Consider the following 288,358-nt stretch of genomic DNA (forward strand, 5'->3'; position numbering starts at 1 on the left):
TATTAACCTAAACTAATTTAAAAAAATTATTCATTTTTTTAATTAATTTTAATTATTAATTGCTTGATTGATTATTTATAATTGTCAGGTTTTTTCTCAAATATTTTTCATTAACTAATTGAAATGCAAATTCTAAAAATATTTTATTCAACGTTTGGTAGATTACATCTCTTGTTGTCGTGAAGTTGTGTCCACCTTTACGGGTGAAATGCCTTAAGACCTGAGAAGGCCAGGTGAGAGAAAATCAACCGGACTATATATTTATTTTAACAAAATACCACGCATTCCATAGAAACTGAAATAGCTTGGACGCAAACATATTGTCCCCGAGGTGTGCTGTTTTATGAAGTAATATACAGTATAGTCGTTCACGTTTCTGCCCATAGATACTCATTACAAGTCATAGGTCTCCCCCAACGGTATCTTCGGGGAATACCCCATAATCACCACGCTTTGTAGGCGGGTTGTCGATTACAGTGTAATATGGTACACAGAAGACGTTAGTACGCAACCTATGAACACTTGTTTTGTGAGATTGGCAATCCTATACAATTAATGCCCAAATGTAAATTATTTAAGATCGTATCCCGGATATCGAACCCTCGGAAGTCTCAGTCCTGTACGGACAACATTTACAATGTAGTAAATACATAAACATTCTTTGACTATTTTTTTTATTTAATTTAGGATAATTAAAAATTGAGTAAATAAATAAGGTTAATGACAACAGTAAAAAATCTGGATACACAATTAACACCATTATCCACTAATTGGTATTAAAAAAAAGAAAGTGGTACAACCATAAAAAATAGAGCGGTAATAGAATTATACGAATTTCGAAGAATTTTTATGAGTATTACTTACGAAACATTTTTTATAATTCGATGATAATTTAAGAAAAACAACTTTTGGAAATTGATTGATTGACAGCTGATCATTATATCTTTCGTCGTCTTTATAATATATCTTAATTATAACAATAAGTGATGAATTCTTTCATGACAATGATATAAGGTATGTAATATTTCGGTATTAAGTTGACCGATATATACATTGTAGTGTTTAAATAATTAATGTTTGTTAAATTACGTTAAGTAACGTCGGGGCCTAGAATCCTAATAAAGTAGTTATTGTCGAAATAAAAAACACGATTTGTTTAAAAAACAGAAATGCAAACAAAAGAATTTTTTACGTATGTTACTTATGCGGGATATAACTTATTTGGGGTTTAAAAAAAATTATCATAAAAATTAACCAAATCGGTTCAATCATTAATTAATGAATAAATAGGTTAGCTATCTAGATTATTCAAGTTGTCCCATAAATAAACGTTAAGTTGAAATAAAAGTTGGGTGTAATGACGAAAAACTGTGGGTCTCCCACTAGATGGTTCAGTGACACATTTAAGACCGCAGTAAATCGCTTAATGCGAGCAGTGAAAAACCGATTATAGTGGCGATTTTTGGGTGAGGCCTAAACCTTGCAGTGGGTGTATATCAGCTGAATATGAGAATCAAACTTCTTATCTATAGATGTGAGACATCATTTCCAAGCGCTAGGCCAGTGATTCCCATAGTGGACTATATCGACCCCTCGGAGTCTATGACAACCTACAAGGGGTCTATGTCAGCGTAAAAAAATTTGAGGGTCCATGAAATGAAAATGGGGGTCCACGATAGTGGATCTCAACACATGCACTGATAGTACCTATTTACTTACATCATACTGTCTTATAATATCAAAACATTTACATTATTTCTAAAAGTACCTATGAAGTAAAAAAATTATTAATATTTTACATAACAGATACAAAATTTTATTTTGAGTAGTTTTAATTTAAATTCTATTAATAAATGTATTAATTAACTAGTGTTTTTACTTTAACTTTTTAAGACTAAATTTCACTATAGTTAGAAATTTACAGGAAATCAATATCAGGTAAGAATGGGGTCTACCCAACACGGAAAAACATAGCAAGGGGTCTACGATATAAAAAAGTTTAGGGAACTGCGCTAGACTAACACTGCAAAACTTTTCGATTTCGACCTTCGTTCTACATTCGGATAAGTTCTCCCGCGTCGTTTATTTCTACTATCAAACAGTTGTTTACATATTACTATGTTTGAAGGTCGTGTGCAAAATTTCTACTCATCTTCTGACGTATCTGAGCGACAGGACACTATGTAGACAAACGTCAACCCATCTGTTCTTAAACATCTCGTATGCGTTATGAATAGGCATATCAACATCTTTATCATTTTTGCGAATAGATTTAGATACATAGAATAGATTTTTTGATACATTTTCACGTTCGTGTATCACCCGGGTATATATATTTCAACAGTACTCGTATATTTCAGTATTTATTCTCAAAAATAATTTTGTTTACGAAATGTTTAGATCAGAATTCATATCCATGATAGACCTGTGTAATAATGTGGTAAACAAAACCAACAAAATGATTTTTCTTTAATTGTGTATTGTAAAGGTAATTTTGATGACGATTCCAAGCCCAGACGTGAAATAACGTTGAAAAATTACCTGTCATCATAGCCACCCTGTATGAAAAATCTATTGCGGAAGAACGTTGGATACCATCAGTATTATTTTTTCAAGAAAACCAATCTTTACTTTACTTTTGCTAGTAAGGATGACCTCCATCTTTATAAATAAGAAGAACAACGCTAGGAGGAGGGAACCATCATTATTGTCATTTCAGATGCAGCACGTCACGACGATGTAGCTCTGCCTATAGATTTCAAAAAAGATCAGTTCGATGCTTACCCTTCTAGCATTGTCCAACTATCTTAAACACATCTGTTCACCATGCCAGTCTGTGGTTTCCACTTCAGAACCTTAAAGTTCCATCGGCAATCTGTTGACACATGTCAATCCGCTTATCAAGAACGGATTCTCTCGTTGGTCCACCTCTCTCTTATCTCTTATTCCTGATAAGATCTTTCAGATAAATCTCTAGTATTACCTACAGATATGAATTTAGAACGCGATCACGACTACATACATGTTGATAAAGCCTTTAAAACGGTGAATATATCTTTGAAGCTCTTATATCTAATTCCAATCACCTGTGTAAAGTTATCAATCTGAAACTCTTTAAGAATACGATAGTCCAGTAACTTATTGTAGAGCAAAGTCTGTAAAGACAAAAAGTAAACAATAATTAAACTTAATATGCAGTAATCCGAATTTTGAAAACACTATTTTATATATATACTAGCTGATCCCGCAAACGTTGTTTTGCAAAAAAAATTTAAGTTTTTAATTAACAAATGTTAGATAAGGGTTGATCGTAGAGGGGTGAAAATTTAGGGTTGTATGCATTTTTGTATGCTACAGCATACATCATGATACATCATAATAAAAGAAAAAAAAACTAAAAAAATTGTCTAAAAAATAAAAAAAATTTAGGGGTGGACCACCCTTACCACTTAGGGGTATGGAAAATAGATAGTAGCCGATTCTCAGACTTACTGAATACGCATATAAAATTTGGTAAAAATCGGTCAAGCCGTTTCGGAGGAGTTCAAGTTCGAACACCGTGACACGGGTATTTTATATATTAGTTATTATCATTGCGTTTTTTATTTCTGAAACTATTAATTTTAGTGCTAGATATTCACTTCTTTAAAGCCTTTTTTTAATTTCAATCTCAATTAATAATAAATAAAGTGTATGTTGATTTTGTTGTCATCGTTCAAGCATTCGACATAGGTCACGTAAGAGCGCACCATACGCCACGTGTCTCGAATGGGGGTTGATGAACTTTTACGAATGTTAGACATTACAGGCGTCTATTGGCAAACATATATACCGTTATAAAAGATAAACAACTTTATAAACATGTTGAACAAGATGTTTACAGTTTCTAGGACGTCCACAGCTGGACATAGGTTTCCCACATAGATTTCCAGTAAGACCCGATGAAAAAGTTTTTATCTACCTTTACAGGGTCACCTATCTACCTAAAACATGATGTATTAGGGGAACCGGAAAGTAATGTCGCTTTCTTAAGATAAACTCACACGACTACATTTTTAACAACCTTTTGCCATCTAGTATAAAAAATCAGTGCCGTGGTTTTTCGGTAAAATATGTTGACAGAAACTACATTATTTTCAGGTTCCACTAATATTATAATTTTAGTAATTTAACTAACAAAATTTATCTTAACAGTTTCACTGCCAGTGTCTTGAATGTGGGAGTCGGTGAGACAAACTTTCTCTTTAGTGGTTTATTTGTTTAAAAATGATTTAAATGCTATTTATTAAGAACGATTTGCCACATTATAAGATAATTAAAATAAAAAAGTACGCAGTGCAAACACGTTTGCATGTTCGTGCGATGCCGGCGTCGTACTGGCTCATAAGAGTTGGTCGGTAAGCATCTCGCGCCGGCGCGAGACCGGCAACTAAGTTGTCAAAAGAAAATTTTAAGTAACGTCCTGTAGCTTCGCGACTGCAGCATCAAAAAGCAAAAAAAAAACACTTTGATGTGTCTATGTCATGGATGTACAGACCGCGGCCGGGCCGCAAGAATAATACTCTCGTACATTCGAATAATAATGAATTCTAATTATTATCAATTCTTTATTGTCTTTCATTACCTATATTTCTTGCGGCCGGCCCGCCATCAGTTCATGATTTGCCCGAGTAGCCCCTAGTCTTAATAAGTCTGTGCGTGGTCTATGTGAACTATGGTGCAACAAATATTATACAGAAAATTCTTTTACTTTTCTGGATAGTTTAGGAATCGATGAGAAGAGCGATGTTGCAACGACTCTAGTAGATCACGTTCTTTAGTGTAAAAATTTAGGTGTCTATATACGTATCGGATTAGCAGGTTAACGAAGCAGTGAGATGGTGATATATCGCGAAAAATGGATGGCCGTTAGAGCCTTAAGGTTCTATAGTAGAGATCACGGACCTGGAAACACAGCGTTGAACATCCAACAATTGTAAACGATATTGTTAATTTCGACAGATGAGTCTAATACGTTTCCGCGTGGTCCTTTTGGGGAGGTTTAAGTCCAGCGGTGGTCATACAGCGGCTGAAATGATGATGATGATATAACACCGGTTTCTTAACCCCTAGTAGCTTGATTTACGAAAGTGTTTTTTTTTTTAATATAACTATATTTGCTTGAGGATATAGGATAAAATAGATTTTTTTTTTTAATTTCGTTGGAAAGAATATTATACAACAGTAAAATACATACAGCCAACCTATAAAAACAACTAATAGTATTGTGAACATTCGGTTTAAAAGATCGGTATCAAAATTGAAATTCTAGGTTATTAAGGGTTAAATACATCACGTTTTTATACCCTTCTTCCCGCTCCTCGTGTAATACTAATTGATTCGCAAGAAAAAGATGATTGTGATTACGTATGTCAACTTAAATTTGATTTTAATTTTTAAAAAGTAAGCACATATCTCTGATATAATGCAAAATATTCCAGATCTTTCATAAATCGATCCATCGTGTCTAATATCAGCGCTATTATCAGTTCATAAGTCAAGGTCAATTAGATGCACCTCCGTGATCTCAATACAAAGTAAGCGGGGTTGACATCCGATTTATAGTCCGCGAGTTGCGCGTGCACCGATCTGACCTTAGCACGCTTTATATACGACACATACACGAGAATTATACTAGGCAATATAACAAAAAACATTTAGGAATGTATTGTTTTACTTAAGAAAAGACGAAAGTAAGAACTAAATAAACAAAATTTAAAATTATAAATTCTTTAACGAAGCTAAAGAAATAAAAATGAACCTGATAAACAAAATGTACTGCTTGTAGTTATATGTTGAGGGAAGGAAACATAAGTGAAGCGAGGCATGAAAGGAATATAAAAAATGAAATGGAATACAAGATTTGTATATGATATATATATATATATCATATACAAATCTTGTATTACAAATCTTGTATATATATATATATATAAATATATATATTGTACACTTAAACTACCCAGTATTTACACTTCTACCTTTTCCATACTATGGTCGCCTGTAAAAGATTGCATCGTGTGATAAGACTGCCCATTGTACTATTTTGTTTATTATTATGATACTATTTAAATGTATCTTACCATGTACAATAAAACAAACTCCCATGTTAATCATTAGGTAATAACCTTAAATTTTTTTAATAAGATTACAAGATACCGCAAGTAACAGTGGCTGCATTGAAAAGGGCCGTAAAAAAGACTTTTAAATAGTAGTCGGTAGATAACTTCTCACAATTATTGCACAGGACATTTTATAATCAAGTTTAATCATTTTTGGCGTGAGTCAGGTGAGTGTGTCAGTCAAAAAAAATATTTATTATATAGTACAGGATTTTAAAGTCAATGATAAATAGTTTTTACTTTTGTGTTACATTACATATATGTGTTATAATGATAAAAACTCAACTGTGATTGCTATAAGCCCATCTCCAGTCATGCCTTTGGACAATAGGTAAGCTCAATTTGATTCTAGTTTGAAAAAAATTGGGTTCTTCATTTATATATGATTTTAAATGGGTAATAATATAAGGAAATACTTCACTTTAATATGCAATACGTTTTTATAACGTATTATATATGCGTCGTCATTTAAATTGTTATATGAAAAATAGTGACAGATATATGATAAATAAACGAAATAAAAATAAATTCGTAAAGTATAAATTTCGCCTTGAAAAAGTTAATTAATATTACTATTAATATTACATTACATTCCACTCTCGCTCCCTGGGGCGGCCGCCCACTCCCTAAATGTGAACAGCATGGTCGACCCGAGTTTGGATCCGGATCCATCCTTGGCTCGCCTGTGGTCCACGCTTGCCGTCCCAAGCCGCATACACACCATCAATACTACCCAGCTCTACTCTAGTAGAGCGGTTCAGTACGTGCGAAGGTCATCGTACAACTGGAATGCGTCTATCCAGCTTCTGTTTTATTTTTAACTTCACAGACTCTTCCGCCTCGTAAAATCAGTTCCGATGAGGCTGTAAAAGCCCTCGGGCTAACTGAACAAGTTCAACCGAAACCAAACAAGCACAAGATATCTTAGACCTTCCTTTTCTTAATTTTAAATTTTAAATTAAAAGTATATTTAATAAATCTTATTATTGTATTGAAGAGTTTTTGTTTGATCGAATCAAATATATGCCTACTTGAATAAACAAATTTTTAATTTTGAAATTCTGCGATCTGTGTAGTAGCAGAGAGATAAATTAGTATTACATCGGGCTTGTACATTGTTTATTTCACCGGATAGGGAGTATATTTTTAAATTTAGTCTCTGTTAGTCATCTGAATGAGTAGGTAAGTGTGACCATGTGGAAAAATGGCGCACTATGAGGCGTCCTTGAAGGCTAAAATAAAATCTCGAAAGATGCGATGCGATACTTGTCGATGACTGGCACAGTATGCAGTTAATGATAATAGATGATGTAAAAAGTTTTAAGCGTTTTAATATTTTGACTATTAGGCTTTGTACTGGTTTTAGTTATTGACGTGTCGTATTCTAATAGAAATCATAATTTTATATGAAATAAATAAATAATTTGTTATAACGTCGTTCTTGGTTCACGCCCCTGCAATGCGAAGGCCTCTCTCAAAGATACCTATGTAGGGATATGCTATAATCGCCACGCTTGGTAAACGGATTGTCGATCGCAGTGTGGTATTATAGTACGCAGACGACGCTGCTGCCCATCCTCTGGAAACTTGTTTGTGAGTAGTGACAATCCAATGACATCGGTGTGCCGAAAATGTAAATCATGTAAGATTGTATCCCGGGAATCAAACTCGCGACCGATGATCGCAAGCCTTCGTCCTCTACCACTAAGCTACCGCTACTCCTTGCATTACACCGAATTAATATTTTGCTTGTTAAATATATATACACAATATAAATTTGCAACCTGTGAACTGAAAAGCAAACAAATTCAAAGTAGAAGTATGTACAGTTTCAATAGATCCAACAATGTCAAAAGTTTTTCAAGGTACCACACAATTTTCTCTTTTTCCTTAACAATCTGCTACATAGTATTATGAAACGTTAAAAAAATATAATAAAAAGCCTCTTTTATTTTAATTTTCTAATGCTATAAATCTATATTTATTAATTCAAATTAATCCAGCATAAATTAAAACACAACCTTATAAATTTATTCTCAAATTTATTTTTCAGGCTACCTGGCGTTGTTTTGGTAGAACACAACATTCTTTATTGCGTCGTTTCTAGATGCTTCTGTTGGTACAAGGGCTGTTTGATGACTCCGTGCCTTTTTTTAATTTCCCTTTCTGTAATTTTAAATGCAATACTACTGCAGGCAACTATCGCGTCATCTTTTTCTAGTATTATAGTAACATAATGTAAGTTTAACGATTATTTCATGATAGTATTTATTAATATTTCCCGTTATTGGGTGTTCATGCCAACATTAAGAAAGTGCCCCTGTCTTTAGTTAGAATACGTGGTTTTAAAAATATGGTGGTACACCACACGTGACTAGAAAATCCATGGCATTTTTTCTTGATTTTTATAGATAACTCCAACATACTTAGCCAAAGTGTAAAAAATTGTATTTTAATCGATATTTGAGTGGATTTGCAGTCATTTCACCTTACACAAATAAACATCATGCAAGCTGTATTAAATTTGTAATTGACATTCCTGAAAAATTGATAAGTCGTTTTGGTGACATCTCCTGGCCATCGAGGTCTCCGGATCTTACCGAAACGAATTCAGTGACCACTTCAGCGCTCAAAAAAATATCGTTTGCGAAGTTATTGTTATTCCTCGATCACTTCTGTAGCGAGTATCCGAATTGACGCTTATCATTTAGATGTTCATAGTTTTTTTTAAATAAAACTGCGAAATTTTTTTATTCTAATTTTTATCTACACTAATATTGACTTGAGTAATTTATTTTTAATTTGAAAATTATATCTAAATTCTGCCAGCGGACATTTAGCTCCTGTTCAAATCCTAATTTTATGCATTGATGATAAAAATTTAAACTTCATCTTTCATTTAACACAAAAAGAGCAACCAAAGCAATGAAAACTTTGCTAGTGATAAATTATGTAATAACTAAGATATTCTCTTAATATTTTTTCTAGTTACATCGGAATAAAGATAATTAGATTTATTTCAGAAAATATAAATTCTGCATTTATGTTTTTGAAATGTGAACAATATCCAACAATGTTATACTGATGTTAATATGCAGATTTAAATGTTGTTGATGCTCACTCAGGAAGTTAATTATTGTCATGGACTCCTTGTAAAACTATATTTTAAAAGAGCAACTGTTAAGTTTATCGCCGGTTCTTCTCAACAAGGGTGATAGGTACTGACATTTTATGTTGATTGACAATTCAGAAGTGCATATAACAGCCTATTTAAATAAATAAAATTTTAATTATAATTTTAATGTTGAACTGTCGAAAATTGACTGATTTTAAATCTGAACGTGACACGTTTTTAAATCGTTTTTGAATCTGACACGTTTTTAAATCTGAAGAATTTTTAGTTTTATATGAATGTATGTGTGAGTAAGTGAGATATTTGTTTACGTTACGCATATAAAAGTTTTAAATAATTCCATTAAGGACACATGCGGGAGAATCGCCCCGGATGTTAAATCGCGAATCTAAATAAGTGACCGAAGTGAAAAAAGAGAGGCAGTAACAAGTGTTGCGCGTTGATCGCAAGTCACCGCCACACGTGTAGCGCAAGTGGTTGATAATAAAACAAGAGACTCGCGCGGGCTTTCCTTTGCCCCCTGTTACGCGACTATCTTTTTAATCAACGTCACTTTGACAGTTAGCTTCCTTTTTATTCATGTTAACGGCCAGTTATACCGTCTGTTTTAATCAATTGTTTATTTATGAATCTTACAAACACATAATCTATTACAATTGATATTTATTTATTTATATTTATATGATTCCAAGATATACATGAACATACTTATAAGAATAAGTCGTTGTATCGCATTTAGTTATTTTATTTCTTATTTACTTACTTTATTGGCAACGATCATTTATATTTTTTTTATTTACGTTTTCGTATCGTGTATGACGATGAACTAAGTGGATGACTTACGACTAGTCAAGGTCACAGGAAGTTAGTGTATGCTGCCTATGTCTTGAAGTAGGCGTCTATCGGCTGTTAAGATGACGATTTTACTCATTAAATGAAAAAAAATAATAATAATACATTAAAATAAAATTGTATTTATTCGCTTTATTTTTTTTCGAGTGAGTGGCCAAATATACCTATATAAAATAAGTTAATGTTAACTGCGATGACATGGTTATAATTTTATGTAAGTAGATATATACTTTTTTTAATAAACAACGGTTAATAGAATATATTTATTTATATTAGACTGCAGTATACATATTGCTTTACTCTTTTTGTTTTGTCACAATTTCCCTCAATCCATGAGTCATTAAGTATTTATTTTACAGCTGGTGTAAGTAGGCGTGGTGCTAGCGGTGTAAAGTGCACACCATCTTCCTCCGTAGATGCCGTAAAAGCCAGCTTAGGGAGAAAACATTTACAGGCAGCTTACAAACATATTTAAAAATAAATAAAAATTTGGCGCTTGACAAACCGGCAAGCCGAAAGTGGCAAGCATCGGCATTTTTCCCTGTATGATTGTTATAAAGACCAGGTCCCTCGTCCCCAGGACCTCTGCTATTCCTGGAGGTGGTAGCAGCCGTAGTAACGTAGCAGAGTATAATAAAAATTAAAATGGAATATAAATATAAATAATAAATAACGAATGAGTGTAAATTGTTATTCAAAAATGATTAAGTATTCCAAATTCAAAAATTTTTGGTATTTCTTGAAAAAAAAAATTTCAAATTTAGAATGTTAAATCCTTTTTGAAGTATTTAAAATATCGTTCTTTTTATGGTTAAAATAGTTAATTAATAACAGTGAACAATATGTGCAATAAATAAATTATATGTAGGCTTGTTTTGAACCCGGAAAACATACTGGATACGGTATAAAGTCCAAGCTCTATAAAGACCATCTGCAAGTTTAATGTTGTGAATTGATATACATAGACATCTATGTCATTGCTAGCTTCCGTATGCACAGATAATGCAAACTCTGTTTATCTTCTTCCTTTACTACGTTGTAGAAATAGCGCCCAGGTACGGTGTTTGGGACTGGCGATCTTCGAGGTAGGTTTATTAAGACGTTCTTACAATGCAATGGAGTTCAAATTCACCGACCAATTCCTTTCTTTACCTAAGTGTATGAAATGTTCCTACGATTTCGCTGTTATATCTCTCGCTCCCCTCCCGCATACAAATTCAGTATGGCTTTATTTCTATATATTTCGGTGATTAGGGATTATCAATCATAGCTGTATTGTCATTGTGTATATTTGTTGGAGTGAGCTGGCGCAAGAACCTGTAAGGTTGGACCCTTACTTGGACCGTCACTCTTATCTGTCAATTTATTTAGCAGTGACATTTTAGGCTTGCCGTTTTATAAAGTGTAGGTCACATTTGTCTATTTACAAATAGTCTATCCGGTATATGTACATGAGTATAGTAATAAATAAACTTAAAATAGTTATGTATATAAGTTGGAGCAATGGTATCCCAGCGGTAGAGGACTGAGAATTGTGATCGCAGGTCGCGGGTTCAATTCATTCTTATGCAATTCTCATTTTGTGCGTTATTTCTAATTAAATCTTTGCGTACCATAATAACAAAATGTGATACCCAACCCTCCTGCCATGGGTGGCGATTATGATATATCTCCCCATAGATATCTTTAGTCTATAGGCTCCAACGACAACAATGGCATATGTTTAGCTTTTGAAATATCTTTATGCTTTATAAAATTATTTTTTTGTGAGCAACTGTATACAATATTACAATACACTTCCACGTAGTCTCTCTAAATGATTTGATAATATTTTAAGAAAATTCTAAAAGTAAATTTAATAAAAATGTAATATAGTGCGAAGAATCTTAAATGATAATGTAGCTTCAGTATGAATTGCTTTAACTACTGTATCAAGCAGTGGTAGTCCAGCAGTAGAGTTCTGTGGCGATCGTAGGTCGCGGGGTCGATTCCCGAGATACAATCTTTTTAATTAAAATTTTGTGCATTAATTATATAGGATTGCTACTATTCACAAAGTATCCAGAGGATAGGCAAAAGCGTCCATTCATCGATCGACAACCGCCTGCAAACCGTGGTATGGTTTTGTGGTTTCAGATATCTAAGGGTATGCCTCTATAGATATCAGGTACGACTATTTTAAAAATATTTTGAAAGTAACAACAAATATAAATCCGTCTTAGTTTATTGTGGGCCCTTTTCAAATCAGGGAGCGGTTGGAATATTTGTAGCTATAAGTTGTACGATATCTTATACTTTAATCTGTTTGTATTTTTTTTGTTGCTCCCACTATTGGGGGCCTGTAGTACTTCCCCTATATTGTGTACAGAGGAACAACAATTATTGAATAATAATTTTTCGACAAAATTTCATACTTTTTTCCTTCTATCTTAATGTCTTCACTTAATCCTCTTCTGTTCGTCACAATTATATATATATATATATAAATATATATATATATATATAAATATATATATATATAAATATATATATATATATATATATATATATATATATACATATGTGTGTGTGTGTGTGCAAAAATACATACATTTTAGGTCATTTGAAAGATATTTCGAAACAGTCGACTTCCTATTGGTGAAATGCTGATGATAATTATGTTATTTCTAGAGACAGATTTTCTGACCGCCATGTTTGTTTTAGTAGTAACAATTGCCTCCCATCGATGTCTTTCGCGGCTCTTATAGAGTATTTTAAAACCTCCTTAATAATTCACTGTATCTTTAACAGATTTTTAATTTTAATTGAGTGTTTTTAAGCACACAGCCTTAAAGATGATTGCACGTCAGAGGAAATATATTAAATTTAAGAGCCCTTTTGGTGTATCAAGGCAAATGTTTCCTGTTACGTGCGATCAATTTTCTCTTCAATATTTATTCAATCAATTTATTTATGATTTGATGTGGTCTGATCTTTCTGCAATGTTGTAAATAGTAAAATTTTTATCTTGTGTCACCTATAAAGAACACATAACTAAAACATTATTAATCCTGTAATTTTTATTATAATTTTAATTTATGTAAACTGCTGGTGTACCTAAATAAATAAACATAAAAGTATCTACTAACTTCTTCAAACATTTATGTTTTAAATTTCTCTAATTAAACTATCGAATTTTGTTATTTTAAAAAGATATTATCGTCTTCAATATAACATTAATGCGTCTTCACTTTATATTTTTGTTTTGCCAGTAAGCTAATTCGCACTAGAAAATGTAGCGAATGTAATAGGTACATAGTTCTGTTTGGTAATTAATCATAACAGATGGTGAAATAGCGTGCGATAGAAATTCGTAATCTCATTTCGCCGACCCATTTTATAACTTCCTGTTAAGATGTATGGCAAACATGCATCGCTTAAGTGCGAATATTAATTGCACTCGAACCTCACTAATAACATTATCAGTAAGAAGGAAAAATACAATTGGTAAAACTGCACTGTGATTTAAAGAAGTAGTTTACTGTATTTTAGGAGAGGAAAGGAGACAGTAGGAAAGGAAGGAAGACAATAAGAGTCTAAGATATTGTGACGAAAAATAGTTGTGGAATGAAAGATATTGTGAAGAATGTAAGGAGGGAAAGAAATTGAAAATGGGAAAGTAAATAAATGAGAAGAGAAAGACCCTGTGCTTCCCTAAATAGGGGCAAAGTAATAACTATCAAAAAAAAACATGATCAATTAAAATAAAACATGTTATAAAAAAGAGAAAGCAAGTTTTCGGAATCCCAAAATAAAAAAAATAATCTTTAAAATAGTAGTAATATATAGCATTAAACATTTATATATTACTTATACCATATGTAAATTTCCTTTTCAACTAGTAGATATATAAAATAGTAGTATAGTAGTTTTTGAAAACTTAATACAGCCGTACTATTTAGATAAAAAGATACGTGGAAAAAAAAAAAACAAAGTTAAAACCCTCAATGTAAATTATTAAAAATCTAACCTATTTCTTCCCTCGTACCTGGCGACAGAGGGTTCGGTTTCCAGAGGATGGACAGCAGCGTACTTAGCGTATCATAACAACTCATTGCGCAGGTGATTCTGGTATGTTCACCAAACAGATCGGCACCAAATACCTGGCGACCAGGGTGACAACAACGAGGTAATTTACTACGTGGACCGTCGACATAGTTAAAGTCACGGGTCGTAGCTATCTTTGGGGGATACCTATGCCTTGCAGCGTCTATTGGCTGAAAAGAAAAAGAATAAATTTATACATATATATATTACCGACAATATTTATATTTATATTGATTTTCTTTTGGTCGCTTCGTCATGACTGCGGTTTGTGGCCAATTATTTCTGTCTCCATTAGACAGATTTTTCCAGGCTGTTGCACGCTTTTAAAACCATGTTTATTGAACTGATCAAAGAAATAAAAAAGAAATTACAATGAAAGTTACTTTATTACATTATATTGCATCACAAAAAATACAACATACAAATATAGGAATAGTACACAGGTCACCGATACAATAGTACACCGCACGATTATATATATATATATATATATATACAGCTGACCAAAAATGGCAGTTTTGATACCTCAAACATTAATTGATTAAAAAATTAAACAATTTTTTAAAAACTTTTCCTGTGATATACCTGATAATAAATACCAAAATTTCACGGCGATTTGATAATTTTTGAAGCTATCGTGTGCAAACACACATATAGATGTAACTCATCTATTTATTAACTTACATAGTATGCATATAACTTTATTATTTGAACATATATTGTTTCCTAACTTAAATATGCAACTTTTTACGAATTCCCGTAATTTGCATAACTCAAAGTTTTTAGATGAAGATTAAATAAATACACAGATAAAATATAAACGCATCTGTTAGAAATCGATTATTATCTGTGAATATAATAAAGACACTATTACGTATTAAAAAATTAAACAACATATTTAAAAGAGTTCTTATGGACTGAATATGGTCGCTATACATTATGTCAAAATTATCTAACAGATGCACTTCGATCATATCAATGTTTATGTTGTATTCTAAACTCTTTTGATATTTGTTTACGTTGAAATATGCCGAAGCTTCGGTTTACCGTGCACGATTTTACACACAAGTGTGTTATTAATGGAATTATTAAGTATTGTTTCACGTAACGTTATCTAGGACGCAAGATGGAACCGAGAAACGCTTGCACTTGTCCAGTAGCTAGCGCTTCTCAAACTGTTACTCAATAATTAGTTTTATGATTTTAAATGTGTTCGTATTCACTTTTCACTAAAATATCTTTAATTATTTGTTTAACACATTATTATTCATAAAAAATGATTTTTACTTGTATACGTTATACGAAAAATAGTAGTAGAACACAATTTAATATATACTACAACCAGATTGAGCTACGAGAGTTCCAAACGGGTCCTGATTTGAAAAGTGATTACCACAAACTCAATCGAGTTTTTATTTGGATGTCAATCTATAAATATCCTAAAATTATACTGAACAGTATGGATAAGCTTTATTATAACCTAAAACACCTACACACTGTTATAGGATTTTGTTAAAAGTCTTTGTCTTAAATAAACGTCTTAAATATATTACATGGGAGTGTTAATCCTTACACAGTTGATTAGAAAATAATTACCAGTTTTATAATGAACAATATTTAATATTTTAATAAAACTCGACATGTCAAATATCGTTTTAATTATGTTAGTATTAAGATGAAATAATTATTGTGTTATTAAAATTAAAACTTGACAACGATGGCTGTTAATGTCGTCGGATGATGTTGTATTCAGGTCGCCACCTACTGGCCCTATACATGGTCTGTCAATATACATTGAGGTTCCGAGATGAATCACAGCTCTATAGAACATTGGGCCATAATTAAGATATACCCTGAGAGGTGACTTTTGTCCTAACTGCGATTTATAAAAAGACAAAAATATAAAAACTCAAGATGGAATATCACCATATCTGCCGTTAAACAGGAGTTGAGCAAACATAATTACGTTCTTGATCAAAGGGTGCCAAAACAAATTCTATATTGAAAAAGATGCCTACTAAAATTACATATTAACCAAGGATCAGAAACATCGTTTAGTATTCTATTAACTTTATTAAAATAATAATTTAATTATTATGTATTTATTTACGAAATAGTAAATTTATGGTGAAAAATTAATCAAAATTACTCATTCTATGCTTAAATAAGAACCATAAAAATTAGACATCTTAAGGAAGTGGTTCCGCGAAGTGAAGTAATAATATAATATTGACATAATCTGTAGGCCCAGTGAAAGCTGTAACATTTGAGAAGCGCTGATCGTCGCGGTGGTACACCAAATTAACACACTCGCGAGCTTCTTCGGCAACCAACAGCGGGTCGCTTTCATATATTTAACAAATAAGATATTTCGTAAAAATATTTTAAATATTTTTCTATCGCTATTATTATTTCTTTGATACATTCTTTTGAAGTTAAACAAATAAAAAATAATAATCATTCATTCATAGAACATCCACAGCTGGTCTTATGCCTTCCCAGTATATATTCCAGCAGTAAATGACCTGCATACTGCATCTTCCATCAACCTTAACTAGGTAATACTACTACCTTGTGGGTTAATTGATGAACTTAACAATTTCTTTTTTTGGAACGGACTGTCATTGCTGTTCAAATGACATTTGTCAGGTTCCACGGGTTGTGAGGAGGCAGGGCGCAGAGGGTGTCTAACCTTACTCTTTTCAGGTAGTGAAACTCGAAGGCTCCCATTCAGCTCGGATTACTCCATACTACTATTTACCGGATTAATAGAAAAAAGTTTTTATTGTAATGTCGTACAAGAGGGTTGGAGCCCGCTGAGCTTATACATCGCGTAGGCGGATGCTTTATAGTGTGTCTTGACATAAGTAGCTAAATAACCATTAGCATTGATGGAAAAAGTAGCGGAAAATACTTTAGGGACAGTCTCCTTTCTGATAAACCAGCTATATACAGTATTTTATGCATCTATCTAATAATACTAATCTAGACGCAACCTTTACACCTATAACTAAACACATATATAAAATGATTGGTTATAAGCTTATGATGCAAATGTGTTAAGGACCCACTGCATACGTACATAAGCAGTTGATTAACAAAAGAGCGTTATAAAAATTAAACGAATATGAAAGTCTAGGTATGTCTCGATGCGACCCGCAAGTCGTGGAAGCCCTGAAAGCGGCAGACGTAACCGCACGCGCACATGTGGCCGAAACAGAAATAAATACAATAATGGTAGCGGCATAATTGTGCCACACGCCTCCCCGCACATGGATAAAAAAGCTCCGTATAAATAAACTTTCTTTGAAAGCTAGATGTGCTTGTTTTTTAAACGAAGAAAAACCCTTTCATTGCGACCTGATGTTTTTTTTTTAACTGGAAAACTGATCAGTGCGCTGTTTACATTGATTGGTTTGTTTGAATTATAAATTATCTATGCTAATGATGCACTTCTATGTACGTGTGACGAAGAAATATTACCAATGACGTTGACTTCGATACAGTGAGCATCTAACTATGCTTGATTTTATATCAAATTATTTTCTTACGCTTTTAGAGTTTACTGCGTACTGGAGAACTGATTATTGTTTGGTTTACATTGATTAGTTTGTTTTTAATTTAAATTATCATTGCTTATTGTTATATATGATGTACTTTTATGTATACGTGACGAAGATATATTATCGATGTTGTTCACTTCCACTAAGTGATCATCTAATTACACGGATGATATTATATCAAATTATATTCCTAAGATTTCAGCGTTTGTTTTTTTGATAATCGAACCTTACAGTGTTGTACATTGATAAGTTTGTTTTGAATTTAAATTATCGTTGCTTATCATAAACTTCGTTGAATGTCTGACAATACATTATAATCGTTTGCGTTCATTAACACTAAATCTGATGATATTATATTAAACTGTTTTTTCTAGATTATTATTCATGAAACTGACGAGACGCTCGTGGAACATATTGTTTTCGTATATAATTATAATGTTGAAAATATACAACTTTTTATTCTTATTAAATGATTACAATATGTAAAATATATTTATGGTTTATGTTCAGACTAGTTAACATTTGATATTGCGCCACGCATCTTACTGATATCTTGCCATCTGCCTGTCATCAGAAATTACCCGTATTGTTTCGAAAGGTGATGATGCTGTTAGCCCTAAGGTTGTTACAGCTACATCGGTCCGTGAACTATACTGGACAGAAATTACCTGTTTATACACGGCGTCCCATAAATCAACGTCAAGTGTAAAATCGTGCAGCAGGACAGACAACTATTCCCAGAAAATTAATTAAAGATTCCCCATATTTTTAATATTAATGCCAAACAAGTAGTAAGTAAAAATGCCTTAAAGTTCTGGAGTGGAGACCATGGGCAGACAGGCGTCAGGTCGAACGTCGACCTACGAAGTGAACACGTGATTTTGGGTAAAGTCCTCGAAAGACGTTGATCGAATTCGACCGGTCTTTCTGGAAATTTTATGAAGGCATATGCCTATCATTACTTCAGCCATAATCAACTTGCGATCATAGGTAGATTCACACTTTGTACAATAATTAAAAAGGACTGTCACTGCTCACAAACAAGTTTCCAGAGGATGGGCAGCAGCGCCTTCTGCGTACCATAATACCACACTGCGATCACCAATCAGAGCAGACATATCTCTTGGGGAGGCTAATATTTTGCAGTGCACGTGTATCGGCTGAAAAGAAAGAGATGAAATAGAAAAAAAATATTAATATATCATATTTCAGAATGATCACTTCATAGAGATATATTACCCGCTTGAAGCTTTTATATCTATAAGCAATCTTCTTTGTTAATGTGTTTGATAATGCTAAAATTCAAAGAGCTTTCTAGATTTTTATAGGTAATCAAAACTCTAGAGCAGCTGTATGTTTTCGTTTAACATATTTTTTTATTTAAATAACTGCAAAAAACATTTCTCAAAGGATCCTAAGTTATATAGATCGTGTTCTTAAAAATAAACACAGATTAAAAATTGTTCATATTCAAAAAATAGTTTCTCACGTGTGTCGCATGACAACAAAAATTCCGAATCATTGCCATGTGTCAGACCATTACTCATCTCGTTTCTTTTAAATATCGTCAAAAAAAAAACTAACGCGCTCACTAAAAATGCGTTCGGGAACACTAACTTAACCCCTAACTTTCCATTTCGAATCAAAATGACACATTTTGGAACGTTAAAAAAAAAATCTTTAACCCATTCGTGGACATGTGGGCGGGGAAAAAAAAGATATTTTTTTTATTATAGACGAGTTCAGTAACCAGATCGGGATTAAGAATACAGTTATTTTGGACGTTTTTTGTCGGTTCAGTGGTTTTGTAGTTGCTTACGACTGCTGTTATAATTAAGAGCCACATGTCAGTAGGTTCAAGGGATGTGCGGCGAAGATTTTTATCGATATTTCTATTTACTTTAGAATTTTTAAGGAGCTTACGGGGTTTTACAAAATTAAATAAATGTTATAGAAGAACTGAATTTCTGAAGTAATAGTGGGCTTGGTAGCCATGGGTTATTGTGCCTGAAAGGTTCTCTAGTGATGATCACGGGCCGGTAGACGTGGCGTTGGTAGACCGCCCACTTGGTGGACTAAAGACATTATCAAGACCTGATAGAAGCTGACATGATGATGATGATATCTTTAAGCGAGGGAATATGCAGCATATTTTTAAACAAAAGCTTTAAACGTCTATTTTTATTCTACCTGTTTACACTTGTGTATGAGCAGTGGAAATTCTTTATAATTAATGCACAGTGTGTATTATATAAGATTGCATTTAGTGAATTGAAACCGCGACCTACGATCTCATGTCACAGTCCTCTATCGCTGGACCACCATTGCTCAATAGGATTAGCATCAAAAGAAAAACTATAAGCCGTATTATGATTTATTAAAAATATAATCAAATATTATAATTTAAATCCATGTTGTTAAACCATTAAAAGATGTATTTTAAAGTTTCTTCTTGCTTCTTCTGCACAAGTTTAGCATCTTGCGAAGCGAAGTAGATTCAAAAATAAAATAGATTAATAAAAAAATAAGTTGACGGTCAATGACAATTCTCTTAAAAGTTCTAGTGAAGAACAAAAAATTTTCTTTTATCTTATCTTTATCATTTTTTTTAACAAAAACAGTTGCAGTATCTGTGTTAAATGTATTTCAATTCACTAACAAAATAATTAATGTTATATTTCCTCGTATTTTCAAGTTAAATATATCGATATAATGAATATCGACAGTCGCATCCCGCATGCACTTGCCGCATGTCATAAATCAAGCGCGCGTACGCAACGGTGGCGTATCGATGAAATTACACTGCGCCTTTATAATAATAACATAACGCGAGTCTTTTTTTAAACCATTCCTTTATTAAAGACAAGTTGCAGCAAGCTTGCGATGTTTTCACGTAATAATCCGTTGCGAACGATCAACATTTCAATTTTATGTAATAGTAAAATTAACGAATATAGTAGTTTAGTATTTTTTAATTATAGTGCTGCAAATTTTTTGAAGGTAACCTCTATAGAGGAACGAAAGCAACCGACATAGCCAAGGCAATTTGAAGTAGCAGGGACAAAGTCATATAGCGCACGGAACACAGCCAATGGGGAATAGAGACTGCAGATTGTTCCTGTTGGAAAAGTATGGTGGAATCTTATGTCCAGCTGTGGACATCATATGCCTGAATTAATTATGATGTAAATAACTTCAGATATTTATTAATTTTTGAGTAAATAGAAAAAGCGATGGATATATTTCAAAAATATTTGAAATAATACAAATTTAAATTTAATAACTCCTTATTGAATATCCTACTTAATTAAATATATATATATATATATATACACTAAATTATTTATTAAATAAATATATATAATACTTAATTGAATATATAATTGATAAATTACATCATTTATTGACGTCAAGAATCTACCACCTGTTCGGATGATAAAAGTCCCATACCTGAAAAGATGAGGACATAATCTTAGCGGGACTATTTATTTAAATATTTACATATATATATATATATATATATATATATATATATATATATAAATAAAGGTCTGAAAATTCTTTATTCGAATAAGCTGTTACAAGCACTTTCGAATTATCAAGCAATTCGGTAGACAGTTTTGATTAGAAATTCCGGCGAGAAACTCGACAGTTGCTTTTTAAAAATGTAATTTTACAAGAAGTCCATGACAATAATTAGCTTCCTGAATGAGCATCGACATTTAATTCGACACAGTAACACCAAATCTAGTTCCGCACATTACGTTCTAACTCAAAACTTGAATTCTATAATAAGAATTATTTAAAAAAACTAAGAAACCGAAGATTTATGATAATTCGTGGCGCAAGACGAAATTAAGGCGTTACGAGTTTTTTCATTATTTCTAGTATTTATCGTTTATCTGTCGTTATTTTTTATTTAACAATTAAAATTTTAGGCGCATAAATAATATATTAAATTAATATGTATCGAGAAGCAAAAGTTAAAATACCAGTTTCTTTAAAAACATGTGTCATGCAAACTTTAGCTTTTAAGTTGTAAGTAATCCATACATCTCTTTTTCGTAAAATAAATCAATAAAATCCTCCCGGTTGCCCACGTGTTTCGCTGCTTTAAAAAGTTTTAGACTAGCGCACTATGCGCCCTACCAACTAAGGCCCGCGGAATCTGCATATGCCTTTTGGGCAGCAGTAAGAATCTGTGGTGGAGTTTAACAGGTTTGGTAGGCAATGTTAGAGACAACATCTATCGAGTTGGAACACAAAAATTAAAACGCTTGCATGAAAGATAGACATTTTATTTTAAAAGTCATCTGCCTACAACTTCAGATACATCAACACCGTAGTAAATTATTTATAGTTAGTTAGTAATGCGAATGATATTTTTTGCATAAAACTTGAAAGTTTTACCACTTTTGAACCACTCATTTGTAAATATGAAACATTGATTCAAAATAAGATAAGATAGTATTTAATTCCATATTCCATCACAGCACTAAAGATTTAATACAAATTCACAAACAACAACACATATGTCACTTGACGCCGTTCGCCATTTTTATATTTCACTAGCTGATCCCGCAAACGTTTTGGAAAAAAATTAAAGTTTTTAATTAACGAATAAAAATAAGGGTTGATCGTAGAGCGGTGAAAATTTAAGGTTGTATGTATTTTTGTATGCTGTGTCATAAAAAAATAAAAACAAAAATTTTGTCTAAAAAATAAAAAAAAATTAGTGGGAAAAAATAGATGTCTGATGATGACCCTAGCCGACATGCACGCTAAGATTTACGAAAATCGGTCGAGCCGTTTCGGAGGAGTTCAATCACGCACACCGTGACACGAGAATTTTATATATTAGAAGAATAATATTTTTCGGCGTGAGAAGCAGTTTTGACAATCGCCTACCAATCATACGCCGCGCGTCCTTAGTTTTTGCGCATGCGCTGATGGATTGACAGATAATCGAAAGCATTTTGACAACTGTGGTTATTTCGCTACAAGTCCTATAAAGAATATAAAATGATATGTGAAAATATAATTTACCTTAACGCTTTATTACTAAAATAAGAAAATAAAACTAATGTTGCGTAAGCGCATATTCTCCAGTAGTGAAAACATGTTTTCGACAAGCAAATGCAATTAAATATAAAGGGTAACAAACAATTCAATTAATAAAATAAGAAACGTGTGTAGGATGTGTCACTCAGCGGATATGAGTGTTCCGAAGTTTTTATTTTTAATAGTAACGTATGATCGGAACATGAGTTGAGGCGCGATGCGGCTGGTTAGCAAATGTGACTGCAATGAATCATTCGAGACGTCCGTTAAATCGATATCGGCGCACATGACAATGTTTACAGATTATATATCGTCTTATTTTCTTTTTAACCGTCATTCGGTTAGCAAGTTTAACTTTTTTTTGGGGGCATGTTTTTAATAACTTTAAAAAAAGTGTTGATTTTTTTTTAATTCCATAACATGATTATTAAGCATTTCAATCTAATATTTCATCGAAACAAAATCACAAACTTTACTACATACATAAGTTTATATAATAAACGACATTGCCATTTAAAAGACATATTTGTACTGATTTATCAAGATATCTCTGGAATCAAACGGCTTAGATACTTGAAATTTGACAAGGACATTACATTAACTTAATAATGTTCAGCTAAGAACGAATTTTACTATTTTCTACTGTCAAAAGGGTTTAAGGGGAGGTCCTTCGAAAAAAATTAGTCACAATTTTTAGGGCATGTTAAAAATTACTGAGGAAAAATTTTACGAATTTACACTGAAAAGACAGTCGAGCCAAGCGAAGTGGGGGGTGACAGCGGTAATATGTTATATTGACGCAAGTATGATAATGGAGAAATAAATTAAAAATTATATTAACATATCATTAAAGAAGGTTTCTTATTTATTTAACGTTGTTTAACTTCAACATGTGATCCATTCATAGCTGATGAAACAATATCCCACTTCGCTTCTCTCACTCCTTGTTGTAGAGTTATCTATTTACTTATTTGGGCTCACAAATATATGTTGCTATGCTATGTATGTATAACGATAATTTTCACCACTATTCCTACCAAATTCATTTCCATTATTAGAGAGTCCGTTATGAGTCAGCACACAGGTGGAAATGTCTTACATGTAGATAAGAAACGAAATAAAACACACATGTAATTGTATGATTTGGTTTAATACAACACTAATTAAGTATATAATTTACAATGATCAATAAATGTACGGTCCCACGTCGGGCGCCATTGTGGGACAAAGAGATTTCAACAAATGGACATCTCTCTCACTCGCACACAAGTGCTTCGTTTAACTCCTCTTAAATAGCGAAATAGGGCTAGTAAAATAATTACTATAACAATAATAACATAAAATCAATTCCAGATGTTTCCAACTGTTTGTTAAAGTCAGTTGTACTTGCGAACGATAAAAATATGGATTTTTTGAAAATACACAACAATTTAAAATAATCCAAGATGGAGGTACGGTTTATGACAAGTGGCGACAGCTGTCATTTTGTCACTGCACCCAGATATAAGAAAAAACTAAAACGAATTCAATGAATACGTATACATGCGTTTTTAAGTATTCCTAAACTTATACGAAATGTACAACGAACTTTAATCTTAAATAAAATAAAAAAACCTAAATACATTAAAAATACATCATGACATTTTATAATACATAAACCAATGGAAAATATTTCTTAAAAAATAAATTTAAACATTGTCAAATCAAAAAATAAACGGGCAGTGTCTATGAAATCGATGTAACAATATTGGAACATTATATTTCAAAAGTTTAAATGCGTTTTACCAAAAGACATCCGTATATGTAATGATTATTTTATTTACTATACATACATAATTGTGATATGATAGTCCACCCTCTTTTATTAATAAGATAAATTACCACGACGGGGAAGAACCGGCCGTCCATCGAGTTACCATAGTAAATGCATACATACCTACAAATGCAATGTTTACACAACAAAAAAATTAAAACAATTCAAAAATCGAATAATATAGGTACAGTGAAAATTTTACTACTACGTATCATTATTATTTTTTTTTCACTAAATTTCCTACAACATGAACGATTCAATATGCTTTAATGCGGCAAACGTTAACTAGGGCCTACCGTTTATTATTTAAACAATTTACAGCTCGTAATGATCATAAATATTTACATTTTTTAAACTTATAAGTAAAAATTATAAAATAAAATCAATAAACAATTCCATGGAATCACAAGAAAGCAATTTAAATGGTACCATTTGTGTATGGCACGGTTAGACGAAATCAATTTCAGATCATTTAAATCACGACATTGCAACGCCGGCTATGTTCCTTCAAATGCGCGCTAGCTCTGAGATCTAACTTCAAAAAAAAAATCAACTGTCAAAATTCGTACTGTCAGTGAGACGAGCGAACATAACGCTATGCGTGTCGATCTATGTACCATTATTTAAATATACCAAATACAACTACTTATTGTTCTTAATTTTATATTACAAATGATTAAATATTAAAATTTAAATATTGATATGGACCTTTTAAGGTCGTCGAAGAGTCGGTTAAAACAACTCCGTTCCTCGGCTCGCTTAGTCTATAACAATTCGAAATACCTTCCTAAAGTATAGAAAACAATATGAACGCAATTACCGTATATTAACTATAATACTTGAAACGTGACTTAACAAACTAAAGTTAAATAACTACATTCAGCTAAAATACGTTTACACCTTCCTGAACACATATCCACTAGGCTAAGAAAGTCTACACCCGTACAATAAGTATAACATACTCATATGGAAGCTACGACTACTTGAAATTATATCGGCTATATGAAAATCAACTCCACAGCTTCTGAATAAGTTCGTAATATTTCGTGGGTAGTTTTAAAATCACTGTCCGTTAGAGAGCGTCTGTTCTGTCTGGATCACTCTCTCATCCGTCATCTACTTGTCAGATCTCTGTTCGTTGAGTGAGAGGTTCTCGGCCTCGTCTTTGATGTGAGACATGGTGGGGCGGTATCGATCGTCGGAACGCTGGTAGTCGTCATACGGACTTGGCTGACTGGAGCGGTTGCTCGATGATTCCTTGCTGTTTGTATAATCTGTTGAATTGTAACGTGAATTTGATTGACCTGTCAAAATATGTATTATGCGTTAATTGACAGTAAATGACCTATACGAGAGGTGTTCCAAAAATAATGATAATCGGTTTTTTCTAGAGTTAAGTTTTCAAGAAAAAAAATGGCACGGTCACGGTTCCGGAGAGCTATGTTCATTTAAAATCAAACTAAAAAAGAAATTTTAATATTATAATGGAAGAAGAAAAACATATCAGAAATGTCATGAAATATATCTTCTTGATAAAAATATATACCAAAGACATACACAGCGACTTAGCGAAAAATTTAGGAGACTCTTTTTCTTCACATTCCACATTTGCACGCTAAGCCAAGGCGTTTAAGTAGGGAAGAATATTGACAAAAGACGACCATAGTGAACAACGCCCTTCCACGTCCCATAACGTGGATAAAGCTAAATTGTATTGACCATTCGAAAAGTGACCATCCGGCATGTTTCTGTAATAGAGAAATGTTCAAAGAATCCTTGCAACAGAATCATAAGTGGGAAATGTTAACCAACGAGCAAAAGAAGAAGCGAGGCATCATTTCATGGGCATATTTGGAAAATTTCTCAGCAGACCAGGGTATTTTTGACAGGTTTTTGACCAAGGCTGGATCCAACACTTTAATCACGAAACTAAACAGCAATCGAAGATATTCGAAATGTCAAGCTGAGCAGGGAAGATTATGGATTTTTTGATACGCTGAAGAAATTATTATTGTGCAAGACTGCGAGAAGAGAGCCACTATTACGTGCTCCTATTATGCAGAATTAATACAACGGGAATGCTGTTTCACCAAAACAACGCGCTGGCTCATTAAGCTGTTGCCGTCCCTTCCTCGATGACTTCTTTCTCTTTTATCAGCTCAAAGAACATCTCCCTTTTATCAGGTCCAAGGCATTTGACAACGATGGCGACGTGATGTCCGCAGAAGGGGATTTTTTCAAGGGTCAATTCTAAGATTTGTTTTTTCTGAGGAAATTCTAAGGATAGTCTAGATGTATAGACCTGTTATGAGACTATGCAGAAATTAATTTTTATTATAACCATGTTATTTATGTATTTATCATTGATTATCATTACTTTTGCATTACCCCTCGTACATTCACGCTTATAAATCTTAAATGAATCGTAGTATATGTTATTAAAAAAAAAAATCCAGATTCACTACTTCAACTAATTCTGTAAACATGTTTTTGTTATGGCTCGACAACGATGAATTGAAAAACAACTGGGTAGACATTAGAACCAAAAATTAGTGGATTAAGCGTCCGGCTACGGCTAGTATATTTACCTTTATTAGAGTAATCAGAGGCTTGCATCTCGTTCTTCAGCGAGTAGATATTGGGTTTGATGTCCTGGCCATCGTTCGCGCTGAGGTCTTCTGCCTTCACGTCGTGGGTGGAACTGCTACCACCATAGCCATTCATCATCGTGGGCCGGCTACACAACAGAAAACCAATAATTAACTTTCCAAATATATTTTATCAAGACTTAGTTTTATAATGTAAATTCAAACTTTTTAATAGATTGTAACTTGATAATAAGCAACATAAAGTTTTCCTTTCTTTTTAAGGAATTTCATATGATAGTGAGCAGGCTGTATAGCTGAACTTTAAGGTTCTGAAATTGGGACGACGGTCCGGCAAACGCAGTGTGAGACATTCGCCCAAAAGGTACACAAACGATTTCATTAACGTCGTTGGAAAAGCTGGATGCAAGCTGCTACCAACTTGGTTTTATTGGAAATCTATGGGAGGAGGCCTATGTCCAGCTGTGGGCGTCCTGTGCCTGAAATGATAACGATGTCTATTTATGGAGTAATAATATATGTACCTGTAGTCATCGTGGGCAGATGGGTATTCCTCTGTTTGCATCATGTGATCCTCTCCGGATATGTAAGACAAATTGCAATCTTCCATCATGCCCTGATAAATAAAACAAACGGTTAGATGTGGATCAGATGTTGTAAGACTTAAAGTTGTGATAAAGCATGTACCTGAAGATTTCGTTTCAAAGCTTCGCTGTACCCATGAGGGCTAGTCATCATTGGTGGACTTTGAGCTCCCATAAACCTGTCAACATATACTATATTAATATTCAAAAATTTAAGCTTTATTCTGTAATTTAAATAATCATTAATTCTGGGTTCAAATTTGATTGAAATTTAGATGTTTTCGGATAAAATTTAAAATATTTAGAATTGAACTTTCTGAATTTGGAAATTCAGAAAACAAAATTAATATTTTAAATGTAGAGAAATATAATCATACCCCAGACATCTTCTCAATGTACAAATCTAGTGAAATAACAAAGTGTATTCTGTTAAAGTGTTTCATTTGTGAAGTGTTGAATTTGGAATGATACGAACATAACGTCCAATTAATTTGTATCGGTTGTCAAAAGAGAAGTAATTGAATTCGTATGTTGATGTGAAAAAAGATATAAAAAGATAAATAGAATAAAACAGATTATAAAAAAGGGGGCAAGCGTATACGAAAAGATATCGAAAAAGACTAACTAGCATGCGACAAAGATGCACGAGCGAAGCTTAAAAAGCGGAATCACTTACCTGATGCAGTGGAAGGAGTGAAGCATGCAAATGTTAAAGATGGGGATAATAAATTGACAGATCTCTTTACTCTTACTTGGGTATCCAACGACGATCCACCGTTACAAATTGCATCATATGCAACTGACATGCATTTACTCGTCATAATATACACGATTTCACATAATAACGTATATAGTGGAGTTTCATTAATTACAGATCAAAGAATTCTCATTATTACAATCGCAACATATGAATTAAGCTTATATATTAGAATAATTTGATCGAAGGGCGATGTTAAAATCCTAGAGCAAAACAATTGGGTTATAGCTTTGCACTCTAAGAGTATACAACACTGTCAGATGCTCATGTCCTACTGGCTTGATTCAAGTTGATAGTGGACATAAGCAGTGTACAGCATCGTATCTCGCTATATTATATCACGTGATCAACTAGTTACAATCTAACATGACAAATTGAATATATCTAAGCTTACACAGTGATACACTCGTATAGTCAGAAACATCGATCTAATGTAAATTAACCAAAAATTACTAGTGTTATTATAGATTGATAATTTTTGGTTCATTCCGAACAATTCACATACATTTAAACACTATTTTGGACACGATCGTCCAACGATCTCAGAAATTAACTTTAAATACACAGTAATACCGGTAATGGTCAATTAAAAGTTGACGTAATAATAACACGATACTTAAATTACGAACTAAATTGATTGTTTCATTATTTGAAAATATTTGTGAAGAATTATCATGATTTTTTTATTGCCACTATAAATGTAAAACTATATGTATCATCATCGATATTTCAGTCGTAATAAATACACCATTGGATATAGTCCTTTCTTATCAATTATTCAATAAGACCGGTGTGTAGCATCCAGCGTCTGTCTACCTTGTGGATATCAGACGCTGTGCCTATATGTTCATGGTCCCAGCGGCCATTTGTTACGCGCGTGTAGATATAATATTTTGAAAAGTAGAAATGTCACAAATATTTTCAAAAGAAAAAAAAGTGGTTCCAAATTCAAAAATCGGATTCGTTGGAACGAATTATAAAATCAGATTCGTTGGACGGTCGGTCGCGTGTGGCTGCATCGTTGGCCCTTACTGTTGGGGAGCGGCGTTGGGGCCTTGCGCCGGCTCATACTTGCGCGGCCGGCCGCGGCTCAGGTGGCGTCGCTTCACAAACTCCGCGTCGTCCACCATCCAGAACGAGCCGAAGTCGTCCTCGTAGCGCACGAAACATTTGTGCAGGGACAGGTTCGTCCGGATCGCATTCTACAATTCATCGCCTTTTAGCAACAACATCCACATTACTCGAGAAAATCGATCTGCAATTCAACTCTCCATTAACTTAATCTAACCCCAACGTTTGTGCTCCAATCGTCGAGGACATTCGACCGCGATGGGAGCACACAGATCGTCGTGGAGATCGCGTGAACCGTCATGCAGGATTCGCCCAAGAAGAGATACCCCATAGGAACGGGAGAAGAGAGGAGCGAGGTTAATAGGCAAGCGAGAAAAAACGTTATTCACCGATGCGCTGAAATCCACGAACACACACAAGAAACGAGACCTAAATACGATAATAACAAGACCCCGACATCGCAACGGAAACACCGCGCCGACAAAATGGCCGCCGGTGGTTACGCCGCTTACAAATTCAAAAATCACTACACAAATAAAATACGAAATTCAAAAATCTGAAACGAGATAAAAACGTTTATTTACACAATAAGAGTTAGGTACATGTCTAGATTAGATAGAAAATATTTAAAAGAGGAGATTAATAATGTCGGAACGAGTGTGATTTGTAAACATATGTGTGACCAAACCGTCGCCATGTTTAGTGCAAAAGGTATTGAGTGCTTTTATTGGATATATAAAGTATTTCACATCATAGAACTCAATAACGAAGATAGTGGAGAGTATAAATGTTTATGAATGACGTCATATTTATTTTGTTAAAATCAAGTGTTCACATAAATGTGTCAATCATGAAATTTAGAATAAAAATGAAAACATGCAATAAGTTCGTGTGTTATAAATTTACACAAAATAATTTGTTACAGCGATTTTAATGAAGAATATAGCCATGTGTCAATCGGGGAAGAAGACAATTCAATTGACGATAGTCTGTAAATTGGTTCATTGATCAGTGTATATTGTCATAATAAATGAATTGCGAAGTGTAATGTGAAATATATCATTAATAATCAAGGCATAGTGATAAATTGAAAGTATCAGGTCAATTTTTTGTTTTAAAAAGCGTCGAAGTGTAACGTATATGTGTGAAATTCTTGTGCAAAAAAGAGATAAACTTGAAAAGTGTCGTATTGAAGTCTGTTTTTGTATATATAAAAACTGTTCGTACTTCAAGCATCCATGTAAAAAAGAAATGTCTGTTTATAAACTATTATTTCATTTATATTTTATTTTCAGGATAATATTAGTCAATATGATAAACGTAGAATAGTAAAGTAATAATGAGTAAAGAGGTGATAATTGTGGATAATTCGGTGTAAAACTGTGCAAAAGTGCAACTGTGTAAAATGGGTGTATCATTGTGTAAAATTGTATATCAGTATGTAAGTGTATCATTTCGTATAGACATGTATAATTGTGTAAATACGAGTAATATTATGTATATATGTGGATAACTGTGTTTATGTATAATATAAATATGTATAAACCTTTATTATCGTGTAAAAAGGTGTATTGTGGTGTACAAAAAGGTTCTTGTGTAAATTTTTTTAATACTTTTAAAGTAGGAGTCGGCTGTCGTCTGCAGAGATAAAAGTGTGTTAAGTGATTAAATGAGTAAATAATAGTGTAAATTGTGTATTATTGTGAAAAAAGAGTATGTGCGTAGAATATTGTTTAAAAATGATTGATGATTATGGAGTGTCAAGTGTGGTAGAGACAAAGTGATACAGTGTCGAGGGGTTGCAAGATGTATCATGGTGTAAAGACTTGTAACATTGTGTAAATAGGAGTATTTTTGTGAATAAAGTGTATATGTGTCAAATTTGTTTGAAACTCATTTATTGTCAGCAACGGTAACAGTGTGCCATATAGATTTAAGTGTGTATTAATGTGTAAAATATGTATTATTATGTAAATGTGCGTATCGTTGTGTAAATACGTAAAAAGTCTCCATGTGCGTTGGAAATGATAGTGATGGAAGTTCTTTGTCCTCTGCATGGATGACAGAGTTTTGGGAGGGCTGCAAGAGTATATCATGGTGTAAATAAGTGTATTGTTGGCAAAAAGTGTATCATCACATCAAACATCATGTATCATTGAGTAAATAAATGTATGTATGTGGAAAGGTGTATATGTGTAGAAAATTGTTTTAAATCGATTGTAATGATAATAGGTTGTCGTCTGAGAAGTTAACAGTGTAGCAGTGACTGGAAGTGTGTATCATGGTGTAAGAAATTTATGATTGTAATCGTACAATTTTGTAAATATATGTATCATTGTGTAAATTAATGTATCGTAGTGTTAAAATGTATATCATTGTGTAAATAGGCGTTTCTTTGTGTAAAAAAAAGGTACGTGTGTGGTAAAATGTGAAATCGATTGTGGAAGTAGTTTGTCGTCTGCCTGAATGACAGTGTGTCGAGGTTTTTCAAGAGTGGGGTCGTACCCCGCGTGCAGCGTGGGCGCGTGGGCCGCGCGCTGTGGGCGCCGCTTGTAGAACTCCACCTCGTCCACAGTCCACACGGCGCCTTTCACGTTCTCCACGCGCATGAAGCACTTGTGCAGCGACAGGTTGTGCCGAACCGCGTTCTGTTTTTACGCTTACTCATGTTTTTATTTTTTCCTCAACTCCTTATAATATACAAAACATATCTACGATATTCAACTTATTTTATATAACACATACAAAGCTACATATTTATTTACTTCTTAAAATAGGTCCAGAATTAATTCGTCTATTGTAATTTTTATGAGAATAGCAAAAAAAAAATATTGTTAAAACAAATTATAGTCATATTTCACGAAATTAAGTTCAAATAATAATAAAAATTATTTTGTAAATTAATTACCTTCAAAAATTTTTGTAAATAAAATTTTTGATACATATCATCTCAAAACATTTATTTGCAAAAATTAAATTTTGAAATTAGTAACCATATGTACATTGTGTAAAACGAAAATATTTTTAATAACGAAACAAAAAATGGTAGCTTTAAAATAAATAGAATATCTATAAAAATAATTCCGTTTTCAATGTCTTCTGGAATGCTTTATTTAGGTAATTAAAAATTTAAATCATATTCCAGATTACAATGAAACTGTATAAATACGATTATTTTATATTACTATAATAAATTACCTGATTAATTCTCCATCATGTAAATCAATACATTTTATATTACAACATAAAGTTTTTGTACCACATATTAGGTGCGGCTGTTCATTTTTAGATTACTTTAGTTTTGTCTCTGGTAAAAGTAAAATTATTTCATGTTCTTCTTTTCAATTTATACTTCCCTGTGACACTCAAGAGACCGTGGTAAACCAATACATCAAATTGTAAATATTTATTTACAAAACACAAATGAAGTTTAATTTTGTTTCAAGTCATAAGAGGAATTAACTGGTTTACCAATGTCCTTGATAAGCTATTATAAAGTTTTATGCCCTACCTTCCAAGTCGCTGCATTTCTTCGGAAGTAGCAAAATGTGCTCTGGAACCAATTGTAGATCTCGTTCAGCGTTAACTGCTTATCTGGAGATTCGATGATGGCCTGAAAATATCACAATGTTATTTTTATTCATCACTAATACAATATAAAATACTTAAAGATTACATACATATATATAATATAGTTGCGGAACTTGAACTTAACGTTGCGGTACACCATCATGCAAACCTCACCTGGACCTCTTCATTTTATGTATATTTTAAGTGATGTGTCAAGAATTGGTGAAAATATAATGGTGAAGGGATTCCAACAGAATCTCAGAAGTTTGTTTCCTGACATTTGGTTTAATACCAATTATTGTATAATTTATTAAAACTTCCAAGTTTTAATGTTTATATATATAAATTTTAGGTGTGTATAGAAAAATTTTAAATAATGAAAAAACGTTGTCTTGACTCGCAGCTGGGAGAAGAAAGATCCGTCTCAAATAGCGGTAACCCTCTCCCAACTGTCTGCGTTTAGTAAAAGTGAAAAATATATTGTAAAAAAAACACTATACACATTAGATTTAATAAAAAAGACATTTGCTTCACTTTGCTAGACTGCTTACAGATGATAAAAAGAAACATCATGAAAAAACTAAAATCTCTAGTCATTGAATTGTGTAAAAAAAATTTCATCTAAAAATTTCGGCGCATTGTTCAAAATTTTTTTAAAGTAACTTGTACTAAAATGATTTAAGAAACTTATAAAAATAAATACATTTAAAAAACTTTTAAGTTAAACGGTTTTTTGATACCCATATTGTAGTGGTTGTAGAAAAATATGTACCTAGTCCGCCATAATGGAACGGCGTCCATCTTGAATTTTAAATTTTGACATAATCATCGTGTTTTACTAGTGTAGCCCTTTCATTTGATACCCATATTGAGGGGGTTAAGGAAAAATATGTAATCCGCCATTTTGTATCGGCAGCCATCTTAGATTTATAATGTTATTGATTTTATTATATTGTATTGTCATCTAAATTAAATGTGTGTACCAAATTTGAGATCAACCTGATAACGGGAAGGTGCTTAAATTTCAATTTCTAATTTTGACCCAAATAAATTCCGTACGGGTCGAACTAAATAAAACCGTTTAATAAAAACGATGATTGAACCCAGTAGAGTCGTTCTGAAGTTATAGCTTGACCGCATAAAATAGGTCTTAATTTTTATATATATAATACATTTACATTAGTAATTTAATAAATAAATAATATATATAATAAATAAATATTCAATAGATGTACTCTAATATATAAATAGAATTATATATATTAAATAAATCACAATAAATATGTATGTTAAAATTTAATATTTTAAAAAATCTTAATTTATTTCAAATGTATGGTTACCTGACGAATAAGCGATGCATAGGTGAATGGGGGCCTCACATCGGCTGTCTTATAGAACTCGCGATTGCGCTGTATTTCTGTAAAACAAATATTAATAAATAATTACAATAACATACGTTAAAATAACTTTTTAATTCATTATATTTATTTCTACAACAAACTTTAGTATCTTATAAAGACAATTTTCTCTAAGACGTAACTTATTTGCATTACTTGGATTAACCATGCGTATGCTGGGTCCATTAAGTTGTAGAGAGAGTCGCAGATTTAAAGAGGTCTTTAAATGCATTGGTGTTATCCTTCACCAATCAGACTTCTCCACTTGACCAAACTTTAATTGATGCTATTAATGCTGCAGCTGCTTGAGAAGCCAGTTCCAGAAATAAATTGAGATTCGTCTATCAGTAGACTATAGAGAAATTTTTCCGTTATACTTCTCCCTTATTTCTTCACACTACGTATATAACATGAAGTAACTGGAAGTGAATTAAACAACATAACACTTACATCTAGATTCTAAACTAGAATGTATTAAAGTTATTACCTTGTTGCACATCTAATCCAGCCCTTTCGAGCATATAAGGCAGACCTTGGTAAGGGAGAATATGATGAACGATCAATACATATTTATTTATTTATGTTTAAATGGAATACGTAAGAATAATATGAAAAATATCTGGTGTAAACACACTTCTTATTTCACTATCGTATCAGTACCATAGGGCTCGTTATAAGTGACATCATCATTATCGCTTCGACTTTAGTACATCCACTACTGGGTATAGATCCGCCAAAGATATCCAATAAGTAGGAAGAGGTCCGTAACAAGCGTCTTCTCACGATATAATCAAGGTTGTCTGTCCTCCTTCTAGATGGACGTTCTACGCTGGGCTTACTGGTTCAGCTTAAAGCAGTAGCGGGAATCAATTCGGTCCAAGTAAAATATTTACGTAAATTCGATATATTACATACAGTTATTCAATGGTATACGTATGTAAAGAAATTACTTTCTTTAATAATTATATTTCGTATTGTTCCCTTATTTAAAGTCGGTAAAGCAGTGTTTGCTTCTTTACAGTGTCTGCATTATTGTTTATTAAAATCGTATAGCTATATTATTGAGACAAATATATATATATACATATATATAATGGTTTATGATAAACTTACCGCCAGCAATAGCGACCCCCGACTTGTCAGACACGCGGCGTCGAACTGGCCCCGGAGACGCACCCTCACTAGCGCCACCTGGCGGTCAATATAATATGTTACGTATTTTTCACTATCAATGTAACATATTTCAGAGCGATCACTTTATCTGGGATTACTTATTTATCTGGCAAATGTATTATATATTCATTCTTTTAAAGTTTTTACAGTTATTATCAATCATCCTTTACACCTTTTGACTTCCGATAACATGATTAACATTGTCTCTAACACTCTTCTCTATTCTTCTCTTAGGTTCTTACCATGAGGCATCTTGTGGTGAGTATCCCTGGCGGCGTGCAGGTGTCGCATCATGGCGGCCAGGCGATCGCGCTCGCGGCGTAACTGGAGTTCCAGTTGGGCAACAACCTGCATCTGGACTCGTGCTTGGGCAGCAGATCTGTCGTCCAGGGTATGAGCTGCCTCTAAATGTCTGCGAGACATGAATCGTGCTATTAGATTTTACTAATGTAACGAAAAAATTCATCACATCCGGTTCCGATTGGACTACAGTATAGTAACTTTATTTTAAATTAATAATATTGGGTTTTATTAACATCGAATTTTTTGGGAGCCTCGATTATGACTGATACTTTTTGAAGATTGTGTCTTGGAGTGAAAAATAAAAGCCGAGTGCAGAGAACTAAATATATTTTATTTGCGAACCCCTGTATTCACACAAAACCTAAAAACTATATTAATAAATCCCAGAACTAACTTTATCTACTAAACCAATCACAAACCCTACTTTACAACCAATCACACGTGTCGTCCGTGTGAAGAGACACCCTTCTCTGTCGCACACATCATCCATGTGTGCGACAGAGAAGGGTGTATATAAATACTCTTAGTTTTATAGCGCGCAGTAATCTGACAAGCTAGATATTAGATCGCCTTATGATCTTTATATATATATCTAATATATAAAATTCTCGTGTCACGGTTTTCGAACTTGAACTCCTCCTAAACGGCTTGACCAGCTTTTACCAAATTTTATATGCGTATTCAGTAGATCTGAGAATCGGCTACTATCTATTTTTCATACCCCTAAGTGATAAGGGTGGTCCACCCCTAATTTTTTTTTTTTTAGACAATTTTTTTGGTTTTTATTTTATTATGATACAGCATACAAAAATACATACAACCTTAAATTTTCACCGGTCTACGATCAACCCTTATTTTTTTGTTAATTAAAACCCTATTTTTTTTTTGCAAAACAACGTTTGCGGGAACAGCTAGTATATACTTAGTCTGGCCATAAATACTGTTACTATTCAAAAAAAGAAAATATTACGTTTGAATTTGGAATCTGTCATTTTTATATGATTGCTTGATGTGTTTTCTTATTTTCGCGCCATTATATTGTTAAATATTTTGTTATATTAAAATGGAGTGGGGTGATAAAGAGAACCGAATCGCTGTGATTGCCTTACATAAAGTAGGTATGGAGAAAAGTGCAATTTTTAAAACCCTCCACCCGCTTGGTATTAGTCAAATGTTTGTTTACCGGGCTATTGATAGGTACAATGATACCTCCTCTGTTTGTGACAGAAAAAGATCTGGCCGTCCACGTACCGTTCGTGTGAAAAAGGTGATTAAAGCAATTAGGGAAAGAATTCGAAGAAATCCTGTCCGTAAGCAAAAGATTTTATCTCGGGAGATGAAGATAGCTCCTAGAACCATGTCGCGTATATTAAAAGATGACTTAGGACTTGCAGCCTATAAGAGACGTACTGGTCACTTCTTAACTGATAATTTAAAGAAGAATAGGGTGGTAAAATCCAAACAACTACTTAAGCGGTACGCAAAGGGAGGTCACAAAAAAATTTTGTTTACGGATGAGAAAATTTTTACAATTGAGCAGTATTTTAATAAACAAAATGACCGTATTTATGCTGGAAGCTCTAAAGAAGCTTCGCAATTAGTAAACAGAGTACAACGTGGGCATTATCCCACTTCAGTGATGGTTTGGTGGGGTGTTAGCTATGAAGGGGTGACTGAGCCATATTTTTGTGAAAAAGGTATTAAAACGTCGGCACAAGTTTATCAAAATACCATTCTTGAGACGGTAGTTAAGCCTTTAACTAACACCATGTTCAATAACAAAGAATGGTGCTTTCAACAAGACTCGGCACCGGGTCATAGAGCTCGATCCACCCAATCTTGGTTGAAAACTAACGTTCCGGACTTTATCAGCACTGAAAACTGGCCGTCGTCAAGTCCTGACCTAAATCCATTGGATTATGATTTATGGTCAGTTTTAGAGAGTAAGGCTTGCTCTAAACGCCATGATAATTTGGAGTCCCTAAAACGATCCATTCGGTTGGCAGTGAAGAATTTTCCTCTAGAAAGAGTTCGTGCTGCTATTGATAACTGGCCTCAACGTTTAAAAGACTGTATTGCAGCCAATGGAGACCACTTCGAATAAACATTGTATATTTTTAATAGTTATATATTGATGTATTAAACTAACTCACTATGAAAGGAATAAATGTTACGTATAAAAAAAAATCGTGCTTTTCTTTATAACAATATTTATGGCAAGACTAAGTATTTATATGTAAAAGACTTACTTGAGGAATGCTTGGTAATCATCAGCCAAGGCATCACAGCCCGGCCACTTGCAAACTCCGCGCCCGAACAAAGGATGTTCCTCCATCTCGCTGCCCCATAGCATTAGACCTGTATAAAGTTGTAACACATTACGAAGAGAAATAAAAGGAATCGCGTGGAAAACAGTAAACCCTACACGTCTTTTTTCATTAAAACAACAGGGAATCATTCGTGTACTTTTTAGTACACGAAAACAATGAATGTATGATCAGATTAACAACTTGCAGTGTAAATAGAAACTTTATTAATGTAACTAATCTTTGTTTATTGTTAAGACATTGAATCGATAATAATAATAAATAACGTCATCTGTACTTTTAATATTTTTACTGGCACGCAGCATGCCAACCAAATTTGATAGTCTTCCTGTTGTGGTACTGACCTGGGGGTGCGTTTGGTGGGACGGACAGAGGTCCGTGCATCAGGTACTGACGTTGTACCGCCTGCAACTGCTGGACTAGCTGCTGTTGTTGAGCACCCAGCTGCTGCTGGAGAGAACCTGTAAGGTATCCAGATGTTAGATACTAGTAAAAAAATAGTTATCACGTTCGAAAATATTTAAAAAATCCATCTTAGTACAAACCAGTTGGAGATTCGTATACTATAGGATTACAGTACCATTTTGAAAGTCTAAGTTCTATCTAACTGGGTTAGACTGATCTTGAACGATGTTAAATGAAGAAATTTCGAATTTTAATTTATCCGTATATAAAACACTCGTAATATTACAATAATGTCATGATCATCATTTTAACTTCATGAAGTCCATAGCTGGAGACGGGCCTCTCTTATGGATTTCCAATAGAATCGTTTGGAAGCGACTTGTATCTAGCATCATCTATTGATATAAATAAGGTCCTCTGTCCAAATTGTAGGTGTCGGTACGCTTGCCGGTCTACGGCTTCCGCTCCAACACCTTAAGGCCCCAGCGGTCATGTGTCTGTGAGCTATAAGACCTACCCAATGCCCCTTCCACTTGCCAATAAGTTAGTTGTTACATTAAACATAGTTAGCTAGATCTTCCGACCGATCTATTATCGTCATCAGGTCGTCCACCACTGAGCATAGGCTCTCCTATAGATTTTCAATACGACTAACTAAAAGTGACTTATATCCAGTTTCTTCTGTCCATGTTATGGGGGGACGACTTACGCTCCGCTTACTGATCCGTGGTCTCTAGTCCATTAATAGGCCCCAGTGGTCATTTATTCTGCACGGTGCCTGTCCAACATGATAAGCTTCAGAATTACCTGATCGAGGAAATCTTACCTGGCGAAGTGTCCGGCGGCTGAAGATGCGACTGTGACAACAGGTTCAGGTTGATCTGGTCTTGCAACCGTGATTGTTCCAGTTGCCGCTTAGCTGCTTCAGACGACATATGCTATGGAATAGATTTTATCTGTTATTTGCGAAAAACAAGTGAAAAAGTAACAAAAGAAGATATTAACAAAAACTCTATAGTGTTTACGTAGGAGCTTCGTATTGCTGGCAACTAAGGCGAATTTACTTTTTAATTTTAAATCATGCGTGCATTCGAATTCAAGTTAGAACGCGATTTGAATTTGAAAGTCGTCAATGATATGGTCGCGGGATTTTGAGGAACAAATACATGGACGACTTTCTTTTAATTCGTAATTACTCTTTTATGTACATGTGTATATGCTTGTTTCTTTTTTGGTTTAGGTATAAGAATATTTGTCATAAAATAATATTGATTGCTTTCTGATGAAAAATTTTACATATATTATAAAATAATTGTAACATTATTGATTGACTGGAGTCGAATGGAGTAATTTTATATAAGGTGTATTTTTGTGTGAAGTCAACCTACTATATATATATATATATATAAATATCATATTCAAAAATAGATATTAATACAATCATCAAAAGTACATTTTATACTGACACACAACTATGAAGGTTGATTTCACACAAAAATACACTTTATATAAAATTTCTCCATTCGACTTCAGTCGATAATGTTACAAGTGAGTTAAACATTAAATACTCTTGGTTTTGTAACACTTGGGTTGTGTGACACTTCTGATGTTGTGTCGTCATCAGCCAATATACGCCCACTGCTTGGCAAAGACCTCGAAGATCGCCACAATGAGTCTAACATCCAGCGACTTCCCATAACCAGGAGGTCTGTCACTAGGAAGTGACAGGTCTACCGGTGTCTTGTTACCAAACCGCCGTCGGCTACATTAGCGATAGGTCCCGGCTACTGCCACTTTAGACAAGGTTTTCTTCGCTTCGGTGACCGTGGACTGCTACTGCAGATCTCTTCTTTTCTGATTTGATCATGCACCGAAGCTTCGGGTATAGCTCGCTCTATTACTCTATTGGTAACCTTGACCCTCCTTGTAGTCTACCACAAGCGTCTCCGATCCGTATTTCGTCACCGGCAGCACGCACTAGTCAAAGACCTTCGTCTTCAGGAATTGCGGTATTTTTTCGTGTCTTACAGGATGCATGGAAAATATTAGCGCCATCTGTCGCCCTAGTCCGAAACTACATAATTCCAATATGTGTAGTAAAATACCCTGATATTTTTAGTGACTTTGGTTCGAAATTGATCGAACAAGATTAAAGACATTATACAAAAACCTTACCTGTTTCTGCATATGATGCTGGTGGAACAGTCGTTGCTTCATCAAAGCTTGGAGCTGAGAGTGTTGATCAAGAAGCTGCATAGCGAGCAGGTCAGGTGCTACAAGCGGCAGCGGAGACCGAGGACCAGCTGCTCCTCCAGCACTTGCCGGGGACACCGGTGCCGGACTGGACTGAGTCGACCCACCCGTAGGCGAAGTGGGCGCTGACGCCTGAACACACAATAACTTTGCTACACAAAAATTTTAAATAACCGATTTTCCCATACATCTGTGTATCTTAAATTTGTTCATATTGTTTTTCACTTAGAATCATTGACTTTTTCGGTGAAGAGTTACCCACCTACCTACCTACCTACTATCATGTTTTAAAATATACAAACAGCGCTTAGGAACATATAAATATGAAGTATCGATGTCAGCAGCATTACCTAATAAATGCAACTCATAGTACAAGGTACTATGTAAATAATTAAAGGAGACTAATCATTCTATGTCAATATATGTATATTGACACATTTTTAATTGCATATGCAGAACATACATATGTCGGCAACTCACAATATCTTGCACAATAAAATATGTTACTATTAAAACGGTCCATTATATTGAGCTAATGGAAAACCTTTAAACAAAGATACATTGTAGACATCACTAAATTAGTTAGCATATGGTGCACATATCACATATCTAATCTTCGTTCTTTTTTCATCACCATTTCAGCCGTACGGCGTCTACTACTGGACATAGTTCTACCACGGAGAGTAGATTTAATGCACTTCTTTACATTACGTTGTTTCAATTTGTGTGTTTAGATATTTCGAAATTAATATTGTTTTTATTTTATTGCGTAACAAAGATTGTTTGCAATCAAAAAACATGTCTTGTTTTTTGAGTAACTTGACTTTGTGTTTGAATTAATCATTCTAGTTTGATCGCGCTGATTATAGGTTTATTTACATCACACGGTAGCCTGGTCAAATGTGGTTTAACAATCCATGGACATAATGATAGGTTGGTAGTATAAATTTTACGATTGTAAGCGAAAACAGAAGAATATTTGTGACCAAAAGTGTGTTTAAATTATAATTTGGCTTAGTGTTTGAATCAATGAATATTTTCCTTAATAGTGGCACGATCTTAAATGAAATATAGTCAGTCAAAGTTAGGATTAATTTCATAATATTGCCAATTTTATTGACAATTATATTTTAGTTGTCTTGTGTATATTTATTGCTTCAACATTTCAGCCAGGACGTTTTTTCAGGATGTTTATAGCTGGAGATATGTCTTCCTATTATTCCTGCTAGCGTTGTGGCAGGATGGTGGTGGCTTACCCTGGCAAGCGAGAGCGGTTCATGGTCCCTTGGCGGAGAAGCTCGGCGCGGCGGCGAGCTTCGCCGACGCCGGCGCGCCGGTTCGCCCCACCTGCCGGACTCCTCTCTGTGGACCACGACACAACTTATTACCTTAACACTCTATATATGTATATACTCGTATATATACATTATACACAGACAATGCCGAACACACAAAGAATAAACACAGGAAAATAAATCTCCTGGGTAATGTCATGTTAGCTCAGTGATTCCCAAGGTGGGCTATATCGATCTCTAGAGGTCTATGAGAACCTGCAAGGGGTCCACGTCAGCGAAAAAAAATTTGGGGGTCCATGAAATGAAAATGGGGGTCCACGGTAGTGGATCTCAACACATACACTGATAGTACCTATTTACTTACATCATACTATCTTATAATATAAAAACAATTACATTATTTATAAAAGTACCTATGAAGTAAAAAAATATTATACATGTTTATAAAATTGTGTAAGTTGTGGGATGTTGGTATTCGCTTTGTGTTCGCAATACATTTTGATCTTCTAAAACCTGAAAGTCGCAGTCTTTTGTCGCATTTTATTTTGAGTAGTTTTAATTTAGATTCAATTAATAAATGTATAAATTAACATGTGTTTTTACTTTAAGTATTTAACACTAAACTTCACTACAGATAGAAATTTACAGGAAATCAATATCAGGTAAGTAGGGGGTCTAACTAACACGGAAAAACATGGCATGGGGTCTACGACACAAAAAAGTTTGGGGAGCTTTGTGTTAGCCGATATACTCCAGCTAAAAGCCGTAGGTTTGGCCCAAATATCGTCACTTTGATCAGCCTTACTTAGACCAGCGAGTTCCTGCCACCTCAACCTTCCTGAGTCTCAAGCCGCGTCTACTGACACTAACTGGCTCGCCTGTCAGTCAAGCAAGCTAGTCTGCACTCTGTCACTTTAGACTTTGGTTCTTCTACGGATCTCTTTATATTTGATTCAATAAAGCAGCAAAGCTCCGAGCATATTCAATCATAGTTGGCGATATATTATAATATTGCCCTCCTTTATTTACTTTCGTTTTTGATTTTAATATCGTGTTCTTATTATCTCTTTCTCTTATCGTTACTTAGATCAGGGATGAGTAAACTTTTATAATCAACGGTCAAATATAAATTATAAAATTTTTTGTCGAGCCGCACATAATGTAAAACTTATTAAAAAGTTACAAAACTTTATTATGAACAAACTTTAGAATAAGAAAATATACCAATTTTAATTCAAAATAATATATACACGAAAATTTTAATGAGAAATTTGGCAACGCTTTTTCGACAAGCATATATATAATACGTATGCAGCTTTGTAATTGTGAATGTTTTGTTTAACTCAGTTTTGATTAGTGGTTAATATTAATCAATTGTTTAAGTTTAGCATGTACCACCATTTTATTGTAATTAATTTTATAACAATATATTGAGGAGAGAAAGTCGATAAAATAAATTTAATTTTAGAAATGCTTTGCGGGCCGCATATATATGTTTAACGGGCTGCAATCATGCTGCAGGCCGCGTGTTGATCGTCCCTGACTTACGATTGTTAGATTGCTTATTATATAGGTTTGGAGACTGCTCGAATAATAAAGGTCATATCGCTAATTACTAGTAAATAATAATTAAAAAACATTGTAAATACATCATAATCCTTGAACAATATGTACTTTACAAATTTAATATAAAATGTACAGTGTATTCCTTATGAAGTAATCGAGTCATCTGAATTAATTCAATATTTTAATATCGGCACCGTTATATCACTTGCTTGTGTCTTTGAAATTACGTGACTTTCTTCTAAAGACGCTAGGTGTAAGTAAGTTTACGTGTTTGTTTTTCAAATTAATATATTACAAAGAATTTATTTATTATTTTATCAAGTATCAAGAAGAATGATATTAATAATTTCACAGATACAGGCCTCCGCTATAGATATCCAAAAGGATCGGTTGTCCAATGGACCCCTTACAGCTGAGAAGATGATGATGACAACTTACCTGTCCAGACAGCGGTCCAGCTCGAATGAGTTGAGTAGCGGCGGCTTTGCAGCACCGCCCGGGCTTGAGTTCAGTGCCGGCTCGGGACCCTGGGTAAATTTGATTTTATTTTAGTCAAGGAAACAAATATATACAAGACGGTACTAAAATTTAATTGATTTCTTTATTGTATACGTAACATAACAATTATCGTTTCACACTTAGGATGTCCACTGTGGAACATCGGCTTTTAAAAGATTTCCAATAAGGCTGTTTGGAAGCAAGATCATTTATCCCTCTTGTGGACTATCCAACACTACGCTTGTCAGTCCATGGATATCACTCTAGAACCCCAAATTTCTAGTGCCATGTGGCCTGTCCACTATCACTCGTTTATGGATCTCCTCATTCCCGGAAACCCTGGCATAGTCCACTACATACCTCATTAGACAACTGTTAGCTTTCCTATGAGACCCCAACTGCCCAAAATAGAAGAAGGATAAGTTATGAGTAGTTGACGTGTAAATTCTACGAGATAGTTTATTACATGAAAAATATACAATGTGTTTAAAAAGATACGTACGAACATTTATTTACGTATACTAATAATATACACAATAATAGAAAATCTACTTGGTTGAAATTCGCGCTTGCCTTAGAGGGAAAAGAATAAAAAAAAACTTAATTATAATCATGGCAACGAATGACAGCTGTCATTTACGTAATCCGGAGCTCTGGTCATTGCCCTTTTGACAGCGGTAGCTGCATCACGTGCTTCGGTGAACGAAATAAAATTAATATTTAAAATAGATAGATAAGCCCCCGTAGATGTACAACAAATCCGACTCACTTTAGTAATATCAATATCTAAATTATTATTTTTAATTAAAGAGATATTACTCTTACATAGAAAATCAGTTAAAATAATATATACTTTAAAACACAGGGAAAAAGTATTAAGAGTACGACTTTCAGAAAAAAGTAGTAACATGTGAATAATAAAATAGATATAGTCTGTGCTAATTAATAGAAAAAGGGTAGATGAAGGAGGTATAATGGCTAGGTTAAGAGAAGAGAGAATAGAAAAAAAAATGTAATGAATGAGAGATAGAGAATGCTAACAAAACGAATAGTTAATAAAATATTTTCAAAGTAAACTTCCTTGTGATGGAATAAGATAGGGTATACCAGACACCCCAAAAACGGGGCCACGAAAAAAGTGAATATCTAAGAAAGTAATTAAAAACCGTTTATCAAAACCAATCTCTTCTAAGCGCGTATAAGATATCAGTAAGAGATATTCATAGTTGACGCAATACCGAGAACGCGGTACAAGCAAATAACCACAAACTAGCGTTTATTTAGCCCAAAATAAACAACAAACGTGTCATGAATTTGCCGCCAAAATTTACCGAGCCCCATTCCTTGTACATATTAAAAAGTGTTTACCAATCTTAACGACTTCACCAGGATAGATGATACTAAAAAAAAACAAATAAAATAAATTAACGCGCCATCTAAATACGGTATGGTTCCGTACATCAATTTTATTGATGGCCATAAAGTATTCTAATTTTAAAATCAAATTTTAAATCTATTATTTAATATTCGAATAATTACATTGCTGAAACGTAAATGAAACTTGAAACGAAAATGTCGCTTATAAGCGACACTTTTTTAAAGCAAATTATGTAAAAAAAAATTCAGTATAATTATAGATAATTATAACAAAACTCAGTACTTAATTGTCAAGTCATCTGTCAAGCAGTTTTTAATTTAAATTTGAAATAAAAATCATTTACATTGTTTAGGTTATATAAATCAAACAGAAAGCACATCAAAATATACTCCGCTGATCAATTTGCGTTGACCCATCCCGTAGCTTTCTTAAATATGTTAAAAGTGAGACAACGTATTAGGGGGACCGAAAAGTCGTTTCTGTCGACATATTTTACAGAAAAACCGATTGATTTTTACCGCTCCGGCATTGATTTTGTAGATCTAGATGGCAAAAGGTTGTTAAAAATGTAGTGATGTGATTTTAACTTAAGAAAGCGACATTACTTTTCGGTTCCCCTAACACTTTATAACATGGATTTGTTGACACAGTTTTCATACATTCTCTTAATTCTTTAATATCGATAAGTCAAGTTGAAGATCGGCTCGGTGATCTTAAATTCCAGAGAGAGAATGTTCACCCGAAATAAATAGGTACAAGGTAGACACAACCCTGTTAGGGTCATCAGAAGATGATGGATACAGACTGATTGGTCCTATTGGAAACCTATGGAGTAGGCCAATGGCGAATGATGAAGATGATTTCTATGTATATTACTTGTATAATAAGTATTTAAGGGTTGATATATTTGCTTTAAGTATAAAGAGATATTTGCCGTAGTAAATGAAATCTAAGTAATTCTTAATATAAGGACCTTCATTGTGGTTGTTACTGGCAGAATCGTGGCTCAGGTTTGATTACAAATATACCCTGCGTTTCATGGTAGGTGAGTGAAAAGCAATATGGAGTGCTTTCATGTCTCCAACAATGACAGAACTAACTCGGTTATTGGTTTCCATGCTTGTGCTGAACTGTTACGTAAATCTCCTTAAAGTAACTATTTTAAAAGCTATTGATTTGTTTATTTATTTATGACTATCAACAGAGAATACTGTATAAAATAAACATCTGTACACGTGTATAAGAAGCACATATTTTCATTGCATCTCTAATAACAGATGGACACAACATAAGTAACATTTACACCTAGAATCAATCACCTTGTGTAGACTTTTCTCATATAGAAACGGACTAACTAGATCACAATTTTATCATACTCTAATTCTATGGCTCCAGTTAGAATTATATATATTTCAAGTTGTAAGTTTACATGTAATAACGCATTTGACACTTAAACTTAATGCAACACCATTTCTGCGTTCATTATTCTCTTTTTGGATTATATTTGATTTTATTTTCACTATTGTAATTTTCATGTTGGAAACGTTTCATATGCGGGAGTGGCGAATTTCCGGTATCTAGGCTGCACCATAACGGATGACAACACCAGAGAAGAGGAGATCGATATCCGTATTCAGAACTCGCTGAGATGCAGTGCAGCACTTCACAAGGTTCTAGTGTCTAGGCTCCTAACCAGAAGTACAAAAGTCCGAATCTACAAAACAGTAATACGACCAATATTGATGTATGGCTGTGAAGCTTGGACGCTAACTTTGAAAGAAGAACAAAAACTGTTAGTGACGGAACGCAAAATCATGCGGAAGATCTTGGGACCAGCGAGAAATCAATACGGATCTTGGAGGCTCCTAAAGAATGCCGAAATTGATACTTTAGTAGCGCAGCCAAATATCATTGGCGAATATAAAGCTCAACGAATCCGCTGGCTTGGTCACTTGGAGCGAATGGGATCGGATCGGAGCGTGATGGTAGCGTACCTGGAAAAACCGAGGGGTCGAAGACAAGTGGGTAGACCCAGGTATCGCTGGATCGATCGCGTTGAGGCAGACTTGCAACGAATTGAATGTCAACCAATAGCAGACGATGACAAAGGAAAGTGGAAGTCTCTCGCTTCGGAGGCCAAGACTCACTTTGGGTCACTAAGCCTGCGGAGTAGTAGTAGTATTGTAATTTAGTCTATTTTAAGAGTAACATATTATGTAGTTATTCCAAGTAATAATGATCTCAGTAGACGAACTAAAGTGAGAGATATAACTTTACGCATTGGCAATTTGAAGTGGCGGCGGTCAAGCCGCGAAACAAAGGCAGCAGCTGCCTTAAAGTTCTGAACTGGAAAACACGGATCAGCAAAAGCTGAGTAAGTTATCAACTCACTAGGTGAACAGTCGACCTTCTTAAGGTCGTCAGAAGTCTCCTACTGGTATTATTGGTAATCTATGTGAAGGTTTAAGTCCAGCGCTGGACGTTATAATGCTAAAGTGATGATAATCCTAATGAGCTAGCCAAGTATAAATAATTATACCCTAAATTAGGGTAGAATTTAGAAATAGTAGAAAGGAGAGTGGTGAGGCGCTAGTAAAACCTTCTGCGAAAAAGTGATGTTGCAAAAGGAGGCTGCGGAGAGAGAGACAGAAAGAACAACTGAGCTCCTCATCCGTAGTCCTAGACCTGGATGTCAGAGGGGGTTATATCGCGTTCTTCTCCAACCCATTGCATTGGCAACGGATTCAGGTGGGAGACTCCGGCTCTATTCTACGGAGTTGAAGCACTAGGCTACCTCCGTTGAAACTCCAGTACTATGCGATAGCGTTCCCGTAGTTTTAACAAAAGGTGACGAAGATGACGGTGGGGTTTTAGCCGGGAGGAGTCCAGCATAACCCTTTCGTTGATCCCGCAGCGGAGAGGTAACCCATGCACGATTTCTCCACCAAAAAATGACATTTTATTAAGGTATTTAATGGAATCAGGCGTTACCTTGTGGAGGTCCATCTTAGTAAGAGAAGACCAATATTTAGCCACTTCCGCACATACAGTGGTAGTCGTGCAAAAAAGTGCACCGCCCGCCAGCCCGCTGATAAATACATATGCGGCAAACAATGCGAATTACACAACTGCCACCGTTAATTCACTCAACACATGTTTTACCTCACCACGGGGCATCTTCAGGAGTTATGTTACACCGATTAGTGCCAAACACAGAGTGCTTTTAACCGCTTGCACTGTTGGTTAAACCAAACGTTTTGAGCTGCCACCCGTATTATTTAGCGGTACCAGCGACAATCGCATTTTTATCAAGGTTTGTTTTATATTTTCAGATACTGTATAGTAAAGCCGAATAACAAAGGCCTAAAGAGTACATTAAAATTATGTATGAGTCTCTCCCGATAAACAGTACTGTCAAAAATCATTGTAGTCAACTTATAAGCATACTTTATATAGTACTAACTCGACTTTTTTTGAATTAAGTCAAATTGACGAACAAAGACACGAGTTTTTATTTACTCTGTTGTTTCAATAGAAAAAGAATCGAAATCGGACAACAAGACGCAAGGAACCACTATATCCGTACACTTTTAAAATTTCTTCCACCCTCACTAAGCATTTTGCTTATACTTTTATAGTGCCAACAGTCAAAGAGTGGAACAATCTACCAGTGTCACGGATTCCAGCCCATCTCGTCATTGCTTAAGATCAGGAGACAGAGGTCAAATGCTTCGCCTATAAAGGTTTACTGGGGGCGATATTTTTTTAGGAATAATGTTGTTTTTACTATTTTGCTCGCAATTTAAAAAATTTTCTCCTTGACGTAAGAGTCTTAAATAGAATACGAAAAAAAATTCAGAGAATTCGTCGATACTATTTCTAGTTTTACTCATAGCTTATGTAAAAAAGAATTGCCTTGAGAATGTGTTGTCATATATGATTTTTTTTCTTTCCGCTTCTTCTCTGCAAGTATATAACACCTTGCGAAGTAGAGTAGAGTCAAAATTAAAATACATTAAAAAATAATAATTAGTTTACGATCAATGACAGTTCTATTAAAAGTTCAAATGTTGAATAATTTTTTTTTATCTTTTATCGTAATTTTTGGGTTATCAATATCGTTAAACATCATAATTTGAGCAAAAAAGACTCCCACTGCTGAACATAGGCCTCCTCCGCAGGTTTCCAATAGTACCAGTAGGAAGTGGCCTTTGTTCAGCGTCTTCCGTGTAAGTGGACTTGGTTCCCACAGAGCCTTAAGGCTTATCTCACTGTATCAAAAAATATATAAAGGAATGTACCTGAATACGAAGTAGTACTACTATAAGAAATTCACATGTTAAGATGGTTCTTTTCCCAACACTAGGGAACCCTAAAACAACTAATCCAGTGTTATTGAAACCGGCTCGCTTAGTCCGCAAATATGTTTACAATATGAGGTCACCGAGCATCGTAGGGAGATGTGTTTTGATAAATAGTGTGCCGCTGTATAAACATAGCAACGGTTATAACAAGTGTCCAATGTAAACTGTGCTAGGTACTGTATTTTTCTATAACATCCTTAGTAAATGATTGCATACAAAGCAATCTATGCCATACCAGCGATGTTTAGTCATCTAAACATAAATCTTCTTGCTGACATTTCTCAATAAGAATAATATCGACGTAAGAATAATTTTGTTATACAATTCTATAGACTTCATAGAATTAGTAAATCATTTGGAGACAAGACACCCGCTGCTAAACCATAAAACTCTCCCAGTGATCGCTAAAATGACCCATCTTACGCTGTCTGTAAATCACGATCTTTTGCTATCTAGGCTATGTCGTCTGTCCAACTAGTAGGAGACCTATTGTGAGAGATGTTGATATATAAATTCTTTTGTCGACACATTTTATTGAAAAAATTACGATACCCACAAGGATTAAGGAAAATAATGAAATAAAAATGATTTTGTTATACATTTTCTAAGTTTGATCAAATTACTAACTTTTTTGCACGCAACTGTTTATGATATTACTATAAACTCTCGTATAATGTCTTTAGCTTAGTCATCGATATATAAATTATTTTGAGGTCACTTCTTAATAAAGATATTTTTGATCTAAATCTTGCAAGTTTCTCATTGATTTTTCACAGATCTAGATGCGATTCTCATAGCTCTAAGTTGAAGGTTGCCATTATAGAGGGGTGTTGAATCTAATTATATTTTCTATCAAAATGGGCTCTTTTGGCATTCTTCACGTGATGTACTTTACATGACAATCGTCAATGTGTGGATTGCTATATAAATAAATGACATCCAATGATTCCAAGGTTCAAGATCCAAGTTGATCTGTGGCAAGGTTGTCAATATATTAATTTGAAGCAAAAATCATTTTAAGATCGACACGTGTAAGTATAAACCTAGCCTCATGGTTCATAGCTTATAAGTTACAAGACCGGCAAGCGGAGCGAAAGACTTCCAAACACAAGGAAACCTTATTTAGGTTACAAGACGCTAGACGCAACCCGCTTCTATGCAGTTCTACCAGAAATCCAAGAGGGAAGCGTATTTCTAGCAGTGAATGTTCCTATAGCTGAAATTATATTGAAGCAGATCCAAAAGTCGAATAAAGGGTTGGTAAGTATCGCCAATTAACATGGGTATACAATCTCAAAGAGATTTGTATTTTAGTTCTATACCCTTGTGATTATTTGAAAGCTAATGTAGTTTTCGTTAAAATGATATTCTGTACTTGTTGAGCAAGCAAGTAGGATGTTCCTTTACAAGATGACGATGACCATTCATGGTTGGAAAACACTGGATGAAGGCCGCTTTTAACAGATCTTATTTTATTTAGATTGAAGACATATCCAGACATCATATGACTGAAACTATAATAGCGATATTTTGGAATTATGAAATATGTTCCTTTAGTCCTATTTGCCCCATTATAAAGTGGGTCTATATTCCATTTTTCAAAATTCTCTTTCACTCCAATAAGGCATGTGTCATTTGTGTTATTCGTAAACCAACGTGTTCTTTGTCGATACGGCCGCGTAGTCGCGTGTTTATTTTAAACGAATTAAAACAACAACTCCGGGTCATTATTATTGCCAAATATCACGTAGGCGGCGACGCAACGTGACTGCCTCCGGTGCGCGTTCAGAGAACCGTGAGCTCGGTTATATAACGCGATACTGCTGAGGCAAGCGGAAGAAATCATTTTTCATAAGTTATCTACATATGTCATATTACCAACTATATACTGACTCATCAAGATATCACTTGTACTATATTTTTAATGGCCCTCGTTTTCAAGGGCCATTCGTATCCTCTGTTTGGTGTGGGAAAGAGACGGCACAATTTCGAGTAATAATTTTTTCAAATACATTTTTTAATAACATTTGTCTTCTTTCTTTCTTCACAGTATCTTACACTCAATAAGGATTATTGTCATTCAACCATGTCCCTTCATTTTTCTTCTACATTTTTTGTTTCCTTTCAAAGTATCACAGATTATCTATCACATTATTGTTACCTAGTTTTATATTTTGACTTATGTATCTCATATTTTTATTATACTCTACAACCAATTCATTGTTATTACCTTTTTTATCTATTCTTAAATATTTTTAAATTCCTTTGGTCTCACTCGACCCTTCTCTGGAACTAAAAGGCATGGAGAGTTATAATTTGGTAAGAATATTCCTTTCACTAAGAAGTCAGCAATCGTTAAGCAGGCAAAAGGGGATGACCAACTATTTGATTCCTTAACATTGGCTCTGGCACAACAAAATATAATTTAAAAATAATATGGAACGATTTTCATTTGTTTTTATATTGTTTGTTAATTTTCTACAATTGCTTATCATCAGTTATGGTTTGATGTATTGAGTCTTGTAATTGTTCGACTACTGAGGTACATTTCTTTTAGGAACTATTGGAAGGTACAGTGACAGATTTATCCCACACTCTCTTTCGAGTGCGGATGCAGCACTGGCGTACAAGCCTTAAACTACTCAAGCTAAGATTTAACGTAAAAATATTTACTTCATCAGATATGAATATGGCTCTCTTTGAATCCAGATTTTATTCCTTTCAATTATAAAATATGGTTGATTTTAGAAGCTAAAATGTGAGCTAGATCCTATAAAAATCTGGACAGCCTGGACTTATCCGTGAGAAAAAAGATGAGTGGTCGCATCGACAAAAAGGAATGCATCATAGATAAAAACGAAAATCTATACATAAAAATTAATGTATATCTGTATGTCATTTACACAATCGTAAACTATGCATTTGATGACTTGATCTTTAGTAACGAGCCACAAAGGTTCCTAAGTTGGCATGACCAATTTTCAACAGATGGCGTTGCTGTCGTTCCAATGAATTTCATATACTGCTTTTTCTTACTGATTTGTATCGAAGTATAAACAGCGAAGTAATGACGACATTTCGAGTTGTGGGAGACAATAATATATGTAAATTGTGAAATTAACATCCAGCTCACATAATTAAAATAAAAAAAAACACCGAATAAACTAAAACGGACGAAGTCACAGGGAACAGATAGTTCTGGATAAATTTTCACTTAAAATAATCTTATGTTGTTACTTATTCTAGGAAAAAAAAAGTTAAAACTTTCTTAATTTTTTATAGATAAATTCAATTGTGACAGTATTTAAATACAGATTATATATTGTAAACACATCCCCACAGATTATATCCTGTCAAAAGTTATTCACCTGTCATAGTAAAAATAATATCGTAGTTTTTTTATTATGTGACTCAATAAACATTTTATAATTACATTTATTTAACTTACAACGATTCGTTACGAAAAGAAATTTATTTCTTATTCTTTAGATTAGTAATTATACTGGATTGTTTTATAGTAACTAAAATCGATAGGAATAATGAGACCAGTTGACGAACGAAAGTATCATAGCCTAGAGCAGTGGTCGGCAAAGTTATTAGCCAAAAAGATTGGGAACTAAATCTGCTTGTTTAGTAAACCTTTGTTACACTAGATAAAACTAAATTTCATACTTAATAAATATTCATTAATGCGAACAATATGCTTGCATCTAATTGTAAAGTTTAAATAAGTCAGGTTTTGTAAATAGTTTTTATTAATTCTACACATAAATCCATGTTCGCTTCAATAACACGCCATCTCAGTTTAATCTTAAAAATGTTCATGTTTGAAAATAATTGTTCTCATATAAACGTAATATGTAAAAGATAAAGAAGGTCTATACGCGAGCTTTTTCAAATTTTAAGTTTTTAATTTCTTTCTAAACAAGTTCTTTTTTTAAATATATATATGCCAGAACCTCACTCAAGGAGCCAAAGAACAACATGCGGCTCCATAGCCTCACTTTGCCGACCATTGACGTTTTTTTTTCAAATCAATTAAAAAAATATATTAAACAGAATTTTTTTTTTAGAGATATTAAATACGTAGGTTACGTAAATTTACAGATTTGAACCCTTAACCCTCACAATATATCATCTACACTTACCTGTCTCACAGCGTACAACATGTTTCTTCTCTCTTCTGTATATCCGTTGAGATAACTTGACGGGATTATCACTGCTTGAAATATCCACTCAACGACTAATCAAGTTTATTTTAATTCACTTAACTATCAGTCAGATTTGCAAACGTTTTACTTATATTTATATAGTTAATTATCATTCTTAGTTTAAATTATTCGAATAAATAATTTTAATGATTATTCTGAAAAGTTATAAATGAAGTCGTTATTTTCGTCGCTTTTTTGTCATTTAGATTTATTTATATTTATTGTAAATTAATCATGAAACATAGGTAAAAGTCTGCCGACATTATTGCTTATGATAAATAACTAAATTGAAAAAATCATAACTTTTTCTAAAGAAACAAAAACGATATATTATGTTTAACGTTATAAAATACTAAAGAAACTAATATGTGAAACATACGCCATAGTCGACAATGAATGGAAAAAGAAAATTTTCATTTCCCTGTATCAGTATTAAACAGGCCGAAAATAGTAAAAGATGCTAGAATTCATAATAAACAAAGAGTAACCAATAATTGATACGTGATCAATAACAATTACAAATAATTTGTTGCCAAATCATATTGTTTTCTTTTTGTTTCCAAAAATTACGTGTAAATATCTCTACTAAGATCAGGGAGCGTTCAAAACTCTTGTAACTGTTTTAAAATTGAACGAAACCATAATAAAAAACTCAATCCAATTCTAATTTGTACCAAATACACAAACAGCTATGTATACACTAATACTAGGTTAATATAATATAAAAATCTAATATTTTCTAATAAAATCACATTTATAAATTGACAAAGATATATTCGTGTCGCTGTTTCATCATATAAGTGTCCACTATAAGATACAGGCTTCAAAGACATCTATGAAAGGACTATCATATTTGATACATACTCTAGAAACTTGTTAGTGAACAGTAGCAAACCTATAGGTTGCACAAAGTGTGAATTATTTAGGATTGTATTCCGAGAATTGAACCTACAGCCTTTTATCGCAAGTCTCAGTCCTCTACCGCTAAACTACCACTGCTCGTTAACTATGAATATATTAATGTAAATAAATATACATATACGTAATTTGATAATAAAATAGTTTTTATCATATCATTCTTCACATATTTTGAAGTGTATATTACTTGTTACATTGTTTACAAATTACAATGATAACAATATGTCGTACAAATATTCCGACTTTCCCCAACCCTATGTAACATTTGATCAATATATGATACGCGCTGTAATAGTAAAAATCAATCCCCTGTAATAGGGTCAATGACCTTAATCTATTTTTAAAAGTAAACCAGAAGTAGATGCATTAAAATTATACAATATGGAGTTTAAATACTAATGCACCGGTTTATTTAAGTACATATAAAACAGTAAATATTTGAGAAAAGTAAATTAAGATCTAATCATTTTAGACTGACACATATCACATAAATTGACTTTCGGGCTATATTAATTACAAAGAATCATTGTAGTTTCAATGTCGAATACAGAATTTAAAGTGATTTGGATTAATACTGGCCCGCTAGTGCCACCTAACATTTAAAGAAATATTTAAAAACTTTTTGAATATAAAACTCGTGAGTGACAGTTATTGATATAGAAGGTTCTTTTTTAAATATAAATAAATGGAAGTTATTGTTCTATACTTTTTATATGTTTACTAAAAATCAAATATTACTATTATAAAAACTACTTTTTCACAAAACATTATATATTAACCGTATAATGCTTACAAACATGTAGTAGCCTTTTTATTCCTAACTAAAACACGTTTCGTTGTCGTCGTTGCTGCATATAGACGTTCACTGCAAAGCAGAAGCCTTTCTAAACGATATCTATGGGAGGATGTACTATAATCGCCACTCTTGGATTTGGATTTGCACTCTTGGCGATCGCAGTGTGATGTTATGGCACGCATAGAACACTGCCCATCCTCTAGACACTTGGTCAGTGGCAATCCTGTATAATTAATGCACAAAGTGTGAATTATAAAAAATTGTAACACGTGCATCAAACCCGCGACCTACGATCGCAATTCTTAATCCTCTACCACTCGACCACTGCTCAAAACACGTTTATAATAAGTACACATAGCAATGATAAACAATGACAACAATTAACTAAAATTTACCATTAAAAAATATATATAAATACTCGAAAAATTCGGTACAGTTTTTTAAAAAACTCAATTCAGATTGTTTTTCGTGAAATTTTTTCCATTCGTAAACTCCTACCATTGATATAAAAATAAATCGATGGTTCTATATTTAACTAACATAATATTTATAAATCTTTGTTATAAGTAGAATAATTAATATATCTCAGATAAATTCGGTATGTTTTTTTTAAACATAATAGCTTTAAAGTGGTGGATATATTTTCTCTCAATATTTGGTACACCTTATATACAAATATCAATTGTTTAAGAAATAATAAACAACGCAATGATGATAAAGTAAGCAAAATTGTTTTCAAAGCTATTATTACTACATATTAAAATTAATTATTGTTTTCTATCTGTATCCGCAGAAATTGTACTGCCAGATGTTATTGGCTTATCGCATTATAATAGAAAAAATAAATTAATGTAACATATTTCAGTGTCCATATTATTGAATTAACACCTCTGAAGCTTTTACTCACATAACCAATCATCCTGTATAATTTCTCGAACGATTCTGGATTTCATATAGACTTCAGTCTTCTGTGGATTAAAGTCTATAAGCAGATCTAATTGTTAATAAATGTAAATGTACTTAAAAATGTTTTAGTGTTATTCAAAAAACGCTTATTTAACGTAATTAATATTTATATTTGTAATAAAGAGGGTAAATAAAACCAATAAGAAAATTATATGAATAATCAATGCGATAAAGACGACTTCCATTTTGTAAACGCTCCTAAACATGCATTACGAAGTATTCGCAGTCATATTACAATTGTAGAAATACAAATACTTGTGAAATTCATTTCAATAATTCACGAGGCGCTCTGTGGCGGCGAATTTGCGGGGGAGTCCCTGAAAAGCGTCAGAACTGCCCACTTTTCAGCGCTGTCGGTGAGATCAAAGCGCGCGCCAATGGCGGCCGCCGCTGTACAGAGTCACGCCCACCCGCTTTTAAGAGATCGCCGCCCGTTCGATGTTCCCCGCTATACAGCCTTCGCTGCTCCAGCTCTATTGTGAATTACGACTACAGCATACGATAGGTATTGTCTAAAATATTTAAGACTCACATATACTATAGACAGACAGACATTCTCTAAGAGAAAATTTTCGTGAAAGAAAAATATGATAATATACAGTGTCCCAGATAACGGATAATTTTGGAGTTCCTAATTGTATAGGCAACTATCGCTAAATTTTTTTTAATATTTTTATTTTGACCTTACTATACTTAGACAAACATACTATACGTCAACAAATTAAAGAAATTTCTTGCGTTTTTTTTGCGTTATTTTCTTTCTTACTGACATTCTTAATACAAATGCAGTAAAATTGAGTATGTAGAATACATAAAAAAATTTGGAAAACAAGTAACACTCTGTGTGATGAAATTAAAAACATTATGAAGATAAACTTTAAGGTTTTTGGTGAGAAAAAAATGTACTTGTTGGTAAAAACACCCAATCTATAAGTTAATATTATTTTATCTAAAGGTGATTTATAAGAATATTTAGTTTTACTACCAAAGTATGGTTGAAGTCAACCATATCTTGTTTATTACGAAAAAAAGGTTTTTTTTTTCATTTTTATCAGGATATCAGACATTCCAGGACTATTCATTACGGGATTCCTTGTACAGTCGATTTATATGATATTTTTGTCTACGTGCATAATTTTCATATTAAAAGGCGATTATAAAATATCGATATAAATAAATTTAACACTAGAATAAAGTAGCGATCTAAAAATTGGATATAATGCTTGGTAACAAACATGTAACTTTATAATATCTAAGAGATGTACAAAGAAAAGGATATTAGAACTAAAGAAGGGAAAATAATATTTATCTAAAATCAAGTAATACAATGTGTGTCTTATTGCATTCCACGAAAGTTTTACACACTTTGGATGGATCGGAAATGATTTCACATTCAATGAAGGCGTATCGTTTGATATAAAAATAAAGAAATTATATAATGTATGAATAGTAAAGAAAACTACGTCATTAGTCTCATATTGTAATAAAACATGTACACTAAATATTATTAGGAGAACCGGAAAGTAATGTCGTTTCTGTCGACATATTTTACAGAAAAACCGATTGATTTTTACCGCTCCGGCATTGAAAATTTGTATACTAGATGGCAAAATGTTGTTGATAACGAAGATGAATATATTGTTGATTAGAAATGAATTTTTTTTAAATGTAGTCGTGTGAATTTAACTTAAGAATGCGACATTACTTTCCAGTCCTTCTAATATAATACGTAAAAAGAATAAAGAAATAATCCTCAACATAGAAGGAGAAAAGAAAAAAAAGAAAAAGGAATATAATTTTTAAAAAAATCAATCTACGACCGCCTCTATACACACACATATATCATCATCCATAAGTGCCACACATTGAGGTTAAGGTGTGAGACATATATATGTTAGATGGTCATATGTGAGTCAGGGTGATCATCATAATGTGTATTACATATACCTAAAACGATATCATTGAACTACGAAGTCGCGTATAGGACACAGTAATATGAATGAAGTGTTTAACAGTGGTGGCATCGCTTCCTCAATTGAAGACGATAAGTTCTACCACATTTCGCGATACTGCAGAAACGTAATGAAGAGGTAAAGATATTTGATAAGCGATAAAAGTCTTGTCAAGTATTGTAAACTTAAGTAATATTAAATAAAAAACTACGATGAAAAAGAAGGAAGAAATAAAGGAAATTGTTAATAGTATATTTAAAAGTAATATCGTGAGAAATATGGCGATGAATTATTAGCGATACATGATAAGTACATAAATAAATGAAAGATAATATGAAGGATAAAAGATAGAAGTATGGTAGAAATTTTGAAGGACGGAATGAGATAATGCAAATAAATAAAAAAAATATAATTATTGAAACAAAGTCACTGTCTTAAACACGATAGGGGAACATGAGACCATTAAAAGATATATGCATTACTGACTCAGTGATGACAAAAGACAGGTCAATTAGTAATTCTCATAGATTACTCTTGTAGTCGCACAGTCTACACGATTTGCATTAAAACCTTTTTAATAAATTTAAATTGAAAATAATATGAAATGAACGTCAAAAATCGAAGTAAAATTTGCAAAAATAAAAGCTTTCGACACAAGATTTTCTTTTGTCGCTCGACGCAAACTAGCTATAAGATATAATAACGAAATCACGTACGATACGAAAAGCTCGTGAAAAACTCAAACCTTAGACTTATGCCTTACTGAAAAGAACCACTCTCGGAGTCCACAGACATGCTTGTTTTAGTAAAAAACCACAGGATTATTATTGTATCTAAAAATACAAAGGCACTGGTAGGTGGTAGACGTGCAACGTATAAAACATTGAATAGAAAACACACTCTTACGGTACACCAGTTAAACTCATCACTAAATTAAACAAACACCCTTTGACTATCGAACAGACAGGCCTTGATTTATGGGATATGTGAATAAGCTGTGTTAAATTACTGATTAATTTGACATGACAGCCTTCACAGCCTTATTCATGACTTTCTATTTATTTTTACAACCTCTAAAGAGACGTTAAGAATTATGAACGTAAAATTATGCTTCAATGATAGTACTATTATATTACAAGCATATGTACACTTCTGAATGTAAACATCCTTCATAGATTAGCAATAGGTGCGGTTGGACGCGCTCTGAATCTTTATCAACATAAACTTGTCATAAAGACACGACCGAGTTAGGATTCTAAATATTCTTGTACACAAATCATAAACGCTAGTTCTAGTATTATAAATAGCTCAAAAAGAAGTAGCTTACTTCTAATTTTAAATTTAATTATACATACGTTAACATTTTCACAAACAATTTTGTAAATATTTTAAATGTAATGAAATATATCTTGAAATGGGTATCTGTTTTGTGTGCTATATGACCAGTGATGACTTGAAGTTCTGGAGTGAAAACTACAGAACGGCAAGTGCAGCGTAGTACATACACTAATAAGGTAGACAGGTTACTTTGTCAGGGCATCAGAACACACAATACAGACCGCTTTCAACCGTTCCTATTTGAAATCAAAGGTACAACCTTTGTCGAACTGTGAAAGTTCTAAGGATTTTCTCATAATTAAATTAATAAAAAATAAAAATTTCTTGATACATATTTAGTACTATTCATCATCATAGTAACTGATAGGTTCCTCTTGCAAGGTAGAAGCCTCCTTCAAAAATCACCGTAATAACCCGTTTTGATCTACCCGTATATATTATTTATCTTCAATTAAAAATAAGTCGATTTAAATTAATTACAAAAAAAATTGGTTAAATCTATTTTTCCTAATGGAAGTAATATTTATTCTTTACCGAGAATATCTATATTAATACACAGAGCCGTTGTATAACCGACCAACCTAATACGTAACAATGTGATTTCTGATCGTATCAAGAGAAAAAAAACACGACTCCATTCACGTGGACACATTGTGTCCAATTCGATGGATTGAACTGGGCCAGTGCATTCTAAGCGCGGCTGGACCCTATTTAGATTGATATACTGACCTACTCCTAACATAATAATAAGTTTTATTTGACAAAATTACAAGATATACAAAATTTTTATTGTACACTTTATTTGGTTATAGATGTAAAAACTATAGAGGCATGATTGTATACTTCCTATGTCAGCATAAAAATTGATAGCGTTTTGTTACACCTATTTTTAATTATCATTTATAAAGAGATCACTCCGAAATATGTTACATTTTTTTGTAAAATACGTCAGGCCAATAACTTCTGGTCGTACAATGTCTGCAGGTACAAAAAGTAAACTATAATTAATATTAGTATGTAATATATTATTTATGAAACAATACAATAATTGACAGCAAATTTGGTTTATATTAACGCCTTTAAAGCCATTAAATCTATAACCAATCCTTCGGTATGTTACAATTCTGATAAAAATACAAGTCAGGAATTACAGCGTGCCCCAAATGATGGAGGAAGCGCAACATCAAAGTCGTAGCACGCATGAAAGTGGCCGACCTATCCCAGAGGGTTAGCAAGTTGTAATGTCAGTGGGAGGTCGCACAGAGGGTAGAACGGATGACCACAAAGACCTTAATGTTCTGGAGTAGAGACCAGAGACCGGCAAGCGCGCTGTAGAACACCTGTCCAAAAGATTCACAGACGACGTTGTTACAGTCGTAAAAAGACGCTTTATGTAGGCCGTGTCCAACTAGTCTAATTGGTAATCTATGAAGGAAACACATTCAATAGCAGACTTACTACGGATGAAATTATAACTGGAAAATACATGAATTAACGATGATTATTAAAGAAGAAGAAGCAGCCCTAGAAAGAGATGAAGTGAATAAATAGTAACAAGAGAGTCAAAAGAATGGAGAAGCAAGAAAAAGAATAGGGAAGTTTGCAATGAACTGAAGCAGATACTCAGTGGGGGAGGTACCAATGACAGTGATAGTATTAATTTTAAGCAAAAATCTTGATAGAACTAAAGCCTTATTACTATTATCATATAATTATGTACTTTATGATCAGAGGTATGTTCCGTGTGTGTTATTGTGTGAGTAAGATGTGAAGATAGATATGGTAAAGGTATATCGAAAGTATGATTGACTTTACTCAAGTAAATTTTCGTCACATACATTCGCTGTACTAAGTAACCATGTTTAAATTTTTTTCTTCAAACGAAAATACTTATATCTATATATTTCGCCATTAAAAAATATGTTTTAATCTTTTTTATCTGTTACTTGATAATAGTTTTATACATAAAAGCAGATTTAAATTATTAAAAATAATTCATAATAACGGCTGTCTACGTTAATTACATACAAGATTAATTAATAATAAATAAATACGTAAGATAACGTAAAATGTGAATTATAATATTATCACCAATCACCTATATATCACGTATGCGAAAAAAATATATTTTCAATCCGAAATAAATTATAAATATCTACAATTAAAACTTCGCATTGTAAGGAATGATTTCTAAATGTACATATAATTTGATTATTCATTGCCAGTGATAAACGTAAATATAGAATACAAACTAAAAAAAAAACAATTATTTCAATGTTAACTTAAAAAAAGAATAAGATCTAAATTAGGCATTAAAAATTATACAAATATGAAAATTAAATTATTTCAAAAATATATACAGCGGCATATTAATTTTATTTTAATTAGTTATTACGAACATCAGAAGAAAATTATTAGAATGTATTTCATGTAATGTAAATAAAAATACTCGGGAGATTTATTGTTTTAAATTTACTAATTTTACTATAAAAAGTATAGATAATTTTTATTAAACAATTCCAATTATTGTATAGGTGACAACATTTCTTTACAGTTTACGATTCAATCGCACAAATTATAAATTCATACAACACAATTGTATCCTATAACAAAGGATTGTAAGAATGTGTATTATTATATTATTTAGAAAATTTAAAATTCATAAAGATATAGCTATAAATCTTTACTTAAATTTGTTTTGATTGTCTCATTAATTAATATTTAAAAACATTCGTTTACGTTACTTTTGCATGGATTTCTTAATCTTTAGTTGTACATTTACAAATTGATTTTACGTAAACGTTTTTTTTAATTTCCTATTTTATTTTCATAAAAATGTTTAACTATTTTTTAATATCATAATATAAATTGAAAAATTTTAAGAGCATATTTTAAATACGAAATAAAAAATAAATAAATCTTTGACAGATGATCGTGAAAACCGTCAGTGTTTTCCCGCCATAAGTCCCTCATCAGCTGTCAAAGCGGGCGCTGTACAGCGGTCGCGATTGGCGGCCCGCTTATGAGCGACGCCGCCATTGGTGGCCCGTCAGCTGCTTATAAGTTACAAGTTTGAAAACTTTTTACGCGGCCAGTATTATTTACGTTTCCTTTTTATTTTTATTATAAAATATTGAAAGATATATTCTCATAAATTATAAAAAATTCTGCAATAATTCTATAAATATAAAAAATGAACAAATAAATATTTTTTATAACATTAATGATTTTATTTTCTTAGTCGCGTAATTAATAAAACATAAATTACTTACGTTAGATATGTCCTCAAATTTGTCTTTTGATTTAAAAAAAATTCGAATGTTTAAATATTAATTAAAAATCTAATAAATTAAAAAGAAAAATCAGTATTTACGTTTTACTACTTTTACCGTGTCTGATTTATCCTTGAATGATAATATAAAAATTGTCGAATAAATGTCACTCACGCCTCTAATTTTCTTTAATTAATTGACAATAAATCTAAATAAATATAAACGACAAAATATAATAACACTTAAAAGCGACGAAAACTACCACTCATAAGCTCTTCCCCGAATGCAGTCCGTTGCAATACATTTACACTGCAGCCCGATTACAACGCGGATATATAAAAAAAGAAAATCTTCCGGCACCGAATTCAAAATCCTAATGCATATTAAATATTCGCACTGAAAATATTTGCGATAACGCGACTCTAAACAATACACAACAGCCTTCGCCGCGGCGGCCACAACAATGCTAGGGCGAAATAAGCAAGAAATATTTAACTACCGAAGCGGGGAGGGGCGGGCACTGGCCCTCAGTATTGGCGCTACGCCTGTGGTAGTTATAGTTTACGAGATACACAGCTCAAATACAAATAATATAAACATTACAACGGAGCATGCGCCGTAGACGCAGACAGGGACGAAGCGACGTCGCCTCGCGGCCGTATCGACACGATGCCGCAAACAAAAACCGTCGCGAATTAAAAAAAAATACTAATCAATTCCCGCCAAAACTAGTGACATATTAGTTTAAATGAAAATCGGTTTTTTATAGATCAATTTGCATATTTTTGACAGCGAACCGGGTGAACACGGAAGCGACGAGCGCATGCGCGAAGCGAGCGAGCAAAAATGTTATTGACGATGCAAAATATTTATTTTTTCGCGCAACACCGACGCAGGTTCGCGCTGTATGCTACGCGGCCATTTTGAATTTTAACGAACGTTAACATTTTCAAAATTGTATCAATCTCAGACATCTTTTTACACGCAACCATTCTGCACTATAAACAACTAGTTAGTTCTTAACATGAAGATAAATATAGGAATTATCGTAATAAGATCAAAAGAGTCATTTTTTCAAACAAGCCCAAAGGGAGTAAGAGTTGGATTTATTTCAATTATAATCCGATACGGACGTTGCGCGCATGCGCGTGGCTACATTCACACCGAAGCGTGTTTACAAACAATTTTATTTCAAATGCTCGAGTCACGTATTGTTTAATAAAAATAACATAATAACACACCAAAAGCACGCATTACATGGTTTATAATTTTGTATCAGACATCATACAAGCTATAAAAACTAGTAATCAAATATAACTCCGATTAAAATTTTATTAGGAACAAATAATATGTATGTATGTTTGCATATAAACATCGTATACCTGCTACTTGTCTTTCTGTTGTTTCAGTACAATGGTTGTCTGTAAGTAATTTAAAAAGTTTTAAGTGAAAAGGCCGACCATTGTAATCTTTTATAGTTATTATGCATCTAAGTATTACTTTTCTGACGTATACAATAAAGAGTTTTAAATAAATAAATAGAAATTTTAACTCATTTATAATTATTGTCGGTCAGGAATGGTATCCGTTTATTTTTGAATTCCATTATCAAAAAATCTATTATATTTAAAGAGTTATTTTTCATTTTACAAACTGATAAAATTGGCCTCTTATGACAAATTAAACCGTCACTTAACTAAATATCTATTTGAATTTAGAAACTGAGTTTTGTATAAAATTTATTTTTCTAATACTGACACTGTTAGAGACCACGTTACCCATTATCAACAACCGAAGTTAATATGAAGCCTAGTAGTTTGTTCAATAATTAAAATTATCATCCTGAGTAATGTACACTGGTGAATAAATAATTAAACGACACACCTTATTTTTCTGTTAAAAATTGAGAACCTATCTTTCAGCATAAAAATAAGGTTATAAGTCTTAATGTTTCATTAGCTGTAATGTTTTTGTAAAAAGATTTTATCAGTCATCTAAGAACTTATGTATCGTCCATTCAGTTGTTGTCTTATTACAAACCGAGACCTTAGTAACTGTGGGTTGTTCACTCACAGCGATGCGAAGGCCCTTTTTGAGTAAATATGATCAATTGGAAGCCACAGTATTCAACAAGAAATAAACGCCTCTCTTTATTTTGTTTTTTGAATATTACATATTTATTTCAAAATTATATAGCATCAACCTTGGTTATAATATTCTCTACGAGATCGAATGAGGAGAAACATAAGCACGAATTTATCCGAAATAGCTCAGGGGATTGGAATGTTCAAGTGGATAGAGACAAGTTGGACTGACGAACTTGTTAAGGGAGACGTTGAATGCAGCTCGTGTCCAATCGGTCCTATTGAAAACCTTTGGAATGGCCTATGCCCAGCAATGGATATTCTATGGTTGAAATTATCATGATGATGAAATTGTTTACTAACCAGCTTAGGGTTTTTCTTGTAAAGACAGAGAAACGATCTTGTTTAATAAAAGGGATTATTGAACGAGGTTTATGAGTATTAGTTTGTTTTTGTTCGGGGAGGGGGGCACACGAAGTTAAGGAAACTTCATTAATTCAGTTTTGTAAAAAGTCAATTTAGGTTTAGTTAAAAAATTACTATTTTATTATCTTAAAATTATATTTTTGCAATTGCGTCCGATCAACGGTGTGATAGACGGCATCCGAGCTCCGGTAGGCCATTGACATTTTTATTGGGCGTTGATTTAGCACCTATCGATTGCGACGCAACTATTCATCCGGAGGAAATTTAAATTTAGGACCCGATCTACTGAGACACTCGCATCGCCATGATGGATGGAAATTTGCATCGTCTTTTGTATTATGTCTTACATTCACGTATATTCAATACCATTACACATTTCTTTTTATTTTATTTATTACGGAAAACTAGCAAGATCATATTTACATATTAATATTAATAGCAGTACAACAATTAAAAGTTTATACTAAAATACAAGCGCTAGAGTAAAAATATTACTAATTATTTATAAAGACAGAAATACATAAATAAGATTTATAACAGAATTATTATAATAAGCATGTAAATGACAAAATTTTGAAATAAATACACCAATAGACCGAACATTAAATACGAATACACAATCAATAAAATATAAACAGTATTTAAATCAAACAAAGAATGCGACACTCGTTTTAATATTGGAACACTAATCTTATAATAAATAAGAAATAATATTTCTATCAATATTTTTACTACTATATTCAATAACTTTTAAAATAAATATAAGGTTATGTCTAAAAATGTTCAATACGTATGCCGACAAACCTTTATATATGTCCAAAGAATGTAAATTAAAAAGTTAATAAAATATTTTAAAAATCTTAATTTTAACTTTCGAATGTTTATTGTCATTATCGTCGTTATATTCAAAATTTTAGTTAAAAAAAAATTAAAAATTGTACTAGCACAACTTCGGTTTAATAAAGCTGATATTATTTATTGAAATAAAATATAAATAAAATATTTGTAAGATATATAATTTTACTGTGATGAAATAAGACAAAGATGGAGTAATTTCCTTCGATGACCTAAAGAGCAACGTTCGAAAACCAAGTCAATCGATACAGAGGAGAGAGCTGTCAGAAAAAAAATCATCATGGCGGACGTTTGTCGACAAAAAGAAATATTAATTAAGAACGAAACTATGGTTTAATATAATGTAGTCCTGATGAGCGACTGGGCGTAACCCCGCCCCCTGTAGAGCGACGCCCAGCTACGCTGTACAGCGACCGCCTTCTGAAGTTCTCAGTTCAGGAGCCAACCGTTCGGAAACGCTTTTCTATTTTTTTTTTGGCGGGAATTTTTTTGACGTTTCATTTATTACACGAAGATACTTACGTAAAATTTTGAAGCAATCAAGTCAACATACGAAATATATACTTAAATGAATTTATAAATTAATATAATATGCTTTACAAATTTTCAAATATCTAGGCTGGCATAGTATATAAACAGTTCATTAATAAACATTTCAAATTGTCAAAATCTCCAATTATGTCAGTTTCGTATGTTTTGGCAATGATTTTTAAATTTTAGTGATTTTTATTTATTTTTTAAATATAATTTAGGGACGCCAACTGCACAATCTAATATATGTAAATTTTAGTTTTATAAAACATTGAACAAATTTAATGTGTTTGCCTATTGTAGGTTAACAAAGCCCTGGTTATAATTATGCTACAAACTCATTGCTTTGAAATATAAATTAACAAAATAGTAGCTCTATCAATTATTTTTTTTATTATTTAAGTTACTAATAATCGATAACGAATTATTTTATAAAATATTATATGGGGCAATAGAGCGTTGTATACTTTCAATATATTCCAAATTTGTAAAATCATTTTTTTGAATTATACGAATATTATTTTAAAAAAATCAACTTTAATTGAAACGTTGCTGCATATTTTTTATAGCTAAAAAGTAGCAAGCAGGACACAATTTGCCAAAAATTAAAATATTATTGTTAAAATTTGTTGTGCGACAAAAATAATAGATCAAGGCTAGATACCAGCCTCTCACTTCAGATTCGTAAAACTAAAGACGTGTAGTTCAGGTCGATATCTCACTTCGGTGACCCGGGTCCTTCTATGGAACATGATACAAAAACATTGAAATGGCCTGAGCCGAGGGTGTTTCAAAAGAGTTCTCTAACTTAGTAAAAAAAGACGTTTAATATTGGACTTCAAACGCCCTGTCATCATTGGCAACATGCACTGTAATACAAAACATACAAATTTCAAGATGACATATTTGATAATATGAACACAATTTTTTTAAACATTGTTAACAGTAAAGAATTGCTAACAATAAAATGATATTTAAAAATTTATTTATACTGCATAATTTTATTATTCTAGAAAGAACGAGAAAAGATTTTCTTTGGAGTAATCGTTGATTTTAAGTTGATTTACATCAAGAGTAATTTAAGACAACGGTGTCTCTTCTATAATTTTTTCAATGAAAATATGTAAAAAAATCTCACAGTCACACAAATTTTCCAATCCAAATAAACAATGACATACTATCAAGGACAGACGACCTTGTTAAGATCATCGCCTTATAACCAGACCTAATGGAAATCAATCGTGCAAGATGCAAACAAATCGTCGTAGTTTCAGCCCATAGACACCCACAGCAAGACTTGGGCCTATCATCAAGGTATCTATATCAATGAGGGAATAAACCATAATCACCACGCTTGGCAGGTAGGTTGGCGATCGCAATGTGGCATTATGGTACCCACAAGACACCTCTGGCTATCCATTGGAAATTTGTTTGTGAACAAAGGCAATCCTATATAATTGATACACAAAGTCTGAATTAGATAAGATTGTATCCTGGTAATCAATCCATTGCGTATTTAAATAGTTAATTTATTTTTAAGCGGGCTATATCTTTTTAATACATACAAAAAGAATACCATTTAAAAAGTGAAATTTTGTATAATTTCTCCTTGGATTCACGAACGAAATTCAATTTACACGAAGACAAATGGAATGCGGGCAGCATTCTCTGGGACAATAGTAACGTTACATCGGAAATGAAAAAGGTCCTTTATGAATACATTTGATATAACGGCGGCCTCTGAAAGAATACAGGGTCCTTAGAATTCAGAAGCGATTAAAGGGGACCCGAAACGTTTAAGATTAATCTAGAAGGAAATGAAATGTCCATATGGAAATTATAATTTCCTGTGTAACACGTAGGTTTTATATACGTTGTCAATTTTTTTTTTGTTATAGACATGCTGTTTGTCGCTAAAGGCGGTGACTAAAAGGTCCTATAGAACGAACACACCCAAAAACAATCCAAACTCAGCGGATCTGTGTTTGTCAGTCTTAGAAATTCCATTCACCATCAATACACTCGTAGAAAGTCTACTCCTAGACATTGGTCTCTCCTAAACATTTTCATTAAGACTCTTTGGAATGGACCAGCATCTAGGGTCTTTCCATAAACATCTTGGTGATATCGATGAAGCTGCATAAAGCCTAGCAGTGTCCATCATATCAAAAGCAAACCCATCTTGTGGGCGTAAATCTTCTACTGTAATTGCGTAACTGTTGTGCTGTGGTGTGCTATAGCCTTCGTATTATTTTATTCCGCTAGGCTATATTGGTCACTTTAGTTCGTGTACGGATCTTCTCAATTCTGATTCGTATTCGAGCATAGCATTCTCATCTCTTCTCTCTTGAGCTTACCAATCGTGTTCTCAACCAGAAGGCCTTAACGGTCATATCATTGAATCTTAAAAATATTACCGGCATGTCTCCTCTTATAATCTTACCATTAGTGACCTTACTGGTAAGGAATCGATAAGTACAATCAATTAAAAAAAGATGATATGTAATGATAGTACGTGCTACGTGTAAAACTAAGTAAGGTAAAGTTCTAAGTAAAAAGATCACGAGTATACAACACTGGCTCTTGGACTATAGTCGTTAATGGCGTAGAAACGTAATAACTCCCCAGTCTAGGTGGAACAATAAAAGCTAGAGCGCGCTAGCTACAGCCATACCTAGTTCTAGATTTGCGAGCGCGAACTAACTTCGTACCTCGTAATTTTAAGTAGATAGGGTGTAGTTAACGCCTCGGAATTTTCACGTCGTTCGGAAACGTTTTAGTATTTTTAATTAAAGTTTTTTATTACATTTTTTTTTCTTCATGTTATAATCGAAAACCTAGATTACCGTTATTAATCGTAACGACATTTTTATAGCCAAAGTCGTTAGGTATAAAATAAAACACATGTTTCAGAGCAATAAAGATGAACCGGCGGATTTGTAAGGTGAAGTTTCAGTAGGCAGCCACATTTTTTTATTCTATATAGTCGAAGCATTTGACCTCTGTATCTTAAGCGATGACGAGGTCTATGATGATATATGCTTACATATAAGAAACCTTTTCACTCTTGTCTTGAAGAATCCTAAGTTATAATTGTCTGGAAAATGATGCAGGAAGGTTTTTCCACCTTTTCACGCACTGTAAAAGTATTAACAATGCGTATATTACGGGTGGAATTTCAGCTGTAAACGTATGTCGTGAATTCGTAGTTCTTGTTGTCCGATGAAAGAAATCACGCACAGAACAGATGTCAACAGGGACCTTAACATTCTAGAGCACGTGAGTGTGATTCTGGCTACAAAAGACTTCCAACCAGTCTTATTGGAAACTCATTGCGAAAGCCAAGGTGAAACGGCTAAAACTATAATGAATAGTATAAAATATCTTAGCCTGTCAAACACAGATATGTTAAGTTGAGATTGTATTTGGATGTATTCGTTCTATTGGACCTTTTAGTAGCTGCCTTTAGCAACTTAGTAGTATTAACTGCAATTTACTATAAGGTTTCTAAGTTTTTCTTTAATAAACTTTTTAAGTCAATTCAAAAGCATTACATGAGAATTTAACCTCCTCAGTCCCGAGTATATTTTTGTTCGTATTTTTTGTAAAAAGTGGTAACCATGGACAATATATATATTTCTAGGTTTGTTAAGACCCAAGGAAAATAAAAATTATGCGGAAAATGCTCTTCCAATATGTCGCCATACGGCGACATCAGGTCTCAATGCTTTAAAAAGTTGAAAAAACTCCATATATTTTCCGAAATCTTTTATTCAAAAAGTAATTACAGTAAGCAACTGAAATAAAAAACAATGTTATTGGTTGGGACAAAGAATTGTTACTTTCATTCGTGGTAGTTTTTATAGCAGTTTCTCCCCAAAATCTCCCATAAAAATGGAACAACCTGGAGGTAATCGGGCGGACAGGCGCATTATTACTTTACCACCAATATCTAAAGAATGGAATCTATCATCTTCAATTACGCTGTCACCTTTACCTTCGGAAAGAAAAAAATGAAGTGGCAATCCTTTAGGACAGGCTAAGACAAAATTTTTCAACCCCACTGGATTGGGTTTTCCTTTTATCATCTGCCTTGCCTGATGTTTCCCATAAAAAGGTATCTGCTCGTCAATGCAAACATCTGTCGACGGGGAATTCAGAAGACACCCATTGCGAACACAAGAAATCAAGGGCTGGACCTTCCAGAACTTGGTGCTACTTTTTATTTCCTCCGGAACTTCGGAATCATTTAGAAGTTTCAATGAGGCCCTCAGTTTGAAGTACCGATCTCTAGTTATTCTGTCTGCAATTGCTGGAATTCTGGACTTTTGATCCCAATACATCCTGATCCTAGGAAATCGAAGGTATGACATCATGATAGTTACACCAAAGAATGTTCTGATTTCTTTATCAGATGTGTTCAAATTAGTGCCCGTCTTACTAAGGTACGTTTGGTTACTATGAAATGCAATTTGTTCGTAAATGTCGCTCGTTAAATACTTTGCCACATAGTCGTGAGGAGGCAAATTGATTGCCACAGTGTTCGGTAATTCGAATCGTGGGGCTGGTGGCAATGGATCGAAATTATCTGATGACTTCCAAAATACACGTCTTTCGGAAGTACTTGGTGTGGAAGGGACATGACTCGATGTCGACTGATGAGAGCGAACCATTGTAGAAAGGCTGTTATCCTCTTCCTCATTTTCTTCTTCATCTTCCTCGTCATCTTCTTCAGTAATTTCGGGAACATAGGCCGGATCATCCGCGATATCCTCATCACCAAAATCATAGTCTAAATCAGAGTCCTCCCCAGTGATTACGTCGTATAGGGCATCCTCCAGTTCCTTATCTGGAAAAAGTATATTATCTAAGATCCAAATAAATAAAAATCTCGTGGAAATATAACCAAAACATCTAAATTAGGGGGAAAAAAGGAGGTACGAAATTATATGGCAAAAATGTACTTTTTTACAGGTTAAAACCCAGAGTCTCCAAAAGGCGACATACACGTTTCTATGTGTGCGTGTGACAGGAATGAACAAGTTCGTTTGATTTTTTTCGCGTAATACTTAGTCTAACTATTGAGAAATATGATAACTACTTTGATTTCAATATGAAACATAAAATAATGTACACAGTTTGCACTTACCTTGGCCGGAATCGCCAATTATGAATTTTTTTCGCGCACTCATTTTCAATCACTTGCATAAAATTAGCGGTGCAATTTTATGACAAAACTTATAAATGAGCGGTAGCGGCATATATCGAGGAGCAAGAAACTACTACAACGTACTGCCGCTGCTTCAAAATACAAGGCTTTTACCTACCTTTCCTAGATGGCGTTGTATGTCGCCTTATGGCGACGTTTGGACTGAGGAGGTTAATGTAAAAACCGTACACAGTTGCAAAATTGAAGCAAATTATGAATGGTTTTGTTTTCGTTGTGTTCAAAGTTTGTAATATACATATACGCTTTCACGATATTAAAAGACATATCCCGTAAGGATACAAGTGGAAAATATGGAGACGGCTTCATGACTAACTAATAGATAACTAAAGTATACTTCCATAGACTCTTCATACACTTAAGTGAGGAAAGATATCCGTATAAAAGTATAAAAAAGAAAGAAGATTTTTATACAAGGCTTAGTTAAAATCAATAAGACTCTTAACTACGTACGGGTCACAGAAAGGGACCCGTTTATATTTTAGAATTTCCATGCCCGACCGTTGCTACTCGCAATCGTAATTAAAGGTGGAATTTTGAAATGAAATAAATTAAAACAAAAAATAATAAAAAAATAGAAATACAGACACAAAAAATTGCAATTGCAACATTAAAGTAATAAGTAGATAGTAATAAGTAATAAATAAAAAACTTGATGGTAATTTGAAGTTAAAGAAATAATATAAACGATACGATACAATAGTGCTCTCCATACTAAGCCATAGCAGCTATAAGTAAATATGCTTCAGAATATCCGGCCACTGATAAAAATAATTTTGTCTCTTTTGAAGTAAAATGAATACAGTTATACTGTTTTTGTGAAAATTATTAGTATTAGTACAAATAATATATTATAGCACGTGGTGCAAAAGTAATGTCATAATTTGAAACAGCAAAAACAGTTTTGTCTTTGAAAAAAAATATTTTTAAAACTTAGATTAATGAAATTAATTGTGAAAAATTATATCGCGTAAGTGAACAATTCTCAATTTGATGCGCATTGCGCTAATTTAACGGCTGGCTTCAAATTGACGATATATTCTTCAATGTTAGCTTTCAAAGCTTGTAAGGTGTGTGGTTTGTTACAATATCTCTAGTGAACGGAGTTTGCATGAGGCGCTCAGCCATACGCTTGATTGTTCAAGCACATGGAGCACGACGAGGAAAACGACATATAAATTCACGCCGCGTTAAGACAAGAGACTGAAAAATTGTCAAGTAAGTAGTAATAATAATTCCACGCACCTAACAATTACATCACTCTATCACTAACTGAAAACTAATTCTCTTTGTATCTTAATCATAAATGTGAAAGCTCTGTGACATATGGCGCCATTTGAAAAAATTAAGGCACGTTCACATTATGATATTACTTTTGCGCCACTTGTTATAGAAGAGTAAACAGTTTAATTATCTGTAATTATTGGAATTTTGATAATGAAATAAATATTTTATTATTATTAATGATACACGCAAGAGTTCCAAAGCTTTCACCCTCACCTCTCTACCTTTAGCCCTCATACCCCGGACCTTGGAAGAGGTTATACCCGTCTGTTCTCTGACAAAACCTTTTTTGGGGATTCAGAGTGACTAACCGTATTTTTTGGCCCTACGGTATCTCTTGAGCTATTTTTGCTGGCTTCTTTATGATAACGCGTGGTAAGCAGCTCTACTCTAAGACGTTGAGGCAGTAGACCAATGCCGTCCAAATTTCTATATAATGCAAATACATTTCTGCAGTTTTAATAAGCCGTGAACGTAGACTGTGGTTTAAGCCAGACAACCATAACACTTCTTAGTACTTCCCCACGAGACAAAATAGGAAGAAATGAAAACCTTTTATCAAAACATTTCTTACATTTACATTAACAGTTCTTTCGTATTTGAAGTAAATGACGTCAATATTAACACATTAGTGATAATTTTGTATGTAAACCTCAATGTCTATTATAGCTAGTACTAACTAGATTGAAGTGCTGAATATATTAACCACATTGTAATATGTGACGTCACTAATAGTAAAAAAGGTGAAAATAGTTTCGTCTTATTTTTATCCTTTTTTATACTAGGCATAATCATACGATGGTATGAGAAACGCTTCCTGTTTTAACAAAAGGCTTCTTTAAGAAGACTGTGTTTCAGACGACAGAAATTCCGTACAACTCTTTCGTTGTCTCTGCAACAGAGGGGGGTATTCTATGTAGGAATTTCCCATGAGCAAAAATGACTCTCTTAGGTTATATCAGGTAAAAAAAATGATAGTTTTAAGTTTTCTACTGACATTAAAGTGAAAAACTGTGATAGCTAAGAATATTTTAATTAAGAATACCTCGGTATCTTAATCAACATTATTAGATATATATCATCATGCCCATAGACGCCCGGTGCAAGTAATATCGCTATAACGAGACTTATTCACGCCTTTTTCACAGCCTCGTGGTTGCCATTTGTAAACCTTTCGGCACCAACAACCGAAAGCAATGTCTATTTAGTCAATATTAGTAACTTTTTATAAAAAAAATCCCCCATAAATTAATAACGAAATGTGTTATAATCAAATAGTTCAACTTGCAAATTCTCACATACTTTTATCTATTTCTGTTAAGACTAGGGATGTGCTAAATTCGAAAATATATCGACAACAAATATATAATTCATAAATAATACATTATTAAAAATAAATTTAAAAAATACTATACCAGAAATTGGGCTATGGTATGCTCGTACCAACAACTGTGAAGGGTGAAGTTAGTAAGACGCACACGAGATATTTGAAAACACACTGCTTGATGTTTATATATCCCGATCCTACAACTAACATACCTCTAGAGATGAGCGCTTTTAAATATACTATTTAGTAACATTAGTTTTGTGGACACACTGAATTATGAAACACAGTAATGCTCACAAAATGTAAAGAAAAACTAGGGGCTACTCTCGTGATTTCTTTACGAGTTCGAATCAGAACTAAGGAAATTCGTAAAGGAACAAAAATAACCGTCATAGTCAAGCGGATTAGCAAGTTGAATTGGCATTGGTCAGGCCATACACTGCTGTGATCTTAAAGTTCTGGAACGCAGACCACAGACCAGCAAGAGTAGTCTATGACGTCAGTCAGAAGACGTTGGAAGCCGGCAGCATCCTAGAAGACCTTTTGGGGAAGCCAAGGTCTAGCAATGAATGTGTTACTGAAATGACAATGATATAATCGATATTGCTTATAAATATTTTGTGTGATCCACACCACATAAGATCTATTACAACAGTGATCCGCAACCTTTTCTTATCTACGGCACACTAAAATATTTCTTAGAATTTCGCGGCACACCGAAAGCTAAATTCCAGAGACGAGCGAACGTGTCGAACCATTCTGTCACAAATACAAAATATGTATAATAAATAATTGAAAAATTTCAATTTATTATTTTTTACCGCGGCGCACTTGTATCCAACCTACGGCATACAAGTGTACCACGGGACAACAGTTGCGTAGCACTAATTTATAAGGACCACTCATGTGCTTCGTGAGAAATTAGAAACAGATTTAACCTGTTTACTAGCATCCTTCGAGTTAAAGTTACGAAGGCTTCACACGCACCCTGATTTAAGAGACTTCAACAGATTCAAATGACTTTTTTGTGATCAATTTCCCTATATTATTAATAGACTAACAGTACAATTATTTACAAAATCCTTTACACTGTGATTTACTTTAATTTAAGTGATATTTTAGAGACATTATTTGTGTATTATAGTACCGTAAAAAACATACAAAAAAGTGACGTTATAAAGAAGTATAATTTATCGATATTCCGAAAATGAATGGACATCACTAAATCGGTTCTAATCTACTACCTCTAATAAAGTGGCAAGTTTTTATTGGCCCTTACTAAATTCTAACAGCGTGTCAGTTGGTTAGAGACGGTGCAAGCAGATTTTTTACGACATCACTAAACGTTGAAAAACACTTTTATTGCTTTTATCACGGCGTTTTCATAGTATCGTTAATGGTAGCTATTCTTAAGTTCATTCAATAATGTTCCACGATATTTATCATCTATTTCACCTGGTTTTAAGTGATTATACTGTCAAGCCAGTTGTTAACGAAGCTTCTTCACTGAGGACTTTGATTTGGCTGGACAGAAATCTTACTTAAATTTACATAAAAGAAAACGCGCTGATTCCATCACCGGAAAATTGTTTTGTCAATTCGACTAATAAAAAATTAAATAAACAGAATTATTAAACACTGTGAATATTTATGTAAAGTAAAACACCCCACAAGTCCAAAATTGGTGAATGGCTTCATAAATACGATTAATTATCGAATAATTTAATAAACAAGATTATTTAATACTATCAACATTTATGTAAAAGGACACACCCGCTAAGCAAAAAACTGGAGAATGGCTTCATCAATTCGACTAATTAGTCGAATTTAAAATAAAAAATTAAGTAAATAAACCTATTTATTTTATTTCTTTATTTCAGTTATGGTTCAAGAAAAGTTCAAACAGAAAGAAAAAATAGAAATTTTACTAGGTAAATAATAAAGACAACGTAATTTTTACATGCACTCCTTTTAAGGGAGAGTGAGAATTTTTACATCTATATCTAAACATTTTCATTACTCTGAAATATAACAAATTATTTTTTTTTCTATTGGAATGCGACAGTCCAATAATTTCAGTACCAATTTTGCAAGGACAGATATTACATAATACTTAATATTTATATATAGTAATTAAAATTCTGTAAAGACTTTCTTACGATATTATCAATACGTTATATATTATTTCCAAAACTATTTATTTTTATACAGGAGGTACCATAGATTAATCGACAGAAAATGAACTATATTTTACATTTATAACCAATCATTCTGTATATATTTACCAAATAACCTCTCTGGATATTAATTACACTATGTGCATCCATACAGGGAGTCATTAATAAGAGCGATTAGGTCCACATTAGTCAAACAAGTCTGGCCTTTTATAAGGAATTAGGGTCTATAAGCTCTGTTAGGTTTATGACAACGTCATCTAAAAATCAACCTTTAAATGTTACTCATAAGATGTATTTTCGAAAAAACAATCGATTGTCAAAAAATGAACTATAAAACACGGGGTTAAGAGGCTTAAATTCTCAATAAGGAGTTTCATCTTTTAAACAAATGGGGTCGTTTACTCCCATAGCTCATTGACGTTATTGTGGAGATTGAAGACTCTTAAGATAAATAAAGTTATATATTCTTATCATCCCTTTTATACGTCAGGAGATAAATGGCAAAAGAGCCCAATTTCATATGGACTTCTTAGAATCTTATCTAGAATATAATCTTAGAAGAATCTTAGAATCTTATCTGGAATCTCTTCTTAGAAGCTACCAGCATTCCAAACGCAGCCTGATCTGAGAAGTGACCATAACAAACTAAGGCATGTTTTTTGTGGACAATTTAACCACATCCTTAATACACTAATATAAAAATTCATTAATATAGCCTTTTGTTTAGATCTTGCCAAGAGTAATATTTGATGCCCTTGATATCTTAAATTGAAATTTATTCTAACCTATAATTCCTTGCTTATTCGTCTATTTGCAAGACAGTAAAGGCCGCTTCCAACCTTCTTTCCTGTTTTAAACCACTCTGTTCCAGGTCATGTGGTGGTATGATCATCCTACAGTTTTTGGTCTGTATTCTCCCTCATGATTTCCTTAGAGTACTACCTGGTAACTACTTTGTACAATTTATTACATTTTTATTACTTATATCTTCATCTTGATATCATAATTTTTATGAGAAAAAATCATTAAAAACTTTAATTATCACTCAACAAATCCTGCACAATATAATAAGATATATAATATTATAGACATTATATGAAAGGTTGTTGTAATTCCATATACAGTCGCGCAGAAAAATGGTACTAATTTATATATATTTAAGAACTTAAACTAGTATATTTTCATTCACAATTGTTAATACAAAAAAGGCTAATCTTCAAATCAAACTCGGCGTTACAAACGAAACATCTTCTCGTCTAATATCCCCCAGTGCCTTAAAAAGAAAGCCTACGACTAATGTGTAGAAGCACGGTCTCTTAAATCAGGCCTCATCGGCAAGATCACAGGCTATGCTCGGAATTCCTCAAAAAAATCGAATCAAAATGAGGTAATTCGTAAGCGAACTATAAATCGGTGTTGTTGGTTGAAAAAATATTATGAAATAAATTGTATGTTTCCCTTTTTCAATTGTTACAAATTGTTTTTAAAAACTTTGAACGTACTCATTGCGAGTGCTTTAAAGAATTTTCCGTGATCAAAGGCAGTCGCTTATGTCAAGATAATTAGATATTAAGAAAACCAATATTCGTAATTAATGAATTATTTACAGTATCCAAAACCTTTAGTTCATTTATCTGCCTGGTATTTATGTATTATATCTAATTATATTAACATTACACGTACATTTAAATTTATGTAACATATAAGAATTAAAAGAAAATAAATTACTTGAATATTTGCTAGAGCAATAATTTTTATTTTATTATAAAGTAAACACAAACCTTGGACGTCCAGCCAGAAGATGGATAAAAGACCTTGTTAAAGTCGATAGAAGCCAATACACGCCGCTTCCTACCGGTCCTATTAAACCCATAAGTAGAGACCTTTGTCCAATAGTGGACTGTCTCTGGTGATGATAAGACACACACACGAACCAAGAACAAGGTCCAAAAGATCGCTGGTCGAGCCTACGTCATCAAGATAACTCACAAGAGTTTTTAAAAATTGAATTAAAACGTAATTGCCTATTGATGCTCAAAAGATTTTTTTAATCTGTACACTTTATTGTACAAGTCTTCGTTTTTAACTAAGTTATTCGATACATTCACAACCTGACAGTCTGTAGTAGACAATACGAAGTATATTCAACAATTTTTATAACGTCTGTACTTTTAAATTTTAATAATTCTATAATTTACAAGGTACATTTTGCTGACTACTGCAAAAGCTAATTATAATACAAAAGTAATTACTCACCAGTACTGATAACTGCACCATTGGTCTCTGTAAACAAAAGTTTATGTAGAGATCAAATATATACAGGTTGATTGAAAATAGGTGTAAAAGTTTTGAAAGGGCGAATGTATAAAACATGAGCTTTTAATGAATGTATGGTACATACTATCCAATAATCAATAGTTTCAGAAATAATAATTAAGGAATGATAATAGCATAGTAATAAAAAGCGAATTAGAAAATTCGTATAAATATATATTAAAACTATTTATTATTTACTGTCTATTCCTGATGAATTTGTACTGCATGAAACTACTGGCATATTAAAAGAAATTAATTGAATGTGACATATTGCAGAGTAATCACTTTATACAGGGTCGTTATATATAAGTGAAGATTTAAAGTAGCAAAAACCGCTGACAAATAAGCTATATATGCATCGACGTATCAGCACATAGACTTCCACTGCAAGATATCTATGGGAGAATATACTATCGCAGTGTGGCACTATGTTACACGCAGAGGATGCTGCAACCCGTCCCCTGGAAATATATTTCTGAGCACTGACAATCGTATATAATCAAATCACAGTGTTAATTATTTATTATTGCATCCTGGAATCGAACCCGCATTCGCAAGTCTCAGTCCTCTACCCGGGTTACCAATGCTTTTATATCTAGATATGTATTATATAAAGTAAATATATATATTTACTATAATCTATAGATATTTATAAAAATATTCAAATAGCGATGTACACTGTTAGCACTAAAAAAAATTTAAGCTTTATTTAGACCTCAAAAATTAGTAACTCGTATGTGGCAAACTGTGTACAGTTTAATAATAGATAATAGCCCGTGTAAACCTCAAAGCCGTAATCGATGCCACTGTAAGAGAGCTCAATTACATTGTAGATTCTATCAAACTTGAATCTGCTGCCATTTTGCTTATAAAGTACATCAAAATACCGATTTCATACGTCATAAGTTGAACGCCAGAAGATATCGCAAGAGGTACAATAGAAAAAACCCATCAGATATTATGGTTGATTTATTCTCAGAAAAGTATGCGTTAGGAACCTTCCAATAATTTATATGATATCATTATAGAGACAGTAAATCTCATTGGCTACTTCTGGCATTCTTCTCTAAACGTATCTTCTTCTTGTTGTTTTCATGCCTTGAACGCCTTCTGCAAGGGACATAGGCTTTTCTCAAAGATCGCCACGATGGCCGATCCTGCGCTGCCTGTATCCTGCTACTTCCCTCGTCCTTTCAATTGTATATTCTATACGTATACAAGTGATCAACATAAATGATCATATTTGTATAGAATAGTAATATTTAAAAATGATTATATACAGTGTATTTATTTAGCAGAAATAGATGGAGTAATTTGGAGTAAATTTCTGTTTAAATCAAAAAGTTTTGCGTAAATAATTTTAACGTAAAAATATGTAGTAATATTAACACTGAACAGACTGTTTAAAAAATTAAAAAAAAAGAATTAAACGCCTTATCGCATTTCGATAACAGCGCGGTCAAGGTAAGTTTTGGTTCGTTGATTTTGGCACTGATATTGCTCATTATATCTATTTATTTGAAACGGTAAAATATATACAATGTATTATATCTGTACATTTACAAAAACCTTGCTAATTATTATTTTCCACGGCCGTTACAATAATGATATGCCCTGCTCATTGACACTTCATATGAGCAAGTCTTCGTGCCACGTCGGAGCACTCTACAGATCTCCAATTATCATTCGACCTCGTAGCAAAACATTAATATTATTATTAGGTTATTACAGTATCACAAGTTAGCTGACTCGTAATATATATATATACTCATATATATATATATATATATATATATATATATATATATATATGTAAACACATATACATATTAATAGTTATCCTATTACACAATTTAATGCTGCAATAAATACATTTGAAAAACTTTTAAGTTAAACGGATTTTTGATACCCATATTGTGGTGTTTGTGGAAAAATATGTACTAAGTCCGCCATATTGGAACGGCGTCCATCTTGAATTTTAAATTTTGACATAATCATCGTGTTTTCCTAGTGTAGCCCTTTCATTTGATACCCATATTGAGGGGGTTAAGGAAAAATATGTAATCCGCCATTTAGTATCGGCGGCCATCGATTTATAATGTTATTGATACTATTATATTGTATTGTCATCTAAATTAAATATGTGTACCAAATTTCAGATCAATCTGACAACGGGAAGGCGCTTAAATTTTAATTTCTAATTTTGACCCAAATAAACAAATTCCGTACGGGTTGAACTAAATAAAACCGTTTAAAAAATAATAAAAGAAAACGCTGGCGCTAGTTGAAGTGGAACCTCATTTAAATCATGTTTGAATAAATGACGTTAATATTAACAAGTCAGTGATAATTTCTGATATAAACCTAAATATCTTTTATAGGCAGTACTGACTACATTGCGGCGTTTAATCTCATCATGTGACGTCATAATTCTATATATAGACTAGGGCGTTGGTTAAGAGCTTTATATAGATATCTTTTAGGTAAACAAAATCTAGAGAAATGATTATTTGCGTCGTATCTCACTACTAAGTAACTAAGAAATTTTAGCTGTGTCGTGATCACCCCCCATCCATTTTTCAGGTGATCAAAAGTTGTCTAAGATGTGGCCGAAAATTTGAAAATTTTATGCATATAATTGGAAGGCGTGTGGTCATCAATATAGATGCGTTGATTCTATTCAGCAGCCCACGGAATACGCAATTCGTATTATCGGATTCTGTCCCATATAAGAATATTGTGAAGACAAGCGTAGTGATAAGTCTTTTTGTCATATTGAACTAAGACATTTTTAAGACTTCGTATTCTTCGTTTCAAACGCCCACTGCAAGGTATAAGCTTCCTCCAAAGTTAAGGAGGGATTAACTATAATCGCCACGCTTGTCTGGCAGGTTGGCGAACATAGTATATGGTGTTATAGTACGCAATGGACGCTGCTGTCCATCCCAAATATTAATGCACAAAGTGTGACTCTGTGTTTGGTACTAATCGGTGTAACATAATTCCTGAACAAGAAAAGGACCAATATTTAGCCACTTCCGCACATGCTTTTTTGCATTGCATGGACTTCCGCGAAGTAACGCCTGATTCCATTAAATAATTCCTGAAGATGCCCCGTGGAGGGGTGAAACACGTGTTGAGTAATTTGGCGGTGGCAATTTTGTGATTCGTATTATTTGCCGCATACGCATTTATCAGCGGGCTGGCGGGCGGTGCAGTTTGTTGCACGACTACCACTGCATGTGCGAAAGTGGCTAAATATTGGTCCTTTTCTTACAAAGTGTGAATTATATATAAGTCTGTCTCCAAGGAATCGAACCCTGTCCTGTCTCTGACCTTACCGCTGTGCTAACAATGCTCGTCAACATTAGTATATAACTTTGTTGATTAATTTATATGGTAAATATTATTATATATACAAACAAACAATATTTAATTTCATTTAAAAAGCAACGACTGTTGTTTCTAGTAGATTATTCTCAACAGCATTTCGCGGCGGTAGAAGCTTCCACACGGACTGACTACATTGTAACATTCCTATCGAATTTCAAATCTCTTTGCTCCAGAGATATAATGATGAGTCAGTAAGTAAAAATCTCAAATATATACGGATATTTGTATATACATATATATTTGTCAAGTTTATATATGACGATACTCGCTACGATTATGATTTTTTATTCTAAATATGTTCGAGAAAAGGTTTAAAAAAGGATTTTTGAAGCTATAGATTTTATAGCTATAAAACTTGGTCATAATATTATTTGAATTTTAAGAAATTATAAAGGATTGTTGAAACCAACACTGATAAAGTACTGTGGGGGCCAAGAGGGTAGAGGGAATATACAATATATGTATATGCTATATGTCTTTAATCACGTACTATAAACAAACAATAAATTATCGCTACATTTGCTCGACTAAGCTATAGCTCTGATAGCGCTCCCAAACAAAAACAACTGCGTATGCCGCGTTTATCTATGTGTTATTATTTTGAACATATTTACATATCGCTTTGTTGATCAATCGACTTATTTATGCGATTGTGGGGCCCTTTCGTTTCATTTAATGCAGCAGGAATTCATATTGTTGACATACTTAACATATGCGTTTTATTGGAGCCGTATTCAAGTTGATTATAAACATTTTCAATATGATTTGTAATGAATAATACAACAGAAAATACAACAGTAAATGATATATTAAAACTAGTAATTCAAGCTAGTAATACAACCTTATAGACGATTACATTGTGTTCTCGTTTCAAAAAAATTAAGACGATTCTTGTTGAAGTTCAACATTTAAGCTGTCAATGGAAAAAAAAATTTTTTTTTCTTTACTACTATTGACTTGCTGAAATATTTACACTCTTATAAAAATAAACAGACATGATTAAAACACCTGTTTCTTTCTTTTATTCCCCTCTCCCCTTCTAGGAGGCCCCAATTTACGTTTTCTAAGGCGCAGTAAAGCAATTTCGATAGCACTATTGGCCAATGACACACGGTAACTTATACCTGTAGGAGCTTATGGACTTTTGTTTAACCTAGGTAAGTAAATACATATAGTCGCACCATAGATTTCAGTTGAAAATAAACAACAGTGGAATTCCCCTTTTAAGTGGTGGATGTAACAAAATTCGAAAATATAACGGTGAAAATACAAAAGGCTTTATAAAAATGATCTAATAGCGGCAATTTATCAAAAGAAAATTCGATCGGGCAATTCTCCGGGATGCGTTCTGCAAGTCATCGCGAAAACATATTTGGTACTTGAACGAGCGGTGACGGTGCGTTTAATGAGGTACGTAATGGATCAAGATTATTTAAGATCAAGACAAAAAATAGGCATCCGCTATACGTGAATCTATTGGTAAAAAAATAAATGTTTTTGCCAATAAATACCTATTTATTTACTTATTTGTTTATTTAAAAACTTTTTATACATTTTCGAACAACACCGTACTTAATGCCGAAGGTAATCTCTTCCAGTTAACCGTTTCGGCGGCGCAGAGATAAATTAGTAAAGGTAGGTGAAAATAGTAAATATTATAAAATACTAAATGTAAGATAAAATAAGTAAAATGAAACTGGGAAGGAGGGCAGAAGAGAATGAAAAAAAAACTTCACATAAATAAATATACTAAGTATACGTACACATACACACGTATGTAGGGTAGACTTGAAAACAAAATGGATTAAAAAAATAAACAATAAGTTGATGTAAGAAAAGGACCAATATTTAGCCACTTCCGCACATGCAGTGGTAGTCGTGCAACAAAGTGCACCGCCCGCCAGCTTGCTCATAAATGCGTATGCGGCAAACAATGCGAATCACACAACCGCCACCGCCAAATTACTCAACACGTGTTTCACCCCTTCACGGGACATCTTCAAGAGTTATTTTACACCGATTAGTGCCAAACACAGAGTCTCTGCATACCACTGCATGTGCGGAAGTGGCTAAATATTGGTCCTTTTCTTACTTAGGATGAACTTCCGCAAGGTAACGCCTGATTACAATTAATAAATAAGTTGGCGATCAGAAAGAGTTCTAAAAATAGTTAAAATGTTGAATAAATGTATTTTATCTTTATCTATGTGCTAGGTGTACACTAATATTACCGAAGTCAGGGTCATAAAATTGAATTCTGTGATCTGTCACGATAATATATAGTCTGTAGTTACATTCTATCGATTGGCATTTTAATAATAGTATTATGACACTTGGCATATTTTATTCGTCCATAAGGCTATGTTGATAAAGTGCTTCAGTCGCTATAATATCTAAGAAACGCGAGCCAGACCCGATGTTTTCACATAACAATACAAACGGAACGTAAACTTTTAAAGCAATAAGAGGGACTAATGCAAACAAGTTTCCGAAACGTTCTCCCACTATCATAAACAAGGGGGAGTCGTGAAAACAAAAAAAAACGCTGCAAAATAATATTCATTATTTTATAAATACGCATCGATTCGAATTAATGTCTTATGTCGAATGATGTTGCAGTTTATACTAGCATTCGTGTACAAACTCGTCTCCCGATCCATCTCTGTAGCAGCATCATCATTGTCATTACAGCCGCAGAAGGTCCAGAGTCCCCAAGATTTGAAACACCTGGGTCTATTTTTCCTGATAAGTTGATCTCTGGAACCTTTAAGAGTAGAGTGAAGAGGTTTCTTTTGGATGGGCGTGTACCACCTTCGTCTTCATCTACACTCTCTATCAAGTGAGATGTAAGATAAACACCTATTACATTAAAAGTATATTAAAAATGCTGGACATAGAGACCACAGATAGTAATATAATACAAATGACAGCTCAGACAGAACACACTTAGCGAATGGAGTGAGAGGTTTACGGAAGGAACGACGGCAACCACATCTGGGATATTCTTTCCAGAAGCTGGAAAGTTCAGCTGGACACTTATCTAATCCAGATATTCACGGGGCAAGGGCGATTCTTTGACAACCTGCACAGGTCTAAGCACAAGGAGAGTCTCTGTGATCAGACCATGGTGCACATTATCCTTGGCTATACTGTGTTTCCAGGACTCTGAGTTAACCTCGAAGTTGAGATGGGCAAAATAGTGGAAGAGGAAAGTGTCGCTTTCCGCATAGGCGATAACAAAAGTTGTCCAGCATTTCTGAAGTTCTGCAAAGAGGTGGTTCAGCAGACCATTGCTCGAAACAAGAGTAGGAATCAAAATCAAAATTAAAAAAAAAAATTCCACCCGCGTTGTAACGTTCCGGCACCAAACAAAACAGGGTGAACGAGTGAAAAAAAAAAAACACTTTTATAGTGCGAATAGCTAAGGAGTTGAACAACCTACCAGCACGGAATAGGTTTCTAGGCAAGCATATACTATTATAAACCTCGTCATAGATTAACATCAGGCGAGACAGAGGTCAAAAGCTTCACCTATAAAAGATAAAAAAGCAGACAAACACAGTACAAACTTACTCCTACAAGGTAGACAGATGGTATTTTAACCCTTTTAGTGCCGGGCGAAAAAGATGTGCCATTGCGGGAATAACCGGCTGAATTTCACAGTTTTACTAGGGTTTGGGAAAATTCGCATAAAAACCTATCAACATTTACACGATTCAAAAAGCATTGTACTTTGAATAAAGTAGAGAACAAGACATTGACTCAAGTTTTTTAATTCAGTATAAAGAATATCTCGAAAAGGTTCCATAAGGGCCCAAAAAAGCCACAGCAAATGACGCCGCAGCTTGGAAGATGCTGAAGCGGTCACCATAGGTGTTTATATTAGATATACATAGGTGTTAGATTTCGGTACCTCCATACTCGGTTGTCTCCCATAGAGTTAAAATGAAAAACTATATTTTTTAATTCTCTCATGTATAATGAAGTTAGACGATTTATATACGTACGTATAACAAATTTATTTTCAAATGGAGTTAATGCGAGTAATAAACCACTAGGCTTCGTAGTATTCTGATGGTGTTTATAAAGTAGTGGCGTGGGACGATATATCGGCTTTAGCATTTCTCACCAGTGTAGTAGGAACCGATAAATCAGCTCCCGGCACCAAAAGGGTTAAAGTCGTCAGAAGACGTTGGATGAAGACCTATATCCAGCTGTGAACATACTGCGGTTTATATAATGATAAAAAATTTTAATTTAGTTATTCTTACGAGCGAGATCTTATCGACTTACATATATCTATTTATTTAAAAAAAAATTTTATTAATCTATCTGAAATCCTCTTGGGCCAAGCACTTGTAGGAGATTCCTTTTATACAGGGTTAATTATTTTTTCAATAAGTTTTATTATACAATTTATGTATCCACTACATTTTTTTTATGTTTATCTATGCGACCAACGCGAGCTTGGAAATTTATTCTTTGTTCAATGTTTTTCCTAGATTTTCTTTTATCAATTACTATTTATACATTGCTAATTATCTCCACTTCTTCCTTTTTTTTGTTATTTATAATCTGTAACAAGAGAATCAGATCTAGGATTCTAACTTAGTGTACTAGATCTAAAAGAAATCAGAAAAAGTAATATGAAAAAGTTGATTGTTAGAATAATCTCTTAACTAAAAACTTATAGAAGTATAATATAATAATAAATATCAATAATGGGAACCTATTTTTTGTGTACTGCAATACAGACTAACCCGTACCACAACGCTGATTTTCAGTAAGAGACCCAGGGACATACGAACATAAACTTTAAAATAAACCTTAATAAGTGCTTAAAATGATTATTATATAAAATTTATTTTAAGGTAGCGTATTAATATAAAGTTTAGTATAATCTTTCTTAACATATTGAAAAAGTTTGTATAAGGCTTTTGTAGCATCAACTATGACAATTATTTAGATATTAATAAGTTATATTGTTTAATTTTTCTTCATTATTTGTTTACTTTTTTCCTCTTTGACATAATTAATATTAATGTTATTAATCAAGCTTTTCCTATTTTTTTATCTTTATTCTGTGGATATGGAAGTAACCTGTAAGATATTGTACCGCTTCTGTAAATGTATATCGCCTACATACATTATAGACTCATCAATATGTATAAACAGTTTTAGACTATTCATTAAAATAAGAAATAAAAAAATTACAAAAATAAATAAAAACGATCATTGCGAAATTAGTCCTGTAAACAGAAGGTAGGCATTGCATTTTTGTCGAGATTTTTAGTAAAATTGATAGAAAAACTATCAAAAATTGATATAATAAAAATTATTTTTAAAAGGATGATTAAATAAATAAATATAAAAATAAAAACATTTATATTACGAAAACGTAAAACAAATCTCAATTATTTACTAAAATACATACTGTTGAATATATAAGGTGCGGGCATTCGTGTTGTAGACAGGTGTAAAGTCGTTTGTTCACCTTAATAGAGAACTATGCCCAGCGCCGGACATCCTATGGTTAAAAATAACGATGATGGTGATTTGTTTTACTCTATACTATTATTTTCATTATTTTTTCTACTCCACAAATTGGCACTAAGCCAGTTTTGTTACTTCAATTTTTTTTTTGTAACCTATTTATTTTCGAGATACAGCCTTATTTTTGACGCAAGCTGTGTTTATTTGTAAACCTTCGTTTTAACCCATAGATGCCAACTATAAGGCATAGGCCTCCTATAAAGATATCTATGAGGGATATACCATAATCGCCACCCTTGGCTGGTGGTATTATGGTATGCAGAGGTCACAGCTAACCAACTAATAAGTGCCGCTTGTCAGCTTCGCTTGGCTCGCACTTTCTTTCCCCGGTGTAATTTTATAAAAACCATTCTAGGTTATTTAACATGATAAAAAAATGATTTTATTAAGTTTTATATTTATACCTATAAGAACAATAGTTTAAAAATAGTATTTTCAATGATCGCCAGCTGAGGATTGATTTTAAAAAGCGATTCAGGTTTAAGGAGTACAATTGAAGAATAAAAATTACCGACATAGCCCAGGGGATTGGCAACTTGAAATGGCAATTAGCAGGCCAATTAGTGGGTAGAACATTTGACCGCTGGAACCTTAAGGCTCTGTAGTGAAGACCAGGGAACAGCAAACGCAAGCGTATGACGTCCACTCATAAGGGGGACAGACGAGCTTATTAAGACTTTGGATGATTGACTCTATGGGCCGCTACTAATCGGTCTAATTGAAAATCTATGCGGAAGACCGTGCCCAACAGTGGGCGTCTTACTCATAAATTGATTATAATGTAAAAATATAAAATACCAAAACCTAGAGCGTCTGAAAATAATTGTAAATACTTCTTATAATTATATTTTTTCGTATTCATTGACTAGTTTTAACATTTAAAAAGATATTTCGATTAAAATTAAAAACATTCTTAAAAGTTTTCACATGAATTTTTAAAGCTTTTTAAACCTCCACCATAGTCATGTTGATACATTTTGCTTTAACCGCTTTTCATTCAGTTTATTAAAAATATCTCATCGTATCGTATTTTTGGTTATAAGAAAAGGTGGACAAATAAACAGGAAACTTATTCTGATTTAAATTTTGTTTCTCGTTTAGTCTAATTCTTCAAACGCATAATAAATATAAAAGTAAACTAAAATTAATATTGTTAAAATACTAATATTGTTAATATTAACTATAATACATAATAAATGTGTTCAATTCATAGTTTATTTTTTTTTATAATTTACATGGAATAGAGCATACAGATAAAAAATAGATGAATGTAAAATATCTGAATATTACTAATATTTTAAAACTTCTCTTAGTAGTTTATAAAACACGCACTGTATCTTAACAATGCTGGAAATAATTTAATTTAGGAACTTTAAATAAAATCAACTGTGAAAAAAAGAAATAAAAATGTAAGTATATATATGAAGAGGAAATAAAAATATTAATAAAAGAACTCACCAAATCATTTATATGATCCCCATTGTCTTCGTCCCTTTGGAGACACATCCAGATATCACAGATTGTAGCAGGATAAATATTTATTATTATATCTAACACTATTTAATTGACTTTAATCTGAATTATGCGACCCGAGTACCTTGCGGCACACCTCCTCGCTGCTCTTGAAAAGACTGAGTCGATACAGCTGAGATGTTTTGAATACAATCTGTAACAGAAAAGAAAAACAATAATAATCCTTATTATACTGCACTATATTATGCTGTGGCTTCTGTTGTCACTTAAGTTATTGGCATTGCGCATTTTCGCTGAAAGTTATTTACATTACATACTTATAAGTTATCCAGATGCTAAATAAGAAAAGGACCAATATTTAGCCACTTCCGCACATGCAGTGGTAGTCGTGCAATGAAATGCACCGCCCGCCAGCCCGCTGATAAATGCGTATGCGGCAAACAATGCGAATCACACAACCGCCACCACCAAATCACTCAACACGTGCTTCACCCCTCCACGAGGCATCTTCAGGAGTTAGTCGTGGAGATGTGATGTGCGGAAGTGGCTAAATATTGGTCCTTTTCTTACTTAGGATGGACTTCCGCGAGGTAACGCCTGATTCCATTAAATATCCAGATGCTAAAGTTAAAGAATTACTTATCAAATGTATGTTTGTATCAAAAATATCCCAGGATGCGAAAAGCCTGATGCCTGATGGTGTCTTTAAAAATAATTCCTATTGATACTCTCTCTATTACTAGCTCCTTAAATGTGTCTTACTTTAAAAATAATTTTAGTTACTCGTGTCTATATATAAATAACAAAGTTTTGGACATAAACATCTGATAAAAGATAGAAGGCATTGCGGATTAGCAAGTTGAAATAGCAATGGGTAGGCCACGTAGCGCAAAGAGCAGACGAATGTCGCTGATTTATGGTCCTGAGGCGGAGAAAGTCTCACAAGGTAGACAGTAAATTGAAAGACGCAGCCCTATTGCCAACCTAAGAAGAAGAAGAAGCCTATATCCAAGCCTATATCCTTGCCAAGAAGCCTATATCCAACAGTGTAGAGTGTGAAATTTATTATTTATCAAACCAATAATTTTTAATACAGTGTATATTACACTACACATTGATTCACAGCAAATACATACAAATACATAAAGTCTTTATATCTTTTACACCTAAAACCAATAAAAACGTCAATTAGTAAACAGGAGTATTTCTCTACTTGTCATTTTTTATACGGCCCACGTTTTTAAGGCTTCCCGTTTCCCTATCTCTTATACAATTAAAGGGATTTGTATATCTAAATAAGTTTTTCAGTTATTTGTCGATTTTGAACTCTCCTATTCTTATCTATCTCAATTTTTTCCACTCTCCACTCCACTCTCGCGGTTTTTATTTACATTTCATACATCGCCTTACATCCTGCGACACATTTGTCGCTTTTATAAATTTTTCAATATCTATGTTTACTATATTTTTTTATTTATATATATATCTCTCATTACTTTAGTTATCATTTTAGAATACAAAATACTACAGCGAAACTTTTTTATATAACTTAGTAAAACTCTACTAGCCTTTTGAAAATTACAGTAGATTTATTTAGCCTTTCATACGAGCAAAGATACCTCGTCTCACAAGCGAGTTGTCTGAACAGTAAATAATTTATGTCAATAAATACTTTTTTGTAACGCAATATAATTTCTAATTCCAGAATCTACGATGATCCTTACTATCAAGTGTGAGTGGGTTTCAGGAAGTGTAAACGTCATGTTGTCAGCTGATATGCTCCGTCTACAAGGCGTAGAACTGCCCTAATGATCTGTCTTATGCATCTCTCATTCAGCGACTTTCAACCTTGACTAAGAAGTCGAAAGGCCTACAGGGTAGTGGCTGCCACTTGAGAAACCTTCGAACCCAAAGGTCGTTGGTTTAAGTGCCCCACTTGACGATTCTTACGTCATATCCTTGCAAAATTTTGCCTTTTTTTTCGTGAACTTAATGTTCCATAAACCTGTTGTATATATGTTATATTATGTTTATATAAATAGTAAACGTATGTTGGTCTCTCTCTTTTCAATCAATAGATCACTGCAAGGCATTTTTTATTGGCCTCCGCTATTGGAGGCCTCTCGTACCCCTAATTATTTGGGATCAGGGTCTTTGTTTACAAAAAAGTTTTTCAGATTTTCCATCTTTATTCTTCACTCACTGTCATACTTATCAATTTCTTTTGTTCTTACCTTATTTCCATCATAATATCTTTCATTTCGTTCTTTCGTTCCTTCTTGCTTTCATCGCCTTCTTTCCATCATCTTATTACTCTTAAGTGGCTAGGTACATTATTTTATTATTCCGCTGCAAGGCATTGGCTTTATCTAAAGATGGCCACGATGCCAGTCTTACTTCTGCTTGCTTCTAGTGACCTCCCGCGATCTAAACTATGTCATCTGTTCACATAAAGGGGCCTATCCACGCGACGTCTTTCGGCTCGTGGTCGATACTAGTAGACTGTTCAGCATCAACGATCATACGTTACACGAGCGATTTGCGCCACCTATTACCAATTCAAACGAGCAATTCTTCGAGCAAATATTTCTCAATACCATTACATTCGAATGTAAATATCACTTATAATTTATTAAAAACGAAATATTTATTTTAATATCGAAATAGGTGCGGCGTAAAGAACCCAATGCAAGCTCTCATTTCTCACGTATTTCTTAACCCACAATACAGTATAACATAAACAATTAATAGTATTTTTAAATACTGTCGCGCAATCTTCGTCTATGACTAATCTTGTTTAACTAAATTTTGTATATGTTACTTATTAATGTCAGAGAAAATTGAACTTTAATAACACGTATTAAGATTCGAAATTAATATTTTGTTTAAACAGACATATGGCAATAGGGTTAGTTAGTTTAGAAGAATGGTACACCCAAAGGCAACATTAGCGTAAAGGTAAATATTTTGTTACAATAAAGGCGTGAAGGCTGCGTGTTTAATTTTATATTAATCAGTTGTTAAAGAGAAAGTTCAGTGGAAACTTAATAATTTATTTTTAACTTATCATTTTAATCAGACGATCTAAATCATCTTTTCAGCTGTAATACGTCGTTTACTAAAGATATGTCTACCCATTTTGATCTTGTAAATATCTTGTAACAGCATAAAAAAAGAAACTGGAATAATATAACAAAAGTAATCAAGCTATCAATTTATCCGTAATGTTATGATTATGGAAAAATAGCTTGGCCAAATATATGTAGACATTCGTCCATATAGAAGAACACAAATCAAAACTAAAATCGCTCCTAATAAATGCTTTTAGCATACTGATTCAAATGTATCCGAGAAAGCCGAAATTCCTCTCGATTATTCGTTAGATAAGGAAATATAAGCCGTGCAAATATTTTTTATTTTCCTTTAGCGTAGAAATGAAAACCAGTTGTGTTCTTTATCTTGTATAAATAACAAGAGATTATATACACGAATAACTGACACAAAAGTAATGGCACCAATAAAATCTCATCGTTCGAATATGATTTCGAAAAATAAATTAAAACTAAAAAGTAGTGACGGCGGAAGTGGCCAGTGTGCTTATTAAAAAAAAAAGCTTGCTCAAAGCTATATCTGCTATAATCGCATATTAGCTATATAGCTATATCATATTAAGACATATACAATATACAGACTAAATAAATAAATGCTTTAAGAAATATTTATACTTTTATTTATTTATTTGCTATACAAAGCTGGAAATATAGAATCCATTGTGATCTTCCGCATTGCTTGCACTTTCCGGATTTTCGCAATGTTTACGGTATTTATAAATAGCTGAGAAGAAAATAATAAATACAATAATAAATACTTCGTTAAAAATGTTGTGTTTTAAATTCTTATTACAAGTCATTTTCATTATTAGTTTAAGCACATATCACTTAGAATAATGTCAGTGTCGTCGTTGAATACTATATTTATATCTATATATATATAGCTCTTGCAAAAATATAAAACATGAAACACTGCAATGAAACGTGACCATTTCGACGATTAACGCTTCACGCCGTTAAAAGGGCGTAAGGTTTTTTTTTATTAAACCAAATTGTTTTTTAAAAATATACATTTCGTTAAACGATACATTAAAACTTTTTTTTGATAGGATACTTCGGTATATATATATATATATATATATATATATATTGTCAGACGTTTTCATATTACTGTAATGTAAGTACGAATATCTCAAATAGACGGTGTAGGTCAAGAAAGACGGTCAACAATTTTCTTAATTTACATAGGGTAAATAAATGTAAAAGTAAATACCATCGAAGAGGTATGTCAGAATTGCGTTGATTAAAAATATGTCACATCAAAATCGCTCTATGGCGGAGCACCGGGAAAATTTTCATCCACAGCCCCATTCCGGAGCAGAAAAAGTCTTCCTATATCCCACGCCTTTACTTTGGACTCAAAGATCCTATACAACATTAATGTTGAGGGCTCCCGAGTTTCGAGAGTCAAGTGTATACAGATTGATTATTTATATGTGTAAAAGCTATATATAGGTGAATGTATCTTGATGATGGGGAATGTAGCTCATTTATCAGCAAAAAGCTTTAAAGATTCCACGTATTTCCAATCACCCTGTACGAAGTGATCACTTCAAATCTCTATTGGATTGCGACCAGATACTAATATCTGGCAATTCTAAGTCTGTACGACAAATAATAATTAAATTTAAAATATAGTAATACGAATTTTAAAAAGCCTTTTTCTTACCATGTTATCATGTTACCTAGGGTCGATCTTAAGTACCGATGCAGACTCAACCGCTGATGTCAAGAACAGGGTACAAACTGCATGGATGAAGTGAAGGTAAGTGTCAGGCGTTCTATGTGATAACCGTATGCCCATTAAGACCAAGGGTAAAGTCTACAAAGCCGTTGTCAAACCAGCTATGCTTTACGGTTCGAAATGCTGGACTGTAAGTCAGAGACACGAACTAACACTTCATGTCAATGAGATGAAGATGCTTAGATGAGCTCACTAGAATGGACAGAATAGAACGAATATATCAGAGGTTCGTTTAAGGTAGCTCCAATCCCCAGCAAATTACAGGAAAATAGATTGCGATGGTATGGCCACATTCAACGAAAACCAGATAACCATGATTGATAAGGAGACCCGACTCCAAATAAAGGGAAAAGGGAAGGAAGAAGAAGAAGAAGAGTTATCATCTTATTATTCCTTAAACCAGTAATTTTTGGACAGAGTCCACCGTACATTAATTGACAAAAAATTACCTATATAATATATATAATCCAAACTAATCATGCATAACGTCGTTTTGTAGGTTATGTCAAGACCTTTCAAATTATGTATAGTATTGCCAGATACGAGCTCTGTAGCGCTTTGTACATAGCCGCGAAATTCAAAAGACAAAAAGGCGGAAGGGAGATATTTGACAACCTTTTATTAATCCCTGCAACGCTTTTACATCTATAACCAATCACCCTTGATAAAGTGATCACTCTGTTAACAATTTTTACATTTAAATCAGCTTGTTCGAAACTTATCTCGAGACAGTTGGACCCCAAAACCATCAAAACCTTCGCCACCTTTAAAGCTTTTACATCTATACCCAATCACCATGTATAAGGACAATACATTTGTCAGATACAGTAATACCCCGCTTTACGCGAGGGATACGTTCCAAAAAAAATCGCGTTAACTGAAATTCGCGTATAACGAGGTTTATGATTAAACATAGTCAAAAATTATTACAAAAAAATACAAATCATTTTAATCAATCTCTTTAATTCTAGGAACACTATGCAATACATACTCTTATTTTTTACGGAAGAATACGTCTATTGTCTTTTGGGTAACGTTTTGTTTACGTTCTTGTAAAATACGTTCATAACACCCAACACTGTTGGGGATTGGGATCCCGCGACCATAGAGAAGTTGATGACTACATTATATTTTACGCACTCTTTCGCGTAATTCGAGGCATTTGAGCGCGAAATTTGCAATTCGCGTTATAGTGAAACCGCGTATAACGGGGTCGCGTAAAGCGGGGTATTACAGTATTCGAATAGATATATATATTATATTTATAGAAGTCGTCAGCAAAAATCTATCATTATCAAATAGCGCATGGATTGCGTTACGGTTGTTTTGGTTTGTGTGTGTTGTTTTGCGAAACACAGGCTGCCATGTCACGCCCGTCGAGTGTCGAGTGTCAACCAAAACAAGAATTGTTTCCAATTCGGCTTGACTCACCGCACTCATATAAACTACCGTACCAATCGCGTGCAACACCTTTTCATAGATATTAAGAATATATCTTCGTGTGTATGTTTTGGAGATAACGACTAAAAATACTTCATTAAATCTAATTTAGTACATCACTATATAGCTAAAGCCTTTAAAAATTACGTTATAATTTTAAGGCGTCGTGAAAAACAAACAATCAATGATTTAAGAACCTCAGATTTAAATTAGGAAGTAATTTAAGAGACCCAATAAACACTCCCATGCAGAAGCGCGAGGATAAATAAAAAGAAATCGGCTACATTAAACATTATTTTTAAAACAAAGACACGGGCGCTAATATCTGTGGAATATACAACAAAATATTTACGATATAAAAACTTTTTGCATAAAATAAATAAACATTGTCTTTTTATGTTATATACAGTCACCATTGCCATCATGTAAGCCGATAGACTCCAAACGCAAAACAGGCCTCAAACAAAGATTGCCACAGTAACCTTTCTTGCGCTGCTCGCACCCAAGAACTTGCCTACGCCACTTCTACTAGCTCATAACTGTCACTAGAAAACCCTTCGCCCTTAACGAACCTTGGTTGCACGAGCTATGTGCCCAGATACTGCCACTTTAGACAGATAACTGCTTGAGCTACGTCAGTGACTTTGATTCTTTTAGGGATCTCTACATCTCTAATTCGATATCTCGGTGAAGTTCTTGTTGACGTCCACATCTCCGATACGTTATTTCTTCACCGGCTACACACACTGGGTAAAGGCCGTTTTCAAACATTGCAGTATGTACAGTCACAATAGTTATAAATAAATGTTAAAAATTAAGAAGAAAAACTAACAAATTATTGTCATTATTTACATTGTTTTTCTAATTAATGACTACCTAGGGAAAACTAATTTTAACTAAAGTGAATTCTGTATCTCTAAAACATTAATGGCAAATTAGGGGCGTTAAAATGTAAATTATATTCAAATTCAAAAATTACATGAGTACGTTTTTCGTCATATTTCAAAGTTACACGTTTCGCAAATGTACTATATATTGTTTTGATAACGTTCTTTTATTATTGTGTCGCCATAAATCTATAGCCTGGGAATTTTGTTAAATCGTTACTTGTGACCAGTTTTGTTGTTCAAACTTCACAAATGATCCTTATATTTCATCATGTATTTAGTAGATCGACATGATAAAATATGATTTAATGCAAAAATAGTCAAGATTTTTATGACAGCGACATCTATGATTTAATATCAATACTACTAAGCTATTAACAGTTCTATCAATGGAACACCGCCATCTATGGTGTAAAAATAGAAGCGCATCATTTTTCTGTGACGCGTCACGCCTGTTGCATACGGCGAGGCAATTGTTTACACAACACAAAAGACCCCTGTTTGTTTTTCGCTAGACGTTTCCTGGTTTGTTTTGTGTGTGCATGAGCTGGTGTGCGTACGATGTTTTCACAGCCGGCCGTGTGTTGGAGGACGGTATACAAAATGTTGTTGTTTGCATGGGACGGCGCGGCAATAAATTCTATGTCTGCTCGACTGAGATGTATTTCACTTTGTAATAACGTTGTAATAAACGTATCGTCTATACGAGACCGTTAATTATTGTATAGCAAAAAGGTAAACGTATTGGAATAATAAATAGTGTTGAAGATTTAAGGTAAATTAGAAAAAAGATGTAAATTACTTTTAGTTATACTAATATCTACGGGGTGTATATAATGTATAACTTCAAGTCGTTGAATATAAACGTTCTGTAAAATGTATAAATATTCTGACACACTGTACATCTTTTTATATTATAATATAGCCAATATACGAATCATATTGGACACAAGTGAAAATGGCATAGATATTGTTTTGAAGGCAACTGTGTTCCAAAACTAAAAAACAATGTTTATAATAATGTGATTTCATAAATTATTTCGATAAATTTTATCAAGAAAAGTTTACTAATAATATTACACTGGTAAAAAAGATTAAATTCAACCTTATATTTATTTAATTCGTGTAATGTTAGTTTATATAACAGCTGTCATATTGGACATTACTACTTCATTATTATAAAATTTATGTATTTTTTTTTAATTCCTTTTACGATAGTTACATAAATAGACTATGAAATGTTAACTGTTACTTACGTCACAATAGAACATAACACTTCCTGAAAGGAGAAACGGGTTCATTCGACCTGGGATCAGTGTCGCTTATGCTAAATACCATAGCTATATAGCAGCTGCTATTTATAGCTTATAGCTTAGATTACGAGATGGAGGAAGTAGCTATTAGTTGTAATAAGGTGTTTAATTTTAGTTAATTTATGTTATTATTGATTAAAAGTCTTGTTTATTTTTATTAAGAAACAATAATGTACCAAGAAAGTGATTTTGGAGATGCCAAGAGGGTATAAATTTTAATAAATTTAATAAAAATAGCAGTACATGGCGTTAGCACTAGAAATAAAGATAAGATTTTTTTACCTTTCTGTAGGCTTCATAAAAATATATTTTATAAGCAAATGCATACGGTATAACAATACACTATAATGCAATGTCTCTAAATTATCTTGCGATATAATTAAAAAAACAAATCTTTCAACAAAAACTTGTTAAAATATCCTGTTATTGTGTGAAGGATTTTTAATTTATAATAGGCTGTACCCTTAAGAATATTGTGGAAGGAGCACAAAAAACTTTTTAGCTTTGTTATATGATCTTTTTGGATTAGGACGCTTTTGGATTTTCGTAGATCTAAAATGAAGGTTGCCATTATAGGGAAATTAAATATGTTTTTAATTAAGAAAAGGACCAATATTTAGCCACTTCCGCACATGAAGTAGCAGTCGTTTGCCGCATACGCATTTATCAGCGGGCTGGCGGGCGGTGCGCTTTGTTGCACGACTACCACTGCATGTGCGGAAGTGGCTAAATATTGGTCCTTTTCTTATTTAGGATGGACTTCCGCAAGGTAACGCCTGATTACATTAAATATGATTTTAATTTCTATTAAATCACATTCTTCTTACATTATTCCCAAAACGAGTGGTCAATGTAAATGATCCTATGTGGAGAATAATAAAAGAAACTTTGCACGAATTTCCTCCGCCACTACTCCTAGCTCAAAATTCTTGAAATTTTTTTATTAATGGTAACAGCACTCGACTAAGTCGAGGTTTGGCCATCTGGCACGAATTCGAAACGGACATTAACGAGTGACTACCGAAGCCGAAGTCATCTAGTGGGGGCCCTTGAGTCTAGTCTTTTTATGAAGCGTTCTCCTCCCAATGGTACGGCGTCATAGTAGTATGGACCTCCTAAGTTTTGCATCTTAAAAGAGATCATAGACCTCGAACCCGCAGAATAGGCAAGTGCCACTTGGACACTAGTGAAAGTACGGTAAAAAAGAAGATATAGAGTAGAATCTCTAATGTACATTTTCGTATTTAAATTTATTAACGTAATCTGACTTATATGGTATGTAACAGTGTTATATGAATGAAGTTATGAAATGTTTCATAATTATTTATTCTCGCGGTGATAACGCCATGTAACGCGGTAAATGTTTATGTTAATATATATCTTATCGCGTTTTGTTTATGGAATCTTAATACGTAAGAAGAATTGTTTTTTTTTTTATTTCAATCATTCTAATCGTTGTCTTTTAGCGCCGTATATGCGTGTCTCTGAATATATTTTTCGAGATGGATCTATCGTATTTACTTCATAAGTTTTTTCTGGCGACGAGATCTAGAGAATTTTCTTTAAGTATTCGTTTAAGTAACCTACTTAAGGATTCTTACGTCGTATCCTAGCAAAGGTTGGTCTATTTCTTTCGTCATCCTTATTTCGTCTCGTATATATGTTATATTATACTAGCTGATCCCGCAAACGTAGTTTTGCAAAAAAAATATTTTTAATTTTCAATTTAAAAATAAGGGTTGATCGTAGAGGGGTGAAAATTTATGGTTGTATGTATTTTTGTATGTTGTATCATAAAAAAATAAAAACATAAAATTTCGTCAAAAAAATAAAAAAAAATTTTTAAGTGTGAACAACCCTTATCACTTAGGGGTATGAAAAATAGATAGTAGCCGATTCTCAGACCTACTGAATACGCATATAAAATTTAGTAAAAATCGGTCAAGCCGTTTCAGAGGAGTTCAAGTTCGAACACCGTGACACGAGAATTTTATATATTAGATTTATATAAATAGTAAACGTATGTTTGTCTCTCCCTTCAGTCGATCCATCGTATCGATGATCGACAAGATGATCACCATTTCATGCAGAACATATATCCGCTACGGCCTTAAGGTTGAAGTAGAGATGCAAAGATTCGAAAGCACAGCGTGGGATGTCACGTACGAAGTGGACAGGTTATATGAGGTCTGAAGACGCTTGGTAAAGGCCGCATTACACCAGTCCTATTAGAAGACTACGGGAGAGTTCTTTTTCCAGCTGTGGACGTCTTACAGCTGATATAAAGCAAAAAGATTCTTTCTCGAAATAATATATCACTCAATAATGTAAATATCACGTGATTACATAATAATACCTGTAGATTTATTTATTTAATATATTTACTATTCATGTTTATTTGTAATACTATACTATATTTATTTGTAATACTTATTCACCTCCACAATTCATATGTTAGTGATATTGATATATTCTCGTGCTCTCTCATATCTTTTAAAAAACAATTTCGTTCCAAATTATTGAGTACATACAATGCAATTTAAACCATGATATAAATATAATATAAATGTATAAACCATAGTCTTTGATCCCTGTTTAGTAATGTCTTTATTTTTATTTGTTTTTTCATTGTTTGACTATAAATCATTATGTGTTCTCAGTGAGATAGTTATAAGGTAACAACTGTAATTAATCTTATATTTCTAAGCTTCTAAGTTTGTACTTTCTTACTGTCTTTTGTTACTGTCTATCTCCAATAAAGTAAATAAATAAATAAATATATGTTGGTATTTATACTAAACATAAATATTGTTTTCCATAAGTAGACAAGTGGATAATGATTTTTATATTCATTTATCAACATAATTTTCGCCATAGAACGTCCACTGATACATTTCCTATGGGAGCGGTATAAAGCGATCTGCACCAAGCATCTTTCGACGTTGTTATCATGGTCGTCTGCCCATATAAAGGGTGGACTTTCTCAGCTGTGCTTCAACCGTGGTCACTCCGGAAGCTCAACACCTGATAACGACCACAAGTGACGTACAAAGTTAATTACATTTGATTATAGTTTAAATAAACACTCTAATTTCTTTAAGGTACAGTCAGGCACATAAACATTAGTGTTATAAAAAGTATATCTAAATGTACACACACGAACAGTGTGATTAAGTTATATAACATCATTTGCAACGCACCGCAAAAATTTTCACAGCCATTGTGAGCGTCGTGTTGAAAGACGCTCGATTTTCCCAATGCTCATTGTTTTCCTGTAAATAAATATTGCGTAAACATCTCTTGATGCATTGTCTAGCATGTACATTTATACATACTCTATGCATTAAAAACACATACGTACTCAGTTCCGTAAAACAGGTATGTTCCAAAATCGTACCTTCAACATGTTTAGGGAAAGTACCAAATGTACATGTTTTTAATAGGGGATTTCCACAGAATTAAATTCGCATTAATGTTTCGAAGGTAGTGTTCTTTAAATTTAGTGAGTAGTAATAAATTTTTCTCAATGTAATCTTAACTTATATTTACAGCAGCATAGCAGCAGCATATTTACAGCAGCAGCAGCTTTGCCGATAGATACTGTGTGAGTAGGTCCCCTCACTAGATAGACCGACTTCTTAGTCAAATAAAAAATTGCAAACAAATAAGACTGACAAAGAAAAGTAATAAAGTGATGTAGAATAATAATATAATATAAGTAAAAATTGTGATATAGAATAATAATAGAACATAAGTAAAAAATGTGATATAGAATATAAGAAAATGTAAAAGTAATGAGGAACGAATGAAAGGCGATACAGAGCGAAAGGGAAAGACAGTAGAATTGTAGAAAGAGAGACATGAACGACAGATAATATGAAGTATGAAAGAAGAGAAAGAAAATAAAAAATGTATGTGAAAAAAAATTAAATTAATGTAAATAAAAAGTCCCTGTCCCACACCAGATAGGGGGTACGAGAGGCTCCCAATAGCAGGGGCCATTAAAAAAAAAGACTTCTTAGTCAAGATTAAGCAAGTTGCTAATCATTGTGACGATCTTTGGTGGACGCCTATGTCTTGAAATTGACATCAATCCTCTAATATAACGATGGTGATGAAAAGCAACGGATCAACTCCAGGATCGGTTCTATTCGGAAACCATTGATTTGAAAAGCTAAAGTCAAGGTCCCTTCTTGGGGTCCCTAGGTAACATTGTAGTACTCCGAGCCGAGATTCCCAGAGTCATAGGACTTCTTTACAGAATGAGGTTTAAAGTAAGCTCCTTTAGCGTCTTACTATCACCAATCAGATGAAACTAGAATTTCTGTGCAAGAAAGATGAAGAATAGAAGAAGAAACTGAAAGCATGGAAGGAAAAAATAAAATAAAGATTAAAAATTCTAATCTGAAAAAAATTATTAAACCACTGTAAGCCAAGTTCCTTCTCCACGTGTTTAATGTATGAAACAGTGACATTCCGTCAAAAACAAATGAATATTTATTTTCCTTAATTTAAAAAAATATTGTGATTTAGTAAATGAAATAGATAGAGACATAAACCGGAAACGATGAATGTATTTATTAATAATTACATGTCTCCTTTTTTATCATAGTATTCTTCTTTATCTACATTGTTTTTTATTATCTGTACTTTCTTACTACCTTAATTGTTATCCAATCTTTTATTAATGCTGTACACGAGTACAAAATGTTACTTCAACTTAGTGCACTATACGAGACAGGCTATGCCTGGCGTAGTTTAGTGGGTTTTATTGTTCAGACGATTGTCAGTTTGTTTAACAGGATACAATGATTTAATGGAATCAGGCGTTATTTTGCGGAAGTACATCCTAAGTAAGATAAGGACCAATATTTAGCCACTTCCGCACATGCAGTGATAGTCCTGCAACAAAGTTCAAATACAGAGTCTCCGTTTGGTACTAATCGGTGTAACATAACTCCTGAAGATGCTCCGTGGATGGGTGAAACACGTGTTGAGTGTTTTAACGGTGGTGGTTGTTTAATTCGCAATGTTTGCCGCTTGCGCATTTATTAGCGGGCTGGCGGGCACAAAGGTGCACTTTGTTGCACGACTACCACTGCATGTGCGGAAGTGGCTAAATATTGGTCCATTTCTTACTTAGGATTCAATGATTTACGGAATCTGTGAAAAGAAAACCTGGGATCTTAAACAAATTGTAAAAGTCCAATCAATTTCTAGGAAGTCCAATACTTGATCATATATTTTCAATAAAGCAGGTTAAAAGCAGCCTGTGTCCAAAGTTATTGACAAACTAGTTAATGACCTATACTCCTCTTGTCTGACTATGGTTTCCAACCCAGGTTCTACGCACTATCGGTTCTGTCCACTGCAACAACATACTAATCCACAGGGTTATATCGGTTCCTTTTATTCGTCTTCCTTCTTCTAGAGAAATTACGAACGTAGCTCTATTCATGGTTTATTAAGCGTCCCTGGGTTTACCTATGAAGCTCGATGGGTAGTATTATTACAAGCAAAATATAATAGAAATATGTCCATTGCAACCAAAGACTTGTATGAACGCTAGTATGCTCGATATTTCTTTACGGCTCTAAGCTATGGTCAGTTCTCGCTACAGACCAGAAACGGAGAAGGAGGGAAGGATACCATTGACATCAAGACACACCAACAAGACAGTCCAAAAAACTCAAGACCGATATTCATGAAGATCTACCAACGAATCTTTAGTTATTTTGGCCACATCGCAGACAATCAGGTACCTCCAACAAATTGCTACGGCAGAAAACCAAGTAAACGATCACCTCCTCGATGTTCTAGATAATTGAAGCTGAAGATATAGTGTCATATAAAGAGCTCGTTATCAATTCCGTCAAGGACTAATCAAGAAATAATTGAGAAGTTTTATTGTAATTCCAATGTTGTTAATACAGAAAATCGTTATATTTTGAAATTTTAAAATAAGAATTTTAGAATAAAGTCGTTATTAAGGTAATGTTTTATTTGAAAATCAATATTAAATTCTTAATAACACAAACAAGCAAAGCTTATCAAAATTATCCTTTACACTCATGAGTGTTGGAAAGAGATAATAATACGGAATAAACAAGAAAGGGACGGAGCGAAGATGACGTCATGTAGTGGAAGTGTTTGGCGAAAACAAATATTGGTCGTTGATAAGGGTGGGACTAGGCAAGCGTTGATTACACAAAGTACCTGTTACGATTGATTACAACGGATAATGTATGCAAACCTTTACGTCTTCTCATAAGAAATGGAAAAGGAATTACAAACACTGCATTCTCACCTCTTCAGCTTCACCGGGTTTTAGGTGACAGAGCACTACGGCATTGAACCGCAAATATTTCAATTCAGTATTAATGCATGTAAAGGCTGAACCCAGGGCTGCCCAGGGAGTTCCTTGAGTTAAATTATATAAGACATTGTTTATAATAAATATATTATTATTATAATCAAACAAGGTTAAGGTTAAACAACAATCACTCTGCCCTCTCAAGCCCGCAGAATCTATAAATACCAGTGCGGCAACTTTGACGTTCCTTTCATTGAAAACCGACCTTTAGTTCATTTGCGTTAAGAATACAAACAATCGTTGTCCGACGACTTATTCACGTTAACGTGAAATACACAACCGTTACCTTTGAAAGTATTGCTTCAAAAGTTACTTATTACTTTACTTTCTAATTACGAACAATTTGATTCGATCGACGGACAATGTTACATTGCATTTTTAACGCAAATGAACTATAACGCGTTATTTATCTCATATAACCACTGAATTATTCTCATGTGCAAAGCTATTTTAATCCGATACTAACTAATAAACGCTTATAGCATATCGGAATAGAAAAATATAAGAATCAAAAACCTATAACTTGACCACATTTAGGAATATAGTATTTTGATACAGATAAGATCACGGTAGTGAAAAATTATTTCAATATTAAATATCAAAAGTAATTGTTAGACACATTGTCATATATCTTTACGTAAAATCAATTCAAAATCCAACTTAAAAAGTAAATAAAATAACAACCTACTGTATAATAAAAAACAGATTCAATTAATGTTAATTACTACATTTATACGAATACTTTTAACCCGTTCTCTGTTAATTTAGTAAGTAATTTACTGACTTAAATGAACATTTAATTAATATCCAATTGTAGCGTACTCGCTAAAAGTATATTAAACAAACTATAACATACAGGATGTTTTATTTTGGTGTAAAAACTTTAAAGGGATGATTACAGCTATTTTTCGTAAAAAAAATCTAATTAGCCTATTTACAATTATCACGCTGAAATATGTTACATTATGGCTGATAACTTGTGGCAATAAAATCTCGGCAAATTCAGATAGTAAATAATAATTAAATCTATTATGTAATTATCCGATTTTTTTTCTTACTATACTAAATGCGTGAAATTTTTTCCTAAAACCTTTCATTTTTTGATAGAGTGTACCATTCATTAAATGACTAGAATACATTCACTTATTCACAGATTTCACAATGCTTTCGTATATACTGTCTGCAGTCTATTATAGACGTCTGTTATAGACGCCCACTGCAAGGCATAGGCCAAGCCCAAAGACCACTAATGATCAGTCGTACTCTGCCGTCTACCGTCTCATGGTCGACACTTGAGTAACTTTCGTATGTCCTTCTTTTCAGCCATTGGAAGCTCTCTATAAAGCACATGCCTACCCAAAGATCGCCTCGACTACTAGTCCTGTACTGCAGCGGCTTCATGCGATCTTGAGTATGTCGTCGCTAGTACCGGCTCATAGTGGAAAACTTTTCGTAACGTAAGAAAAGGACTAATATTTAGCCACTTCCGCACATGCAGTGGTAGTCGTGCAATAAAGTGCACCGCCCGCCAGCCCGCTGATAAATGCGTATGCGGCAAACAATGCGAATCACACAACCGTCACCGCCAAATTACTCAACACGTGTTTCACCCTTCCACGTGGCATCTTCAGGAGTTATGTTACACCGATTAGTGCTAAACACAGAGTTTGGTGCGCATTTATCAGCGGGCTGGCGGGTGGTGCACTTTATTGCACGACTACCACTGCATGTGCGAAAGTGGCTAAATATTGGTCCTTTTCTTACTTAGGATGGACTTCCGCGAGGTAACGCCTGATTCCATTAAATATTACACGAGCAATGTGCTTTTATTTTTCAGCTATTGATTTATATTCATTACAATCTTTTTATTAATAAGTCCTTCAAAAATGCTATTACGTTAGGAGATATATTTTAAAACAGCCAATACCTTTTTGTGTACAATAAGAAAGATTTGTCTTAGGATGTTCCCTTCGGTAAGCCCGCATAACTGTAGCAACTGTCGTAGGAAGATTGTGAAATCTGCACGCAAATCATTATCATTGCTTTTTTTTATCTGTACGTGACTGGCTGCCAGTTTTTTAGACAATCAAATTATTGTGGCGCGAGTGTTTAGGAAACACAACGAGGTCGGAAGCACAGTAGATAGCCATTTATTTAGAATTCGAGGCCGCAACATTATTTAGGTTGTTTTGTTTTATCAGTACGAAGGCGCAATTTCGTGCTGAAGTGTAGTACACACAAAACTAACAGATTAAACATCAATCAACTATTTTAAATATTTTTTTCGTGTTCTTTTTTTTCATATTTATTTATTTATTAGTAAGTTTACACGATATGTAAATTGACATTGAGAAAAAAATAAATTTCACGTCTGTATTAATTACGAAATATGACAAAACTAGGCAAATATTCGAGCGCCATTTACAAAATCAGTTTAACCCTTAGTAGCCTGATTTACAAAAGTGATTTTTTTTAATATTCATACTACTCATAGATAAAATAAAACAATAATGACATTATTTTTTTTTAAATTCGTTGAAAAGAATGTTATACAACAGTAAAATACGTACAGCCAACCTATAAAAAAACTAATAGTAATGTGAACATTCGGTTTAAAAGATTGGTATCAAAATTGAAACTCTAGGTTATTAAGGATTAAGTCGTCTTATCCTTTCTCTATCGCTCTAGTGTTAAATATGTATATCAATATATATAATGATAAAGTTTGTTACACGGTTTCGCACACGCACAAAAAATCTCAAATATTTTATAACGAACACTCTGTATATAAAAATCATTGTAATAAATTATCATCGTCATTTCAGCTATAACATGCCCACTACTGGACATAGGTCTCCCACCATAGATAACTAAGAGAATCGAAAAGCGATCTGCATCAGATATCTAAAGATGTTAACGAAGTCTTCTATCCATCTTGTGGGTGGACATCCTGTATACTGCTTCCCGATTCATTGTCTCCCCTCCAGAAACTTTAAAACTAAGTGGCCAACTTTTCGTAATCTGCCCGCTGCCACTTTGTGCCACAACTTGCCCATTCATCGGACTATGTCGGTATCTTTCGCCAAAAAATTATATCTACATAATAGGCATATAATTTGGTTATACATTAATTTATTAATAAAATTAAAATAAAAATTCGAATTTAATTTATAAATTTTACAAGTCTATTTTAAATAGGTTATCTATATGATATTTCTGTAAATAGGAATTTATTATCATACAGATGTTAAATTCATTTAACTTGAATAAATAATGTATATAAAACATGAATAAAAGGCAATTAAACACTAATTCTTTATTTTCTGATTAACACGTGGATATAGTAGATTCCGTACGTAATTTATGTTTAAATGGAGCATATTTAACATAGTGTGTGAAAGCTTATGTAAATCTGTACTACGCATCTAATGATGAACAGATATATATGGTATATACATATATACATACATATATATACCATATCTATGTATATATATGTATATGTATATATATATATATATATATATATATATATGTATATATATATATATATATATATATATATATATATATATATATATATATATTGCCATAAGTTACCGGCTGGTCGTACTTAAATATATACCGAAAATATACCGAACTGTCAAATGCGCATTCCTTCAATAGTTATTACATATGAAATTATCCAAGTTTCTTTACGTTTCTCCGAAACGTGTTAGAAAATCATGAATCAAGTCGGCAAAGCCGTTGTCAAACTATGATGTGTGAAACCAAGTGAGAACGACACTGAAATAATAAAATTAAACAGACGATATTATATTAAGTTATAGATACACTTAACATGCATTCTCCTTCAGTCTCTTCATTTCTTACGATCCTTTTTTTTATTTAAATTATTATATATCTAATTTGTATCGCTAGAGTGTTTTGTTTACAATGTATTTTTTTTTCGTTTATTGAACGCAGACAGTTGGTAGAGGAATTACTATTTAATACGAATCTTTCTTTTACCTACGAGTCACGACAGCGCTATATTATTTACAATATATATATAAACAATATAAATTAAAACATTTACTCAATTAAACATTAATTTCTACATTATTTTATTTCAAGTCGCACAAGCGCCACAGACCGTTAAATGCTTTGAGGTCATTCCGGGCCAACTCATCAAAAGATTTTACAGTGGGTTTTTTCTAAAGGAGGTCCGTGTCCGTCTTGAAAGCCCTAATATAATCTATGACACGCTCCTTTACATTGTTCTCTTATAAACATTGCGTATGTTTATTAGAGAACAATGTAAAGGAGCGTAACAAGGTAAGGCAAGAAAAAAGTATCTAATGGATTCAGACGTTAATTTACGGAAGTCCATCCTAAGTAAGAAAAAGACTACTATATAGCTACTACCGCTTTGCAGCAGTAGTCGTGCATTAAAGTGCACCGCTTGCCAGCCCGCTAAAAAATGCGCATGCGGCAAACAATGCGAATTACACAACTACCATTGTTAAATCACTCAACACGTGTTTCACCCCTCCACGGTGCATCCTCAGGAATAATGTTACACCGATTAGTGCCAAACACCTCCACCGCCAGGTGTAGTAGCGTAGCTATATAGTAGTCCTTTTCTTACTAAGAAAAGAAGAACAGAAGAAAATTCAAATAGGTTTAGTGTCAAATCTATTCGGGTAATTCATTCCACGAGCGGCGAATACAGTAAATGACGTGATTAAGCTTATTTATTTATCTATATTACTATCCAATTATAATCATTTCTTACTATCACTTGTTTACGTAGTAAGAAAAATGCCGGAAAACCCCAAATTAATACAAACTAACAAGATTAACTTCCCATATAATAGGAGTCAACGCAACGTGGTTTCCAAACGTGCTATAATCAGAGAAGAGCCTACAATAAACTTAGATAAGCTTTTTATCACTTAACCAATGCTTACTGCAACAGTAGAGTTGATTGCAAAGTAATTTAGAGAAATTATTTTCGGCAGACATGATTATTTTATATAGTCTAGTTAAACTTAATTATAAAGTTATCACAGCTATTTCTCTGCTACAACATATTTAAGTTGACAACATAACTTAAAGGTTTTGATTAATATACTTTTTAGATTTTTTTTTAAATTACGAATACTATTAATAAAAGTTGCGATAATTTTTTTACACAAGATAAAATATGTATTTGATCTTATCTTAACAAATGGACCATGAGAATTATAATTATATCGATTAGAATCATAAATAAACCATTTGAAACTAATTCGTGCAGATTTTTTTTTAATAATGCATGAATATTATAATGTTAATTAAGTAGATTTTATTAATAATTTAATCTAAATGTCAAATCAATCAATAAAGTTTGCTCGTGTAAGCAAAGATTTCTTTATTTATCCCAATGTGACAGTAATGTTTAGACATTACTGCTTAGCGGCGCAAATAAATACAGAGACCAGTAGTTACTGTAAAAATAATCGTTCATTATATGTTTACTTTTTTATTTATTTATAGCATTTTTTATTGTAATATAGTCAAGGTCGCAGAAATTCGCTAGATGCGGGCTCAAAACCGCTAGTCGGCGATTTTTGTGAGAGGCCTATGTGAAGTGACATTGTAAAGAGTGTTCATCTATTATGATGATGATTGTATATTGTGATCTTTTTAACGTAAATATTTAAATTCATTTTTTAAACATACGAGGCTTTACATCTGTTGTTGTCGTCAAGTTGGATCTATCAACAGATGATAAACGCCTCAAACTTAAAAGGAACAGGCGAAAAAAATCCAGCAAGACCACGTAATTATTTAAACAATTTAAAATTCATAAATATCCAAGGAGTATTGTCACGCAAACCTTCTTTGTCATTTTTAAATGTAACAATGGAAGCTTTCTAAACATTACCTTTGCTCGCAAAAAGATTCGCTAACTCGATACAATCGAGCCTTAGGATATTTTTTTAAAATATAAATAAAGAATAATCACCAAACATACAAAATGGTGCAACGAATTCGGATATTTTTTTTTAATTTTCGCTAATGCACGATGAAGGTTCTTAAGTAGACAGTAGATTAAAAATTGCGAGTATAATAAACAAATCACAGACTAAATAAAAAATCTATCCTTAGCTGTCAAAATATTTGACGTCTATGAAATAGAAAAAAGGCGTGTTGGAATGTAATTAAACATATCGTGTACTAATAATTGTGTAATATTTATAATTATAATAATACAAATGTAATTTTAGATTGAAGCGATCGAATAATGTGTTCATGATGAAACATAAAATTTTATTTTTATCGAACTACAATCGGCCAATAACTTTTGACATTACGAATTCTGTCTTGACGGCTAGTATGTAGATTGATTGGTTATCGATGTAAAAACTTCAAAAGGGTAAATTTATAGCATATTTGCTGTCAATATATGATATGTTTTATTCTAAAATCTATGATTTCAGAAATATTAAATTAGACAATGATAATATAGTTAGAAAGAGCGTCTTCAAAATTCGAATTACTACATATTAAAATTAATAATTCTTAACTATTTATCACAGCAAACTTTGTTCTACCTAAAGCTATTATGTTGTTGCATTTCGATGGAATAATTAAATTAATGTAACAAATTTCATAATGATCACTTTATACATGGTGATCGGAAATAAATGTGTAAGTAATAATGTGCTTACAGCTGACAAATGAGCTATATGTACACTTCTATCCCTATTTCCAATCATATATAATTAACCTTTATGACTTATTATTGCAATCAAACTTACTTCTAACTTAACAGTTTTACTGTTATCCAAAAAAAATTACACGTATTATTATTTACATATACGTAATGAAATCTTTAATTATTTAATAGATTCAGGCGTTACATTGCGGAAGTCCATCCTAAATAAGAAAGGACCAATATCTAGCCACCTCCGCACATGCAGTGGTTGTCGTGCATGAAAGTGCACCGCCCGCCAGCCCGCTCGTAAATGCGCATGCGACAGACAATGCCAACTACACAACCGCCACCGTAAATTCACTCAACACGTGTTTCACCCCTCCACGGGGCATCTTCAGGAGTTGTTACACAGATTAGTGCTAAACACCGAGTCTTTAATTAACATATAATTGAATTTTCAATTTAACAATAGCGGTTGTTGCAAAAAAAAAGGCAACGAATAATTTTAGCGAAACGTCAAATAAAAAAGGACCTTGGACTCTCCCAAATACCACCGGATATCAAGCTTTACACGTGCCACGATACCGGAAAAACAACTCGATTATTTACGTTACTAAATTACCTGTTATCCAACAGAATTGTCAACTCATAATCTACTAATTATAACGAATATAGATTCGGTGACATTTTTTAAATTAAGAATTTTTTTTTTTGCAGTGATAATTTTGATTTTTTTTTTTGCAACAATGACAAGATTGGCAAATGGAACTTTATATCTTCCCTGTGTATTTTATGAAGCATCTAAACATCTTCTAGTCCAAATATCCGCAACATTAAGACGAAGATCTTGTGGTGGTATTCTATGTGCTTTATAAGGCTCAAGGTCAACAGGAAAACAATAGAGGGCTACGATATAACTTCGCTTTGAGATCGAATCATAAATGAAAAGATGCGCAGAGGAACTAACGTCACCATAAGCTTAAATAATTGCACGTCTGATGTGATAGTGGGACACTGTGGGCAGGCTTCCCATAAGTGGACTGATGACAAATATAAGGTACGTAGAAAGACGCTGAATGTGGGCAACTCAAGACAGATCATCGTGACAATCTTCGAGGTAAAGCTTAGACTATGGGCGCCTACAGTCTTACATGATGATGTTTTTATTGTTATACTATCATCACGTAGCTATATGATTTAAGATGACGGCCCTTCTGATATTCTTCTCAAGACGCACATTTATAATTGCATGATAATATTAATAAATAACATATTATTGATTAACCCGGTTGTTGTTTATATGAGAATGCGACTTTAACTGGCAGTACTAAGTAGCATCATTTTACTGATACGAGAATCACTTCCGCCAAAAAGACTCCTTTGAATGTTTTTTGTGACATTTTTATTTGAGTTCTGTCGCCGCCATCTTTTTTTTTACAATTTTGTTACAATACCTAGATCGTGTATTTATTTTAATATATATGTATATATATATATATATATATATATATATATATATATATATATATATATATATATATATAGTGATTGATGATTTGAATCACTGTTAAGAATGAATAAAGAATTCTGTTCATCACACATCTGTCCCCGGCATATCCAAGCCAGGTAAATAAAGTAGTAGTGGGTGGGCCACATATAAGGCAGAACAGATGGCCACTGGGTCTGATGTTTTGGGGCGGAGACCTCAGCCCAGCTAGCACAGCGTTGAATATCCGTCTCCTGGATGAATATACAACCTGTTAAATTCTTTGGAAGAAGCCAGATATAAGCTGCTTGCAAAGGGATTAAATGGAAATCTTTCGAGAAAGCCTGTGTACAGCTGTTGACGTCCAATGGCAGAATTGATGATCGACTGTATGTATATATATAAATAGTATATGTGTCAGTACAGCCAAAAATCGTGTGTCGATAGCTTTTTATTTCTCCATATTTTGCATTGTTTTCGTTTAAATATCATAGAAATGGTTTTATTATAAACCGTGTAGACTGTGGGGCTACAGAACTATAGAATACTAAAAAAAAAATTACACAACGATACATTTAAAAATAAATTTATCATTTATGAATGTATTCGTAGATAAAGTTATTAAGATCATCTCAAACGATTTTGTCGTGGGATAATATTAAATAAAGATTGATTTTGAATTCTTGTATAAGATTTTAATAATGCGCAAATAATGAATTGGAAAAGAAACAAAAATAGTTTAATTACCACAGTCGCAACGTAAATATAAGTATATATATTTAAATATATTTGGCTTCGGACATAAATAGTCTCAGTATAATATTGTGATTTAGTGGAAATTCCAATACAACGCTAATTTTTGAGTTATCACTTAGTGACGCTTATAAGGGAAAAGAAATGGAAGTTATAGGTTCAAGTTTTAGAATCTGGCCTATACGATTAATCTGTAGCATCTAGGAAGTAATTTAAATAGATATGGCTTATAGTTTTTTTTTAAATGTAGTGAATCGATCTCTTGCGAATTCATTGCAAATTTTAAAGCAAACAAATACATTTCGAACGGGATTAAATATAATCTGTGGAAAGAGATTTGAACCTGGTTTCCTTCGGCGGCAAACAGTCTCGTTGGCCGATTCTAATGCCTCTAATGAGGTCATCACGTTTAAAAAAACCACACCTGTGTAGCATCTACAGTTTCAACATGTACTTCGCATGTTTGTTGTGTATTTTTGCAAGGTTCAGCCGATAACACTATCGCACTTCGTCACGCCTACACGCACACAGCGATACACTGTTTATACATTACATTGCACACATATTGAGGCCGAAAAAAAAACATAGTTTAAGTACTGCGCTCGTTGCCAAGTTGCCTAAAAAGAAGTTTGAATAACGCTTCATTCGGTACGCGTTCTATACAGGCTGTACCGTTTTTTTCGTGCGGCCATTTTATTGTTTGACAGTTTAAAATCAAGATGGCGGTGTTATAGCGGGAAAGTTTACCACTATTTACATTTAAAATGTTTATTTCAAAACTCTTATTGGTAATTTGAACAATTTAAGAATTATATGTACGAAATATATTTTATTTTTAATAGTAATATCTTGTTTAACCTAATAATAATACATATTACTTCAGATTCTTAGGAATCCACAGAGTATTGAAAAGCTAATCACATTTATAATTCGAAATATTTTTATTCGAGTAGCAATTTATACGCACTTTTGAATTGGCATTTATTGTAACCTTATAAATATTAAGCTACCACGGCTTCGGAATGCCTATCTACTAAGAAACTAGACAATTGCTCTTTTGAAACGAAATATAACAAAGAATCAAAATTTTCATTGAAAGGATATTTAAACAATGTTTTAATATTTTATACAATGCACACAGATAAAGTCTATTGCCTTCATTTAATAATGTTACAGAACTATAATATCAACGTTTTACGTGTTCACAAATACACGAGACTTGAATTTTCATATTAAAATACAATAATATTGTTTTAATTTGTGTACAAACAAAGGAAAGATTCAGAATTATTTTATTTATTATTCATAAAACTTAGGTTTTATGTGGGATATTTTGTAGAATTAATTTAAAATGCATCGTATTGTTAGAAAACTAACATTCTTTGTATACATATATATAACGCTTTTTTATACACAAGAAAGAGACAGATGATTGTCTGTGTTTACACGTGACTACTTTTTATGTTGTATATCTTTTATCTATTATCTTAATAAAAATAAATCTTTATTATCTGATTCATTGTTAGTTCCCAGGTTTATCAAGTTAATAATAGATTATTCGTTATTATTATCAACAATTCAACCGAAAGAAGTCCAGTGCTTTGTCTACTTCATATATTTCTAAGACTAATTTAAAGCAGCCGCTTTTAGCCTCTTCCGGTGACCTTAACAAAGGTGTTTGTCCATCTCTCATAATGTCTACATTACTACATTCTACCCATACTACACTACATTCTATCTATAGGTTTTCTAGTTAAAGTATATATTTGGCACAACACTATTTATGTATGATAGGCGAAACTGGCCACGACATCTCCAGGTTAAGGACGTTGTTATAAAAAAATAACATACATATTTGTACAAAAAGATAAACAAAACGGGTCAATAAGATAAAATTTAGCGAGCTCCTTATCAGAGACTAGACATTTTTCACGGGAAAACCGAGCGATGACGTCATCAATCTTATTAAAACGAGTCTGATGGTTTTCGTGTTGCTTTATAAAAGAATCTATTTTGGAATTCATACGTAATTTCTCAACATTTAATGGATTGTGTAAATGCTGAGTCTATAGTATAGAGTGATTGTCCTCAAAGAATCGCTTCTGTAAGAGAGGAAGATGGGGAGATAAGGAATAAGGACCATACAAAGACTTCATGACTACAACTGCACAGGACTAGTACGTGAAGATAAAGTGGCAGTATCCAGGCCAACATCGTGCGCAGAACAGATGTCCTCTGGGGCCTTTATATAAAGGCTGCGCTATGGTCTGACTCCAGATCAGAAGGCTGCGTGTTCATATCACGTTGGGGTCACCAATGTGGATTACTTTTTAAAATTCAGATATTAGTAATCTATTTTTATATAAACACAAATTATTATAAAACATAAATTTGCTTTAACAAGTAAAACCAACTGATTTAGCAAGCGTCCTGTCCAAAAACCAAAGAGGCCAGGCGCCCACAGTATGTATATATGTCCTACTGGCCAGTACCTACTGGTGCAGACACCACAGTGCAGCGTAGAACGCCTACCCACAAGGTTAACAGAGTAACTTATATTAGTTCTTTTGAAAATCTATGTAGAAGGTCTATCTCCAGAAGTCGACACTCAGGTTTTTTAACAAAATCTTGTAACTATGACCTTTAGTCATGATCACGACTTCTCTAAAAACATAGACCTAAGATATCAAGACATCTTTCTCATGTATACTTACCTGTCGAAGTGTTGGCTTATTACGGAAAGCACTTTCGTATCGAAACAAAGAATTTTGGCATTAACATTATTTTTTTAGATAAATCTTCAAAAACGGATCGATGAATTAAAACATTTATTGACATTAAGTTGAATCTAATAACTGTTTGGGTGATATATGCCATCACAATTGAAAATAACACTCGGTAGAAACTCAATAAGACTATGTATAATGCTTCTTCTAGGTATGCTATTTTATATGAAATCATTTAAAGGGTAGTATCCCTTAGCTTACGAACGTTTTTCACATTTTTTAAGGAGCAATGGAAGCCTTTATATCATTACCTAGGAGCCTATTAAAAAAGCATGTACATTGAATTATATCTAAAACCCAAAACAACTAAGGTTAATAAGTATTAAGACCCAGCCAACAAAAGACCTAAGAAAAAATTCAGTAAATTAGTATGAAAGATCTGAGAATTGCGATCGGAGGTAGCGGCTTCGATTCCTGGAATACAATCTTATGTAATTAACAATTTGTGCATTAATTATATGGGATTGCCATCAGAAGATGTGCAGCAGCGTCCTATGCGTACGATAATACCTAATTACGATCGGTGACCAAAATATAGATTTGCTAACTCTATGAAGTCAAGTCTTAGATACACAAAATTGTTTTTTTTTTGTTATTCTTTTGTGAATATTAACTTCTTCGGAAAATGAAATACGTTTTTATAGACATACATTAGTTACATTATATTAAAAATATATAAAATTACGTTTATGTGTATTAATGAATATATTTAGGATGGCACACGCCGCACCGTTTCTTACGCTTTACATGTACATGTATTTTCTTAAAGGTTATATTCAATTCAGTTAAAGATGCAAATGTTTAAGAGTACGTACCGGACTCTAAGTGAAACTGATTTAACTAAATAATTTCTTTTTTCGAAATCCATAGTCTCCGCCTTCATAATTTTAAGGCTTTCAAACAAATGTGCATACGACATAAATAGTTAGTAGTTAAGATTTTTAAAACTCTTCAAAGAATGATATCCTATAGAAAATTAACTGTAAACTACTTGCGTTCTATTGCAGCTTCAATAATTGTTTTAAATACAATTCTTTCTAAGTTGAATGCTATACATCTAAGGAAATAGTTCAAAGACTAAATAAAAACATGATACTAAATTCCGGAACCCTAGAAGCATGTATGTATTAAACATGTACAAAAATGTATTGTAGATTTTGATTTAAATGAGCTATAAATTCACTTTAAAACTTTTATACCTATAGCTAATCATCTTGTGTGCGTTTAAAGCAATTTTTCATAGTTTGGTTAGGCTTTTTGATTACAAACAAAACCGTCAAATACGAATCTGTGATTCAACTATTCAACATTCTTCAACTTCTTTGAACATCGAATGTTTTTCGAAAGTTTGTAGTGCACATATTTACGCCATTATGTATTTGAGATTTGTATTGTTTCGGCTACTGTGTCAAACGTAAATGGCAGCTTTTATCCACCGCTTTTCCTCGCTATATCAAAGAAAATCTCCAAGAATGTATGTACATATGAAAAGACGTATATACACTTCGAGTTCTATCAGTATCAATGCATTAATTCAGTGAGCAGTTCGCTGAATTCGCTACATTCGCAATAAAATATGTAAACGCAACCCAAACGTAAAGAATCTAAATCCTTTGTCTACATTGAATTTGTATAAATGACACAGTTTTTAAATCGTGATCTCTCACACTGCATCTTAAAATAATAACGAGGTTATCACTGGCCAGCGCTTCGAGTTGACATTATACAAACTCTTTTTTTTTTAAATTCCAGATAACATTTTAATCTGTGGCATTTTAAATAAATAGTATTTATGCATTTCCTTAATAATTAATTCAACGAAATTTCAACGTAAATATGGACGACAATGTCTTTTTTGCCGGAATTATTTCTATTTTGTAGAACACTAAAATATACTAACAGAAATTTCCGTTTCAAAGGAAACAGTCATCTCTTAAAATCAAACAACTAAGGTTAACAAATACTAAGAGACCATGGGAGTTTTACAGCTTTATCGGAGTAGAGTTAACGGAACGGAAGAGTCTGTGAACTATTCAAAAATTTAAAACAGGCCATCGTAATTCAGATTGTACAATGTCGATCGCACGAAGGAAGTACGTATACCTAAATGAGATTATATGTATGCGTGGATCACAAGGGAAGATAGGCATAACAAAGAAATCGCTGTAACCTGCTGAAGGAAGTAAGCCTGTTCAATTGGCTCTTTTCTGGAACTATCTTTTAGAGCAGCAAATGACCTTGAATTTGGTCAAAATCATTGTCCACCGTACACCGCCCGTTTACCAAATGGACCAAAGGAACACACGGTGAATCTGTTAAATTTCGAAAAGTGAAATTCGAAGGCTGATATTAAAAGAGAATTATTTCGGACGTTAAACGCTCCAAAGTGGGACATCTTACGTCCGAAATAGTTCTCGCTGATCCTTGCTGGATATGTATCCTCCCGGTAGTAACCCTATTTCTCTTGGTCAAATGGGCGTAAAATTTTCTTTTGATAATAAAATATAAAATAGTAGTAGTAGTGAAAATTTGATATCTATATATCTGAAACTTTATTATAATACTTTGTGTTAAGTAAGTAATAATATCAACTATTACCAATTATAAAAATATCTTTTAAGAAGTATCAATGTAAACACGTCTTTAGTTTCAATTGCTTACAAAGGTACAGTTTAAATAGTGCGATGTTAACTTTTTTTCCCAAATATTTAAAGAATTTTCTTCATTTCAGGTCACTGCATGGCATAGGCCTTCCTCAAAAGATCTGTGGGAAGATATACTATAATCGCCTCTCATGGCAGGTGGTTTGGCGATCGCAGTGTTGTATTATATGCAGAGGACGTTGCTACCCATCATCTGAAGACTTGTAAGCAATAGCAATCCTATATAACTAATGCACAAAGTGTGAATTATAAAAGATTGTATCCCGGGAATTGAACCCGCGACTTACGATCGCCAGTCGCAATCCTCTACGTCTATGCTACCACTATTCACTATGAGTAAAGTATATGTAATTTTTGAATGTTATAGTTTATTGTCCATAAATATATATATCATTGTTTGACTAAATATTTTTTTAATCTGTGTACTATAAAATACAAAGCAAGCCAGAGATCATGTTTTTAATGTAATTTTTTTGTTATTTACACAAGGAAAAATCCGTTTAAGAAACAAAACCGCTATACCTTCATGCTTGTTAGGGTTGGCACAAATAAGTGTGTTTTTTTTGTAACTTCTACAGGTATTTACTTTGATCATTTATTGTTATCACTTGCGTATGTCTTGATAAAAATACAGATTTAAATTGGGTTCCGTTATAATAGCAAATTTCGACTAAAATTACGAGCGTTACAAACGAGCCCCGATTTAATTAAAGCCTTATATTGGCCCTTAACTATTCTGACGTTTTTTAAAAATAAAAAAATTAAAAATATCTCTAAAACAATAGTATAGTAATTCGTTGGTAGGCTGTATCATCACTCGATAAATCATTTACACGGTCAAAGGTATTTTTTACACGTTTTAGTTTATATTTTAGACACTATATACGGGAGTGTATTGTGGTTCCGTACACAGTTGACTGCAACATTTTTTTTTAAACTTAGACAAACGTAATTTATATTATACAGCCAAGTGAATGATCAAATTTTTATTTAGCAGTGGTGGTCCAGCGGTAGCAGACTGAGACTTGCGATCGTAGGTCGCGGATTCGATTCCTGGGATGCAATTTTATATAAAATATACACTATGTATTAATTATGATAGGCAACAGCGTCACTTGTGTATATACTATACAGAGATTGACAATATGCCTGCCAAGCGTGGCGATTATTTTATATACCCCCATAGACACCTTTAAGGGGGACCCATGCCTTGCAGTGGCTGTCTATAGGCTTCAACGACGCCTCACGTATGAAATGGGGAAAATAATAAATACTGGTGTAAAACTATGTACACTAGTTTCAATTAAAATGTTTACAAAATATATTTTTTAAAAAATCCGAATAAACTCAACCAAAAAATAAGTTATGAGCATAAAGCCTATTATCTCAAGTTATTAAAAATAAATCTGTAAAACATAAACTACATACAGTATAATAATATAGCTAGACAGTATTGTTTGTAAATTTCGTCCGGAAATCCCTTGGTAAACAGATAATATTTAGATGAAGTTTGCTTTTATTATAATTGACCTTTATCTAGATACAGAATGATTAGCTACAGGTATGAAAGCTTTAAAACTTTTACACCTATTTACAACTGTTTTTTTTTTTGTATAAAGTGATCACTCGGAAATGTGTTACATTATATTTTTTCTATTGTAATGAGACAGGTGAATACATACAGTAAAAAGTTAATAAATTTAATATGTAGTAATATGAATTTTGAAGTTGCTTTTTCTTATAATATTCCGTAACTTATTATTTATCATTTCTGAAATCATTATTTACAATAATTGAGCTACAAATGAGCTATTCCAGGGGTGACCAAACTCCTAGAAAGTTTAAACCATTTTTTAATACTTATAATATTTCGCGGGCCGAAATTAAATACGTAAAGATATGGAAAAAGGTATTAAAACACAGAAATCATATTGGCAACATATAAATAAAAGTATAAAATATGTAAATTGTTATACATATTAAAAACAAAACACCATTTAATTCTCCTGATAATTTTTTTTTAAATTTAGTAATAAGGTGGCAACACTTTTCAGTTATTCTATCAGACGCTGGTTAGTTAATACTGATTGGTGTTTAATTTTCAGGGTAATAATTTTTTTAATTATAAATACACATAAATGTCCCTTTTTATATTTTTTATAATTTACACTAGGCTACGTTTATTGAGAGCTGCAAATATCCATCAAAGAACCGCATGTGGCTTGCGAGTCGTAAGTTGGGACACCCCTGAGCTGTACATTCACCACGTTAAATCTTTCACACCTATAATTAATCACCCTGTATATAGAATTTTAACTGTATGTAGTAGTATATAGTTGAATAGACTTTTGAACACTTAGTCAGACGCTGTTCCCGATTGGAATCTAAAAGACGTAACCGCATGAGTCTTTGGGAAAACCTTGATATACCTCCGTTCAACTTACCGGCCCTTCTCAAGAATAAATCTACTGCAGAATCTTTTAATGAGTTGGCCCTGCACATTGTCTTGAACCCGAACATATTTAATGGTCTGTAACGCTTGGACAGCGGTTTCAAATATATATATATATATATATATATATATAAATTTTAACTGTGTGAATCCATAAGAAAAATGTTTATGCATAACGCCGTCATGACTCCCAGCTGAGAAAATAAAGATCCGTATCAAATAGCGGCAATCCCTCTTCCAACTGTCTGCGGTCAGTAATATAAGTATATACTTTTTATGATATATATATTAAAAGTACTTTTGATTACTAGTAATCTGCATATCTGAAGAAAATACAATGATTATCTCATTGGAGTCTAAAATTCACGATTCCTTATCGTTAGTAAACTCACTAATTTCGAAAGCTAAAATCACGTTCCGTTCGTCCTTAATCATCTTCATTGCACTAGACTACAAAATTCCTTCTTTATAAGATCAGCGAGGGAGATGAACAAACTAGCTCGGTACCCCGAACTAGATTTGTTTGTCTCTAACACGCATAATTTTAAACAAACTTTATCGAAGGCGTGGTTTGACAGTTCTGGAACGTGATGATAGCTTCATATTAACTTTAGTGTATTCGCTCAACTTAAAGGCAATAATTTATTTTTTATTGTTTTTTATTTTCTGCGTTTTTTATGTTTGTGTATCAATGTGCGAAAACATGTAATTGGTGTATAGTTTTTATTTAAGTTTTTATTTGTAGTTATAAGACACTGTTTGTTTTCCGAATAAAATAAAATAAAATAAAAATATCAATTGATGACTGTTCGTATTAACCTATCATCCTGTATATTATCTGGTTGGTGAAAGACGGTTACCATTTTAAAAAAGGAGCAACCGAATGCATCAAGAGATGCATTATAATACAAATCCGGCGTCAATATTCAAGTGCAGATACGTGAAGAGGTTTAAAATGAAAAAGCTTGAATATGAGAACAAAAAAAAATTAAAGCGAGGGTCCACAGGCCCTTGTTTTTACAAGTCCCCTCTATTTGCCTTTCTCAGTCGCGGGCCAACGCGACAATTTGAGTTTCAAGAATCCTTTTTTGACGGCCGAAAATTTTTAAGTCACTTTCACACGTGCGTTAACTGTCGTTCAAAATTCCATTGTTGGTTTAACACGAAAGAAAATAATTACCAGCTATTTAATACTTCTTGTTACTAGACGAATAAAGTTTTCATTTCATCTAGGAGGCCTTGTGTGGCCCAGCCGTGGACTTTCTTCGGCTGAAATGATATTGATGACTCTCTATTCACTTACGATGTATATTTATTGATAAATCTCTTTTTCATTCTTTATATGCCGTAAAACGGTTCATTCATAAAGAAAGTATATCCGGCATTTGATTTGGCACATCGAAACAATCTTTTATTGAAAATTTTATTTTAGATACTCTATATGCAGTCTATTTCCAATGAAATCGAAATAAACGATTACGTGAAGTAAGTACGATAGTACTCAAAAATAAAGCAAGAAAAATATTTAGAAAAACGTTCCTTTTATATGCCTATATGTGGTACTTAATACTGATTTTATTTAAAAAAAAATATTTCCGGCTTGCCAAATCAAATGCCGGAACTATAATATCATATTCAGCGATGGTAACTCATATCTTCGTGACAGCCTCTTTGACACTACTTAGTCGTATTCAAAAACTAGGAACAGGAAGATTTTTTAAAATAGTCCTCCAAAATGACTAATTCCGTATTCCGATTCCAATTTCAAACTTAACGTTATTCCGGGGAAAGTCTTTCCGTAAGTAGTATGTATAAACTTGTAATAAATTTCTTTGGCTGTAATATTTGTAGCTGGCTGGTTTTGAAGACATTAAAAAGTTTACATTTTAAAAATGGAAACAAGTTTCTTTCGCATTTCTTTACATCAAAATGAGTGAATGTAAAGGAGAAATTCGATTCGTTTAAAAAAAAAATTCAAAATGAAATAATGCAATGTGATCCGCGAAAAAAAATTGTAAACCTAATGTTATGTTAGTAAAAGCAGCGTAAAATTGGTTTAGGCGTTTTCAATTCGGTAATTTTGATCAAAGATTACGAATAAAATGGACGCCATTTTGAAAAAGTGTATCAAGATCGGCATTGCAGAAGAATTAAAAATTGATCCATTTTAAAAGCTAGATAAACATAATAGCTTGACATTTAAAAAAATGTATTACTAAGTGTTATAGAAATTCAAAGAAACATTTTCGCTAACCTATTATTTAATAAAACGAAAATTATTATCCAAATGATTAATAGCAGAATATTACTTATAAGAACAACAAACATAAGAAAATTTCGTAATAAATAAGTACATAATACCTACCTAGTTAAGTACTAACTTAAATAAACATATAAAAGATTCAAAAACCTCACATATTGTAAACAATCTACTTTACCACATAACACAAACTTTTATGAAAAATGACATAGAATGTTATGCGACAAAATTTAGTAGCACGATAGTATAACGGAGAATTGTAGTCGGGAATTGTTTTTACATTTCGCCGGTTAACCAAACTATTTCAGATTAATTTAAAATCAATTTTAATGATTTCAAATAAGTTATTTGTATATATTTCACTTTAATTTCTACCCTAATACTTAAACTTGAACATACTTATATTTATTTAAGATTAGAATACAGAGTACAACTAATGAATTAATATTGACAACTGAATTAAAACTAACCTATCATGCATTTGATGTGAAAACCTCATACTGCTAACCAATCTATGCTATATGCAATTTCATCGAAATTGGGCGAAAACAGAAGTCGGTGATCTAAACATTTACTTATATAGTCAATTAAATGGAATGTTATGTACATTTGCAAAGCGGCCTCTTGCACAGTCGAACCAAAGCATGGTATGGCGGTCTTGGGAACATAGCATTTTTTTATATTTTTTCGATTTAACTGTCTCCTCAATAGGCAACTATAGCAACCGTTTACAGTGCATTCATGTAGTATAGTTCACAGAGTATAAAGTATATAATTTTAAAGGTGGATTGATTATAAATTAGCAGTAATTTATTTCTTTTACTGCGGCTTCATACAAAAAAATCCGTAAACAATATTTTTTTTCTAAACTGCCAGTTGTACAAAAAAATTATATGGAACAACTTCGATTAAGCTTTACTAGGTCTATCATTTGACATTAAAAAAGTAAAAAAAAAAACGAAAAAGTCCTAATTCCCCCCTACCATTGTTTCAATCTAGTGTCTTAGGTCTGAAGAGATACGGGCCTCTCCTGACCATCTTCGTATAGGGCCACGATTACTACTTCAGTTCGTTATATACGATTTAGATGTCTTACATGACTAGGGAACCTGGGTACTATAAACCTAACATAAATTATATTAAAGAAATTAGATTAAATTGTGAATAACAATATTGCAATAAGTAGAATAAAAGATAAAAACTGTGATAAATATATATAAATAATAGAATGTAAAGCTTCATAAAACTGAGATTTAAAGAAAATTGTAAATAAAGATACGTAGAATGCAGGAGGTTGAGGATGGATGTGTGTCGAATAAAACGTAAGAGAAAGACTGAAAAAATTGTGGAACGAAAGAAGTAGAAAGATAGGTTATTCGATGAATGAAATAAGAGAAAGATAATAAAAAGAGCGTGATAAAATCCCTGTCCTTTTCAAAGATTAGTAAATTAAAAAAACTTAAATTATAAGAAAACAAATATTAATTTAAAAAAAAAATAATATTTGAGTGTTGTTCAACGCGTGAGTATTGTAAATAAGACGTATGTTATTTATTACAAACAATGTAATCAATATTTGAGTACATAAGAAAAATGGAGGTCGGAACCTATATCATAGCAGACGTCAACCTCCGATACCAGATAGAAGCGTTACTGGAAATTCTTCCTCCACTTCTTTCAGCGCTAACTCTTTTTGAAGTGGTAGTAATGATAGTGCCAAGCTATAGCAACTGACCAAGCCAAGATCCGGCTCTCTAAGGTTGGCATTATTTACGAGTGACTTCCTACGCCGAGATTCCCTAGTAGGGGTCCTCAATACTACTCACTTCGAGGAGTGTTCATCGAAATGATCTCAGAGCTCAGAGGCCTTTCAATCCAGTAACATAGTATATAGCGGCTAGAACCTTCCCTTCCCATTTCATACCCGCTGAATCGGTAAATGCCTTTTAGGTAGCAGTGACTGTATTTTCCATAAAAAAACATAAAAATCTTATTAAAATAACCAAGAGAATATGAAGTTTGCATATAATAGCATATAATGAAACACTTGAAACATTATATGACGAAATCTTATGTTACAAATACATAGAAAATACATCCGTATATGATTGTAATTCCTTCCACCAGCACAAAGCCGTATACTACCCATCATTAGTACTTTTACCTTTTCCATACTATGGTTGTCTGTAAGAGATTGCCTTGTGTGATAAGACCGCCCATTGCACTTTTTTTGTATATTATTGTAAAACTTATTAAATGTATCTTAACGTGTACAATAAAGAATATGAAATAAATAAATAAATAAAAGCCTTTCACTACCGTGTAGTGTGAATATCCATGGAATGAATTTACCGGCGTCATTGTTTCCAGACAAATATAACCTAGGAGTCTTCAAGACAAGAGTGAATAGGTTTCTTCTAGGCAAGCATGTAGCATAATAGACATTGTCATTACGTAACATCACACAGAGGTCTAATATTTCGCCTATAAAGTTTAAAAAAGGTGTATACTGCCTCTCATGAGCAATGTATATATTCTGTATTAAAATTGATTATAACCTTAATATATCATGTTTGACATTTAAATCTTGTTTATATTTAGTCGAGTACCTAAATATATTTATAATTGTTTATATTATTTATGTATGTATTTATTTTACTATGGTTTTATATAATCATTATAGAACGAAAGTATAGTTAGCTATATTAAAAGATTCAGAGAAATACTCGATGTAATACCAAAAAGATAATACATATTAAAGTGTGATAAATTAATAAACAATAAAAATGTGATTCGTTATATATTTAAATAAAACACCAAATTAAGTTTCGAAAACTAATAATTAAATTAGAAAAATGAATAAATAAAAATAGAGTAAAAAAATGTCAAGTTTTAAAAAGAAAATTTACATGCGAAAGAAATCGCTGTAAAATAACTAGCTTAGTAATAAAATCGTAATAAATTTCTATAAGAATCACGAGTTGTTAAATTTACGCCACTGTTGGTGAAAATATAACTGTAAAATGCATAAAACAAATAATTTAAACGAAAATAAACTGTCTAAAATGATTGAAATAATATTCGCAACACGTTATGACAATGCTTCAATTATAAATAGCTTTAATTATAAATAGCTTATAATAATTTATTGATATCAAACTAATGCAAAAATATGGTCTCTTAATCGCTCACTGTCCAAATGTTTAATGAAAGATATCAAGTCAATGTAGCATTGATTAAAACGAAATACTGAGAAATTGCCATCGTACATTATCTATAACAGACGAAAGCGACAAATTCATTTTATATTTTATATTGTTTAATATTTCCCAACTAAAACTTTAATACCAACTGTTAGTACATATACTTTTTATATATCACGTAAAAAATGTCAAATTTACAGAACACATGAGATTTCTAAGCGAAATAAAAAATTAAAATTTAATGTGATTATTTGACATGTGAAGGTTGAAATCATCTCGTCCTTATATATTTAATTTAAAAAAGTGTTTCTACGAACGCTAATTGAAAGAATAGTGTTAAAATATCCGCTATATGTGCGAAATTACCGACGCATAGTAAAACTAAATAATATCTTTTCGCGTTTACATAATACATTTGGTGGTGTGATGTCAAAAATCAATATAGATATATCGGGTAACATATAATACACGTGCAAATATTAATGACGTCTCATTCGCCACATTTCCCAATTGCCCGTTTAAGGAATACATAAATTAAAAAGTCAACTCGTCAAAGTTTCGTCTTCGCCTAAATACATCACAAGTAACCTCTCCCTCCTTGTCTCCCCTCACTAGTGACAATAAGTCGTGTACGCACACCGACGCATTTGTTTGTACACTCACACACAGGCGGAACCGGCTAGGTATTCGGTTTCCCGCCACCGGAGCGTACACTCACACAAAACACGCGGAGCAAACAATACAAACACTAACACACAAGTAAATTTAAACTCACCTCAAAATAAATCCATTAGAAAACACACTTGTTCAAACAACTAGCGCTTAGCCTCGGAAACGCGTTGAAAAAACACTCGCATCAGATGTGTGCTCAACACTTTTCCAAACTTTCTGTCCAGTCCCGTGCCCCTCGGTTAGCACCTCGTGTTCCTCTTCCCGCCAAATCAAACTTCTAACTTTCAACACGCGACTATCGTTAGTTTAATTCGTAGCAAAATAATAAATTATATTTTTAACGAGGCTAAGACGTCTTATCGGCCTAATCAGGTCTCTGGGTGAACAATCTCAAAACACGGCCGGTTTTCGCATGTATTATTTTTTTCACACAAGAAATCGCTTCCGCAATACGAATGCCGCGAACGAATCCAAACACGATAGCGAAATAAAAAGAAGCGAACGGCGAATGGCAGCACAATTATTAACACACGTTGAGCGGTAAAAATAAACTATGATTAACTGCTATTAAGATTCGCGGAGACAACGGCGTGGTTGAAAAAAATTAAAACGTATCCTTTCAATAGTTTGCGAATTTGTTTACCGCGCAGCTATTTTCGGTATGAATAATTATCGGTGAGCGACCATCGCATAGTTGTCGTTTCATAAAACGCGCGCGTTAAAACTGAGTCGAAAGGCTCGCCCCGTGGTGGAGCATAGCGCCGAATAAAATAAACAACAATATACCTAAATAAGCGGCTCGACGGGCGCGGCCCGGTGTGCGTGCGCGCTGTGGTGTGCGTGTGTAAACAAGGGGCACTCCGGCTCGCCTGACGCACAACATTTTGTTGCTAGTTGCTAAATTTCAGCAATTACAAAATTATACATAAATATATAAACACATAGGAACATATTTCACTACTGTCTTTCTATCAAAAACATAATGCCGTTCTCTAACTCTACAGTGTTCTTTATATCACTTTGTAAAATAATTATCCGTTAAATGGACATTACTGAACATATATTTATATATGATTGGTTTTATATGAAACCATTAAGGATAAACATATAGCTTTATTTATATTCAATTAATATGCAAATATTAATAATTTCAGATATAATAACTAAAGTAAAAAAAAACGATTTCAAAATTTTGATTGCCATGTATTAAAATTAATCATTGTTTACTAACTATTCCTGCAGGTTTCGTACCGCCGAAAGTCATATATACTTCTTCCAAGCACGTAATGTTGATTCTACTGAGAAGAATCGAGACGACCACTGCTAGGTAGACCTCTCCCAAGAATAGCCATTATGACCGGTCTAGTGCTTCCCCAAACAAACGACTTCCCGCGACCTTTTACGTTATCAGTCTACCAAGAGGAAGGTCTAGCTAAGACGAGTCTTCCAGCTTGTAAGTTCCACTCCTTCGAGCTACGTCGGTGACCTTGGTTTACCGCGAAGCTCATTTCTACTTCGACCTTGCAGTAACTATTAGTTATTAGCTATGAGACAATTACATATATATATTTCGTAAAAAAAAAATGTAATAAATCAAACGTTGAGTGTACCATTTGACCCAACACGCCCCGCGAGAATAAACATATGACGTCACCGGCGGGTAAACAAACAAACAAACACATGCGCCGCGCTCATGTTTCCTTAATACAATTATTATTTCGAATGTGGAGCGCGGGCGAGACGGACGTTCTGTTGGTATAAACCGCTTCGTTTTATTTTTAACAACTTTTGCCTGCGGTTTCGCTCGTTTTCATTCATCGCTTTTATTTTGCACGGCAATATACGTTACTGGAAAACTTTTCAATATACAATTTTACCTAAAAATTATTAAAATAATTATAAACCACAACCAAACACATGTAGTTCAGTTTCCACAGTTCAACTTTATTGTAATAATAAATTTGGTATAAATAATTTTAAAATAATTAATTGGAACAACTTGTAACATACAAAGTTAAGACGGTGAATATTAAAAAAAAACTTTACAATAATATTAATTGGACATGTTTACACCGTGTTTTAAATATTACAACACAAAATATACAATTACGTCTAAAATACACGTGAACTTACAATGTTAGAGAAGTTATATATATACATTAAATATTTAAAAATACATTTACTCAGAATTAAACGGGACTATTTTGCTATAATCGTAGTATAAATTGACCTGCTTTCAAAATACGAGTAAGATTTAGCACAAATATATGCGTAAATAAAAAGTTAATTGCGTGTATTAATTAATTTGTAAATAATTTCTGCGAACAATTCGTTTATTTTAAGACATGCTTATATGATATATGATGATATAATTTATGATATGGTATGGTATTAGTATCGAAAGATGTAATATTAAAAGTATTTATATTAGCATATGCATTATTTTTCATAGATATACACAAATTATGTGTATATCTATGAAAAATAATGCATATACAATACTATATAAATAATCTTTAACATAATTATTTTTCGAATAATTTGTAAATTACAATTTGTTTTATGTAAAATAAATAAAATAAAGTATTTAGAGTTTATATCTATAATTATTTGCATATATTTGAAATTGAATTTAATTATTTATTGTGAATACTTCGTGTATTTTAAGACTGGCGGTAGAGATATCATCGGAATAAATTTTGCGAGGTTATTTGTATAAAAGCGCGTGAGAACAAACATCGTCACTAACCACTATTGTCTATAGAAATAAATTATGGTATAGAAATCAGTGTATTATAAAGTACTATTTCATTTTGCATAGGTTTTAAACTAACGAACAATATTATTTGTTTAAGCTAACATTTGAAAAAACTCATTATTTATTCGTAGCGTAGATCATAATTGCGACCTTGGATTTGACATTTCGCTATTCCGCCATTTGGCGTCCGCATATTTAGTTTTTAATTTTATGGTTGTTGTTTAAATATATGTACATATGTATATAAAGTTTAAACTTTGTGTTGACAGGTTTAAATGGTGGATTTTGATGTGAACTGGAAAACTGTTAAGGTAAAAACGGCTTGAAAAAAAAACACATAAAATTATTTATTTAATCTGTTATGTTTTACAGTTGAGTAAAGACAGACATTAAACATCTGTTTAAAATTAAAAAAAGATATAATTCGTTTATTCAAAATTGTAATCGAACTCTTATTGATTTTCAACCAATTATTTATCTGTTTTTAATCTATTTTATTTTGACTCTGTTTCGCAAGGCGTTATAGGTTTATATAGTATATAATATATATTTCATACAATTAAAAATAGTAACTGTATACAATTTTACAAGATACTGTCATGTAATTTCTCTCAATTATGACGTTAAATTTTAAAAGTTTATTAAACAAAAACTTGTAAAATTATAATAGGTTTTTAAGTGATAATAAAGCTAGGCAATGGATTACTCCAACCATTGTGTTAAGGTTTTATAGATAAAAATAAATAAAAAAATTATTCAACATAGGAACATTTAACAAAACTTTTATTGTTTGTCAACTCATTATCTAGTTATTATTAAATCTATTTGACTTTTGACTCTACTGTTCTTCGCAAGGAGTTATAGTTCTAAAGAAGAAGCAGAAACTCCCCAACAATACATCTTTTATTAAAGTTTAACACAGATTTACATTTGAGAACACACGATAATTGAGAATGTCATAAAAGAAATTGGTTTGAGTTTTTTATGGACATGTAACATAAGTATAACATATATTTTGCTATTTATTTCTTTACTAATTATATTTAAATTCTGTCTACAGACATTATAGTTAAAACACAGTAATGTCTGAAGACCAGGGACTTTGATCAATGTGTATTGTCAGTGATGACATACGGAACCAAGACGTGGTCGCAATAGACCTCATAAGAAAGCACAAGGTCGCTCGTAGTAGCAATGGAAAGAGCTATGAGAAATGAGATTCGTAAAATCCAAAGGCACTGACGCTCGAAGATATGCTCATCTGAAGTGGCAATAGGCAGGATACATCGCTGATGGTAGAGGCAGCGTGGGTCAGTCCCCCACTAGATGGACCGTCAATATAGTTTTAGGGTCGGGTCATCGTGGCTATATTTTAAGGTAGGCCTTTGCCCTATAGATGGCGTCTAAAGTATTATGTATTCAAACGTTATATCCCTTTTGTTTTTAAAATCGCTATTTACTCAAATATACAAAGCCTTGTTCATAATAAATAACTTATGTATGGCTTTACAAATCGTGAGATTCATGAACGATAACTGAAACACATAGTTTCTAAATTCTTTAACAAACATTTATTGCTTAATTTATAATAAGTAACTTATATCCTGTTTATAATTTTCACATGATAAACGACATATAACATATAATCTGTATTTTTATAAATATTTAGGGCTTTTCATAATAAATAACTTATATCTGTCTTGTTTTTATTTCTATATAAAGAAAACTATAGAATAATATTGATAAGTTAGTTTTAAATAAGCTGTCAGTCTTAAATCATTAGTTATACGCTGTATTCTAAATTTAAATAAATGGTGATAATTCCGTGTCTTATTTCCAACAGGACGGAAACACACATCAATTGCCAGGGGGGGTAATACGAGAAATATTCCCAAAAAAAGTCACATCGAAGAGGGGTCACGTTGAGTGGTTACCGTGAAGTACAGATTTGTCGCATTACGATATTTTATATGTAATTTATATATAGAGTGCTATAAACTGTAATGGTCGTAGATTAAATTTACAAATCGTTATTTACGTAAAGTTGTCTTATTATAGAAAGAGCTTTTAATATCAAAAAAAAAATCCGAGATGTGGGTCACATTGGAAATATTTTCTTTAGTTGATTTTTCCATTGAAAAGTCACGAAGCCGTCTCTATAATTTCTTTTTAAACATTTAAATAACCTCTCTGTAGTTTCTTTAGCTTTTACTTCTTCTTGGACTCGGTGTGAGTTGGTTTTCCACTAGGGGGACCGACGTCTTAGTTAAGGTCACGAGAAGTAGCTGGATGTAGGCAGCGCACGACCAGGCATCACGGACATCTTTGGTGGAGTCCTAAGCCTTGAAATGGGCGTCTATCAGCTGAAATATTGAAGAAGAAGATTCTTAATATAAAGGTGATCAGATGGAGAATTGTATTAAATAATATAAATCAGTCATTAATCATTTCTATCGTGAACGTCTGTCCATTACTAGACTTAATTCTTCCTCATAGATTTCCAGGCTGGAAGCCGCCTACATTTGGCGATTTCTGGGGTCCTTAATGAGGTCTTCTATCCATCTAACCTCCTTGCGTTGGTCGGTTTTTGCCCCCCACTCCAGAATTTTAAAGTAGCAGCGGACATCAATTAGGAGAGTTATGTTGCCAATGTGTATGTAACAAATTATTCTATTAAATTCGACATGTACAAAATGGTTAACAATTAAAGGTGAATTTGTAATAGACTTTTCAGTGTTCGTCAAACACTAAAAACGAAAGATGGTTATGTTTAGCTCTTGATTTAAAATCCCATAAAATACTAGAAAGGCTCTGGAAATAAAACTGAATTTGAAAACGATTAAAAATTTTAATAATTAAGCAGAAATAACAGAATCTCGGCCGTAAAAATTAGAAAAAAAATATCGCCTGATTCCACCAAAACCTGTTTTGTATACTAAAAATAATCCATTAAAAGAATTTGAACAATTTATTATTAGTATATAAATTATTGAGACGGTACGGGCGCTGAATAAATATGTATGGGTAGTAGAATAAATAAATATAATTAATTTGTCAGCACATTTGTGACAGAAATCAAGTCAAGTAAGTAAGTAGGTAAGCTACATAGCGCTAAAAGATAGCCGCTGAAGCCTTAAGGTTCTGGAGTTAAGATCACGGACTGGCAAGCCTACCACGAAACTTACTCCCACAAGGTTTATTGTTCTTACCTAGACGGTCTTTTGTATCCCTTATTAGACCAGTAAAATCATTCACTAAGACATTATGTGTTTGGTTAATTACAAGTTATATATTTATTTTAAAGTTCAACACATTATATTACATTTAATAGGTATGACGAACTGTTATGTTCTGATGCATTTACTTTTGAAAAGAGTTATTATATTATTTACAAAAATAATTAAACGTTAATATGACGAAGAAATATGTAAGAAAATTAGAAATATTCAAAGTCAATATACAAAATAACCTAAATGTTTCTTCTATGTTTTTCATTTGTGTATCATTAAAAATATTAGTTACAGTACCCGACGATAAAAATTGCACATCGACCTTTGGAAAGAGACAATCAGATAATTTCGGCTTTGTAAAGCATTATCTCTGTCCCACACTACTTATGTGACGTTTTGTCAATCGTACGACAGAGATTGAGAGTGCGATTGTCTCGTTCCAAAGGTCGATGTGCAATATTTATCGCCGGGTATATATAGTTTAGAAATTAAAGAGACGTGGATTTTTTCTATGTATAAAATGTCAGAACGTTCATACCAATTTTTTTTACTACTTCTACTGCAATCTTTACTGGTACTGTCTGCAAAAGGCGCACAAATAATATGCACATTTAATTTGACAAAAAGTTTTGTTTTTTGTGTCAAAATTTCCAAAACCACACATTAAATAGAAATTAATAAGCAAAAAATTCAATGAGAACTTTCTTTATTCATTTCTTATAATTTTATAATCAATCTTAGGCTACATTTAGTATTAAATCTTAACATATATGTTAAATACATTAGCGCGAATATTAAAATGGTTATTTTATTATAATTATTGTTTTTTTTTTACCAGTTTCTTGCATACGGTGATAACTATTCAAATATTTCTACATTAAGTGGTAAATATTGGGGTAAATGAATAAATATGTTGTGTTTTTTTATATAGATATCGTTTACACGTGCCGGAGGTTCGCTTAGTTTGTTAACATATTTTTAATTCGTATAAAGATATGTGTAAATTTATCTTTTGATTATTATTTATTTATTTATATCAACCAGCTTGAATTACAAAAATCATAATAAAAAATTCAAATTAACAAATACATTGGCAATAATAATATCTGTAACTAATATATTAGGACGTTTAAATTAAGAATGAAATCAATTTAAAAACTATGAACATTTTTTTATCTGTTATTCTGACATAAATATAAAATGATAATGCAGATATCAAATAATGGAGTATAAAAACGAATTTAATATCTTAAATTACAAAGTTGACAAATTTTTGACCATTCTCTTAATTTTAAATTTAAAATTAAAAGTATATTATTAAATAAATCTGATTATAACACCAAAGAGTTTTTAATTGATCGAAATGTTTGGAACTTGTTTTGTTGACTCATATACATGAGTAAGAAAAGGACCAATATTTAGCCACTTCCGCACATGCAGTGGTAATCGTGAAACAAAGTGCACCGCCCGCCAGCCCGCTGATAAATGCGTATGCGGCAAACAGTGCGAATTACACAACTGCCACCGTTAAACCACTCAACACGTGTTTCACCCCTCCACGGGGCATCTTCAGGAGTTATGTTACACCGATTAGTGCCAAACATAGAGTCTGATTTGATGAAAATGATATTATAATGTAAACATCAAAAATTGCTGAATTTCATTTAAAAGAACAACTTCAGTTTCTGGCTGGCTCTTTTTAACAGATCATCTTTCCTGGCCAGTGGTAGTATTCTACTTATAATGTTAAAATAATCGACAATTCAAAAGCGCATGTAAATCTCTACTTGGATAAAAAATTTGAATTTCAAAATTTAATTAAATTTGTCGTTATGATGTCATTCGATAGAACCTCTTCAAGGAACAGACCTCTACTAAAAATTGCTATGATGACTGGTCTTGCGCAAAATCCAGCTTCTAGTGGGAACCTATTGACGGATGGTACGACTGCTGGTAGATGTACCAGCTCGCGATCGCAACTCCAGAACTTTTCGATCACAAAACCTTTGGTTGCACGAACGATGTGCCTTTATGCACCTATTTCAATAGTCAAACCTATAAGGGCCATCGGAAACAATCAGCCATATACTTTTGTTTCAATTATATTATTAAAAGTACATGGCATTTATGTAGCAAGAAAAAAAGTAATTTACATTTTTAAATCGATATAGCAATAATTATATTTTTTAATATTTGTTCCTTACAGAGACTTTTCTTTTCAAAATTATTTAATAAAAACTTTTTTTAGAGCTCTAGAATAACCGTTAACAACAGGCAACTTAAATATTATAATCTGTGAAAGTTTATCATTTTTAAATGAGTTATAAAAGTTTCAGTTTTCGTTCAGTTAGTTAATTATATATGTTGACATAAAATTTAAGATTAATTATTTAGTTTTTCTTGTAATTGTAGAATAAATTATTTTTAGACAGGGACTTTCCCAAATCCATTCCTTATCTGACAAGATAACGCAACGAAGGTTCAAAGATTTAAATCAAAGAACAGTGCGCTTGCCAATCTTGTGCTGTACTCATATTAATTTAAATCATTTAGTTTCATCAACTTGAATTACGTTTAATAGTTGTTGATATACAGGATGTTCTATAAATCAACCACAAACCGAAATTGGGTTTTAAGATGGGTTAGGCTAAATTGCAGAACATGGTTGAGATAGACAGAGCGTGAAAGAAAATCAGTACTCCTCATTCACAGCTGGAGACCTGGACGTTGCAATACATCACGCCTTCTTCCAACCTCAACAACTAAGGCTTGGTGATGGATTCTAGGTGATCGCGCGTATGTCCTGGTATCGAGGGTGGGGAACTCCTACCACCCTTGAAACCGTAGTTGTTTTATGCGGGTGTTTCTGTTTTAACAAGGCATCATAGAAGACCGAGGGGTTTTAACTGGTAGGAGTCAGGGAAGTCCAATGCTATGCGTATCCAACAGTACGGTATGGTATGAAAGGAATGGTATCACATGAAGAATTTTCACGAGACAAAAAAATCAATAGACTAAACCGAGAAAGTTATTTGTATAATATTTACATACACATAATTAAAAAATATGTGTTCTTGTACTTATACATAATCGCCGAATAGTACACACAGTTGTAGGCAAAAAAATGCACTCGTATAAACTAGAACACATTAATGTATTACTAAATATTATTACTAACTTTAGCCATGCAGTTATATTGTAAAAAAAAATTATTTATTTATAATTGATTACACTCAACTATGTAATAATATGTATATAGTAATGTGTCTCTCCAAGTATTGGTAGCGCAGCGATAGAGCACTGAGACTTGCGATCGTAATTCGCATTTGATTTGATTCGTAGTTTGATTCTCGTGATACGATCTTACAGGTTTCACACACTTTGTGCATTAATTATATAATATTGTGAGTATTTCTCACAAACAAGTTTCAACAGATTGTCAGCAGTGTCCTCTGCGTACAATAATACCACACTGCGATAACCAACCCACCTTCCAAGTGTGGTGATTATGGTATATCCCACCATAGATATTTTTAGGCGGCGAAAAAAGTTTCTCTTAAGACTGCTAGTTATCTTTGTTCAACTAAAAATATCTACGTCATCAATTTTTATTATTATTTTTATCCAAAAAGCTAAAAAAACTGAGCTCCAATATTTTTTCCATTTTCTGTAATAAATTTAGAAATAAGTTCATAAAACAAAAACTTGAAAAAATAAACCTAATATAATATAAAGGATGATTCAAGTGATAATAGAGTTTGAAAATGAATTACTAATATGTATTATGAATATTGAAATGGCCACAAGAATACGTCTGAGTTTGTCGTGAATTCTTCTGAGGTTAGGGTGCGTTCAGAACCCTCGTAGCTTCTAGTTGAAGTATGCTATTGCAGGGGAGTTTAATCTGATACTTCTTCTCCGTCGTGCTCTCATAATGGACGTGATAATGCGTCAGTTCTGGTGTTACCCATGCTCATGCTATGCGTCGCCATGTAGCCCAGTGTTTGGAGGAGTTAGAGCGTTCATTTGAGTTTTTAGTGGCAGTTTATCCATCTTGTTACAGAGCGTCCACGAGATGGCTTGCCTTCCGCCCCAAAGAGAAGAGTTCTCATCGCGGATTACATGTTGAATGAACTTGACGGTTGGTACTTGCGCAGTCAACGATAACCTCTCTTCTATGTTGAGTTCTTTGAGGATTGTAAAATTGATTCGGTGCTATTCTAGATTCTTTCAATGCTCTTCTGGTAATCTTCTCAATTTCAATGATTCTATGACGATAATTCGGTATTAGGATGATCAGGAATAGTTGCGCATTTAAAGCGAAGGTTCTAGAACTGTTGCTTGACAAGCTGATGGAACCATCACGATTGCCGGATTTTATTATTTATTATATTTATACATATGTATTTTATACATATTCATGTGTTTTGCATGATTCTGTTCCTTCTCAATATGATTTTACTTTTTATTCTATTTCTAGTATTTTAAGATATTAACTAGTTTCACCTACGTTTATTTATTTATCTCTGCACCGCCTAAACGGTTATCTGGCAGAGAATGCCTTCGCCATTAAGTTCGCCGTTATACGAAAATGTATAATTTTTTTTTAAAATAAATATATGAATAATAATACAAATAAGTAAATAAATAAATATGACTGTAAAAAAAAATTTTGACTTTTTCAATTTTTTTTCCAAACGACAGATTAGAAAATTGTTCTTCAATGTTCAGATTTTAAAAAAAAAAGTACTTTTTGGCAAATAATACACATAAAATTATTACCATATCCAACAGTAACCGACCGCCGAAATGCGACACAGTTTTTTTTTTCATTTTCTGTAATAAATTTAGGAATAAGTTCATAAAACAAAAACTTGAACTTGAACTTTCTGGGAATATCCACTATTTCCGTTATTACTATAATTTGAATTTACGTTGATTTATGGGACATTCTGTATAAGCAAAACAATTAATTTAAACGCGCATCATTTAACGACAGCTGAAACGATTTGTTTTTTTTTCATCACTTATTTTCGACTAAATAAGTGCTTTGTAATTATTATCATTTCATCGGTAAGACGTCCTCTGTTGAACATAGGCTTCCGATTGCTCTTAAATCTTAAAAGTTACGAGAGTTTCAAGCTAGACCGGATCTAATAAGAGCCCACAAAAATTTCAGACGGATTTTTTAGTGGTCACTCTTGTTATATCCTTACAATAACTACTGTACTGTAATAAGTAATTTATTCCCCAGATTTTATTATTAATAAATCCTTCACACTATAATAGCACATTTTTAAAGTTTGAAGTATAGTTTAGTATAGTTGAAATGCCTTCAATTAGCACTAAGCATTTTGATAATACCTTTATAGTTACTTATTCTCGGCTGAAGTTAGCCGAAGGCTTTTACAGCTCCATCGGAGCTGAGTTCGCGGAGCGGAAGGGTCCGTGAACTTTAAACTTTTATAGTGCGAACAGCTAAGGTGACATAAGGCAAAAGGAATCTGTGTTTGGCACTTATCGGTGTAACATAACCCCTGAAGATGCCCCGTAGAGGGGTGAAACACACGTTGAGTGATTTGGCGGTGGCAGTTGTGTGATTCGCATCGTTTGCCGCATACGCATTTATCAGCGGGCTGGCGGGCGGTGCACTTTGTTGCACGATTACTACTGCATGTGCGGAAGTGGCTAAATATTGGTCGTTTTCTTAATAAAGCAACCTACAGGCGATGTTTCCACCTGACTATAACCCGGGAGTCTTCAACAGTGATTTGCTTTCTTCTAGGCAATCATGTACCATCGTAGAACTCGTCATCACTCAACAACAGTCGAGACATAGATCAAATGCTTTGTCTATAGTCGGTAAAAAATCCTTATAAATTTATTACAACATTATTTAGAGACATAACATAGATATGTATACTCTACAATTTTGTTAAGTTTATTACAAGGTTATTTATACTTTTAAGCTTTATTCCTACTGTTATTCTTATGTACATCACTTTTTTATTAATTTTAAGCAAGTATGTAATGTAAATAATACGTAATTATATTTTAAAAACAATCGCTACAGTTTTAATGAATGAACTACACATAATGAAGCGTCAAAAGTAATGTATTGGCTGGCAGACGTCGTAAAAATTCTAATTAGAAATTATACCATATCAAACTTTATCACAACGCGATAAAGGCTAAAATCATTTACAGTAACAGATTTAAAGCCAAAAGTATGTTTATCCATTATCCAGTATTTACCCTTTTATATTCGTCTTAAAATTTAATTGCGAACTTGTACTATATTCGCCCGAGTTAATTCCGGAAAAACACTTATATCATTGTTTAGCTGTAACGTGGTAAGAATGTGTTTACACGAGAGCAAAATATCACTCAACATTTGTCGTTAGAACGGTGGCGACGTGTTATCTTACCCTTGTGTTGATGTTATGTTTATTTTATAATTATTTAAATTTTAAAAATAAAGTGTCATATCAATGTCGTATTTCTTTTTAGTCTATACAGAAGATCTGAGTTTTCATGTAATTAATAAAAAAAGCCTTTTTAATAAAAACTCGCGAGTGCGTGTGTGTGTATGTAATTTTTGGGAGATAATAAAGGTGTGGAAGTAATTGCTCTACTCTACACTACTAAAAGTGGTAAAAATGATCCATCTGAATTTGATGTTTAAAACTTTCGTAGCATTAAGTTGAAGGCTGTCATTATAAGAGAGTTCAATCTGATTGTAGTAATTGGACTCCTCTCGGAACAATGCCTATTCTCATGGCGTACATAAGTTGATCACTATAAATGATCATAATTTGATAATTATATAAATGATTTAAGACAGAGCGTTGAAGATGTTTATTCTGGACTTCTTTTCCGTTTGAAAGCCTTAGTTCTTTGATGTTCCTTTGGTATACAACCGTATTTTAAAGCCTCCAAGTTTATATCTTAAGTTGATATTTAATGGAATCAGGCGTTACCTTGCGGAAGTCCATCCTAAGTAAGAAAAGGACCAATATTTAGCCACTTCCTCACATGCAGTGGTAGTCGTGCAACAAAGTGCACCGCCCGCCAGCCCGTTGATAAATGCGTATGCGGCAAACAATGCAAATCACACAACTGCCACCGCCAAATCACTCAACACGTGTTTCATCTTCAGCATCTTCAGGAGTTATGTTACACTGATTAGTGCCAAACACAAAGTTGATAATCATATGAACTGATAGACGAGTACTGCAAGGCATAGTTCTCCCTCAAAGATCCCACGACGACCTGTCTTGCTATGTAGTGTTGTGTGAATGTTCAGTAACTTACCGCGGCCTCTCAACTATGTCCTCGATTTTTTATAATAATATGTATAAATGTTTCATCACATTTAAATGTACAATTCACGTTAATACGGTAATAATATAAATGTAGAAGGTAACTTAATCTTTTATAATATAATTATATGATAAATAAGCCGTCATTTACAAACCTTTATTTGTAGCGTATAATAAATATATCTTTGAGAAATTAAAAAAACAATTCACATGTAAAAATGTTTGATGCAATTAGCAATTTCAGCTATAACTGTTAAATTGTATAATACAGGGGTGGCCAAACTGCGGCTCGCAAGCCACATGCGGCCCTTTGTACGATTATTTTTGGCTCCGATTGATCGTCGAATTATTTCAATATTTAAATTAAGATAACCTATGTCAACTCCTGGAAAATCGAAACAAATTACTGATATGAATAGTTATTGCTATTCCACCATAATATTAGCGAAATTCAAATACCGATCATAACTAACTAACCGGCATCTTAAGTATTATTAGGAGTGCTGTCATATACGTGTACCTTGATATCTAACTTATACACATATTTTGTACTTTTGCGTAAATAATTAATTTAAATATGATTTTTATAAAAAATATACAATCTTTTGCGGGTTATAAATGCATATTCAATTGCGGTTCGCAAAAAAATTTCGGAAAATGACAAAAAACACAGAAATCCTCTTTGCGTTGTATCCTTTACAACTGAAGGTCCTTCTTCTTTTTAGAAAGCCTGTCTCAATATGTTACTCTATCTGTGCCGGTCATAACCAGTGCGTATTGCTTAGGCTATACATCAAGAGTGTTTCTGACCTGATCGGACTGACACATGGAGGGGTGGCCTTTTAGTCGTCATCCATACATCTTTTCGGTAATGAAAATTTTTTTTCAAGATGCCTAAAAACTCAAAAAATTTTGTGGATATAGTGTAAACATTGGATATTCTGTGTTCTATAAAACTCAATGCGTTAATTCAACTAGAAGTCAAATCTTTGTACCTAGCCAATACGAACGAAAACATTTTCCACAAAAAAATCCGGTTTGTGCATTTTGAAATGTATACATAGCGGAAAGGCGAGTAGAACAAAGAAATAATCATCGTCATCTTATCAAGCTATAGAGGTCCACTGCAAGGTATAGTCCTCCACCAAATGTCACCACGACACCAGTCTAGCGCTGCCACTTCCAGCGCCTTCTCGTGAACTTAACTATGTTGTCTATCCACATAGAGCCTACCCATCTTGCATCTACCCGCTCGTAGCCACCTATAAATATAGAGGTCCAAGGCATAATCCTCCACCAAATATCACCACGGTACCAGTCTTGCGCTGCCACTTCCAGCGCCTTCTCGTGAACTTAACTATGTCGTCTGTTTACATAGAGCCTACCCATACTGCCTCTACTAGCTTGTGGTCACCAATCAAGAACCTTTCGACCCCATAAGCCGTCGGTTACACGAGCGATTCCCCGCCCATGGCCACTTCAGACCACCAATCCTTAGATCTACGTCAGTGACGGAAAATCAATCGATTTTCACTTATTATTTCTATTAACACGTACGTATGCTTTTCAAAGTGAACGAACAAAATAAAAAATAACAAAAAGCGCGGGAAACATACGCCATTGATAAGTTTCGACATTAATATATCTTAAAGACGTGTTATAAGAATTTCTAAACGCGCTATAACGCCGTAGTGAGATATTGTAATGTGTTATTCGCAAATTAAACGATTCAGGGCCAAATAGTCGCGCAACAGGCATACAAATTGGTTTAGTTTAGCGCGGACGGAGAGCACCGCGATTGGACTGTAAATGAGTACAAAATTTACGAACCGCCGCTTACATAATGTGACGTAAGTTGCACAGAGTAGTTTAAATTTTATAGCTGTTAGAGACTTAAGTCACATTAATATGCTATTTCAGCTTTTTTTTAATTATAACGTCTATTTTGCTAACCATATATTTGTATAAATATACTGCTATATTGCTTAACGCACTTTTTTCAATTTAAGCGATATTATTAGAACTATTAATGAATACTATATAAGCTTTAATGTCCCATATAAAATGTCAGACAAAGACGAGGTTTCATAATGTGGCCCTTACAGCTGATCACTCCATGGAAAATATAGAAAAAATACTTATATAAATAGCAGTTAAAACCAATGGTTTTGATATAGGATTGATATATATTAAAATATATATAAAATTGTATAAAAAAAATTTGACGTACTAATAATTAAATGTTGAAAGTACCTTTTTATAAGAACTGCCTATACATATGTAATTAATTTGAATTCATTATACACAACTGTAAATATAATCACATTGAGTACAATACATGTGAGTTTATATTAAGTAAAAATTAAATAATTAAATGAACTTCTCTTTTCGAACTGATTGAGCCATCTCTATTCCTTTTCTTACCCAAAAGTCAAACTAAACGGTTTTGGTGAGAGTCGTCAAGATTTGGAACGACCTGTCTGGGTCTATTTTTCCTGACGAATTGAACTCTGGGCCCTTTAAGAGTAAAGTGAGCAGTTTCTTTTGGATGGGCATGTACCACCTTCGGCTTCATCTATACTTTCTATCAGGTGAAATGGAAGACAAACGCATATTTCATTACAACTATATAAAAAATCTTCAATATTTTCATCACCAATTCAGCCGTACGGCTTCTTTTGCAAAGACATAGGCCACTACCATAGATTTCTAATAAAATTGTTCAGATGCAGCTTCAGACGATTTTAATAAGAAAGCATGTCCACTAGATGGATGGACTCTGTGGTCTCCTCTGGAAACATGATGATCTAGCAGCTATGTTTTACGTACTATGTGGTCTCCTAACTGCCTCTATCCATGGTAACACCTTGGACTACTTGTTTGTTACTTTCATTCGTCTTCGAATATCCGCATTCCTGATTTGAACTCTGTATGGATTTTACGGAAAATTACTCAAAATTAAATGTAGTATATATAATTAAACAAAATTATATAACGTAAATTAGAGATATTCTTAGTTTTTTTTACAGGGTCATTTCATTATTTATATGATGTTTGAAGCGCGACAGAAAATATTGTTAATATTTCAGATTATGAACGTGAGACAAGTTTATATTTTAAAATGCTTTATTATCATCATGATGTCATCAGCAGGACGTTCATTGGATGTAAGCCATCCCCTTAGATTTCCAATAGGACTAGTTGGTAAGCGACAACCTTCAGAAGTTCGTCTGCCCACCTTGTGAGTGGACGTCTTACGCTGGATTTGCCGATCCGTGGTTTCAATTCCAGAACCTTAAAGCCCCAGTTGCTAGGCGAGCACTGCCACTTAAACGTGTCATCCAGATAGGTTAAGCCTATTACTTTTGTTAGCCTTCGAATCTTCTCATTTCTGATGTCGTACATAAATTCCGAGCATAGCCATCTCTATGTACTATCATCTCTATAAATTTTCCGGAAATTTACTTAAAATTAACTATAGTACCTATAAATGTATATATACACAATATAAAATAATAACTAATAGCATTTTGTATTAAAAATAACAACGAGCAAAGCCATCTCCATGGTAAGCGCCGATATCTAATCAAAAATATTTTTATACCCTCTGTTTGTGTATAATCTGTGGTCGCTATAATATTTTTATAGCGAAAAAAAAAATAGCAAGGCGCACAGACTAACGTACGTGTCAGCATGTAGGCACGCTTTATTTGCGATTCCATCTAGCCGCGAATATTTAATGCTGCAAACATAAATACACTGTGAAATACATAATTTGCCGCGTCTCCACGTGCACGCCATTTCGGTCGACGTTCGGACGTATTAAGATGTTTACGGTACCTTATAAAATTATTGTGCTCATTGAATACGTTCACAGATAATAAACAACGCTTTTCGATTCAGAAAATACCGATTTAATTATTTTTATTAAGACTAAAGGTTACTATTTATCTTAGACTACTTAGGGGGAATTCGCTGGATATGGGTGGCGTAGAACCGTGCATCGTGGAGATCTTTGGGGGTGGCCTATGCTTTATTACATGAGATCATTACAATTATCTATGATCGTCAGCTTAAAATTAAGTTGACATTAGTTCCTAACGCGCTGCCTACTGGAAAGAACTAACAAGAAACTAAGGGAGCACGATGCTTTGTTGCATGACTACTACTGCATGTGCGGAAGTGGCTAAATATTGGTCCTTTTCTTACTTAGGATGGACATCCGCAAGGTAACGCCTTATTCCATTATATAAAAAAAAACTAAGTGAGCTTAAAAAAAATATTCCATAAGATTAGAACAATTTATGTCCAAACATCTTTACCCTGAAAAAAGTCTGAAATAGAGTTATATACCTTTTGAGCGAGGCTGTACTTAACAAATTTCTTGAATTTATTAAAATACTGTGATCAATAAGTAAAGTGAATTTATTTATAAAATGTAATTTCTTTATTTATTCTTACGAATCACTAGGATTCCCTTCAAAGTAAAACGTTTTTTCCCAGCCTTTGAAACAGTCGGAACAGTCTTTTTCCGGTAAAGCCTATAAGACCTTTTTCGGTTCGGTTTTTATATCCTCGATCTTTAATAGAATCAGGCGTTATTTTGCAGAAGTCCATTCTAAGTAAGAAAAGGACCAATATTTAGCCACTTCTGCACATGCAATGGTAGTCATGCAACAAAGTACACCGCCCACCAGTCCGCTGATAAATGCGCATGCGGCAAACAATGCGAATTACACAACTGCCACCGTTAAATCACTCAACACGTGTTTCACCCCTCCACGGGGCATCATCAGGAGTTATGTTACACCGATTAGTGCCAAACACAGAGGAGTCATTTTTTATCCTCATTCGTGTCAAAACGGTGTCTCCGTATTGGCCTTTCGAGTTTGCTGAATTGAAGTCGCACGGAGCCAAATCAGAAGCATTAGGTGGTTTTAGAACGATATGAGTCGAGTTTTAGCAAAAAAAATCGCGAGGAACTAATGCAGTATGACATCGATCAATCGAGACGCTTTTGAGTCACAAAACATCCAACTTTTGACAAACAGACGCTTACCAAATGTTAGACCAGGGGTGAGCAACCTTTTTTGGTCGGAGGGCCGCAGTTTCAAAAACAGTGGGCTATGAAAAAAAAATAAAGTATATATTCAAGGTTCAAACCATGTTCTGTAATTTATGTTCGTAATCAACCGATTTACAACTAATTAGACACTTTTATTATCTTTAAAGCCTTGGCTCTAGCATTTTTAAAAAAAAATTACAAAAAAAAATTAAAATTTACTTGCCTCGAGGGCGCATGCGGCCCGCGGGCCGCGGGTTGCTCATCCCTGTTATAGACAATCCTATCAACCTAGGAAAAAAAATTACATGTCTTCGTATTGTCCCCATTTCAAATGACAATTTTAACTTACTTTTTGATCACAGTAGTAAAATAAGCGCCTCTTGGTAGTTTGTTATAAAATCGTATATATTAACCTACAATAGAATGATTAGACTTACTACAAAGATGAACTTGCCGTAGGCATTGTTTGTCTTCCTACTGTACATCTTATTAAGCGTTTAACTTTAATCTCTAAATAAGTAACTATAGTAGGATTACGTTTACCAGATATTTATAATTAGTTTCACTGCGCTTCTTGACCAATTCATGATCATCATCATCACAGCTGTAGAATATCATCAGCTGGACATAGGACCTTCCTCCCCACCCTATAGATTTCCAAAAGGACCGCGTGGAAGTGGCCCTGTACCCAGGGCTTACAACAAGGTCTTCTGTCTACCAAAAGGACCACGTGAAAGTGGCCCTGTACCCAGCGCTTACAACAAGGTCTTCTGTCTACCAAAAGGACCGCGTGGAAGTGGCCCTGTACCCAGCGCTTACAACAAGGTCTTCTGCCTACCAAAAGGACCGCGTGGAAGTGACCCTGTACCCAGCGCATACAACAAGGTCTTCTGTTTACACTGTTGGTAGACGTCCAAATCTACGTTCTCCGGTCCGTTGTGTTACTATGATGAGAGGTGATACGGAGGGCTGTCGAGAAAACGTGACGGTCACCATTAACATACTTCAATGATGATTACAGATATCTCCTAATATTTAAAAATCCTTTGGACGACTGTACAATAAAGAAATCAAGAGAGGTGAAAGTCTATCTTTTTTGATTAATAATTGCCAGAATATGGCTCAGTCACCCCCTTTGTAGCGAACACCAACCCACCAGCCAACTCAGAAGCCAACGTTGTACTATGTTGACTAATTGACAAGCTTCTGTCCAGCTCTCAGAATAATTACGGTAATTTTGTTTGTTAAAATATTGTTCAATTGTAAATATTTAATCATACGTAATAAAAAATCTGTGACCTCCTTTTGCGTACCGCTTAAGTCATAGTTTTGATATTACCAAACTATTTCTTTTAAATTATCCGTTAAAAAATGACCAGTGCTTCTCTTATAGGCTACAAGTCCTAAGTCATCTTTTAAAATATACGACATGGTTCTAGGCGCCATTTTCATCTTCTCACGTAAAATCTTTTGCCTTTGCACAGGATTTCTTCGAAATTTTTCTCTTACTTTTACCCCGTCTTTGTTCGAAAACTTCGTGGTCGATCAGATCTTTTTCTGTCACAAACAGGAGATTATACCATTATACTATTAATAGCGCAGTACACAAAGATTATAAAAAAAATTGTCATCATACCTACTTTATTCAACGCAAACAAAGCTATTTGGCTCTCTTTATCACTCCACTCTATTCAAATTTTATTTCCTCTCCATTTAAATTTAATTCTATCCAAAAAAATAAATAAATGTAACGATATATTGGTGCTAAAATAAGAAAACACAACAATCTTATAAAAATGACTGATTCCAAATTTAAAAATAACATTTTTATTATACTATATTTATGTTTAATTATAACAGTATTTATAGCCAGAATAATTCAAGGATTCTTTTTTTAAAATCAAATATTCTTTCATTATTGGACAAAATCTCTTTTAATCGTTGCGATACATAGCATAAGCTGTCCATTTTTAGAAGCAAATGATGGCGTAGATACAGAATCATTAAACCAATAGAGAAAAGGTAATGGTTGAAGGCAGAAACACCGCCTTTGGATCCAACGGAAAAATTTACGTCACTACCATTATTTATAATGTATTTATTATTAGTTAGATAATCAAAGAATGAAATAAAAATTCAAACGGATAATATATTTAAAAATCAATTTTTACGTCTTTCGACGCCATTAGTATAGCTCGAATTCCTTATTTAAAAAAATATTTTTGATTATGTCTACATCTATATATTCTGTCCTTTTCCTATGGATGAAATATTTTGAACCAACTGCTCCGACAGACTTCTGTCAAAGGTATACGTATTTCAGAGCCATAGCATTATGTATTAATATCTTAATAATTAAAAATAACTACTTATCACAATTTTTTACATTGCAAGACGTCAGAAATAATTTGAATATGTTTATGCTCGATTGTAAATGATAAATTTTGTACAATTACAACATTTCTGGTGTTTTTTTTTTGTTTAACGTCTAATGTTTAAAGTTTAGTTTAATAAGTATTTTAAAGCATCATGTAATTAATATGATTATTCAGAGACATTATACGGGAGTGTATTATAAAATCGTACATTGTTGCCCACTTAAAAGAGTTCCTAATTAGTTAAAATATATTTCTAGTATTTATGTTAATTTTAACTATTCATTTCCTTTTTAACTTAAAATTCGAACGCCTGCTTGTATACTTCACTAGCAAATTATTCCTGCTTTTATTATGGTTTCGTTTATTATTGTAAATACTCACTCTCTTTCAAAGAGAAAAATTTACACAAGACATAGATCACTAATGTCTTTTATTTTCTGTAAAAAAATAGGCGCAGACGCGGTCTCAAAATGAGCTAGAGTTCGGCTCACTCAGGCACACTATAAATCGGAATGCATACACGTAATAAGGGCCAATCTGAACCGAGTATTGGAGTTAGTAGGAATCATTCTAATATATACTATACTATATACTATACAGACGAGCCTTGGTAGAATTCTAACCATTGGATATCTTTTTTTATCTAATTATTCTTAATTGGTTTGGTTATTCCACAATTATTACATGGATGTCTACAGGACGTTCATTGCTGAAGTTTTTTTTAATAACCACTCTGAAAATTTAACGGCAAACATCACACGGCCGAGACTTGTCAACCTGATAATTTTTTCATACGATCTTTACTACAAAAGAGTACATAAAACCTATTTGCCATTTAAATTTATTATTCTCTTCTAGGTTTATTATTATTATTTTTATATTTGTTTTTTAACTTTTAAATTTCATAATATATCTAAATGTTACAATAATTTGACGAAATTAAGATAGTAAGCCCTAAAATAAATGATCCTGTCTCACTATAGATTTCCAATACTGCTAAATGCGTAATCCAAAAGTTGCAAAGTTGAAAAAAATATTAAAACATAGATAATAATATACTTATAAAGAAAATATACTTTCCATAATAATAAATTTATTTGAATTATCCATAATTTCATAACTTCTTAACTGTCAATGTCAGTGTCAATCTTCCAATGAGTTTTGTGAAACAAATTTTGTATTTTTTCCTAACCTTTAATCTTTAATCACGAGAATTAATGTTAAAACTATTTTATAGGAGTTCAATGCTTTGACATATAAATATAAGTTGTTAATACATATAATTAGGTAATAAATATACCTAGATAATTAAAACTATTACTAATTCATTTAATTAACTTAATTAAATTTTTATAGAAATTATTATATATTTAGTTTAGTTACGAATACTGGAAAACTTAGAATAAAGTACGTTTAGTATTTAATACGTTTTTAATGAAATTCACATGCAAAATACCTCGAATGACATACACAATTGTCTTAAAATATATCACCAAATAGGTATTCACTCCTCATCTTCAGAGTCAGGGCCCGATTCTTGAACAGCAAGATTTTTAAAAAATGATCTGCTTTGAAAAGGCATTGATGAAGTTTCCATAAAGTAAATGATGCGATAGGATGCTGTAACAATGGCTTACGTTAATTTGTCCTTGCACTACCAATTTTTGGATTATTCTATTTTGGTTCGCTTTATATTAGAAAAAAATAGTTTTCCATACTTTATATGATATATTAAGGTACCAGAAATTCAATGAGCATGTGCAGGACATAACGTAACTCGGGTTGCGTTATTTTGCCAAGAGAGGGCAGAATAGACCCGTTTGAAAGATGATCTTAACGTAGTAATCTGTTAATTTGTGGATGGGATTCCACCAAGATAATCATTAGTTATGTTTTACATTATTGAACCTGAGGGGCACTGCAACGTAAAAAACAACAGACTCTCCCTAACGGCTTTATTCATCCCTAAAGGTTGCTAAAGGCTTGAAATGATTTGTTGTAATAAACGATCTGATTTTATGTTGTCCTCTGTTTTGCTCAGTGTACTAGTAATATGGAGTCCTAGTATTTATTTGTCTTGATTATATCAGCGGTCAGGTTATCGCCCACGTGAGCTTTTACCGTCAACTTTTCTTTCAACCAGTTGTTTGTCGATGTAATATGATTGTCTACAGGTCTACTAGGTTGGCTGGTGGTCTAAATAACTTAATGTCTCGTTGGTAACATATTCTGAAGACCAAAGTTTTGAAGTTGGCAGTTGGACAGTTAACGACTCGTTGGTGTGTCTTGCTGTAGGTAATATTAGTAAAATTTTCTTCATAGAAATACTGTGCAATGAAAAATTTCTTGATGAGGCCATACTTATTTAACGTCAAATTAAACTTTATTTATATATTGTACTCAATTGTTCTTCGTATTGGAGTGGTAGAGACAAACATTTTATAGACAAATAGTTTTACATCCTAGTACATCCTAGACAACATCGATGCAGTCTTGCCTAGTTTAAAAACAATATATAAATACATATGAGAATGAATTTTAATTAATTAAAAATTTAATCTTAAACTAAATAATTGAATCATACGTTTTTTTTCAGTCGCTGAAAGTCATTTTGCAAGTTTTTGCAGTATGTGCAGTGAGAAGTTGCCGACACATATTTTATAAATGTTATGAAACTGACCTCTAACAAAAAGTTGTAAAACATTGTAGGCGTGTATTACAAATTGTTTCGAAAATAGAATAATATTGTAACAACAGATGGCGCTACAATTTCTTTTATGGTAGGATATTCTTTCTTTATATTTATAAATAACTTGTGTGATAAAAGTTATATATATTTTATTAATTGCATATTATATTTGGTTAAAATTAATATAATTTAAAAAAATGCGTAAATTTTTGTGGCTGTAACAAAAATTAACAGTGCCTTGGACCGCTATGCAACAACACCTTCACAAAAAACTCAACAAAAAGTGCGAGGCAGCAAAGTAAATGGCGTCTCAAGTTGTTTTTTATGTAATTTCTGTATATTTCTCTCCGACAATGTCGTTTTAAATATACGTCACGCTCGTTGTATTGTTCTGGGCAAACGTATACTCCTATAATTAAGGAGTAGTGGTTACTTCGTCGACGTTTCAACCTTTACGTCGAAACAATGGCGTCGAATGAATATTTGGAATCCCACGTAAAAGTTAGCGAAAATGTTAGTGTAACAGAAGAGAACTGCAGCCTCAACAGCGAAGCGGACGCCGGTGAAGGCGCTAAGCGTCGCAGAATGAGTCACGACCAGAAGAAACTTTCGAAACTGGGATACGATCCAAGTGTGTCAACTGATTCTAAACACGCAGCGACTGACTCTAGAGGTAAGAAATGTTTGCTTACAATAATAATAAATCTTCTATATCTCTTCATCGCATTGAATCCGTTACGGTGGGCTTTAAGACGTTTTGGTGGGAAAATTGTTAACCTATCAATATCTATGTTACATCACAACGGTGGAGGTCATGACTGTTTATAAACATCATACGCGATTTTTATAGGTTTTTACTATTTATTTAACACATAACTTACAATTAGATTCATTTACAATACTAAAGGCGTAAAAATGTCGTATTTCCTATTGCATCAGTATCTGACCTTGCCTTGGTCTCAGTCACTTTCTACTGCCTACCTCACAGCAAAGTATGCAGCTTATGGTAACACTGTTATTGTAATATAATGATTATTCTTAGAATCATTTATTATGTTGATTGCATCAAAATAAACTTCATCGTTACATATAAAAACCTTGCTATAATAATACAATTGCTTAAAATAAACCTATATCTATCTTTTAACAGTTGCAAATATACATGGTGATAAGTTATAGATATAAAAAAGTTCAAAACTTAATTTATAACACATTTGCTATCAATTTATGTATGTATACCCTATACAAAATAAATGGTTTTAGGAATATTAAATAACACAATGATAATATAGTAAAAAAAGGCATTTTAAAAATATGAATAATTGCAATTTAAAATTATTTACATTTCACTGTCAGGGAACACAGAGGGTTTGTCAAAACAATGTCTGAAGGGACACCTTCAGACATTGTTTTGACAAAGTTATTGGTCCAGTTATATTTTTAAAAAATAAACAAATTAATGTAATATATTTCAAAGTGATCTCTTTATGCAGGGTGACTAGAAATAGGTGTAGAATCTTTAAATTTTTTTGGTAACAATTGGGCTACACATTCAATCTTTAGAACTTTTTACAACTATAACCAAATACTTGTATGTTACCTTATTGAAGTTTAATTGGCTCTTAAGTATCTAAAACATATATTAAGAGGTATAAGGATGGAATATGGTTTAGTAAGAAAAGGACCAATATTTAGCCACTTCTACACATGCAGTAGTAGTCGTGCCACAAAGTGTACCGTCCACTAGCCCGCTAATAAATGCATATGCCAAACAATGCGAATCACACAACTGCCACCGCCAAATCATTCAACACATGTTTCATCCCTCCACGGGGCATCTTCAGGAGTTATATTACGCTGATTAGTGCCAAACACAGAGTGAGCTCAGTTCATTGTTGCTTTGTTATTTATATGCCATGGCCTATGGCGGTGCACCTTGTTGCACGACTACTACTGCATGCGCGGAAGTGGCTAAATATTGGTCCTTTTAAAGTAATGCCTGATTCCATTAAATAAATATGGTTTAGGTTTTACACAATGCTCTACACCTTAGCACAATTCTTCCAATATACCCCTCTATGTAAAGAAAGTACTATAATATATGTATATAACGCAATATAGAAAAATAAACAAATGTATATAACAAAAAATAAATGTAAAACAAATACATAATAATTATAAAACATTTTAGTGCAAAACACAAATATACATGAATAAAAATGAAACGATGAACATACATTTCAATTTATTCATATATATTTCACACAGTTAGTGAAATTCTGATATGTGTATAACTTTAAGAGTAATTACCTCTCACTAATTACACATCCTGTTATTATTCTGAAATAAATAGAAAAAGAGAAATTTACAATTTACAATAGCATGAGTACTAAAAATATAAGAAAAATCAAAGGGTATCTGTAGAACCCATTGCAAATATATAACAGAAAAGCAATCAATCTAGAAAGCAAGCATAAGTTAAACAATAACAAAGGGAATATTTATATTTATTAATAATAACAAATTTATACATCACAATTATTAAACTATATATATACTAACTACATATATAATTTATAACTATATATATACTAAATAACTATATATAATAAACAAATGAGTGTCCTCTGACAGTACTTTCAATAATAAAATTAAAATTTAATTTTTCTAATACTTGTTGTTTGAATCACAAGGTTCTAGATGATGGAACAAAAAATTAGTTATTTAATAATCCAAAAAATGAAATTTTAGTGTTTATTATGACCCAGTAATATTCTTAAATTATTCTGCCCTTTAAAAATTCTTTAAACAGTGAATGTATAGCTTGAAATAGCTTTGAAACTCCTTGGGAAGTACAAAGTCTGCAGACAATAATAATATTTATTGCGGAAGCAAAAAGTTCAACAGTATGTACTTTGACAGCTAATTCCTAGTATCATTTTCAAGCTATTGCCATGATTGTTTGTCCCCTGCTGTTTTGGCCCGGGTTCCCCCAGCAACCTTCTTTATATCATCACACTGGTTGACAGGTCTGCCATCCTTTTTCTTCATTTCCTTTGGGTGCTAGTGCATGAAGGACTGGCTCCATCTCTATCTTGGCAACTCACGACTAGCCCATTTCTGCTTCAACACTCATTGCAATGTTTAATATACAAAAAAAATAATTTTAAAAAGCTTTTTCTTGCTATATTTTTAGTACATTATTTTGACCAACCTTCCAAAATCTTTGATTTTTGAAGGGTTGTACCATACATTAATTGACAGCAAATAGGTATACATTCACAACACCTTGTATTTGAAATATGTATATCAATATATAACATGCATTGTTACTCTAAATAAGGGATTCCAAAAATTTATTGTCTCTCCTTTTCCAAAATTAACTAAAATCTATACCCAAATACATTAAAAATCTTATCTAATTCGTTTTCATTTTAATTTTAACTTACCAATTTAATAATGACACTTACTAATCATAAGTAATTAACAATAACAATTTGCAATTACCTAAGAAAGTAAAATTTAATAACATTTTTAAAAATACAAGAAAAATTATAGTAACTCATTGAAACAATGTTGAAACTTACAGATGATTGTTTTTGTGACCTTGTTGGCTGCCAAAATAAGGTTTTGTTTATGTTGACATCTGAGAAACCTATTTTGTCCCCTAAGGCTTAATGTTAGTCATTTTGAGAATCCAAAGTCTTGCACTAAATATTCCATATTTCCTTAGAGAAGTGCATATGAGATAGTTTTAATAATTCAAAATTGAAGTTAAAACCTTATTTATCATTATAGAGGTGAATACATACTTAAAATATTAGTTCTACATATCAACATTTCACAATATTTAAAAAAAAACTATAAAATTTCTAAAATATTATTAGATGATTTCCTTTCTCTTTCCTCTTGTTTTATTTCACCAGACAAATAAAAAATCCACAAGTTACATCTGATTTAAAATAATATGCATTAATATTTGAATGAATTAATATTTAAAATGTACCATATAACATGTTGTATAATTTGGATATTTTAAAGTTGTCTTGTAAGCTATTTCTTTTTTTTTGGGGTAACAAAATTTCTGTATAATTTTTGTTTAAAAAATTATTTATTTATAATTTTGTAGTTAAACAGTCTAATTAAAGCAGAAGAAACACTTATAAAAACAAGCATGATAATAATTTTATCTACCCTGTTATTGTAAATATACACAATATATAAGAAAATCAAATTTAATAGGCAAAAGAAAAAATACAATAGATGGTCTTATCACAAATGCTGATTCTTTCTTTACAACCATTGAATATGTGATTTAGAACAATAGATATGATGGCCATCATATGACATACATATTACAGATTATATATACATATATATAAAAATCATAATATGCTAATGTAATGTATAAAACATTTATTTAAAATACAAATAATATAAATATAATGAATAAATAAGCTAAAAGTGAACATCTTCACTTCTCATTGAAGTAAACAAAATACAGTGACAGGTAGTTTGTGTCTTTACTAGTCTTCTGGAAACTAGCAGATAATTGTTTATAATCAGGGACCAGACACTCCTATGCATATTTATCTAAAGTTGAGGAAGAATACACTTTATTTTGATCGAGTCTTGGAATGTAAACAAGAGGGTGTGGTTGATAATTAAAAGCAGATATATACACTAATAGAGGTTCCATCCTAAAAATAGTTACATATAATTGTAAACATGACCTTCCAGCCTGAGGACTGTGTGTGAATGTTTACAAGAGCTGTGGCAAACAATAAAGATCTATTCCATTTTACTGTATTCCCTGTATACATCTATATATATATATATATATATACAGGCTGGTTAGTTATAGGAGTAAAAGCTTTAAAGGGTTGAATGTATATTATATGTATATTACACCTATTTAAAATTAACCTGTACAATGTGCTCACTCTGAAACTATATTTGATTGTGACAAGCCACAAGTTTCAGCAGTAACTATACCATCATTTTGTTATTTATTATTTTGGAAACATTTGTTTTTTGGAAAAGGTGTATGTACCATACATTAATTGACAGATAACGAAAAGAACTACACAAAAAGGTTAAAAGCGTAAACTTTAAAGCATTAACCAAACACCCTGTATATAATAAGATAAATAAAAGTATACCACATTAAAATTAAAGTATAACACATTGACACTTAGAACTTAAATTTAGATGTGAATAAAAGTATAAGAAAAGTGGGTTTTCTGTTCATAAAGTTTATGCATCTATAACTTAGCTAGACATGGGTAATTGTTTTGTCTTGACAACATCCACCCACAGATTTCTCACAATCTGTTTGTTCAACTGTTGTTTCAACTTGACAGAACTAGGAAACCATAATGCAATAACAGTGGTTACAACCATTAAAGAGCTTAACCTTTAAATTGAAAGAGTATAAACAAAAGTACTTGAAAATGTACAAAATAATGAATTTTTTGAAATGATTATGTTGATATATGATATGTATTGTTATCTGTATACAGAGAGATTGGTGAGCGGGGTGTCAAAGCCTTAAAGGGGTGAATGTATTGGTCATTTGTCAACTAAAAGTTTTAAAGCTGTTATTTTTAATTCAAATGTCGTAAATTAATTTTTGCGACAGGCCAATAACTTCTGGCAGTACTAAGTTTTTAAAATCATGTAATAAAAAATAATGATTTGTAAAATATGAGTTAATCTATTATAAAAACAAGTTTTCTTCTATTATGCTATTTGTTTCTTCTGAAATCAATGATTTTAGAATAGGGCCTCAAATTTATTGACAGTGATTAGATTACGTTCCTTCGTCGTCCTTACGTTTGCATATGCAATGTACATATTATTGCAATAAAAATGTCACTCAAAAGGCCATCAACTTGAACCGAAGAATGCAGTTTGAACTGCATTCTCAATGTCTGAAAAGTAAAGAAAGACCTGTTGTTTATTGTGAAACAATATCAATTACATATAAACAACTGCTAAAAATATACATTGTCAATTCCTTAAAAGAACTTCCAAAGGTTCCTTAAATTACAGCTTACATTACACATTGGAAATCACAGAGCTGCCAATAGGCACTTCAAAATTAGGCACACTTTCTTTTGATAAAATTTTTGTTTCTTTGAATGAAGCTCTACTATTATTATTTACATCAAGGGCTCAAATTGAAAGTTAAAAATGATAATGAAAATATTTTTTATTTTACCTGTATTTACAAAAACTGTAAATTAAATAAAGTTAAAAAATGTAAAACAAGAACTATTCATTTAGATTAAAATAATCAATTTTAGCCATCAAATTTATTTCAAGCAGGTGTCAAGTTTCTTAAAATAATTGAAGGCAAAGTTGAAACGGGACAGGTGTACATGTATATGTAATTTATGATCCAACACCATACCAATCTGATTCCGGATTCAATCTTATAGAGGCCCGAAGTGTGACCATGTTGCTGTGCCAAATTCATTACTGGTAATATAGTAGGTTGGGAAAAAAGAAATCTTTTATTTTTGGGTGACATTCATGACATAATTTAACATCTTTCATCAGATTTGTGTTAAATATGATGTACCATTTTGTTGTTATTTTAAAGTTAACTTCATCATTTCTTTCTTATAGTAATCTTGGTCCTTATTAGCAATAACTAGTAAAAAAATTCACAATCTTGTTCAGATTCCAGTTCCTCTATGTATATGTCAATATTTCATTATTTTACACTTTAAAGTACGCTATAAATAATAACTTAAAAAAGAAACAATTTATATAGAGATACAAGAGGTGGTTTTATCGCTTAAGGTGATCTCTACCAGAAGATCTTTGGATGAAGATGAGAGACATGAAAGAGAGTGCAGTATCCATATATACAAATGCATCCATTAGTTTAAACATGTACATGTATAATATACATTTATGTGCAAAAGGTATTACATAAATATGAATAAATAACAAACGGTACACAATATCTTATACTAGAGGCCAAGGAAATGCTCCATTATATTGCAACACACATGTGAATTACAGGCCTACCATATAAATCTTGCATCAACATTTTCATGACATACATAGTCCCAGATTTCATAACCTTTTGTTATAATAATAACAGCATGTTGCTTGTATAAATTGTCAACATCTTACCTGTTACTTTAATTAATTTAATATATCTGTGATGCAAGTTAAATAACTTAAAATAATGCATACCTGTCCTTGTTTTATTATTGTTTATCTTTAATATAAATGACTTATATATTCACCACTTTAAAATTCTTCTAGACCTATTTTCAAACATCCCGTATAAATAAAAATCATTTGACCAATGTGTTGCTAATCGCAATATTCATAGATAACTCAATCAACTAAATAATTTTTCTTATATTTTCTTTAACGCGAATATGAACCTTATAAGGAGGAAAATATAACATACTACTATGAGGAAAATGAAGAAACATTTTTTTATACATGTAAACCAAAGGCAAATTAAAACATCTGTCTGCAGCTGTTATACATTTAATGCAATGTTAAAAAGAAAAGTTAGGACGAATTCAAATAAAATCCAGACACTGATCTGAACTGCAGGCCTAAGTCCAGCTGTGGACATCCTTCTGCCTAAATGATAAGAACACATTGCTCAACTGTTGTAGTGTATTAAAAAAAATTCCTATCGGACTGCATTAGGCTAATAAGTTTTAATGATAATAAGTCTGAAGGGGTAGCAAGTTTCAAGTAAAAACTTTACAAGTGGTGCAGTAACTGTAACATGGAGGAATAATTTATAGAAAGAAGAGATATATTTCAAAATAGTGTCACATTTTCCACTGCAAATTTTTTTATCGCTTCCTGTCTCTTTGGGGGGCTCTCGTTCCCTGATCTCTTATACTGCTAGGCACTTTTATTTCTGGATAGGTTTTTGAGTTAATTGTTTATTTTGCATTCTCCTACTCTTTTCTATCTTAATCTCTTCCATTCTCTCTTCTGGCATCCTTCATAATTTTTTTTCACTCTCCTGGCTTTTATTTACAATTCAAATACATAGCCTCTCATCCTTCATCACATTTCTCGCTATTTTTAATTTTCTTTGGCCTATTTATTATTTCATATTATATATGTTTATTTTATTCTTTATTTTAAAATTTAAATACGGATGTAATATTATAAATTTTAAGTTGTATTCTAGATCATATATTATTATTGTACAGCATACATAGCATTAATATGCAGTACTTTATGATGTAATTATTTATAATCCGTTCCAAAACTTATGGCTCATTAAGAAGAGTGAAGAACTGCTTAGGGTGAAAGGACAGTCTAACAGTGGATGAATGAAGTAAAAAAAAGTATGTTCATAACAAAGATGGCATCATTCTTAATTGGTTCTTTATTGTTAAGGGTTATGTCAGTCTTAAAACATCTTAATGGCATTGATGATGTATATTTTCATGACATCCTATCTTCTGCTTTCCTCAAGGTAGTAGTAATTAGGAGTCGAGTTGTTAATTTGACTTGATCAGACCAGTAAGTGATAAACCACATGTTCTTTTACTCTCTATTTTCCCTTCAACTAGTAGTTTGTTGAATTTGTCTTGTAGTCTATAAAGATCAATAATCAAAAAAATAAAAGTCAAAATAATTCATGAATCATAGGTAACATTCACGTAACATACAGCATGGTTGCACAGACTTATTAAGACTAGGGGCCATTCGGGCAAACCATGAACTGATGGCGGGCCAGAAGTATAGGTAATTAAATTTTTTTGGTTTTATTCTGGAATAGAATTCAATATTTTTCGAATACGAGTACGAGAGTATTATTTTTGCCGTCGGCGGGCCACCAGTATTTGACCGCGGGCCGCGGTCTGTGCATCCATGACATAAAACCTAGTCTTGATCTTGAGTTGGTCAAGGTTGTACTTGTTGGTGCGTCTTACTGTCTGAACATTTAACATATTATATTTAGATGATAATCAAATACAATATGTTTTATATAATTTTATTTTTGTTGTGTTTTCAATGAATTGATTAACTAATTTGTTTTATTCAGAAATTAGGATATATTTTTAAGTTTTTGTATATGGTGATCATTGTTATAAGTTCATAAGGAACATTAATGATTATGCTTATGGTAAAAATAAATTGTTTTTATTTTCAATTTTTGAAATTCCTACCAGTATGTTTACTTTAGACGTATTTTTGTTTTTGTATATTTGTTTTATAGCTTAAGAGTTTCATTAGTACTATACATTTCAATATTCTTGTAAATGAAAATATGTGTGGTTTTGAAGACATCATCACCACATCCTCAGGGATACTGTTTTATAGTTATATTGATATTTAGATATTGTTTTATCATCATTACAATCAGGAGCTTGTTAATAATTTATAAAAAAAATAGAGTAATAACAGATTTATTTTAATATCTCATTTTGTTATAATTACAGGTAAGAAGCGCAAGCGCAGTGAAGATTCAAAGGAAGTTTGTGTGTGGGGCGAGAATTCAAAGCCGGCTAAACTAAACAAAATATGGCCAGTCTTCGACTCTGGAGGATACGGAGATGCTGCCATGTTAACACTACATGTTCTACAAAAATCACCCAATGTGGCCAATCCACTATTGTTCCATCAAGATAAAGATCTAAGCCTGTTGGATGTCAATCATGAACCATTGAAGGAAGACTGGTTTGGTGGTATCAATGCTTCATGGAAACAGACGAGGATGTCTAACACGATACCACGAGACGATGTCACAAAGCGCATTTTCACCTCTGTGTCACGGCAACTAAAGATCATCAACGCACACTTCCAGAAGTCTATGCCTAGGTACAAATATCCCAGGGTAACAAGATCAAATGTACTTTTAGAACATTCAAACCTGCGACGTCCAGCTACTCACCTCAGCCTGACCCTTAGAGCAATTAAATTCCAAACTTCTCAAAGAAGAGAACTGCCTTGTTACGGTAATTTAGAGTTGCCTCTGAAGATTAAGCAAGAGAGGGCATCTTCGCCACAAGTCTTCCCCGCGATTTGTACTGGTGTTAAGACGGAACCTGGTAAAGTGAAAAGTGAAGTGAAAGTGAAAGTGGAACGCGATAAAGTGAAGGTGGAGAGGGAGAAGGAGAGAGATAAAGAGAAGGAGAAGGACCGGGAGAGGGAAAGGTGAGCGGTGTTTTTAAATTTGGTACTCATTAGTTGATTTAGAATATAGTTATCACACTGGTGATAAGTTTCATTGACTACTGTTTTAGAAATATCTGTTTCAACATAAAAACTTTTTAAGTGAAGTAAAAAAAGCGATGTTTAATTGTTGTGTGAGGTTGGGGAGGGGGGATAGATCCTTAAAAGTTTAAGAATCTATAGCAATGGTAAGAAATTCATTGGAAATAAACAGTATGGATAAAGCTTCCTTCGTTTCTACCTTCACAGTGTTATCATAGTAACATTGCCTTGGGTGATAAAGCTCAATAGCCTGCCTTTATTAAAGAAACGTCACTTCTTAGGGTTCCTTGAATTTACCTTTTGGGTGTTATGTCTATTGTAGAGGGTGGGACCGTTACGATTCTCGGGGCTGACGACCCATGTAGCAGTTAGGGAGAATCTTTGCAATACATTGGTGTTCACTTTCATCAACCAGAATCAACTTCCAAATGTAAAACTATTCTTCCAATGCTGCTATAGAAATCCGTTCTTTTGGGATTTTTATGTAAATTAGAGACATATTTTTTTTAAATAATTTTTATTTGACTATAGTATATAGTTGCCATTTTGTTCTATGACTTTTTGTATGTAGAAACATAATTCTGTTGTTGTGAAAATTTTAAGATTTCTTATAAAAAATAGGTGACAAGTAGTAATAGACCTTCTTAAGGCTAACCTGATACTAAAAGAATTCTGAAGAGTGGAAACCTGAAGGTGTAGGGTCAGGGCTAAATGGATAGATTCATTATCGTCTCCAAGCAAAACTCTTAATTTTCGCTGAGTTGCTAATGTATGGTGTGACCTAGTGTTACCATGATGAAAGACATTATTCCTTCTCTTGATTAGTTCCGGCAGTTTTATTCAAACTTCTTTAATCTCGTCAGTTCTTGGCAGTAGAATCGATGGCTCTACCTGGGCGTGAATGCTCGAATTTAAGTGCCATTTCAATCTGGCATGGCATTGAAATGACAATCATTTTGACAGAAATAAAAACAAACGAGAAACTCTTTTAAACAAAATTTTACAATTTTTTTAATGTGACCTTTTTGATGTCATCAAAACCAGCCAGATTGAAATAGGATAGCCAAAAAGATTTTATAACAAATTTTTATATACACCAATACCTTAGTTTGCGCCGTGGTTACGTTCCAAAAAAACACGACGCAAAGTGAATTAAGATTTTCTATAGCAAACCATGTAAAGATCGAAGATAGGTTCCTGGGTCACGAAAATACTACTTTTTTAAAAGAGAATTGAACAAAGTAAACATTTAAAAAACAGAAATAATATAACTCTGCCAATAAATAAATTGGAATAATATTTACCTTTTTTGTAACCAGAAACAACACGTTAAAATTTATATACATTTACTATTCTCTTTTAAAAAAAAGCACAACACACTACGTAATTGAAACTGAATTCTTAAAATTAGCAAAACAAAGAGAAAATAAAACTGTATTCAAATTGATTTTGATTGAAAGGGAATCCCCGAGGTTTGATAGCATGGCGCAATTAGAAACAAGTGTTGCCATCTTTGAGAAAAAAAAATTAAAGACTCAAACCCAACACAACGCAACTCCGAAAATCTAACGACGCACAGTGAAAATTAGTACTAATTAAGCAGCGACGCAACTTCGAAAAAAAAACGCAAAACGAAATGACGCAAAGCGAAGTATTGGTGTATACTATTTGCGGAAACACATTTCCCCGACCAAATATTTAAGTGGATTTACAAAAGCTTTTCCAATGCGTTTTATTTCGTAAAAATCAGGAATGTTTTAGAATTACGATAAATATATTTTCAGCGAAATTCTTTGAAATAAGATATTTATGTTTAATTACATTTAAATTTGTTCATACCGATTTTAGTTTTGATTGACTTCATAGGTACAAGTGTACTCTATGATATGTATGGAAAAAGATGTGGTGTTTTTAATTTGCAAATTAGTAAAAACAACACATCTTAGTTAACACGTTCCGTGCCACGGCAATTTTTGAAGATTTTCCATTCAGGCCGCTTAGGGGGTATTTGACCCGCACTTTAATTATTTAAAAAAGTCGTTTAAGACATATGCTTTACACTTTTCAATACTGCAAAGCTATAATTAGCGGGGGAAAGTTTTAAATTTTAATATGCATTACGTACGCGGTGGTGTGAAGTTATCTATATATTTTTTTTTAATGGCCCCCGTTATTGGGAGCCTCTCGTACCCCCTATCTGGTGTGGGACAGGGACTTTTTGTTTACATTTATTTTATTTTTTCACATACATTTTTTTATTTTCTTTCTCTTCTTTCATACTTCATATTATCTTTCGTTCATTTCTTTCTTTACACAATTCCACTGTCTTTCCCCTTCGCTCTGTATCGCCTTTCATTCATTCCTCATTACTTTTACATTTTCTTATATTCTATATAGTTATCTATATTCGACCCTATAATATATTTTTTAATAATCATTTGTTTTCAATGAGAACTGCAAATGGCATGAACGGAAAGCGCAGCGGGGATCATTTACGCCCCATATGGCATGGAATGTGTTAAATCATTCTCGAGTTTTGATTTTTTATTTATATAAGTATATATAGATTTGTATATCATATCGCCTTTAACGTTCACCGTGCTGTCTTTAAACATAGCATTAACTAGGAAGCCTTTTTAACCTGAGCGATACATTTTTATTTATATAGATTTCTAATAAACATGACATAGAGTTCTGAGGCCGGCATAAAATGTGTCTTATTCTAATATTGCATATATAACCGTCACTAGGTATCCCGCGGACTGGTTCCATTGACCTCATAGACGCACAGTTTCACGGCATCGATAACCTGAATCCATTTTAATTCGCTCGACATCGCCCGTTCGTAGGTTATTTTACAGTTTTTAAATGATATCATTAATAGTTATACATACAGGATGATTGGTTATAGGTGTAAATGCTTTAAGGAGGTTATATTAGGCATTATCTTAATATATAAAATTTCCATGTCACAATGTTAGTTACCGTACTCCTCCGAAACGGCTTGACCGATTTTTACCAAATTTATATGCGTATTCAGTAGGTCTGAGAATCGGCTACTATCTATTTTCCATACCCCTGAGTGATAACGGTTGTCCACCCTTAAAAATTTATTTTTTATTTTTTAGACAATGTTTTTGTTTTTATTTATCTGTTCATGATACGATATATAAAAATACATACAACCCTAAATTTTGGCCCCTCTACGATCAACTCTTATTTTTAATTGTTAAGTAAAAACTTTAATTTTTTTTTTCAAAACGTTTGCGGGGTCAGCTAGTAATTTTATAAAATTGCGGAAATGTTTTTTGAACTGTGGAACCCAGTGTAAATTTAATTAAAAATAATATCATGGGTACTACAATATCCGGCGATAAATATTGCACATCGATCTTTGGGAAGAGACAATCGTCTAATTTCGACTGACAAAACGTTACATATGTACTATACACATATGTATGTCTGTGGGACAGAGAAAATGCTCAACGAAGCCGAAATTAGCCGATTGTCTCTTTCCTAAGGTCGATGTGCAATATTTATCGCCGGGTATTGAATGTATTTTTATTATGTATTACGTATTGAAAAAAAAGCAGCCTTAGTTGATCATTTTACTTTACTCGTAATTCTATATTATTTATTTATTATTAAGGAGGGAAAGCCAGACGGTACAGAAGACTGGCGGTTGTATGTTGCGGGTTCGTTTACCAAAATACCTAATATGATGTACTAGATATTTTGGAAATATTCAAAATGAAAAGGCAGCCAAAATTAATTATTTTGTTTTTGTATTATTTTATTTGTTTTTAAGAAGTGATAGCCAGTCGGTAGAGGATTGAGACTTTGCTGTTGTATGTCGCGAGTTAGTTTCCTAAAATACCTTATGTAATGTATTAGAAATTATTTCAATATTGAAATTGAAAAAGCAGCCGAAATTGATCGTATCATTTTTATTATACTTTATTTATTTTTAAGAAGTGATAGCCACGCGGTAGAGAACAGATATGCGGTCTTGTTAGGTATTTTGGAAATATTAATTTTATTTTATTTATTAATAATTATGATTTGTTAACTAGGCTAGGCGGTACAGCACTGATTTGCGAGTTCGATTCGGGGATGCAATCTTAATTCACGCTATGGGCATTAATTATATAATATTTTTTGATAGCCACTGCCTACAAGTTTCCAGTGGATGGACACTAGCGTCCTCTGCGTACCATAAATTCATACTACGATCGCCAACTCTTGTGCCAAGCGTGGCGATTATGGTATACCCTCCCATCGATAGCTTTAGGTGAGACCTATGCGTTGTATCGGGCGTTTATCGGCTGAAAATATATTATTAACACATTCCATGGCACGTGGGACGTATACGACCGCCACTGCACTTTCCGTTCAGGCCATTTGCGGTTCTCATTGAAAAACAAATGATTCTTAAAATATTAATTGTATGGTCGAATATAGATAACTTCACATTACTATGCGCGTACGTAATGCATATTAAAACTTATAGATATTTACCGCTAATTATATCTTTGCAGTATTAAAAAAGTGTAAAGCATACGTCTTAACACGTTGACTGCCACGCGCGTTTACAGTAAAATCTCCGTCAGGCCACGTGTACCGCTACGGGGTGTATTCCGATATTTTAAAAATGCGAGACAGATGTAAATATTAGAAGATTTAGGGAAATATTAGCTTCAAAATCATTTGGGTTTTCTTGATAGCACAATACCCATGTTTTCGTCGAAGACAGCTTATCGCTGTTCGAATAAATTATTCCGGAGGAAGCATTAGGCGCGCATGCAAACAGTGTTATGCAGATAAAAGTCGACGAATGGGCAGATCAAAAATACGAGACAATGTAAAGAAAACAACAACAACTTATTGTCCGAGTCGTCCCAACCAACCCCAGCTTTGTATAGAATGTTTCAAAGTTTGGTATTCTCCATAATTTTCTTAATAAACCATTTTCATATTACTTGAATAACAATAGTTTATACTAATGAATATACTTTTATAAATTTAATTTTTCATTAATAAATATGGTTTATATTAAATAATATTCAATAGTTTTGTTACTTATTCTGCAAAATATCCTTTCAAACACATACGAATGTCTACGCAAGTAGTCAAATAAGCGTCACCCCAATACGGGTGAGGTGGCCCGATCCGGAACTTGACCGTCACCTGAATACGGGTGACGTGGCAGTCAACGTGTTAAACGATTTTTTTTTAATTTTTTAAGTGTGGGTCGTATACGCCCCACGCGGCTGAATGGAAAAATCTTCAAGAATTGCCGTGGCAAGGAACGTGTTAAGTAGAAAAAATTGTATAATCAATATGTAGTATGTAGTCCAGCTGCAGAAAATGATTTCTTTTACATCGGAGATTTAGTTGATTTATAATGCTTCGACCCGGTGTTTTTAGACATAGTGTCAAGTATTCTCAACTACCGAAGCCTATTCTAAGAGATTCCTGACGATTGAGCAATACCGGATTTTTAGTGGTTTTAGGAAAATGAATTTGGTTGAGGTCAACAATTAGAAAGTGTTTAGGTTCTTTAACAACACATGTTTAGACGCTCAGAAAATATTGACAGTGGTTGATTAAGAAATAATGCAAATATTTGGTACTATTGAAAATCTAGGGTGAGAGAGAGAGCGTGAAGAAAATGATAGACTATTTATTATGTTAATCGAAAATGTTAAAAACAATACATAAAGAACTTTAAAATTGTAACAATTGGAAATCTAAGAGGTCAGGGCTATATGTTAGATGTATATATACTCAACCAACGCCTGTCAAGGTATGTGTGCTAGATGTGTGAGGTCTGACGTTATCATGAAGAAAAATCACTAACATTTTCCTTTCAACAATTACATTTTGAACATTTTTTTTTCTATTTCGACCTCGGGTTACGCTATAGTTCATATGTAATTTGTTGTTCTTTGACATAGTAATTTATTTCTGTTGAAAAAGCTATCTTTTATTTTACATTTTGAAAGAGATTTGAATACCAATTTTTCTAGAATTCCTTGTAACCCAAATATAGAATTCTATATTTATTATTCACATTTTATTTTAAAGTAAAAATTGTTTTGTGGTCAACTACTAGCTATTCAGCTATTTCGTTTAAATCTGTTTGTAAATTCAAGAAATAAATTAAGCACAGGCTCTGCCAAAGACATGTTACTTTGTTTCCGAACTTGGAAATGAATTATGGTAATATATATATATATATATATATATATATATATATATATATATTCATTGTGTGTACGTAAGTTTGTATGAACGCGTTAACTGTACGCTTCTTGTCTTATTTTCATACATGGATGTCTGTAAGAAAATGTGTCGTGAAAAAACCCTGTCTATTATAAATTTTCATTACTATTATGCTAAAACATGTGTATATTATCTGACGTATAGAGTAGAGAGATTTATTTAAAAAAGTTACTATCGTAACGTAAACTTAATTTTAGGTTGATACAACCATGTTATTGTAATAAAGCTATATTGACTTTGACTTCCTATAATTACATACATGGATTAGCAAGGAAAAAATAAAATTAACCTTATCCGGTAACATGTCAAACCAAAAATTTAAGTATGACAAAATTCTTCATTAATTTTCTATTTCCAGACTGGTCGCTACAGCATTTATATTTTTTTCTCTTCCCTAGAGTTACTCGTTTTGGCGGGAAATCGCCACTGACGAATTTTTTTTGATTAACTTATGTCTAATACTTCGCCTTCCCTTATACTCGCCCATTGCAATTCCTTGATTAAAACTATGAGAGGAACTTATGATTATTAAATGAAATTTAACTGTTTAGACTTTGTTACAAATTCAATTTCGTTCACCTTTCTTTTCCTGTTTAAAACGTATTAGATTATTTAAAAATAAACCAACCTCGAAACCTACCGTCGTAATTACAATCGCTCTATATGTATTACATGTGTAATTTATGTTTGTACATAAAAATAGTCTTTACTGCTAAATCGATGTATTTAATATTTTTTAGTGCTTAAATTTCTAAGGAGTGAATTAAAAGATCTTTCTACATTATTTCGAGCACAAAAATGGTTTTGGAAAGCACGATAGCGGTCGCTCTCTTGTGCGTTGAATGACTCGGTTTGTTTCAAGCTGTTCGCGATGTGTTCCAAGTTTTCATTGATCCTTGACGCACGGCCACGGGTTTGTTGTTGAGCAGTACATCCGAACCCATGAACGATCTTCACTTGGGGCATCACGTAACCGTCGAACATCTCAGTACAGGTGTACTGTACTTTGAACAAATTTGTAGCCGCGCGATCACATATACATATATATATTTATGAAAAAACCCGCACAACGAAGTTAGCGCCACTCCCCGTCTAGCGCTTACGGGAAAATTATAATTTGAAATTCAAATTCTGCCACCGGACACACCTTGTATTATATCTATTTGTTTATTTGTATTTAGATAAAAGATGTGATATAGTATTACCTCTATTTAATTTACACACGCTACTTGTTATATCTACACCTCTATCGGTTGATTGTTAGTTGATGTGTATTGAATACAGTAATACCCCGCTTTACGCGACCCCGTTATACGCGGTTTCACTATAACGCGAATTGCAAATTTCGCGCTCAAATGCCTCGAATTACGCGAAAGAGTGCATATAAATATAATGTAGTCATCAACTTCTCTATGGTGTCTTGACCATCTGTCAAACAATTAAAAACAGTGTTGGGTGTTATGGACGTATTTTACAAGAATGTAAACAAAACGTTACCCAAAAGTCAATAGATGTATTTTTCCGTAAAAAATAAGAGTATGTGTTGCATAAAATGTTCCTAGAATTAAAGTGATTGATTTAAATGATTTGTATTTTTTTGTAATAATTTTTGACTATGTTTAATCATAAAACTTGTTATACGCGAATTTCAGTTAACGCGATTTTTTTTGGATCGTATCCCTTGCGTTAAGCGGGGTATTACTGTATATACGACGTACAGGCTTTTGAATTTTAAAAAACTGTCAATTATTATTAAGCAAATATCCGTTTCGGGTAAAATATAAAAAAAGCTAATGATAATATTACTTGCATTAATATTTATTTGTATTTTTTTCGATTTATATAAACGCAACGTAACTGGCAGCCTAAAAAAGAATAATTTAATATTATTAATAACAATATTAATAAATTTTATTTTAGACTGTAGTGAGTATAATACAGTATATCACATAATATAGTATAGACATATGAACTAAATGGACAGATGTCATTAAAACATCTATTAAAGTTCAATAAGTAATTGCTCACACTCTTCTGCTAGTTTCATGGCGACGCATAGCTGGAACAGCGGGTGCGTCTGAAGAGTGGGTGGGTATTCCCACTAAGTGGACCAACGACATAGATAAGTTCGCGGGCAATCGGTGAATGTGGGCAAGTGCAAGACATGACCGTCGCGATCTTTAGAAAGAAAGGAGAAGAGAGAGTGTAGAATGTTATTAAGTTAGTAATAACTTGTACTTAAAGGCCATGTTAGTAATGGGTTAGTAAGCTGCTTTAAGTAGTTTAGGTTCCGTAGCTCTTTGATGAATTATCTTCAAATTTAAAACCTTCGCAAGTAACGTGTTATACTCCTGCGATCAAGAAGTAATGTCAATTTGTGTATAAAATGTTACAGTACCCTGCGATAAATATTGCACATCGACCCTTGGAACGAGACAAACTGCTAACTTCGGATTCGGCACTATCTCTGTCCCACACTACATCTATGTGACGTTTTGTCCGGCGTTGTATATCGTGCGGCAGAGATAACGCTCTACGAAGCCGAAATTAACCGATTGTCTCTTTCCAAACGTCGATGTGCAATATTTATCGCCTGGTACCGTAATTACTTATTTATTCATCCAAATCAAATTCACCCCGTTCAAAGTAACCCCAGTCCGAAAAAATGAACTTTTGCCAAAGATTTTTACAGTCCTCGAAACAGTCTGAATAGTCTTTCGGTTTTTATCTCCCTAATCGTGTCAAAACGGCGTCCCCCATTTGTGTTTTTGAGTTTGCTGCCAGAAGTCTCACGGAACCAAATAAGGCGAATACGGTAGTTGCGGAACGATGTGAGTCGGATTTTTTTTTGTTGTTTTTGAATGCGTCATATGCATGCGAGTAAAAACACGTGGGTTACACCCTAATAATAGACAATGCGGGTTACGACTACGCTCTTGTAATCATAACAATGAACAATTACATCATTGTTATTTCATTTTATTGAACAGTGACAGTCCGGCCCTAGAAGACTGAAGCTAGCAATCGTTGGTCGCTAGTTCGATTCCTGAGGTACAATCTCATAGACACTTGTCTATTAATTATATATCAAGGGGTGGCCTAGCTCTTTAATAGTGCTAGCTATTTTTGCGAGCCGCAATTGAAAACGCATTTAAAACACGCAGATTTTTTTTTACAGATATCATATTTATTGAAATGATTAGAATAAAAGTACAAACTATGTGTATTGAAGTTAGATACAGCGGCACACGTATATGACAGCACTCCTAATAATACTTAAGATGCCGCATAATTAATTATGATCAATGTTTGAGTTTCGCTAATTTTATGGTGTAATAATAATAATTATTAAAAGTAACCCAGTAATTTGTTTCGATTTCTCAGAAGTTGTCATGGGTAATATAAATTTAAATATTGCAATACACCAATACCACCAAATACTGCGCGTCATTAGATTTTCGAGGTTGCGTTATTTTCGGGTTCGAGTCTTTAATTTGGCAACACTTGTTTCTAATTGCGCCATGCCATCAATACTCGGGGATTCCCTTTCTAACTAAAAACAACGCAATTTTAATACAGTTTTATTTCCACTTTGTTTTGCTAACGTAGTGTGTTGTAATGTTGTGGGTTGTGCTTTTTTTAAAGAGAATTAAAAATTTATATAAATTTTTACGTGTCGTTTCTGGTTACAAAAAAAAGTTAAATATTATTCCAATTAATTAATTGGCAGAGTTATATTATTTTTGTTTTTTAAATATTTACTTTGTTCAATTTTCTTTTTAAAAAGTAGTAATTTCGTGACCCTGGAACCTATCTTCGATCTTTTCATGGTTTGCTGTAGAAAACCTTAATTCACTTTGCGGCGTTTCAATTTGCGTCTTGTTTTTTTTGGAACGTAACCACGACGCAAAGTGAGGTATTGGTGTAATTCGACAATCAAATAATTCGACATGTGGCTCGCGAGCTGCAATTTGACCACCCCCTGTTATTTACCGTCTATAGGCTGTAACGACGAAGATAAAGGAAAAAGTAAAATAAACAAAAAAAAATGTACAGAGTTTTCAAATTTGATGCCAAAGCAGTTTTGAACGTGTACATTAAAACAGTTACAAATTTAACTAAGAAATGAACTAATATATAGCTACTTCCGCTATGTCTATAATATAGACAGTAACCGTACGGTCTAACATCTGAGGATGCCCTGTGGAGGGGTAAAACACGTGTAGAGTAAATTAACGGTGGTAGTTGTTTCGCATTGTTTACCGCACGTGCATTTATCAGCGGGCTGGCGGGCGGTGCACTTCATTGCACGACTACTGCTGCATAGCGGAAGTAGCTATATATTAGTTCCTTTCTTAGTTAGAATGGACTTCCGCGAGGTAACGCTTGATTCTATTAGATCAGGGCTTCTTAAACTTTTCTCATTCACGACCCCATTTATGATCGCTAGTTTCTTGACGACCCCATACATATACAGTAATATCCTGCTTTACGCGACCCCGTTATACGCGGTTTCACTACAACGCGAATTGCAAATTTCGCGCTCAAATGCCTCGAATTACGCGAAAGAGTGCATATAAATATAATGTAGTCATCAACTTCTCTATGGTGTCTTGACCATCTGTCAAACAATTAAAAACAGTGTTGGGTGTTATGAACGTATTTTACAAGAACGTAAACAAAACGTTACAAAAGACAATAGATATATTTTTCCGTAAAAAATAAGAGTATGTGTTGCATAAAGTGTTCCTAGAATTAAAGTGATTGATTAAAATGATTTGTATTTTTTTGTAATAATTTTTGACTATGTTTAATCATAAACCTCGTTATACGTGAATTTCAGTTAACGCGATTTTTTTTGGAACGTATCCCTCGCGTAAAACGGTGTATTACTGTATAAAAGAAAAATAAATTAATATTTTTTGATGATTTATTTATTAGGTAACAATATACATATACATGTACATATACATATACACATGAAAATATATAGTTTTAGAATTCGTTCTAAAACATACAAAAATCTAAAATTAAAAATTGCACAAAAAATTATAAAATTGTATTTATAATAGTTTCAAAAATAAAAGTGGATTTGCTAGCGGGTGGATACCGCGGTCACGTGCCAGCCGCTAGCTTGCCCGCCACTTAGGCCGCACGTGCGTTTTGCACGTGAACATTTGGAAATTAAGTCGTAAGTTTAATATTTCATCAACGCACCCGCCACCGCGCCTGCGTGTCAACGTGAACAAGCACTAATATTTAGAGGTGGCGGTCAGAGTGGGAAGTCAGCGGCGCGCGGTTTATTCAACATGTATGATACCGACAAACGCACTAATAATGTATAATAATAGCGATCATCGATCGTTTACTGCTGTCGGTGGAGATAGCTCAAAACCTTCAACAAATGCACGTGTCTAGACGCTGCAAGTCCACTGTATTCCGCCAACTCTAGTGATATTATAAAATGGTATATATAAATATTTAACATTAAAATCTCTCGACCCCCGAATTTTGCTACGCGACCCACAGTTTAAGAAGCCCTGTATTAGATAGTTACAAATTTTGTCGGCAGAACAGCAGGAACTTATATCCACTACCAATTGTTATATTGAATGATGATGATCACCTGTTGCTGTTTCATATTCAACAGCCTTATATCACTAAACCAAAGACAAGGAAAGAAATAGAATGGGTAATTTGTATAAGGTGTTCATTATATTCTGGATACCATGATCATCCTGATGATTCGAGGTTTGCAAAAGTTCCAAACGCACCCTGATCTCCGAAAGAGTCCCCAAGGTTCAAAAATTTCTTGACCCTTTTATTGTCGGGATCCGATATATCGGACTGCATCTAGTAGTGCTTTACTGTTTGCATTGCGGAAGAAATCTACTTCATAATAAATCAGTAAATACGTTATAAATGATCTAATTTCATTATGAGAGAATTAAGAAATATATAGTCTTTCATTTAACTCTGCGGAAGACAACCGGATATGGAGGTACCGAAATCTAACATGAACACCGATGGTGGCCGCTCCGGCGACATTCAAGCTGCGGCGTCATTTGCTGTGGCCTTGGACCTTTGTCGATCCCTTTCGTTATAATTATTCCATATAAAATTTTAATGAAAAGATGACTTTTTTATATGCAAATACGTTGTGTAAGAAAGAACTCAACTTTTACTATTTTGATGACATTTTATACCTTTGTTATATAATTTTTATGTATTTCATCTAGAGTACATTGCGTTTTGAATCATGTAAATATTGTGTCTCCTTAGGTTTTTATGCGCATTTTCCCAAACCATAGTAAAAACTGAAATTCAGCCCGTTATTCTCGCATTGGAACATCTTTTTTGCCCGGCACTAAAAGGATATTTTTTTTAATGGCCCCCGCTTTTTGAAAGCCTTTCATACCCCTAACTAGTTTGGGATAGGGACTTTTATTTTCTTTTTTTTTAATAATTTTTTCACTTAATTTTTTATTTTCGCGCTCTTCTTCCATGCATTTTAAGATCTTTTATTCCTTTTATTCCTTTCATTCCTTTCCATATTTCATCTGTCTTACCCTTCCACTCCTTTTACTGGCACTAAAAGGGTTGATATCCTCGTGCTTAAAATGATAAACCAACTCTTTTTATCAACAGGTTAAATACACGATCTGTTCGGAATTATTTGTTGACGTGACATTTTCAGCGGGTGTGTGAGATAATGTAGGGAGAATTTAAATGTGACGCGAAATACCGGAACTATGATACATACGAGGAAAAATACATTATATTGAAGCATAGATACATGATTCATTGATGATTTTGAAGATATTACAAGTCAATGAAACTTAAAAAAGAGTGCTTGAATGTAATTAATAAATATATAATATTTTCCTGGTACTCGAATATATACGGAAATTGGTGTAAGCTTTGAAACCGGGAAATATAGTTCATTTGCTATCCATTAATGTATTATAAACCTTATCAAAATTGAATGGTTTTTAGAAATATCAGACATAATAATATTATAAGGAAAGGCATATTAAAATGTAATGTTGTTTGTTATTTTTCCCTGAAGACTGTGCCGCCGGGAGCTATTGACCTTTCGCATTCCAATAGAGAAAGTAAATTAATAAAACAATTTTTAGAGTAATTGGAAATAGGTGGTAGAGCATTGATTTTTTTTTGCTCAGAAATAGACTATACTTTCGCCCCTTTAAGGCTTTTACACTTATAATCACCCTGTAGATGCATGGATGTATAAGATGGTATTAGGCATAATAGTCGAATAAATGATAACATCAGATGTTATCATAAACGTAATATCTCATTTGTCGGGTCAATGGCGTTGTAAGAGGAGATTGACAATCATCGTACAAGGTTTAGCGAGGTCTCTGTGTAGTGCATTGGCGTTCATCTTTACCGACCAAACTTCTCTCTCTATCTATCCAAATTGATGAAGTACCACAGATCCTTCATTATGTCGTGCACAAAAGTCTTGGAGAGTCATAAAGCAACTTCTCTCTTGCGCACTTGACTGGCGCGGATTATCACTGGAATTCTTGACGTTCGACTAATCCTGGTCGCGGGTCGTTTGTTGTTGAACCTGATGCTTCTTCTGTGAAACCTCTGCACCAACAAACGAATCAGATCTTCACGTAACCGTCGAATATAGTACTCAGGACAAAACACTTGGTGCGCAATTGCACAAATCAGTTTAAATATGCTTCGATTACAAACGGGTGTTGTTCTTCCGTCCAATGCAGTATCGTGACTGAAAAACGCGCACGAATAACAAAGCTAACACTGCCCCTACTACGATCCCCCGCCTAACGGTTACGGAAAAATTTAAATTTAAAATTCGAATTCTGCCATCGGACATCTTCTACAATAAGTACTTCACCAATTCAGAAATATAGATAAACGTAAAAAAACCAATTACTATGGGTATGTAATACACCATTTACATGGAATATCTTGCACAGCGTTGGCCTTTGCTACGTAGTTAATATAAATATTACTATAAGCCTAGACATATCACTAGCTATGTTGTTTTAGCTGCCACTATATAAGCTACGTACAATGCGACAAATCTCAACAAGACTGACGGCATGCTTTAAACAGTATATTCTTCTTGTTGACAAGCAACTACTCTCAGAAACCGTCGTAACACCCTGCAATAGAACGTCGTGTTGTCAAACGTTGCAACATGATTAGTCTTTACCTATATAAATAGCCATGTAATTTTGTTAATACAAGCATTATGTATGATTACTACTACACTGTTTCATTTGTTATGATATAGAATCTCTTTATTAAAGTTCTCTACTCCTATATGGTCTTTAAAAGGGACTAAATAAACAGTTTTGTCGCAGAAGAGAAATAGACACTGCATAGGTATTTTTCAAATTAGTATTTATCCTATTAGAAGAGAAATTAATAATAAATTATCATCATTCCAGATCACATTCGTCCCGCCATTCGTCCTGCCAGCAGTGCAGGCGGCGCGCGCGAGTCAAGAGGTGCTCCATCGGAGTGCAATGCCGGAGGGAGAGATCCGCGCCCGTGCTGGGTCCGCGTGGACCCTGTGTAGATATCAAAGGACTTAAATATCACAGGTAAAAACATATTTTTTGTAACGTACTTGCTGTTTAGTTATTGGCATCATCATGCAGCTACGCCTGAAGTGGCATTGTACGGGGTACATTGCTCGTGCAGCCGATGGACGTTGGGCCGAAAGGTTCTGGATCACGAGATGGTTGACGTGGTAGAGGTAGGCGCCAACGAGGTTGACTGACGACCTAGTAAAGCTCCCAGTAAGTTTGATGCGGGCAGCGCGAGACTGATCATTGTGGCGATATTTGAGGGACACTTCCGGTCGAATGGTGATGATGATGATACAGCTACACAGAGTTCTATGTGGTGTAGCCATCTTTACAATTAGTAGCCTCAAAGTTTACCTAAAGAAGTTCGGCTCGAACCGTTACAATTTTTATAGTGCTATCGAAACCCCTGTACCACGATTAACGCATCCTCCAGCGAGACGGAGAGTACACTGGCGGCACTCCTGCTCTTTTTGCCGCAGCCCCCACCTCACCTCACTTTCTTAGGCTGCAGTATAACTGTTAGTCATGTATATTCTTTATCATTGTGTATACTCTTATAATGAATCTACTTTGAGGACGCGAGCTTCATATTAAAGAGACTAGCACTGCATGCACGGAAGTGGCTAAATATTGGTCCTTTTCTTACTTAGGATGGACTTCCGCGAAGTAACGCCTGATTCCATTAAATACAATGCCAACTATTGTTTTAACATTATCTTTGTACTTGACAGGCTAATGCGGGTAGAGACACATCCCAACGGCGGCGCTAGCGTCGTCTATCTCTACCAGCACGACGTCGACATGCTGAGCGAGATGCAGCAGGAGTCCTTGGCGAAGGAATTTTTAAAGGTAAAAACACAAAAATATTTATTATTAATCTTTTAAAAAAATGTATATTTGATTCTTTGTAATTACCAAATCGACATAATAATTAAATTATTCCTTGTTTCTGAATACCGTATTTTTAAGGTTTTATTTTTAGTTAGAAACTGTAATAAAAGTAATATTTGAATCCATGTGTTTATACACAAGAACGAGAGTTTCTTTAATTAAACTCGGGTCTATAGGTAGAAGTTATTGTTGTCATGGCTGGTGTAGAAAATGAAGAGACCCACACAATTAACACAGACCGAAAATGAGTGCAAACCATCTACTGCTACACACTTAGACTTATATTCAACAATAACAATAATATTAAAATAAATAGTAGGCATGAACACCATGGAAAGAAGAAAACTGGCATCTCTTACACCATTTAGATGGGAACTTATCTTTGGTGTTAATAAAGGATTAGTTTATTATCATAGCATTATCATATCAACTGCATATGGAACTAATTGTTTAGATATTTAAAATGATTCATTGTCTTTAAACTAAATGTTTTAGAACAAATTCATGATAAATAAACAACTCGTAAATAAATAATTAATAAATAGCTAGTTAGAGAGTAAGAATTAGTAACTTTTTAATTCAATTTAAGGTCAACTTGTGTTTGCTTGCCAGCAATGTTTGAATAAAAGCTAGTTCAAGAAAGGTAAATTTTAATTTAAATTAAACAATGGTTAAGTGCTTTCTAATATTTTAAAATAGTTAAAATAAAATATAAGAAATGCAATAATCAATGTCTTTCTGTTTTATAGCCAACGCCATTCTGAATTTTAAAAAGGTTTTACTATTGTATTCATTCTAAATATTTAGCTGTTCTTAGCTTAAAAACGGTTAACAAATCTTTACAAGAGGTAGTTACAATATCTCCCTTTAGATTTGTTGATGATAATCTTATTTTGTAAATTCTTTGTTTTTTAACTGAGCACAGATTGTGGTTGCCTGTTGTTGCAATTGCTTTTAGTGTAACTGTAACTTTTTAATTATTTGTATGAGTATGTCATATTGTAATTTTTTGGAAGACCATAATAAATTAATAATATTGAATGTGTCTTCCACAGTTGGTGTTCTCGGAGGACAGCGGTGGGTGGGCGCAGTTTGTATGCGGCGTTGTGCGAGGCGCAGCAGCGAGACTTCCCTGCCTGCTGCAGTACCTGGCTGAGAGGCACCCTGCACTCACTGTGAAGGCGGGTGTTTTGGCACGAGCCTCTGACATAGAAACAACCACCGTCAGTCGCTACTACCAACAGGTAACAATAAACCATCATCACCTGCACCCTTGATCTTGCCTATGAGGCCTAAGGTGAAAGATCAAATCAGCGTTAAGTAAATATTTAAAATATACAAAGTATAATTAACTAACAATTTTCTACATTATATTAAGAATAAGTAAGATACAAGGGATCTCTGAATTCTGGAAGACAAACAATCAACCCAAATGAAGAAATAACCCAGCTTGATACAATATTTTTAATTACCCTGTATAAAGAGGTAAATGTTATAGGACAGGACATTTGCTATCATTTAGTGTATGGTCTATTGTAGTACACATATATATTTATATATAAATGAACATGTCATATCCCTTTGCTACACCATTAACTTGTGATCAAATTTATCAGTTTTATTCATCATATTTTTAATAATTTTCCTATCGCTATATAGAAAGAAATATATTTTTAATTGTTTATTTACATTTTTGTACACCACAGATAATAACTAAAAAAAGAAATAATTCATACAGAGGTACTAAAGGCGATCTCTACCAGACATTTTTTCGGTGGAGACGAAAGATATGAAGGAGGAGATGGCAGTTTAGGGTGTACATACAAATACATACATTACTATATGCACATATACAAGCTCTTATATCATTTTTTTAAAAGCTGACAGTGTCATTAGTAAAAGATTTCTCCATAACCATAACAGAATGAGCAGTCATAGTCAATGTCAAGTTCTCTGATGATTTGAGCAATTTATCATGTGAGTCATGTAGGAAATGAAAACTAGAAATATGACATTGAAGGTATGATTATTATGTCTTTGACAGACCATGTGATGAAAATTTCTATATTTGTTTTACAGTTCCACATAATAGTACTTATCAATAACAATATTTATTTATTTAACATTTAATTGATAATTATTCTGAAATATTTTACCTTCATTTATTCTTCCCATTAGCCAATGACTTCTGACAGTATAGTCTGTCTGGACAGATAAATATTTATAAAAATTCAATAGGATGTATACATCAAAGCTATCATTCACAGGTGCAGCAATCATACGCAGCCGGCACATTCCGATGCGGGCCACTGCACCAGATCTCGCTGGTGGGCACTGTACATGAGGAGGTGGGCGGCTATTTCCCTGACATGCTCACCATGTTAGCAGAATGTCCATTCCTCAAGCTGGTGAGTATCATATACATAAAAACTTTAAGTGTGTTATTGGAACTAGGAAATATATTTCTATATTTGTCATTGGAAAATGATAATTGCAAATGGATGCAGCGTTCATATTGCTTACAACAGCCACAAAATTTTTTTCGAATTAAATTGATTCTATATTCAGTGCTAGCAGTGAGACAGCCGCTGCCATTCTGTTTGGATTAGTTATGATTTGTAAACAGTCACCCCCATTTTCCTCGCCATCAAGAAGTAATGAACACATAAATGAGTGGATACCACCATCTGCTAAAGCCACTGTATATGTATTTACAGCTTCATCAATTTTTTTATGTGATGTTGCATTCTTTTGCCATTAAACAGCAGACACCTTTATTTTTATGACTCTTGCTGTTGAAGAGAATTCAAATAAAGTTACCTTTTACCTTCTTAAAAGTAACGGTGGCAGCAGCTTTTATAATTACACCTTTATAACAGGTTTGGTTCATTTAATTATACACAATTATTTCTACACATACTACTTCATTATTCCAGACTTTGGACATCTACTGCTGGATTTTGGTCTCCCCATAGGTTTTCAATAAGACTGCTTGGAAGTGGCCTGCATCCTATGTCTCTCTACAACCTTAATAAGGTTGTCTGTCCATCATGTGGACGGACACCCTATGCTGCGGTTGTCACAAGACATGGCACAGACAACTGCTCAATGCCAGTAGCCATCTGTTCAGTGTGCTATGTGGTTTACCTGCTACTACTTCAATTTGACAATCCATTTGGTTATGTCCGTACATATATGCATTACTGTTTGAAGCCAGTTTTATACAATGCTGTGGTTCTTGTAGAGGTAGCATATGTTTATAATTAAGGATCCAATATGTAATAGTAATTAATATTTTTTTGTAGACTATGCCGTGGGGTCCCATGTCTGCGGTGGAGATGGAGCCACAAGAGTCCAATGATGGGCCCATCCTATGGATCCGGCCGGGGGAACAGCTTGTGCCCACTGCTGAGCTCGGCAAGAGTCCCATCAAGAAGCGACGGTAATATAAATTTTGTCGTGTAAAATAAATGAAGAATTAATCCTGAAAAAAAATTGTCCTTTTATAACCAAAGAAACATTTATTAAATTAAAAGTAGCCCAGTGTGAACGCATCTTTGCAGTAGTCATTTATCCCTTTCATTTAAAAAGTGTTGTTGAAAGAGGGCTACATTAATTCTGTTTGACAAATATATTATGTACAAATATATATATGAGGTATAGTATGAGGAGAAAATTGCAATCAAATGCTAATGAAAGCAATTGATCTGATTAAGAATTTAAACTATAAGCTTCAGAAATAAAGAAACAACTAAATGGAGAATGTAGGGAGCTCTAATTTGTCTTTTTTCAATATATTAATTCTATGCATGGTGATTGGAAACACATCTAAAGCTTTTCACCTTTAATCAATCATCCTGTATAGTTTGAACAATGAATGAATAAAAATAGTGTGTTAGCTGTTATAATAACTATAGACATTTTATTGCGTTTGTATTTTAACAGAACCGGGATTAATGAACTTCGCAATCTCCAATACCTGCCTCGGTGGAGCGAGGCGAGGGAATTCCTGTTCGAAGACCGGACTCGAGCTCACGCAGATCACGTTGGACATGGTCTGGATCGGATCACAACCGCCGCTGTTGGTAAGTCATGCTGTCAATCCCTCGTATCACATTCATTTGTGGAAGAACAATGTCGCAAGACATAGGTTTTGGTTTTTTGCTGCTTATATGTATGTTTTTTTACCTTCAATCTTGCCTGTAATGTAAGAGTTTCAAACCTTCCCTATAAGTTTACGAGGTGATTATAATCTCATTACGTTAATGAAAGAGGTTAGAGTAAATGAAATAGGTTAATACATTTAAGTATATACTAAATATTTAAGTATATACTAAAGATGTCGATTAAAGTTATGTGCATTCCCATATAACATATAGTCTTGTTATAATTTTTATTTGTGTTGGTATCGTTTTTTTTTATATAAATTGTGATGACAGCTAATACTAATATAAACTCCAATATAATTTACTCACTAAGCGACAACGGTCTTTCTGCCTCCAGTGCGTCGTAATTAATATCAACCAAGTCTTATAAAAAGGAAAAAGAAAAAGTCTTAGAAACATTCCTCAAACTACTTTCAACAAATATTTTTTATCAATGAATCAACTTCACAATGTATTAATGGTGATATGGGTATTTTTGTTTTTTCTGTACAATATTAACTATGTAATTTGTACAAATAAACTCTGAAATGGAAATCACAGATTGTTAAGCGAAGCATAGGAGTCAAATGTGGACAAATGTTCTTGTTAAGGTTGTCTGAAGATATTGGATGCAGGCCACTGAGTTCCGCCTATGTTCAGCAATAGTCATCCTTTTTTGTGCTTTTCTTTTGGTTACGACAGGGTTATGTAGGATTCCTACCCACTTCAACTATCTCAGTGGTCGTTCTCTATACCTTTGCTCTCAATTACTATGCCAAGACACTTACCTGGGAGAAACTTAACATCTCCCAGCATACTTGCTGTACCAGTAACGTGGGACCACTTCATGAGCAGTGGTTGTTGTATGGTTGAAGTGCTGATGATGCCATCCACACACCCAGTTTAATACGATTGCGAGTTTTTATAGAAGAAATTGTTATTGGAGATAAGGCTACCTATTTTTACAGCCAAAATTTGTAGTTATAAGTATTTTTATAACCGTTTCATGTTTATAAGCAATGCAAAAATAAATTTATCTATAGTATACATGAATAATGAAATAATGTTTGTTTTTTCAGGTGTGTTAAAAGCGATTCATTGCGGCGATGAGGGCGACCGCGGGAGGATCACCAAGGATGTGGTGGCATTCCACGCGGGCGACTTCAACAAGCTGGTGCAGTTGCTACAGTTGGACTTGTACGAGCCGCCCATATCTCAGTGTGTTACATGGTATGTTGTTACGCTTCAGGCATCAGATCCAAGAGTTGAAGTTGATGAAAATGGTGTAACTGATCATTCCGCCGAATGATCACAAGCTGATAGGTTCCGATGTAGGTTAGCCCCCCAATAGGTGGATTAACGACATAGTCGCTGGAAGCAGTGTTAGACTAGTGCTCATATTAATTTTTGAAGGAGGTATATGCCTTGCAGCGGGCGTCTATCGGCAGACATAATGATGATGATCATTTAGGAGTCGAAACCTTAAGAGGTGGAGTAAACAGGTTCTCCAAATTGGAATGAAGCATGTAAAAATAATCTTTATTTCAAGGAAATAAAACATAGAACAATAAATTTTGACAGCTAATTGCTAGTGTCATGTTGAGCCTCTTCTCTGCCACATTCTGGCAAAGCTCCCTCAACTGTTGCCATGTTTGTCTGTGGCTGCCCGATGGCAATTATTAAGATAATTGGTGGTTGTATGCGGATCTTTATAAATTATTTTTTTATTCTTTTATCATTTTCAGAATGTGTATGCGCGTGCCTTCTATATATTTACCACGGAGAGGGTTTGGCATATAGATATAATTTTTACTTAAATTAGAATAACTAGTTACGAATTTTGTTATGTTTTATAATACAGGTACTCAAACGTCGTAGCGCTCTTTGTCGGAGGCCTATGCGTTATCATTACTTGTGTATTTCAAAAAGAGAGTGACGAAAATGCTTTAAACTACGAGGATTCCAATTGCGTCTTGTTCTGTTTTACCTTTTACTTATGTTATAATAATTATCCATGCTATATAAATTGAGATGGTAATTCTTACTTTTACACAGATCTTATTCAAAATGCGTTTACATATTTCGTGTATGTTGATTGTATATATTATTTACTTTAATTCTCTACGTACTAAACGTACACGTTTTTTATATACTTGTTTGATTGACCTTTTATCTCCTATTATTGCAATTTACGGTTTCAAAGTTTTTCCCTTCCAAAACTCAGTGCAAAAATTTTTTTTATATAATGGCCCCTGTTATTGGGGACCTCTCGTTCGTCCCCTATCTAGGGAGGGATAGAGTCTTTTAATTGTGTTAAATGATTTTCTCACATTCCTATTTTTATTTTCTTTCTCTTACATTCTTCACAATTACTTACTTTTCTCCTTATACACACCACCTTCCTTCCCTCTTTTTTGCTTCTAAAATACTACAATATTATGCAATATATATTTTTGTGTGTGATCACTCAGGCTCGAGGAGGCGAAGTTGAATCAGCTGCGACGCGAGGGTGTGCGCTATGCGCGGCTGCCGCTGTGCTCGGACGACGTGTACTTCCTGCCCAGGAACATCATACATCAGTTCCGCACCGTCTCCGCAGTCACCTCTGTTGGTGAGTTGGCACACTCATATATGCGTCTCGCACTGATAGATATATACTTTGATACATAATCCTAATTACAATATTTGTCAAAATGGAAGCGTTCAAAACGGAATATTAATTTCCCTGATATCAGAAAATTTGATAAATTTAACTGTACTCAATTAAACAAAAATTATTACATTATGTTAATTGTAGATATAGCGGTCGTTGCCATGCTCGCGTTATACTTGTACATACTAAAATTGATTCACATTTAGTAATACAAAGTCCATTAATCAACATTAAAATTTAACAGAACTCTTATTGATTAACAATTTATTTAAAACTGTTTTATATTTGACTACTCTGCTTCACAGGTATTGTAGTTGTAGAGAAGTAGCAGTAAGAAACTAAAACAACACAAATTTCAAGCAAAATTTTACCAATATTTATTTATGTAGAATCTGTCAGATATAGCCTAAATGAAAACAAAATAATCCAAGCGTCGTCATTGGCAAAGATTCTTGTCATTTTATATAAATGACAAATGTTTATTGAATAATATGCCTTTTAATCAAATAAATTTTAATATGTGATTAACTATACGAATTCGATAAGCGATGCGAAATTTGGTTCCGTTTATTAGAAATGAATTTGAATTTAAGTCAAAATTCCGGTATAGCTAGTTCTTTACGACGCCTTGTAAATAAACTATGTACATTCCCTATTTATTTAAATTTATTTTAAATATTGTAAATAAAAAATTATCATAATAATATCGCAAGTAGTGTTATAGACAATTAGACATTTTCAATAATTTTAACCAAATTCCAAAATTTTACATTTTTTTTTAATAAATCCTTTGCTTATTACTTACTTCAGTAATCGTATAATTATAAATTACATGAAAAATAATTAAATAAGAACTTGGTACTTCACTCTTCGTAGGTAGCATTATTTATTTATATTCTTTAAAATAGTTTAGCTTTTAATGTCTGATCTGTCAAAATGACAATTCAAACATGTCTATAATTCCATAGCTCGACTTTTCGGGTATACAGATTTGGGTTGGAGCACTAAATTTTAAAACATTGTTGTACTAGGTTTTATCAGAATCTCCATATATTTTTATGTAATTTCTTATACTACACCCTTTATTTTAAACTACTTTGAAAAATATGTATGAAAAATAAGTTAAATAGGTTTAAGTGCAGCAGTAGTTAGCAATGTATAAATAGTAATTGATAATAAGCAATGTAGGACAAACAAAAAGTAGAGCAAGAGTAAATGTGGAAGGTTGTGGAAGGTATTTGGACAGGAATTGTAAAATAAAAGCTAAATGAAAAAAAATACTCTATATAAGTAAATGGTATTGGTCTGGAACTAAAAACGTAAGGAATGGAGAGTGATTAATATAATAGTTATATTCTGTTTTGTTTCAATCGGTAGCGTGGCACCTCCGTCTGAAGCAGTACTACCCGTCATCTGAAGCCTCTTCGCCGGCAGAAGAGCGTCCTGCTGCTGATCCGCCACCGGTGCTTCCGGGTGAGATATACTTTAACCAGTAATTAATAGTTTAATATGTTTGACTCATACATGTCCGCTGTTGCGACAGAAGATTTATGCATTAACCGGACGTTGGTGCCGTGAGGTCCTTGAGTGGCGACCACGAGTACAGACTCGTGGGGGGCCTTCCCACCTCCCATCCCACGCTTCGCCCCCACTAGATGGACCGACTACATAGTTAAGGTCAAAGTAGCTAGATCCGGGCAGCGCAAGACCGGTCGTCGTAGCGCTCTTTGTCGGAGGCCTATGCGTTATCATTACTTGTGTATTTCAAGAAGAGAGTGACAAAAATGCTTTAAACTACGAGGATTCCAATTGCGTCTTGTTCTGTTTTACTTTTACTTATGTTATAATAATTGTCCATGCTATATAAATTGAGATGGTAATTCTTACTTTTATACAGATCTTATTCAAAATGCAATTACATATTTCGTGTATGTTGATTATATATATTATTTACTTTAATTCTCTACTGTTTCTCGCAGAGCCCAAAAAGTCGTCAGCAACAAAGCACAAAAGCGGCGTAATAGAAATGAGGGCACTCAGCGCGAAATATAAAGAAAAACCAGCCTTAAAACTGTCCGAAAGCAGAAAGAGTACAGAGGTCCAAACTAAAACGGAGAAGCATTTAGATGATAAAAAGGAAAAGAAAACAGAGCCGAGACACGAAAGGTCAGAAAGAACAGAACAGAAGGCGGAGAAGAGCAGTTCGCATAGGCACCGCGACAGCGAGAAACATCGTTCTGATAGGTCTACGGAGAAGTCGGACACCAAGTTGCACGAAAAGACTGAAACTAAATCCGATAAAAGTGAAATTAGAGTGTCAGAGAAATGCGAAGTTAGGACACCCGTCAAATCCGAAAGCAGAGCAGATAAATTTGACATAGAAAAGATAGACAAACAAGAAAGTAAAGTAGAAATAAGATTACCAGACAAGTTAGTAGACCGAATAGATAAATCTGAAATTCAAACAAGTGATAAATTGGACAGCAAAACTTTGGGATCAGAGAATAAAACGTCGGAAAAATCAGACAAGGTTGAAAGCAAAATTGATAAGTCTGACTGTAAAGACAAAATGGATGTTAAATTAGAAAAAGTTGACAGTAGATCTTCGGAAAAACATGACAATAAGTTTACTGACAAAATTGACAGCAAATTTGACAATAAAACAGACAATAAATTGTCTGATAAGTCAGAAAGTAGATCATTTGAGAAATCAGAAACTAGGTCATCCGACAAATTAGAAAGAACATTTGATAAACCAGAAAGGACATTTGAGAAACCAGAGAGATCATCTGATAAAATAGAAAGATCATCTGATAAACCAGAAAGGTCATCTGATAAACCAGAAAGATCATCATCTGATAAACCAGAAAGATCATCTGATAAACCAGAAAGAACATCCGATAAATCTGACATCAAATCATCTGAAAAATCAGAAAGCAGATCATCAGATAAAACAGAAAGCAAGTTATCTGAGAAATCAGAAACCAAAACATCTGAAACGTCAGAAAGAAGATCATCTGATAAATTTGAAAGCAGATCATCTGAAAAATCAGAGAGTCGTTTGTTAGATAAATCAGAAAGCAGAACAACCGATAAAGCTGAAAATAGATCGTCCGACAAAACTGACAAGCACGACACGAAATCAGATAAAGAAAGAATAGACAAATCAGATCACCACAGAAAACACTCTTCCAGGTCGCATAAATCACATCGAGACCACAAAGACCGGTCTCACAGAGACCACAAGAAAGATCATAGGAGTGACGATCGTAAGTGTTCAGATAGGCACAGAGACCGGGACACAAAAGTGGAAGCGAAGCTTTTAAGTGCAAAGTTGCAAGAGATTGTAAATCGACCACCCGATTAGTGGTTTATCTTTCTGTGGTTTGGACACTATTTCGAGATAGCGCGAGTGTGTTGTACGCCCTGGAGGTGTCAAAGAATTGTGGACTTTAGTGTGAATACCATTTTAAACAATTATTTGACCTCTGAATTATTTATATACTGAGTTCAAATCAATCTTTGAAAATGAAGTTGTATTCAATAATTGACATTTTAAATTTTTTATAATGCAAAAATTCAATGCAAAAAATTATTTTAAAATCTTTTAAGAACAACCTTATGGTGTACAACGTAAGGTCTTTAATTCTTGTACTAATGTTCAATCACTCGCGCCGAGCCCTTGAAATTCGTACCATAGGCTAAAACCATTGTAAATAGATAGTGTAAGGTGTCTCGTAGAGGCTATGCGAGATCGTTTGTTGGAAACGCAGTTTTAGATTACGTTGGCTTTCCCATAAAACGACAGTCACGCTTCTGGCAACATTTTTATATATCTTTCTCAATGACATACAAATATCCTGGTCCCGGTATGATACCATTGTACACTTGGTGTATGTGAAATGATCTCATGTTGCCATCCTATTCAATAATAGGTGCCTTATATTCCGATTATTGTGACTGGCAATTTACATTATATAAAAATAAAAAAAAATTATTATTTTTATCCCATATTTCATCAACAACATTCATTACTTAAAACATTGAATGTTAATTTAATTTTTTAAAAATTCTGTAAACTTATGGGGACGCCACTTGTTTGTTTTAATATTTTTTACTATCATTTAGTGATTTTAACGAACAATGTCATATTAATGGCGATGATTACGATGATCATGAATATATATTTTAAGAATAATTTTTTTTATCTCGTCTCGTATCTAAAGCTGCGTTGTGAATGTGATTCGAAAAGAGTTTAACGAAGCCGAAATTATAATAAATAAATTTTAAGAGAATAATAAATATTCACGCATATTTCTAAAGAATTGCACTGAGAGTATAAAATGTTTTATTCATATAGGTTAGCTTCTGTAGAATTACATTTTGTGATTTTTTTTTTCTATTATTTATTACGTCCCCAGGAAGGTCCTTAGCGAATGGAACTATGACCTCCATAGTATGTTTGTGCCCGCAGTGAACGCCGCTAGGGATACAAGTTATTACATTTGTAAAATTTTTACATTTACATCATAACATTTTTTATATAGAAACAATATAAATTATTGCTAGTTGCGATGCATTTTGTTTTCAGAAGGTAGAAGCCAATACCTTTTGTATTAGAAGAATAAACGATGCACCTTATATCTCATAAATAATACATATTCACTTTTGATTTTGAAAATTTTGGTTGTTTGGTATATTTCTGGTGATATCCAATAAAATGTATTGTAATGTAAAAGTATCGAATTGAAATTTACTTATTTTACAAGTACAGTGACGTGATTAAAAATAAATTCATTTGTTTGCATGTAAATATTTAAATGTCAAAACAATACTTGGATTTAACGGTATACGAGAATTTCCATAAATCAGATATGGCAGGAAGTAGAACTAGAGAAAATTGATAAAAAAAATATTTTATTATGTGTAAAAATGTACTGATACACAGATATATCGGTAACTTTTTTTCTACCATATTCAAATTTGGTAGTAATTTTGAGTATGTGATTTTTGTCATTGCTATTCTTTGCCGAACTAAAATCAGGCCATTGTAGAATAAATTTGTGACTGTTGATAATAGAAGAATGACTCAAGATTAAAGTGAAAAAAAATATATTTAAAAGTAATGATTTATAGTCATATATAGTATTAGAATAAACATTACACTGTTTAAAATTTATTTGCTTTTTTGAATAACAATTATTTTTAAAATACATTAGGCATAGATTTTCTCAAATTACTTTCCAGGGGGTGCGACTTCTTGTCCTATAAACTGATTTCATCAAGTTGATTTATGGAACACCTTGTATAATGAATAAATGATATTCAAAGTTTTTTACGACACTTTGAATACATTTTACTTTTGTATCTGATTTTTATGTTCGATAAGAGATTTAGAAATTTTGTTTTACTAGCATTTAAATTGTTTGTATAGAAAAGTAACATTTATGTCTAAAGTTTAAAAAATATTGTGTGTCGATTTCTGTAATCAGCAGAGATTGTATATTCGAGAGCATATTTACCTATTTGAAGAAAAGACATGGAAGCAGCTTTCATGGGTTACAGAAGATATTAAAAAATTGCTAAAAATGGGGAAAAACGAAAGTTGAAAAAAAAATGTTTTTAGGTTAGGTTAAAACTTTTTATTTCCAAATGTTTCAACTATGAAAATATAATTTACTTCATATTTTTTTCTCGAATTACAGAGGTTACCTTTAAAAAATTATGGAATGTCGGGATCAGTATGCTTCCAAAAAAGATATTTAAAAAATGTCCCGCTGAGAGATAAATAAACAAAAGAACTATTAGGCTTTTTTCGATTTTTTCTATTTGCAAGTGCTTTCTATAGTAGATTGACCCTTCAACTTTAAGCAAATATGAATTCGAATATACAATCTTAGTTTGTGATAATGCAGATACTATTTCAATAGAATTAAAATGAAGATATGCATTTCTTGCAGCGAATATTTTAATTTCATTTTGTATTATAATACGTTTTATTGGATCGTACAATGTTGCCAGCGTAAAGAAAGTGATTTTAAATAACTATATTGCAATATGCTCAAATGACTAAGTTTGAAGGAAACGAGGAACATTGAAATCACAAGACGGTCCTGTTGGACGGAGAACATTGTGATTGTTTTAATATATTTGTCGCGTTTACGTTTAGCTGGTTAATTTATTGTTTCAAGTTTCCTATATTTTTTGAAAATAAATAGATTATAAAGAAATGAAGTTTTTTAATTATTGCCCAATTCCATATATGTCTTCGAAAAACATAGGTAAAGACCATTTCTTTCATAATCATTTCAGTTGTAGGATTTTCATTTTTGGACATCCTCTCCTATATACCGTTAGAAATGGCTTTTGGGTGGGCTCCCTGCACTTGCCAGTATGAGACTCCAGAGGCCATATGTTCTGTGCGCTATGTGATGTGCCGACTGCCTTTCTTATTATTCTTTTCAGCCGATAGATGCCTACAACAAACCAATGTGCCCTTCCCAAAGATCGACACGATGTTATGATCAGTTAAAACAATTCTGACAGTTAAATCTGCGACAGCTAAAACAAATTTGTGACAGTTAAAACTAATCTGTGACAGTTAAAATAGATCTGTGAAAGTTACCCAAAGATGATGAACAAAAGAAAATGTAAAGCACGAAAGATAAAAAAAAATACAAGTTTCCCAAAAAAAACTATCTGAGTTGGATTCGCTGTGTCGTTAAATTTTGTTCGTTATTTACATTTAACCCTTAATTAGGCGCATGGGGGAAGGGCCGCTTGAAATTCAAAAAATAATGGCTTACAGTCTTCAGAGCGTACTAACGCTCTTTCTAGCTTCCTCATTCCCCCCGGGGTACGCAAATTAGTCGCATCCAGAACATTAACTCTTGCCCACACATCGCTGTCCTTTAGAGAGCTGACCCCATGCGCCCAGTTACGTTCCATTTTTTGGCAAAGGTAAGTTTTTACTTTTGTGATTTTTTTTGTGTTTATATTAGTATATTATTTACTGTTTATCTTTGTATGTGTGTATTTTGATACGGTATGATTTCTTTATGTATTTTTGAGTTTTTTCTATGCTTTTTCTTTTTTTTGAATTGAAATGCCTAACGACAAACAAGTATTGCAATGGCTGGATGAAGTGCTTGATGAAGAGCAAGATATTGCTGGTTCGGATTCTCAAGACGAAACATTAGACGATGCTGTCATTGATAGTGCTCATAATTCAGAAAGCGAAATTGAGGAGTCTGAACATATCCAAGACATCCCTGTATTAACGGAAGATAATTATTTTTTATCTCGACATACTCAGAGAAATGGCCCGAAAGTGAAATAGTGTAAAGTACCACCATCGAACGCAGTAAGGACCCGAGCACAAAATATTATTTTACATTTAGCTGGAGTATATACATATCTGGCATCAACCCATTTGTCATACACAAAGCGAATACTGAGAGAAGATAGAGAATACTGAAGAAAATAGCTGCGGTACTTGTGGAAGATTACCAAAAACGTCGCATACAACTACGTGCTGTACCAGCGACAACAAAAGACGGCTCTATGAAGTTTATAATGTGAACAAGGCGGTTTATCAATCGACAGCTAAGCGCGGGCGCTGTTCATCATGTCCTAGAAAGGACGACAAAAAAATGCCAACAAAATGTTTCAAGTGTCGTAAATTCATTTGTCAGCAACACTCAAGGATTTACTGCGTCGGATGCAGAACAGAAGATTCCGCTGATGAGGCTGAATAAACTTTATTTCTTAAGTTGATGTCGGCTATGCCAAAAAAATTAGTTTAAAGAGCGGTTTACTGTTTTTGTTTTTTTTTTTAATATTTTTAATGTCATAGTAAGTATTTCTTTTTTAAAGCTAAGTATATTAAAGAACTTTATTAATTACTATAGAAATCCATAAAGTTTTATTCCTTTTTGATACTCTTTTCCCAATATTTTTTTGGGGTCATTTAAGACCCCATGCGCCTAATTGAGTGATTTTTTTAATGCGCCTAATTAAGGGTTAATGTAATCTTGAGGAGGATGTGTCTACACGAAAAGATATTTCTGAAGAGTGTTTTGTGTTAAATTCATGCTTTTGTTGAACTACTATCGCTAGAGACGAAGGTTCGATAAAAAAATTACTTATAATTATTTATTACTATAAATTACAAATTAAACCTACATGCTAACTAGTCTATTCTTCGAAGTGTGAAGAGTGTTTTCTTTAATATATATTCCTTACAAGAACATTTCTGGTCACGTAGAGCATCAGTAAGCGCCCGCGTTCCCGACCCTTCAATGTTGGGATCAGGCTGTACCTATACGATAGTACCGACGGCAGCCGCATAGAGGATAAGGTGGGTGCGGCGTTGTGTCATGCAGGGCGCCGCACAGAAGTACAGCAAAAAACTCAAGTTGGGCGGCTTCTGTACCGTGTACCAGGCAGAGCTGCTGGCTTTAGCGGAACGGGGTACGCGGAGAGCAGGTCAGCGCAGAAATGCGCCATACTAAGCGACTCGCGATCCGCCCTCCAGACTGTCGCAAGACCTAACACCTTCCATCCCCTAGCGTTAAGAGTGAAAGAAAATGTTAAGAAAGCGCGCGAGAAAGGGCAGGATGTAAGTATCTTTTGTTTCTCGGTTTATATAAGGATTAAGTTAAAATGAAACCTCACGAGAAAAATTTCGCATCATTTATTTAAATTATAGCGCTGTTTCACAATGATAGTACAAAAATGAAAAAAAAAACAGACTAAACAGTTAAGTACAAACATAAAATACAATAGAATACAATTCGATATTCAGTCGTAGCGAGCTTAGATTAAGTTAAAATATTTTCGATTAACATGCAATAACAGGGCGATAGGGTCCGGGCCTCGTGCGATACTCCAACATGTCAAATATAAATACGTTCCAAGAGGCCCATGTTAATGGCACTTAACTGAGAAATAAATACGGTAAATGAAGGGTTTACATAACTTAAATTATATGAAACTATATATCGTCAAATCAAAATTATACCCAAGTATAATAAAGATTGAGATTTCTATACTTAGTTTCCTAATAATGAATTCAGAATATTCGAGAAAGTTCTCGATAAATCGAATAATGTAAATACAATCCAATAAAATCTAAAACTATAAAATATAGAAATATTCTGGCGCGAATCCTTCACGCCTTTAATGAGATAATGAGAGACGTAAAATCGTCAAGATTGATTGCACGGTATAAGGCACTCGTTTCAAAATGCAACTTCAATCAGTCCTATGTATAATAAATATTTTTTTTGAAATAGACAAATATAAATTTAACTTATATATATGATCCTGCGGGCAGTGGGCCAATGGGGAAACTTTTCCATCAGCTGGTTAATTAATTTAAAATTTCTTTGACTTATCAATTAGTTTGAGATTGAGATTTTAAAATTTTCCGACTACCCGCATATTGACCAAGGCAAGTGTCGACTTTAAGGTTACATAGTTAAAATAAGACGCTTTGGTAAACTAAAGCAGAACGTGGTTGCACCGCGCGGCCGTCACTGAAAAAAATATATAAATTAAAACATTTGTTTCAAATTAAATTATTCATATTATGAATCATAAAGGATCATTTAAGGCAGTTTCTCCCAAGCTTTCCTTAGCCATGCCCCACATTAACAATTTTAAGATCCATGTGCACCTTATAAGTTTGAATTAATTATTTTTTTAAATCTTTTATATAAATACTTTTTTATAAAAAAATACTGTAAACTAGAACAATTTTTTTGGGAAAAAAATTAAAATGGAAATTATTTTAAAATTTAGATAATTTTTTTTTAATATATTTAATGCGATGCTTATGGCTAATGCTTAGTACGTAAAGATTTTAATATTTGGCTCCATCTTAGTGAGTTTAAATCTTAAATCACCGCGTTGTGTGATGTCCAAACAATTTCTTTTTTTAATTAATATATCCTTTACAACACCAAAGCCACACTCTGCTAAATATGAGAATGGGAAGGGTAACAGAAGTTTTCTCGTAGATTAAGTTGCATTTGGATTTCATCACACAGCCATGTCATGGCGCCTTTTATATTAAACTTTAAATTACCAAATAAGAATGTGCTTTTTTAAAAATGTTTCGATTTATGCAAGCCATAAAAGTCAGAGGAACACAGTTTCATGAAAATCAGAATCAAAATGAACTCCTCTATAATGGCAATATTAAAGTTAAAACTACGAGGGTGCCAAACGCGCCCAAATTTAAGATGAGCTCACAAACTCACATGTTTTTTTGTGGTTCAGTTAACTATAGTAAAAGCAAATCATTCGCAAAAATCTATCACAACTTAAAAAAAAATTCTCACATATAACATAATATATGAAAACATATATTTCGCACATAGCAAATCACTACGACAAAGATATACTTTCAAAGCTTATCAAATATCGAGAAATTGTTTTGTTCGAAGGCACAAAAGGTTTGCCAGCCTTATTGCATATGCATTCAAGTTAAATGGATTTACAACAAATTGAAAGTCCAAACAAAATTAAAAAATATGAAACAATAGTAATGAAATGTTTTTTTTTGTCACGTGATTATTAATAAATTTATTAAGTGCAAACATTTATTTTTCTAATGCCTTATTAAAAATGCTAAGCAAATCAAATTATATATTAGAAAAGTCATTTCACAGTGACCAGTTGGAAGGCATATAAGCTATTAAAAATTATATTGGTAGTTCACTGTATTGTCTAAGCTAATTGATTGCAGTAATTACGCAACTTGTTAATAAACTCACCACAAAGCGGTTCACTCTGGGCGCCGCGGTCTTGGTGACCGACGTCTGCTGCACCTTCATCTTCTCAAACTTCTCGCGCAAACTGCAATCAGAGGGTACTTTTGTATATTTAGATGAAACACATATATAATCTTCTAAACTCCAGACCCTGGCCACTTTCAAAAGTCCAGACATTGTTAAAAAGTACATTTTAATATGTGTTTATATTAAATGTTATTTCTATTTACAAAAACCTGATATGAAATTCAATAATTACTCTTTTAACTGGTAACATCTAAATTTTGTCCTAAAAAATTAACAATTCTTTCAGCGGTCTGGGTGTACGCTATGTAATATTCCCCAAGATATCACAAACCTTCCTTTTCTTGATTTTAAACGTATTGGATATTATGTTTTCATTAAAGATCGTAAAATTTAATTTGGGCCTGCTCTTCTCAGCAGATCTCCAAGCTAATGTTAAAATACTTAATTCTACTTCCATTTTTACCCCGGTCTCTACCTCAGTTAGTCATTACAAGACCTATGGCATGATTTCAGCTATAATTAAACTAAATATTGATTTATGTGACACCCTGTATGTACATGTGTTAGTATACAGGTGATCACATTATATGTTTATATACCGATGTAAAAATCGGTATGAAATGTCTGTCAGCGATTTAATGTAAAATTGTTTGTGTACCGTTGTGTGTATATGTAAGTATACTTGTATATATGTTTATATGTATATATATTTGGATTGGTATTTTTGTATAGCATTCTATATTTTTTATGTACGTACACTCGTAAACAGCCCTTTCCTTCATGTCTCTCATCTCTATCCAAAGGTTTGTATGGTAGAGATCGCCTCGAGCGATAAAACCGCCTTTTGAACCATATGAATTGTTTCTTTTTTGTCCTCTATTCACTGTCTATGGTGTACATAAATTGTTAATAAATAAAAAATAAACAGTAAAAATTATTGAAGACTGATTTTTATATGCTGTTGATTTGTTCAGTCAAATTAATGTTTTACTTAATGAAACACGCTTTTATACGCACGGCTTTGAAGATAAGAAGGCAGGCTCTAGATGTGCCGCAACGCTCGCGGCAGCATCGTTTAAAAAATTTTTCACTCCCCCCACTTCGCCTCGCTCAAGGCGCGGTACTGCGGTGTCGTAGCACACAAATGCATAGTGCTCACCTCTTAGCGGTCTCTAGCTGTGATTCCCCGTCTCCTTCTTCCTCTTGTTGCTCGTTCCGCAGACGCACGACGGCCGTCCGCGGCGCCTCCGACTCCGACCAGTTCTCGAAGCGGTCGCGGAAGCTCTTTGTACGAGCTAGCTGTTGCGCCTGCAATACAAATAATTTATAAGACATACTGTTAACACTAAGTGCGTTAAGAATGGTTTGAACGATTTAACGTCAGTCATCATACATGTCATTCATTCATTGTCAATTTGCTTAGCCACGCCCTATATTAAATCTCTGTCCCGTAAGCCATTCCTGAAATCAATCAAATCGTTCCTAATTACCCGTTGCGTTCCAAAATATGCTTTCAATCGGTCAATGTGGACTTGACTTTCTTATTTGATTAATGACTAATGATATCTCATTCAAAACAGTAATGCCTTTTAAAATACAAAATATTGAAGAACCTCTGCCTAAGACAACATTTTTGGAAGATACCTTTAGAAAAATTATTCCTTTTTTTCCTTTCCACATTTGTATCCTGTTGCATCTTTACAAACTAGATCATTATTTAAATGTTGATACACACGTATACGAAAATCGATATAGGGAATATTTAAACCAGTGCTTACATGAATAATAGACATACAACAGTTTTACTATTTTAATCAATAAACTTACTTAAGAAAACGACCAATATATAGTTACCTCCGCCATGCTGCTGCCGCTGATAAATGCGCATTCGGCAAACAATGCGAATTACACAACTACCACCGTTAAATCACCCAAACTCGCGTTTCACCTCTCCACAGTGCATCCTCAGGAATAATATTACACCGATCAGTGCTAAACACAGAGTGTAAGTAAGTAGTGTGTGCGGGCTGGCGGGCGGTGCACTTTATTGCACAACTACTGCTACATAGCGGAAGTAGCTAAATATTGGTCCTTTTCTTACTTAGGATGGTCTTCCGCAAAATAATGCCTGAATTCATTAGATAATAAACTTACTAATAAAAAGAATAAAAGAATTATTAAATTTCTTTATTTATTTAAGGAGGACGAATAATCACTAAGTACGGATGACGCTGATAGATGGCGCTAGTTTTTTTTTTTTAAAGTAGTATCTGTACCCTATAGACATTTAATATTTTTAAAATTATAGAATGGCTTATAAATGATTGTAATGTAATAAGCTCGTAGGAGCATTAGGAGGACCTGCGACATAGTAAAGTTACAATAAGAAATTTAGGTAAAAAATAATTTTTTGAATGTCCACCTGCTTGAGTGCCTCGTCTCTTTCGCGGGCCTCAAAGTACGCCCTCCTGCGCTCGTCCTCGCTGTCCTCCTCGTACTCCGAGCTGCTGCCCTCTGACGACTCGCCTTGGTGATCGCCCTCACCGGGAGGCGGGGGCGTAAAACACTTCAAGGGCTTTGGACCTGAACGATAAACACTCACTTGTATTATTTTTAATGTTTTACTATAATTTGAATAGGATTTCATAGATTTATTTTTTGTTACCACCCAATGATATTGTTAGCGCTTATATTGGCGTTATTGCAAAGAATCTCTACTTTGTAAGATATACAGGTTGATTGAAAATAGGTAGCAGAAGTCAAAAAGCTTTTATAGCTTATATTCAATCAACCTGTAAAAGTGATCACACTAAAATATATTATTTTTTTCGATTATAATCAGACAGACCAAACACAGTATAATTAATTTTAATAGTGCAGTATTTAGAATTTTGAAAACGATTTTTTTAAGTTTTTTATTATATCTGACAGAATTATTTTTGTATAACCAATTAACCTGTATACATATGAAATAAATTAAATATAGTCGTATGCAACGGACCTTGCACGTCGTCGGGTCTGTGGCGCTGCTCCTCCATCTGCCGGAAGACGTTGATCATCCTGGAGGCGGTGTGCCGGTCCGCGGCGAGCGCCGTGTCGGCAGCGCCGCCGCCGCGCACAACGCTCGGCTCGTGGTAAACCTCCGGCGACGGGGATTTCCCGCGCTGCAAACAAAATTCCAAATTTGAATACAACTTAAATATTTTGCTTTAACATGTTAATTCCACGCGATATCTTCTCGTCATTTTATTATTTCTTTGTATATGTCCCGAATGTGTGCTTATTGTAGATTCCGAATGCTAAAATAATAAAGTAGATAAACCGTAGAATTAACAATAATTAAATATTTATTTGGCTATTAAATTTTTCTACAATTTTTTTTTAGGTTATGTTTGACAAAATGAACCTTATTCTTTCGTCTGTTGGCCAAATGTAACGCCGGTGAAATATGATTTCGATCTTATGTCTGAAGATCAAATCTATCGGCCAAATTTAGTCTTGGCCATGTATCTGTATCAAATATCACCTCGCTCTTATGTGCAACGTTTACATGTCTATCAGTAAATTAAATTTCGGCCAAATGTCTGTCAGTCAAACATAACCACAGCCAAATTTAATTTCGGCCATGTGTCTGTCGGTCAAATGTCACTTTGCTAATATGTCTCGGCCCTGTTTAATTTCGGTAAGGGCTTATCTATCAAACATCACTTTGCTCATATGTATGTCGAACAAATGTCACTTCGGTTAGACTGTCGGACAAATGTCTTTCGATATTATGTTAGGACTCGTACTTTTTGACTGCAGTACAACCTATTTACCCTAAACGTATTAATATTATCAATTTTCGTTTATTTATACTCGAACCTGTACCCAGTTTATTTTACAAGTTTTTATGTGGCCACTAGTACTAAAAAGAGAGTTATAGTTACCGGGGAGTGTCGAGGCGGCGTCATGCGGAACTCCCTGCGCGCTGCGTCCGGTTTGTAAGTCTCGAAGAAACGGAAGCGATCAGATATGTCAGCCGTCTCGATCTTCACCTCCTCCACCTGGTCTCCGGCGCGGACCACGTCCTTTGGCACGAACGGCTGTCGAAACAATTTGATTCATCATATATTCTCTGAGAGTTTGTTGGAATGATATGAAGTCTTCAATGTTTTATGTTTACTGTCTGTCTATGGAACGGCTAACGCACGTACTTCGTCCACATAGGAGGTGGAAAGATGACTGTGGATAATGATATGGAAGAGCTTAAATGCAAGCAGCTTTCACCCGATGTCATTGGAAATTTACAGGACACACAGAGATAGAGAGAAAAGTGAGAGAGATATACACCCACACAGAGAAAGAGAGAGATAAACACAGAGAGAGATGCATTCTTTTGCTTCTTTTATTCTATTATATTTATAGCTGAAAATAAGAAAGAGGGTAGACAGAATAATGCCGAGCGCCCAGACCAAACTCAGTACAATTTTTTGTGATCACTTCCAGAAACGTTTTAATACAGTAGAGCATAATAGAATATTTTTTATACTAACGATCTCTTTCCTCTTGGGCGCCTCTTGAACGGGCGGCGACGTGGGAGCGCATTTTGCGTTGGCGTCCAGTTCCAGAAAGATTGATCTCGACTTCTTCGCAATGCCTGCACATAAATACCATCATATACACACACAAACGCATATTATAATTTGTAAAGTCATTTAACCTTTTTAATTAATAAGTACATCCTTCTCCGTTTCTTATCCAATTTATTGTTTTTTGTTCTAATCATTCCAATGCGCACAAAACAACTTTGACGAGTGAGGAACAATTTGGAATTACAACATTACATTGTCTTTAAAACACTATTAAGGCTATTACTCGCTTCTAGTGCGTATACATACATATATATATATGTATATATATATATATAATGATAGAACAGCTATATGTATCAAAACCTTTGCTCTTTTCACTTAATCCTGGCCACAAAGCTTCATCTAAGTAAATTTACCTTTAAGATAGTAGACAAAAGTAGGCTGAGTAGAGGGTGAGGAGAAAGTCACATAATAATAATAATAAATTTTATATCATATATATTCTACCATAGAATGTTAACGGTAAAAAACAGAATCTTGCGTTCATAGGTCGCTGGTTAATTTCTCGTGATACAATTATATAATAATTATATAAGATTGCTCCTGCTTTTCAGTTGATGGACAGCCGAATTTGGTACATATAGTACCATACTATGATCGCAAAGCGTGGCAACTATGGTATATCCATCGATATCTTTAATGGAAGCTTACGCTTATGCTTTGCAGTGGACGTCTACAGATTGAAACGACTAATATATATATATATATATATATATATATATATATATATATATATATATATATATATGTATATGTATATATATATGTATATATATATGTGTATATATATATGATGTACCGAATGATGATTTAAAATTTAATTTTACATATGACAAGCAATACAAGACGATTTTTTGAAACCTTTTAGGTACGAGTTTTATTTGCTTCTACATGTCAACCAAAGCATAAATATTTTTCATTACAATATTGAAAAATCATTATGGAAGCTAGACTAATATGCAAAATCACCAAGTTCCTTTTTTCACTTTTTAATACAATTATTTTTAAAAACTAATGTATTTTTCACACAACATGTAAAAACTATGAGCAGTGGACTCCTCACCTTCGTTAAAGAGCGCCTTATCCTCGATGTCGCGATTGCGCGGCGGCTGATTCTCATCATTGAAGAGCGCGCCGTTCTCAAACCGCTGCTTGATGGCGCGCGCCTTCTCCGCGTCCAGTTCCAGATCTCTGGCTATCTTCTCCGCTGATGTCGGACCTGGAGAAATCCAATTATGACCAGGACACTTGCTATTGAAAACTAAAACTTAGCTAATATGGGACTCTATTGTTTATGGGACAGATGTGGGTGTAGTTAAGGAGTATATGCAAATCCGGAACTTTGATAGTCAGTCTTGACCGTTCTCGTACTGCAAGCATTATGCAAGTTAAACGCATCGCAGTGTCGTTTATGGATTTTATTAACCCTTATCGGTCGCAAGTCATTTCTGACGTGACAACGGTAACTCTCTACAGCGGTCGTATGGCACGTGTGAGGTGACAAGTTGGATCATGATGAAACTTGATGCTTATTGAATGCGCATACGGCTGTCTTTTGAGTTTATCATTACCAACAAAGCATTTACCTTATGCAGCATATCAATATTTTTTTTTAGTGTTTGAATTATTTTATTTAATAAAAAATTAAATTTATTAATTTTAATAGTATCTTCAACATCAGATAATGAGGGAAGATTAGATGGGAAACTACATATCTTGCAACCTGATGGTACAGGAAAACAAAACGACTACTTAGTATGTTCTAATCGTAAGTAGCCTGGAGGAGGGAGCAAAACAACACAATACTATTGTGAAACGTGAAAAAGAAGACCGTTCCCACATGTTGGAGATTTTTTCAATAATACTACACATTACATATAAAAAAATGAATTACTTTTTCAGAAAATAAATATTTCTTAAAAAATTATTAAATTGAAATGAATAATATAAAAAACATTTTTTTTTCATATTTATTAAAAATAACTACAACCTGGTGAGAATTATGCTTACAAAACGTAGCGTCCGATAAGAGTTAATATACTCCATTTGGGACGTATACGACCCCCGCTGTACTTTCCGTTCAGATCATTTGCAGTTCTTATTGAAAAACAAAGGATTCTTAAACAAATGATTTGCAGGGTCTAATATAGATAACTTCACATGTACGTAATGCATATTTAAATTTATAACTTTTCCCGCTAATTGTAGCTTTGCAGAATTGAAAAAGTGTAAAGCATACGTCTTAAAGGATTTTTTTTAATTTTCGATTTGATATAATGTAGCCTAATATATTTCGGGCAGATCTGACCCATACGCACCGGGAGAGATCTGAGAGATATATACATAGACAGTATGTAATACTGTATGTCAATACTCACTTTGTTCACTCTGCATTACTGACTGCTCGTACATCTCCTTGATCTTGGCCTGTTTGCCCTGAAATCGTAATTTAAAATTCATTATACAGACCCACAAATAACTTTTCATTAATAATACCATGTACAAATAACTATATTGTATTTATAATATTTATTATGACGTTAGATTAATAATATCTGTGACGCTTCTGTCAAATTTCACTGACAGCTGTCAAAATAAATATGTCAGCCGTTCGGCCAGTTTTCTTTTTTTTTTAATTAGTTATCGCGTTTTAACAAAAAAAAAAATCAATGTAACATATTTAAGGGACATTTTTATTTAAAAGATAATTTTAATGAGTAGTATATGTTAAGATATAAATCATAATTAAAATAATTTAAACAAACAGGGGGACAGATGGTGAGACTGGTAAATCATTGTACCATCCGTACTTTTTGTTGGTACACATTTGTACCAACAGTCAAATAAAAGCATGTAATTTAGGAAATTTTGAATTTGTTTTATTGTACACTTCAAAAGATATATACAATTTATGATACAGTATGATAAAGACTTGAAACAATTTTTGCATAAATGTATATCATCGTCGACAGTGTTTTTTTTCTTGTTTGTCCTTTAATTGGCAATTGAAATGACACTTCGCCGTACAATTTTCGTTTCTTAGAAGCAACGCCCTTTTTACATAGTGAACGCTTTTATTTTTACTGCCTTCAGCGACTAGTTCCTCAAACAGAGTTTCTAAGAATGATAAAAACTGTATTTTTTCTCGTATGATTTGATTATATAACCACGAATTACCGCGCCACATTTCGAAGAGCATAAAATGCTTTTTTCACCACTTGCAAGACCTTCTGTCATGATAACACAAATACATTAGCTGAATAAACACCTGAAATACTGCGTGGTGCAAATCGCATTGCATTTATACATAAAAGTTCAGATTTTTTTAAACTTATGTGGTATCTATGTTTACCAACCGTAATGAAAGGGTTAAAAACGCTGATTACTACGGTCAGTTTTTTTTTTAAAATAAACCTTGCGCGTTTAAAATTCGAACGCTGCCAGTTATACTATTTGCGTTTGCAGTAAACCTTTGTGCGCACAATACATCATATATTTGTTTAGCTTAGAATATATTGATTTATTAATGACCATAAAGAGCCTGCTGCGTATGTTCTGGATCTCCTGTTTGCGCTCACGATGGCGATCAGCCGCGGAATGCTGGCCGCTCTCGAAGCGTCCCACGATCTCGCTCATGTTGCAGAAGGAGACCGGCTGTTCGCGATTAGCGGTGTGCATGTACGACTTCTTCAACACAGAATCCTCATCTGCGAATTGTTATTGTACAGACATGAAGAAGAATGAAGAACTGAACCTGATAAAAGAGAATACAATGTAAAACCGTAGTGTAAATTTTCACCTATTATAGGCATTTAAATCAAATTTCTAACAAATTTTTCACGACAAAAAAGTGTTAAGATGATCAAACTAAAAACGTCTTCTATCATAAAGTGATGATGATCTATCATTCAAAAAGAACAGACTCTTCATCATCTAATACAAGAGGACTCTTGGCTGTTTCAGCTTTATAGTTTGCAGGCAGTCTTAGTTTCGAAAGGCTGAGGGAAGGGGGGAAGAGGGCGATCATCAATCTGACTAGCGGACTCTGTACAGTCGGTGACGTCACAATACGGAAGCACTCAGAAATGCAGGCCATAGACACCTGTGGAGGCAATTTGATAAACCCTCGACCAAGGCGTTACAGGAAGGGAGACCTTCAGCAATGAAGATAAAGGACCAAGAAGAAGAAAGCGTTACAATGAAATTATTACTAAAAATCATTTAGTGTATGAAATATAAAATTTATTTTTAAAAAAGCCTGAGCTTGTAGATTCTTCTCAGATCAGAGCGCGTAATGGACCTTTGTCTTTGAATTGAAGGATGCCATTATATGGATGCGGTGGGAGATATAATTTATTTCTAGGTTCTAGTATATCTAATTAAATCAGGTTCCTCTGGCATTCTTCAAATGACGTAAGTGATAAATCATTCTGAGTTGATAATAAAATAAATACAATTATTAATTTGTTTACGCTATAAGACGTAGCTTAAGTATATCAATTTCGTGTAAATCATTAAAATCAAATTAATTGATCCCATTAAGTAGACGTATGACAATTAAGAAATCATTATTCATTTAGTAATAAAGGTATTTTTTAATTAAAACTTTGTGTTCCAAAAGATACGGTAACTAAGTTTGGTTTCAAAAATATAGTGCCGCATTCCATATGACAATCGTGACAGTTCATTACTAACAGAATAAATCGATTTCAAAAATTTAAATCGATTAAAAAAATTCCGATCGCGAATATTTTAATTCGATTTAAATTCACATTTTTTAGGTTTCGAAGGGTTAGGCTTCTAAATGTTTTAGATGTTGATGGGATTATATTGTATTCCTACCGTCTAAACCCAAAACCATGATTTGATGGAAAGGAATGAAAGAGAATGAGAACGACAATAAAGAAATAATTGTGAGACATTGAGAAGTATGAAAAAAGTTTCTGTTCATCCATAAAAGGGGGACAATCGAGAGACCTCAATAACAATTCTAAAACCATGTTTTTGTTGAAATGTTTCTATAGATGAAAACCAGCAAATTTTTAATTTTACATCAACCGTCTGGACTCTGATGCAGGTACAACAGACCCACTGTATGTTATTACTCTCAATTATTATACTAAGAATCATATCAAACATGGTTCCTCAAAGTTTAAAAAAAAAAAAAAACTAAAGAAATCTCAGCATTTGGTGACGTCACAGTAGATAACGAAGTTACTACTTACCGTCTTCATCTTCAGGCTCACTAGAGCTGGGCTCCACCTGCACTCCGTTCAGATACTCGTCCGACACCCCGATATCCATTCCCTTCGCCTTAAACCTGAAAAAAAAATATGATTTTTGATTAATTCTAATTTGTATCTATAGTGTTTTTATTTTCGCTTTCACTAAACGCCGACAGTTGAGAGAGGGTTGCCGCTATTTGATACGAATCTTTCTTCTATCTGATCTTTCTTATAGCACGACAACGTTTGATTATTTTTAACTTTTTTATAGATAAATACAGCTAAAATTTAATCATACAAACAATGTAATTTATAACTTTTACTCAATTATACATTAATTGGTGCATTATTTTATTTCAATGTATTATATTTGACAGTCTAAATTTAGAAGTCGAAGGTAGTTGGGGCCGAAAAGTCAAGTGGCGGGGGTAGGTCCACACTAGGAAGATCCACGGTATAGTTAAGATTGCAAGAAATGATTGGATTCGGGAAGTAAAACCGGAGATCGTGACTATCTTTTTAGAAAGCCTATATTTTGTATTTGGCATCTATCGGTTGACATTGAAAACAAGAGGATAAAGTCAAGAGAATATGTTATGTAACAAAATTAAAAAGTACAAAAGGTTAGTGAAGAATTCATGTCGGCGACTGTTTTTATAATTCGCCGAACTAACCAAACGCCATAATTATGGATTTTTTTTCACAAATTTGGTTTTGTTTGAAGTGACCTTGAGCTACATTAGAACCGGGCCAATACGTTGTTTTGTTTACAATAATCAAATATATAAACACGAAAAATTAATCCATGGCTTTTTGAGAGAAGTAAATATTTATTTACGTATTCAAATATATAGAAGAAGAGTAACCTAAAGAGAAAATAAAAACAAAGTCTGTCTCACACAAACTATATCTTGTTGTGCATTAAAATTTGATCACGAAATATAATGTTTAGTATATCTTAATATATCAAGTTTGACTTTCGTATCTTGTTTACATATGAAGTATTGACATTAAAATATACAAATAACAACAAATATTGTTATACATTTACAATTGATAAATATAACGCAATATATACGATTTTTTAATGGACATCGCTATTGGGTACCTTTCGTTCCCTTATCTTATTTATGGGACAGGGACGTTTTTATTTTTTAATGATTCACTTTCTTTTCGTTTTTATTTCCATGCTCTTCTGTCATAATTCACATGATCTGTCTTTCTTCTACTTACACTCTACAATTTCCATCTTTCTCTCCCTTACTTTCTGCTGTTCATTCATCGCCTCGTTCCTCACATTATTTTTACTGTATCATATCTTTTATTTTACATTTTATAATTTGGTTATTTTACATTTTATTACAGATTTTTGTTTTTGTTTTATTTACTTTATAATCATTTTTTATTGTTTTTAGCTACTACCTGTATTAGTTTTATTTACATTTATTACATGTTTTGCTATTTTTTTTGCAATAATCAAAGAACACTGGCCTGTCGGGTTTTTCTTGTATTAATATATATACTAATAAATAATAATATATATAATTACATAATTAATGTTTTAATTATGTAATTATATTGAAAATTTCTTGTTTTTAATATTTATTTATTGTATATCTTATAAACTTATTATAGAAACATTACAATATAAATACAAAACAATTGATAAGATCTATTTTTAATTTACATAAATAAAATGAAACAAACCTGTGTATTAATGAAATATTTTAAAAGAGAATCGCGAGAAAAATGTTTTTATTAATAATGATTTTACACAATAATTTCAGAACACTGCACCAAACAACGTTATTCACAGCACAAATAAATTAGATAATAATCACGAAAAATTATTAAATTTACAAACACTTTTTTGTGTCACAAATAAGGATAAAGATCCTAACTGATCCTTAACTGATTTTTAAGCTGCACAACACTTGTACTCCGAATGGTTTTCAGTGGTCAATGTGGTTTGTGGTACAGATGTTCTTGAAGGGTACAAAAATAGATCCGTTGAAACCAACGCTGCCGATGACGCAAAAGATTATATCGACATGATATTCGTTCGACTTACAAATCTTGATACTTTTACTTAATATTTAAAACAATTTTTGGTAAGTTTTTGGTATTTAATTATTTTCTATGTTGCCTCTCGTAATATTACAATGGAAAACACACTCAGAGGCTTTCTGACAGTTGATCTATGCTAGTCGCCGCGGTTGGTACAAAATTGAAATTTATGTCCTGAGTATTTTTGGTCTTTCAGAGCCACGTTAGTTATTTAATCCAAATAAAGTGTACGGCTATAAAGAGTTAAATCTGGGGCTTACTGTTTTAAATATAATTTAACCCTAACTAGTAGACAGCCACTGCGCAAATTGATACAGTTTTGGACAATTGGAACAATCAAAAAATTTTTTTCTCTATTAAACGTTTATATATTCTTATATATTTAAACGCGAAAGTTAGTTAATAAATATAGAGACTTAAGAGCTTTTTAAGCCAAACGTTATGGCATTTATAAAAATGCGGTTAAATTTTATTAAAGTTCGACAGAAAAAGATTTAAACGTAAAGAAAAAATAGCAAAAAAAAAACACTTCTGTTTTCGCAGTCCACAGGGTGAAATAAAACATCTGTTCATATGTGTCAAACAATTGATGATGACCAAAACTAAAAGAGTGTGTTAGGATGTAATATAACAAAAATTTAGTATGCTATAAAGATTTACAATGAAAATATGAAACACATTATAGCAATAGTCAAGCAGTGAGCTAAATAAAAAAAATTAGTAATCGTTGTTTATAATTCTCTCTCTCCTTGACATTTATTATTTCAATCTGATGGTGGGGTCTGCCTTCTTCGTTTTCTGCTTTGACTTCGCTCTATCCGACGTTTGATTTTCGGAAACATTGCAGAACCGCATGTCTTTTTTAACCACATCCATCCATCTAGTTTTCGGTCGACTTTGGGTCTGGAACCTGGTATGTTGAGATTGGATGCGACGTTGCTTACTTACTCGGGGCTCTCCTCTTTACGTGTCCAAGCTAACGTAGTCTGCTTTCTTGAAGCTTATCGGCGATGTCACGTATAACAAGACTACCGCGAACGTATTCGTTGCGAATTTTATCGAGGCTTATTACTCCGCACTTCCACCGAAGCATCTTCATTTCTGCCACTTGGATGGTGTGTACTTGGCGCTTTGTTACTGGCCATATTTCGCTGCCGTATGTTAAGACTGGCCTGATAATGCTATTTTGAACTAGGCCCTTGAGCTTGATGGGCATTTTTTGTTACAGGTTACGCCAATAATTAATCATTGTTTATAATTAATGCATTAAATATTTTTATTGCCTGTATAATTAACAACAATTATTAATCTATTTTTTCATTACTCAGTAACTTTTGACATTATTGTCTGACGCGGTTTGAAATATTTTATTTTTCAAGTATCAAGACTATTTACGCAACTATTCAATTCATAAGGAGTTCATAACAGTCCAGTGAAATTTGAACTATAACACAGGCGTAGTGTGTCTAAAATCAACATTTGATTTTACAAGCAATTAATGTCTTAAAAGAAAACGGAAATATACAGTCAAAACATTACGAAGACAAGTTTTTTATGTCACTACATTTGACGTCCATTTTTTATAAAAACAAGACGTTTCATTGTTTTTTTATTTTTATTTTGAAGCAATGTTGGAAAATTATTTTAGTTTCGGTCATTCTTTTAAATAGCACATATTTAAGTTGATTATTGAATGTACTATTCTTTTATAAAAATGCACACGAAATTACGTCAAATATATATATTGTTAAAAGATTTATTGATGGTCAAAAACAATCGTCTTCGTCAGCTCATGTACGCCCACTGCAGGGCATAGACCTCCCCCAAAGATATCCATGAGGGATATACAATAATCGCCATGCTTGGCAGGTGGATTGGCAATCTTAGTCTAGTATTATGGTACGCAGAGAACTCTGCTGCCATCCTCTGAAAAACTTGTTCGTGGCAGTAAAAATCCTAAATAATTAATGCACAAAGTGTGAATTATATAAAATTGTTTCCCGGGAATAGAGACTGTGACCTACGATTGGAAGTCTCATTCCACTATTACTGGAGCACTACTGTTCGCTATCTGCTACCAATAACAATATTGCTTTAAAATTTAAATGATTAGATCTTGCTTGATCCGAAGTATAAGTGATCTTTGAAGGATGCATACATTTATGCATATGCAATATATAACTGGCCAAGAGACGTCCCAAAGACGTACTCCTCACGCCCATCACTGGGTTCCCACCGAACACTAAACACAAAGTACCTAATGCAAGATATTGTGAAGGATAAAAGTTGAGAACAAAAGAAATTGAGATGTATGAAAGTGAGTGAAGAATAAAGATAAAATAATTGAAAAACTCATTTTGTAAATAAAGTCCCTGATCCCAACAAATTAGGGGTACGAGAAGCCCCCAATAGCGGGGGCCAAAAAAAAAAACTACACAGCACCAGCAACCACTTCACCTGCGACACTCCGCACAGGATATAGCGTCATTCACAATAGAACAAAACACTCCTCACCATACCACAACACTTGTTCTTAGGCGGCGGCTGCCCGCTTCCTAGCCGCGAACAGCGTGGACTATCCGTGGATGGATCCGGATCCATCCTTCTCTCGCCTGCGGTCTACGTTGCCGTCTCAAGCCGCATACATAACATAAACACTATACGGCTCTACTCGGGTAGAGCGGTTACTACGTACAAACGGCATCATACAACTAGAATGCTTCTAATGTACTTGAAGTTATGCTGCTAGCCGGTCTAGGCTTTGTGCAGCTTCATCGAAATTGAGCCCGTGGAAACAGAAGTACACGGACTAAAAAATTTATCGCTGGCGATCGTACCCTGGTTACAACGAAGACGTATACACGCTAAGAACTATACCCGTGTAACTGTATAGTGTAGTGTATGTAGCACGAAGCGAGGACTACTCGGCGGCCGGGAGAGACACGGGCTTCTCCGGACCGCCCTCGCTTGAACGCGGGTTAGGCGGACGCGGCTGCCGTGTCATGTGTATGAGTAGTGCATGACATATGCATCGAGACCGCCGGGGCTCGATGTAAGGTATGTATCCTGACGTTGAGACGTGGGAGCGGATATTATTTAAATTCCGCTTTAATGGCGGTAGGAACGGCCGAATGCTCCGCAATAAATAGAAAGCGCTCCGAGGGACCGGAGGCTTTGCGGGGTTAACTGGAATGCGTCTGTCTAGCTTATGTGTTATATTTAAGTTCACGGATCTTCCCACTCCGTGAACTCAACTCCGATGAAGTCGTACAAGCCCCCGGAGTAACACCATAACCGAAACCAAGCATACTCAACTTACTATACACTTACTAACTTACTATTACTTGGAAATTAAATGACATTGTTGTATAAGCGAGATTATAAAACAACAGATGTGGGACACCATTGTTTAAGAGACAAATATGGGTGTCATACAGATTTTTTTTTTTTAACTGTATTATAGTGTCGTTTGATTTTGTTAAAAACAGACCACAATACGAAGTACCTTATATAATCGTTTGTGAATAATAATACGGTAATGTGGAAATTACAAATATAAATTCATATAAAGAGATATAATATATAATCATACACATGTACAAAATATTGTTATACATAAATAAAGAAAGACATCATTAAAAAAAAAGTAATACAAATAATGGTTTATTTATTTAGAAACATTTTCGTATAACGGCGAACTTAATATCGAAGGCTTTCTTTTCCAGTTAACCGTTTGGGCGGTGCAAAGATAAATTGATAAAGGTGAAAATAGTTAATAACATAAAACACGAAAAATAAAATGTACTAGAAAAAAGATAATTACGCACGCACGCACGCACGCACGCACGCACGCACGCACGCACACACACACACACACCGTGTAAAGTGTACCGCCCGCCAGAGTGCTAACACTCTGTGTTTGGCACTAATCGGTGTAACATAACTCCTGAAGATGCCCCGTGGAGGGGTTAAACACGTGTTAAGTGATTTGACGGTGGCGGTTGTGTGATTCGCATTGTTTGCCGCATACGCATTTATCAGCGGGCTGGCGGGCGGTGCACTTTGTTGCACGACTAACACTGCATGTGCGGAAGTGGCTAAATATTAATCCTTTTCTTACTTAAGTGAATAAATAAGTCAATTTATTTTAACGACGCCATAACGACGTCTAATTTTATTCATATTGCCATCATTCTACTCCTTATTGTCACCATTGCGCGAGACCTAAGCCTTGCAGTGAGCATGCATCGGCTGATGATGAGCAAGTGACGCATCAAAGTTGATGACAATTGCTATGTATCTACTTACTTGGCGAGTTTGGACAGGAGGGCAGTGGACTTCTCCCTGGGCGCTCGGGCAGGTTCCAGCAGAGGTGGTTCAGGGGTTTTCTGAGCGGCTCGCTCGAACACTTCGAAACGTGACTTTACATCCAACTGGGCCAGCTCCTCTAGACCAAGGTCCGGTTTATCTGATGCTGAAGGGTGAAGTTATAGTGTTATTACACCGGTGCTTTATTTAATATGAGTATATTAAAGTATATTTATATGTAAGAGTTTTCCACATATATACTTATATATAATAGGCTTTAAGATTTTGAAATTACTAGATGGAAAAGCGAGCTTGTTAACTCCAACCCATTTAGTTGGAAATCTTTTGGACAGGCAAAAGTACAGTAGTGGACATCTGTGGGGATGAATAAATATACAAAAAATAATAAAATTAATATTAAATTATTGCCAAAAAAAATATAAAATGAACATGAATATTGATCACCTCTAACGACGTCTGGTGGCAGTTCGACTGGATTACTTTCGCAAATGATCATCTGGTGCTTTTTGGGCGCGGCTGTAACAAAACACATTACTTTTATAGTATTCATCGGTTGATCTCCCTTCGAAATAAGAGAAAATATACGTCTCCACACTTACATTCCCTCTCTGGTAACTTTAAACAAAAAAAAGTTGACTATGAAGATCAAAAGCTATGGCCTTGTACGCCAATAAAAGGAAAAGAAAGAGACAGAGTAACTTTTTATAATTGTTAGCCTGAAGTAAAAATAGGAATATTTACTCAGCTACATATTGCAATACAGTGTAACCCAGTATTGTTGAACGTGGGCCAAAGTCCCACGGAGAGGCAATTTCATTCTAATTAAGGATAATCGTAAAGAGACTCGATACGAGTTTAACCTTTGCCCTTTAAAATAAACATTGTGTGTTACATAGGAATTTATCACAATTTTAGAAAGGCTAAGGTGAAGCATGGTTCCGGTACCACAACGCTAACGAATTTTATTTGTTTCTTTATTTATTTAACACTGTTTATAAATTTTAACGCGTAAAGCGAACTTAATGCCGAAGCTATTAGCTCTATCAGCTAATCGTTTGGGGGTGCAGAGATAAATTAATGAAAGTAGGTGAAACAATTTAATATCATAAAAGACAAAAAATTAAATAAGTAAAATCAAATTGTGAGGGAATACAATGACATAAAAACACTATATATTAAATATACTAATGGCTACTTAATATAATTATATATACATGTACTATTTATGTAAATAATAAAATGCAGCTATCAGCTTTCGATACTTCACTTTAAATGAGCAATGTTTCCTGATCATCCTGATCATCATATAGGAGGAGCGCGTTCCAACGAACTTTTTACTAAAGGACCCAGTTCTCTTTCGTAAATAACATTCACTACTCTCAAACCCAAATACAAGGTTGGATTTTAATAAAAAATTTAAGTTCTGAAGTGGAGACACAATCAAGGTGGACGTGGACTTCTTTAAGGTCAGAAGGCTCTGCATGCAGGGTGCTATCAACCGGTGCTAATGGAAATGTCTAGTAGAGGCCTATGCCCAGCAGTGGACTTATGGTTAAAATAATGATTAATTGAACTTGAATTAAGAAAAGGACCAATATATAGCCACTTCCGCACATGCAGTCGTAGTCGTACATAAAGTGCACCGCCCGCCAGCCCGCTGCTAAATGCACAGAGACTCTGTGTTTTGCACTACTCGGTGTAACATTACTCCTGAAGATGCCTCGTGGAGGGGTGAAACACGTGTTGAGTGATTTAGCGGTGGTAGTTGTGTAATTTGCATTATTTGCCGCATGCGCATTTATTGCACGACTACGACTGCATGTGCCGAAGTGGCTATATATTGGTCCTTTTCTTACTTAGGATGGACTTCTGCAAGGTAACGCCTGATTCCATTAAATGAACTTAAATGTAAAGTAAATGTCTTGTCTGCGTCTATTAACTATATAAGATGCATTCACTTAACGGAGTCCAAGGCAGCTGTAACAATGCTACCAGAACTTCTATCATCAGTAAGAGAATCTTACCATCTGTCTCATCTTCACCGTCCACCGGCTTCGGTTCGAACAGCTGCTTGAAATGCGGCTTGCAGTACAGAGTTGTGTGATCGCTCTGATACGTTTCGACTCTGTAATAAAACACTAATTTTAATTACTAAATACCGGTTAAGAATATATTTATTTATATTACTAACAGTACAATTAAAAATTCCGAATTTTACTATATATTTTATATAACAGTTTTTGAATAAAGAATTTTGGGATTATATTGTTACAAATCACGAGTTACAGAACCCTCTAAACAATAAACACGGAACCCTAGGATCAAAAAGTGCCGTAAACACGCGTGAGGGCCTCGGAAATTCTAATCGAGTATCATCGCGAACTTACTAGAACCTTCTCTGTAGTATAAATAGTTGTACTCCCCATGTCGACAATTCAGTGTTGTGTTTTGAGTTATAAGATTAATACCTACGATAAGTGATAAAGTGACTATTTGGTAAGTTATTTGGACAGTGATTTCTTGAGCGATTGATGTTGTTGACTAAGCGAAAGTATCATTTGTGTTAAAGAAGGATGACAGTTTGGTTTATGAATAAAGGACTCCTTGTGAACCAGTGGTGTTTCATTTCGAGTTAGAACCCACAGTACGTAACAATATGTTAAGCCCAAAAGTATTCCATTGTAATAATTTTATGTAAAACACATATTCCGACGTTTCACCCTATAGACGCCAACCGTATGTCATAGGCTTCCCTCAAAGATATATATGGGGGATATACCATAATCGCCACGCTCGGCAGGCGGGTCGGCGATCGCAGTGTAGTTTTATATATTATGGTCGTAGGACGCTACTGCACATCCTCTAAATTTTTTTTTTTAGTAGTGACAATCCTTTATAATTAATGCACAAAGTGTGAATCACATAAGATTGTATCTCAGGAATATTAACCTCTGCTCAATAAGATAATATATATAATGTGATTTTACTTCAATAAATTTAGATCTGACATGAAAATGAAAAATTCTTTGTGACTTGCATTATAACGTGTGTATGTACGTTTAAGTAAGTATGTCTATTTTCGTTTGTTTGTAAATATGTATTTTTTGTACACGTAAACTACCCATTATTAGTACTTTTACCTTTTCCATACTATGGTTGTCTGGAAGAGATTGCCTTGTGTGATAAGACCGCCCATTGTACTTTTTTGTACATTATTGTAAAACTTATTAAATGTATCGTAACGTGTAATATAAATAATATTAAATAAATAATAAATAAATAAAAATACATGAAGGACATCTTGGCGTGACCAAGAGCGAGGAGTAATGCGAGAGAAATGTACAATATTAACATAGAATAGATTATTATATCAAACATTAAAGTAATACAATTATGATCAATTTTAAGTAAAATACTTTGTGTTATACTGTGTTGTTACTGTGCTGTGTGTTTCACATCTTTTCAGCGCGCCCGCATTCAGCGATTTACCGCAAAATTTACTATGTTTTGGTCTGCCTAGTGGATTCACGTATCTTCTACTATTCGTCTATACCACAGATAACAAATACAAAAGGGATAACTATAAAAATACCTATAATATATCATCAGTATTGGATCTGTGTGGATTTCAACTTGTACACTTTATAAATCTCTGAAGACTTCAAGATCTAGATATATGATCAACAACTTTGCAGTGATGACGTCACGACCTAACTTACTACTGTGTCTCTCGTTTCTCTTTCTTATTTATGGAACAGGGACGTTTTCTATCTTTTAATGTTTTTTTTTCACTTTCTTTTCTTTTTTATTTCCATACTCTTCTAACATTTTTCACATACTCTATCTTTCTTCTTCTTTCATTATATAATTATTACAGAATTACAAATATAATACAATTATTATTATTATATAGTATAATAAAATTATTACAAATATTACAGATCTTATTTATCTAATTTATTTACTTAGTATATACTTATTTATCTTTTTACATTTTAATTTGTTAATTATTGCTATATATCACAGATTTATTGATTTATTTATTTATTTATATCTGCTAGTGGGAGTTTAGGGCTCCTTCACTGAACATCGCCGACTCTTAAAGCTCTCTCCTATGATTTATTACTTCAATTCCTTCGTCTTGTTTCTCAATTATAACAGAATTTCACATTTATGTACTTAATTCATGCTTATTTGTGCCATATTAAATTATGATGCTTTACTTATTTTTACAATTTGTCAGATTTATTATCGTTTTTATTTCATTTTATTAGCATTTAATTATAATTCTATTTTTTTTAAATATATATCATTAGCCAGGCCATAGCAAACTCTCGGAGGCCCTTGTGCGGAATACTAAGCCGATATTTTGGACGAGTGGCAGCTCTAGACGGGATACTATCGTAGCGGTCCCAAGTCCTAGTTGGAGCATCCGCAAAGAGCTGGTCCTCCCAACGGTATGTATATAGCCTCCGTCGAGAATCCGCGAGTTTCACTACCTCGCTGCCGGCTCAAAATTACGGAATCAGCAAATGCCACTTGAATAGCAGTGAGCCCGTACAAAAACGCAACCATGACCCATTGAATTGAGACCTAGGTAACTATAATATACTCAGAGGCGGACGATGAGTCTACGTGGTCTTGAACTATCGTGATAGCACCACGAGGGTTTCGGGGATAGCGTGAACCATACATACCCCGAGACAGACTATCTAAAATAGCACAACACGAGGGTAGACCGCGTGGCGATCCCTGACCTAGCGCAGATAGTAATGAGGAATGAATGAAAGGCGATACAGAGCGAAAGGGAAAGACAGTAGAATTGTGGAAAGAACGAAACGAACGAAAGACTGTGTTTGGCACTAATCGGTGTAACATAACTCCTGAAGATGCCCCGTGGAGGGGTGAAACACGTGTTGAGTAATTTGGTGGTGGCGGTTGTGTGATTCGCATTGTTTGCCGCATACGCATTTATCAGCGGGCTGGCGGGCGGTGCATTTCATTGCACGACTACCACTGCATGTGCGGAAGTGGCTAAATATTGGTCCTTTTCTTACGAAAGATACTGTGACGTGTAAAAGAAAATAAAATAAAAATGTCTGTGAAAATTAAATGTAAATAAAAAGTCCCAGTCCCACACCAGATAGGGGATACGAGAAGCTCCCAATAGCGGGGGCCATTAAAAAATATATATATCGCAGATGGCGATTACCGTGGGAATTTAGTGCGAAGTAATCCCATATAACCCTGTCCTCCCCCCAAAGGCAGTGCATCTTGAATATCCGAAACATTTAACCCCGAAACAAAAAAAATGGTAGCTGTCATATCATAATCGGTACTCACGTAAGTTGTTTGTTGCACTGCACGCATCGGAAGCATTCCTTGTGCCACACGCGTCGCTCTGCCTTCACCCGCTCCATGGCGTAGACGGGGCGGGAGCACTTCTCGCACTGCGGATTCGTCTCCCCATTCGTAGCCTTCAACTTCTTGTGCAACTTCTCCGAGCTCTTCGACTGGTGAAATTATTATTTATTTTTAAATATTCAACTATTAAACATATAACATTTAAAGCAGAGTTCCCTAAACTTTTTTGTGTCGTAGACCCCTTGCCATGTTTTTCCGTGTTGGGTAGACCCCCTACTTACCTGATATTGATTTCCTGTAAATTTCTAACTGTAGTGAAGTTTAGTGTGTGTTCAAAATGTATTGCGACCACAATGCGAATAACAACATCCTACAACTTACACAATTTTATAAACATATATAATATTTTTTTTACTTCATAGGTACTTTTATAAATAATGTAAATGTTTTGATATTAAAGATAGTATTATGTAAGTAAATAGGTACTATCATTGTATGTGTTGAGACCCACTATCGTGGACCCCCAATTTTTTTTTCGCTGACGTAGACCCCTTGCAGGTTGTCATAGACCCCTAAGGGTCGATATAGACCACTTTGGGAATCACTGATTTAAAGTGACAACTTATATACGTCATAAAAAGAATAACCTAAACTAGAATCAAACTGATTTAAATAAATCACGCCCAACACAGAATAACTCATGAAGAGTTACAGTATAAGATACATTCATCATCATTTCAATCATAGGACATCTACTGTTAAACATAGAAACAGAAAAAGAAGAAAGAGAAATAAGGTATTCATTTATTTATCTATTATTTATTTAAAATATTTTATACATTTTTTGTAGAACAACGAACTTAATGCCTAAGGTACAGTACAGTACAGATATAAATTAATAAATGTAGATGAAACTATTTAAAATCATGACATATAAACAACACATATAAATATATTAATACCTTCTTAATCTAATATATAAAATTCTCGTGTCACGGTGTTCGAACTTGAACTCCTCTGAAACGGCTAGACCGATTTTTATCAAAATTTTATATGCGTATTTAGTAGGTCTGAGAATCGGCCACTATCTATTTTCCATACCCCAAAGTGATAAGGGTTGTTCACCCTTAAAAATTTTTTGACGATTTTTTTTTATTTCTTTACGATACAGCAAACAAAAATACATACAACCATAAATTTTTACCCCTCTATATAAATAAACCTCTATATAGATAAACCCTTATTTTTTATTTGTTAATTAAATTTTTTTTGCAAAACAACGTTTGCGGGATCAGCTAGTATAATATGTACTTAATTTATAAATATACCATAACATGTTTAAATATACACGTGTAGCAAGCAAGCAACTTTCGATACTTCGCTTTAAATGCGCAACCATTCTTGTTCATCCTAACATATATATATATATATATATATATATATATATATATATATATATATATATATATATAAATATATATCGTGACGATTCTATTGTGCCCTTTATTGATAACGTTATCCGTAAAACGTATGAATATAGTATTTAAACTATTATTTCATTGTCATACTTTCATATTGGATTTAGAATAAGACCGGCCGGTGTGTTTACCAACGACCTTAAAGCCATCTAGCCGCTATTGTTTCATATAAATTTAATTTACAATTGTAATAGAACACGTAATATTCATTTTTTAAAAATGTAGTGTTCTTTTTTTGAAAAAAAAAACCATTTACGCGTCCAGAAAGAGAATATGGCGAAGCTTTTCATCATAAAACCTATAAATATGCATTTATTCAGCAAATATATGATGTTTTTATTTATGACTATATACAAAAGATATTTGTCCGTGCGTATGTTTGTTACAATTAATATTTCAATTTTCAGAACTTTTCGACTGTCACTGTGTTTATAGTATCCAAGACTTAAATCTTAAACTCTTTTTAGAGTACACTAAAATTAATTTGCTTTTTCTGCTTTGTCTTATTCCTTCAGAACTGTTGAGTAAATTATTTAAGACAACTTTTCTTAAAAACCAATTAAATACAAAATATCTTTTTAACTAGGCACTTACATCCGCTTTCGAACAGTCAATTCTTTTACCATTATTCAGTAGCAAGCTACCATTGGCACGGAACGCTGATCTGTTGAGAAGAACCTGCCAGTAATTCAACAGTTGCTCTTTTTAAATAAAATTTAACCTTATATTAGAGGGACCGGAAAGTAATGTCAAAGTGACTAAAACATCTCTGAAGAAATCTCTAGTATTTAAGTTATAAATAGCTCTTCCAGGTCTTATTGCAAAACTTACCACAGATATGGACCCTTCATCCTTATGGCGTTTGGACTTGGTCTTCTTCTTCACCTGTCGCGTCTCCGTCACGTGCATTTCCTGATAGCTGTGCACGCGGGACTCCTGGACGAGAGACGAGGCCTCCATGCTGGCGGTTACTGTCGCCATGGTACCGTCTTATCTAAACAAAGGTAAATGCGTACTTTAATAACATATGAGAACAAAGATACATAACCTAGATGTTAAGAATGCACTTTCTGTGCGTTCGTACTGCTTGATATAAAAACAGGATATTTTGTAGCATCTCTTAATTATTCGTATTTATTTAGTACCTTTCCTTCTTAAATATTTATGTATATCGCTACGTATATGTGTATATAAGTAAGTATTCTTGTATGTATGTATGTGTATGTAGTAATGTATGTATTTGTATGTACGTACACCCTAAACTGCCCTCTCCTTCATGTCTCTCATCTCCATACAAAGGTCTGGTAGAGGTTACCACGAGCGATAAGACCGACTCTTGATATCAATTGGTTTTTTTTTACCTCTGTTTACTGTCTATGGTGTACAAAAAAGTGTTAATAAATAAAAAAAAATATAAAGCAGCGTTTACAACAATGAAGTTTCTTTAATTAAAATTAGGTCTTCAGGTAGAATGTCATGACTGGTGTACAGAGTGACGTGAATTTTTTGAAACCTGTCTTTAAGCCCTTGCCGTGCCATTTAGATGGACGAAACTCAGACCCAAGTGTCACACGACAACGCATGGTAAAAAGATCAAACTGATGCGCGAGAGAGGTCACAATACGAGCCGAAATGTAAATGCCTCAGATATACACTTTTTTTCTCGAAATATCTACGTTTATATTACTGCTATTGTAGTCCAATATTTGTATATTTGATTTTATTACTTGACTCATCAATCTGCTTGAGATGTTTACGTTTGGTCAATCTATTCACGTGCCAGACTCGTCATATTCATGTTTGGGCCAAAATTTTTTTATCACGAGTCAGACTCCTTAAAGCACGGCCACGGTTTAATTGTCTCATGAATCACTAGACCAATTATAATTAAAGCTATCACGCTATTATTTTAAACATAGCAACAAGAAATAAGCCATACATTCGCCCTTTTAAATATTTTTTTTTAATTCTAATTTGTATCGCTAGTGTTTTTTTTTACAGTATTTATCTTTCGCTTTAACTAAACGCAGACAGTTGGGAGAGGATTGCCGCTATTTGATACGGATCTTTATTCTCCCAGCTGCGAGGCACGACAGCGTTTTATAATTTTTTTTTCTTTTCAAATATTGAGACATATAACCAATCATCCTGTATGCTGTAGATTCGTCCTGTCAAGCTAAAACAGCCGATCAAACTAACAACAAAATCAGCGGGGTTTGTAATTTTTTTTTTGATGATTGTATTAACATTTTTTTAATTAGAATAATTCAAATACAAAACATTGTGAATATACTCTGAAATAGAGTAATAAGCCTTTTGCAAAGCATGTGCTTAATTAATTTTTTGAATGTACGAAAAGATTGATTTATTGTGTCCTTTGATAGTTTCTATATTGACCCACGAATGGGTAAGACAGTTTAACCCTATCCTTACCGCAGTTCCGCCGAAGATGCTACAGAACCGGGCAGCGCGCCGCGAAGTGCGCACATTGCATGGCGGTAAGCTGATGTTCGGATTTTCTCATTTAAGTGTTACATATTTAAAGACTTTCCTGATATATTAATTTCCAATGAAAGTTAGGATAATTATGAGTAATTTATTTGGCCGTGATAAATCTTAAAACAGTGATCTACACATGAGCCCACATTACAATTTTTACGTTCATATTTAGATTCCCGCCTTTTGGCATTTGCACTGCAAACAACGCACCTTCTACTTCGATTTATTTCTACTGATTTATAAATAGAAAGTAAAACGTCTTTCGGTCAACCTTCGTTTATTATTATTGGGGTGATACTTTTTCATATTTAAAATTTTTCCAAATACGTACTATACTTTAGAAGAATTGTTTTTGAGTAAAGGCGCATTCAATAACATGATTGCACCCTTAGAGGAATCAATTCAATACCAATGCAAATGGATGCCACCTAAATGCTGCGCTGGTACACGGCGTGTCCAGTGGAAGCTGGCTAACTCTGGCGCTGGTAGCGAAAGGGTTAAGAAGACAAATAGCGGGTGCTATACATTCATCACTTTAAAGCTTTTCCACCTACAACTAATCAACCCGTATGCTGTGGATTCATGCAGTCATGCTAAAAAAACAGCTCTAAGTAAGAAAAAAAACAATATTTAGCCACTTCCGCACATGCAGTGGTAGTCGTGCAACAAAGTGCACCGCCCGCCAGCCCGCTGATAAATGCGCATGCGGCTAACAATGCGAATTACACAACTGCCACCGTCAAATCACTCAACACGTGTTTCACCACTCCACGGGGCATCTTCATTCTTTGATTAGTGCCAAACACAGAGTGCCAGGCTGGCGGGCGGTGCACTTTGTTGCACTACTACCACTGCATGTGTGGAAGTAGCTAAATATTGGTCTTTTTCTTACTTAGGATGGACTTCCGCAAGGTAACGCCTGATTCTATTAAATAAAAAACAGCTCTCTCTTTAAGCATCTTCACAACGCTAAATTCACAATTAATTCTAAAAGCGAAATAGTTTAAACGTTGCAACAAGTTATGCTATTTGCAGCTGTTTTCGCTTGCCAAATTGCATTGGAGACGCCTTGCATTTTAACGTTTGGAGAGCTAATATACATTCCTTTTTAATTTCAACACGATCGTAAACATATTTGAATTGAATTCGAAAGTAAATCGTTAAAAACGGTATTCCCGCATGACATTTACGATTCGGCACAACGTGACGATGTGTTGTAGTCACACGAATAACGACCGTATTATCTCGAAACTAGGGTCAACATGAGTTTGCGCGTAAAACACGGACTTTAAACAATAAAACAGTAAAAATAACTTATACCGTAAAAACATTTATGTGCCGCTTTTAATTGTTTTAAAATATACAGGATGATTGATTATAAGTGTAATAGTTTTAAAGAAGGGAATGAATCAACTTGTTCTACGGTATACAAATAAATTTGCTGTAGCGATAAACTACCTAATATAGCGGTTTTGTAAGTACACCTATCCCCAGATTTACACAGTAGATACGTTCCTGAGAAAAACGTGTAAATCGAAAATTTAAAACTTTCAAGTCAAAACCGTGTAAATCGAAAAGCTTGCAGAAAATGCATAATTTTGCTATTTAACAGTTGTGATTTTTTTACAATATTTTTAGGTGTACACAGAAATAAAAATGAAATGCATTGACAATTTAAAATATTTAATGTATTATGGAAACACTGTTTTTTATTATTTTATTATAATACATTAAACAGAAGAACAAAAAATAAAACCAAAGGTGTTTTATTATCCTTAATCACTGTCAGAAATTACTCTCATTATTTTTTTCGGAATCGAAGGTTCGAATTCACTTTCATCATTCGAAGCTATTTGTGCAGATTTGATGTTTGAAGCAGAAATACTTACATTATGAGAGATGGTAATAAAATCGGTTATTAAAACAAAAAAAAAACTTATTCGGAAAACCGTGTAAAAGCGAAAACGTGTAAAACAAGTACCGTGTAAATCGAGGGATAGGTGTACAAGAAATTTATTTAGCATAGGCTATGTTAAGAAAGCATATTTCTCTATTACAGATTACATTCACAAAAAAAAATTGTTAATACAATCATCAAAAAAAACTTACACACAAAAAGTGTATTGTCAATTCTTGTCAATAGATGGCGCGGTACGAACCAAGGTTTATGAAAATTAAACATTTTTTTAAATTGGAATGTACATATATATAGTCTTTTATCTTCTAGTAGTACAGTCTGCGTGGACAGACGGTAAACCACCGTCGATTAGTCCTCCCTTCGGATAACTTACACTACATCTCATTCACTACACAATACACCTACACGGGAATAGTCCCTTTTCGCGCGTACTTTTTCGACGTATCTGGAGTTCGATCACCCAGCGTAAATTTTATATTCCGCGGACCACCTATTCCTGCGGACCCAACTTAGATATGGCTGCACAAAGCCTGTAGCATAACTTCAAACACAGCAAAAGCAATGCAGTAATCAATAATTATTTTAATTGTTTACCGTCTCTCGTTATATATATATATATTTACGAATTTTTAAATCGCTTTTTTACTACAAAATAATTTCACACAAACTGACAATAAATGAGCTATACATTCACCACTTTAACTTTTTAAATCTATAGCGAATCACACTGTATATCATGTGCATTGGTAAACGAGTTACGCTAGTAGGTATATAGGTTTGATACCTAATAGATACACATTCTATTTTAATTAGAAAATTAAAACGCAATCGATTATGAATGTTAAAGGATAAGATGTATTCGATATTCAAATTTATAAAATCTATATTCAACATACGTTTACTACTATCAAATACCCACCCGAGTAAACGCGAGACTAGTCAGGAGGAGGCCCGTGTCCCTCCCGATCGCCGAGTAGTCCTCCCTACGTAAAGCTACACTACACTATAGTCGCAACACTATACACCTACACGGGTATAGTCTCTTAGTAAAATTTTTTGGCACCCGGACCTCCAGTTTCCGCGAGCTCAATTTCGATAAAGCTGCACACTGCCAAAGCCAATAACATAATAATAAAGATTTATTTAATTCCATACAAATGACTTTAAATTAGTAATTTTAAATAATAGTTTTGATAATTTTGTACTGAGTTTGTATGGACCCCTCAAGGTAAAAGCCTCCTCCAAAGCTTTTCATTTTTCTCTATCTTTGGTAACTTGGAGCCACCCATGACCTGCCGTTATCTATCTGGCATTAGGTCTATCTCTCGCTCTACCGTCCATTCTATAACCCTTTGTGTCCAACTGTTATCAGCGAATCTCGCCACATGTTCTCCCCAGCTTCATTTTCTTGGGAGGGAATAGGTAAGTGCATCTGTTATACACGTTTTTTGCGGATGGCTGTGTTCCTTATTTTGTCTTTTAATTTGATATCCAAATAGCTTCTCTGAGTGGTTTGTATTTTGTTTCTAGTCTTCAGGCCAAACGTCCAGGTTTGGCATCCGTAGGTGAGGCATGGTAAAATCTCAGAATCCATAACTATCTTTTTTTATAGTTAGTGGGAAATGTGGTGTAACATGCCCCTATAAGGGCAAAGGGCATGTAGCATACTACGATGAAATACTCCAAACTTCATAAGAAGAGAAGAAACAGACTCAGTGGGGCTTTATTTTTTTTTTTAATTATAAAAAATAAGGTATTTAATAAACATTGAATAAGTCTGGAGGCGAACACATCATTACCAAGGTGTTATAACTTCTATGAAGATATTGTATTAGTTACGCTTAGTGCAAACACACATACATATATATATATATATTATATATATTATATATTATGTATATATATATATATATATTATATATATTATATATTGTAATCGGTATTATATATATATATATATATATATATATATATATATATATATAATACCGATTACGTAAACCAAGTGACAGTAGAGTTAGATACAGTAAATGTATGTTTTATTCTGATATTTACATTAAAATATATTTTCTAGGACGACGAGCGACAAGATGGAGGTATAAAGTCGTCAAGCCGTCTGTCCAGAAATATCTCATGTGCGTCTTGTAATTCGCGCACATACCAAAGGCGTGCGACTGACTTTCGCGCACACTGTACAATCCTATATAACATACTATTAATTCATCGGTTTATTGATGTACGGAACGTTTTTTGTTATTTAATATTTACACAATTGAAATCACGAAAATACCCGTCTGAATTAGCTGGAGGTATTCTCATATTAGAGCTTCATGGTAGCTTGTTGAGGTATGCCATGGGAAGCTGAATTTCAAATTCTAGTCTCTACCAAATATAGAATCACTTTAAAAGATCCTAAGCGGACAGTAATAGGAATAAATAAATAAAATAAATTTTATTTTAATCTAATCGACTTCTTGGTTTCGTTTATATTAATCTGAATAATTGTTATTCGTTTATTTCAGCACGCAGACGCCCACTGAAGAGCATAAGCTTTTTCCAAATATATCTATGGGGGTATACCATAATCGTCAACCTTAGCAGGCGGGTTTGCGATCGTAGTGTGGTAATATAAGACGCAGATAACTGCTGTTAATATTAATACATAAAGCGTTCGTCCGTTATTAAACCCACGATTTACGATCTCATTCTCATTCCTCTACCGCTGTGCTATCTCTACCTGCACTCTGCTATTTATTTTTAAAACTAAATTATAATATCGCTGTATTTATTTATAATGATAATGAAATCATAATCCTTGTATACACCTATCCCCCGATTTACACGGTAGATACGTTACGTTCCTGAGAATAACGTGTAAATCGAAAATTAAAAATTTTCAAGTCAAAACTGTGTAAATCGAAAAGCTTGCAGAAAATGCATAATTTTGCTAATAACAGTTGTGATTTTTTTCAATATTTTTAGGTGTGCTCAGAAATAATAATAAAATGCATTGATAAGTTAAAATATTTTATATATTACGGATACAATGTTTTTTTATTTATTTACAATACATTAAACAGAAGAACAAGGAATAAAAAGGGAAAATTAATAAAAATTATTATCCTTTATCACTGTCAGAAATTACTCTTATTCTTTTTTTCAGAATCGAAGGTTCGAATTCACTTTTATCACTTAAAGTTATTTGTGCCGATTCGATGTTTTAAGCAGAAATACATTTACATTATGAGAGATCGTAATAAAATCGCTTATTAAAACAAAAAAAAAACTTATTTGGAAAACCGTGTAAAAGCGAAAACGTGTAAAACAAGTACAGTGTAAATCGGGGGATAGGTGTATTTGATTGGCAATTTTTGTTAAATATTACTGGTGGATCCTAAATAAACAGTGTATGCCTGTCTGTAAAGAAAGTTAAGCGATTCGACTTCAAGCAATGAAACTTGCTGTGAGCGTTTATCAGCTGAGAAGAAGAAAATCAAGAAAAGTGACCACTAGTTTTAGCTTTCCATGATGTTAACTTGAGACTGTCCAAAGAATTCTAAAAAGAACGAAGCAATATGATTATCACCTTCCAACATTACTTTCTTAAGTTTTCCAAATGACAATATTTACGGTCTAGCGTTATAATGATGAAAGCCCACACCCTCTCTATTGATATATTCCGATCGTTATTTCCCAAATTCTTCTTTCAATCTCATAAGTTCTTGGGATTAAATCTGAGTCAATGGTTCTGCTAGGTAGGTAAAGGATCATTATAAACAACACCCTTCCATTATCACCTTACAAAGTAAAAATATGTGGTCTGTGTGATCTTCAACTGTTTTCGCACGTACTTTTCGTTTCTTTTTGATAGGATTGTCATTGCTACCCAAATGGCCTTTGCAAATTCCACTGTTTAAGGTGACAAGGCGCAGAGAGTATCACATAGCCCAAGATCTCTTTTAAAGTAGCTAAGCTAGATGTCTCTCGTAGGAAACTTGGCTTGGACCGTCTTCATACTACTACGCCCCACGAGTGACTAGGGGTAAGGGACCCCCCCTCTCACGAGGTCTGTTTGGGTTATCACTTGCCGATAATACCCTCTTAGCATTCCATCAAAAGATCGCCCGAGAGGGCCGAACCTCGAGCTGGTCCTTTACTATAGCTTGGCTAATATGACCAGGGGTTGATGTCCTATGATGTAAAACCTGACCTAGTTTATGATGAGACCGGCTGGTTATCCATTTTTCATCACTAATTATCAATTTCGAAGTATAGAAATAAAAACAAATATAAAAAAAAATTATAAGCTCGTTTTTTTTTTAAATGTAATCTTTTTAACGTCATCAAAACCAGCCAGATACAATTGCTTCAACTAAATAGATTTTATTACAAGTTTATGCATACTATTTGTGAATAAATTATATACACTATCTTTTTGGCTGTACAATTCCTTAAATAATTGCAAAATATTTGTAATACCTACCTGAGTTATATTTACGTGTACACCGGTGGACATCGTGCCGGTCGTTTGCAACAAGAGAACGGCGACTCGGAAAAGTCAATCCGCTAAATATACCGCGTCCCAATTAACTGGGCAGCGGTGCTCGACACCATTTTTACCATCCACCACACACGCGCAGATGATGGTATTTCAGCTATGAAAATATTGTGTACGCTTCCTTTGCAATTCATTTACGAAAGGTTACTTTTTATTTTCTTTATTTCTAAATATCTACTTTTTTGTGTTTGGAATTATTATAACGACACATATTATATAATAACCCTTAAATGAATAAAGAAAAACAACTGCAACATACCACTTGAACGTAAAATAAGTACTACACTTTAAAGAAAATGCATAGTGTTGTATACTTGTAAAATTATATAATTCATTCTGTTTTTCCCTGCATTATAGGAAGATATAAATTTTTTTAAAGTATGAATAAAAATCATGCATTTAAGGGTTAAAGATACGTTACGACTTTAATTATATTATTTTTTATTTAATTATATACTACAGAACATTAATTTTAATTTATACTTCAACTCTTAATTTTTTCAAGTATTTATCGGTTTTAATTACTCTAAATTCATTAGTGTAATATATAGTGTAGTATGTAAATATTAACAAATTTTCACAAATGTGAAAATAATATAAGGATATCAAACTGAGTTTGTTGTTGGCTTTTCTAGGCGCGCTCGAAAATACGTAACATATAAATTGTAGAATGACATTATAAAGAAGCTAATTTTAATTTCAGTTTTTATATCTATGAGATAACCTAAAATACTTCTCCGTAAGTACATAAATTATCATTTCAGTTCTTCATTTATTCCACTAAATACATAATAGAATAAATAATTAAAATTTAATTCAGCTGATCAGTTTCAATTTAGAATTGAAGTCGTATAAAATCATATACATACAATCATTTCAAAGTATAATAATTTCGAGAAATTTAAATTTCGAACAACTATATTTTAAATTGGTAAATGTAAACTAATTAAAAAGCGTTTCACATATAAAAAAATTTACAAAACTTTTTTAATACCTTACGTATGTATTTATTTTAAACACCAATACACACGGATAATTTTTTTTACATGGTTTACATCAGATGTATCTATTTGTAGTTTCGTATTCTATATATAAATAAATAAAAAATTACAAAGACTCGAAATATTGCTAAATCGGTATTCCATTTATAACAACAAACAAAAAGATCGACATTTATTATCTATGAATGAAGATATATGACATATGTGGCGTACAGATTCAAAATCAGCTAAATCAAAAATAATAAGTGTAAAATTTGAGTTGACTCTGAGTTCTGCTGAAGCTGAATTTGAGTTCGTCATAGATTCTATTCAAAAACTCATCTTACAATCAAAATCATAAATAACCATGCTTTTTTTTATTTTGAAAAATTCTCTTTCCACATATTGTTTTCAGGATATATACCCTCCTACTTTTGCCTTCCCTTCCTCATTTTTTACAATTTCTCTCTTTACTCCCTTATTAATCCTTAATATTTTCTTTCATACAGCATACATTCAACATACATCAAGCATCGCCTTCTATCCCTCGCCACATTTCCTGTAACACGGTTTTGTTATGCCTAATCACGTCACCCAAGGCAGTGTGATAACAAGAAATGCTTTGACCCATTTCTATTTCGTATGCTATTCTAAGCTCTCCATATAGGGGACAGCATGTAATTGCGTGTACTATAGTTTACTCCACCGATGGGTCACAAATGCACAAGGAACTCCCTTTGAGCTTAAACCTAAAGGTGCTCTGAGAATCTCCCGTGCTATATCTACGCTTTTCGTAAAAAATCTGCCGAAGTGATTTAGCTGCTTTTGATTCTACATGCCTCATTTATCTTATTTGCAACCTCACAGTTGCCTATCGAGCAGTGAAGATAATTCAGGAATGATAAGATTTGTAGATGTATAAAAGTAACCAACAGCCCAGAGTATTGGCTGGTTGAAATGTCAGCGGGCGACCCAATTACGTGCTGAAATGATGACCGCTGAGGCTTTGAGGTTCTAAAGTGGCGATAACGGATGGCAAACGCAGTATACAACGCAGTGGACGCACGATTGAAAATGTGTCTCGTCACTCGAATCTGTGACCTACTTCCTAAAATCACATACTCTTTTTTTTTTGTTTATGACCCCCGCTATTGGGGGCCTCTCGTACCCCTATTTATGGTGGGATAGGGAGTTTATTAGTATTTAATTTATTCACTTAATTATTTTATTTTCATTCTCTTCTATAATAATCACATACTCTTGCAACTACTAGACAATCATTGCTATTTAACTGTGTATCACAAAAATGTTTTTTGGATGAAAATTTTATTGCTAACCTAGTGGCATTTGCAGATTTCTGGGCTTCGAGGCGGCACAGACACAGAGCGACTTCTTTTAATCCTCGGGCCGCTACATTCTACAGTTTCATCGGATTGTGGTGCAATGATAATGCACGATATTTTTTTCACATATTTAAAACTTTTTGGTATTACGTTTTTTGCTAATATTACTGCAATAAAATGTAATTAAAAAAAATACGCGTAAATTGAAAGTGCTTGCGATAAAACTGAATTTAATAAGAATACAGAACAGACGGATATTCAATACGCTTTCACTTTCTTTAGGCCTTAATCTTTGAAAGTAAGTCGTCGTGATTCATGAAATATTTTAAAATTTCGAAAATTTCTCGATGACTCTGTCAATTAAGACGCGATTTACTTTTTTATAATTGCCTTAACTTATACATTAGCAACATTAAAAAATTTTAGATCCAGAAAACTAAAAATCTAAAAAGTGAATTTTTAAAATAATTGCATACAAAAGGGAGAAATATGACAAATAAATATATAAAGATTAATTTATTGCCTCATAACAATACTATAAATAACTAAAGTATCCTGTAAGACTTGCACATCCTGTATATCCTATACAGTTTATTGAGTAAGTTCATCTATGTAGGATTATGATCCTTTTGCACATTTTAGATTCCTCACAATCTAAATAATACTAAAGATGGAAATTTGTAATGACCGCTTGTAGTATAAGCCGGCTGTTAAAGTGTAGTTAATTTTAAATTTCCTCAACAAGTAAAAATAAAAAAATGATCAAATTCTCGTATCATAAAATATATTACGAAGAAAAAAGGAGGCGGCTCAGTAGTTCTGATCGGCACGATAGTTCAAACTAGAGCAGGCGATAAGAAGCGTGTGTGTGTGCTTGGGTGTATATGTTTGTGTCTCGTTCAGTCTATGTATCTCAGTGTATATTGCAATTGTTCTTAAAAACAAGAAAACAGGACCAGCGGTGTGGTATACCAGCAATGGTTGTCTGTTTTGGAAGAATGTTCGAGAACAACATCTTGGACGTCAATAGAATTTTTTATTACTTCGCGAAACACTTGTTCAGAGTTGAGGGACCACTGTTTCGAGTTCGCGGACCACTTTTCCGAGTTCGCGGACCACTACTCTGAGTTCGAGGACCACTCTTCCGAGTTCGCGGACCGCTTTTCCGAGTTCGGAGACCACTGTTCCAAGTTCGGGTACCACTGTTACGAGTTCGGGGACCACTCTTCCGAGTTCGCTAACCATTGTTCAGAATTCGCAGGCCACTGTTCCAAGTTCGCGGACCACTGTCTGGCGAACTCATTCCAACGAAGCTGTACAAAGCCTAACGAGTAACAGCAATACCATCAAATGCCTAAGTAATTTATCAAGACGAGTTAGCGCCCTTTGTCAAACGAATAACTAGTGGTTATGGCAGGTGTAGAAATTTTGGGTTAACCTCCTTACAGTTCTGAGCTTGCACCACGCGATTTTCATTAATAAACAAAAATTGCCTCTTGGAACCTCTTGGAATACTTTTTCAAGATGTTGAAGTCCCACTACTTCCCACAATATTTTTCAATGATACAATGATAAATAGATTATCAAGAGTTCTATTTTAAAAACGTTACCTCTTTTAAGCTTTCACACCTGTAAACAATGGCGTTGTATGAAATGATCTGGCAGTACAAAATCACATGATAGCAAGTACACATAAAAAAATTAATATGTTAATTTCATATGTAATCTGTATTTTCAAAACGCTTTTTTGTACTAAAGTATCATTACGATGTTTAATATTTTTTAAACCATTGCTCACAAATAAGTCTCCAGAGGATGGGTAGCAGCGACATCTGCGTAACATAATACAACACTGCGATCGCGTACTCGTCTGCCAAGCATGGCGATTATGATATACCTCCTTGCAGTGGGCGTCTATGGGCGGAAACAATGTCGAAAGACTTGGATACTTCTGACAAACTTCTACGTATACAAGCGATCTTGAGGATCTTGCAGTGGGCGTCTATCTGCTGTCATGATGATGATGATGGTGATAAACAATCAGATGTGAAAAAATAATATGAAGAAATTAATAAATAACGTGGTCAAATCACAAGTCCCGCAAGTGTGAATATACCTGCAAGAGCCGAGATTCCAGGGCGACCATAAACAAAAGCTATAAATCCCTTTGTGTGCCGAGCTGAGTGCCGTTCGTGGCTGCTTACGGGTGCGAGTGGCCCGCGAAATACGACTCGTACTATCTTTAACCCACCGGCCGGTTATTTTGGCAACGGCGCCGAGTACGAAGATCTGCCATCGCATTGGCTCAAACTTTTGTACAAACATTGTCCTTGATACGATCTCTATGCTGAATTATTTTGTGCATTTGAATCATTTAGATACTTAAGGCGTGTACACAATGTAAACACAAATAAAATTATCCACGCAAATATATATATATATATATATATATATATATATATACATGTGTTTGTGTGTGTGTGTGAAATGCTCAATGAAAAAACATTCAAATTTACTTCTGAAACTTTAATTAGTACTACCACTTAAAAGTCCTTCTCCTAACCACTCAACTGTCATCTGTCAATGTCAATCCTTCTATCTTTCTATCCTAATGTTGCCATTTTTCTACACCCTTTTTTACACCCTAAACTGCCCTCTCTTTCATGTCTCTCATCTCCATCTAAAGGCTGTCTTGTAGTCATCGCCTCGAGTGATAAGACCGCTTCTTGTACCTTTATATAAATTGTCTTTTTTTTATAAGTCATTATCTATAGTTTACAATAAAGTATAAATAAATAAATCAACCTAACTTAATGATGCTTAAACTAATGATAACCAACTTAGATCAGACTTGACTGGAATGATTTACCTCGAGACACTAACTTAAATGGTGGATTAGGGTTGCCAGAAAATATATACATCGTTGCATTGAAAGAAAAACACTGCGCTGCCTTATCACAAGAGCCAATTTCTTCCAGACAACCAATAAATAAATAAACGTATAAAATAATTTTCTCCTACATACTGACTACTCGCGATATCTCTTGAACCAGGTTAGAGACTTAAAATTCGGGATGAACTTTCTTTTAACTGATTATAAATCTGTCTGTCGAATGTACAGATGTTTCTGTAAGAGATACCTATAATCGTATGTCAATATGCAAGACTATCCCCGATGTACTGCCGGCAGTGAATAAATTGGTAATAAGATTGACTTTCATTTACCCGTCGACTCATTGTTTAAAGGAAACAAGGTCATCTCGTTTTCCGCGAATCGCACATCGTTATTTTGCCCAAATTGTTTGTTTATTAGCGATCGGATTTGTTTGACGCTTCAAACATATATCGTGTATATTTCTTCATTTGGTTTTTTTTAACGCGTTCGCGACGGGACCTGAATTCACGTTTGTTTTTCGTGCTCTATCTCATAGGGCGAAAATCACAAAAAGAATATTTATATTATGTTTATAAATTTGTTCATTACTATAATCACCTTTTCATTACATTGACATCGGCGTGTACCACCGGTGGCTTATTCCGTCCCACAGGACAGACAAGAATGTACCACACCCTGTACATAATGTACACCCCGTCGCGAACGTGTTAAACTCTGAGTGTAGTTCTAGACTTAGCTACTTCCATTAGCTATCTAAGCCTTTCAACAGCCTCTCATTCCCCTTCTCTTGTTTTTAGGAGAGGGACTTAGATTACAAATATTTCTTTCTTCTTTTTCTTTTAATATAAACTTCCTCTATCGTCCATCATTACATCCTCGCCTTCCATCTTTCGCCACTTCTTGCTATTTTATATTTAGTTTCTTTATTTTCATTTACAATCCCTTCAATATTAAATTTAACGATACTTATGTAATACAATTCCCTATTTCACTTAATTTATATGTCACACTTCGAGTGTTCTCCTTGCTCCAAGTTACTTTTGTTACGCTTTATTTCATCGCTTACCAACTTGGTACTAAACCCCTAAATATGCTCTGCTCTCACTATCTTCGAAGAGGGAAGGCAATGCTGCCGCAAGTGATTGCCCTACCAGTGCAGTGTATACACGATAAAGTTTTCATATGTCAATTAACAAAAAAGAAACATTGTGTTTATGACCAGCAGTTTTAAAGGCTATTAATCCACGACATTAAATGTAAAATCCGCGCTTGATATGAAATCCAGAAATAAATTCTGTTTACGCAGTCCCTGCCCACACCGTTTGGATTGTGCCGTTTATTAGTTCTTTGCTCGTTGTTATTTTTAACACAAAATTCTATTTGCTAATTAATTATATCACGTATGTACATTACATTTATATGTACTATATTTAATTTTGACTAATTCTACGGAGAATTTGTACAGATGATAGAGCGTACTATATATTAGGTAGCTACTATATACTAGGTACCGGAAAGTAATGTAATTTCTGTCTACATACTTTACAGAAAAACCGATTGATTTTTACTGCTCCGACATTGATTTTGTATACAAGATGACAAAAGGCTATTGATAACGAATGTGAATATATTGTTGATTATAAATAAAAACTTGTTAAAACTGTAGTTAAAATTTTATTTAAAAAAGCGACATTACTTTCCAGTCCCTCTAATATATTTACGAAATGAAATCAGAAATAAGGAGATATATAGACTAACTAACGTAACCGATATAGCCCAGAGGGTTGAAAAGTGCCAGTGGGCTGGTCACATAGCGCATATATCAAGTAGCAACTAAAGCGTTAAGGTTCTAGAATTGAAACCACGGGCCGGCAAATGGAGAGTAAGACATCCACTAACAAGGGCAGACGATCTTATTAAGATTGTCGCGTACCTAGTGTTCTTATTTGAAATCTACGGAGAAGGCTTATATCCAAGGAACATCCTGCTGATTTTTAGCATTTTAAACTTGCTATACGCTCATTATTTGAAATCGTAACATATTTTTTGTGCCTATATAAAAATATATCACATACGTAAGATAATTTTCGAAATGAACGCATTTTTGCTTACTAGAATCCAGCTAGGATAAGACAATTGCGACTGAATAATTCGAGTCTGCACTGATTGCTACGTCAGAAAATTGGCTAAAAATTATGGCGTGTTACGTATTTCAGTCATACTTTATCTCCGTATCTTTATTCTCAAATAATTCCTACTTATATACATTTCTTACTATTATTATTACTAATCACAAAAGCCTACCAACTTGCTACCTTTACCCAATAGACTAAAGATAAATTTAAAAAAAAAATCTACAATACTGATGATTTTGGTGCTGTTAACCCTAAGACTTTTACAGCTTCGTCTGACATGAGTTCACGGAACAGAAGAGTCTATGAACTATGTTAAGAACTAAACCATTTGTATTTCAGAACCTACATTTAACACTCTTGAAGCAGCTAAGACAAGGCTTACCGAATTGCATCAGTGTTTATGTTGGTGTAGTGCATGAGGAGTTAAAATTGGAGAGCAGCGTGGATCTTTCGGCAAATCTAAGGAAGGATACTGATCCTACTTCCCATCGCCCACTTCACGACGACAGAGTCGGGCGGCTCACGCCGTATATGTTTCGGACGGTGAAGAGTGTTGTACCTGACTTTTGTACATCGCACGCGTTTTTTTGTGCGGTGAGCGGAAGTTAGTAGATAAAAAAAATCTAGCCTTTATTATACCTAGGTACTACGCTTCGTTACCGTGCAGAGAACCCTCTGACGTATCTGGAATATTTCTTAGGTACTTTACTCTCTTACTAAGAATCTTGGTACAATATAATAAAACAGACACAATTTATGTAAGCTAATAATTTCTTTAATGGAATTTAAAATACTAAAACAATCGATTTATAATTACAATGGCGAAATTCACTAGATGAAGAAATACCATTTGATGCATAACAATTAGAAAATCGAAAACAACGATCCCGTAAAATCGAAATATTACGGAAGAATTTCCCTTTTTTTTTCAATTAATTACATTTCATAGACGCGTTACTTTCGAGCTCAAACATTGTGAGGATATAGTGGCTACGGAGGCGTGCGAGGTAGCGTTTTTACTCACGCACGCATGCACGTGTATTAGTGTATATATACAGAATGTGTCGAAATTCATAGATAATCCTTTAGTGCCTAATAATTCAGCTATCAAAAGCTAAAAAAAAGTATGCAAAAGAATTCCAAACGGTTCGAAAAATATTAAATTATAGCTTTTATTCAGCAAATTTAATGTTGAATATGTACTTTATATTTTCTTTTACCAAAAATTTCTATATGTATACAACATACTGTCTTTCTAGTAAGAACGTCTAATATGAGACCAATAACGCGACAAAAATATAGAACTATCGAATTTCACTAGACATTCTCGAGTACTGACATAAGGAAAACATTGAATTAATCATTAAATTGTTATATGTATACACCAATATAAATAAATATTTATATTTGACAAAAATAGAGTCTACTATATATTACACACCTCAGTTAAAAAAACCTTTTTTTAATAATTTACTGAAATAAAACAGTCTTAAGTTTAATAAACGAAATCGCTCCGCTACCCGCTTCTGCTTATCAATGAGAAGGCAGTCTAATATAATTTAATTTCATTTCTCTTGCTCAGAATGTCCGTTCGCGTGTATCTATTGGATGAGTGCGCGCAAAAAACTCAATCGTTTCGCATAAAATCCGTTCACTTAGTAAAAGCGCTTGCAACTGTCACGATATTACGATATACTTTCATGCCGGCATATCAATTATCGGGTGGACAGGTACGTAATATTGACTTTGAACTATTTTAACGTAATTTGGAATGGAGAAGTGATAGCTTTGAATAACGTAACAATATGAATCATTGCACCTCTGCACACAAATATACCCTTAATATAAAAAAATCAGATATTTTTTCTTGTAACAGTTGTCCGGACAGTCTTTTTACTGGTGAACATTGAGCATATGATCACTTTTCTAAGCTAAGCCAAATTACAGAAATGAATGATCTAAAGAATACTGAAAGATAAATGAAGAAATAAAAAGTAGGATGTGAAATAATTAATTAAAAATTGTAAGTTCCCTGTCCCTAAACGTGACAGAGAAGAACGATAGACCCCATAGAAAATAAAACGCCAAATTACTAAGGAAGAATGTGGAAGATGGGACGGCTTTGACGAGGAATTTCTTCTTCAGACAAACAATTCTTCGAAGTACGTCAAAATGTTTACAGGGCACGGGGAATTCCCGGAGTAAATGCAGGTTTAACTCTGGGAGTGTCCCTCGTGTTTCTGTGACCCAGCTGTGAACCAAACAGTGGTGTATGCAATCGCTCACTGTCCCTTATACAGAAGACCTGAGCGATGAAAATTTGTAGCTAATATTATTATTTAGTATTGATACACAAAAAATTTAAAAAAAGAAAGTAGCTTTACGTGAATTTTATTTTAGTAGCTATCGCTGTAAATATACAAAATCCTTGGCAATGCATTCTCGCCTTGCAGCGGTCTTAATGCATGTATTACACGTATTAGCGAACATGGCGTAGTCAGTTGTGTATTTACGCCAAGAATTGAACTACAATAACATTATTTACATCTTTTGAAGTTATTGTTGGCACTATAACAAAATTTACAACTCATTAAAATAAATCAAAAGCATATATGTACACAGATTGTTATGGGACCTGGTGGCTTATCGTTTATATTTCTTTTTTTTTTATTTACTTTATTGGAGATAGACAGTAGCAAAAGGCAGTAAAAAAGTACAAACTTAGAAGCTTAGATATATAAAATTAATAACAGTTGTTACCTTATAACTATCTCACTGAGAACATATAATGATTTATAGTCAAACAATGGAAAAACAAATAAAAATAAAAACATTACTTAACAGGGATCAAAGACTATGGTTTATATATTTATATTAAGGTTTAAATTACATTGTATGTACTCAATAATTTCGAACGAAATTGTTTTTTAAAAGATACAGGGTCGGACATAGGTCACACAACAGGTCTGTGTAAGGGTGCACGTTTACCGATATTTGTCCTAGCCGTTGATAAAAAAAAATAGAGATCTAGAACGCGTTCTTGCTGCAGGAATTCGTTATGAGATCAAATTAGAAATCCACAGAAAACCAAATGTCACCAACGTAGGTCTAAGAATTGGTCTGAAATGGCAGTTGGCGGTAGACATCTCTAATGTAACCGATGGCCATTTGGAACGAAAAATCGAGTGGCGACCAAGAGCCGGTAGACGTCACGTGGGCAGGCCGCCCACTATGTGGACCGACATAGTTAAGGCCACGAGAAGTCGCTGCATGCAGGCAGCTCAATACTGGTCATCATGACGATCGTTGGAGGAGGTCTTTACCTTGCAGAGTACCTTTATCGACTGAAAAGAAGATTTTTATACGTAATATGTCTCCTTAGATTTAAGATACACATAGTTTGTACCCTAATTTTTTTTTAAGGACATAATAATTGTAGCGAAATAATCACAGTTGTCAAAACGCTTTCGCTTATCTATCAATCCACAGGTCTACGCAAGCGCAAAAACTAAGGACGCGCCGCGTATGATTGGTAGGCGATTTTCAAAACCGCATCTCACGCCGAAAAATATTATGAAATATAATAATGGCGAACGGCGTCCAGTGACATATGTGTTGTTGTTTGTGAATTTGTATTAAATCTTTAGTGCTTGATGGAATATGGAATTAAAGACTATCTTATATTAATTTTGAATCAATGTTTAATATGTACAAATGAGTGGTGAGAGTTTTATGTAAAAATTATTTTATTCGCATGACAAATAATTTATTACGGCGTCGGTGTATCTCAAGTTGTAAGCGGATGACTTTTAAATAAACTGTGTCTATCTTTCATCCAAGCGTTTTAACTTTTGTGCTCCAGCTGGCTAGGTGTTGTCTCTAACATTGCCTACCTAACCTGTTTGACTCCACCACAAAATATAATACCTCACGTATTCACATTTACGTTTGTGTGATTGCTTGATAGAGAAATCACGGCTTGGACAATGGCTATGCGACATTCCTCATGACTACATCTGCTCTGATAAGGAACCAAATCAAAAAAGATGTAAGAACCATAATAATGACCGAGTAATAGCCTCTGTCCCTCTTTAGTCGACCTTTAAGCCAATTTATTGTGAAATATACACGGAAGGTGTACGGTATAGTAAATGTCAGCACGGCCTTTATATGAAAATGATCTTTGACGCTATCGCATTTTGTGTGGAACAAACGTCTTTATAAAACATCGACTAGTATATATATAACGTTAAATTATTATTTTTTTAAATTCCTACGATTATTTCAGGGCTTTTAAACATTTTAACGATCTCTTATGTTTAATTATGTAAATAAATATTACGCTTATGTTGAAATTTATACGTCAGTTCACGTCGTGACTCTTCTTCTTCTTCCTTCCCTTTTCCCTTTATTTGGGATCGGGTCTCCTTATCAATTTGCGCCAGGCCACTCTATCCTGGGTTGTCTCTGCATCAAGTTGAAGGGTTTCCAGTTCATTTCCGATGGTAGACAACCACGTAGCTTTTGGACGCCCTCTCCCAGTTGGGAATTCTGGGAGGCTTAAGGCAGTTTTTACCACATGGTCATCTGGTTTTCGTTGAATGTTCACGTCGTGATTGTACATAAATTTTTAAAAAATGACTTATATCATCTTATGTTTGGCTACCTACGAATCGGTTGACATTTCAGTTATTCCCCGTTCAAAAACAATTTAATAGGCAGTGTATACCCAAGAATTAAAAAAATTTTAAAAAGTAATTACGTAAAGCATTATTTTTAAACGTTTGACGTCTCTTTCTTTTCTTATATCGGCTTGAATACTATATGTAAAAGTTTCAATTTCAATTGTTTCCTAATATATATAAAAATAATAAATAAAAAATGTTTACTGTGAACATAAAAAGGACATGTTATGACCATATGATGTAAGTATTAAATTACCATCACTCTATTATTTTTTAATATTTTTTTAAACTGCTCTTATAAAAAATGGCAAATTTCCGAGTGACCTATTCATTCATCGATTTAATTCCTAACAATAAACAATGATTACTCACGAAAAAACTTTTTCATTTTATTTTATTTTTCTATTTAAAAGTAACACTTTTTTAATTCAATAATAATCTGATTAAATTTTCATCGTAATGTACGCATTAATTTTGGTTTAATTACATTGAGGAAGTAATAATGACAAACGAACCATTTTTTTTTCTTTATTGTAAGCGGACATAGATAATTTTTTATTTGTGGGATCTATATTACATAGACATTAGCGTCCGTGCTTTTCTTTTTACATTTCCGAATTTATTTTTTGCTCACGTTTTTGCATATCACAGTATTTATTAAGTCTCTTAATCTATTTACTAACTTAAATCGTAAACCATTTAAAACTAAGTTGAAGTCAACTAATCATTATGATTTTTTTTAAATCATTAATGTCTATTTTTAACAATGTCCAGTTTTTAAAATTACAATTCGTGCGACCACTACCTCATCCCTACTCCATATTGTCATCTTCAGGTTGTTCGCCAGTATGTGCGTCGATTGCCAAATTCGCCACATCGATGAATCTCGCAATTGCATCTTGAGTTTCGTTCGTGTAATACACACATTGCCTTGTTTCAGAGATGTTTTTTACTGTTAGCCCAAAGGCTTTTACAGATTCATTGGAAATGAGTCCAAGGAACGGAAGGGATATCCGTGAACACACGCACTAGTTCGTGTGACATGATATTGCTACCACCGCATGATGGACACTGTCATTCAGCCGGAGGGTATCTATTTGACGAACAGGCGGACTTAGATTCATACAGCCTAATGAACTTTAATATATACCAGAGATAATCTTAATATCCTTGTTTTTTGCCAACTGTAAAACTTCTGGCGTTTATTGGCAGAGACCTTTCATATCGAGTAATGAGTTTTTAACCTTTTTTTTACAATATTGTCTTACTCCTTTTTTTCTTTACTTTATAATTCTACGCGACTGGTACTTTGGTCTTTTTATTTATGGTCTAGTCTTATATAATCTTTAATTATTTACCATGTTATCCTTATATATTTTATTTTTAATTAAAGAGGTTTTATTCATGTCGACTGACGCTCTCTATATACCCCCCCCCCCCCCAAAGATGGCCACCATAACCGGACTGGCGCTGTCCGCATTCAGCCTTGATAATGTCGTAGGTCCAACTCATGGGGGACCTGCCTACGCCGCGTCTACTGGCTAATTAGTAGCCGCTACTTGCTCCAACGACTGTCGTACTCAAGAGCGATGTGCTCTGCCCACTGCATCTTCATGCGAGCGATTCTTCGAGCTACGTCAATGACTGGTTCTTCAACGGATCTCTTTCTTTCTCGAACGAAGCCCTCTCCTTTTCTCTCTGGATGAGCTTGATCATTTCAAATGAAGTCTATTGAATGAGATAACATGTTGTTACTGGTTTTAATTTACTCTGTGGTTCATATCATAAAAAGAAGTATTGTTTTGACTGCTCTCCGCGCAACAAATTCAGCGAAGTTTATATTTATATAAATTGCATCTTCGTTGTGACAATTTTAATTTCTTCTTGCATTTAATTAGAGAATGTAAATATATTGCATCGCTCACGTACAGACGGACGAGAGAAGTTGTTTACCAGTATATTTAAAACGCGTGGGAGGAGCTCGGCTGGAATTCCTTCAAATCGCCTGGCACACGGGCGCTCGCGTGTATAAATTATATGAGGCGACGAATAGACGATAGGTATATTTAGGATTTCATGGAAATGTTTTATGGATTCTAACGGTACTTTGAGAAAATTTCGCAATACTCTTGTCGTTGGAAGTAACACGAAAATTTTGGTACTTTTCCTTTAGCTGACGCAAGGAAAAATAGCCGAGTTATATGTGATTCCCCTAAATTGCTTACAATCATAAGGGATTTCCCTTGTTTCATGGTCACGTGCTCTATTTTTTGACAAAGCAGAATTTTGTCTCAGTTTTTTTTTTAAATATTGCCTATATATCTTGAACTGAAAAAGATGTTTCTCTCTTTGATAGGAATGGTCGTTTAAATTGACTGAATTAATATAACAAAACAATAGCTGACTAGGTTTGCCGAATGGACTATGTTATATGATTAACAGCGTGGAAGTGTGAAGAGGAAACTTTGTAAAGGATTGACGGCTTGGCAACTATGTTCGAATAGCCGAAGAAAATGTCATGATAAGAATAATTGTCGCAATTGTGAGCTGTGATATTTTGTGATCTCTTACTCAGTAATTTAGAACAAGATTTCCACTTATTTACTGACTCATCACAATATCTCTGCAACCCTAAGGTTTTCTTTTCATGGTCTCCATTTTCAGGGATCTCACGTTCCTCCTGCCACGCGTGGGGCTGGGATGTTACATTTCGGGTAAATTCATTTTTTAGTCTTTTTTTTTAATTTTTACTTACATACTCCCTCTTCTTTCTTTCACATATCTCTATCTTTTTTGCCTTCCTATAGTCCTTCACATGTTCTATCTTTCCTCATTTGTTTAACTTCTTCCATACAATTCCTCTTTTCCTCTCCATTACATTCCATCACAATTTTATCAATTTATTTTTTTTGTAAAAACCATTACTTTTTTTAAAAAAAAATCATTATTTTGCTTGTATTGCATTGCTCGGTGTTTGGCACTAATCGGTGTAACATTACTCTTGAAGATGCCCCGCGAAGGGGTGAAACACGTGTTGAGTGAATAAACGGTGGTAGTTTTGTAATTCGCGTTGTTTGCCGCATGCGCTTTTATCAGCGTTCTGGCGGGCGGTGCACTTTATTGCACGACTGCTGCTACATAGCGGAAGTAGGTACATATTAGTCTTTTTCCTACTTTTATATGATTTTTATCATCAGTTTCGGTTGAGTCTTGTTTCTATTTATTGTGATCTGTACCACTTTTTTACAATACTCAAGGAATATGGGGCGTAGATTGTCGTCGCCCATCGGAGAGTCGATGCTTCCTCCCTCTATCTTTCTCGCCATCTTGACTTTGAAGTCAGAGTGGAGTCCAAAAACAGGACATCATAAGGTTTAGGCACTTTAAATTTAGTAAGAATATTTCTTTCGCCGAGTAGAGGTCATTTAGGAATTTCACGAAATTACGCCAGCAAGGGAGATTGAAAAGACGTTTATTTAAAATACATATATATTTCGAACCGAACTATATTTATTTAAAAAAAAGATGTAATTTTCAAAAAATTACTTTTCAATTTCATACCTTCATTTGTTTAATGAAACATATTTATACTCGTCAAAGCGCAACGTGCATTTTTTATAATAATTTTATAACGATCCACCATATACACAATACGATATGCAACTTGTTCAGTTCTTATTTTGAATTATGAAAAAAAAACTGAAAAAAACATAAATTAACGCAATAAAAGAATTTCAAGGTCGTGTCAACGTTTGCATATGAACGGCTTACAGACGTTTAAGCCGACGAAACCCTAAAGTAACTTGATTATGATCTAACCCAACATAAACGAGGTATATTGTATGCTCTTTCATTTATTTATAGGCGATATTGGATACAAGATAATAAATAACTTAACCATAATAATACCACCAACAATGTATTTATGATGTCAATAATTATGCATAACATTTAACATTTCGAACGTACTTATACATAATAAAGTACCATAAGATATTTTAGACCTTCCTTTACTTAGTTTTAAGTTGATCGAAATGTGTAGGAATTATTGACTCATTTATTTATTTAATATTCTTTATTGTACACGTTATGATACATTTAATAAGTTTTACAATAATATACAAAAAGTACATGGGCGGTCTTATCACACAAGGCAATCTCTTACAGACAACCATAGTATAGAAAAGGTAAAAGTACTAGTAAAGGGTAGTTTACGTGTACAAAAAATACATATTTACAAACAAACAAACATAAACGTACAAAGAAATACATATTTAAACATACATACATACGTATATAACATATATACTTATAATAAATAAGATTTAATACATATTATAAATATAATACCGTAATAAATAAAAAACATCTAACTGACTTAGATCAGTATTGGTTCGATCGCACTTGCTTCAGAAAGAAACAGAAGAAGAAAAATAAATGAATTAAGAGACAGATAATTATAGGTCTAGTAAATGGTTCTTAACCATTTTCTTGAAAATAGGTAGTGAGTTAGCACGTCTTATATTCAGCGGTAAATCATTCCACAATCGAATGGCCTGCGTGGTGAAAGATTTGGCCATAAATGAGGAAGAATGCACCGGTATTTTTAATTCCAGATTCTCTGATGACTCTCATGTGTATCATGAAGAAATTGAAACCTTGATTTGAGATAAGAGGGAGTGAGTGGATTGAAAAGAATATTATAGAGTAGATAAAGTATGTGAGCATTCCGGCGAAGCCTTATGGGTAACCAATTGAGCTTAGCGCGAAATTCCGAAACATGATCACATTTACATAATTAATATTATAATGTACACATGATTTGATTTAAAAGAGCAACTGTTGAGTTTTTGGCAGGCTCTCAGCAGATAGATCAGCGTTCCGAACCAGTGATAGCTTACTACTTATAATGTTAAAGTAGTCGTCGATTCAAAGCCTTATGCAAATGTTTACTTAATTTTAAAATTTTACTAATCTTAATCTTCCATTACATTTATTATTACAACATATACAATTATCTGATCACTAAGCTACGTTCTTGACAGCTTTATTATTATTTTTTATTATTTCGATTAGAATTAAAAAAAACACTTGCGTAATAGAGCATAATAGAGGTATAATTTTTGGTACGTATATGATCATTAATTCCACCTATATCACGTATTGTTTATATTCTCATAATATTTTTTATACGACAATTTTTCTCTTGACGGTATGTATATGTTTCAAATAAACAATAATGCGTTGTTCTTAAAACAAAGAAACGACATTTAAAGTTTATTAAATAAATTGTCGATTCCTTTTAAAAGTTAATTTATAAATTATCACTTTATCATCTCAAATACCGACTGCTTTACCGACCGGCGACCGCAATTGACGCCATCATAACACAATTATACAGCGCCATCTATGAAGTGTCAAGGTTAAACAACCGCTGCTTTACCGACATTAAATAAGCGCGGCACAATGCAAAATACAATTATTAAATAAACATTTTTTTTACATGTATATATTTAGAATGTAATACCTTTTTTGACGGAAGGTTACTGGTGCTTTACCGGCTGATGGATCCTGTGGATTTAAGGGGGCAGGGAGTTTTAGATGGCAAGGGTCAAAGTCTACTTCGGGAATCTAGCTTGGGCCACTATATATTGTATACACCGTTAATAAACAGGTGCATCAGAATTTGTTACTGCGATCGTAAGTCGAAAGTTCGATTCCCAGAATTCATGCTTGAATTATTTTCACAATACATTCATTCGTAATGAATGGTTAATCTTGTAGTGCCTAATAGTTAGGCTATCAAAAAACCCAAAAAAAGTATCCAAAATAATATCACATTCAGTGCCCAAATGATTAAATCGTAGGTTAAGTTTAGCAAATTTAATGTTGAACACAATTTACTGAATAACATATAATTTAGTAGTGGTATCCCTGCGGTTGAGGAATGAGACTTGTGATCGTTGGTCGCGGATTCGTTTCCCGGATACAATCTCATAATTCACACTCTGTACATTAATTATATAGAATTGCCACTGCTCACAAACAAATTTTCAGAGGATGGATAGCAGTGTCCTCTGCGTATCATAATGCCACACTGCGATCGCCAACTCGCCTGCCAAGCGTGGCGATTATAGTATATACCCGCATAGATGTCTTATGGTAAGGCCTATGCCTTAAAGTAGTCATCTATGGGCAGTGGCGTACCTAGAACTTTTGCCGCCCGGGGCGGTCTCCAGTTTGCCGCCCTTTCTATTATATGTCAATCAAATAGTGGTTTTTGATTTAAAAAAATATTGATATATCACTTCAAAGTAATCATATAAACTTTTCAAAAGAAATGACATTAATAAACTGACATCAAAAAATTTTAGTTAGGAAAAATTGCCCAACAGTCGTAAAGATCCTTTTACGAATTCAACGAATTTTAATGAATACAATAAAATAAAATTATTATCTTGTTCTTGAATTAGAATCCAAAATTTACACTAAAATGCATTTATATACACCGAGGAATAATATTCGAAATCATAAAGTTATTAATAATTTATATAAATCAAATATTAAACTTATAATAATCATTTATTATTCAAGAAAGAAAATAAATTTGAAATGAAAAAGTTGCTTTTTACAACTATAAGTAAATATAAAATGCCGCCCCAAGGTAAGTGCCGCCCGGTGCGGACCGCACCCACCGCCCCCCCTTAGGTACGCCACTGTCTATGGGCTGAAACGATGACTGTAATTTTTTTAACGATGTGCTTCTTTATTTAAATAAATTATAATTTTTTTATTACATGATAACACGAATTTAATTTTAAGTGATGTTGCCAATACCGTAATTTCTCTTTAAAAAAAATAACCTTGTTTTTCTGACATGTGTAAGTACTTTGTCTTTTACTATATATAGCGCACTTTCTATTTGTTCTTGATAAATTAGTTTATCGAATGGTTGGTTGTCTGGAAGAAACCACTGATTCCGACCAACGGTTTATACTTCTTTTTTATCCTATTCTATATGATTTATTTTATTCAAGTCTTGATGTTAAATAGAATATCAAAAACAGTTCTCTGATGCTGACAGAAATTGCGCAATTATTAGCGTGATTGTACTAAAATATCTAATGTATTAACACGAGTCGAAACTTCCAAGGGAATCCCCGAGGTCAGTTAATGTACTTTTTACAGTAGCCAAATTCGAGGCAACGGACCTTTAGTGTTCTGCCACCTATTTGATGAAACTGTAAATACCTTCAAGTAAACACAACTAATCTTTGGTAGAAAATAAGTTGAAAAGCATAGGTGTTTTGCGCGACATATACAAGACATTCGATTCGCATCCATTAACTGTGATACCAACTGATGTATTGCCAATGATAACAAAACATAAAAGTTTCAACGATATGCCATTAAAATCTATCATAGAGGACACTTCAAAAGACAATTATTATAAACCATGCCGGAAAGGAATCCGTTAATTGATTTCGCACCTGAGAACTTTTGGCACATCGCCGCATGTACAAGATAACCCGCAGTCAAACATAACCGCTGGGTTCAACATCCGAAATTCGGGGTACATTTTCGCATGTGGCAACACATCGCACCTGCAACGATGCGCTGGCGCAGTCGCAATCCACTTGGTTTAATTATAGACGCGAGTTATGTCATTCAGTGTTGCCAGGCGTCGAGATTTTCCCGGGACGTGAAGTGTTTTTATAGCCCGCTTTTAAAGACGTGTTTAAGATAAATCAATCGAAATGCTTTTAGACTTGTAAACATTTATTTTGCGTTATATTTAACGAATGACATCTGTATTTAATTGTTTAGTTAATAATTATATATTTTCGAGTGGAAAACTAATTTGTTATTTGACATATATTTTAGTTACTTTAATAGCATTTTGTGTAGCGTTATTTTATAATGGAGCAATGCTGCCGAAATAGATTAAATATTTGTTTTACATATATACTTCATTTGCCTTAGACCAGATCTGCCCAAGCTGCCCTTTTGCCTTACGACAGATATTTCCGGAAACGACACAAGCTATATTTTATCGAATATCTCTTAAAATATAATTCTTCTGCAGATTATAGAAAACAACGTTGCGTTTTAAAAAATTATAATTCTAGCAGCTACTTCTCAGTACTTGTTTAATGACATGTTATTTAGTTGCTTAAATTTAAAATCTTATATAACAATAGTGACACACAATAAATACAAGAAATTAAAAAAAATCCTTCACACGTCTGAATGTACGCATACATAATAAAACTTTGCGATATATATATAAGTGTATTTTTATATAAATCTATTTACATAAATCAAGAGTTTTTGGTTAACGTAAATGCATGAAATTAGGTTTATTGGTTCATTGACATGATTAACATAATGTACAAATGAAATATTGTTAAATTTAATTTAAAAAGAGCAGCTGTTCAATTTCTGACAGGTTCTTCTCAACAGATTATCTTTCCGAACCGATGATATCTTAATACTTATATATTAAACTGACTAATCGAAAGTGCACGTCATTGCTTATTTGAACATATATATTTTGAATTAAGAATACAATATTTGTTAATATCATTACTTTTAATCACTTGTAAAATAAATTGTGCAAGGATTTTTAAGAGATAATAGGATTTAAGAATAAATGGTAGTACCATTTATTCTATTGTTCTTAAATTAAAAATAAGGAAATTTTTAATTTGTGTTACTATGTTACGGATCCTATATATGCTTTACCTTGTATTATTAACTTTTATATTTCTATTTATATAAAATTTCCATATCACAATGTTAGTAACCGTACTCCTCTGAAACGGCTTGACCGATTTTTACCAAATTTTATATGCGTATTAAGTAGGTCTGAGAATCGGCTACTATATATTTTCCATACCTCTAAGTGATAAGGGTTGTTCACCCTTAACAATTTTTTTTTAATCTTTTGTTTTTATTTTTTTATAAAGTGGCATTAAAAATACATACAACACTAAATTTTCACCCCTCTACGATCAATATTTTTTATTTGTTTGCGGGATCAGCTATTTTCTATGTAAAGGTTTTGATACTTTTATACGTCTATACTATCTATCTGGTTTTGTATGACGCTTGTTATTATATAACTAGATTGTAAGGTTTTGTAAACAGGTAAAATAAAGTAAAAAAAATAATTAAAATTGATAATATTATCATTGAGCGACAGGTCGAAGTTCTCTCGAGGGGATTTACCCCAGGTCAATCCCCGGCTGGCAATTGTCTATGTAACATGTCGAGCCGACGCTACCATGGAAGGTTAGTTCCTATAAGAGGTTAAGGATATTTTTAACACGAAACGACTCTCAACACTCACAAGATGAACAAGGAACGTCCTTTATTAAAATCATTGTGTATATTTCCTGTTTTTGCGTGAAAAATAACCACAATTGTGGTCTTATAATTTATAAAGTGACTCATATAGTTGTAACACCAAGACCACGCAAATAAAATTACTTATTTCCTTTGCGACATGACTGCTTCGATGTTCTGCAATATTCGGGCTATTTTATGAGTTATTTAATATAAAAATGTATCTATTTATAAATACTGGCCTATAGGCGCTAACTGCAAGGTATAGGGCTCCCTCAAAGATATTTACGAGGGGATATATCATAAGATCTTCGGGTTGGCGATGACAATGATTTAATTTTTTTTTTATGACCCCCGCTATTTGGGGCCTCTCGTACCCCTATTTATGGTGGGACAGGGAGTTTATTAGCATTTAATTTATTCACTTAATTATTTTATTTTCATTCTCTTCTCTTTCATTCTTCACATAATCTTTCATTCTGTTCTTTTATACCACAATTCTGCTTTCTTTCCCTATTGCTCTGTTTTACCATTCTTTCATTCTCTTTTCATTTTACATTCTCTTAATTTCTAGATTTGTTGTATCACATTTTTATCTTTATCATTATCACAGTTTAATATTATTTATTTTTACATATTTTTTTGTTTTAGTTTTTGTTTGTTGATGCCTAACTTTTATTTTTTTTCTATTGCATATTGTATAATTCTTTTGCAGTAGTCGTTTGCGGTATTATGGTATGCAGAGTACACTTATGCACATCTTCTGGAAATTGGTAATGTATGTGGTATATATATTAATTATTTAGTGGCGTCTTGTTTATTTTTTCATAACTTTTAACATTACATTTCGTGCAACCACCTTCCGCATACCTACTCCATATTGCCATCCTCAGGCTGTACACCAGCATCTGTGCGGCGGTTGCCGATATCGCTACATCGATGAACCTTGCGATCGCGAGTTCATGTGACGTGATATCGCTACCACCGGATGATTGACACTTGCCCTAAGGAGTCAGTTGTTCGTCGCGTTTTACAGTTCATGTGTCATTGGACAGTTATTCATAGATTGCAATATATTTATTTGATATTTAATCAATAAAGTGATCACTCTGAAACATGTTTTTTTTTTATAAAGATTAAATGTCCAGTATTCCATTAAGGGAATCAGAAAGTAGTGTCGTTTCTGTCGACATATTTTGCAGAAAGACCGATTGATTTTTACCGCTGCGGCATTGAAAATTTTCGTACTAGATGGTAAAAGGTTGTTGATAACGAAGGTAAATATATTGTTGGTTAGAAATAAAAACTTGTTAAAAATTTAGTCGTGAGAATTTGCCTTAAAAAAGCGACATTATTTTCCGGCCTCTCTTCAATATTAATTATCAACGCTTGGCATTGTTTATAACAAAATGCACATATCTACTAACATAAAACACTCCTACGTACAAATAACTCGTGAGACAGTCACGACGTGTCAGCTGGCAGAATTACGCTAATGAGTATTGGAGAAATTTAATCCTCAACATGAATACATATAACAATTCTTAGAACTGTGCCAAACAAACAGTTGATGTTACCTACCAAATGAAATAACGGTGGGAAAGTATGCACGCGCGGCTATAAATATTTGAATTTCGAACAAAATATAATAATTCAAAGAAATATTCTACATTTGAAAAGTTTTAAATTATAAGAAAGAATATGTTATATGATTTTTTTTATACTCGTATATTGCGTTATCGTTTGTAAGCGGCCAGTAACATAAGTATCTTAGACAAGTATTAATTTTTATCAATTTATAGAGACACCTAACTGCATGATGGGTTCGTCTTCACTGATTTCTTTATAACCCTCACTGGGGTATTGTGTACAAATACATCAATTCCAGTATCCATGATTGCTCATTGTCTATCTCTTCACACAGTCATGCAATGTTAGAGACAACACCTAACGAACTGGAGCACAAAAATTAAAACGCTTGGATGAAAGATGGACACAGTTTAGTTTAAAAGTCATTCGCCTACAACTTTAGACATACCAACGCCGTAATAAATTATTTTTCATGCGACTAAAATAATTTTTACATAAAACTTTCACGACTCATTTGTAAATATTAAACATTGATACAAAATTAATATAAGATAGTCTTTAATTTCATATACCATCACAGCACTAAAGATTTAATATAAAATCACAAACAACAATACATATGTCACTTGACGCCGTTCGCCATTATTATATTTCATAATATTTTTCGTCGTGAGACGCGGTTTTGACAACCGCCTACAAATCATACACCGCGCGTCCTTTGTTTTTGCGCATGCGTAGACCGACGGATTAGTGATTATTTCGCTACAACCTAAGACTTACCGGCCCTAGGAAGAATCTCACAAATCTATGGGCTAAATGATCATTATTGATAGACTATATATAAGCTTGTTATACCCTTTTCAGAGCTTCATAAAATATGTAATGTTTTATGGGCATATGTATACGATTTTACTATACACTCCTATATAATTTCATAACAAAAAATTCAATCTGTGAGGAATAATAAAACAAAGAATCCCGCATAATTCAGTGATCAATAAAACCGTGCGAGTAACACTTGAACAATACAATACCGTACATTGTCATTGAATTCATTGAATAACCCTTTCCTTTACCACCCTGACATTTGACATATCTAACAATCTATTTTAAATCATAAAGCATTCAATTAAGGTTTATAATGCAGTATCACTATATATGCGTATATTTCGTGATAGGACTCTCCCAAAGAAATCTAAATGGGGATATACAATAATCGCCACTTTTGGCAGGTGTGTTAGCGATAGCAGTGTGATATGGTTCGCAGAGGATGCAGCTGCCCATCATCTGGAAACTTGTTTGTGAGCAGTGGCAATCTTATATAATTAATGCACAAAGTGTGAATTATATAAGACTGTACGCCGGGAATCAAACCCTTGACCTACGATCACAAGTTCTACTACTAGGCTACCACTACACTCTCTCTCTCTCTCTCTATATATATATATATATATATATATATATATATAAATATATTTAAATATATATATATATATACGCACACACACACACATACACATGTATGTGAATGTGTGTGTGTATGTCAGAAAACGAAAAAAAAAAATTAAAATCACTCATATAGATTTTAGGATTTTATTTTTTTTACTTTTACAGTATCCGTATGCGGTATCAGCATTTGCTAACATGATTTAGTAGCGATGTCATAAAAAAATTGAATCGTGTATTTTGATAATACACTTTTAAAATTATTACTTAAAAATATTTATATTTTATATATAAGAACTCGTCTAAAATAATATGAATCGATTTTTAAACTTTATAGACCACCTAAATAAGTTTTCGTATATTTCGACCCATGGGCAACATGTCTAAATCCTGATATCCATCCACGTCTTAGTATTTCGTATATAATGTATCTGTATTATCCCGAACAAGCTTTACATATAATTGTATTAAATGTGTACGTGGTACGATAGCAGATATATTTGCTTAGCCGTTACATAGAGTCGCATTAGTAGGATTACAAAAAGGAATGATACGTTAATAAATACAAAACAATGAAATAGCTTAGTTTTTAAAAAGACAATTTATTGCTCTCTGTTATTATAATCTATTCGCCGGAATTAATTCTATAAATCCCACATAAGCTAAGGATGTGTTTACATGAACGCAAAATTTCAGTTTATATTTATTTTATAAACGGTGCGGACGCATATCATGATGACTGTTCTTATTTACTATACGAGTTGTAAGTATTTTTATATTGATTTGTATTTAAAAGTGAGAAGTCTAATGGTTTACCTGAGAAAACCACTGTCCTTGTCTTAAATGGTCGTTTTTAAAATTGATCTACGACAAAGTGTGTTATAAGTGATGATTTACGGCACCGAAAACTCACACTCAATTAGCCATGAAGAGGAATTGAGTTCGCGGAGCTCTTGTTTCTGTAGGTTCAATATCAATGAAGCTGCACAAATCCAAAAGACTTGCAGCAAAAACTTCAAAATAAATAGTGTTTGGAGCGGGTTATGGTTGGGATTTCTATAAGAGGTGGAGTTAGGAGTGAGGAGATCCGTGGACTGACAAAAGTAACCGATATATTCCAGTGGGGAGGCAGTTTAAGAGGTAGTGGGTAAGCAGGTAACAGGTAGCAGCTGGGGTCTTAGGGTGGGGACCACAGACCAGCAAGCTGCAGCGTGGGACCTCTACCCAGCACAGACGACCTTATTAAGGTCTTTGGAAGACACTGGATTTAAGCCGTAATCAGCCAATTGGAAATATGTCTGGTGGTGGACAGCAACGATTGAAATACTGATGATGACATAAAATGAATGGTTCAAGATATGAACTATGAGTAAACCTAGAGTTCAGGGGTAAAGATATTTGCTTATAAAAACTTACTTTTTTTGTATTGTTATCTCTGCCGATAGACGAGGACTACAAAGACCTCCATCAAAGAAAGCCATGATGACAATGGTTCATCAAGGAGAGAGGCGTACCAATTTTCTATGAGGTTCTATAAATATGTTTTAGAATTTATTATTGTATGGTTCATATTTTACGAAATAGAACCTGGTATAAAAATACAAGGTACCATTGCCATTATTCAATGCAGTTGGTTCAATGATTCATGTTGAAAGTCCAAATCAGATCAACATGTTATGACAGATAACACGCGCGAATGAATCACAGAGAAACCGGCTAGATATTCCCTATAAAGACTTTCGGTATTGCCAGTTACAATTATTATATATTCATATTGTCTTTTACTTAATAATAATTTAAAAAAAGTATATTAAAATCTGTAACACGAAAAAAAATATAAAAATAAGTAATAAACATATGTAGTGGTTGTATGATGTACGGTAATATTACTCGGGACTCTATTTAATAGACAACCTAAAGACAACATATAGAAAATGGTGTAGTATATATAAATACGAATAAATCATAAAAGGTCAATGTACTATTCTTTAATCTTTTCAGTATTATACTGAATCAGTGATTATTCTAGCAAGGCATCAGAAGTTATGTATTAACCTATAAGATTAAACATTACGAAATCTTCACGCCAAAGTATTTGCATTAAAATATCTTTAATGATAAGTGGCGCAAAAGTAATGTTATAGAGTGAATATGCCTTAACTTTTACAAATATATAGATAATTTGTTGTCAACAAGTGATCGTATATATCTACAACATATACGTCAAAGTGACAGTGACATTTGTAAAAATTAAGGCGCGTTCACATTATGACATTACTTTGGCGCCACCTGTTATTTATATTGTTGTCCACATGGGTTCATTCATTTATAGTGAACTTTTTTGTGTGTCACGAGAAGAAAAACACGAACCCTTTTTGATAAAAAAAAACTAGAATCAAATGGAGCTGTCTCTAAAGACGCTATGTTTCGAGAAATCCCCTCAACAAACTCTGACTGGTTTATCGGCTTCGTTACAGTTTGCTGGTTCGTATCTCTACATATGTTAAAAAATGACATAAATCACAACAATAATCTTAGTATTTATATTTAATTTAAATTACTTTTTCCTTATTTAACAAGTCACTTACAACTTACAGTATAATGTCTGGCATTTGATTTAGCACATCGAGCAGAAATGTATAAGTAGTAGTATAAGTATAAGTACAGGTTGTTTTCAGAATTCGAATTTCAAATTCAAATTTTTCCATAACCGTTGGACGCAGGAGCGAGGGAGGGGCGGCGTTAGCTTTGTTATTCGTGCGGGTACTTTAGTCACAACGTCGCATTGGACGGAAGAACAACGCGCGTTCACAAAAAGTTCCGTGCCACGGCAATTTTTGAAGATTTTCCATTCAGGCCGCGTGGGGCGTATATGACCCACATTTAAAATTTAAAAGAGCCGTTTCAGACGTATGGTTTTTACTTTTTAAATACTGAAAAGATATAATTAGCGAGAAAAATTATAAATTTTAATATGCATTACGTACGCGAATACTTGACGCGAAGTTATCTATATTCGACCCTACAATTCATTTTTAAGAATACAATTTATTTTTCAATGAGAACTGCAAATGGCCTGATCAGAAAGTGCAGCGGGTGTCGTATACGTCCCATATACATAACAATAAAATTATATGATAGTAATATATAAATAAAATAAATATGACTGTACCAGGCAACCGTCGGGAGCAGTGATGATTAAATAAATAAGGTAAATAGCATTAATTATAAACAGGATAACACTAAATACCAACAACGATTATCCTGTTATAATACTGTACGAAAATATCCTTTGTATTTTAAGAGATTATGGTTGTCGAGGTTCTGTAATAAAGATTTTTATTTTATTTATTATACCCTGTTAGTGTTACTGGTAATTCATGATTCATCAAGATCATGGAGTTCTGCAGTGAGGAGATACGATGAAGAACCAAGGTTACAACGAAGAAGTCCTCCTTTGAAGTTGTAGTTGCCAAATTCCTCGTGAAACCGTTGAGGACGAAAGGTCCTCGAGTGGAGGGTACTTTTAAGAGCCAGTAGACACGGCATGGGTGAGCCTCTCACTACGTGGACGACATAAACCAGGTCGCGTGAAATTGCTGGATGCTGGCTTTGCTGTTCAATTTTGAATCAATCCAACACTTGTAAAAAGTTTAAGACATATAACAGAGGTTATAAGTAATAAAGTTTTATGTTCTATTAGGAGCCACTTTTCATTGCAATAATTACAAATCCAGGAAACTTCAACCATAGGATAAACATTACCGTCACCTACCAGTCAATCCACGTGACTAATATATATATATATATATATATATATATATATATATATATAAAATTTTTAATATTTAATTAGATTATATATATTAATATTGATATTAATTATAATAATATATTATATATTAATATTGTTCACGTTTTTATATTTAAGCTATGAATCTTCGTGAAGTCATTAGGTACGATTTCATCTCGATTCGTAAAAGGGATAATCGAACCCAGGACCCTCGTCACAAAGGTCAGGTGCACCAACCGCTAACCAGCTGGTAGTTAATTACCAACGCAACGTTAGCTGTAGCAACGGTCGGTTAACTTATAACTGTACAGAGTTTCGAGTGTAAAATTCGCTTCGCAAAAAATCGACCGTTATTTATTGTATTCGGTAAAACATTGCTCTAGATTTAAATTAAGAACTTTGGAATGTAGAATTTAATTGAACAAGGATTTACTTTCCTTGCTGGTATAATCTTGATAACAGTAATTTTGCAGATGGCTGCTTTGAGGGAAAGAGAAAGAATGATTACTAGTTGGTCGGAGCTGCGAGCTTCTTAGCTGCAGCAAGTAAGCATAGCCTGACCTTTAAAGCATAGTTGCATAGACTGGGGCCCGTCGGTCGAATACTGGTGGCCCGCCGACAGCAAATATAATACTCTCGTACATTCGAAAAATATTGAATTCTATTCCAGAATAAAACCTTCCAGAATAAAACCTTTATACTTCTGGCGGCCGGCCCGCCATCAGTTCATGATTTGCCCGAATGGCCCCTAGTCTTAATAAGTCTGTGCAATCATGCTTTAAAGTGTTCACACAAGCAATCATCGGGCTCAAGAGAGTTCCCCGTTAGAAAAATCTATGTAACGTCCTGAGCCTTTCAAAGGAGCTTTCAAGGTTAGTTACTAAAAAGGAGTTTAGAGTTGAAAGTACATTAGTTTATTAATGTTATTATTAACTTCGGTTTTACAATGATCACTTGCGTGTTTTTGTCAACTATAGGCAAAGCATTTGACCTTTCGCCTGAAATGATCATGTGGTCTATTATAGCCAAATGATAGCCTTGAAGAAACCTATTCACTCTTGACTTGACTATTCCCAAATTGTAGTTGGATAGAAACAATGACATCTAGATTGTTTCATACCTTAGCTGTTCGTATTATAAAAGTAACATCAAATACGTACAGTGCAGGTAGAAGGAATTTCAACAGTGTACGGATGTCGTGAATCCGTGCGTCTTGTCTGATGGAAGAAAGTAGATGGGGGAATTGGTGTAAATCCGACAAACACTCACACGTAATGAAAAGAATGATAGAAGAAGCCTAAGATAGAAAGTAGAACCTTTTTTTTTCTTTCGGTAAATTTACATGAACTCCTTCACATACTGACGATGGCCTAGTGTCTTAACACCTTAGGATAGAGCTGCAGTCATCCTTCCGAGATTTTTTTATGGTCCTGTTTATGAAACCTCTAGTTTAACCCTATCATGGCTGGACAGGGTCTTTAGTTAAATAATAATTTTGCAAATAATTTTTATTAATTTCAGTACCCATCTTTTTAAATTTCCTTCACAATAACATTCACTCCTTTTTAAATTTTCCTTTCCATACATCGCTTCAGAGTTCTAGATCTCTGTTTTTTTTATCAACGGCTAAGACAAATAAAATAAACGTGCACCCTTATACAGGATGTGTGACCTCCACAATTCATATATTAGTGATACTGATATATTCTCGTGCTCTCTCGTATCTTTTGAAAGACAATTTCGTTCGACTTTTATTGTTCGAATTATTGAATACACACAATACAATTAAAACCTCATTGGAACGTGACGGCTTGCTGTGACTCGTAATTATTGCGGTGTGATATGCAGAATTCGCTGGATTTTTGATCCCTGTTTAGTAATGTTTTTTCTTTGTTTTGTCATTGTTTGACTTTAAATCATTAAATGTTTTTAGTGAGATAGTTATAAGTTAATAATTGTAACTAATTTCATATTTCTAAGTTGCTAAGTTTGTTTTTTCTTACAGCCTTTTGTTACTGTTTATCTCAAATAAAGTAAATAAAAAAAAACAATTTTTACGTTTATTGTTTTTGTCATTTGCTTAAAAAAAATCTTAATACTTGTTTATTTTTCTACTTTGTATATTACACCCCACTCGAAATTAAGTTCTCCTATAATAACATCCTTTAACAAAAGGCTGAAAGAATTTCAAACGTACCGTTCGAAGAACCCAGAACAAATTCGTGTGGCATTTTACTAAATATACGAGTATAGTATAGTATTGCTTCTTGTATTCAAATTCTCTTTGCATTTATAGAGGCTACTTCAGAAGATTATAATTACATTAATTTTCTTCTTAAACGCTTTGCTTCTACATATGTTTTCTATTCAGATACCTCCACATGGTGTCAGTGCAAGTGAGCAAGTACATCTTCGCACTCAGCGGGAAGACAAGATGCCCGGAACCGCCAGAATGAAGTAACTTGACAGGTTCACTGTAGATTACATTCAAGAGACTGCTAAAATAAAAGATGCAGTAGATCCCCTCTAGATGGAACGACGAAGTAGTCTAGATCAGTGCTTCCCAACCCTTTCTGTATCACGCCCCACTTAAATCCTTATAAAACTCTTACATCCCCCTGTGTAATACATAGAACATAATTTTAATATTTTTATATATATGTATATTAGTAAAAGGATTATACTTGTGTCGAGTAGTTTTAATTGCCCCCTCTTAACATTCAAATTACCCACCTGTTGGGCGTGGCGCTGGGAAACACTGGTCTAGATCGTAAGTCGCGGCGATCTTTGGAGGCCTATGCCTTCCAGAGGTGTCTACCAGCTGGCATGAATGTTATTATACAAGATGCAAGACAACAAACAGACAAGACAAGCGTATGACGTCCACCCACAAAGACACGACCTTGTGAAGGTTGATTCCAACTGATCCTGTTGGAAATCTAGAAGGATTATCTCCAGTGAACGTCTTACGTTTAAAATTATAGTGGCATGATATATAAATCCAAATAAACACAATTAATTGAGACGTAATTATCCATTGCTTAGTTGTACAAAACCGCAAACAATCGTCAGCGCATAACTTGACCTTAATCATCTTGTTACAGTTCTTTTCTACTTAACTATAACAAATGAACTTTGTATAATGTTTTGCTTATAAAACGAGGTGACGAATCGTCCAGGACGTTCACCTTTCAGCAATTGATACGGTATAGCATGACCTGCTTTAATTAAACTAAGATGTACATCGTAACACGTAATTAGAACTCCGTTTACGTTCCTTAATTATAATTTAATTGTTGTTTTACAGTTCTTTGATTATTGAAATCTTGATCGAATTTTTATACCCAGAAATCTAATTACAATTAAAAGAAATCGTTATTCAACTATTCGGATAATAAATGATTTAGATATGAGAAGAACAAGCGAAAGAAACCTGCCGGCATTATACTTACTTAGTCTTACCATAAATATTGTTACAAAAATAACAATTTTGTTAACAAAAATTATATTTATTAAAAATCGTATGACATACTCGTGAGTACAAAATATGTTTATTCAAATATGGATATAACGGCACACGTATATGACAGCACTCCTATTAATATTTAAAATGCCGGTTAGTTAATTACAATCGGTATTTGGATTTCGCTAATTTAAATTAAATAATAATTATTATTCTCACCAGAATTTATTTCGATTTCCTAGAAGCTAACATAGGTAATATAAATTTAAATATTGAAATAATTCGACAACCAATCGGAGCCAAAAATAATCGTTCAAAGAGCAGCATGTGGCTCGCGAGCCGCAGTTTGGCCACCCCTGATCTAGACTAACTATCCACCTGCAAAATATACACTCTACACTCTCACTCTCTACACTCTTCCACATAACATCCTGTATACTAAGCTAAGGTCGTAGCATATACGTAATTTTATATCTAAGAAAATATGGAGACGGCTTCCATCAGAACGCAATAAGTTGTATTGTGTTATTTCAAAATACTAGATAGCGGAAACAGGCATACTTCTTTCAAAAAAAAATCGATCCACATATTTTTAGCATGCGACAAGAATAGAGTAATGAAGATATGCGATAAAAACGTCCAAGACTGTGCAGCACTAATGAGATATTAGATATCTTGTCGCATTAGCCCAGTAGTTTCAATAATTGTGGCGCCCTTCTAATCGGATTTTTTGGTCAATGACAAATGCTGTTTGTTCTTACGCATTTACAACAATAGGTTGTTTTAAGAATGTAAAATAATATTTAAAAACATAAAATAAGTAAAGCAATGTGATATACATGAACTTTGTGATATTTCGAAGAAAGTGTGTGTGTGAAGTGCAATGAATGAACGGTTATTAATATAGTAACTAATTCGAGATACGAACGATATTCAAGATAGGAACGGAGCACAAGAGGTCCTCAATAGCAAGGTCATAAAAAACGATTGAAGAAAGAAGATTCAAAACGAATTAATGAAAGAAATTTTGAAGAAAGATTTAATATATAAACATACTTAATTTAAAAAAAATATTTTAGCTCGAAAATGTAATTTCCCTGCCCCACATAAAGCATCATAAAAATTGTTAATAAAGAAAAAAAATACAGTACCAGATTTAACAAAGGATGTTGACGAGGGAAACGTTGATATCGTTTAAGTTTAAAATGTGACGAATGAAAGTAATTGTAAAAAATGAAAAGAAAGAAAAATAAATAGTGAAAAAATTAATGAAACTGAAATTGTAACGATCCACACAGAAAGCAGGGGTAACGAGAGACTCTCAAAAACGGAAGCCATAAAAAAACTAATAAATAAACTTTACCAATGACAACACTGCCTTAACAGGACTAAATAAATTAAATTGCTCAATTATAAACAGATATAGAGTGGAAACAATTCAAGTATTTTAAAATAGCATTATGTTATCTTCCGATATATGATGATATCTACAGGTTAATTATATACAATAGCTATCTCCAACAGCTTCGCGTGTCATGCTTTACCTTACATAGGTGTTTTTTCATAAAATCAATTCTTCGTCATTTTTAATCTACCAGTTTAAAAATATTCATCATTTAATGAACACTCTCTCAATCCACTACGTCCGGGTTTCTTCTTATCTGATTGTCCGAGTGATTAAGAATCTAATTGTGGTAACTGTGAAATACACCTATCCCCCGATTTATACGGTAGATACGTTCCTGAGAAAAACGTGTAAATCGAAAATTTTATTTTTTCAAGTCAAAACTTTTAAATCGAAAAACTTGCAGAAAATGCATAATTTCGCTATTTAACAGTTGTGATTTTTTCAATATTTTTTGGTGTACACAGAAATAAAAATAAAATGCATTGACAAGTTAAAATATTTAATATATTAAATATATTACAGAAGACCAAAAATAAAACCAAACGTGTTTTATTATCCTTAATCACTGTCAGAAATTACTTTAATCCTTTTTTTTGGAATCGAAGGTTCGAATTTACTTTCATCACTCGAAGTTATTCGATGTTTGAAGCAGTAATATTTACAATATGAGAGATGGTAATAAAATCGGTTATTAAAACAAAAAAAAAACTTATTTGGGAAACCGTGTAAAAGCGAAAACGTGTAAAGCAAGTATCGTGTAAATCGGGGGATAGGTGTATAGCATCAGATAGTAATGACTATTTGAAAGAAGAGTGAAACGATGTTATATCAAACTTACAGAATTTACATATTCTTGATGCAAATATTGAACTTGGTGACGTTACAACTATCACAAATGTAACGGATTTATTATTTGATAGTTGTGTTTTTGATTTAGTTGTTGCTCAGACAAATTTGTACGATTCCAAAATGAAAGATTTACATAAAATATATATTTAATGGAATCAGGCGTTACTTCGCGGAAGTCCATTCTAAGTAAGAAAAGGACAAATATTTAGCCAGTAGTTTAGTGTGCACTAATAGGTGTAACATAACTCCTGAAGATGCACCGTGGAGAGGTGAAACACGTGTTGAGTAATTTGGTGGTGGCGGTTGTGTGATTCGCATTGTTTGCCGCATACGCATTTATCAGCGGGCTGGCGGGCGGTGCATTTCATTACACGAGTACCACTGAATGTGCGGAAGTGGCTAAATATTGGTCCTTTTCTTACATAAAATATATGTAAAAATCACACCCGGCTAGTGGTACGACTTTTCAGCAAAAATACCGGTCATCCATGTTTTAATTTTAAAGCGATGATATCGGAATAACCTTGAACGGCGTACGAAGGTATACAATGAATTAGTTTATACGAGTTGCAAATGCAAACAATATTTGCCATAATGAATGTTTACACAGAGTACGCGGTGACCAATCGAACCAATTGTCGTGTGCACGGTCGACAATTCGCCTTGCACTTCGCTTGCATATAAAAACATTTACAATGTCAAAAATATTTATACAATACCCGGCGATAAATATTGCACATCGACCTTTGGAAAGAGACTATAGGCTTATTTTCGGATTCGTAAAGCATTATCTCTTTCCCACACTACCTATGTTACCGAAATTAGCCGATGTGCAATATTTATCGCCGGGTATTGTACATATTATTACACTGGTGTAACACATGTTTCTGAATTTCGTAATAAACTCAAACTGTTGCCGGTTCGACTTCGCTGGAATGCTTGCATCCTTTCCTATTGCATCTTGTTTAACCCGCTTACTCCCTCTAACCTAAAATCTAGATTTCTTTTCTAACATGACTCACATAATAAGTTGCTTCGATCATCGGAGAACTTGAAATTGACTATGTCTGCTCATTCTACTATGTTTAGGGAGAAATTTTTACTGCTATCTCTGTCTGGTTATGGAATGAGATACCAAAACCAATAAGATGCGCTAAATCTCTGTGAGCATTTAAAAAAAAACGGTAAAAGAACACTTCTTTGGCCTCTTAAATAGGATATTGAGTAGAATTTGTTATTTATTCATATTTATGTATATACCTTTTCTACGCAAATATATATACATGTATATGTATATATGAATATATTAGTATTTACGCATACATGTATGTATATGTGTATAATAATGTATCCTTCATGTATCTCATCTCCATCCAAGAGTTGTCTGGTAGAGATTGTCTCATGCATTAAGTCCGCCCCTTGTACTCTACTATACTCTATATCAATTGTATCCTATTTTTATTTTTAGTTATTTTCTATGATGTCCAAAAATGTGTAAATAAATAGAGTACACTGCATACTATATGGGATTTGTCTACAAAATCGAACCAAGGAATTGGATCCATAGACAAACATATGGACACAGCCAAATGGATTTGCAAGTTGAAATGATATAAGCAGATCACAGGAGTAGAACAGATGGCTGGTGCCTTAAGTTTCTGGAGATCAGAAAATCTGGTGACGATCAAGTTAAGGCAGCATTGAACATCCGTGCTGGATATATGACTTAATTAAGGCTATTGGAAGATCCTGAATGAAGCCAGTCCTATTAGAACAAACCACATGTCTAACCTAACATGTTAAGGCACTAGTCTATGATTGAAACTAAGATATGCGTGAATATTTAAAAGACAGGTATGCTTCCTATTTTCAATGTTATGCAAATCAAGTTATTTTAAAAAAATCAGGTCATGTGTATTCAGGTAATGTGTTAATTGTAATACCAAAAAAATTATTAAATACAGCAGTAATATTTGTTTTATATTATGAATTGATAGATTCTTAGTTAAACTATAAATATAATATAAGTAATTGTACTAATACCTAGTACTAGGATGTAAAACAGTGCATTCTTTAAAACAATAATTATGTAGACAAGACAATAGGTGGATGTTTTTAATATTTTCTCAACAATTAGCATATATAAGCTATTTAAATATGTTATCAAATACAATGAATGTAGAAATAAATATACATTGCTTTCACTAAAGGAGATATTTTCTTGAACTAGAGATATTGGTCAAACAATTTCAAAATTGATTAAGTGTTTTACCATTTTTAAAATAATAGAATGTGATGAGTTATGACATTATCCTATAAGTCTATGGGAGAGGTTTAAGTCCAGTAGTGGGCATCCTGCGCCTGAAGTAGTAGTATTTGATAAAAGTTTTAATATAAACTTTGTTCCAACTTCTGTATAAAGTATATGTATCCAAAAAATTACATTTACTTTATATCAAAAGATTTTTAAATAATAAATAAGCATAGAAATAAATTGTTCTAACTACTGCATTACAAAAATTTGTTAATATCAATAAAAAAAACTCAACTGAGTTTCTTCCAGGCTTATGCAAGAGAAGAGTGTATAATAACATGGATCTTCATTTTAACACTACTTTTTATCTTTTTATTTTTTATGTAAAGTAAATGAATGCTGCCTCAACAACCTTGAAGGTAGGAATTTGGTTTACATTATTATTAGCTGATGTCCACTAGTGGAAAGGAACACACCTACTAAATTTCAAGTCTCAAAGCTAATACCATGATGAGTCAGTATATATAAAACTAAATCTCTCATTTGTATATATAAACACATAATAACAATTCATTTTTGAATTTTAAATAATTGTCATTATGGATGTATAACATGCATATATGTTAATTAATTTTCAAATTTAAGACACATAATTAATTTTTAAATACATTGGAAACCACAGAAATAACACAAGTAGCTCAACTAAAGTAAAACATCCTGGTGCATTTTACCATATTTTTACCATACAAGATACCTAAAATATAAACTAAATATTCAGAGAGTCACTTATATTTAAATAAACACTTGAATTTAAAAGACATTATGTATTTAATCATACACTAAATAATTCAATATAAGAAATATCTTGTTCTGAGACATCAAAGATAAAAAAATATTTTCAATGCAAGAATAAATATGTGTACATGTGTTATATTAGTTATATTAACTTATTAAACAGTCTTTAGCTAGTCGGTTGTTCAAATTGTGTTATCACAGAGATTTGAAACTATCCCGAGAATTTTAAAATTACCAGCCTAATGGGCTGTAACTTTATCTCGAAGGGCTACTTAACCGAGTCAACCTGATAAGAGTTTAAATTATCCACTTAAATAAACACTTATAAATAGACATAATGAACACTTCATGCATGATGCTCTTTTATGATGGGAGATCAATAATATAAAAAAAGTCTAATATGGGAAAGATAATTTTTTTTAAATTTTTCCGTTTTTAAGTTTATTCAACCACACCCAAAAATATCTGCTTTCATATCTATCAGAAAAATGTAAAAAAAAGTTTTAACTAGTAATATAAATTATAATTTTTATTTTTTACGTAATTATAACACAAAAAAAATATTTATAAGTGCGAATATAAAATAAAAACGTGCGTAATATAATTGCCAAAAATAAAATATAGGCTAAGGTAAAACAATATTCTATATTCAGGTAATCTAACCCTCACCTACTGACACATTTCTATTGAGTCACTTTCAACAAGTTCCATCTTCGCTATTTTAAGACGCCGAAAAGTCGCAAAGAATTTTTGTTACGCATATATTCGCGCCAAAAAATAAATGAACAAAAAGTACAAAGACCATACTTACGATGTGGTCGACGTAACGACTTCGGAATGCAAGCAATGCATCAGATGATACAAAACTTATTTTCTTTTATTTTTTTTTCAATCGTATACCACGGGCATTTCCGGAGGAGAAACAAATTAATTAGCTCAAAACGTACAAAAGCAGTCGGTAATGTTAGTAGAGTGTAACTATACATTAAATGTTATGGGTTTCATTCAAAAAACTTACAGTTTCTTTGATATTCACTACATAAAAATAAATTATTCAAATTAAACAACACACACGTTCACTGTCTACACTACTTCACTGCGAATGTCAAACTTTTACGTTGGCCGGTGTTGCTACACTATTTGAGTTTCCAACATCGACTTGATGTGATATTTTATGATATGATATGTGATATTTTAGCAAAGTTATTTAAAGCGTAATTCTCAATTTATAATAAATTAAAAATTTCTTGTGATTAAAATTACTGCCTTGTTTTTTACTTATACTTATATTATTAGTTACTTTTACTATACTTATATTATTAGTGTACGAGCTTAGTAAAATAATATATATGTTGGCCAGTGAATTCACGTTGTAGATGTTCCAATATTGGTCTATAGTAGAAAAACATATTTCTGTAGATTGGTGGAAATTTTCCTTTTATAAATATTTAAATTCATTACCTATAATAAATAATTTACAATTAAACTTTAATATGAGTTTTTTCCGCTAATTTTTTTTGTCTCAACAAATAAGAAAGTAATACAAAATGTTCAACAAGTTTTACGATTGAACTTATATGAACTAAAAATTTTTTACCAAGTGTTGCCATATATAAATTACTTACTTGCAACCGGGCGATGTCTGTCGATTCAAAGATTACGTTACGTTTGTTTTATTATTTTAGTCGTGACTGAAATGGGTCAAACTTTTAAAAATTTGCTTTCACACTGCTGTTATAGCCCTTTCGATTGATGGAGAAATATAAGTTTTCAACGTGATATTGTAAGTAAAAGTAATATAATTTTAACGTGAATACAGGTACAGGAAATTTCTTTGTAACCGATATAAATATTCCACACAAATATTGTTATAATATTAAACAGACAAATTAGTTAGGTTAAAATTTTTTATATGTAACTGCCTATAAATAATTAATTCTGAATTTAAAAAAAAAAACACTTTTAATCATATTTATTTTTTTAATATAAAGTTACTTGACTTGACGGATATATGGTATATAAATTTTTAATTTTCTCCGGAGACGTCGTTTATATGGGCATGGGATACCGGGAGCCACTATTTTAATTGACTTTTTTTGTTTTTGGTGGCACCCGTTCCCATATCTTGTGCAAGGACAGGATCACATCTTTCAGTTTAATATTTATTTTCACATCTTATTTTATTTCCGCACTCTAAATCCATTCATCTGAAATTATTTCAATTCATCTGAAATTATTTCAATTTATCTGAAATTATTTCATTCTTTTTCTTACTTTCCTTCTTCTGTCTTACCCTTTCATTCCATTTCCTTGTTTTCCGATTCCTTTCTTCCGTCACCTTATTCCTTAGTTTTAAATATTTTACAAAATTTTATTTTACAGTTATGAAGTTTTGAAGAAAGTTTCAATGAATTTGTCCGAAACACTACGACATTTTTCTTTCAGGGCGATATGACAGAGCCTAGGGCAAAAACAATATGTCAAATGATAGATAGGTAAAAAAGTTTCTTTACATTTTATATGAAAATTCGAGACTCAGTAATTTAAAATTTTATTTACGTTTAACTATGGTATATAGGTGCCATTTTATTCGATTACTCTTTGCGGTCCTGTAGGCAGTGACATGATGCTGTTGTAGCAATTTTGGGACTTCAGATTCGACAAACGAGACTTGACACTGCCTAAAGGATTCCGAAGAGTCCCTAACTAATGGATATCCAAAGGAGCAAGATCAGGGTTATATAACGGATGAAGGTTACCTTTTAACCAAACTCAGTTTTTGCCGATTGACTAAAGATGTGTTTGGTCTAATGTTATGAGGTAAAAGACCACACAAAATTCCCAGTTTGAACCAACGTTTAACTTTGTGCTACTGCTACTAACACTACTTTAGGTCTGTGACAAGGAGGAACGTTTTCGTAGCTCGCGTAACTCGCGTTACAGTTTTTTTTTCTTTATGATGCTACATTTAAAAATTGACCGAATTAAAAAAATTAGTACCATGTGATTTTAAAATATTGTGATTAAGATCTTAATAAATTTATATTTGTTTATGTTTAAAGAGACTAGAGTTTTTATTCCAGTTATTACAAGAAGATAAAGGCTCAGTACAAATTGGTCAATAAGTGGCCTGTGAGCTGGAGACAACTGATCTTGCATTATAAGGATCTCTGTATTGTAAGTAAAAGTAAATAATCGCTCATAGCTTTTATTTCAGTCGGATAGACAGCTTTATTAAATTCATTGGAAGAACCTGGATGCAGGTCACTTCGACCTGGTTAAATTCATTGGTTCAGTTATGTTGGAATTCTGCGGGAGGAGGAGGTTATATGTATCATGTAAAACATGATTATAAATATAATTTTGTGATCGCTTATGAACGTCATGAGAATGCCAGAAGAGTCGAGGCTCCTTATTCCCCAAACTGATTTCTTTAAACGAAATTTTGATTTAAACGCCATCTGTGCTCTTCTTTCTAAACCTTAGGAATACATACATGTATTAGGTATCTGTGTTTAATTATATCACCAATAGATGGCGATGTAAACAGAATTTATTAATTTATTTATTAATGTAAATCAGATGCAAATTAAGTTTTATTTCACTTCTGTACTGAAAAATTCTTTTAATTTTTTAAATGTGAAAATCGTTTTTATGTTTATTTCAACTCAACAAACTCACAAAAGTAAGGCCTATACAATGCATATTAAGTTAGAAAAATGTAAAGCTTTAGATATGTACCAAAAGATCGCGGTAAATAAGATTTGATGTTAAGAGCAAATTACTTTATTTTTCTTTACACCTAATTATCTTCTATATTTGTTTAAAATGTAATTCACTTTTGTAGCGTTTGATGATTGGTTACAAGAATAAAAACTTTAACAGTTTGATTGCCAATGTCGCCTTAAGGCGGGAAGGGAGGAACATGCTACATACAGTTTTTCTTTCTTAAAATTTTTGTTCTGATAAAAGAAGATATTAATTTTATTCCATGTTGTTAATTTTGAAAGGTCATTTCATAATAAATAATAAAATTTTCGAGATAACTTTATCTCGCTCCAAGGCGAGAACGGAACAAAGATTGAAAATTTTGTTCGATACGGCTTTCCGCACTAACGCGTGAGAATTTTTGAAAAACAATGTAAAAAAAAATTCCTGAAAATTAAAGAAAATACGTAAAGAAAGAAAGTACTTATTTTTACATATTGGGTCAAAAAAAAACAGACGAAACGATTAAAAAACTTGAACAGCTCTCAACCAGCGGGGAACCCCCCAGCGGTCAGCAGTCAAACTGTTAAACAGGTAAATCAATTTTCAGCAAAAGCTTCAAGGTTTTTACACCAATTGTGTGTATAAATTGGTCACTCTGGAATGTAATATCAATTTACTTTTAATATTAGAATGCGATTGGCCAACAACTTCTGGCAGTACAAAGTCTGCGTGGACCGAATGTAATAAATAATTAATTTTAATATTTAGTAATCCGAAAACGCCATTAATAGTCAAAAAGACTTCCTGTGTGAAGCAGAGCCATGGTTACTTGACGTATCATCGCGAATACAGTCATTACATTCTATTACATATATAAAGAAGTTTTCTATATTATTATTGCATGTAAAGAAACGCGACAAGCCTTTAATTGTTGATGGTTTATCTGGACAAAGATGGTTTGTCTAGTAATAATATGAATCAGTGTTTTATGTTTTACATATTGCGGTTTTCTATTGGACCGCTGTCGACCAATAACTACTAAAGGTACGAAGTTCGTCTAGATAGTGGTATAGATAATATAAAAACAAGATGGCGGGTAGGTGTTGAATAATACTGGCCACCAGAGATTAAAGTTTGTGCTAAGTAAAAGAAGATATTTCATTGAATGAGGCAGTGCACAATACAGAGACTGGGGTTTTGAGGTTCTGAAGTTGTGACCATAGATCAGATCAATTGCCGGGGAGAAAGATCCTGGCCTCAACAAGCTGGCATCAAAATGCTCTTTGTGACGGTTGCATTCACGAGTTATGCGACGTCTCACGCGCCGGAGCTAATTCTAATTTACATTCTAAATTCTCTTCTCGGTTTTTCAACTTCATTCTCAGAGCTTCTTTAAATTCACACCACAATCTTTATATCGCCTCGTATCCCAACGGGGTAAGTATTGAACAATTATTATATAGAAATTAATATTAATTAGCGTTTAGCTATAAGTCAGAGCTTAACATTTTATCTGTGTTCATAATTCCATTATTATGTATTCCTTAATATTTTATCAATTTATTTGTGTATCTCTACTCTTTTTGTTTTACAATGCTTTAAATGAAACAATCACATCAATTGCTTTCGGCTTCTTCCCTTCCTTCATTGCAAGCCATCTCGGGGTTTACTGTCAGCAGAGCAAATTGTACATATATTTATGTATTTATGTTATAACTGTGACATCTATTCGCAAATGCGAGTTTTATTGTTAAAATAACTTTCGGTCATTGAGGTTATTTGTACCTCGCACTGGCACGAATCTGCTGCCGCCTGACCAGTTCTGGGAAATCGTGCGGCTACCTACCACCACCATCAGGGGAATACCGATCTGTGGTGTAAAATCAGACCAGGCCTTCTGCCCAATACCCTTTCAATTGAAATATATTTATTTCTGTTGCCGAGTTTGCTGTTCTTTTACCTTCTACACCTTCGGCAGGCTATAATTAAGGATTCAGTACAGCGTACGACGTCTGCCTACATGGACCACGTCAGGGTCATCGGAAGGCTTGATTCAGGCCGGTTCAGAATAGGACTATTGGAAATATAGGCCTGGATAATATTTTATATTTACAATGATGATGATCACACAGTTGCGCAAAAAAGTATAACAATTCATGTGTGGATCGTGATTACATTTAAAATTGTACGTGATTTTAATCAATGACCCAGTTAATAATTAAAGTCGAAAAGACAATGTTTGCGTTTTTCTATCAAAGAAGTAAACTGAACGATATCCGAACAACTTAAAACAATATCATTCAACAGGGCTCGAAAAGACGCCCATCGTACAAAAGTTTTGTAACATTAGATATCGAATCACCCGAATCTTGAAAACGCTTATTTATTATTATTTCTAAAACCATTGATTTTTTGATAAAGTATAACATTTATTAATTGACAGCAAATCACCCTGAATAACATAATAATATATAAAAGACTTAAGGATTAGGTATATTGAAATAAAAACAAAGGAACAGTAAACATTTTTTATTGTAAATATTTTTTTATTGTTTCCCCTTACACTCGCAACGCACTCTTTTATCAAAGCACAAGGGATCCGTGATGGTGTTTTGTTAATACATTCCCCGATTATCTACTCGAACAGCAACTTTTAAACTATAGCGTTTATAGGCACGTGAAACATACAAACATCACGGGTTTCCCCGATTCTCGGCAAAATCCCTCAAGCGGTATCCCCGTGGGTGTTTCAGTCGGGTATATTGTACTTACTTCTACATTACTATCATTTTCCATCAATCTCATTAAACGTGAAATGAATTAAACCAGTACATATGAACAATACTTCTTGTAATAAATAAATAATATATATGAGTGTAATGTTCCTTCTCATATGAAATTTATTTACTTGGCAACACAAAGTCAGAAATATTTTTTTATCAATATTTTAAATAATTTTGGACAAGAGTTAGAACACTCTTTACCATAATAGTATTAAACAGAAAAATACTTGGTTGTCAGATATAGAGGCAGCGTTGGATATAATTGAAATGGTTTGTGCAATTCTAAAATATATAGATATTAAGATTCAAGACTGATTATTTTTTAATTTTAAGTGTTATAAAAAATACAATTATTAAACATAAATTCATGTGTACTGACTTGTAACATCTTTAGGATTGTGTACGTAAACGTTAGACCAATAAATGATAGATTATCTGAACAATTTTTTGTCAAAATTATTTTAAGGAGAAAAACGAGATGATATTGGGATTTCATTTTAATCCAACACAATTTAAATGCGTTAAATATTCGCTATGAAATAAATTATCAAGTGATTTGTTTCATTTGATATTTGACAATCAATGTTATTTGAAAAAAGCTGAGTCATAGTGAGCTTAAAGATAAAATATAATGTGACGTGATATCAATGTTGTCATTCCCAAGAAGTCCATTTTAGAATCAGCGAAAAGACTAACCGCTAATTTATATTTTATCTAAGAACTTTAAATTTTCTCCCAGTCATTTAAAAGTTTGTAAGGTCTAGATACCGTAGAAGAATATTTTTTTAACAAATTTTAGCTATAATAGTAAGTTTAATAATATTATAGTCATTTCTTGTATCATTTTGACTAAGTAAATACAAAGTGTAGATCTAAAGAGTTTGAAACTATAGATAATTCAATATACTACAGCAAAACAGTGATTAATATTAAATACAAAATGCATATTTATAAAAACAAACATTTAAAATTATGGAGATCGATTTCAATAAATGGCAACACTTTTTGTATTATACCGCCATATTTGTTTTATAAATATGCATTTGAAATAGTTTTTATAGAAGTTAAATTGCTACAGTAATAAGTAACTGATATTAAAGTTTAAGATTATAGAAAAATATTGCATTTTTATTATAGTAATTACTATGCGTAAGATAATATATTATAGAAATATTGATGCGGGATATGACAGTGTTAAATCTAACCAAATCCAGTGTGTGGCTATTTGTAAATAGTGGAATTGCAGACAGTGAATATTTAGAAAATATATTTTATCTTTTCGAAGCTGTGGATGAAAGATGTAATATAAGAAGCGACAAAAACAAAAAGGTAAAGATCTCTTTTGTACTTTATTTGCCGGACAAAGATAACACATATGTATGGTGTTAAAAATTAGGTAAATTAAAATTAGGTATATATGCTTCTACTATTTTATGTTAACAAATGTTATAAATTTAATATAAATATTTTTTGTTTACCGTCTTCTTGGTTGGCGCGAAATGCCACCTCGATCTCGTTTTTGATTTTCTAGCTTTGGTCATGAAACAAACCGAGTCAAATTTAAAAAAGGAATCTACTAAAGAATACGTCAATTTACTTTATTATTAAAGTATAAAATAGTGCAGTCCAATTCGCGTACACGTATAATTAAAACAAGAACAGTACGTCTGGAATGTGCAAAGGAAGAACATTTTACGCCCATGTAAACACATTCTTACCTCGTTATTACTACACATACAGATTAGTGCATTTTCTGTTGTTATCTCTGTCCAGCGAATGTAGTAATTACTCTTTCAACCCGTTTCAAAAACTGTTCATATATTTTTAAATAACATACACGATTGCAATAAATATATATATTTTAATGTTAAATTATGCCAAAGCGATATGTTTTCTTATTGTAGCATCGTGTCATACGTCATTCGTTTGTATATATTTGCTTTACTATATTAACCAATCGTGTTATCAAATACTACGTTATATTCACACCTAACACACATTATTTGCTCCGATAAACCAATTGTGATCCTAACTGTACATAAAGCTTTATTATAAAATAAAATCTAGACTTCATTAATCACTAATTTAAACTAAGCTATGCATTTGCCACTTACGTTAAATGTGATTATTATGTTTTGGCGCCATTTCGTTCGTCAAAATGGCCTAATTGTTCATATAATTAGCTGTTCTTTTTTTAAAAAAAACTTTTTTTTAATTTTGTTTAAGGCTATGACGTGGCTTGCATAATATGATTGTATTGTCTGAGGAATTATTATGATGAATGTGGTTGATTAAGAATTCTAATTCAAGAGGCACATTATTATGTGGGTCGAGATTAATATTATTAACACTTCTGCGCTAAGCATCACTAACTTTTATTATTATTATTTTTTTAATTTTAAACTAAAGGTTATTTTAACTTTTGAAAGTAATGTTTGAGATCACATCTCTCCGTCGAGGTCGGGTAAACGTATGAATGATGATTAAAACCACGATATCAATATCATAGCTCGAGGGCTAAAACCAAGATGAAGCTCCGCCCAGTTTTGTAGATAGCTCCCCAATGCCCCGTCCAAACATGTTGCCAACCTAAAAATTGAAAATGAAAAAAATTAAGAAGAGATGTAACGACTTACTGAGCGTGTGTTAGAGGGAGTAAACAGATACAGTACCCAGCGATAAATATTGCACATCGACCTTTGGAAAGAGACAATCGGCTAATTTCGGCTTCGTCGTTTCGTTCGTTCCTACAATCGCAAGCCGCAGTCCTCATCCGCTGGGCTGCCGATGCTCAACCAGTTTATAGTAAATGTTAAAAATAGTTGTATTTTTAGTATTAATAGTCCTGGTTGTACTTGTCTAGATCGAACAATATTAAAGAGATCTGTTACCATTAAAATGTTTGACATGATTCAATGTCAATTTGCATGTACCTATTAAATGGAGACCAAGGGTCAAAGAGACAATTCCCGAAACTTTATATGTCTTGTAAACGGCGAAGGGGTAAGTCAAATTTATGGTGGGTGAATCCGTTAAGGAAGGCATCAAAAGTTGAAAGTTCTTAAAGATGGCGAGAGAGGGAAAATCGATAACTGGAAATATAGTTATTTTGGACAAAATCTTTACCTTTATGGCATATTCTAAAAACAAATTTATACCTTTCCTACGACGGCTGTGACGTTGCCGAGTTTGGCATCCTCAGTTAGAGATTCCAATTTGGACTTTCCGCTTCTGGAACCTTCTTCGGAGCCGCCATCCTCGCCACCTCTGTAACATATTGTTCCCATACAACTATAGAAGATATGGACACTCTATTCTATAGAGGCTTTATTTTTTGGCGTATTAGAAATCTTATCTTAGTAATCGAATTATAAAGTAAATATTGTGAGGCTGTCATCCAGAGAAAACAACTCTCAACTCGTAAGAACTAATTAAATTTAAACCTTATCCATCGATGTTTTGCAATTATACGGTATTATGCTATGAATTAAATCTACGAAAGAAGATCAGAGAAATTTTGGAATTACAATCCTAGGTCAACTCTATCTTAGGGGGCGGCCACCCGCTCCCTAACCGCGAACAGCGTGGGAGAATCGAGTTTGGATCCGGATCCATCCTTGACTCGCCTGTGATCCACGCTGTCGTCCCAAGCCGCATATACAACATCAACACTACACAGCTCTACTCGAGTAGAGCAGTTTATTACGTGCGAACATCATCGTACAACTGGAATTCTTCTGTCCAGCTTCTGTTTTATTTTTAAGTTCTCTAACCCTTTCGCTCCATGAACTGAGTTCCGATGAAGCTGTAAAAGCCACCGGATTAGCAGCATCAACATCAACCGAAACCAGGTACCAATTCTAAAACAGCCTGTGGTATGGAGTAGTTTTATGACCAATGCGAACAGGACTAGGTCTACACATATACTTTAATGGAATCAGGTGTTACCTCGCGGAAGTCCATCCTAAGTAAGAAAAGGACCAATATTTAGCCACTTTTTATTGCACGACTACCACTGCATGTGCGGAAGTGGCTAAGTATTGGTCCTTTTCTTACTACATATATACTTCGCAATTGAAATATGACATATCCCGAAACCTAGTTTTAAATTTTCACATATCTTTTACATGTGTTTAGATTCCTTTCCGATCAAAGAAACTATGTGCTAGTCTAGTCTTCATTGTTTGGTGCCACTCACCCGGCGTCTTGCTGTGCCAAGAGAAGGCTGCATGTGGTCTCCTCGGTGTGCATCCTCGCGGCTACGCTCTGGTACACCTTGGAGTTAAGCTTATCATCGATTACTCCCTGCAGCTCGAAGTCGCTGTACATTTTCTGTGAACGTGAAATGCATCACTTTTCCATCCAGTACAAAATGTACTGTTTATTTTATGCGAGTTTATTTTAACTATAAGAGTTAACTATTTATTTACGTTGCCTTCAGTCGATCAATATTCACATTTCAATTTCAATATGAAGCCTTAATAAATTCAAGAATAAAAAGAGTAGAAAGAAGTTTTAAATGACGATTATAATGGTCTGTTCAATTGTCTTTCTTTTTTTTCTAAACTTTTCGTAGCTCGTCAGTCCATAGAGTTATTTCAAAAGTAATTCACTCTTCGATACAGGCTGTGCGTTGTGTAGAGTACTTTGTTAATCAGTAAGTATAGTAATTTAGGATGTTAAGGAAATAAAAATAATTATTATATTCTAATATAATGTAATAGTATAATATTCATGTCATGCTGCTCAAGTAGTTGTCGGAGGTGCTACGCTCGAAGTTGTATACGACTATATAAGCCTGGAACAAACTGTCCACCTCGGAAAGCACTGTTTCGAGAAAGTAGCTAGAAGAATAATTGGTCTTCTGAAGTAGCAGTGGGCGGGGAGCATTGCTTGTGCAACCGATGGCCGTTATGGTCAAAAGGTTTTCGAGTGGCGACCACGACGCGGTAGACGTGTCGTGGGCAGGCCCATTACTAGGTGAATCGACGACACAGTTAAGGTCGCGGGAAGTCACTAGATGCGGGCAGTTCAAGACCGGTTATCGTTGCGATCTTTGGGGGAGTCCTATAGGCGCGTCCAACGGTTAGAAAGAAAAAGAAGAAGAGTTTTATGCTTGACGACATTTAGCGTTATGGGGCTTGGGATGGCAGAACGGTTAGTCAAAAATTTTTTAACAGTAAATAAGCTCAAATTACCTTTAGGTTGTTACATTACATAATTCTCTATTCAAAGCGAGCGATTTGGATATTCAGAGACATTGCTGTATACACAAACTATCGTTTAACTGTATTTAAGGCATTAGAAGCTACATAGATAAACAGAACCTTCAAGAGGGAATATATTTTGAGCGCCACATGGAACGGGGCACTTCTAAAATATTAAATAGTGAAGTCATCCTACGCAAGATGATTAGTACAATTTTGGACCCCGGGGACGCTGCAAACGGCCCGAACGTATCGGCCTATAGTATCAGATATTGTGCCCGATGTATAGAGGCATGGATTGTTTGTGAAAAGGACTAGAGTAACATGATTGATGGGATATCGTTATTTAGAAATCGATTCTAGCACTCGCCCTTGAGATATCTCTAACGGTTGAAAGCATTCTTCTCGTGATTTGGGGATTCTAAATTAACGAAATCATAAGATATCAATTTCGCAGAGGCTTTAAGGTTCTGCAAGCGCAGCGAAGGATTATCTACAGGGTGGTTAGACGACCTAGTTAATGTCCTTGGAAGACGCTTAGGCCCAAGGCCTTTTGGAAATCTTATTTATAAGGGGAGGCTATGTCCAGCGGTGGATGACCTGTGGACGCTCTGTTGCTAAAATAATAATGATCAGCGTTAATAAGTATTGTTTAAACGAGAGGAAAAGAATACCTTGAGGATGATAGAGAGGCACGCGACTTGCTGCGGATGCAGCGCAGGTCGTTCACCCAGCCAGGTGTTCACCAATCCCACCTGGATGCCGTACCACTGCTCGAACAACTGGAGAATCCACAGCTCATCAGTCACCTGACAAGGAAATTAAAGTCATTAACGATTACATGGCCATAGGATATCAGACATAGTTCTCCTTCATAGATTTATAAAGGTACCAGTTGAAAAGCAGCCTTCTTTTAGCGTCTTAGAACGACCTTCACAAGGTCATCTGCCCTGCGAGGGAACGTCCTACTCTGCGCTTGCTTCTCATTTGCTGCCAATTAACGTATGGTAGACTCTATTAAAAAACTTAACGATAGTATAGTAAGAAAAAGTGTATTCGAAATTCGAATGACTACATATTAAAATTAATCATTGTTTACTATCTGTGCCTACAGAATTTGGAAATTAAATTATTGACCAGTCGCGATCATATAGAAAAAAAAAATAGTATCACTTTATACAGTTACATTGCAAATAGGTGTGAAAGCTACAAAAATTTTGCTTTTAAATGTCGTACACATTTCTTTGTTTAAAGTTTTTATATAATCGTTATCATGCCAGACGATTGGCTCCCATTGCAAGGCTAGCCCTCCCCCAAGGATAGCTTCTATGATTGGTCTTGCACTGCCATCATCAAGTGACCTCGTGTCTTCCTGACCATGTTGCCGGTCCACCTAAAGCTTTTACATGTATAAACAATCATCCTGTATATGCGTTTCTTACTATTGCTATTATTGTAATATTTAAATACCTTCGATCTGATCTGATCCATCGAGTTTCTCATGAAGTTGACGTAGCCCTGGCCGATGTCTTTTCCGGATCCGGACACGTTGGCGATGGTAAGTATGGATCCAATCAAACTGAAAATTTATTGTTTTCCAATATTTTAATTGAGTAAATATTTATAATGTGATGAACGATAGACATCCCTGAGAACTATTTGTGTGTTTCATTGAATCTAGAAAAACTATCCGTCCTAAAAATCTGAAAGAGATACCATTTGACAATGATACTCCAATAACTAGTAATAAAGTTCAAAGAAGGAGAATCCTGGAAATGATTGTGGGTTACATGAAACTTTTATTTTTCATTTAACAACGTAAATATTTGACGGGAATGAAACTATCTATGGTTGTTAGCTATTAGAAAAAATAATTACCTAAGCAAGAACAAGAAAAGATGTCACCTGTCATTTTAATAACTCTGCTATTTTCATCTCACATGTCTGTGACCTATAATAAGCATCATACTATGTAGAGCTCCACTCCATTTTAGAAAGTTCGACGCATATGAATGAAACAGCTTCTCGAAGAAGGATTCCAAAACACGTTTCGATATTTATCGACTTCACATTTTTTTACATTATTTTGTGATATTAGATAATTTGTACGTATCTTTTCTGAGCTCTTTCTGACGGATTAAATCCGAAACGAAGACGTTTCACGGAGAAATAAAGTCGTGATGTCCAACGCTAAGTAAACCATTCTGATGTTGTGCAATTTTAACCTTCCGCTATCTGAATATGTTGCAATCAAATTGTCATGTATGGGTCATGATAATTTAATGTTGTCGATATATCCCTAAATCTACAAACTTGGCAATCGTTCGGTTTTATCTGTGACGCCATGGGGAAAAAATTATTTAGGCAGAAGCCGAGTATGGATTGAAGCATTAGGCGACGAATCTACCAAATGTACCAATGATGTAAAAACAGCTGCCCGAAGCGGGTAGATGAGATGATCAAAGGATCGCATTGGGTTCAAGCAATTATGCTTACAATGTGATGTTTAAGCACATAACTTACCTCACTTATTTATATACATTACTTATGATGTTCTGCTCATGTTTCACATTTGTTGAATGCGTGATATGATATTAAATAAATCTTAACAAAATTTTCTTTCATTGATCCAAATTCAAAAGTGATAAAAGCAATAAATCATTCAGCATGAACAATAACTTGACAATACAGTGAATGTGTATGAAGGAATAAATGTATTAAATAAGACGAAGTAAAACTTACCTTTAAGAAATTGAATAATGATTTTTCACAAATTGTTTACAAAATTTTTTAAAATGTCATTTAGTTTTGCATTTAACTCATCATAATAAAAGTCTGCTTGTCTGTCATTGGCGCTCAGACATGTGTTACCGCAGAAGCGCTGGTCACTCCATTAGAATGATAATCATAGGATTTTAATTTTGTTTCTCAATGTAAATCATATATATTGATATCACTTATAGCAGACAATGCCAGAGGAGTTCCATTTGATAGAAAATTGACTCTAAATGAAAGCTTCGAAGGTTGGAAAGCCGTATCAATTTTGAAGACACACAACCAACTGGTTCAATATTATTTGTGATCTATTTCACAAATATTGGACAGCTGAGTAGATGCTGCATTGCAACATAAACATTATTGATATTTAATTTGATATTTTGTGTTTATAGATGTAAAATTTAATTTTAGTTTTAATTTTATTATGTTTATGCTCCTGTCGTTTTAATTGCATTGTCATTTGATCGATCTATGTAGTGTTATGCTTGGTTTTATATTTATTTACATAAATTATGATTTCCCAAGGATGTACTCGGTAACCCATAATTAACAAGTTTGAGGGTACCTAGGAATAACTGTAGTATATGGATCAATACTTCGCAATAAGTCCCACAGAGCATACGAGACGTCAGAATCATTAATATGAAACATGATTTACGTTACTTAATACTGTTTGTTTTATTTCACTTTATAATAATCTGGTAAGTCTGAGAAGATTCACTATAGATACAAAGCAAGCTGTCAGCAGCTTGGGGAAACTTTTGAGCAACGGAAAGGTAGGCATCGAAAAAGGCGACCACGAGGCTGCAGCCATATTGGTCCGATCACGTCCAAAACACTTTTAACACCACAGTAGCCGAAGCGATACGTATCGTCATAGACCGACAAAGATGGCACGACAAATTTTTCAAAAAGGTTCAAGAGAATATTGAGATAAGTAAGAAGTAGGATCGAAACTTTTTCTTTAGTTGAGTAATGATATTAATAGATCGTACCTTCCCTCGTCGAATCTCGCGATCTTGGCTAGCGTGGCCTCCAGCACTGCGGACAGTCTCGTTGTCATCCCGGTCGACATCGCGTGAAGGCATGCCTCGATCTGTGTATCCATTTTTGCATGGTACTGGTACTGGAAGGAATCGCTATTATATACTACGATTGATCATTACGCCCCGTAGAACCGATTGTAAACAAAAACAAATAAATCAAAAAACAAAGATTAACAAAACATGATTCATCAAAAAATAATAGATTCTTTAGTTAAAATAATAGAAGAAAATATAGTAAAAAATAATAAAGAAGAATATCTAATCGCTATACTTACAGCCAGCGATGGATCCATGGCCTTCGGAAATGAATATAATAATAACGAAAGACATGCAGAATACAAAAATAAAATTGATAAATTCTAATCAAAACAATTCGAACATAATAAAATGAAAACAATAAAACGAAAGATACTTAAATTATATATAAAAACAGTCGCTTGCTTGCTGGTCAATCGTAGCCATAGTGTACAACTATTTTAATTAAAACCAATAGACTTTTAAAAACAAAAAATTGTTTCTGAAAGTCTATCTATTTAATTATATTTAATTACTAAATAAAAAACATATTAAATTAAAACAATACATACCTTATAAATTTTATTGACATGTTCTTAAATTTTACAAACAGCATGAAATAAAGATTTCATTACTTATTCTAGTAAGCAGTTTTATATCGAATAAAATGAACATATATATGTACATACATATACATATATATGTGTTAAGTTGCAGTGTAATTGGCGTATCATTATACCACACTGCGATCGCCAACTCGCCTTTTAAGCGTGGCGATTATGGTATATCTTCCTTATAGATATTATGTGACTTCAAAAACAGTTCCTTTTCTTACCCACATAGCCCACACTGCCTTTTGACGGTATAATTTTATAAAATTCTGATGTCGTATGAAATGTTAGTTTTTAATTTAAATTGTGGTAGGATGACATTTTAGTATTCGTATAAGAACACCCAGGTGATCTAGAACGCAAGTTTGGCAATATTTTTTCTGTGATTGTTTTTACTATGCGTGACAGTTAAGAGGTAAACAGCCTAACGCTGCCTAAAACTTGACGAGTTAGAACCAAACGATTTACCCTTTGATTTATGAGTTAAATATATTAGTGTTTTGAGCCTTAGTTCCTATCTATTACGGAACAGATTCCGTAACAGATACGAACTATTCATAGTTTAATGTTAGAAAACTCAATCCACGACAATCACGAAATAAATCGTTTCGTGTTAATACTCACGACAGAAGGTAAATTGTGTGATGTATTTCAACACTTAACAAAACAGAACCGCCCGGTGATCTTAAATAATTATTATAATAAAAAACGGACTAAAAAATGAATTTTAATAGAGCATTTGGCATTAAAACTACATGATTTTTTTCTTCTTCATGAGTTTGGACTAAACTGTTTATGTCAAAATTACTTATGTGTTAATTACTTAGGTAGTTGAATCCGTAATTGTTACAAGATAGACTGTTTGGTAAGTGAAAATCAGTCCCTAAGTTTTTGAACGATAATGCGTTTTAAATTAATAATATGTCCATTACAGTTGACAGGTAATCCGTCTAACACAGGGATGAGCAACATTCGGCTCTCTAAACATGCTTATGCGGTCCGTCAAGTATTTCTAAAAGTAAATATATAAATTATAGATTTATTATATTAGATAGTAATGAAAATTATTTATAATAAAATAGTAGTATAGTACCCGGCGATAAATATTGTACATCGATCTTTGGAAAGAGACAATCGACTAATTTCAAAGATCGATGTGCAATATAATTGCCGGGTACTGTATATACTAAACCGAAACAATTAATCAAATATGACTATCGAACAAGATTAAGGGATGCAGTAGAAAGAAGCATACGTGTAGTTACACCATCAATTCCGACTTATATTAATAAGCTTGTATCGGAAAAACGATGACAAATTTCACATATTTTAATTAATCTGTTTATTTATGTTCTCTTTTCTTTGTTTTTACATTTTTTAATTCTAATATGATATTATGTATAGTTTTGTTAATTATTAATGTGATACTTTATATGCATCACGCCGAAAAAAAATTAAATCCAAATTTGCAAGTTGATTAAAATGGTTGCTGACCCCTGGTCTTATATCATCTAATACTTTACAATATTGAACCAAACGGTTTATCCCATGACTTAAAACAAATTAGTTAGGTAGTTGAGTCTGTGATTGTTACAAGATAGACCATTTGGCAATTGACATTTAGTTCGTAATTTTTAAGAGATAGCGCGTTTGATTTTATAGGCAAGCCGTCCCATCGTCTTTTTTTTACAAGATTGAACCAAATGGTTTATCTCATAACTCCTAATGGGTTAATGCGTAAGATACTTGAGACCATGACTGTTACAAGATAGACTTTGTATGTGAATGTTAGAAATTGATACTCGATGCTCTTTTTTCTGTCACTGTATGTAACAGTGAGAGTCTATCATGTCTGATACTCACAATATCGACCCCCTCCACTGCACACAGCTTCAGCGCCTGGTTCTTGGCGTCGAGGGCCACGTTGACCATGGCGCAGGTCTCAGCCGGCAGGATGTAGTCCGTCGACATGAAAGTGACGCTCTTCTTCAGCCAGGACTAGAAAAATAAACGTGGCTTTTAATTGTAGGAAAATTTAAACTGAATGTCATGTATAGTTTTTCGCATGAAATCTACATTTTCTTTCCTAATTTAAAAAGAGTGAGAGTCCATACCGTAAGAGAAAACTAAAAACGTTAACGATCTTTAAAGTCGAGCCTTTGTTGCTTCTCTTTTGTTTATGAGTAGTTTAATTTTTTTTAACCCTCACAGCCTCCGCTAATTGAGGTCGCTACCATCGACATTTACAAAATGCTTCTGTCTAGTCATATCATCAAATTAGATCTATCATCATTTATATTATTTTCAATAGATAAAAATGCTGTCCTAGCATTATATCATCATCATAGTTTTGGCTTTCTAGGATCTTTCGACGACCTTACTAAGATCTTTTGTTCACCTTGGGACAACCTAAAGGAGCACTGGCCATTTGTTCTGCAGGCTTAGGCAACATATTGTCACTACAACTTGTTAAATTGGTGGGCTAAGCCGGTTACTTTTGTTAATCAATAAATCTTCTTATTTTGATGCGATAACATAGAAATATCCCTAGCAAAGCCATCTATATGGCACATTGCATCATCTAAGTCTATTACAATCATAAAAATAAACATACCTGGAAGGAAGCCTCCGTCTTTTGTATGCAGGTCTCCATCATGTCGGACGCCATCAGCTTCAGCCTCTGTTCCAGGTGTGAGCGGAACTCCGGCTCCGGCCAGTGCAGGTCTCGGATGAAGCACTGAAGCGCGTCCAACTTCCAGAACAACTCTTCACTGGTAGAACAACCGTTACTGAAATAAACGAATACAGCTATCACCATTGTGTCTGCCGACAGTCGCTCCAGGGCATATGCCGCACCAAAAGATCGAAACGATGATGGATCTTGCGTTGATCGCATCCAATCAATTCCTGCGACCTTGGCTACGTCGTTGGTCCACTTATTGGGCAAGTTTGGAAGATAGTATACTAACAATAGTATATTATGACTAAGATTGTTGATGACACTGCTCATTTGCTACCTTTATATAGCATAAGTTAAAAAATGTAATCATAAAAGAGGTCTATTTGATTTTAGTTTTTAGCATGTTGCACTCTTCCCACGTATGTGATCACAATAAATTATTTAAAGAAAAGAGTTATAAAGAAAATAAAACTTTTCATATTATATAGAGTATAACGGTATTTTCTTGATTCAAGGAATGCGCGAGACGGAAGTCAAATCCGCTGCCTATGATCATGAATCCTTAACTACTAGGCTACCTCCGTTATTTTAAAAGGTTGCTACCAAACAACTAAAGAAAAGTCAATCGTAGTAATCGTAGTAATCGTAAAGATATTTTGATTCAAATTTTTTATTACTGAGAATAGGCCTGTATTTCCTTAAGGTTCTAGAGTGAAGACCGCAGAAGTATACCCATTTTGCGTTTTAAAATCTTGAGTACAACCTTATTGTACCGGGAAAGGAGTATCGATTACAATAAGGAGGGTTGCGAAACCTTTCTAAAGTACTATAGAAGAGTCCTGGGTGACACCCTTAAAAGGAACAAGAAAACATAAAAACAAAACTGTTTAAGATCAGTCAAGATAAATAATGATAAATTCGTATAAATTGTACAATAAAATTTAATTATGATGGAAAGTAAATGTAAGAATAGAGCAAATGATTTAAACCAAAAAAGCAAACTAGAACAAAATGTAAACTTGTAGTATTCTGGTGGAAAGTTTAGTTTAGTTTAGTTTTAGGTTTTAATATAATCTATGAAAAAAATTATTATACTTAGTAAAAATAGACCCTATCGGGGGCCAATATGGAACAAAAGTTTATAAATAAATTTCAAGTTTACACTTCGGTTCCCTTTTCAATTTATGGTGAAGGAATAGACGAGTGAAACATTGAAGGTACCAATTCGATTAAAAATTTTATTAAATGTTTTGTTGTCAGTGTACAAACCCCTTTATTTCCCAGCGCTCTTTTTCAAATCCCTTGTGGAGAGATTGCGCAATGGAAGACTCCATTAGATCCACGTAACGTACCACCAGCGGCGCGAAAGTGTCGCGTAGGTGTTCGTGGAATCTACCGCCTTTGAGATTATCTGTAAATGATAGTACAGCGGTTATCGATTAGTATAGCTTCCGAGATTATTTTTAAATTATATTACAGTTCTTACTTTTTACAGATTATTCTAATCGCATTGTATATATTTTATTATGTAGTATACTTGTCTAATACAAGATATTAAAAATATATCTGAACGTACACGTTTTACAAAATTTTTAACAAGATGGCGTTAGGCACGTTTGACCTAATAGCGAAGTCGATAGATGGCGCTGGTTGTCAATTGTCCCTGCCTACAGCGTTTACGCAGTTGACTTTGCAATTCGATTCCAGTTTTTGTAATATCGTGACATCACTTTATTTCAACTGTCACATTTTGAATTCACACACAATCGCTTGAAGTTTTGATAAAAGAATTGTCATTAATGTACTAGTTCAATGTCGGTAATTTTTGTGAAATAATTTGATAAACTCTCAGGAGTGGTAAACAGGGTGAGAACTTTAAGTGTGAGTATATAGCATATTCGTTAGCAAAAACTTTTAAACTTTTAAGTTTTTCAACTGTATGCCATCGACCTGCGTTAAGTAATTGAATATGTTATTTTGATTTATTTTTGGTATTTCGATACAACTGGCCAATAATTTCTGACAGTAAAAAGTCTGCAGAGAAAGATAGTAAACAATTATTAATTTTAATATGTTGCTATTCTAATTTGAAAAATGCATTATTTACTATATTATCATTATGTTATTTATTATTTCTGAAACTATTTATTTTTGAACAGCAAATAATTTATCCTTTTACCCCTATAAGGCTTTTACATCTATTACCAATCATTATGTATACTACGCCTCACCGTCTGTCCTCAAATAATCATTCAAAATCTGGAACAGAGGAAATGAATCCCAGGTGTCGGGAGGTTGTTCTGATAGCACTCGATCCATATCCACCCCAAAGAGCGCCCAGAAGATCTCAGCATGTTCCACGAGAAGTTCGGAGAACCACGCGAATGCCTGACAGAGAAAATATAGTACAATATTGTAGAAGAGAGTTCGTGTATTGAGTTTTAATGTATCAATTATTTTTTTTTATTTAAAGTCATTATATTCTTAAAGATTACTCGACAGACATAAGTCTTATTGATGTTAAGTTTATGCTAAGTTTCTAGGTTTAATTTCTTCCAAATATTTGATAAGGAACTGACAATAACCAGACAATCTGAGAAAAAAAAGTATTTTGAATTAAGAATTGTTCGGTTCTTCAAATTTAAACTTTTATTATTTTATTTTTTATTTAATTTAAATAATTATAACTAATCGAATTATATAACTTTTACATTACCTGTCATATTAAATGTAGCAAGAAATATTTATGTGTTTAATTTGAATTAGGTGATAAAAAAAATCGAAAGATTTTTCACGTTTTGTTGACAAATAATTATAAATATTTCCATGCTACGATTAAATCTATAAATTGCATGCAATTTTAAAAACTAAAATATAAACTACATAACACTATCTATGCAGATGTAGAAGGCTGTACACTTGCTCATACAGGTTGGCACAGATAATGTATAATTACTTGAAAAAAAAAATTAAATGTCAAAATTGTTTATAGTGTAATATGGTTGTAAAAATCGAATTAATATAAAATAATGAATTTAGATTGAAAATAAACATAAAAAATAGTGTGAAAGCTAAACGCGCTCAATTCATAGCAGTCTAGAAAGCAATAATTGTGAAGTGGTCTGAAATGTAGTTTTAAAGAATTTTATTTGGTATTCGAGAACGTGAGTTGTCTTGTGATTAAAATAGGAATAAGTAAACACTTTTCATTGTAGACGAAACAGACCAAAGATCCCTGCCAATTTTTCTATTGGATATATTTCCATAAAAGAAATTTTGAGCCCAGAATGAAAAGTTTAATTCTAGCAACACTCGACACTCGCTCAAAAGAGAATCGACGTCAAAATTTAAACTATGCATTCATAATAATCTTTGATTTATTAAAAATAACAACACTTTACAATCACACTCACTTTAAACACACGTTTCACCATTCAAAGCAAGATTATCGAAATTATTTAAAATTAATTTTTAATTTCCGTTAAAAATATATTTAAATCAATTTATCATTGGTAATCGAGTGTCGAGTATATGTGAAGAGAGTGTGAATGGATTTTGTGATGTTATTAATATCGAAGTGATATATAAACTAGATGGATCATGCATAGCTTTGAATTTTGAATTCTATCCAAGCAGTATCCAAGCGAGTGTCGCTACGATTGGAGACTACGTCCGGTGATCCAGGTCTCAGTGAAAACGAAATGATGGGGACCATGTGAATAAACAAGTGATTCAGCCGATTAAGAACCAAATCGAGTAGTTACATTCTGTTGACCGCTAGAGTCCGGTTTTGTGTTATAAACCTGCGGAGAAATAAAATATAAGATAGAAGTGGAGCATCAGAAATTATAGCACTTAGCGTACATCCACAACCGATAAGTGAACGTTTAATAAACAAAATCATTGCGACTGTAAGTAAACGGAGAAAGAAGAAACTTAGTGTGGTTCATGACGGAAATCAAATCGATTAAAAAAAATTCCAATTTTATACACTCAAACTTGTTTGCGTGATCCCCTTATGTGCCCTTTTTCAATGTTTTTCATATAAATATTACAATATTAAGTAAGAAATAGACCAATATTTAGCCACTTCCACACATGCAGAGGTAGTCGTGCAATAAAGTGCCAAACACAGAGTCATAAGTGGCACTAATCGGTGTAACATAACTTCTGAAGAAGCCCCGTGGAGGGGTGAAACACGTGTTGAGTGATTTGACGGTGGCAGTTGTGTAATTCGCATTGTTTGCCGCATACGCATTTATCAGCGGGCTGGCGGGCGGTGCACTTTGTTGCACGACTACCACTGCATGTGCGGAAGTGGTTGAATATTGGTCCTTTTCTTACTTAGGATGGACTTCCCCAAGGTAACGCCTGATTCCATTAAATATTACAATATTATTACAATATAATTGACAAACTATTCAATAAAATAATTGTAGGTAAGATAAAATTTAGAAAATCTAAAAAGAATATTGTCAATTGTAAACGCCTACTATGTAATATCTTCAATTGATGAAAGCGATTTTTAACCAATTTAACACGCGTACTTTCAGACAATTACGGATAATGGTTATTTGTTTCAGCAATTTCAGCTTAATTTGTTTAATTACTGACTTTATGTAGTGAAGAGGTCACCGCGTAAAAAATATTTTATGACTGTGATTTCACAAACGTTAATTTTATGTATTCACTTATATTTATATTGTCCCTATCCACAGTATAAAAACAAGTTTCAGTGTACAGTTTATTATTCATTAAGTGTATTAATATATTTATTATATCAAAATGTATTCATTTTTAGTGAAATAAAATAAATTTTAACAATTAGAAGTATAATTTATATTAAAATATTATTTTAATCATTAATTATTTTTAAATAAAGATGTATTGGTTCTAATAGATTCTGTATTCGTGTAGAATATTTTTAATCCTACACTATAAGGAGCTAAAAATATATTTAACTGGAAGTTTTAGATAAGGTATATTCTTATAACTGGTTTTATTGCTCTAGAGTTACATTGCTTACGAGAATTATACAAAATTGAATTTCATATTGAAAATTTCTATATATTTTCAGCTCACGTAATAAAACGAAAAATATAAACGCTTGATCATTCCCCACACTAACAGTGATAGGAGAGTAGGGTGCTATTCCAGTGAACACAGACAAAATGACAGGCAAAACTTTTTATTACATATCTATTTAATATTTAAAAAAATCCTACATCATGTTATTTTTTCTGTAGATAAAATTAATTTATATAGCGTACATATACAATATACACGGTT

General features: G+C 33.3%; 4 protein-coding genes across 5 annotated transcripts in view; 1 reads left to right on the forward strand and 3 right to left on the reverse strand.

Moving 5' to 3' along the window:
* Positions 1-23,999: 23,999 nt before the first annotated feature.
* FoxP (forkhead box P) lies at positions 24,000-128,870 on the reverse strand. Its single transcript, XM_068768564.1, has 18 exons — positions 128,246-128,870; positions 90,301-90,508; positions 79,837-79,863; positions 44,415-44,503; positions 42,372-42,477; positions 41,038-41,247; positions 39,689-39,800; positions 38,802-38,918; positions 38,380-38,488; positions 36,070-36,239; positions 35,768-35,845; positions 34,598-34,674; positions 33,199-33,300; positions 32,193-32,335; positions 27,963-28,038; positions 27,800-27,891; positions 27,258-27,406; positions 24,000-25,943 (listed from the first exon to the last, which is right to left on the reverse strand). Exons 2-18 carry the CDS (start codon positions 90,346-90,348, stop codon positions 25,786-25,788), a joined length of 1,863 nt encoding a protein of 620 aa, XP_068624665.1. The 5' UTR covers positions 90,349-90,508; positions 128,246-128,870; the 3' UTR covers positions 24,000-25,785.
* Positions 128,871-151,866: 22,996 nt separating this feature from the next.
* On the forward strand, positions 151,867-189,149 carry LOC137925198 (uncharacterized). Its single transcript, XM_068768602.1, has 12 exons — positions 151,867-152,257; positions 161,031-161,745; positions 176,544-176,699; positions 177,419-177,536; positions 178,634-178,822; positions 179,846-179,986; positions 180,884-181,020; positions 181,524-181,663; positions 182,803-182,953; positions 184,195-184,334; positions 185,754-185,849; positions 186,356-189,149. The coding sequence occupies exons 1-12, from the start codon at positions 152,050-152,052 to the stop codon at positions 187,741-187,743; spliced, it is 3,579 nt and encodes a 1,192-aa protein (XP_068624703.1). The 5' UTR covers positions 151,867-152,049; the 3' UTR covers positions 187,744-189,149.
* A 3,906-nt stretch (positions 189,150-193,055) lies between these two features.
* On the reverse strand, positions 193,056-265,362 carry LOC137925184 (uncharacterized). 2 transcript variants are annotated; one of them, XM_068768581.1, is made up of 17 exons: positions 265,257-265,362; positions 219,110-219,272; positions 216,780-216,949; positions 213,461-213,561; positions 211,881-211,952; positions 211,416-211,581; positions 205,041-205,135; positions 203,347-203,522; positions 202,194-202,251; positions 200,879-201,034; positions 199,717-199,820; positions 199,111-199,266; positions 198,183-198,345; positions 197,604-197,764; positions 196,341-196,489; positions 195,158-195,239; positions 193,056-193,915 (listed from the first exon to the last, which is right to left on the reverse strand). In XM_068768581.1, the coding sequence occupies exons 2-17, from the start codon at positions 219,257-219,259 to the stop codon at positions 193,913-193,915; spliced, it is 1,962 nt and encodes a 653-aa protein (XP_068624682.1). In that variant the 5' UTR covers positions 219,260-219,272; positions 265,257-265,362; the 3' UTR covers positions 193,056-193,912. The 2 variants fall into 2 exon arrangements, with proteins under 2 accessions (XP_068624682.1, XP_068624683.1); XM_068768582.1 differs by lacking the exon at positions 265,257-265,362 and adding an exon at positions 265,050-265,224.
* A 7,546-nt stretch (positions 265,363-272,908) lies between these two features.
* Positions 272,909-288,358, reverse strand: part of Cadps (calcium-dependent secretion activator 1) — a 97,389-nt gene continuing 81,939 nt past the window's right edge. The window contains exons 24-33 of the mRNA XM_068768614.1: positions 285,301-285,457; positions 284,339-284,480; positions 283,004-283,178; positions 282,253-282,387; positions 279,713-279,843; positions 277,410-277,518; positions 276,614-276,748; positions 274,931-275,064; positions 273,891-273,999; positions 272,909-273,321 (exon numbers count right to left, since the gene is read on the reverse strand). Coding sequence (XP_068624715.1) covers positions 273,250-273,321; positions 273,891-273,999; positions 274,931-275,064; positions 276,614-276,748; positions 277,410-277,518; positions 279,713-279,843; positions 282,253-282,387; positions 283,004-283,178; positions 284,339-284,480; positions 285,301-285,457 — 1,299 coding nt within the window. The 3' untranslated portion in view covers positions 272,909-273,249. The remainder of the gene's footprint in view (positions 273,322-273,890; positions 274,000-274,930; positions 275,065-276,613; positions 276,749-277,409; positions 277,519-279,712; positions 279,844-282,252; positions 282,388-283,003; positions 283,179-284,338; positions 284,481-285,300; positions 285,458-288,358) is intronic.

Source organism: Battus philenor, unplaced genomic scaffold (assembly GCF_028537555.1).
Source record: "Battus philenor isolate CCGP_79_NKW_IND1 unplaced genomic scaffold, ilBatPhil1.0.hap1 SCAF_26, whole genome shotgun sequence".
NCBI lineage: Eukaryota > Metazoa > Arthropoda > Insecta > Lepidoptera > Papilionidae > Battus > Battus philenor.

Excerpts from the sequence above, each read along its gene's own strand:
- FoxP (XM_068768564.1), bottom strand. The coding sequence starts at position 90,348 with ATGTGTCTCCAAAGGGACGAAGACAATGGGGATCATATAAATGATTTG. Across the intron at positions 33,301-34,597 it reads ATGCATCGCTTATTCGTCAG|GCCATCATCGAATCTCCAGA; the intron begins GTAACCATACAT and ends TGATATTTTCAG. Across the intron at positions 27,407-27,799 it reads TCTGCCCACGATGACTACAG|CCGGCCCACGATGATGAATG; the intron begins GTACATATATTA and ends TCTGTTGTGTAG.
- LOC137925198 (XM_068768602.1), top strand. The coding sequence starts at position 152,050 with ATGGCGTCGAATGAATATTTGGAATCCCACGTAAAAGTTAGCGAAAAT. Across the intron at positions 161,746-176,543 it reads AAGGACCGGGAGAGGGAAAG|ATCACATTCGTCCCGCCATT; the intron begins GTGAGCGGTGTT and ends TCATCATTCCAG. Across the intron at positions 177,537-178,633 it reads TGGCGAAGGAATTTTTAAAG|TTGGTGTTCTCGGAGGACAG; the intron begins GTAAAAACACAA and ends TGTCTTCCACAG.
- LOC137925184 (XM_068768581.1), bottom strand. The coding sequence starts at position 219,259 with ATGGCGACAGTAACCGCCAGCATGGAGGCCTCGTCTCTCGTCCAGGAG. Across the intron at positions 213,562-216,779 it reads CAGTGCAACAAACAACTTAC|AGTCGAAACGTATCAGAGCG; the intron begins GTGAGTACCGAT and ends GTTTTATTACAG. Across the intron at positions 211,953-213,460 it reads CGGTGAAGATGAGACAGATG|CCGCGCCCAAAAAGCACCAG; the intron begins GTAAGATTCTCT and ends GTTTTGTTACAG.